Source organism: Apostichopus japonicus, chromosome 16 (genome assembly GCF_037975245.1).
Source record: "Apostichopus japonicus isolate 1M-3 chromosome 16, ASM3797524v1, whole genome shotgun sequence".
In the NCBI taxonomy this organism is placed as follows: Eukaryota; Metazoa; Echinodermata; class Holothuroidea; order Aspidochirotida; family Stichopodidae; genus Apostichopus; species Apostichopus japonicus.
This window is the reverse complement of record NC_092576.1, coordinates 42,419,876-42,708,233: the sequence shown is the minus strand read 5'-3', so window position 1 is coordinate 42,708,233 and position 288,358 is coordinate 42,419,876. Positions and strand designations below refer to the sequence as shown.

The window sequence follows — 288,358 nt, the reverse complement described above, 5'->3', positions numbered from 1 at the left end:
ATTGGGTTCGTTGCTTTCAACATTTTCAGATTGTAGTACCATCAATAAGGATTAATATCATTTAAAGGTAGGCACTATAACCCAGTCTTGCAATTTCGTTCTGACGAAGTTTCCAAACGTACTGAAAATTTAATTTAATTTAATTAAAATATTAGTTAAAAATACTCGCAGTGTGATAAACAATTTACAACGTTGAGGATTTATTTTTGCCTGCAACTAAGGACTTCGTTGGGTTTATATTTAATTGCAGACGGTCATTTTCTTTAACACAAATATCTAGCTTTCTTGATATCAAATAAATAATAAAAAACAAATTCGTTTAAACAATCAACATTTCAACAGATTAAATGATCTTAAAGGTAAATTATCCAAATGCAAAATCTGAAAGTAACATATTTTCGCTATGAATGCAGGTGAGCATTTGTTTGTGTAACCCATGATGTCATTTGAAAAACGTACTGGGACTGTTTTTAATAGGTACTTTCTTCCTTAATACATGGTTGATGTACTCTTGGGAAGGAAGTAATTTAGCTGTAAGTGAAGTCTGAGCGCGATTTAAAACAAAGGGCGGAAATTTAAGGTCAATCGATACAGGTAACTTCTTAGCCGTATACAGATTGCGTGCTTGAATCCAACCAATTCACTTTTATTTTGCATCTACTAAATATTTCGTTTTTTTTTTGCGTATATAATAAGCCGTGTGGGTAATAGCATATTACCATTTATCGGGTGGAGTATGGCGTGGTTACCGGAAGTGTCAACCACGGAAGTTAAATTCTTGTGGGGGTATGACGTGGTTTTGGCAAACGTGGGGACGGCGGAAGGTGGAAATAGCGGTACTTCCCACTTGAACAGAAATAAAACTGAATTAAACGACACCATCAATCATTACATAAACTGCTATACCTCCTTCACATCAAAAAAAGAGGAGGGAATCGGGTCGATAACGACACTAAATACACTTATACAACTACATCAATAATATCACGGTACACTCTCTGACATCATGGCGGTCCGATAGAACTTGTTTGTGAGCGAATCAAATCAAGAGGATCAGTCTTGTTATTGATTCATTTGCCAATGTTATAAATATAAGACTGTTCATACGTTACATGCTACACACATAATTATAAACAAAACTTCTCAAACAGGAAACTATTTGTTCAGTGGTTGTAATACTGCAATTCTACAGGAAGTATTGAAGACGTTGTTTCATTCCATAAGGTATGTACGTGGATAATATTGTATCACATCGTTACCGGAACAAACAAATAGGGAACCATTCCGCCATTTTGTAATGTTAAATTTTAGAGACTGGAAAGTAAACGAGGGGATAAAATCGGGTAGAAGTAAGATTAAATTGATCATCAGCGAAAAAAAAAATCGTTTCTTGCCATGCAGTCTTATAAACACAATAATTCCAAGTATTAGACTGCAGAGCGAGATGACGTTAGTTTCTACCGTTAACGTAACAAGTAGGTTTGATTCGTATGACCAGTCTATGTTGTACATTACAAGAGGAGCTGTTTGATTCAAATCAACAATAATGATGCCAAATTGCAGTGACGTAGCAAGTTCCATATGGTAAAATTAACACGTTATATAGTTACATATTTTGTATACCATTTATATCGTGATTCAAGCTAAAGCTGATAAGATACTGTAAAATATTGTAGAGTAACCGTATTGAACTATGAAGAATATTTCAGTTCATCAATTTGTTTAACTACAACTGCACTATTACAACATATATCACGTTATTAAGTTACAGTTATACAAGAGAAATGTTGCATTGGAGCCTTTTGTGCAGGTAATATATTGCATTGTACATAAAACCCGTGACTATGTGACATTGTACTGTAATTAGAAAAGTAATAAGTCGATTTAATTAAGAGTTCAACGTTAGCGCAGTCGGTTACGTGTTTAGGCACACATTTAGTGTAACTCGTGGTGTTGCAAATGATTACTTTCACCCGATAACCAAATATGTATGTATTATTAACTCAGTATTTACATGACTTTTAGCTGTCTGCTCTGTATATGCTAGTGTCTCACCTCTGCTGAAGACAATTGCCTTGTCCCAATATCAACATATACTGGACAGGTATTTTAATAGCGTTAGAGGACAGTGGAATGGTGTAGGCTGGGGGCACATCCTCCTACATGATTACTAGTATTATAATATATGTATTCCTGAACATTAGAGGACACCAGGTGTGTGTATAATGTAAGTTATGTATGATATATGATATGCTGTCAGGAACAAGGTACCGGTAGTTTAAGTTACACAGTTTGAGGACATGTACTGGTAGTGCAATTTACGTGTTACATGTTAAATGCAGTTACAGGACAGGACGTGTTAGTCATGTATTATACGGTTCATGCTGTACTGTGGCAAATGTCGCCTGTAGCATGGTAGAGATGATACTATCTCGTTGCCTCTAGGGAATTATTTGGTTCGCTATTTCGGAAACCTAGCTCACAGAAACTCTACTCAAATAAATGATTAAAATGGACTGTTGATTTCAAGATGATTTGTGCTCTCTGTGACTATAAAATGTTCATATTAACGCTGTAAATGTCTTCAAAAAACTGATTAAAAACATATAGGTATAAAGTATATGGCCGTAGTATACTGATTATGAGTGATGGATGCAGAACTGCTCAGATGTTGCAAAGCCTGGGGTCACATGTGACGGAGTATCCGAACCATTATTTTTCAATATCACCTATTTCGGACCATTATTCATCAAATATATCACTGAATGAACCGATCAAGTGCGAGAAGATAACAACACGATGTCCTAATATGTCGGTTATGTTTTTCATTGTCTGCAAATATGATTTCCTAAACTAGACGTCTGAAATGGGACCGAACAATTTGTAATGTATTTCTTTATTCGGGAACCGTGGGAATTAACAGGGGGAAACTTGAGGGTCCAAAGTGCAAAGGGTTATAGAACTTGCCGGAGTTTGATAAGAATTTAAAGGAGGTATAACATCACTTTATGACAATACCATTAGATGACCTCCGGCATCGGTATAGTGTAAGTTACATATTACATGATACATACAGTTAAAGGACAGGAAGTGTAGGGTATATATTATGTGGTACATATTCAATATGCAGCCATCGGCACATACTGTCAATAAGGGGTTTTGCCCCAGCCAGAGCCCCCCGTGCAAAACGCCCTGTTTTCATGGGCTTTTGCTCCCAGTGGCTTTTTTACCTCTAGAACCTCGAAAGTCTAGACGGTTAAGGCTCTTTCACGGTCGAAAGATCAAATGCAATACTAATGAGAAATCGACACGAAAAATAACTCCTTAAAATATGGCCTCCCAAGTTACGAAACGGAGGAGTAACGTCTTATTTGGTATTGCCGATGAAGAGAAAAATCCCTGAAACACTAAACAGCTTTCTATAAGAAACGTATTATTTGTTTTTTTGTTATATTTATTGGTTCAAATAAAAAAACATCTTAGTTAACTACTGTTCGTGACTTACGATGATAGAACAACGAACTACTTTGTTTAAAGTAATGATTTTATCTGCAAGAATTTTGAATAATGATATGACGGTGATTTGACAATCACAATTATCACAAATAAGTTCATTTTGCATTTTTGAGTATTTGGAAAACGTAAAACAGTGATAATGTACCTACGTCTCGGCATCCATAGTGTTGTTTAAATATTAAACTATAACAGGCAGTTGTTTCAATGCGCTAAAATATCACTCGTAGCATGCAGAAACCAACAAATCAATCAATCTGAGTTTAAAAAAAAAAACGAACATGCATAAGTGTAAAATATACACAAGCATCTCATACGTCTTAAAACAGGTTTTAAATGGTGACTTTCTTTTTGAACGTCTTAAAAAGAAAGTAAGAGTTGTGAATGTTTTATCTTGGTTGCTTCAGTTTTTTCCATTGTTTGTTTGTTTCCGATAGTGGATCACCTCTTTTTATTGATTCATTTAGTTGTTCCTCCTTGAAATCATCCCGCTGTCAGTACTGTTTTTAATTAGAAGGTAAAGAAGAAAACGAAACAAATTTAGAAGTATGCATTGTATCTAATATCTTGATTGATTACAAGAGATGTTGCATTCCAAAAATAGTGAACAACTTGGGTAAACCCCGTCACCACTTTTGAACTTACAACATGATTAAGATACCATAACGGTATTTACTTTAAATATTTGTGCGACCCGAGATATTTCGTAACTTCCTACAGACCCGGAGAGCACGATCAAATCAGAAAGTATATTGATTCGCAACGCAACTTGTATACACACTTACTGTTGGCTGTACTGTATAATATAGCTAGCAAGCTAGATGCATTATCTAGGCTCTAAGGCCAATAGCGATGGTACCTGTACAAACTTGCAATGCGTATTGTACAATCCCGAACCCCCAATTGTGTACTAAATTCATCATTCATTTCAAATTCAACATACACTGCATCGTAATTTCATGTTTTGAGGCACTATTGTAGTGGAATTACATCCAGGAGCAAGCCTCATCTCAAAGAAACAATTTAGTCTGGTTTACAATTTGTTTTAAATGATATGTGAGGTCTCCCGTTGAGTCTAATTTACAAAGCGTACCAGGAGCAGTGGTGGAGCGCCGTGAAATTTTCAGAATAAGTTGCCTTCGCAGCTAGCCTCTGTAACTGCAAATATACGGAGACTATATAAAACGTTAATTTGCAACGTCCAGTCATGTAGGTTTCGATCACTTGGCAAGTAATGCCAATATTGTAGCGCGCACGCGTACTACAATACTGATAAAACATATATTACGTAAACGTTGTGCCGCCTGGCTCTAACAATAATGTGTTGCCTCCTCGGAGCTCAGTGGAAGTTTAAGTAAAACATAGGAGGGAGAAATCGCATAACTCGTAGTTTTTTTGCTACAGTGTTTTCAAACCTTAAGCTTGAAGTGATGATGCAAGCAGGCGTTGATAGGGCTTTGGATAAACGTCGGAACGCTTTCTCAAGTACAACATAGAGAACAGCGCACGAAATAATAACCTGGAATGCAAGCTCGATAAATATGCACAAGAAATCAAGGAAATGACAAAAGGAAACCGAATCCATCGAGGGTGTCTTTATTTTAGCAGTAAACAACTTAATGTATTCAATGACATACAGCAATACTTATCGTGCTTGCTGTTATGTTAATGAGGGAAGCATTGTTAGTTTCATTTATCATATTTGTAGGCCTAGTTTAATTTCTAATTCACTACTCCGACTTCTCAGTAATAGTCGTGACTGAGACCAGGGTTAATAATAAAACTGTAGTTAGTATTTTAAAAATAACAAATTATAATTTCATACATGTTGGCTGTGAGGATTTAAAGAAACGGTGGTAATGGTTTCAATATACATAGTTGTATCCATTCTACAAAAACTATCAGACGTTATACCAGACTCCAACCAGTTTGAGTTATTTTATAAAATCACGTTCCCTGATCGTTGTATAGTCAGTGACAGTGTGTTATATACAGACTGCACGGTGGTTCTATATATCTGCCTTCAGCGAGGATTTTACTTCTCTATGGAATTAGACTTCAATTTTAATCTACTCAAATATACGGATGTTACAACAATGTTTTGGGTTAATGTGTACAGCAGTTTGTTCATGCCATGTATATCCAAGCATTCAATAATGTAAATTATTCTTCTACGCTAATTGATACCATATTGTGTAAGGATGAATGTTTTAATAATATTTCAGGAAGATTAATTTATATCGTCACTGATCATCTTCCTGTATACAATAATGTTATCAATTACAACGCACAATCCAGTGCTTACAATGGAATAAATATCAGCAAACGTGATTATTCTGCTCATAGGATGCTCAGCTTTATTAATTAGGTTCTAATGTTACTTGAAACGAATCATATGACTTAACAGTGATTAATGGCGATTATAATGATTTAATAAATGCCATTAATGATTTCTGTGGCAAAAATTATCCACTTAAATATCACACAATTGAAAGTTTTCTGAAAGCCGTTTTATGGATTACTTCCGGTATTCGTCGTTCTGCAACTACAAAAGAACGGAAAAAAGTACTACAAATCATTCCATCACAACCGCACTCCTTCAACCGAGCTTCAAAACATCATCTACAAAACTAGTTGTCAACCAGTATTCGCGTAGCAAACAAATATAACTTTACGAACATTTTCTGTGCATATATGACTGACCTCAAGAACACTTGGAAGTTATTAAGGAAATCATTGGCAAAACCAACGGATTCTGCCCGGGTTTAACAACTCTTTTACATGTAATGATAATGGAAGTGAAAATGACCTTGAGGTTACAAAGTTTTTTTTACAATGACTACATCTCTAATATTGATCAAACTCTTGCTGACAAGATTCTATATTTATAACAATAAACGAATCGTAGAAACTGGCCGGGAGAGTTTGAAAAATGGAAAAAGAGCAAAGAAATTTGTAGCAAGAGCTGGATTCGCACCAGAGGTCACTGTGTCAAAAACCGTTGTAGCCATACATGTCTTACCTTGTTTCTAAGATCTAATGTCTTGATATTCCTTTTTTCATGCTATCTTAGTGGTTCCAATCCTGATTCTTTTGTCATCTCCTCTACCATCAATAGATATATCTATCAAACATAACGCAAGGGCTTATTTTCGGAAACATATTCAATAATATGCAACTAATCACTGAACACATCACACAACAATAACGAAGACAACTAACTTGACTATTTGTCCCACATATCAGTAACATAGTGCTCAATGACTTATGGTATCACCTACGTAAAATATTAAGTAGACTGTCGATACCTAGTCGGCATGTCAGCAATTTCCACTGAAATATGTGGTTGTTGGGAAGGGGTAAGGGGGTGGGTGAGCTGCAGCCCGTCCCAATTCTTACGCCTATGTCGATATGTATATTGTCCTATGGCTACAACTCTAGAAACCTTTATAAATTCACACAAAGTTTCCTTGTTCCTGTCACCATAGGCACTAGTAAAAGTGTAAACCTGCATCATGGGATCTACATAAGCTCGAATAGGGAACACGTAGTTTCATCTTAATAACACGTATGAGTAAATTGCAGTAAGCAGGGAGTAGTGCTCGACAGCATCATAACGCATAGTAACAATATGGTATATATCCAATTGTGGTGCAAGTTATACCGTCAACACCATAAAGTACTTTCGATACTCTTCCAGTAATACCAATGTAGGTCGCGTCATAACGATACACACATCAGTTTGTTTTGGTTGAGGGCATTACAAGTGCCTTAATCAACTATATAGACACGTTATTATTCAACAGTTAAAATGTGGTAGGATTTGCATAGGTCACAGGAATGATGGCTGAATGCAGGCGCACTATAGTCCTTACAAATAAGTAACGACTAAATAATTTCTACATTCTGTGTGCATTCAAACATCACAGAAAATCTGAATGATACATTTCAAATTACACTTAACAGGGCGCTGATATGTTTACATTTACAATATATATATATATATATATATATATATATATATATATATATATATATATATATATATATATATATATATATATATATATATATATATATATATATATATACAATGTACGCATACATAATAAATGAATAGGTTCTTGATGAGTCTAGTGCAAAGATTAAAGATGAAATTTTACCTGTTTAGAAATCAATATAATCAGTTCTGTTGTCGTTCTGGCCCTCTACTATAGATGTATGGCAGCTTATATTGTCTTGATGAATGATAGATATGCTTTCAAACTTAGATGTTGTTAATCATTTTCACACGAAGAGAAACTCTGGGAACTTTATTTTCTCTATGAGGCAGACCCAGCTTCTTCTTACAAAATTTGCTCATTACACCAGAAGTTACACAGGGCACAACATAACCTCGGTTACTGTTAACACATACAGGGAGAATAATACACAGACTGGTCAATTAATACTGGATTCCTTGTAATGGAACCCCAAATGCGGGGGGAGGGGGCAGGGGAAGTTGACAACTAATAATTGTCTCACACGGAATACTTAAGTTACCCTAGATGTAACTTATTGTTCTCATCAAACAAGGCAAGTAATATAGTGTAGTAGAGCCTGCCAGAGACCACACAGGAAACATGGTCTCATCTTTAGCACAGGTGGGCCTAAACTGATCTTTCTTAAAACAAACCATGGGGCTCATCGACACATTCATTGAGTACTGGGAACATATATAACTATGTAGGGATAAACGATAGGTATGTGGGAATGGAAAGGAGTAAAGGAATGGGTATACCATACGCAAAACTCACATTTCTAGGGAGTATTTTTAATGTGAATGTTTTCGCATTGGTATTTCATATATATATATATATATATATATATATATATATATATATATATATATATATATATATATATATATATATATATATATATAGAAGGGTTTCTTTGGGATCAATTTAAGAGCTAAAGGATTAAATTTTATTGCATCCTTCCGTCGGCTCAACCGGCAGTGCATGGTAGACAGCATTGAACTCACATGATGATGATTTTGTGTCCGTTATAGATAGATCGCGTGATTATTCTATGACTGTTGTAGGGCAATATCGGTTCCGGGTTTGCGCTCTGCACTAAACTATATGCTGCATTATGACATACACAATCTAGAATTACTTCAACTATAAAGCTGTGTGCCGAAAGCCATAGTGATCTTTATATACCATGGAACCGTGTTTTACTTTGTTTTATGAGAAGATTGGATCAGGCGATTTGAAGTGTACGTACAAACTAAGCTACTTATGACTTCATGTATAGGCCCAGTCATAATTAAATATCAGCTCAATCCAATTAGCGCAGCGTTGTTTATACTGTATGTTTTGCCTACATGTAGGTCATAGAATTAAGCTAGTTATAGTAGTACTTTATTTACCTTTCTATCGTTACAGATCAGTCTAGCAGGTTACAACTCATTTGGTTTTATTTTAGAGTAATAACATTGCAATAGAGTTGTTAACATTACGGCTCGTATATTCACTCAGGCACATATATTTTTTTGCACAGTTCGTCACTTGCATGAGTAGGCCTATGCCAATTGTTAAGATTGTTTGGGGCAAAAAAATAGCTACTTGTGATCCCAATTTTGAATGCGTGTCATTTTGTTTAAATTTATTTATTTAAGGTTATCTTATGGTAATGTTGAAAAGTGTACATCAAGCAGGTTCCCTTTTGCCACTCTTAAGTTCGACCTCTTTCAAGAAGAGCGGCAGAGAGTGGACTATCTTGTCATTTTACTGCTGAGAGGGAGCAAACAATGAAAATATGACGTCGTATTTATAGTGGTCATGGACATTCAATACTGCCTTGAAAATAAATCATATATATATATATATATATATATATATATATATATATATATATATATATATATATATATATATATATATATATATATATATATATATATATATATATATATATATATATATATATATATATATATATATATATATATACATATACATTCTTACATAGAACATAATCTGAGGAAGTCAAGCCCATTACAATGAGAAGGTAGAATGCATTTGAAGTCCACTTAGTACTGGTTCTTATCAAAATCATTATGAATGTGTTTGCCTAAAACCCTTAGTGCATAAGCTTTGTACAATTTCGTGAAGCGTATAGCTTATGTATATGAAATATGTACGTAATTTAACACACCATTAACATTACCGTACTTATACTTCTGTTTTAGGGTGTTGTCTGTTCACCCGAGTTCCGTGATTGCGCACTAGAGAAACCGTTGTGGAATAATGAAGCGTATCTCGAAAGTACCATTGTAGCATATAGGCTAAGGCTGTATGCATACAATGTAGCGTAACGGTTATTTAAAAATATTGAACAGCAACTAGTGGCAAATCAAATCTGTTTTACATAGTCGTTTTACAACCGTAAAAAATTGAACAGAAATTTGAAATTAGAGATGATAGTAAACTGGTTCTGCTGAAAATTCCAGATGTCACTTGTAATTATGCACACCAACTTGGGAAGTTTCATTTTTGGTGGAGAACAATATTGAGCGGTTTCATGGCTAATGGAGATACAAACAATGCTTTTCTGAGCTTAAAGGTACTGGCAGCCATTTTGCTTAAATAATATACTCATATAAAATACAAAAAACATGAAATGGTATTGCTTGCGCAACAAAGGCTTGGCATTGTGGACCCTTGGGAGAGATCTTCACCATTTGCGTAGTATTATTCCTATGTTCCGGAGGCTAAAGTTTATTGTCAAAAAACAGTTGCTGTAGATTGTTGCATCTTTAGGTTAAAAAACACATGCTCATAGCATTTTGATTAGTGGAGAAACACATTCTCATTTTTTGATAATGTTTTATGCTGACATATGTAAACAGCAAAATTAGTAATATCATTGTTGCAGTATAAATGTGTTTTTTTCCCCTATAAACTGTACATATCATTTGTCCCCAATGATGTATTTACAAAACTATTGCATAATGATGAAGTGCTAAATGCAAAAAACAAATGAGAACATTACAAATGTATCACACATTGTGACATCTTACGTGTAAATCAGCAGACATTTGTAGATAATATGTAGAGATGGTAACACATTTAACCCTCTACACGTGATCGAGCAATTTTTGTAGAAGGGAACTGATTTCCTGCCCAAAATTCTTAACATTCAAAGAACCATTTTAGGGTTAGGGATGTCATTGCGGTGGTATTTTTCAACGTAGAGTGTAAAATATTTCGCTTTCCACGTTCATATCGTATGTTATCATTGCAACCGGAATAATTCCAGCAATATCAACGAAAATGTGCACTTGTTAGGTATGCCCCTAGCACCAAAGGCAGGAGCTATGAGGTAGACGTTATTTAAATCATCCACCTCCCCCCTCCCCCTTCCCAAAAAGAATGCTGAATACAAAAAGGAATTTCTGAGTAGTATATTTGTCCATTAAAATCTCTATGAAAAAATAACAGGTATCTAAAAGTCTTTGTCACGTTGTGACCACTGCGTCACACGCGCAACGATGTTTCATTTAAATTATTTTGAACCTTGATTGTCTTGTCAAAGAAATTGCAATAAACACACGAGGCAAATAGTAAATTTCAGCCTTCTTGTTGACTACTATCATACTATATATACAGGGTCAATTACACACAATACAATTACACACAATACAATTACAATTTAAACAAAAAAATATGAATTAAGTTAAGGTTGCTTCCATATGTTTCCGGAGTGAGTGATCCACACCGCGAAAGAACGCTATCTTCATTTCCATAGTTATGAGCTTTGTCGTCTTTAAATTTAAGTTATTATTCTGTTTACCTTGATATGATCCGACTCGCTTAAAGTGTATTCCCCGCGAGTTGAGTTGTATGAGTGTTCACCAAAAAATATTCACCAAAATCGTCTGTTGACACGTTCCATGCCAACACGTTTATTTCTCCCGGTACGCTAATCAAATTGTAATATTGAATACAGGCAATTCCGAATCCACGGATTGTCACCTTCACGTCCAGCCTCTGCTCCGGACTGCGCACCCTGGGTGACCCTCTCAGTACCCGGTACAAAAGACCCTTTACAAATAGAATATAAGAAAACCACATTCTAAAATGAAGCCAGATATGATGCAATTAACCCCGATGTTTCAGAACTATCCACTGCATACTATAATTGTAAATTATGATTCATAAATCTTTAATAAATTAGCATCGCCGAAAACAAAATGGCTGATGCCAATGAACTTCTCAAACAAAACAAAATAGCGGCTCGCCTACACGACACGCCTTAATTGGCGGTAAATATTCATTCACTAATACCTTGACCAGTATCTTTAACAATTACCCATATCTGATATATCAAAGAATTGAAATACGAAAACCGTTAATGCCCTGCAAATGTTACCAGTTGGGTCGTTCAACAAGTCATTTGCATATCCATAAAATTTACTTAACATGGCATAATTACAAACCTCAACCCCACATACACATAGCAAAGAATAAATACCTACAGAAATGGTCGTGAATAAAACACATTTCCTGGCACAATAACTATCCAGTTAACTTTATTGTTGAAACTTTCCTCAATTTTCCTCTTCGACAAGGTAAAATCACCCTAGTAAGATTCTTGGCACTTGGAAATCGTATGCAACCGTACCGCCTTAGTTCTGATGGTCAACTTCCGCCCAAAATCACCAAATCCTAAATCCACCCAAAGTTTGTTGTTGGAATGCTAAAACCCGCTTTTCAGATTTTAACCTTTTGTGTCCATGTACAGTCCCTTTAATCCGGGGTTGCTGAGCGCCTCACTGACCACTCATGATAAGTACTTATCCTTAAAGACCATATACCGTGCGACATGCACAGTGCGCTACAACAGTACAAGAGAAATTACACCCCTGACATCACCCCCCATTTAAAAGATTGCATTTCAATCTTCAGCCTCACATCTTAATATACAATACAATGCGTTAAAATACGCAATATATAAACTCCACAACGGCTTAGAATATCCGCGCCTACGTTTTCAGCTCCCTTTATTGCCGTGATTACAAATCGGTATGGCTGCAACGCTAGTGCCCATCTCATTAATCTACTATTACTAACTTTAGTTTTGTTTATGTACACAAGTGGGTGATGATCGGTTTCTAAAAGAAACTCTTTACCGTACAGATAAATGTAGAACTTGTGGACTGCCCAGACTAAGGCTAGACATTCCCTCTCAATAACGGCATACGCCTTCTCTCTAGGCAACAATTTCCTACTAGCATATGATACAGGAAATTTATGCTCTCCTACTTTTTGCAAACGTTCAGCACCTACTCTCACATCGAAAGCATCAGTTCTGAGAATGTATTGTCTATCAGGGTCAGGGAATCGCAGTATGGGTTCTACAGCTTACCTTTTTTTTTTAGAGTACTGAAGGCTGCTTCTTGGGACGGACCTCATTCCACGACATTGGGTTTTCCCCCTTTAGTCAGGTCTGTCAGAGGACATGCAATAGCAGCACAGTTGGGTGTAACGCGACTATAATACCCTACTAAGCCCATAAAGGATCTTACTTCCTTTTTGGTCTTTGGTCTATTTGCTGCCAAAATTTGTTCGACCTTTCCTGGGTGGGGGCACAATTCCCCTTTACCGACCACATGTCCCAATAAATCGTGAGTATCGTAACCACACCAACATTTGGTTGGGCGAACGGCTAACCCTGCTTCTCTTATCCTGCCTAGCACTCGCCTAATGCCAATACATGCTGTTCCCACGTCTCTGTAAATATTAAAATATCATCGATGTAATTTACCACACCATTACATCCCTATAATAATCTCCTCATCATTCTAGAAAAAGTTGCAGGTGCATTAACCATTCCGAATGGCAATACCTTGAATTGAAATAATCCCTCTCTAGTGACAAACGCAGTATTATCCTTATCCCCCACTGCTATTGGGATTTGCCAATAACCCTTGGATAGGTCGAGCTTTGAGAAATATCTCCCTTTTGAAATTTGTCCTATCAAGTCCTCAATATTAGGAACGGGTTCGGGATCGAACACTGTTATGTTGTTCAACCTACGGAAATCAATGCAGAATCGCATTGTCCCGTCATTTTTCCTTACTAGGACTATAGGTGACGCATAAGCTGACTGGGCAGGTTCTATGATACCCATAGCTTTCATTTGGTCAATTTCCTCTTTCACAGTGTTACGTAATGCCTGAGGCATTGGATAAGGCTTACTCCTGACTGGTTTTTCACTTGTCAGTTTGACGGTACAATTTGTACAACCAGGAAGGTCGGTAAAAACTGTCTGAAAATCACTTAGCAAGTTTCTAAGTTCCTCTGATTCACTTGTACTTAATTTATCAGATACATTTACATCACCATGTCCTTCTCTTGCGGGGACTGGCATAAAATCGATTTCACCAAGTTCGTCCGATTCTTCAGTTACCATATTTGCTACTACCTCCTTCACAACTACGCCAGCAGATATAATTTCACGCTGACTCACTTCACCCCTGGTGACGTACGTCTTTAGCAAATGTATGTGTACAGACTTAATCTTACAATCTATGTCTACCTTGTAATCGTATTTACCAAATTTGTCGGTTACCTTATAAGGACCTTGTCATTGCATGAGCAGTTTGTTGTTGCTCGATGGCAATAACAACGAAACCATTCCTCCTACTTTTATTTTACGATCTCTTGCTCTAGCATCAAAATACTTCTTATACCGTTTGGATGCGTTTCTTAGTTCTTCTAGAGCAAGGTGACATGTACTCTCTAAGCGCTCTTTAAGATCTAACACATATTGATATGTTAATTTGATTTCTTCCTCATGAACCTCATCAGACCACAATTCTCTCAAAATACCCATGGGCCGCCAAACGGATCTCCCATAGAGCAACTCAAATGGTGAATAACCTAAGCTCTCTTGAGGGGCCTCACGGTAGGCGAAAAGGAGGGCAGGGAGAAATCTGTCCCAGTCCTTTGGCATTTCTGCACACATTTTCCGCAACATCCGTTTCAGAGTGACATTAAAGCGCTCGACTAATCCATTGCATTGCGGATGGTATGGGGTGGTGTGGAGCTGCTTGATACACAAAAGACGTCCTACTTCTTTCATAAGTTCAGACATAAACTGGCTTTCATATCAGACAGGATTTCATTTGGGATTCCAACCAACAGACTCTAGGGATTCACTCCCAGGCGAATTAACCCGTCTTCCTTATCCAACACTCGGCAACAGCTATGGCTAGCCGAATCAAGTTTGCATATTATCATAATACTTTGTCTGTACCAGTGGGACAGTAGTTCTTTTTTTTCACAAAGCTATATATAAGGCTACAAGCATTCGGCCTAGACTACAATGATATTTATCGAACTTGAAAGTAATCATCAAATCCTATTTACCATGCAGTAACATCTATCAGATCATTATTAAACCCCTAACATAATGTTAGTTCTACCTAGACAAATTAGGGAAATACCTGGTACTTTGGGTTTTAGTTTTAGCAATACCAAGACTATCTTGCAATTTTACCTTCGTATCGTACCGTTGGATACTTTCTCTAAATAATGTAAACCTCAGATAGTGCAATAATTTGCTAAATGGTTGTCTATACTTTCTAAATATAACGTAGTACAGGTATATCCCTAGTATATTATTATATCACTATAGGATGTATGTGCAAGTTAGGCCCAAAATTAGACGTAGTGAACATTTGTACTTGGAGTGATATGAACAGTAAACACATTTATGAAGTATGGATAACTTTAACCTATACCTTCAGTGTTCCTATTGTTGCGCCAGTTTTGTATTTTGGTATTATTAAGCGAATGGTGTAATCAATTTCATCAAATTTCTCAAACTGACAAACTTTATATTTCATTACGATGTGTGTACTTAGTGGCTTTGAAAACAGGCACTTACAATGTTTGCGCACCGTATTTGTATATAAAAGCGAAGACAACACATTTTTTTTTTGGGGGGGGGGGGAGGTGGTTTGCAGGCAATACAATACGTGTGTCGATACCCATACGATGCGAAAACAATATCAAAACAGTGTTCAACCCTCTTAATGCTTTCAAAGGAGATCATATCACCGACTGTATGGAACGCCAAACGGGACACAGAGTATGTGAATCTAAGTCATTATGTGAATACAAATTGCTGGAACACAATGACAACTACAAGTCCTTATGTGGCGCTATTACCACCGCCACATACTGACAAAGACCATATTATGTATCATGTAGTCAATACACTGTCACATAATGACCGCCGAAACAGACTAAATTCACAAGTCATTGTCTGGCAGTTCATATTGTCACATAATGCTATTTACCTATGTGGCCTATATATCGTCACAAAAGTACTTCTGCTCCACAAGTTCTTATGTGATGATCGATGCTACGTAAGGAATTCATGTGATCCGTTTCCATGAGGTAAGGCTATTCAATATTTACACCAGATAACATGTATTTCTTTTACTAGACTGACGCGTAACTTCTATACACACTAAGTAGTATGTAGACTCGTTCGCGTTAGGTCTTCGTCTTATTTATATTGTGAATGCTGTACGGTTTCAGTCTTACTGTAGGCGCTTGGGATGTCGAATGTGGCAACCAAATTTGAAAAGCAAAAGGTAAGCAAATACCACGCAATAGTGCAACTATACTAGCCTAGGCCTTATATGGCAACTTGTACTAAAGTTAGTAGGTATAGGTCTAGTACAGTCTATACAATAGACTAAGGCCTAAGATATGACCTACGATGATACATTTTATAGTATGATTATAATGCAAAAGTTATAAAGGCCTATGCGTAGGCTATAATATAAACGCACTATGCCTAACGCCAAAGTGTTGATGTTCTTTTATTTTGGTTTAACTGAAACGTAGAGACGGTTAACCGTTACCTTTAGGCCTAGCCTGTATTCCGATTATGTCTAACCTAGTGCACATTGGTTTTGGATGGTTGTGTCCGCACTTACAAAGCACATTGTTCTTTTTTGAAGAGCTTAACTGAAAATAAGATAAGTTGTGTTATCAAGTCACTTTGCCTGTATTTATTTGAATAATATATAAGTGGTCATTCGAGTATCAGAATCTGGAGTAGCAAGGTAAGAGTGTCATTTAGAAAATGTTTCTATTTATGATATAGCCTAGTGGATTTCACTGAGAAATAATACTGGAAAAAATATGTTATATAGGAGCATATACTCCTATAAAACAGAATGGCTGGATCAAACTCTACATTGGTGTTGTTACTGCCTTCGTAAAAAGAGGACTTCTTATTCTAGTGTGACACTCTTAATTAAAAGAAGATTTTTTTTCAATGCGAAATTGTAATTTATAAGCCCTTAATTGTTTCTCCCACAATCGTGGTCGCGTATAATTGTAAAGTACTTGCCCTCCTTTGTCTAATTATTTTTTGTATACACATATAGTATTCTTTCCTTTATAGTACACTGGTCTGATAGCTTGTCTGCATAGGTCAAGTCAAAGCAAAGGTAGGAGCAAAGTGTTTGCTTACAAGTTGTTAAGCAACCAGCTTTTCCAGGAATTCATACTCATGAGACATTGTTTGGGCAAATAATATTTTTGGGGAATATTTAAATGGTTAATATTATATCTAAAACACTTAAAATGGTTACTGGTTATCAGAAGTTTTTCTTTGTATTTAAGCCATTGGTTTCCAAGTGAACACTAACTAGGCCTAACTGTGGTACAACTGTTACCTTTTCTATAACTTAGGTGTCTGTTCATTAAATATATAAGATAGTAATTCATGTATTTGTTCCCTGGATGATATGGGAGATGCATAACTTTTTTTTTACATTTCAGTCCTGCAATAATGGAAAACGGGGAGAATCTGTGCTTCCATTGTATGCTCCGACAGTACTTACCAACTATATAAATGTGATTCACAGTTATGTGAGGTTCTTTTGGAGCTGTGATTACATTTATTTCTATAGAATGGGAACGGAGGGCCTCAGATGTACATATCACACAAGAATATGTTTTATTTAATTATTTAGTAGATCTAGGATGTATTATCTAACTATCAGGGGGATCTTCTTAGACATGCTAGACTAGAAATCCTACCTACAAGAAAAGAGATAACTAGATAAATAAAAAATTAGAAAACAATAGCATAAAACATGTGGAAGAGGGTTCAGACTGGTATTGCTGTAACTGCGAATGTGTATTTAAGAAACATTGGTGGGAGAGGGTTGCGGTGGGGCGATTGGTGCTACACATTTGTTCACAATGCATTTTATTAAAGGAGCTCAATTACATATATAGTTGCCAAATTTATCGTCATACAGCCTAATCCAAACAAATGATGTTGTGTTATAAAGAGTGCATAATTCTTATTTTCTTTGACTATAAATGTTCATAATAATGCAATTATTTCAAGAAAAGGAAATCCGTTTAACATATGCCTAGCCCAAACATCTTTGCACAGATTCTCCTAAGCTGTCAAAGAAACCCACTGAGCTCCTTTAAGCACTTATAGAACATTTTACAACGACTACCTGATAGTGCCCTCCCATTCATTTGATGAGAAGAGTTCAAAAGTTGACGGCGCATATATAAAATACAATAAATTGTAATAAATAATACAAGTAAAAGTTTCTTTATTTTGTTTTATTAGTATACTTTTTCAAAAAGATATGTGCGATCAGGTGCCTAATGTAATGCAGCACGATACTTTACTCTCAAAATCATAGATGTTACTTTGTTTGTGTCTCATAACAATTGGAAGTATTCATTTAACTAAACATAGGTGTTGGATTCTTTATTTACCATTTCCTTTGCCAGGCAGTTTTTAAAAAAAAAAATCTGTGAGGTGTGAACATCTTTTAATTTCTTATCTTGCTCACACATCCAACTTATAATAATTATAATAATCATGCAGTTATATTTACGACGCTTAAGCGACCGCTAATATGGGAGACGCCAGCTTATGGATTACAACTTCCACGTCGGTGGCTTCCAATTTAACATTTTAACTCAAATTTGGAATATTTTCAATTTAGAAAGTCACTTCAGATATAAAACCATATATTGCTATTATATAAAAAAAATAAAAAACACCTTATGACCCGGCCGGGGATCGAACCCGAACCTCCAGATTGTCAAGACCCAAATATCCACATGAATCTGTATAAACCCATGACGAGAATGCATATAAAAATCAAACCACGATGTGCTTTGTTACACCCATTTGTAGTTGCACTTGTGAGTAATAAGAATGTGACTGCTTTAAACTCATTCCTTGTCTGCTCTCAAACTGATATATTGTCACTGCTTGGGATTGTGTACGACACACTAAGAGAGCAGTTATTCTCCAGGACACCTGTTCCACGGCATAAACAATGTACCAAAAGATCAGGATTTGCTCCCAGATAGACCTGTTCAGAGTCAACTACAAACAGGCTCCAGTCTTCTACCCTTACATTATGATCAAAGCTTTTCCACATTTTGATGTAATTTAGACGGGCCTTACACTCCTTCTTCCTGCAATACTTCAAATTTGCATTCAGATTAAGGCACAGTAAACGCCTCAGCAAAGGCGGATTGTCAATTTCAAGTTCTCGAAACAAAAGCCTAAGACATTTGGCTATAACACTGCATAACTGATCCTGTAATTGTCCATGTGCTATGAGCAAACCATGACTCATTCCCAGATTGACCCCTTGTACAACTTTCTACCTGTTTGTTTTGTTTGATTTCAGAGACGTTGTGGATCAGTTATTCATTATAGGTCTACTGACACCTATGGAAAACAATTTCCTTATCTCTCTAGTAGCCATTAGAAGTCATGAAACAGCGGCAACCCACCCCCCCCCCCCTTCCCTCCGCCTACACCCCTTTCAAAATCGATGAAAGCTTGACCATCTTACAAGAGTTTTCCTAATTCCAGTTTAATTTATGAATTAAAATTAGCTAATAATGCACAGTGATAATGTAAGAGAATTGACTGCTAATTTTCTGTTATGTTATACCTTGTGTTCACAACCTTCGTTTCAAGGACACTGAACACAGGTTTGTAAAAATTTTGAATGTTTTACAGGCATCTATGAAAAGAGGAATACCACAGTATTTTAATAATGTATATGGGCGTGTAATTACGAGTTATCACTGCCTAAAATTTAAAAAAAACGTCATAGATTGCACATATTTAATGAGTTTCTCAGATTTATCAAAACTTCAAATGAGTATATCTTTAAGACGGGAACTTTTTTTCTAAAAAAAATCAACATATTTGGAATGACATTATCAAACACAACATGTGTAATGCACATTTGGCAAATTGGCGAAGTGGCCATTGTACTTATGGACTCTGTTATATGTTACATAGTGAAATTATCAATTAATTAATTAATTTCACTAAAGTAGATATGGATCCGTCTGCTCCACTCTTTTGTAACGTTTTATATCGCCGCATGTGTAAGTAACCAAAACACAAACACAATGTAGGAAAATTGTAATTAACGGTGCTATGGGTATGTGTACGTGATCGTGGTAAAATGTTGATTGCTACAAACATGCAGAGCGTGATTGAAAATCATGTCTACGAAATGTTGCTAACATTTTTTTATGTTAAGCCTTACATTTACAACCAAAAAAGACCAGATTCATTCAGAGTAGTTCCATCCGATATGACTACGAAGCAAGAACTTGATTTCGATCATTATTTGATATAAGTTACATGGGTGTATAGTCAAATTAAGGTTCAAAGTAATTATTCAGAGATGTTTATGTACGACATCGCAATTTTCAAACAATACGTGCTAACCTCTTTTTATTTATGATAAGTACAAAATCCATGTTATGTGTGTATATGCTTTCAAAACCTAATTTCGTCGGTTCCGTCGAATTTAAATTATGATAATAAACTTGCTTTGAGTATGTTTCTTTCTTTCATATGCCAGACAAATCAACAATTCAATTTCGTATTATAAATATAAAATTATACGCATTTATGTACAATAAAAGGTAGCTTCATACACACCATGTATAGCATTTATCAAGTTTGTACTATCGATTGCAAGAGGGAGACAACAAACTGCCAAAATGTAACATTAACCATTCAAAGTATCAACATTATGGAAACCATTTATATCTCGAGTAATCCATTTATTGTCTTGAATGTGGAACTTTACAAAGAATTTGCAGTAAAAGTAATTCACCCTCATTTGTATTTTGCTTGCGAAACTACAGATCTAAAATGGCTGACAATTTTAATCCAGTGGACATCAAACCAGATGTGAGGAAGACAGTGAACGGTAAGTTTAAAAACTGTAAACACGTATTGTGTATGTTGTCTAATTTGTGTGAGGCTGTTGTATGCAAAATCCATGTACACTGTTGCGTTTGCTAATTTATTTGATAAGCCATCTTCACTTTTCTTTGATAAAAACACGTAACATTGGCGAATTTATCATGAAATATATTGACAACATGATATCTTATGGAAATCAAACTTTTGAAAGTGAAGGGATTACCAGGTCATTACGTTATGTTCAATAAGTTGAAAATGTTTACGTTCATATCCCTAACACATCAGTTGTTATAACACTCTTTCACATCTGAAGGAGTGCTCCGTTGGTTTGAGGTGTTTTTTACTTACCAAAATGTTATAAGGATATTTGACCTACGTTTCTTGAACATCTTCGAATAATTGTTCGCATAACTTTGCCGATCCGATACTGACTTACTTAATTAATTTCAGATTGGAGCCAAAACAGTTCTGTAAGTTAAACTTTTTAAGGATTGTAAGACCAATTAAATCTCTTTCATTTAATAACATCATAACACTAACTACTACCACTACTCTAGCTACTCTTACTAGTCATTTTAAAATGTTCATCAGTTTCGTGTCAATGAAAATTCAAACAGTTGTCAGTATTTTGCACCCGCAACTGCATATTTTGTGTATCACCAATCACGAAAATGTACTACCATTTTTCGGGAGCCTTCGCCACTGAACCACAACTGTTTCCTCCCTTTGACCCCACCAGGGCCTAAGGCGGGCCCCTGGACCCCAAACCGTTATGCTCGCACTTTAGGCCTATCTATGCTTAGTAAGTTCGCTTCGCGAACATTGACAATAAATCGGCAGTTGTTTGAAGTGTGTTCGCAGGATATTAAACAAGGTTTTCCAACACTGCAAGTTGAAGTTGAAGTTGATCATAATTCTGACGTTGAATTGGTGAATCGAAAGTGGCTTTATTAATCTGCTGTCTTTTGTTAAAGTGAATATGTTAACTTGACGTTTCGAACATATTCGTTGTTAATGATACCGTGACGTCAGAAACTTACATTTTCAGTTTTGTTCTACAGGTCAATAATGGCAGAGGCGGAACCCTCTCAAAGCACCGGGAGGGACACAGGGACAAACCCTGCAGCAGGTAAAAGACTATCAGTCAAAAATAAAAACAAATTGGACAACATATTTATTGTTTTCTCTGTCCTTGCATCAAAAATACTCTGTACTTCAAGACAATTGTTACATTTTTTTTTGGGGGGGGGTGGGTGTAGGGGGATTGAGCAGACATACATTTTAATACATAACTGAGCATGCAGCAAGACGGGCAGGGGTTGTGTATGCATTCATATGTTCAGGTACGTAGTTAATAAGCGTGCATTCTCAGTGGACTGCATTGTTAATATTTCTCTCGGAACGTACAGTAAATGTAGTAATTTACAATGCAGTAGCCATAACACAATTGTAGTATGCCATTCATTACTTGTCCTCAATCTCGAGTACAATCTGTACCTGTGTACTGGAGTATCTGTTTAAACTTTACTTGAAGAATTTGGTGGACACAACCTTTTTACGACCCATTAGACCTTCTAGTTTAAACCATAGCTGTCAAAAGCACCGCCAAACTTGTTCAAATATTCTAGTCTTTTGCTGCACGAGAGAGAGCATCATAGGCCGTGCATTTCAAAGTAATTTGCCCATAATTGGTGACATTATACGTCATATATTTGGAAAAAATGTTACTCCGAGTAGAAAACTTTAAGGGGCCGTACTCGACATTCAACTTGCATGGGTGTGTTTATTGAGTAGAGGCAGATAAGTAAATATTGGACTAGGGTAGAAGAGGTTAACTGTGTGTGCTTACCATATCCTATGCAAAACACACTAAGCTGCATAGTGCAGATGGAACAATTAGGATTAGGAAATTCTAGAATTAAACACTGACTTGTTTCCGAGTCGCAGGTTTTGGTCGTTTCAAGTCGACCTACCTGACCATTGGCCTATTCTTGTGAATCAACAATTATCAAATTTGCTTGTATTCAAATACGGAGAGTTTGATAGAAACGATTGATTTGAGACACCTGTATGTTTGTCAATTTGAGTCAAAATGCCTTTAAGCATTAATTAATACTTTCCGCGTCGCCCCCGATGAAAACCTTACGATTTTACAGATACATAAACCAGCCTATTATCACAGACTGGTACAATATCTGCTAACAATATAGGTAACTAACTACATGGATTAAGTGACGCATGCATGCAAATGTCGTGTTTGAGTTATGTCGTGGTAGTAATATGTATATATTAATACAGTACACAAACCCAATTACCATTTTTGACTGACAGCATGATAGTTCAGCACATGTGGAAAAATAGTGAAAAGCAAACAATAACGTTCACCTATCGATAACCTGTGGAAAAGTTACGCTTGGTATCTTTCTGACGTGCATACAATCTTTGCGTTGTTAATTTGCAATTGCGGGAAAATATCTTCTCATACTTATGTTCGCTTTAGCTTGATGTTTTATTTTCTTTCGTGTTAAATCGTATGTCGGGGAGGAAGGTGTGGGCGTTTTTCATGATTGCACATATCGTGTGCATCACGTAACTATGACTGTATGTCTTGTTTATCATGCAAGCTACAATTAAAACAGCAAACATATTTTTTGAAGAATCTCTTTGCATCGCCTTCATTTGTTTCTGTGTCGCAGGTTTTGGTCGTTTTAAAAATGATCTAGCTGATTATCTGGATCTTCGCGTGATTAAGAAAATATCAAATTTGCTTGAATTAAAACCTGGAAAGATTGAACGCATCAAGAGATCCGAGACACCTGGCCACGACATGGTGGATCTTTTGGAGAATCGAGGAGTTATAGCACCTACTGGTATTTCAGATCTTGTGCACATGGTACACAAATTGAATCTGCCTGGTCTCGCTGAGAGAATACAAACGTCTTTCCAAGCAACGAAAGGCCAGAGTCTTCCTCTCGAAGGTAATCATCTGTTCAAAATATTAATGTCATGCTTGAAGTAACTCACACAAGAGAAAAAAAAGTCACCAAAGTACTGAAGATCGGGCTATATCGTGAACAAGTGTTGCTATAACTCGTAGCTTTGACAACAATAGTTCTCATTTTCATAGAAACCGATAAGCGTTGACTAACTTGACTATCTAAAATGAAGGGTTTGAGGTTGAAAACAAGAACAGCCAGATAAAGGAGAAAATGTGTGATGTCTCGGAGTATCATAATAAAGATAATGTAAGAACTGATCTTGTATGTAGCAGGAAGCTAACTAGAAAATAACAAGTCCCTATATATATGTATTTACTCTATGCTCTGAGAAAAAGATCGTTGACTGAGATTTGAAGAGAAATGCGGCCTTTTTAAATACATAAAATGAACCTCAACCGAGGGACAATAAATAAAGAAAAGTTAAACCCTTTGACTGCAGCGATATTCAAAGTGTATTAATGAAATAACGTTGCGTGTATGCTCTCCATAATAATTGTTAGATGGTAACCGTTGATAGTGATCTTGTTTGCTCATTGTGTTGCGCGTTTTCATAGAAAGCAAGCATATTTCAAACTACTCTGGACTGCACTTGTTTATATATTATATTAGGAGTGTACGAGTCAGAATGAAAATGTTCAAAACTGCATTTTCTGATAGCAGCCAATGTCCTCCTGTGTTAACAAAGGAAAGTAGGAAAATTTTACATTTTTTGTGTGTAAAGTTTAATGGTATTCCTCCTACTAGTTTGTCTTTAGCAGAAACATGCATATACGTTTTTGGGTTTATTCCTCTACTAATTCGTATCGACAGGTAATATGAGCCTCATCATCTGTTCCAGTCAAAGTATCAATTCATGTTGTTTGAATTTAATACCTGCATATGGGATACATGTGCTAGCTAAAATCAACCATGTGTACTCCAGGAACATAGACCTACACCATTTTAAGACAATAGAGAATTGATACGGATTTTGTGACAAACTCTGCTTTTCTATACGGATTTAATTCAAGTAAATACCATGTGTCTATTAATATAGAACAGTGTTTTCTGTATTCATATAGGTTAAGCCATTTTGGGGCTTTTGATCGTAATCGTAACCGTTGCATTCATGATGGGGTTGGTGGGCGCGCGTGTGTGGGTGTGCGTGTTTGTGACGGCCAACTTGTTAACACGATATCTGCAGAGGAGAAGGTTCTACCAACTTGATATTTGGTTTATTGCAGTACCACATTACATACAAAAAGCTCATGAGGGTTACCAGGAACCAAATTGTAAAAACCTTGTAAACAATATGTCAAGGTAAACTTAGGTACATCTCATTTCTTTAAATGTTTATAAAAAACACATTGAATACATCAAGCCAATAGTTTAGGTGGAGATCAAAAGTCATGTAAAGTCACTAGAAGTCAAATTGTATTAACCTTTTAATCATGATATCTCACGTAGGGAAGTTTCGGCGACCTCACATTTTATGTGTAAAAGTACCAGATTAAGTTCAATAAGCTTAATTTTTGGGTAGAGTTCAAAGACCATTTGAGGTCATCATATGTCAAATTTTGAAACCCTTTTAAACGATATATCAATATTGGAGTCTTGGGCAGACCTCATATTTAGTGTGTAAAAGTACTACATCGAATACAAGAAGCCAATAGTTTTAAGGGAGATCAAAAGTCATTTAGGGTCAACAGAAGTCAAATTTTATTAACCTTTTAAACATGATATCTCACGTAGGGAAGTTTCGGCAGACCTCACATTTTACGTTTAAAAGTACCAGATTAAGTTCAATAAGCTTAATTTTTGGGTAGAGTTCAAAGGCCATTTGGGGTCATCTTATGTCAAATTGTGAAACCCTTGTAAACGATATCTCAATATTGGAGTCTTGGACAGACCTCATATATAGTGTGTAGAAGTACTACAATGAGCAAAAGAAGCCTATTGGTTTTTGATTTTTGTGGAGTTCAAATGCCATTTGGGGTCAACAGCACAGAAACGCATTTCCTTTACTCCCTTCTTAACTGTCTCTCTACACTAAAACACATTCCTAAACCTAATATTACAAGAGAAGTTTAAACAGATCACATATTTGGTAGGTAAATTTACCATATTGAGTACTTGAAGCTTGAAGTTGTTGGCGGAGGTCAATGGTCGTGAGTTCACCAGTTTCAATGAAGGCAGCTGTCATATTTAGTATGTCGATGTATCACATTTAGTGCGAGACACCTGTTGTTGAGGTCAACAGTCATTTAAAGGACATCCAGTGTCATTGTGAATTTATATACATTACACTGTTTCCATTGTATTAATATGATCAAGTATGCTGTACACTCTCACCATACATGATGTCATGTTAAATGACTCATGGGATTTATGTTACATGCCTCACGTTACATCATCGACACCACAATGCATGTTTGCCATTCAGTTTTATTTTTTAATGTGATTGCGTTATAGAGACGATCCTAATGAATTGTAACGGGAAATGTCGTTACCAAGTAAAAAGAGTAAATTAAAATTTCTGTCCGTAGAATTCCACATTATAATATTCTATCGAGTACCCACAGGCTAAGTGACGTACAACTTCTTCATGTTATAACAGTGGACAGACAGGTTAACGATCATATGAGAGCATGCAAGACATGAAAGTATTGCCACAGGGTGATGATCACATTCTTTCACTAAAAAAATGAACTATAGAGTTACATTGACAGTTTCACACTCTATAGAGTGAGATGACGTAATTATGTTAAATGCCCAACCGGTAATGCTATCGGTAGAGAATAGTACCTCTTTGTTTGATATGTAGCCTAAAGCAGCTCTTTGCGTTCTTTTCTATGATTTTCACGATACCATAACGACATACATAACTAGCCTTTCACATTGCCGGCGTCGTTAGCAAACCTGTACACCAATATGTACTACAACATAATACTTTCTTTGTGTACATTGTGTATGGCAGTGATACCGGTGCAACGTTTTCGGATTGCTGTGAATGAATCAATTTTAAGCAACGGCTCATAAATAAACATATTAGCTTTTCAGCTACTCAGCCAGTTGGGACAATTTCATAATTCTCATATCTCTCTAAACTGGACTACAATATCATGCTCTCAAATCACTGATATTGTCAGTAAAAACGGTTCCCAAACTTGATCTGATTAAAACAAGATATTCATACTGTTCGTACTGACAGTATGAGTGCTCTGAAAGTCGAACGAAACAATACAGTATAGAAAAAAAATTGTCTCAACTAGGTGCACTGATTTGTTAAATTCAAACTAGTGGAATTGGGGAACTGCATGCGATTAATTTTAAATGAGGAATTTGTCGGAAGACACTACTCATTATCTGAAAAAGTCCTTCATTACTCGCAAATTAGTGCTATTGGCAGGGAACAAATACTTAGGTTATATCGTAGTTTGCTGTTTTGATTTTAATTTAATTCAAAATATATATTGACAAAGTAATGTCATATGTAAATCAAACTTTGGAAAGTGAAAGGGATTACCAGGTCATTAGAGTTTGATCGATACGTTTAAAGTATTCAGTAAATATCACTAACGCATCCGCTGTTAAAACTTTCCTTCACATCTGAACGAGTGCTCCATGTGCTAATTGTGTGTCTTTTATTTGCTTTCTTTATTTTCAACAGGTTTTGGCAGTTTTAAAGTTGCACTTGCTGGCGTTCTGACTGTTGCAATTGTTCTTCAACTTGCTACATTCTTTGAATATCCGCCTGTTATCATAGAGGAGCTGGGCACTGCAGCAGGTGCTGGCCTTCTCATGATTCGTTATATGGAAGAGAGAGGACATATACAGCCAACAAATATCCTGGAACTTCTGAGTGCGCTGAAGAAAATTTGTAATTCTGGGACCGTGGAACGTGTAAAAAAGCTGTATGAGGAACATACAGGGATACTATTTCCCAATGATGGTCAGTCTAAGGCTCAGGAAGAAGGTACTGTAACCTAAATCATATCATTAAATGTGTATGTTCATGTAGCACTGGCAGAATATAATGCGCATGTCTCCTATCGATTTACTGCCATTTACTAAGGAATTGATATAATCTTATTGGGGAATCGGTTATTTACTAAGGATTTGTGATATCATTTACAAATCTCCATGCACTTGAGGCTGTTCAGAAGTTTTTTTTAGGTAAATCGGATATTTTAACCTGTAACGTATAACACTCTACTTTCGACAGAAAGTGAAGTTTGAAAAAAAAAATGCTGGAGATGTATGGTTCTTTTAACAATTGAAGATGAAAACGTTTGCGTGTAATAATAAAACAATGTGATTGAGTGCATAATATCTTAATAATATAACTTTGATATTCTCGATGATGAGGTCAATGCCGATTTGTTACTAAACTTCCTATGTATTTGCTACACATACACACTTTAATGTTCCATTGCCTCATTTTTTTCTTACAAAAATTGCACTGTGACTTTGTGTAAAAAATAAGTTTGTGGCTTATTCTATGAATGAAACGAGACTGAAGGTGTGTTCTTTTTTAATCATTAATCGCAGAGAAGAATTAAACAACATATTCCAGTCAAATTCATACTTCGAACTAATCCCAATTACAATTGGCTTGATAATTCGTAATTCTATGTTAACTTCTTTGAACGAGTAAGGACGATACTGTTATCAGTTTTTGTTTTTTTCGTTCGTTGCGCCTTAAATTTGTTTTCTACTTCTGGGTATAAATGTAGTAATTTCATTACTTAAAATATTACATGACAATGATATTTGACAACTGATACCACAAATATTAAAACTGGGGCTGATTATTCTGTTTAGGATCCCGATTGGAGCCGACTTACAACCGGTAAAGACATGACCAGTACCAATATTAAGTTCACGCACAGTGCCCGACTATCCATGATTTTCTAAGTAATGACAATTGCGTAGAGTTGTAATAGTTGTACATTGTGCGGCAGGATGTAGATAACTCTCCCGCACGGCTCAATGTATTGTAGTAAATTGTTATCTTAGCTTGTGTGAAGATCTGCTAACTTGTAATACGCTATTTGTTTCCTAATACAGATAAACTAAAGATCTTCACGAACTATTTAAAACACACATACGCCCTGTGGTACAATATAATTCAGCCAATTCCATACTTACGAGAGAAGATATGTTGCGTTGATGATATATATGTTGAGTCTGGTTTAGAACTTGTTCACCAACCACCTTCCTTCAAACATAATTCGCAATCATTTAAAGAATCAGGTTTATTGAGTTTGAAATCATTCCGAGACATGTTTGACAGTGATAAAATTCCATCTAACCGAATCTTATTGGAAGGAGACCCTGGTTACGGTAAATCAACCCTTACTCTTCAAGCTGCATATGACTGGTGTTTGGGAAATGTTGCATTGCCACTCAAAACTGTCACTGTTTTCATTCTGCTGCCACTTAGGCTTCTGGGAAGTATTTCTTCAATATTTGAAGCTATTCGTTTGGTCTTGATGCCACCGGAATCACCTCTGACGGATGATGACATCCTGGAAATATTGAGACATAGTTTATCTGTGGTTATTGTGTTGGATGGATATGATGAGTATCCTGATAGGAACAGTGTTAGAGAAACTGACGTCATGAAGATGATAGCTGGAAAGATGTTCCCTAATGTCAAGGTTGTGGTATCCACTAGATCATCTTCATTACCAACATATTTAGATCCAACAACTGTTACTATTAGATTGACTGGATTCGATGAAAAGTCGAGGGATGAGTACATTCAACGAACAGTTACTGGTGGTGACCAGGAAGCAAGTAGACGGATAACAAATGCTTTGAACAGTAGTCCAATTCTAAATGATATTTGCCAGGTCCCAATGTTCTGCGTCCTATTTGCCCATGTTGCCAATGATCAAGGAGGTGTAATCGAATTTAGTTCAGTGACGAGTTTCTTTAAATACGTGATAGACTGTTTCTACAGTCACATGTGGAGGAAAGATAATAAGGAACCAATTCATCAGTCAATACGTGAATACTCCAAACTGAACAGACTTGCGTTTGATGGTCTCACTGGAAACGCACAAATGATTGCTTGGCCCAAACATACCTTCATCGACACAGTTGGAAAGGATTGCTATGAAGAACTTTCATACATCGGCATTCTTATTGTAGAAAAAACTAATGAAATAATCAACGAACCAGAAGAATATGATATTCATCACATAAAACAAAATGAACTCGTCCGTTTCTATCACAAACTATTTTCTGAATGGTATGCCGCTAGGTTTTTGTCGTCGTACGCCGGGAGCTTTTGGCCTTTCTGGCTTAAATATAACCTAAACAAAATTAATCCTGTCGATCTTCAATTTGTGTTTCGTTTTGCTTGTGGACTGAACAAGAAAGCTTCGAGCAGAATAATCAAATATTTGAAAAGTGTGGAAGGAGGAGCGTCATTTGCATCTCTATGTCTTTTCGAACAGCCAGATAATCCAGAGAAGGTCGTTGAATCTGTGAAGGGATTGTGTTCTGATGGCATGATAATACGATCTTCTGACAGCAGACTCTTACAAAGATCAAATATACAGCTTCTTGAAATTGCATCGAGGAAAAAGGTACTCACAGGTTATAACCATATGTTGCACTGTTAACGTTTAGTGCCATATTCGACAAAATGCAAGCAATGGCGTATTCTGTATTTTCCGATTCCACCTTTGTGTTAGGTTGGTTGAATATAGGCCTATATTTCATTTAGGTGCCAAATTGTCGGCAGAGCGTGGTTACGTGGTAAAAAATATTTCCAAACAATTATTAATGTCTTGAAATCCAAAATAGCTTTGGGAAGCAAAGGTAGCATACTTTTGTTTTTGGTTGTTTATTTTGTCAAATAAATTTTACACCAATAATAGCCTAAATGAACTACGGTGTGACAGATTTCATAGTGTTAATGTCAAACAAAACGTTTCACGAAGAATATAAGCTGTTTAAGTCATCATATTAACATGCAGTTTTATCGGCATTAAAATTAGTAGTACACATCATAAAACCTGTACGAAGCATACGGCAGTTCATTAAAGCTAGAGAAGCTGTCCTGAACGAAAAACAAAAGCAGCTTATATAATTAAAAAACAAACGATTTGTGCTCAACTGTTTATGTTTTTCACTGGTCAATATAATTGTCTGTTCAAGCAGGTGATACGTTCCAACTTACAATTTGTTAAGATCACAGTCAATTTTCTTTGTTCAAAATACAGATGTTGATTTACGATTACAACATCAATTAACCAACGAGTCTGTATCCAGATTTGGCGTGAAGAAGAAACTTGATTTACATGTATTGTAAAGAAAATGTGATTATTTGTAAGCCAACATTTCACCGTAATTATCTTTAGATCGAAGTACCCTGCCTCCAATTTGACCACAGTTTTAAGGTAGCACAGCAGAATGAGGTAACCCTGGAATCCGGACTTAGTCTTCCCGTGTTATTATCAATTGAGAAACTGGTATTCACAACACAAGCAGAACACGAAATTTCACAGGAAAACATGTTAGGAGTGGTCAAATATGGACAACGGTGTCTTCAGCTGAAAACCTTAGCGTGAGTAAACAGTTTATAAGAATTATAATGGGTCATATTTCAACGCTTTCATATGGATTAATCCAAATAGTACAAAAGTGGGTAACTTCTTTGAATAAAGGTAGTGCATTATTTTACAAGCTATAATTCAATTCCTGTTAGTTCGGCAAACACATTTGCCTTCTTTGAAATACGTTATTGATGTTTTCAATTTGAGTGTTGTTTTAAAGTTTTATGTTCGAACATGTGAATTTTGTCTTCCTCTCCACGGATGTAATTTTCAAGCATTCGCCTTCATGATATTACTATGTATATATATATATATATATATATATATATATATATATATATATATATATATATATATATATATATATATATATATATATATATATATATATATATATATATATATATATATATATATATATATATATATATATATATATATATATATATATATATATATATATATATATATATATATATATATATATATATATATATATATATATATATATATATATATATAAAAGATGTAGATTTTTTTTTTCATTTAATCACAGATTCCATGGTAAATTTATATTACCTCTGTCCTTAACCGTAGAGACATTGACATCGAACATGAATTCAAGAAACATTACCGGTAAGAATATTTCACAACAGCTTACAAATATTTTTATAAATGTATAGTATATTTAACTACATTTCATGTATTTAATAATCGACTAATATCAATTTACAACTCAAATCGACAACAGAATGTTAAGCAATTAACACATATATGACTACAGTTTCAAAAGTACTAAAAATTAACGTTTCAAACTTTATCAAACTAAAATTATTCATAACGTCATTCATAACGTTTTCTTTCCAGTATTCTGGCAACTTTTGGAGTATGTCTTCCAGTTAGATGTTTCCTCTGGAAAATGGCGACTGAGCTCAATGGAATCTTTGACTTCCGGTGTAAGTAAATGAATAAACATGTGTTCTGTCATATGAATATCATATATATTTCATAGCAAATGCATATTCTGTGGAATATAAAAGGTAGCAAGTGTTCAGTAATGATGAAGGCTAACCCTGAAAACTTTTAGGATGCAATACAAATATCCAGCACAAAACAATGTGTCACTTCGTTCAATGTTGATATTACGCCATGCTAGATGAGAACATTGTCTTCATATCCTGCTAGTGTATGTCATAATGCTATTAAGACTTCTCTGTGATCGAAATGTATACTTCCCTTCTGCTAGTGATGTAGTTAGTGTGTTTCGTAGTAAGAAGGAAACGCAAAAAGCATGACTATACACGAAACTGAAACCGTCCATTTTGGAATGAAACTACCTGGATTTAACAGACTAATAGCGAAAGATTTTTTTCATATTTCTGAATGTTTCAGTCTGAACCTGATGATAGCTTTTGTAGTTACAGCAAGCAATCGGGAAACTAGATTCTTGCGTCCGAATCGACAATTTCCATTTATCAGTTTACTTGTTGCTGGAATGAAGGACTCCGAGGCAATGGTGTCTTATTTTGATTTTCTGAACAGATTGTTGAACCCAAGGAAGATATTGAGATGTTGAGAAGTGTCTGCTCCGGTGACATGACACTTCGACGTGCTGATAGCAGACTCTTACAAAGAGTTAAAATTCAACTTCTTGAGATTGCATCAAGGCATAGGGTAAATTGGTTTCATTCAACTATTAAAACATAAAATTGCAAAACGATGTAAGTCAATAGACTCATTTGGGATCTACTGAAGGTGGTAATGTACACTTTATTTTGCAGCAATACTTTTTTTTTAAGTCTACATTTCATGGAAAAACATATCATTGGTTGAATTAATTCATACTGTCATTTGGGGTCTGATGATTTTTAACGTGGGTCTCTCTTTCCGAACAGTAACAATTTTAAACTTTAAATTGCTAATTAAGTTCACACAATTGCCCCGGAAACGGATACAACATGACATCTCAGATGTATAGATATGATTTTAAACAAAAACATTCAACACAAGTTTTAAAGGTATTGGTCTAAGCTAATATGTTACACACGCTAACAGCATCAGATAGAGTACAATGGGTATGGTGTTATCTATATATTATCTATGGTGTGTGTAAGGAGTTAAAAATTATGATTTTTTAGGATTGAGAGTCACAAGTATCAACTTCGGCATGACCTTAAAAATAAATTACTTATTCTTAATTGATATCTTTCAAATATTTCGAGGCAATAAATGTATTTCAAATGTGGATGTCTTGAATCCAACTTAGCTTTGGGAAACAAAGGTAGCTCACTAAATTGCTTTTGGTTGTTTCCTTTTGTCAAATAAAATGTATAACATTAATAGACAATATCACATACGGTTTGACAGAAATAAAACAGTTCATGTCAACAACAAAAAACGGTTTCACGAAGAATATAAGCAGTGTACGTTATCATTATTACATGCAGTTGTCTAGACATTGAAGTACACATATTAAAAACCGTAGATGGCATAATAACGTCCATTAAAGCTAGAGAAGTTGTCGTGAACGAAAAACTAAAGGAGCTTATATAATTAGAAAACAAATGATTTGTGCTCAGCTGTTTATGTATTTCACTGTTCAAAATAATTGTCTGTTCAAGCAGGTGCTTCATTCCAAGTTACAACTTGTTAAGATCACCATCAAGCTCTCGTGTTGAAGATATTGATATTGATTTACAACTACAAAATCAATGAACCAACGAATCTGTATCCAGATTTGGCGTGAAGAAGGAACTTGATTTACATGTATGAAAGGAAAAATGTGAATATTTGCAAGCCAACATTTCACCGTAATTATCTTTAGATCGGAGAATCCTGCCTCCAAATGGACCACAGTTTCAAGTTAGCACTCCAGAATGATATAATCCTGGAATCCGGACTGAGTGTTCCCGTTTTATCATCAATAGAGAAACTGGTATTCACAACACAAGCAGAACACGAAATTTCACAGGAAAACATGTTAGGAGTGGTCAAATATGGACAACGGTGTCTTCAGCTGAAAACCTTAGCGTGAGTAAACAGTTCTTGAGAATAATAATGGGTCATATTTAAATGCTTTATATGGATTAATCAAAATAGTAAATGTGAATAACTTCTTTGAATGAAGGTAGTGCATTATTTTACAAGCTATAGTTCAATTCCTGTTATTTCAGGGGAATACATTTACCTTCTTTGAAATACGTTATTAATGTCTTCGATATGAGTGTTGTTTTAAAGTGTACTGTTTCGAACATATGAATGTTCTCTTCCCCGTCACGGATGTAACCTCCAAGTATTTTCCTTCATGCCATTACTATATATAAAATATGTAGATTTTGTTTCTATTTAATCACAGATTCCATGGTAAATTTGTATTACCTCTGTCCTTAACCGAAGAGACATTGAAATCGAATATGAATTCAAAAGGGATTATCGGTAAGAATATTCCATATAATCATAACAATATTTTTAAATGTATAGTATATTTTATCTACATTCCAAATATTTAATAATCGATTCATATAAATTTACAATTCAAATTGACAGCAATATGTTAAGCAATTAACACATATATGACGACAGTTTCAAAAGAACTAAAAATAACGTTTCAAACTTTATCAAACTAAAGTGATTCATAACATTCTCTTTCCAGTATTCTGGACACTTTTGGAATATGTCTTTCAGTTAAATGTTTCCTCTGGAAAATGGCGACTGAGCTCAACGGAATCTTTGACTTCTGGTGTGAGTAAATGGATAAACATGTGTTATGCCATACGAAAATCCTATATATCTATTTTGTTCATCAAACGCATATTCTGTGGAAAACAAAATGTAGCAAGTGTTCAGTAATGGTGGACGCTAACCCTGAAAACATTTAGGATGAAATACAAAATACCCAGCACAGCACAATGTTTGACTTGGTTTAATGTTGATATAACGCCATGTTAGATGAGAACATTGTCTTCATCCTGCTAGTGTATGCCATGATGCTATTAAGACTTCTCTGTACTTGAAATGTACAATCTCTATCCATGACATTGAAATCGTCTACTTTGTAATGAAACCACTTGGGTGTAAAATAGGAATAGCGAAAAAAATTGTTTTCTCATTTTTGTTTCTAAATGCTTCAGTCTGAACTTGAGGAGAATTTTTGTAGTAACATCTACCAATCGGCAAATTAGATTCATGCGTCCGAATCGAAAATTTCCATTTCTCACTTTACTCGTTGAAAGTTGTTGGGTGGAAAGTCTCCGAGTCAATGGTGTCTTATTTTGATTTCCTTACCAGTTTGTTGAACCCGAGGAGGATGTTGAGATGTTGAGAAGTGTTTGTTCCGGTGGCATGGCACTTAGACGTACTGATAGCAGACTCTTACAAAGAGCTAACATTCAATTTCTTGAGATTGCATCAAGGCATAAGGTAAATCAGTTTCATTCAAATATTTTAAAATGCAATTGCAAAAATATGAAAAACAATAGACTCGATCGGGATCTACCTAAATATGGTCACATAAACTCCATGTTGCAACAATTCGTTTTCATATGTCTACAATACTGTATTAACAGATAATTGGTCGAATTAATTTTTGCTGTTTTGTTAGCTGATGATTTCTAGCGGGGGTCTCTCTTTCCGAATAGCAGCAATTAAAAACTTATGTTTACAATTTTGCCCTGGAAACGTAACAAACATGACATGTTTTAATTAAATAAACGTGACAACATAACATCCAATTAAAATCCATTTTCTTAGTCACTGGGTATGTTGCATTGAGCAATACATATTTGCTTACAAACTTAATTCATACAAATGTGGTTTCTATCTTTATCAAGATTCCATTATCCTGTCTGGTACTCGATACATTTCGTGAAGCGGACCAGCACAGTATCACTCTGGAAAATGGATACCATGTTCCTGTACTGTCTTCTTTAGAGGAAATGCAAATCAGAACGGAAAAGAGAATCGAATTCACGCAAGAACAAATCATCAAGCTACTTTCTTATGCACAACAATGTCCAAAATTGCAGAAAATCTCGTAATTTAACAAAGATTATGTTTTATAATAGAGAAAGAAAATGTTTTTCATACTTGTTTTTGAGAATTTAAAATCTATGTGAAATACGTGGCAACTATTGATTTATTTTATACCTGCTTAGCTGATGTGTACATTAAAAATTAGGTAATGAACGTAATGCATAGTTGTTATTTGGATGTTGATATTATCTTACTCATCATTAATACAAGAAAATAAACGAAAGTGAAAATGATCATATATGCCATAACGGTTTGACCTGCATAATGTATTTGTAATTAATTGGTTAATAATATATAGCATGCAACAAACTTTAATAAAGAAGAAACAGCATAGTCTATTGATGGAAATTCTCTTTCTTTGTAATACTGATTAAAGTATACAAATTTTCTTTCTACACAGATTCATCGACTGCTTGGTACCTTTGTGTTTTCCAAACGACTCCCTTTGGCCTTGTGAATCAGACACACTCAAAGGTGAGAGATATATAAACCATGAACACAATGAAACGAAACATTATGCAATTCTTTTGAACTGAGAATAAAATACGAGAGGAAATAATTTGCCAATGTGTTCACTAACATGGGAGAACAGCTTGTTAAGTTTGAACTTATTCATAAACTGAAGGTACAAACAATGCAAACACCCAATTAACAGTTATAGAACGGTCACCGTGCATGTATGTTCATTTCTCGGTAGTGTTATGGAAACCAGGGGAACAAGAATTTGACTTAAATTTCACAAGAGGTAGATGGACGTTGGAATCCCAGGAGTACTTGACACTTGAAGTAAGTATTTTGTTTTACTTCACAGTAAGTAGTAGCTAGATTGCTCTTGCGAAAAATAATAGCAATACCAAGCTACATGATCAGCTGAGTTTTGTTGCATTAACATTCCTTTTTGTATAATTCTAAAAAAGAAATGACTTAAGCATCTCATAAAGCTCATGCAGGGAATTCGTCTTGTTGCAATCTTTTATAAAAACCATTCAATTTATTGGCTATGCATTACAAACAGACTGAGCCACCATCAGTTATACGCCTGTGGCTGTACACAAATAAGTCATTGCATCTTTTCGAAGACATTGAGTTTGTCTAGCCGTTACATACCACGTGTGGCATAACCATTTCCAAGTTATAGCGGTATGTAGGGAAGTTACTTTGAATTTTAAACATTGGGGAATTAGAGACATATCTGACAAACATACTTTTTGTCCAAAATTTCCTTTTAGAGATTTGATCGTAAGAACAATTACACAACAGATGACTTTAGACGGATACAATTGTTTCCATTAAGTTTGCATTATATATGTATCCGATGTGTATAGTAGGAAGATTTTGCAGTAGGGGGTTAGGACTTTTTGGTCTTGAAAATGTACCAAGTTAATATTCCATTTATAACTTACTAGAATGATATGGAAATGTCCTTAAACCAGTCAAAATCAACTTTTCTTTTGGACCATCTATTTGATACTGAGCATATACCAAAATATTCAGAATGTGTTTATTCATTTGCATGTACAGACTAATGACCAGCATAGCCTAACCAAAATGTGTTCCGGGACAGTTACTCTGCACACAAATGATGCCAACGAATATCATAGGTCTGTTATACTGCTACTACAAATTGCAGCAAGTCAACAAGTAAGATACTGTCATGTTATGAAATACTGATTTAATATGATTAAAATCCATTACACTTAGTTTTTTATGCTTAATGTTAGCTGCTGCGATTATTCATCTTCCACGTATAAAACAATTCTCAAAATCCTACATACTCTTATGTATACTGTTACATGTACAGAAATAAAAATTCAAACAGCCTATAAATAATGTAGAACAAACATTACGAGATCAACCATAGCATTTGATATGCAATAATTTGAAAGTGACGTGAAATACAATCAGTCATAATGCTCTTTGCGAAGTTTGATGAGCAAATGAGGAAATTTGATCTCGAAAGTCAATATAGTAGGTAAACAATTCTATTTTCTAAGTGACAATGACATTAAAACACCACATTAAGCAATGGAATACAAGGATATTAACAATGTATGTAATGTCTGATTATGCAAATTAGTTGCGTGCATATTATACACAGGGATGACCATGAAGCACCGGATTTCGACCTCAACACGAGCTCGCAACGAAAATATAGAGTAAAGAGTTCAACCAAAGACTTCCATAATGAAAGGCGACAGCTTTGTCAAGTTATTAAATTGCCAGAAACGATATTCCTACTAAGTTAATCGAATTTGAAAGTCGTTCTTTAGATTGCAAATTTGGATGAGCTGCATTGGAACGAAAACCTATGTATCTCTCGCGAACTGGTACAGTTCTCACTGTCAGTCTGCTTAGAGTGAGAATCAACTTTCTTTTTTTACGATAAGTTGCTGTCTATTTTATAGTGTTTTAATGTATTTAGTGTGTGTCTCTATTTTGTAAGAAAAAAATCACCACGCCATCGCATATCACCACTCCATATATATACCATATTAGGCCAACATAAGCGACATGGAATTATAAATGTATTAATATAACGTTACTTCTGGTTCTCAAACTGGTAGGATTCCTTGAAATATATCACTGAATGTCAGTATTCATATTTTTGGGGCTTTGTTTTGTAACTCTGGAATATTAATGTGACATATACCGTGATGAACAAAATAAACCTTTGACTGAGTACGAGAGTCTGGTAATTTCACACATCTTCCTTAGATCCAGATAACCAGTCTAATGTTGAAGTCATTTAGCTCAGCGGATGAAAATCATCTTAGACTGGAAAGTAGGAACCGTGTGCCTGTACTGCCCACCTTAAAGGAACTACAAATCAAAACTAACTTTGGGAAAGAATTGACCCGAGACCAAGTATTAGGAATATTTTGCTATGCAAATAAATGCCAACGGGTGAAGAAAGTGTCGTAAGTAATGACAAACCATTTACTATGATGTGTTTTATTCATGTTAACTTACTGAATAATAAATTACCAACCAGAAAAATATACAACTGTTTTCTTGAATTTAACGTTTAGCAGGATGTTAGATTAATACACACTTTCTATTAACGCGTACGTACAACAGTGCAGTGATGTTTGTGTTGTCCATGTCTTGGTAACGATGTATTTGGACGTATAATCTTGTGTATATAATTATTTTTAGCATTATAAGATAAACTGATTTCTCCATTTCATAACTTTTCAGTTGAATAATTAACATTAAGGTATATATCTCAAACATGACATCATAGAAACATGATAGATGAAAGATTACCATAAAGGCTTAATCAATTAACACACTCACACCCACAAAATTCCTTTCTTACAGATTCATTGACTGTTTGTTACCTCTGTCACTTCCAGTCGGTTCTCTTTCTCCTTTTACGAAGTTACATGACATTGAAGGTGAGAACATAGAAAACGCTAAATGTGTTACTCATCACAAGCGATTTGTGATCCTTTGTGGGATACTGAACGGGTGACATCTTCATATTGTAAAAGTCAACGGAGAATCATTTCAGTATATAGTAATACATTTATCTTGTAATTATGTACACGATTTATGTCTATTAACACGTTTGATCTATAAACAAATCGATTCACGATTCTTCTTCACAGTTTCATGGAAACCTTCTAAACCTGACTTGCATTTAGATTCTTCCAGAGGTAAATGGGTGTTGAACTCCGAAGAAGGCATAACACTTGAAGTAAGTCTTTGAACACTCTCTTGAGTGCAATGATGCCTTTATTGTTCGTTTTGTATCATTAGTTGGACATTAAATTCTTAATTTGTTGTATAAATACAAGACCGATCATCCAATTAACATCCACTTTGGCAAACGGCACCATTGCATCAGACACGGAATTTGACTAGTTCATTAATATGTATGTAATATAAATACTTTTAATTTAAGTATTAAGATACAAATTTAAATACATTTTTTTTAAATACAAATTGAACTTTCGGTTATAAATTACACATTTTGCCATCGGTGTGCGTAATCCGAATTAACAATAATCAGCCCCATGCAGACACATGGTACCATTTACCGGCATAATGGAGGGCCATATCAACGTTAGACTATCTTCTATAAACCCATTAATTTTTACTCAGACCATATTCCTCGTGTAAGTAGAATACAGTGAAAGATATTATACGGGTAAAATTGTACTAACGTAACATAATATGATGTACTTTTTTAAAGGAAGTATAACGAGAAGCAAACGTAAATGACAGTTGAAAATAGGCTCATATGATATACTGCTATTTAAAACAGGTAAAACCAGGAAATCTATATTTGCACTTTTTTTAACTGAATTAAAGTATATTTTAATACCTGTGAATAAAGTTCACGCTGAGAACCACGACACGTTTTTTTTCAACGATGTGTTTTTACCTCAAGTAAGGTACATTCTGTGTTTTCCAATAACATACTAAAATTACTAATTTCTTAATTCAATGGTTAGTTAATGCCTGTTATTGCTAAACTTTATTTTAAATAATTTCTTAGCCACTCAAGATAACTTCAAATAAGTCATTTATTACAATTCACGTTTTGATAATTGTTATGTTCGGCATATATACTTTCAACTTGTGGAAATTATTTCAGGATGTTGGCATTATAGTTGAGTATTATACAATGCTATAATAACGAAAAACAGGTTGACCAGCTCAACGTTGTCGGACATTACAAAATCATTTATATTACAGTGCATGTTAAAAAGCAAAACAAATGAAAAAATATATACACATCTGCACTTTTCCAGAAATATATTGCAATATAGAGATTTTCTGAGTTGGACTGATAAAATTATTATCTGTGAATCAAATCAGAAAGTTTTCATTTAAGTTTGCACATTTTTCATTAATACTTTCAATCTTAAAACTTACAGTAAGGTTACATTCAGCGCCATATTCCCTTAAAAATAATACAATTACCAAGAGTACAAATACATGAGTTTTGATAGTATCTTATCAAACGCTTAAATTCACAATATAAAGTATTACCAGCCTGAACCTTCGGACATGGTTAGGGTTCCTCGTCAATATGGAATGTTTCTGTTTTCCAAAACACCAAACAGTCCTTTTCGCAACGGTGCTTTTCAGACGGTTAAAACTTTGCAAGACGGTCCTTTAATACATGTTTTTAGAGTTTTGCGAGGTTAGTGCATCTCTTAAACATCGATACATTTCAGATTGCGGAAGCTTTCTGAAAATGTCACTAAGAGCCAAATTAACAAGGTAACACAGAAACATGAAAAGCCGTTACTGACATAACCAATAACCACATCGATTGCCTGTACCCATGCGTACAGTCTCATCAATCGCACGCTTGTCAAAATTGGCGGCTTCCCTACACATATAACATTTATATAATGATAGGTGAATAATTCAAAGGGCATCATTATGAATGATAACTAAGTTTTCTAGGAATTATGTTAATTTGAGAGATCCCTTCCAATATGGATTTTGTAAACTAAACGGAGGCGGTACAATCATTGGCTAATTTACCAGCTGGATACATATATTGTTGGGTACCAGTCCCGGCGCCAGAGTGGAGACGGGGCATTTTCTCAAATCAAGTAAAATCTTTCGTAATATATTATGCTTACAATGTTCCGAACCGGAATAAAGTTGTAATCACATGAAAGTAAAATTGGATATCTAACGAATGTATGTCAGTGCTGAGTTAAACAGCTTCATTAACACATGGGATATTTGGAAGTTATGTTGCAGAAGAACAAAAAAAAGTTTAATTTCTCTTCCTCACAAGTATTTTTGCTCCAAACTTGCTACAAATGCTAACAAGAACTATATTAAAGTGTTCAACTTCCGATGGTTCTTTTCCCCTAGTCAAGAACAATGTACAGTACTAATTATCAACCAAAGTTTCTTTCTGTTTTCTCAGATATTCACTTTAAGTCGGTGTCGATATCGATTAGCATTCCTTTGAAAAATGACGAAAGCACAACCATTGTTATATAACATTAAAGTTTAGTAACACTTTTGACTTTCATGAAAATATTCATAAATAAAATGTTCACATGTAGCATTCTTGCACTTGTAAATATTTGAAACTGATATGTTTCCTTAGCTCACTAATCCCTTCCAATCCCCTACATTAGCACTGTGTGAGCTGCTTTAATAGCCCTTCCAAATGTGCTACTTTTGATTCAGTAATTGAAACTTCAATAATCAAATATTATCTTTTCTGTAATTAAGCAGAACATCTCTACCTGCATCGCAATAACATATAATGTACTGCTGGGTATATCTACCAACATGTATTATCAATTCTCACTTTCTTTTGACTGTATGGTTGTTGTTGCCGCTAGAAGAATTAGAACAAGTATATACTCCTATCCCATAGTGATCTTTATAAACCAAGCACGCAAAGTTGTATTCAAAGATGTAGCTAAAATGACAAATAATGACAGCACTTTTTTTTGCGTCTAAACCCTATCCTATCGCTTCAGACCCTCGCACAAAACGATTATTAACAAAATTCCTTGTATCCCTCCTTCTCTCCTCTCCCCTATCGCTCTAAATTTTCAATATGTAACACAAGTCAAGTTAACGCAGTCATTAATTACAATTTAGTTCCTCGACTGGTCTTAGCAACACTTTGAATACAATCCTTCTAAACCAATGTTTTCTTCAGAGAGGGTTATCGCCCTCAACTTGGACATTTAACAAACAGAGCAGAGTCTTTATGGTGTTATGAAAAGTTAAAAGTCAAAGCGTTAATTTAATTTAAGGGATTCTTGAAGCATACAATACTGACGGGATGGGGGATTATCAATTCCCTCTCACAGCTTTCATAGACGGTTCATATTTTGTGAAATTGTGATACTTAAGGGAGCAATATTAATATATTATAACTTGAAGTTCGTTTCATATTCATTTGAAGACGACTCTATTTTCATTTCCAGACTGAGGATGAAAACAGTTTACGACGTCTGTGTTCCAGTGTTGTGTTTCTAACTGAAATTGATAGTAAACAACTCCAGATGTCTACGATATTGCTACTTGAAATTGCATCAAGTCACAACGTAAGTAACTTATAATTTAACACAGCCATAAAAATATCGCTCCTTCAAGTTTATTAGATCATTGCGATTTTGTTTAGATTATTTATCAGTCTAACGTTTTGTCAGTTGAGAAACAAAGGCAACCCTAACCATTCTTACAACGGTACATTGAATTATCATATGTCCATTATAAGCAACACATATGTTAATTGATCAAAGGTTACAGATCTGACCGAGATGATGAAATGTTATTAATTCTCCAAGTGTCTGAGTAAGTCGTGATTAACGTATATGATACGATTTCCCGTTATACGCTGCCCATGGTATCACTGATTTTAAAAGTTAAACACCCCTACGACACACAAAGAGCATACACCTCGATACGATATAGTGTCCTTATTTGCCTGAAAAATATCAGCATCAGCCTAAGTGATGATACTGTCAAGAATGAATAGTAAACTATGAAATAAAAACGTTTCACAAGTATAATTTTCCTTAGAAAAAGAGTTGGAACCCTGCAATCAGAGAGAAACGGAACAAATATATTATCTACTGTAAGTGTTCGCTCCAGTTCAGTCGATTACATTGATATTTCAAGAATTGCAAATGTTTCGATCGTCCCTACAAAAATATCTAGTCTTATTTAAACATGCTCGTTCCCTCTCCGTGACATGAGTTAAGGAAGTGCGCCACCGATTTCATGCAGCCGTCGATATAGGCCAGTGTTTGTATCTCACTTCTTACGAAATTGACCCTTTTCGTTTTTTTCTTTTATATTGAAAAAGGAAATAATTTGATGTGTTTAACTTATCCTGGCTGAATTTAATAAACGAGGCAGTTTTACAGAAGTTTTATGCAATCTGGTACAGTAGAAGGAATGTTGAAGAAGAATAACAAAAGTCCAAGCAATTTAAAACATTTGTAAGCTTCCTTTCACCGTACCAGCAGGACATTCAACAAAACACCTGTTCCAAAGATCAAAGAAAGCCGCACAGTGAGCGTTGATCATCTACGCACGTAGACGTAGGTAGACTCTATGTGGAGATTCAGTTCGTTGTCTACTTACACGTTAACAGTGTACTGAGTGACTGCTAAGGGAATTACACCGTGTATATTTTGCTGCTGTTATTATATTGCCTTGCGGTAAGGTAATTGTAGACCTAGGCCTATTTAAGTTAAGAAGTATAGATTTGATATAGTTTGTCTTCTTTTAGTAAGATTGTTCGTTGAAAGAATATGAATGTAAGCATATTCCTTTCATGAGGTTTGAGGCAAAATAAGTCAAACACTTTGTGGAACACATCAGCTGAGTAGAAATTACTTTAAACAGTCAAATGATAAACGGGACATTTAGATCTATAATGGAAATTGTTTAATCCAAAAAAGAACATGTATTTTAAACGTTCTTCTTAAACATGGCCATTCATTGGTAAACTTCCGTTACTGTTTTCAAGTTAGACAATATCTGACCTACATAGCCGAGTAGAGTAATAGCTTGTGTCAAGCTCATCAAATTAATGAATCTATTTGTTAATCTTGCTTGATTTGCATATGTACCAGTGATACACTTTCACCTCGACTCGTTTATCTAGCACCAACTGGTAGTCATGATTGTCGCAGTTATACTTAGGTCTAGGCTAGTATTACCTGTAATACTAATACTAGTTGGCGTGGTAGCCAAGCATTATTGAAATCATGTACGTGCAACAATTAACCTAAACTACTTTAACAACGTACAACAAATAAGCTTTTTCAACATGCAACATGTTTGTGATTTAAAACATTTCACTCGCGGACGTCTTAATCACGTCCCATAATACCGGACAGTGTCAATATTTTCGAGTCAGGGTTACACTACGTACAGTTACGATGCAAAATTTTCTTCTATCAACTTGTTGGTCATTAGGAAGCAACGTAGGCCTTTCAATTCAACCGTTAGCTACGGCTAATATAAGATTCTCTTACCAAGGAAGTTAATAGCTTCGAAGAAATAGATATATAGGCCTGTATATCCGCGGTAGCCATTGTTTTTTCAGCAGGCCTACAGGTACTTCAACCGCGAGAGAGCTAACGATTACAGGAATAGGGTATCAACATTGGATACAATAAATATTGAATGATAAAGTTTGACGCAAATGAGTCTATGAAATTACTATATAATATGATATAACAGTGGCTCCGTTCATACTGGATATTTTATTTTAAACCGGGCCGGCTTCGGCCTACTGCCAGAGTACTGCTCTGTCGGTCGGCTGGCGATTAAAAAGTCTAACACATATGCGACCAAAATGAAGATAGGACTATGTTATATTTGTGTCGTTACAATTATTGGAAATGATTTTATCGTAATTATTATCAAATCGATTGCACATAGGATATGTAAACACACGTAACGAGATGAGCTATATCTCCCGGGAATGAAAGTCCTTTGTAGTGGGCCACTCACGGCAGGCACGTTATCGATTCTCCGCTAGTGTGATTGTACGAATATATTAATGCATTATGGATGAACTATAAGAAAAGTTAACTGTGATCTTTCTTTCCTATTCTTCAGATTCCAATATCTGATCTATGCCTAGAATGGTCTTTCAGTGGATTTGACGGTGAAGATATCAGACTTGAGTCCGGTCTTAGTTTATCAAGCCTATCATCATTAGAGAAGATAACCATCACTGCAAAGGGAAATGGAAACACACTTAGCGAGGAAGAAGTGATCGGATTAATAAAATATGGAATAAATTCTTCAAGATTCAAGGCATTGTGGTAAGGAAAAAAACATCGTGACCTTAGCAGATCATATGTGGGTAAGAGGGTAAGGTGGGGTAGTCAGAGGGTTAGCGTATGGGGTTTATTGGAGGGGAAAAGGTAATGGTTATTTTGCAGTGATATTTTTATTTTAGTTAAATGTACAAATCTTGTGTAGAGACGTTCGGTTCACAATGTTGCAATATTTGGATGTGTTTCTAAGTTGTGAGATATGTTACACGTTTTATTCCGTTACTGATTGTGCATAGTACAGCACATTATAAGGATTGTCCACACGTTACCATGACACACGGTAAGTCTGGGAGTTTTTTTTCAGTATGATAGGAATGATGAATAAATTTAGAACTAAATCTAAACCTTGTCAATCGCTCTCTTTATTTCTCAATAAGACAAAGAATACACAAATTCAATGACCTCCATGTTATTTATTACCGTAATGACATCAGATACTCGTTTGGTTTGAATAAATATTAAATATTTGCTTTTTCTGCTTTCATTACCTTTGAAGGATCGAATACTGTAAACTGCCTTCATTGATCAAGCCAGATGTCATACCAGAAGAATCAAGATCAAGGAATATTAAAGGTAGGATTTTCACATAAGAATTATAAGAAATATTGATCAAGTAGATTGTGTTTATTGCAACGTTTCACATATTTCTGGAGAGAAAGGGAAATGTGGTAGATTGAACAATTTGTGTGGGTGTGTGTGGGGGGGGGGGGGGAGGGTAGGAACTAGTATACTGAGATATATGTTGGCAAGAATGAACCTAGAATGGTGATTTAGAGGAAGGTCTTGCATACACTTAACATACTAATAATGTCTGAGGGTAGGACTGAAGGGGGAGGGCTTCCTAAACATTGGTCTTCGTTTGGTGTTCTTTGAGCTGAAAAAAAGCCAGTTTACTTCGGAATGTAATAGATTTTAGTGTTTTGAACTACGTAATATATTATTGTTAGCCTGTAAATAAGGACTATAAGGAAAGTAAGCAGGAAGTATTCGATTAAAGGATAATATAATTGGTTGGATTACTAGTAACTGCTGATTTCTAGTACTTTATTATTAATTAATTAGTAAAGAGAACATTTAAATGGTTCAGTTTACTGATATTCGACCCTTCTGAATCTAGTACAGGTACATTATCTCCGACTGTTAACATATTAGGAGTGTGTCTAACAAATACATTTTGAATCTTAGGTATTGTTTTAAATATGTCATTTATTACAGTGATAATTGATCGATTTTATTATTCCATCTATATTTACAGTCATATCATCCGGTGAAGTCCAGTTTCTTGACCTTGAGTCTGGTAATTGGAGGAAGGTTGGTAATTTATGGTATTTTAAAGTAAATTATAATCAATAATAATGTTAGTTGCTTTCACATTTCCGTGTGACACTGTTATTATTAGTAACATGCAAAATAGTGAAGGAGTAGAGGAGTCCATCAATTTTCAAAATATTATCATAAAAAGCCAGCATCCTAAAGAGTTATAAACAAATCATGTGTCCCGGTATGGAATATTCTGGTGACAGACGATATGAATCTTACAGGAAAGAAAACAATATTCCACATTCCTAGTTATAAATATCTTGTTCTTTACTCTAGAAACATTTTTTTGGAGCTATTTAATATCATCATTCCAGGAAATGTATCTTGGTCAAAGTCGTGTCAATTCATTTTGCCGAGTGTTCTTTAAAATCCTCCTTTGTTTTGTTGTTTGTTTTTTCTTTTGATCTGATTAAATTAGAATGTTCACTCAACTGTCATTGTACTTTTAAGTAAAGATATTCTTCAAAATGCGATTACTTTTGGGGTAACATAATTTTTCTTACTCCGTTGGAAATTTGCGTACATTGATTTGTTTCAACGTAACTTAGACGATGTTGTCACTCAATCTTACATTTCTAGATGCATTCATTAATGATAACTCATTAAAAAAAAACATATAACTCATCAAACATAGTGTGAGAGTTTACTGCAAAGGTAGTAAAACATACATGTTCAAACAGTAAACTTGACATAATTTTAAAATTTGTTTGAAATATCTGCTGAATTTACCAATCTTTTTATTAACACTTACAAATTTTATTTTCTCCCTAACGCATCAATTTTACATTAATAATATTCTATTTATTAATTACTATTTATTTATTTCAATAGCCTGATGACATCCAGACTATTACAGAGATGTGTTCAGGTGAATTGATCATCCACAGAGACACCAGTGAGTCTGTACAGAGGTCAGTCATAGAGCTCCTGGTGGAAGCATCCAATCATGACGTAAGTAAAACATAAAGGGATATATTGAATAAATACATCAATCAATACAAGTTCAACATTACATTAAATCGATGAATGTCTTAAAAAGTGATTATATCTCGTTAGTAATTAAATACTAAACTGTTTAAATACCAACAAAGGAATGACAGGTTTAAATTTAAATATATTTGTAGGTTCAAGATAAGACAGAATCGTAAATACAAACAATAAATACAATAAAATAATAAACTTCTGGATATGGTGTGTAGGATAATTAACAAATGGATAATCATTGTTATATATTAGTCATGGTTATTATTCAGTAATACCTCTGTAAATCTAACCGTTATTTTACCTTTCAAAATCTTATTATAAATTGAAGTATAAAATAAAATGTTAATAGAAAAATGTTCAATAAATTGTTTTCTATTCTACGAATTATGACTTTAAATTAACTTTTGAATAAATTAAAAATTGAAATTAACGAAGAAATAGATAAAGTGATTGATTAAACATTCCTAAATAGTAGAATACCCTCAATAACAAACTGATTCCTAAATATGAAATGTTTATTTCTTAACATTTCACTGTAAAACCAACCCCACATCAACCTGATCTTCCCGATTTACTTCTTTAATAGGATTTACCTAATTTCAAACATATCAATTCCGGGTCATACTCTTCCCCACCCTAACCCCTCATACACACCCAATACTATGACCCTTTCTCTTTAAACATAATAGTAAAAAGTAACTGCAATCATAAACTTGCACCTGGTAAATTCTTGAAAGGAACACAATCAATTTAATGTGTATAAGTTATCTGAGCACTCCACCACCTTAAAGCTCTCCCTCCTTATATACCCCTACCACACCCCTCCTGATGCAGTATAACACACAGCGGTCGGTCCCTCGCTCACCTCCCGTACACGCTTTATCTATGCTGCCCTAGGGCACCCCTCCTATATCCTCTACCAAATATCTCTTAACCTTAGCACATCCTTCCTTACCATGACACACCCCTCCCTACACCCTGACATCTCATGTACTATCAATCCCTCACCCGTCTTAAACACCTTTAATTCATTCTACAGAAATACAGTGACTGATCTCTGTTATAAACCTAACCCTCTTGTTTACCCTTTAACATCTTTCTATATGAAAAAGAGATTATAACAGAACCCTTTTTACAATTCGAACCACTAATTATGCAATAATCAACAAAACAATAACAATATGTGATTAAAAATAAACAAAATGTTCCTGATTAATATGAAATTAAAACAAACAAAGTTAATATGTCTCAATTATGATTTTATTGTTTTCAAGTACTTATCCTGTAAACAAACATGATGATATTAATTTTATTTATTATTTTCCTTTCTTTAGATTCCCATATACTTGGTGGATCTAACCTGTTCCTTTAGTAAGATTGATGAAGATGGGAACATTATCCTCTTCTCTGGTCTCTCTCTACCAATCATAACATCAATAGAGAGGATGACCATACAGACAGTGAAAGGGAGAGAAATGACTGAACATGAAGTTAATGGAATATTAAACTATCTACAACACTCTCAAAGATTCAAGACAATAGTGTAAGTATAATAAATAAATATGTAAATAATATAAGTAGTAAAGAAATATCCAGTTGAGATTTCTAATGTATTAATGTTTAGTATTAATATTAGTTTAATATCAGTATTAATGAAGTAAACAAGATATGTATTATTAAGATAGCTATATTTAAATAAAACAAAACAAATGAAGACAGAAAACAATACCTTTTGCACCGAAGTGAATTTTATTAAAATAAGTAGTTAGGGGGCCAAGCTTAAACTTACAAACTTGATTGAAAATTGGAAAAAATATAAACATTTCCAAAAAAATAAAACATTCTGACAAAAGCTACCCAAAATATATGAACCAAACTTTGATGATTTAGGTTAATAGAAATTGTTTAAAGGAGATAAAATAGGAGATGAAAAAAAAAACACCAAGTGTTTTATACTGAACTCGATATTTCCTCTTTATTTTATCAGTGGGAAACTTTCTTTAATTAGTTTTAAAATTAACTGGTACTTAATGCACATATATATTAAAGTAAAAATATAAAAAATTATATAAATTAAACACCGTAACCGTCTATATGTATTAATAATGCACCCTTATATAATACCCTAAAGTTTCCCTAAAGCACCCCTTTCTTTCCCCCACCCCTCTCAACAACTATGACGGACCGAACCCCATTTTCTTAACCAATGTTTATAACATTTGTTTGTTTCTTAAGATGTTTACAACATTTCGTTTTACAACAACTATTATCTTCTGTCTCTTATGATCAATGACCTATTCACTTTCACTCCAACCCTTTGACCATCTTTCCTCCCCTACCCACCCTCCATCCACTGGTGCAACAAAAAACTCTTAATATATGCATATTATTAACCCAAATAACATTACATGCAATCCCCACACAGTAGAGACCAATACAACATCAGTCACTATGTAAATAACACTCAAAATCACGTATATTTGTTTACTTTCTATTTCCATTGTTTACAGTATATACTAATATGAACAAACACAGTATATATGTTAAAAAGAATAATCTTGAGAAGATATAACTGTAGATCCTCTCTAACATTACAGCATTCTCCTTCCGTACCCTTCCGTAATCTGTATACAATTTACATTGTGTTGTCACCATATACCCATTTGAGAAACTAACCTAAAGTCGCAATTACACTATACTGTACATATTTCTATCATACATCTGTACGTTCAATTATTGCTTCTCTGTTCTACTCAGACAGTCCCCATTTTGTTTTATCCAAAAAGTATATTGAAATTATTTTAATTTTTTTTTTTTTTTTTTGCTAAAGATGTACACTGACTTCTGCTGACTCTTTTAATAGTTTAACTTTGTATTTTGTTCATCACCTGTCAATCAAATACTTGAACAATACATGAAAACAGGTTGAATTCAATGGGATAGACGCGTGCGCCATCAAATAAAAAGAATTTGTTTTCAAGAATATTTACGCGCCTTGCAAAGGAAAGAAGTTGTATTCAATAAAATAGACGCGGGCGTCTCAATAGAAATAATTTGTTTTCAATAGAACAGACGCGCCTCTATAAAGAAAAGGTATACAAACATGTGGAACTTACTGACAAACAAGTACCAGAAGATTGCAAGGGATACGTCACGTCTAGACAATGTGTGGTTTTAATTCGTTGGTAGGCCTTTTTTTGTTTTTGTGTATCCTACTATACTGTCTGTGGTTGGACTAAGCCCCGTGGAGGAGTGTACTGAACTGTACGTTCCCGTTGAAATGAAAGACACATAAACAACACTGATGTTTCGTACTTTTTTTCCCTTTTCATCAAATCTTTATTTGAATAATTTGCTACAAAAGAAAATACATAGACGTCGCCATTAAACAACAAATACATTTGTAGGCTAGGCTAGTGTCCATACTATTGTTTGATAGTACAGTTAACGCTGGAAGTAAGGGTTCCGCCAAAATTACAGGTACAGCTGGTAATACAAGGTATACGTAAGCGGGTATTTCTGTATCTGTTCTTGCTTATACCGAGGCACCTCACTGTATCATTTTGAAAATACCATTTAGTTGTTTTCAAACTTTTACATCCCTAAAAACAAATTTACTTGTGTGTGAGGTTGTAACGGAGGAAGGAACAACTCTTGATGTGCATTCTATGGGTTAATCTATGAACTGTATCTAAAATAGCAACAATTGAAGAAGGGTGTAATGCCAAATGACTGATTATATTTCTTTCTCTGATTATAGCCTAATAGACTGTCTGCAGCCCTCATCAATACCCGTCGGACCATCTCTATCCACACTGAAATCTCGGGGAGTGTCTGGTAATGTTTTTATTGATTAATCGATTAATGACTAATCATGTGTCATGTTGTTTGCAGTTCAAACCATTTCCGTCGTCGTCGTGATTGGATTTTAGTCACAATGAAATAGAAAACGCCTTATCACTAAGCTTCATTGCAAAAAAACATGGGAGTCAGAAAATCGGGTTGATATCATTTACAATTGGAGTATTTGTTGTTGTTGGTAAAGTCAACCTGCTACATGCTTCATTAATTACTGATAAGTCACCTATATTATTTAGGGAAAAGGAAAAACAGATGACAGATAACTGAGTCCATCGTACAGATACCAATAACAGAATACGGATACAATAACTTAAAAGAAAGACTGTCTGACTGCGTACGTCATTAGAAATAGAAATGACCACAGTATCGTAGGCAGTAGTTTAAATAGGCTATAAGGGAGCAGAAATTGATTTGGTTTGCAGGTCTTACAAAGATGAAGATCAGTTTTTTTTTTTTTTTTCTGGTACTTCGGTAGCTTAATTAAGTGGGACACTGGAAATTTCGCTATTGTATACCGAAAATTCAGAATTGTAATGTATAAATTCCTCTAAATTTCAACTGTGTTATCTTAAAGTAACAACATTTTCTACCGAACTAAGAAGTTATATATCGAAATGAGAATATTTTTTGGCAATATTCCAAACGTTTCACCCGGTGTTTTGTTTTTCAAGCGATTGTCATTTTCTTTTCTGAATTGGCGAATTCTTTCCCAACAAGTCGACTATTTCATCAAAATGTTAACGTTGATTGAAGGAATATCTTTAAATTCAAAATTTTAACTTTGTTTTCATGATGACCATAAAGATGATTATTTTCTTGTTTATTATTGAATTGTTGAATTGACGACAGAAGCTCCTTTTAAAAAAAAATTGTAAAATGTTGACTTTTATGTCTAAACTGCTGTATTCTGTCCACATTTTAAATAATTAAAGAGCATTGTGATGGTCTTGTCGTGTACCATTACAACGTTGTTGTAAGAAAGACGTACTCAACTTGAGTTGTTAAAATTATTATATTTTCATTTCATTTCATTTCATTTCATTTATTTATTTCTCCTCAACATAAAGGTTTTACAGTAAATATGTACTAACATAAATGTAAATACAACGAGGAAGGAATTGGCTTAGAAAACCTTGCAAGGCTTAACGAGTGATGGCACTCCTCGAGCAAATGTATCAAAAGACAAAACAAAATATGATATTTCATTAGTTGACGATCCAATATACTGTCAGAGAAGATAGATAATCTGCAACCCTAGAGATACAACTGTTGGATATATACAATAAAGGTAACAGTAAAAACAAGTCCGGTTGTTACTACTGTGTTTTAATATTACATTCAATATTACACAGTTGATACTGTTGTATTCGTTCATTTACTGTTTCATCTTATTCGCCTCTTACAGTTTTCTGGAAGCCTGATAGTGATACGAGTGGTCAATACTATGATCTTGATCTCGGCTCCGGTCTTTGGCTGGTATGTAGTCTAATAAATACTACGTCAGGTCTGTTTTATTTTGTTGTTCTATTTACATAATGATATTGTATTTACTACTGATAGCATCAATCTTCCGACTAGTAAGAATTTAAGGGCGGTATGCATGCATACGATCACAAATAATTTATGAAGTAAAGCAAACATGAGGTAAGTACATTATACACCACACCCCATCACCTCCACCCTACCTCATTAAGATTGACTTATCGGTAAATCACATGAACATACGTGTGTGCTCAGGTGGATGTGTTTATATGAAACTTATATTGTTACTTTGATGTAATACATCTCAGGGGCGGATCCAGGATTTTGAGAAAGGGGGGCCGACATCCCGATGGTAGCATTTTAGTGATCTGCGTCCTGGGGGAGGGGTCTAGGGGCAGGGGTTGTCCCCTCCCCCTTGGAAATTTTTGGTTAATTGTGAGTGCTTAGATGCAAAATGGTGAAACATTTCGCCAAAAACTAGAAAAACCAGATACGTTGCAGACACGCTTTTTTGTGCAAATATTTTTTCTCGATAGACACATATTTAACAACGCTCAACAGTGCATGTACAATGGATACACTATTATTGCGTCGATTCGTTTTTTCTTTTGCGCGAAAATTATGACACCAGATTCACCCCAAGAAAAAACATAAAACAAGATATATTCAATGAGATAGTTATGATATACTTATTAATGAAAGTGGGGTGTAGGCGGTTTTACACTATCTAACGCAACGTAGTCGCCAAGAACCTGAAATATTTTTAAGGGAGGGCCCGATAATAAGCGGAAACGGATCACCGACCGAAAAAATATCGGAATTTGTGGACTATTTCTTGCTTCCTATTGTATTAAAACAAAGCACCTATGTGAAAGACAAAAATCACATTCTGAAAATTGTGGAAGCCACCCCGTTACCAAAAGCAGTAGTACTTGCTACACTCGATGTCGTCGCCATGTATACCAATACTCCCCAAGAGGAGGCATTAGATATATGTCAAGAAGTCTATGAAAAGGCGGAAAAAAAAACGAATATGGAATAAATAAAATATCTTCCATATCCATGCGCAAACTAATTGAACTTATTTTTAACAAGAAACTGTTTCTAGTTCAATAACCAATTCTATCTACAAAAGATCGGTTGCGCCATGGGTAGCCAAGCCTCTCCGGAAATCTGTGATATCTTCATGCATAGACTGGAAAACCAGATTTTACCGACAGATAATAAAATCTTAAAATGGCTCCGCTATAGAGATGAAATTCTATTGCTTTACGACGGTTCACCTCAGGAACTTGAACAACTAGTAAACAGGTTGAATGAAATTCACCGCCTCTTAAAGTTTACGGTAGAAATATTACACACCGAGGTAACATACATAGATTTGAAAATCTTCAAAGGTCCAAGGTTTGAAACTAATGGGTTATTAGACACCAAAGTCTACACCAAATCCACGGAAACCTTCCAATACCTCGACAGAAACTCTGCACACCCACTTGCCACTTTTAAAGGCTTCATTAAAGGAGAAGTCTTACGATACGCACGTCTATGTAACAATGAGACTGATTTCTTACAGAAAGAGAATGCGTTCACAGAGAAACTGTTACTCCGTAACTATAAGAAAGAGGAAATTGCCTCAGCCACGAAAGGCATAAAATTTGAAAACCGTGGGCAATACCTCACTACCAAACCTAAACAAAAGGAACCACCAATGATGTTCAAGCTTACCTATACACCCCATATCAAAACCACGCATTTGACAAAATGTACTTTTGAAACATTGGCACTTAATCTCGCAACACGCGGACAGGGGCGTAGCGAAGTTTGTTGTTGTTGTTGGGGGGTGTGGAGGATTTGATTTTCCGACGGATCTGAAGGGGTAAAAGGGGAGGGGTGTAAAAATTTTTAGTTTTGAAACGTCCTTAGATGCAATCTGGTGCATATTTTAAGTCAAATTTGGCACCGTAGAATTTCCATTTCGATATTATTTTTATGGCAGTCGGCAGAAGAAGAATTAATTGGGACCAATTATCGAACTGTGTTTTCTCTTTCACCGATCGTTGAAATAGTGAAACTTCGTGATGAAAATATTCAGAAAACTTTCCGGTAATGAGAAATAACAACATTCATTGATATACAAGCGAGAAACGTTAAAAATTGTGTACAGTTCGTGAGCCGTGTCCTTAAGTTTTCCACGGAGAACGAATGACATCTGCGTCATTCTGAACAGAGGATAATAACAACACGTTGTCACACGATAGCACGACTCATGGGCTGCGGCCTATACGGAAGCCTTTAATTCCATTTCTTTCACTGAGTTTCCGGCGATTCTGGCACTCGTCTAGCTGAGCCTTGCTACAGTAGCTATACTGACGCCCGTGACATTATCAGTTATTTGCCGAGAGGTTTTTAACTTGCAGGCGTCGGGTGATTGGATTGGTGAATGAGTTTATCAGATGAAGAACTGGAAAATCGAAATAACCGATAAAGAAGCTCCCGTTCTCCTTTTCTCTATTCAGCTTTTCTTCTTTCTTCCCCTTCCGCTCTCTTCACCTTTTCTCCTTTTGCCGAGAGACCCAAAATTTGCCGACAGCGACCAAAATATTGGGGGCGTGACACCCCACCCCCGCTCGCTACGCCCCTGCGCGCGGAATTATCCAAACTGTTTCCAAAAGAACCGATTCTAGCCTACAAAAGGGCCCAAAATCTCAAAGATTTACTTGTTAACTCAAGGTTTCATACTAACGAAGAATCAGCTGACTCTCAAGGTTCACACGAAGCTCTTTTAGATGCTCTTATAGCTGCACTGTAAGTCCATAAAAAATCGTGCACAGAAAATAGATGCATTTTGAGAACGAGACGCCCAGGCCGAATATAAAATATTCAAAGGCTACTACTGATGAAGCTTCTCCTATAAAGTTTGAGAGCAGAAACCGGTCTAGTTGGTCATAAGAACCTACACTAGTCTCTCCTACTATTAACAGTACACTCACTTCACCCAATAGGTGCAATTATGTTTCACCACGAGGAGCATGCTATTAGTTCATGTTCCTCGGGCCCTCCCTTAAAAATACTTCAGGTTCTTGGCGACTACGTTGCGTTAGATAGTGTTAAACCGCCTACACCCCCTTTCTTTCAGATAATTATGATATACTTGCTAACTGTGCATTGATTTTCCCTGACAGTAATAGTCAGCACTATAGTAATGAGCCGTATCTAATTAATACGTGATGTCGCGTAGGAGTGATAATTGCCTTAGTTTCAAATTTGGAATAAAAACGATCGCGTTTCAGGGAAGAGCAGCTGGATATATATTAGGCTTTTCTTTCACCAAGTTATGCCTATTAGGAATTTGAAGTACTCCAACATAAACAAAAAAACTCAACTGATTTCCAAAAAGGGGGGGCCGGGCCGGGTCGCCCCCCTGGATCCGCCCCTGCATCTGTGTTATGAAATCTCATTGGAAGCGATGGTAATACATCAGTGAATAAACACCAAATGGATACGTTAAACTAATGCGATTGTTACTAAATAGCAAGTGAACACGCCGGCTAATATTAATAAATAGTTACTATTTAAACAAAGAACAGGTTAAAATAATACATTGATTAATAAAGTACTAATGAGGCAGTTAAGTAGTAAATTGATTACATAAACCAAGGAGGGAAGGTTAAAGTTATACGATGGGTAATAAATACAGCACGAACATGTCAGGTTAAAGATAAATGTTGATTACTAACCACTCCGTGAATTCGAGCGAAGCAATACATACGTTACTAAGCAGCCCTTGTACATGCCTCCCCCTCCCCCTCACCCGTCTGATCGTCAGTCCGCTGAAAATTATTCAGACGGGAGAATTGTATTTTGCCGGGGAGGATATGTCACCCACAGTCACCCAACCCACCCCTTACCTCCCTTTACAACCTCAAACAAAGCATTTAATAAAGTAAAACTTTTCCTTTAGGGTTACTTCCATAAACCTTAGTTATAGTCTAAATATGCCTCAGATTGCACCATTTGACGTCTAGGTTTTATTGTCGGGGGTTGTTTGAGCATGCACAGAATGATTACAATTAATGTAGAAACACATATATATCAAAATATGAAATGAGTGATTTGAAATGAAGTAGTTAACACATATATCCACACATGCCAAGAGCGGAATAAAGTGGTATGCTGAACAAATAATGCTAAACATATGGATTAAAGGGATAAAGTCATCAAATGTTACTAACCATGTAATGCATTGGAACAAAAATGATGTAGACAAAACAAATTACTAAATATGCATTGTATGGATTAAAGGGATATAGTTAACAAATATAACTAAACAAACAATGGATTAAACAAAAAGGAATGTAATCAACAAATTTTACTAAATATGCATTGTATGGATGAAAGGGATGGAGTCAACAAATATTACTAAACATACATTGAATGGATTAAAGGGATTAATCAACAAACATTACTGAACATGCATTTGGATGGATTAAAGGGATGTCAACAAATACTACTAAACATGCAATGGGTGGATTAAGATGAAGTAGTTACCACATGTTACCACACATGCAATAAGTGGATTAAAACGATGATATTAAAAATATGTTTAACTACAGTACAATGTAATAGTCGGTTCCTTTCCAGTTAGCAAGTTCAGGATCAGTGAATTTCTAACAAGGTAACAATATGGAACAGAACTTATACCGTGCAGAGTTAAAGTTGTTTATCGCGAGGTATAAGTGTGACAAAAATACAAACTGCAAGGAAAAATATTGAATGTCAAGTTTGAAGCTAGCATGGGATTTATGGAGTCTACAGTGCCAGGGCCCTACGTCATTTCGGGTATTGCCCGGGAAAATTTAGATAACTTTAGCAAACAAGTATTGTTAATCATGCAGCAGAAATGTAATTGTAATATATTCCCTACTTAATATAATGCTTATCATTGATGGTGAGGATTAACTGCATAGGGGAGAACATAGAAATAGTACTAATTTATATCTTTTTTATTATAATTTGTCTTATTGATCTCTATTTCATAAAAATATTATGATCACCGCCCCCCCCCCCCAGATTCCACATGCTCCCCCTCCAAAAAACAAAACACATATATACATATTTAGATAACAAGGCCTAATACTCAAGCATTTTGTTTGAATTTGTTTTCTACTCAATCGTCCTGTAGAAATTGGGATCCTGGTAGATGAACCCGTGTTTTCTGAAGACAACCTGTCATGATCCTCCTGATCTGGAAATGCTCGAAATCCCAGGAAATATTCAGAGCCATAAACCAAAGAAGGTGATAAAATTCCAAACAGAATTCAGTGGCGGCATAATACAGGAGGTGGAGATTCCTACATACCCATCATGATGTCATAAGTAAATGCTAACCTAAGCTCTATATCTCTTCTCTCGAATCTACCCTATCTAACTTAAAATAACTTAACCGCTCTGTACATACTCTATAACTGCGCGTCCTACCACTCCTCTCAAGCATGGCCACCCTACCGTACTCCCTCCCTACCTGTTCTCTCTAACCTAGCTCCTCTACATTTAGTCTCGAAATAGCCTCGCTGTATTGTCGTGTTAATGGTGCTAGAGTTATTTTACACTTCTCAGTTCATCGAAACTGCTTGCTCTAGTTTTACACAAAACGAATTGGGAGAGTGTGGGGAAACTCCAAAGGGAATTCGGATTTGTGTATATATATTTGTGACGTGCGTAACAACATTGGCTATCGTGCTGTTTAAATATTTTACTTCATCATCTTGCTGTTTCCATACATTGTGTAGATATATGTTTACATTTCTTGATTAGGGAAATGCTGCATAAAATTTGCTTCATTAAAATCACAGTAATTGTTTTTAAGTAACTAGAGTTTATGCTGAAATTTTTAAATTCCTTTTTTCCGTTTTAAGAATCACTTCATCGGTATTTCTTCTGCAGATTATAGAGAAGGAAACATTAATGCCAGAATGGCGTGCTTACAAATCAGTTATACTTAAAATTTGACGAAAACATACGGGGAAAATTGTACTTGATGAAGCATTTACAAAAGAAAGTGGAAACTTTCACATTGGAACATGTATATATAGTTTGAAAAAAAATGTTACGCAACACTGGAGATAACGGTTTGGTTCGTGATAGTAGTAGAAAGACGGTACTTTCACGTTTCCAATGTGTAATTGTTGGTGTCACATATGTACAGACACCACCCATGATGAGACCAGGGATCTTGAAAGAAAGAACACTGATACAACATTTTTTATGGAGTTTACCTCCGTGGTATTAATGTAAAGGTACATATGTTGTCATAGTGAATATAGTGATTCCAGGTGAGTGAGTGGTTATGGATGGTACATATGTTGTCATAGTGAATATAGTGATTCCAGGTGAGTGAGTGGTTATGGATGGTGTCAGTCAGTGAATGGTGGTAGGGATGGAGAGGATATAACGGTTTTATTACGTCATCGAAAAGTCCAAACTGACTCATTACGTCTTGTCATCTCTTGGCAAAGTAGAAGTACGTTATAATTTATAAAAGTATGAATAACGAAAACTTGGCACAAAATATGGAGAAAAAAATATGCAGTGATTGTTTTCCCCATTATACTACACAATTAAGTGAGTTTACAAATTATGAATTGAATGATAAATATTGCATGGAGTATCCCTTTCTTTATCTTGCTATTCATGATATATAGTTTTAAAGAGGACAAATTAATGACCATTGTTAACATAAGAGTTAACATTGTTTTATGTAGTTTCTATATTTCGTTAAAGAATGGAAATGTTGAGAGGGCTAATTGGTACCCTAATGCTTCTGTATGACAGCGATTCTTTGTTCCGTAGAAATATTTTAGATTAACGATTACAACTATTTATATGTTATTCAGTGGCGTAACGATTTAGCCTGGGGGCTCCTGGCTATTAGTGGCACCCTATCAGGAAGCCTAAGCAAGAGCATCCGCAGAAATGTTCACAGTAGGTCATGTAGGTGTAAAACACTACTTGATACTACCTAAGTGGAGCGCCACCATCGGTTCGCGCGGAGCGTACCACGATTCTTTTCTACCCCCCAAAATACTCCTAGATCGTTGGAAAAGACACTTCCTGGGCGTTTCAAGTTGCATTTACACATCGGTTATTTTGAGATCTCATGTCTTAGGATTTTGACTTTCAATAATTTCATTTATGCATTATGGGTACGTATGCAATGAACATAACTATAGAACTGTTGGTTGGGTGAAATCATTAAAATGTCAAATGTTTAACTTTTTTTCAATTTTCCAGGGAAGGGGAAGCTTCCAGGGAAAGGGGAGGCAAGTGCCCAACCCCTCCCCGCTCCTTACCTCTCCTTGCGGACGCCCATGGGTCCAATGTCTAAGGAGTTATGCAGGATCAATGCAGGGGTCATGGTTTAGAACTTTTGAATGGCCATATAGCATTTACACATTGTTTCCAGCTGACAAATATGTTTTAATGGTAAAATGCATCAAGAGAAATGACAGAACAATACTATCAACATAGCTATAACAGTTATTTGTAACTTTATACCATGGAATGAGGATTGAGGAATTCGGCTTCTGGATACATCTTGCAAGTTGTATGAGTGAGAAAAAACATTCAGTCTTGCATGAGTTTTTCTTAACCCAATAAAAACCAGCCCTCTCTATCCAAAGAGGTACCCTTCAGTACAGCGGGGGCCCCTTTAGGCACGGTCCGGGCCATAGGAGTTACGCTACTGATGTGATTGCATGTATTTTGTACCAAATCATTGCATTTAAATTTTACTTACCTTTGCCTGGGTTCCTAGAACCACTGAATAAAATTATTAATGATCGGTTGTCATATTTAGATACTATTCAGTATTACACGTATACTCTGATTGGTGGAAAGTGAACATGTGACGGTCAGATATGCAAACTATGCAAAACGAAGATCTTTCATTGAACGTCATATCGTAAATGGTAATAAAAGTAAAGGAAATTATCTGTTAATTTATTTGTCTACTTCATTAACAATGTGTATGTTCATTATCTAACTTGTTGTCATATGTGATACAACTTTATCATAATGCCTCACTTGACCGGAGTTAAGGTTAAGGGTACAAAGCTAGCTTTAATGATATACCCTTACAGAATTGTTCTCTACATATAAACAGGAAACAGGACTCAAATAAGCTTTCACAAGGTATGTCACAAGATATCGATGCGCCTTGTCCATAGCCATATTGGACAGAAGGAATAAAGAACAACAGTTAGTTAACTTGTCTTTACATTAAGTCTACAATACAACATGTAAGAGCAGCACTTAACAGCAAGCCAGACACGAGCATCAATTATAAGTCGCTAAAGGCAGTGGCGGCGGAACCGGGGGGGGGGGAGGCTTGGAAAATTTGAGGGGGCAAATGCATGATAAGCCCCCCCCCCAATATTTACCAAGGCTCCGAAACGTGCATCTGCCCATTTTTCAATGCATACTTGTCGATCTGTCCGATGCACACGTATACTATATAAGTGTAATAATTTTAGTAATTGCTGGGGGACCCTCGGCCCGTCCCCTGGCTATGGACCACATTGTCACCCCAACCGCGTCTTCACGCCCCGTGAAAAGTGGAAGCAGTGAGTGTGAGTACCGGTAAGCGTAACACAGCTTCGTCTTAGGCCAATGACTTGCCTCATTTCAGCCAGTTCTCCAACATCCCCTTACTTAGTGGCGGAGCGTCCATATATACAGTCAGGGGCGGATCCCCCCCCCCCCCTGACGGACTCAAATGGACTGCTGGCGCCCTATTCAGCTGTTCACTATTTTTTACTTATTTGCGATTATTGACTATTTAATTGCGCTCTCATATACCTATTGACATTTGTCATATTCTGTTGGTGTAATTTTCCGAAAAAATGGCGACGACACCTATTTATTCTCCGCTTATCTGCAAATTAGCAATGCCCGGAAAGGTTCATTTCCTGCAATCTAGGGAGTATCTTTACTCAAAAATGTGCTGTACGCTCCGCGCCAACCTGTGGTGGCGCTCCGCTTAGATAGTGTCGAAAGCGCCCCTACAGACCTTTCTTGCCCCCCCCCCGACCAATACCCCTAGCTCCGCCACTGGCCTTACTACACTCAAAACGTCTTTGCGAGTACACTACGAGTAATAGCTACTCTCTTAAAACACCATCGAATATACAAATTACAATGTTTTTTACAGACTTTTACGTGCAATCTGAGAAATTGCAGGCTTGAGACCCATATTTAAGGGCGAGGTATTCGCAGCATAAAACGCTCGGAAAGTGCCGTTTCCGGCCATCTGGGGGTTTGAAAAAAAAAACAATTCTTGTACGCTCCGCGCCAACCCATGGTGGCGCTCCGCTTAGATAGTCTCCACACATTAGCCCCCCCCCCCCCCCAATAATGTTTCCGTTCCGCAGCGCCTGGCTAAAGGAACACTCACTCATGAAACAAGCATCACCCCCCCCCCCCCAAAAAAAAATATATATATATATATAAAATCCCTCTCTATTGCACCCCAGGCCTCTTCTATCCCAGGCCTATTCACTTTTAGAGCACTTGGTCCCACTTTGAAAGGCCTAAACTGTAAATAATAAATGAAATCACATTGCCATAGTGATTGTAATTTATAAACTGGATATCAGTAAAACAGTTCAAAGTTATAAAGCTTAAAATATCATGTATTATATGTACAAACAATAAATCAAATGTTAATAAAAAAAATTGCAGTGAGTTTCTTTTTTTGGAACAACACTCTATAACACCCTATAAACAAAATATTTTTTTTGTAAAACGTACAGTTTGCAATGTTGGCGTGATTGTCTTATTTCCCAAATTATAATTAGTCTGTTGAATAAGTGACTTCCGCTCGTTGTGGAGTGGAAGTTTCTCGTCTCTGTAAATGTTATGATAAAGCCTTTAAAATCTCAGTCTCATGACTACATTGTTAAATTGGTTAATGAGGGTGTTAACATCTAAGCTAACATAGCGTCAATAATATGAGGTAAATCTATGTGTTAAAAACTTCCGTTTATGGCAATATAAAATATTAAGTAGAAATTATATAATAAACCCTCTTTAAAATTCTGGATATATGACACGTAAAATTAAACTTATTGTCTAAACACAACCCTCAATACATCGTTTGCTCAATACGGTGAACTTAGGCACCCTGTATTACAGTTTTCTTTGCTTTGGAAGTGAGTAGGCCCTAATGTTTAATACTAGAATTGTTCAATCATGTCTTCAACTTTCTTAAGGTTCAGAAGTAAGTTCTTCGTTATTACAGACAGTAGCACCATGAGATACCACAGATTCATAATTAATTTGATCCTCATTATGTGAGGATTTAGATATTCTAACAGAGAATACTGTGTCTTCTGCATACTTGATGACATCAAATTGGATTGCGATCTTATTTCGTCATTGTTAACTGTAAATAACAGTACTGATAATGGACCCTCCTAGGGACCTCAACGCTGATTTCAGATTTGTTGTAAAAACCGTTTTTCAATTTAATTTGCCCTGACCACCCTTCCATGAAATCAACCAGCCAGTGCTTAATCCAGGGATATTCAACAAAGATATTTTAAGTCATGAAGTAGCTGATTAGGTTGGACGGTATTAAAACACTGGAGAAAAAGAAGAACACTGGATATGATTATGCTTCATATTTTAGAGTGAGAAAAATATGATAGACAATTGTGCGAACGGCATCCATACAGGAAAACAACTTCATATTAGCAAATTTTCATTGGTCACCATGTGTATCGATGACATTGTCAAATATGGCAATAAAATATTCTGCATATATTTATAGCTCATGCTGGGAAGATCTATGGATTTGAAGTCATTAACCGAGGTAGGTATTTTAACTTAGGTATTGGCGTTGTGACGGCATTCTTCCAGAAGTTGGGTATGTGACATTGGTTCAAACGTTCGTTAAAACTACGTGGAAAAATTCCAGCTAGTTCATCAGAAAAACTTAAAAAACCCACCAAGGAACTTGGCCATAGCCCGATGAAACACCTTTTCTGACTATATTAAATTGTCTTCCAACTTAGTCCTCTTTAACCATAGGACGTTCGGCCAACCGATCAGGTATGTGTATTATTACATCTTTTATAACTGTTGAATGGAAACGTCTAAAATTATGGCTAAGTCGCCCACCGAGTTCCTTAGAAGTAAACATTGTTTCTTCATCTTCAGGTTCTCGAGTTGTCTTGATTAAGTCCCATAAGCTGTTAGAGTTTTATCTAATAACGCTTAAGAGCTCACTTCTGTCTTTGTGAACAAGTTTGTTGATTTCACTTTGTATCCAATTCTTCTTAGCTTTTTCCCTTGAATCATTTGCCATTTTCTTTTCCTTCATTAGAAGTATTTATCCTTTTATCTGTTGAAACGCGTCATCATTTTAGATGCAGATGTCAATTTCTTAGGTACACGTAAATCGCTGACGAATTTAATGTAGTCATAGGTTACTTATGTCCGTTCATCATGGCGGTCCGAACATATCCCAGTCAGTGGAACTCTTCATAATTTTTAATGCGCTGATATATTCCCTCGACAGGTCCCTTTCTAATTTCACCTTCCTTTTCGTTTGTTTTGGATATTTTTCTGGGCACAACACACAGGCGTATTATACTAAATAAATTTACCCTGTATCCAATTGGGCTGTCATATTTTTTTAACAAGTTAATGCCATAGAAAGAAATTAAACATTCAAAGGCATAGTGAAATTAGCTTATTTGTTCTGATTCAGTTTGTATTTCATATGTTTTATATCTTATCCATTATATTTTATGATATCATAGAAAAGGAGAAACTCGATGAACTTATAAACCTGTGTTATGTATTGTTATGTATCTTATTTATCAGGAATCCAAGTTAATGTCATAGAAAGAAAGATTCATGCAAAAGCATAGTTCACTTCTCCTTTGTTACTTTGGATTGTTATGTTTTATAAACCAATGAATGTTTTTTTTCTTGTGGTGTTTAATTCTATGTTGCTGTTCATTAAATTTAGACACCTTTCTCTGTATATTTTACTTGTAAATTACTATACTTGTAGGTTAGTGTACATAATCTACGTAGGCTAGAAACAAAAAAAGAAATATCATTAGCAGAACACATACACAATTTGAAACAGCTTATCGGTGATCAACTTCACACGTATCATAGGCCTACTCATTTTAGGAGTGAAGTGTCGGATGTGCTAGGTCGCCAGGGTATTTAGACGTTTATTATAATTGTTACACCTACACTGCACTATAATCCTATCTAGGTACTTCTAAGCCTAGGCTAGTACGAGTCCTAAGCTAGGCTCTAACTTGTCTGGTTACGATTTACACACCTTTTAATATTTAATGCAGGCAGAATTAGCCTATGTTTCTAATTTGCTATTGCCGAAGTCATCCATTATATTTCGTTATAAACTTGATCGTTTCATTTTCGTGTCGAAATTTAAGCTATATAGATATGTTTACAATATTACATTCTTTGGACGCCCGAGCTACATATTTGTTGTTTTCCTGTTACACAATTCTGTGTAATTGAGAACTTACACTTGTGTTGTGTACACATTTCGACACAAACTTTTTTATAGTACAATGACCGATAGATTCTGTGATAATTCATAATATTGTTGCTCGACAATGAAATAATTCTAACACTAATCCAATATAATTGCGGAAACCCACAGTAACACGACGTACGCAAAGTAACCTGCAGTTAAACTGGTCGAGGTCCGTCGTTTCTCCGTACACGAAGATGTAAGCTAAGAAACCCGCTATTTTATATATATATATATATATATATATATATATATATATATATATATATATATATATATATATATATATATATATATATATATATATATATATATATATATATATATATATATATATATATATATATATATATATATATATATATATTACACTGACCTCGTGTTGGTCAGGCATTCCGACCCTGTACAAGATCTGACCATAGGATAAAGAATTGAATACGTCTCTAGGTATCATTGGAATGAAGTACGTGAAAGTTTAATACATAAGCAAATTACCGTGATCGATCAGAACACAATATAAAAACAGGAAACTTCCACTCACGTGTCAGGTCACAAAATGTTACTTGAAAATAAATATCATATGACCGCGTGAAACATTCCCCTTCTTAATAAAGTTACGGCATCTTTTAAATGGAAGTTTACGAAACTTATGCACTGAGATATCCTTAACATCCAGTTGAAACTATGAAATACAACTACTCAAAAAAATCAGCGCCATGATATCAACTTTGCAATAGTGAATAACACACTTTGAAGAAAAGACAGTAATAACGATCGTAGTTTCTTTTACTGTGGGATTATTGTCTATATCCAGCAGTTTTATCTCTAGGGATGCATATTCATGTATCCACGATGGTGGTACAGAAGTAATCTTCCCTTCATTGTAAGTTAAACTAAAGGATACATTACAAGGTAGAACAATGGATCCTTAGGCGCAATTCTGTATTAGCAAAGGGTGTGTGATGTAATGCTAGGCAGAATGTAGCATTTTTGACATAGAAAGTCAAATAAAAAAATAAAAAAGGGGCTATAAAATAGGTTTGGTCATCAATTTAACAATCTCAATGATTAACAATGATTAATATGATATAATTTTTAAAGTCATAATCAAAAAAGGCTCACATTTCGAGAGTAATGACTTTCCGACAAACATTGTCAAAATTTCGATAAATTATAAGTCGAATTGTTGGGAAGGAAGTTGACATTTCAGGGGAAAAAAAATTATATTGTCTTGAAACAAAGTACCTGGTGGATGGAACTTCAGGTTTAAACATATTTAATATTGCACAACACTTTAAAAAGCACAGTAACAAGCTCACATGTCGATAAATAACTTCTTATTTGAAATAAGAGACATTTAACTGAAAATTTGGAGATTACACTTTGGAGTTTTCGGTAAAGAATAGCAACATTTCCAGTGTCACAATTGAGCCACCGTTATCATAAAAGAACACTGAAATTTAGCTTGTAATACCTGCAAACCAAATCGCTCTCTGCCTTCGTATGTTGAAATCGCTGTCTACGGTAACATTTGTATTGCTATTTCTAATAAAGTACGCAATCAGAAAGCCTTTATCGATATATTCTATTATTGGTATATATATGATAGGATCAGTATATAGAATTATCTGCATATATTTTTTTTTCTAAATAGTGTAGGATTGTAATGACTTATGATCATCTTTAATGCAGCATGCTGCACATTGACGTTTATCAAGAAAATGTATTTATTCAACCTGTTGCAAAATACATTATACCCTGTATTTTACAACAACAACAAATAAATAACTAATATCTCCTAACTTTTCTGAAAAATTAATATATGTCCATGTTTACTGCAACATGCAATGACACCCGGTGATACGGCGGCGTCAGTTTGAGTGGACACCCAGTGAACGGCTCCCTTAGTTTGATTGAAACTAAAACTAAAACCCAATCACATACCACTACGGAATAGTTTCAACTGTAAACAACATGAAACATGAATACTTCATTCATCGATTTATCAATAAGAACTTTTACCATTCACTCACCAAGATCTCAGTGTCGATAGAGATGGTCCGACGGGTATTGATGAGGGCAACAGACAATCAGTTATAATCAGAGAAAGAATTAGAATCAGTCATTTGCCCTTACATATTTCTTTCATTGTTCATATTGTGGATACATTATAAAGATTAACCCATAGAACGCATTACATCAATTGTTCTTCCTGTATCTGTTACAACCTCACACATCAACGTTTTAGTGAGGATCAGGCATACACCGGCTACGGAAATGTTTGAAAAAAACTAGAACGGTATTTTGAAAATGATGGAAGCTTTTTCTTAAAGGCCAAAGGTGTAATCCAAATTCTAAAGTCTAAAGACAGGTTCCATTATGACGTCGAGCCTTCAATTGGAAACTGGTTATAAATGATAACAGTGGGTAAACAATCAATATAAAAGTTTAAGTGCGCAATGTTTCATTGTTTGCAACCTGCCCAACCTCCACCACCTCTTCTTTCCCAACCAACCCGTTCCGTTTATTCTCGGGTGCACAGAAACGGCACCATATAATATTCCTGTTCAAACAGACAGATACATATTGTCACGGGTAAGGTAAAACTATTCGCTGGACAACGTAAATACTCGGATGGCGTTTGTCTTTTCTATGAGTTTTATTTAGTCCTCGTAACCAGGGGCAAAAACCCTGAAACAAAACGTAAAATGTACGCATCGTATAAACAAATATTTCACACAAATAAGACGTTACATCGGCAATAGGAAACATATCAAACATGCATTGATCTCGCTGTATGATCCCATGATTTTACACCTTCTTAACACTTATCACCTATTTACAATATGCCCTCCCTATACAGACATTCGATACTAACAAACTTCTCATAAATATATTTCATACGTGCTTTCCAATCTCTAACCTATTCCGACCTCGATACACTCAAATAAGAAATAAGAATACGACTAATTAGTTGCGTTCCCTCTACTGCAAAGTAAGGTTTGACTTAGTATACATACGAAAATGAGACACTTACGGAATTCGGTCAGTTTCCGGCTTTTTACACGTATCGGTACGTCCTTTACGATATATGACAAGATATATATTGCCACGAATTAATCAGCGGGGAACTGAAGTTGCCCCTACATATACTACATTAGAATAGCGAAGTACTGCGGGCTAATGTCGCCCAACGGACATCGTGTCCAACTGCAAAAAGTAACTGCTGTGGTGCACCCAGCACCCTTGCACCAAGTATATTATATCAAACACGAATACCACGCCCTGGCCTGCTTACCCGGCCTATTCATACCGACCCTTTACCTGCATTTTATGCAAATTAATCTAAACAAAGACTTGCACAAATTCCATTGATGCCCGTCGAGCAATCGGTGAATTAAACAAAGCATATACTAAAATGTCGTGTGTTACTAATTTGAACTTCGTGAGCAAAACAGACAACAAATGAATATTCATCAGTAAATTTATCCAGCTGAACGATAGCATACTCGTGACACATATCATGTAACCAGACATGTTTTCTACGTCTAGCTGACGGAAGAAAGTTTAAAAATGTAAATCATACAAATGTTTTCTCTTACATTATCCATTCGTGTAGTTTCGTTTATCAGATAATGGAAATAACCGATCATTTTCAACATACCTTAAAAAGAAAGTTATCCTAAATATCAGGACACTTGAAGGAAAGGGGTCGTAACTGCATGGGGGTGGGGTAGAGAATATAAGAAGGACGGTGATATCTTCTTCTGAAATCCAACTATGTTTTATGAATCGTCATAGAAAATGGATCGCAACAGATTTTGGTCTTCCATTTCGTTTGAACATAATTGTAACTTTCCGATATAATTGTCGGTGAGTTTATTTAATCTCACGATGCACAAACAGACCCACGAATACGCAAACAACAAATTAAACTAGACATGATACTTCATTACGTCATTAATATCTCGTTAAGAAATTAACATAAAAATGGTCTACTATATTTTCAAACTGATTAAATTTACATCATAAATTTATAATATCAATATCGTTAGCTTACATGAAAGGTATAATGAAAGTTAAATGTTGCTTTAGTGTTATTCAGAACCAATAGCATTTGTGCACAATTGAAGACGTGATGGTATATATCCTGATAATAATTTAATAATTGCAGTATGTTTAATGTCGCAACTAAATGTACAAATGTAATGTTCTCTGATAGACAAAGGAAACATTGAAGCTTTGTTTAATGTCTTCGATCCCTATCAGATAATGGACTATGATTTCTAATAACTTCATAAACAGCGTCACCAATTGATATACTTATTTACATCAAAGTATAAGCATTTTTTTCATTCTTGCTTCTCGCTCCTTTCTCTCCCACTCTCATAACCCACACCACCTCCCACACCCCACCTCATCCAGTACCAATTCCATTTTTCGTTGAGTGCTCAGAGTGCTCAGTGGTGTGCAACCTCAAGATTCTAGACTCGTATATACATCACGATCTTACTACAGACGCCTTGGTTCAGAGAAGATTCATGTTACATTTTCTGACATTGACTGAACCTGACTGAGTATATAACGTATCAATGGGTTCGGTCCTCATGCATTCTGCAGGACACAATGTACCGTCCCAAACAGGAAACTTGGCATCCGAAGTTTTGCGTATACCTTCAGATGAAATGTAACATTCTAAATCTGGATTAACTTTAATGTGAAAGGGAAGTAAAGACGCCGGACAGTCCTGACAAACTGTTATCTTTCTAGGAAATGTTATTTTCGATTCAATTGTCTTTAACCAAGCTTCTTTTCCCTTTGGCGCTATCACCTTCCCTAATAATATCTGAGCTATCATTGCTGTGGGATTTCCGCAGACTCTCATCTCACCGTTGAATTCGTTGCACCATTTATGCCAGTGATTTGATTTCATTATCAGTGGACTTGACTCGGTGTTGTGTCTCATTCCTGATCCTAAACCGAACGCGTCGATCAATTGGATACGACCGTCTAAGGATAATAATTCCTCCGCCAGTTTGTAACTTTTCTCAAGACCATCTTTAGTGTACATCATTGGGTCTTTGCACCTGAAATTATAGAGAGGATAGATAGTACCAGACCAAGATGATGGGATGGCCTTTAGTAGTAATTCCAATTGCACAACTTCTCTGATAGGTACTACCAAAATATCTGGCAATGGATCTTCAGCGAAAAGGTACTCTTTTAAAAACCTAAGACCGTCACCAAAAAAATCGTAACTTCCCATTTTGGCTACCTTCTCGTCGTGGCAAATAACATCAGATTTTCCATCAGCACTGATATTCATAACTTGGCAAGCTGCGATCCGAAAGTCCTGATAAACGAATTGTAAGTTTCCAACTTGAACTTGCGCATAACCCCAGCATTGAGCGAAGTCAGAATCACTCAAATTATATTTTTCTTCTTTAGTGAGTAGTACATCAACGAGAGAGAAGAATATCCCACGCTCGACTGAGGAACCCAAAATTACAATTTTCTTTAGAGAGGGAGTTTCCGCCGCCATTGCAATGTCATCTGTTGTAAAGACGTCAAAAGTGCACCAATCCAACTGAAAGACCCATCCGCTACGTAGAACCCCTCGTTTTGTGCTGGCCAAGTTGCGAGTTATCCATTTGCCACCCAGCCACGACGGTCGGGTTAGCGGCACAGCGTGACAAGAAGGCAACTCATCGGCCCTTCTGCCAATTTCGAATGCATCAGCGGGATCTCCGGCCTCGACGACAAGATGGAATGGACTGCCGGGTAGCTGTAACTGGACAACATGATCAAACTCCTCTATGAAGAGATTATACACACCTGGCAATGTAGGTACAACTGTAAAGTTCACTATGGTCCTGTCATCAGAATATTCTGTTTGATTTGCCACAAAGATATGATTCTCTCCAACAGCTAAAACACTATAGCCGTTTATCTTTGATACGTTTTTCCCAATTTCAACCGAAAAGTTTACCATTTGACCAACTTTTACTTTATTCAAAGGAATGGGACGAACTCGGCTTTGACTCTCCGGAAGACTTTCAGCAACTAAATGACGATCACGTAAAATAGAATCATTTGAATATTGTTTGAATTCATGATATGCAGACACAACTTGTTGTATTTCTTCTTTTTCTGAAAAAAAGAAGACGAAAAGAACAGATTACTGTAACGTGATAAAATATTCAGTACTCGATATCGTTTCTTCCTTAGATTCAACTTGGAGAGAAGAGAGGAGAGATGAGAAGATACTGGATACTGGTACTTGGTATTCCCCCCCCCCCCTTCTCCATCCACCTAGCTCTGGAGGGAATGATAATACCCCTAAGTTTATCTTCATAAATATGTTGTAGTTTATTCCTGGCCAAAGAAAGTTTGAAAAAAAAAAATCATCAGAGGAGTTGTAGGCCAAATGGGCTTGTTCCAGGCAGGACATCTCCTTTAACAACTGTTTCTCCAAATGCCTCATTTCATTTGCCTTGTTTTTACTGTACACAATGGTGGTTTTGCAAATAGAATAATTGATTTAGTCCCAAAAAAAACAGGGTCTTTGTCTTGTAAGCGAGATCTAAGCTAAGCTTGACAATTGAATTGGTATAATCGGAGTCAGCGAGAGAAGAGAATTGTTGAATTTCAAAAAAAAAAAAAACCTAGCCACCTCTAGTCATTATGGGCGCTTAGAACTAGGTGTATGAATGAATGATCGGGAATGAGGCCAGTAATAAAGTTATACTTAGACACACGATGGACGAAATAACGTAAAATTATACAAAGAGTCAAGTCTACAATGAATATCATCAGTTATATTTGAGGTCCAGGAAAAATGCTTAGCCTATGGATTTTTTTTCTCACGCTAAATGGTCAATTAAATCGAATGTCGACATAATTTCAAGACATTTAATTCTAGCATTGAAATTAATACGGGGGTTCCCTCTAGATTTATCATAATCTAAGTTCAAGACAAAGTTAAGGAATCCTGGCTATTATTAACGAGTCCTGAAGTCTATCCCTGAGTAAGAGATGCAGATGCTCTAAGAAAGAGGGCTCATCGCGGTTAGGGCTGCATAAGCAGGCAAGTGAGAATGACGTTTGCAGAGCCTCAATATCCAAAAGAATGAGCCGGCCATTGTTGTCTGTGACAAGGTTATGAATTGAGAAATTTAGATACGGATTCAAAAGGATGCAGACACCTCTACTATTAGAGGTGCCATGACAACAACTATTTTCCCCGCCCACTCGTTTTTCCAGCAACTCTCAACATCAGGAATACTGTTTGTCTGTTGGATCAAGTAAGTGTCGCTTTTATTATTGTGTAGGTCAGAAGAAAAAAAACTTTCTTGTTTTCTTAATCTGCTTTAACCCTCTACATTGTAAGAGCTTAAACGAAGTTCACCCACGAATATATTGAAAGACAATGGTAACTATAATTTCGATAAATCGTAGAAAGACTATGAAAGTGATCGGGGGGGGGGGGAGAAAAGATTAAGGTAAGACGGATGACATATTTACTGACAATAACATATAAATTGTTATACTTTATGAGGTAGTGGGTTGAGTGAAAATAATAAAAAAAGGAAAAAAGTGAATATAAACAAAACATCATGTAGTCACTCATCAGTGACTACAAAGTCTCGCTCCAAAGCACAAGCGAGAAAAAAATACGATCGAGGAGCTGTCCTGGGAGGGCATTGATGAAAACATGAAGAAAAACAATAATGAGCACTATCGTAGTAAGTCAAGAGAAAGTTACATGATCCAACGTCTTAGCAATCAATAGGCGCGTTAAACAATCACAATGTGATAGAAATTATACAGCAACAATCCTATTATTCTTGGTAAGGCGATCAGTAGAAATAAGTTCTGAGGATTACAGGTAAAGATTTGTTGCCAATGGAAATTGCACAGTAAGCAAATATCTGGGCTGTCGCTGCATAGCTTCTCACAAAAAAAAGATAAAAGTGCGTAAGGTTGATTGATGTATCCTAAAGATTACAGATATCTGAGATGTGAATGTAAATTTTCACAAACGATGGTAAAAAGATAAATTGCAGAACGTGAGAGGTATATCTCATTGAAAACAAATAATAGCCGAATTGGCACCAATGAGCTAGTGATAAGATGCTACTCTAAAGTGTACGGGCGGCCATCGTCACGTCGCCAAAAACCTCCCAAAAAACGTAATTTGGTCCCTGCATGGTAATGTTCCTGGATTTTGTTTGGGCAAATGTATTTTCTTCCTGGAGGTCCACGTGGGTTATGTCGTCATTGATATAGTAATTCTTTCATGCGACGGCCCGACGAACATTCCGACAAATTGAATTTTTTCCTGGTAAAAATCAAATCTTACCAGGAGGTGGCGATCTCTCCCTTCTCTACCCATGCAGTCATGGTTTGCTCTTTCAATCTTACACGATGGTAAACCAGTTTCACTGATGATTTTGGTGGCGAGGTCCAAACAATGTCCGTTTCCGATGTTTTTACACCAACAATTTGAATATTGTTTCTTCTCGAAAATCGTTCATTCTTGTTGATATGGGAAGCCAGGGTGTCCATATCCTGTTCGAGCTTCTTAACTCTTGCGTCCAAGAATGAACATTGTTTTTTCGGTGCCTCGTTTTCAGACGAAAGCTCATCCACCGATTCTCTCAAGTCCACAATGGCTTCATTAAAGTCGTCTTCAAGACGGTCTAGTTCCTTGGCGATATCACTCTTAATTCTTTCAAGTGTTTTTGAAAAGTCACTTACAATGTTATCTTCCGTTGCTTCATCATCCGACTCATAATCCCTTTTGTTAGGGCGACTGATTAGGCTGACACTAGGGCTCGAGGCTGCAGCTTCAGCTCTCTTTTTGCTCACAAACTACTTTTTGGACGTCACATTTTTATTTCAAATCGAACATGATCCGTAGAACAATACAAGAGTTACGCACGAAGACGATTTTCAATATAAAAACGAGGGTTTCTTCTAAAAAACTTTAACGAAGTATTTTTACTTCAACGGAGAATGCGTCTTAAAAAGACGCCATGACAGTTCCAAACCAAATAAATGAATAATTCATGACTATTATTTTGTGGGACACAAAATTGTATGTGGTCATTTAAATTTGTACCCACTAATTCGTGCAAACTATGTCTATAATGAGAAACATACGCTATCAGTTCTGTAGCCTTAAAGGAGCATTCCAGAGAGGTATTTTCTGTAAAATGTATGTCTAAGTATGTAGAAGTATCTTACCATACTTGAGATGTGTATCATATTTGTATTTACATATGTTCTGTAAAATACATATCTAACTATGTAGAAGTATCTTACCATACTTGAGATGTATATCCTATTTGTATTTACTTATTTTCTGTGAAATGTATGTCTTACTATGTAGAGGTATCTTACCATACTTGAGATGTGTATCATATTTGTATTTACATATATGTTCTGTAAAATACATATCTAACTATGTAGAAGTATCTTACCATACTTGAGATGTATATCCTATTTGTATTTACTTATTTTCTGTAAAATGTATGTCTAACTGTGTAGAAGTATCTTACCATACTTGAGATGTATATCCTATTTGTATTTACTTATTTTCTGTAAAATGTATGTCTAACTGTGTAGAAGTATCTTACCATACTTGAGATGTATATCCTATTTGTATTTTACTTATAACCTCTTCTTTTTCTTTGTTGGACAACTTAACTGTCACGAAAGCGTTGCAAAAGCCATCATATGGAGTAGACATACAATAAAAACTAAACGAGAGAACTTTAAACACTTACCGTTTTGTGCATGCGCACGATAGCTGGCTTCTTTATATGGCACAGCACCTTCCAAGTTTCTTCTCCAGTGTAACATAGGCTTTGAAGATCCATTGAGTTGCGAATAGTTCAATGGCTGGTCATATCCTTCGCCGGAAAATAGTCCCAAATAAATAATATATGAGCTACAAATTAATATGGAAAGAGAGTAAGTGAAGTTATTCTTTAACTTCTTAGCTGAAAAACGTTTCTCCATTTCTCCTCTGTTCCTGCGGATAACTATAATGTTGCAGTGATCTGTGTCAATACATATACCCTCTCTCCATCTCTTTCTCTCTATCTCTCTCTATTTCTCTGCCGGTCACTGTATTCGTTTTACTCAGTGAACCTGATCAAATACCTCTTCCAATTGTGTTACTTGTCTTCTCCGCAAAACATCGTAATGCGCTTACGTGTCCCATCCAGGCGTGTACTATACTATTGTTGTTGTTGTTTTTTTTTTTTTTTTTTTTTTGGAAAACACAAAAAAGAATGTACGTAAAACGAACGCTAGTGTGTAGAGATTGTTATACCATGCATGGTGGAACAAATATATACTATAGGCTACTTCAGTTGTGTAGCATTACTTAGGAATGGCGGCGGAGTTTGAGAGATCGCAGAAAAGTCATATGAAAACTTCGAGCTTAGCCTTCATTGTTGAGGGACAAACAAACATGTGTAAAAATAGGTGGGCCTGACGATTCAATCCTAGCAGGACCTTCTTCAGAGCCTTCAGCGACTGAAGAAGATCCTGCTAGGATCGAAACGCCATGCCCACTGCCTTTCACACATTCTCAATACACAGGCTCTTTAGCGGATAAGTATTTTACTAACAGCTTTTTCACTTTTATTTTATTTAGAAAGCCAAAAGAGTCAGTAAATTTAAGGTTTTGTTTTTCTTTGACAACGACTAAAACGTGTATCCCAGCACCACTTCCTCAAGCAAGTTATAAAGCTGATACAATTTTGTTTCTAAATCTATATTACAAAATAATAAAAACAGCTTTCTGCACTTCACTGGGTCAGACTTAATCTCAAATGATAGCAACATCAGTTTGAAGAAGAATTGACCATACTGCATTGTAGTCTTTGCAGTATGTATACACGCGTATTAAACGTTAGTTCTATTTCCGTTCAACGAAGCATCATGAACTAGGGAGTTGTTCCGTCGGAAATTCCATAACAACTCCCTGCATGAACTAGTGACAAGCTTGCAACATACAAGGTTTCATTTAAGTGCGCAATCTCGTAGAAAGTAAACCTAATTAAGACGCGCCCCTTTATGATAATTGACCGCATTCGTCCTGAGGTAAAAAAATATCGCGACCTCTGTCGTCTGAGAGATGTTGACATAAAGTTTAGCTTATGTAGTGTAAACGATTCTTGTATTGTCTTATGGAAAAAATGCGATCTAAGTGTTCAGTGGCATGCATTTAGCTGGTCATTATGATTCTTTGTTACGCTAGGCATTTTCGTTTGCTCGTTTACAAGCAGAGAGTTATTGTGTTTATAAAGCTATTTTTCCTGTATATGAGTTATATGGCCCTTATGTACCTCCGTTGTATTTCTTGGCCGGACTACGCTATGCCTCTTACGTTACAGTTACAAAATAAGAAAGTCCATATATAAGTCTATTAAAACTATATATTGCAAGGTGTTAGTATTTTGTTCTATGTGTTTGTGGTTAAAGTCATAGGAAGTTACAATGCAGTTGAGACGTCGTTAAATTTACGCCTATAGTTGAAAGAATGGACCAATCCGAAAAATAACATTTCGTATTTAATAAGGTAAGAGCAAAGTCTCATCATCTTGGTGAATTAATATTCAATTTCTGCATACCGTTTGCGAGAAATTTGATAGTTGAAATTGCCACAGTATAAAACTACCAGTTAAATTGACGCTTACTGGGTGTGTGGTGTCATATGTGCACAGCAACCTGGGCCTAAACGGTATTCGACATTCATGATCGGGATGATTATCAAGTTTTATACTCTTTAATAAGCCATTACAAATCAATTTACCCGAATGTAGACCATCTATTAGTCTCCAAGGGTTCACATTTGACGTACTGTGACGTATTTGTTTGCATGGTAATTTTACAATTCAAAGAATATCTTTAATCAAATAGGTGGATAGTCAAGCAGGAAAGTGAACCTACCAATTTATTTAGGACACGATGGGTGTTATAAGTTGCGATCGAGTAGAAATATCGCAGCATTACAAGGTGATGTTAACGTATACCTGTCAAAGCGTTTGCGCAGTGACTACGTCACTCCAGTAATTTGTCCAGAAATTGGCGCGGGCGCACTAGGTTTCTCACTTGAGATTCCCCTCGTTAATATACTAAATTTCCTTTATCATGCACTGCGATTGAAACTGTGCACCGTATTGGTCACTTTAGCCAGACGACAAACCCATCCTATGAAAATTGCTATTTTGTTCTGAGTGACGTAGGCCGACACCGAGAGCTGGTCATATTTGGCTAGAATTTCGTCCAATTTTGGCTAGAGTTTTTACGTTTTGACGACATTCAAATTAGTCAAAAACTGCTCAGACTGATTTGAGTCGCTCAAGATTGACGGCCGAGCGCAATTATTGTATGCAGACGATTTCGTGAAAAGGGTGGCGGTCGTTAACTTTAATGACGTATCAACGTATATATTTAAAATGAGAAATGACGCTCAGTTACAGTTACTTTTAAATGCGCAATACTTTAGCATGATGTATTTGAAGTGGCTAATCAATTTGTAATATATATATATATATATATATATATATATATATATATATATATATATATATATATATATATATATATATATATATATATATATATATAATATATATATATATATATATTGGATATATATATATATTGGATATATATATATATTGGATATATATATATATATATATATAGTAGAAAAGAAAAGGACAACATGTAATGCCTTTAAATCCCACATAATATTTAGAATAGAATAGATATAGCTACACGCTACACAAATTTTCGGACACCCTGGTCCTTCTTCAGGCGTAAAAAGAGTAATTGAAATCACGTTAGTCCACTGTAAGCCCCAGACTGCTCAAAGTGCTGGAACCCGGAAAGAAAAGCCATATCCCAATTGAGACCATGACAGTGTGAACGCACTTTAAGGATCAATTCGACTCCCTTCAAGTTTCTTTTATTATGGTCAGACAAATTCCCCAGGATTATGGCAAACTTAAGACAGTCGATATTGTGTTGTGGAAGATTAAACTTTTCAGCCACTGGAAAACTGGTTTTGTTGAGTCTGATTGTGCTTTTGTGATTATTAAGTCGTAAACGAAAGGGAGTGGAGGTTTGGCCAATGTATTGTATATCAGGACAGAGAACACAAGTTATAAGATATATCACAAAGGGAGTGTCACAATTGTACGGACCTGGATGTAAACACACCCCTGAAGGAGAGAGCTGAATGTCATGGTCCGTGATCATGTGATGACAGACGTTACACCGGAGTTTACCACATTTAATCTTCCCCTTGGGTTTGGGAGTGTCGGTGGAGGGTGAACGACTCCTAACAAGGATGTTAAGTAGGCTGGGAGGTTGTCTTCTAGCAACTACAGGGGGTTAATAAAAATGTCACCCATATCGTCTCCCAAGATCAACGTGTTCCATTCATTTTTGACCAGCCTATTGAATGGATTGACCTGATCGCTGTGTGTAACGACAAATGGAATACGATGCTCTTTCACCTCCCTATGCTGACTTTGAAGCAGTTTCTCCCTGGGAATTCTACAGACCTTATTAAGGGTTCTCTTCAATAATTTGTAGGGATAATTACAATCAAGAAAGTGACCTATTAGGGTGGTAGATTGACTACGAAACTGTAGGGTATCAGAACAGATGCGTTTGTAGCGAAGCATTTGGCTGAACATCATGTGTTGGGGAGGGGGTGGGAGGGGGTGGGCTGACCGAGCTGTGCGAAGCAGCAGGTTAGCAAGAAATATAAAAACAAGCAGAGTAAGGTTATACCAGAGGAGAGGACAAGCAAAATGAGCCAACTGAGGTATCGAGCCGTTAGGTCCCTATAGGTGTCGCACCACAGTTAATGGCTCCATTGATTTACACACTAAATTGGCCTTCATTTCCAAGTCCGCTACAGCATAGATGAAAGTGATCAACTAACATGTCCTACCCATCATATGATAGCTGATAAATTGGGTTTTCACAACACCTTCAACATTAGCCACCATGATGGGTTAGTTTTGAGCTAAAAGAGCTCCAAGTTAATCATAGTGCTAAAAAGCTCTCGCTGCATAATCTTCTTGTTTGACCCAAGATTTTCTCTCATCTGTTTTCTTGCCTAGAGGCAAATAAGGCCTCCACAGAGCGTCTCCATTCGTCTCGGTCGGCAGCTGCGTTTCTGGCCTCATTCCAGGATCGCCAACCAGCCCTCTCTCTTTCTTTGTCTACTGTCCTGTGCCTTTTTGTTTCTGGTCTCCTGCCCTCTGATGCCCAAGTCATGCTGATGTTGCATGCTGTCGTTGTTTGGGTTTTGGCGCAATCAAGATTTTCTAAAGTACCTTAAATCACCTTCAATCCTACATACTTTTTTGACCATCAGTAGTTTATTTCGACTTCTTCAATATCAAAGTATAAAAAAATGATGATTACTCCGAAAATGTAAAAAAATGCACTACTCTAATTGTGGTGCGATACCTATATTGTATAGCCATTTTTTTAGTTGGGGGCGCCAGTCAGAAAAACCGGAATTTATCACGTAAGCCACTCCCTGCCGCATTTCTGGGTAACTGCATCGAACGATAATGGGACGTTATCCCTGGTTACACGGTATGCAAGGTGTTATGACTTTTCCCCGCAAGGTTTAAAACTAATGAATTATTGGTACAGTGCAATGTCTTTCTTTCAAATTATTATTAAGAAAGAATAACAATAAAATATAACAAATTATTCACAAGATTAATGAGAACATGAAATATACAATACGTTGACTTTTTTTCAGCATCATATGTTGTACCTACGAAGATCTAGAGAGGACATGGTAAAAAAAATTATTACGTACGTACGTAATATTTATAACCTACGTACGTAATATTTATAACGTACGTACGTAATCAATATTACGTACGTGCGTGATATTTATTACGTACCGACGGTACGTGATAATTTTACGTTCTATACTGAAGATAGAAGTGGCGATACGCGGTACGTACATACTGTAACATATTTGTCTACATGCAAGATACGTACACCACAGATGTCAAGCTTATACTTATAGTTAACTAAAAAATGCCGGAGACAGACAATTGGTACGTTCGTTCGACTAACACCACAGGAATGTCTGTGCTTAGGCTTGGCACAATATAAAAATCTCCACATCCACAATGTCTGAATGTTTCATGCGATACAAGAAAAGGCTCCTCAAAATGCGTCTGAGATGTCTTTCGCCTAACTATTATCCAATGCTTTGCTGTCAAGTAATAAAGGATTTCCTTCTGGCTAAACCCTAAATTAAAGTACATAGTTACGAACAAGTTCATCCCTCTCCATCTTTGATATGAAGATGTATCACCCGCAGTATATAACGTAGGCTCGCTTACGTTAGACAAGTGTTAACATTGGCTATATCACTAAACATGTACGTATACGTTGGCCTACATTCGTTATAATTATTAAATACGTACGTGATAATCCCTACATAAGTACGTAGTAATTTACGTACGTACGTAGTAATGATCACGTACGTACGTAGTAATTATCACGTACGTACGTAGTAATTATCACGTACGTACGTGATATTATTACGTACCTACGTAGTATTATCTCGTATATTAGTATTATTACGTACGTACGTGCGTAATAAAAAAAAAATAACCATGTCCTCTCTAGATCTTCGTATGTACCATCTAATATTATTCAACGTAATATTCAATTTGAAAAGTCTGCATGAAGCGTTGATTGATATATATATATATATGCTTAGTAATAACACAAAATTATACATTTCATGACATGATTAAATTCATTGAAGTAATTTTACATATCTTAATATAATATTTTCTCTTTTTTTTTCTTTATCTCTTTTAAATTCAATTTTCGCACGCAGCGGAGCACTTATACTAACATTTATGTCATTGTTGCTTTATGAAATGATTTACAGTGGTGGGTTTGACAGGTCTTACCCACCTCTCGCAATATTCCCATGTGAAAGTATATTACATATAATTATCATGTCTGTGATATAATTCTAGCATTATTTCAATGCACTAAAGCGCCCTCTAAATTTTAATGAGTTGTTTTTCAAATTTGTTATGATCAAGAAAACGATGTTCGTAATAGACATAAGAACACATAGTTTAGCATGTTAGTTACCTATACCAATTATATCATGTTATTAATTAATTAATTATTACATAAAAGTGGCTTGTGTAGGATGATATTCAACAACACGCTGAGAAAAAGCAAAAAAAAAAAAACTCATCAACAGATTTAGAAGGTTCATAGAATTTTAGCATATGATCATTTCAATATAATTGGCACATTATGTATTGCATAAATTATGTAATTATTATATATTATGTAATTGGCAGGTTATGTATAAGAAAGGGGTTAATTAACCAGACGAGGAAAACAGCCCTCGCCAAACACACACACACGCACACATCTACGCACATAAATACACACGCACAGTGGTCAGCATATCTTTCTATTAAATATGGTATGACGACACAGTCTCTGACGTCACAAAAGGGACAATCGTTCCTCCCACGATGCAGTATGATAATGTATACACAATCGTCACGGTTGTATTAAATGTTAATAGTATATGCCTGTCGCTAATGGTTTACAGTTTACTCATTTATCTGTACTATAATAACCGTGGTTGTGGTGAAATACGTCACTGTTGGATCCAAACAAACGTGTCTTTCTTTCTGTCTTGTTTGTTTGTTTGTTTGTATATCAGTCTTTCTGTTTGTTGTTGTTTTTTTGTTTCTATGTGTTGTGGGTGTGTATGTGTTTGGTCTCTTCTGGTTGGATACATTTATCCTGAATTAGAATATGAAATCATTTCTCGGTGAAGGGGACTTTTAATTTCTCACGATGTCACGAACTGTGGGATAAATCTACAGATATGTTTTTTTTTTTTTTTTTTTTTGGGGGGGGGGGGGGGTTCAAGTGAAAAGAATTTAAATTTTGGCCTACATTAAAAAAACCAGAACTCCTTTTGGTTTTCTTCTATTTATGTCATCTTCAGATGTCAATAAGCACGACTTCTTTGATTTTTTTCGACAATTTCTAATTCGTAGCAAAAGTCAATCAGAGGAATCCAAGTCATCTTTTCATCACAAGGACTGATGTCAACTTTTTCGTAAGTGCTGAGAATTGACAATACGCATGCGCATGTGATGAGACAAGCGCCGGAAATAGACAACCAAGAAGAGTTTATATTCAGGGTGATTGATTCCAAGAAATAGGTGACCAGAACTTCGGTTGTTAAAATGATAGATATTGAGAATGTCGGTTCGGTATCTAGGGCGTACATCGTCGTCATCAATGCAGCTGCTTCTATTATACTAGTAGACAGCACTATGAAAAGATTGAACCCAGCAGACGGGATAATGAAAACAGTTTGTTTGATTAAAATTGAAATAGCCCCACCGATCAGAAAATTTATCGCCTGTATGAGTACCAGTAAATGGTGGGATATTCCATTATTTAAGCACTTTGAACTTATTGTGTAGAGAATGGAACCCAGAATTCCACTACCAAAGGCAAAATAGAAACCGGTGTTATTTCCTTCAGTTGTCCAATGAGAAGGGATAATGAATGAAGGTTGCAACGTGAAGGTGACACCTAAAATAGCACTTAACATTACTAAAATTACCATTGGTTTGAATCTAAAATTTAAATAGGTGAAAGTTAGTAGGCTGGATGTCATTACTTCACTGCTGTAAAGCATAGCGCAAACATTACCTGGTGACCACTTAAAAATTGCCAGGTTCTCGAAATACAAAGAAACAAACATCAATACTCCAGAGACGGTTGGCAAGATAACGAATGTTCTGTGGACCAATCGGAAGGTTTCTTTCTGAGTCATGAAGAAATAATTTAATAAAGAGAAACTAAAAAAGCAAAATCCCGTCAAACAGGTTAATTGCAGTGGCGGGATTACTCCTGTGGACTGCTTGGCAAGAATATTAACAATTGCGTTCAATAACATAGCAATAAAAGCTAGCACTTTTCCATTCTCGCAAATCGGTCCCATCTCTCCAACACATAGGTGGTGCTGGAAGACGCTTCGTTGGAAATTCGAGCTTTCTGTATTCATGCCTTGCTTTCATCGCTCTAGATAAAAGGAGAATTGAAAAAAAAAATTGAAGATGCGTAAATATTTTTTTCTCCGTTTTTTCTGTTCTTTTATTTTTCGCTTCCCTTCATTTCTATATTTTAATAATTATTTTTCATATTTCAATATTTTTTTAATTTTAAATTAATACTTTCCTCGTTGCGTTACTTAATAACGAAGAGCCTCACAAGGAAGATTTAGGTATGTGAGCAACAACAATTGCTTGAAGGTCATGACCAACGGGCGCTGGATTCATTACAACGATCTTTACTATACGTGTTAATATATCCAGGGGTTGAAGTCACTTCTTTGACCGTTGATTTACCAATGTTCACTTTTTTCTTGCACTGGCGTAGGACAAGGTAGTGGGGAAGGGGAGGGGGGAGGTGGGGCAGATATTTTCATTAGTGAAGAGGGGACAGGCTTCCAAAATAGATGGATTGGAAGACGATTCAAAGACCTCCAGGCCACTCCCCCCCCCCCCTTTTTGATGAAATCCCTTATCTACCACTCTATTGTACCGTAACAACATGATTAGTTACGTTCTTTCAGAGTTCTAAGAATGAACAGTTACCTCCAAGGAAGAAACGTTTGAAACTAACTGATCGTAATTCAACATCACCTTCGCCAGCGGGATTGTCTACCAAATTAGCTATATCTTGCATCTACCTATAGTGGCGTGCGCAAAGGTCTTAATTGAAATATTGTTTTTGTACCATTAATGTATACAAACGCCATGAAAATCGCGTGTGTTTCATCTCAACCTGGACTATACTTCAATCTAAAACGTCAGCAGTCAGTGCCGGAGGGGAGCACTGGGAAGGAAAGAGGGGCGGTCTTGTGTGTCAAAATTGGACTGGTTTTGGCTGAAATGTCAGCTTACTTAATCTCAGCCTACCCATGCAAAGACATAGGTGTAGGCTAGACCTAGTCACATGTAAATTTCATCCTTACATGAGTAATGTAAAAATGGAACATCACATAACTAGTCTATAGGTCACAGATGTGCACCCCTAATGTTATAGGCCTCACAAAAACAACAGACATGTATATGAATTGTTGGATTGATATATTTGTGAAAATAGACTTTCTATGCCAATTAGATGTATGTAAGATCTCATGTTGTTCTTATTCTACGATTATACTCCCCAGAAATAGGTTTTGGAGCACTGTCAGTTAGGCAGATAATATCTTTCCATATTAGGCACAGCAGATCATGAAATTGGTGTTAATCGCAATAAACTGAACTGCCCATAGCAGGAACTCCTTATAGGCATTGATTTTCTGGTATTAACAAGTGAACAACATTAAAACAGGAACACGTTTACGATTGTCATCGGAGTCTTCATTGATCTATCATGTATCTCTTCAAAGAGGAATGTTTATATATATATATATATATATATATATATATATATATATATATATATATATATATATATATATATATATATATATATATATATATATATATATATATATATATATATATATATAAACTGGCAAGTATTAAAACATGGTACAAAACTCATATACAGACCGTTGGCATTGCTTTTAAATAACTTGGAAAATATTGTTCTGACAGGTACATATTTAAATAACTCTTTCTGATGTTTCGTGTCATTTTGGTGCAGCAGAAATAGAGTATTTGTCCCAAGAGGAGCTAAGAGCCATGACAGAGTGGTTGAAACACAAACTTGAGCCGTACATTACTGTTACAGACTACATGAACAAACAATAAAAGCTGCTTTCTGCAGCTTACTTAGCCCTGGGATGTTAGTCACTGTTCAATTTAATGCAATTAAAAAATTGTTCAGTAGACGTAAACAATCTCTACATACCAGAATGTACTGATATTATGGCTATAGAATGCTGCACGCTTAACTACAGACGGTGTGGCCTTCATGTCTTTGAAATCTGAATGAAATTATTTTTCATGGAATATTAAAGAAAAATGTTACAGATGAACATATATGCTCTTCGGTTAAGGTGTGTCAAAATGTGACCAATTTTCTGTGATTATGAAATGGTTGATAGAAATAGAAGTGGCCTCGCTGCTGCAGTTGGTTCTTTACTGTTATTAGGTTTAACGTATAGAGTCCAGGTTTTAAATCATTCAAGCTAACTGTGTTCACACAGTAGAGCAATTAGCTATGAGAGAACCTACAGCTCCTCACAAGTTAAGCAACTAAAACAGATTTTGGTACAACACAGATATGCTTCATTTCGCCTTATATTAAACTACTACTCATACCACCAAGTTCAAACTCCCACACAAACATAAGTTGCAAGGTGATTGATACTATGTACAAATTCTGCATGTAGATGTCAATTGATGTTACTGGAACCATTGCAATCACCATATTCACTTCATATACTTCCGTACACTTCTCTCTCCTTTTAAATTCTAAAAAAATATATATTTATGTCTTCACAACTGATTGGTCCGTCACTTACACTCTGCCAAGTTTGGAATGCGTAACTTGAGGCCATTGCTGAAGATATCAATTTGATAGCGACCCGGTATATGCATGTTATTCCATAATAATTACAGATAGAAGAAGACTTCTATATCACAAATTTTTAGTTGCAGATGAAATTAAGAACTTGGCATTGTCTCTTGTCACTCTGTGGTTTTGGGCGGAAGGTCAAGATCGAATGGTACATGCACTATTGCAAAATCCTTGCAATCATTCATAGATGTTTAATTTACATGGAATTGAGCTAGCTTACGGCCGACTGATTATTGGTAAAGTGGAACCAGTTTGGATATGTAAGGAAAGTGAACAATAATTTACTAGAGTGTCATCCATAACAGGCGCGTATCCAGGATTTTCTAACCCGGGGGGGGGGGGGGGCGCGAATTACTATGTAAGCGGAGCGCCACCATCGGTTGGCGCGCAGCGTACAAGAAAATTTCTGGTTTTGATACCCCCAGATCACCGGAAATAGCACTTCTCGGGCTTGAAAATGACCAACCAGATGTACACTTTTGCCTGAGAACCAAGTGTTTCCCAAAAGTTTTTTCCATCCATAACCTTTTTGCAGATTGTCACCAGTCACACATCATGTTCGACCTCATTGCATGTCCTATGGATCATTGCTTTTGTAGGTGATTCTACGTCACGGCCCACAATATCCGAAAGCCCCACTTTTCAAGGTTTGAAGCCCATTATTTGGTGAGAATTTGAAAATTCACATTTGTCGTGAATAAAATCACTTGAAAACATACCCATAATGTTGCACAAAATTCAATCTATGGACAAGCAATATAGAAAAACCTCCTTGAACCCCTAACAGACAGGTCAAAGTTGCACGAGTAGAGGAAAGTATGATGAAGAATGTTGGTGAGGAAATTTTGGAAAATTCCGACACAGTTAATTTCTTGGTGTAGAAATATTGCAACCTCTTATAATGGCTATTATAAAACTTGGTTTCGGAAATGAAAAATAGCAGATATTTCCGATATCAGGTATATCGAAACCGAACACTACACACATAGGCGTAGGTCCCGTAGGAGGCGGTGGCTGCAGCCCCCCCCCCCCCCCGCAACCAAATTTTTCCCCATCTTTTTCGGGCACCAACTGAAAGAAAAATAAACAGCAATGAATAGCTTAAAAATGATCTCCTTGGTAATTAAAATAAAGTTGTAAGCTTGGCCGACATTACTGCTGTAAAAGAGAGTTTTGACATAAATGGATCTGTATGATTTTTCTCCATCTACATAAGACATTTGGTTGTTTACATAGCATCCGTATACTGTGCAACTTTCACGGACCGTAAGGTACACGATGCTATGCACTGTAATGACCGATGCTTGCTTATATGATATTGGCATTGATATGTTGAACGCGCGACAGTTTTTGAGGCTGTTCATCGTGGAACATGCATTTCAATGCTCACTGATATGATGTTATATCTGCTCTTTGCTTTACAAATTCGAACAGGCGTGTAGCGAGTAATTGCCAAGGGAGGGGCGAAGCCTGTAGGCAAACTATCTAAGCGAAGCGCCACCATGAGTTGGCGCGAAGCGTACAAGAAAAATTTTGGCCGAAAATGCCTCCCAGATCGCTGGAAATGACACTTCCCAGGCCTTGTAAGTTGCATCTAAGCATTGTCTATTTTGAAATTACTAGCGATGCCATAAAGAAAATTTGCTCGGGGGGGGGGGCGGTCGCCCCCTTCCCGAAATGCGTCATGTACCCCGACGACTCGGTCGAGTTCAAGACCAGCCACAGTTGGTTCCATATAGCACAATTCTACAATTGTTTAAGGCGTCCATACACACACACGCGTTATGATAGACCATATATAGTATTTATATAGATACATTAGTGAGAGAGGAAAATGGAAACGTCAAAAATGGAGTTGTCGGTGTTAGGGGTAGGGTGAGGCACACACCCCCTCCGTAATCCTTGATCTGTCACTGGCTACCCTGTGTATATTATAGGGATCAGCGCTTTAACTATGACTGTTCCTCTTTCTCTTCCCGAGGTCTTGGCTATCTTCTACTCCTCCTTTTTTCCTTTTTCTCTCTTTTTTCTTTTTCTTTTCCCTTCCTTCCTCTCCTCCTTTTCTTTTTTTCCCCCTCCTTTTCCCTTTTTTCTTCTCTTTTTTTCTCTCCTCTTTTCCTTACCCGGTGGGCGCGCGCCCCCAACGCCCCCCCCCTGGATACGCACCTGCATAAACGACAGGAATTTAGCAAAGCATCGCTACAAACTTGTCTAAAACGAAGAGAAAGCCGCTTTGATATTGATATTGCAGTGCTTCTACCTTCATGCACCGTAATATGACAAGAAAAAACACCATTTTTGAATCGGTATCATTCCCTTTGGTTTCTGAAGTGGTTTAGGTAACACTATTGACTCAGTTTGCTACAAGCGACTATCGTGTACTGCACTTTTACACATTTGACCTTCGCTTATGATGCAATCGGTATGTCAAGCTCACGAACACAGGCTGCATAACTTATCTTGACGTTGCATGCTTACGTTCATTTGAATCTAACAACATGAAATATTGTAAATTATAAATTATGAGCAAACTTTCGCTCTCATGAGACTAATAATTTTACTGTTTTGAAAACATCTCTTTTATTGGTAAAGTTCAGTTCCAAGAACATAATTAATCTCGGCATTTCAGGCTAAGGTTACGACAGAAAATAATGTTTATTGTCATTTATGATTACTGTAAGTATGGAGTATTTAATCGTAAATAAATGGATACCTGCATAAAGGAACATACGGTATCTCCTTTATTGAGCGGCAATAAAGGAACATGATAGTATATATTATATGTGCAATTATATGTGTGCCCATCCATTTTATTAACATGTTGATTGATCATATATATAGACAGATACCCCTGTGTTATTTACAACCATCATTTATCGTGGTTAATATTAACTGCCGTCGATTAAAAACAAATTTGGCTTTTGGAGAAACCCATTAAAGCAATATGAACGTTTTTAACCTTGGTTTCTTCTTAAATGTTAAATGCGTGGTGTTATTTTTTTCCTTTGATGACTTTTGTTTCAAGAGGCACTGTGTCCTGGATCTTGCATACCAGTCCCAATGCAGAGGAGCCTGGGAGCATTTTCAATCGGAAATTTTAAGCTCGGCGTCGTTAAAAACAGAGCATTCAGTTATTGCATTCAGGGCTAACGAACAAAACCAATCTGGTAAAAGTAGCCAAACAATGGTGGTAACTGGCAAGCTGCATGTGTTGGTTTATGCTAAACAAGATTCATGCAGAAAACAACACTTTAAAAATGGTTGTGTTGGTAAAACAATGTATATGTGCATGGCTTACATGTGAAACAAAATGGATATCTTTGTCGTTAGATAAAATACCGGAAGATGTTGATATTCCTTTTAAATTCATATGTTACTCAATCCACATGATTCATTTATGAATACTGAAAAAGCATGGTATAATTCATCGTTATAAATGGATACCTGCTTAATAAAGGAACATGATATTATCTATATGTGCAAATATTTATTAAAATGTGTGCCCATCCATTTTATTAACATGTTGATTGATCACATATAGAAAGATACCCCTATGTTATTTACAACCATCTTTTATCGTGGTTAATATTAACTGCCGTTGATTAAAAACAAATTGTGCTTTTGAAGAAACCCCTTAAACTCTCAGCAGATTGGTTGTTTTTAACCTTGGTTTCTTTCAAATTAACTGGTCATAGGAATATTTGTGAGATAAAATGGTTATCATCCCAGGATGAAAATATTATTCAATTATGCAAATTAACGATACTTGTCATGACTTGATAATGAGTCACTAATTAACAAACAGTTGAAAAGGTTTTGCAGGTTTCTTACTGTGTGTTGTAAATGGTTTTCAGACTAGTTTGGAGTTATTCCCAACGACGGTAGTTTAAGCAGTATTACTTTTGTTGTGACAAGCAAATATTGAAATTTTTAATCAATGATTACTTTGAACTAAGTATTTCTATACATCCAATATGTTTTATTAATTTTTATTTATTTATTTTTGTGCAAGTCAGGGTCGATTGAGTATTAATTCTAGCCTCTGAAGAAGATCCTGCTAGGATTGAAACGTCAGGCCAACTTACTTTTACACATTCTCCTACACAGGCTCTCTAGTTGATAAGCAGTTTGCTAACAGTGTTATTTTACTTTTATTTTTTATTGATTAATTTTGTTAGAGTTTAAGTTAAAACATATCTTTATAAACCGTATACGTTGTTATATTGACCATGTTATCCAACATATGTGCAGTTAAATAGCAAGAACGAAATCCACTTTCAAGCATTGTTTGCTAGAAAAGCAGTGGTTACGCACTATAAGTTTGAAAGAAGAAGTAGTATTAATCTGTGTTGTTGTTTTGTGTCCATTACAGACTTTACATTTTGTGGCCATGCTTGAATACCCCTTTAACTTTTCAATATGTTAACCAACTGTTAGGTATAACAAAATAACCATTTATTAGGTAAAGCTGATATTGATTTTTAACCACTATTGGGCAGTTCATTTAACCAGCTGTTGGAGAAAATGGTTGGTTTAAATGGCTCAAAAATTGCCCAAATTCTGGGTTAGGGTTAGGGTTAGAGTTAGGGTTAGGGTCAGGGTTAGGCAATGTTTTACCCAGCTTGGCGAAGCAGCCATGCGTGCCCAGCTCTTGGTTGAAAAAATATGACCAGGTTTGGCAGAACTGTTATTAGTCTCTTCGACCAACACATTACAGCGCACATCTCGGGCTCGTATTGCTGCATATTGATTCATGGGTAATATATTATTATATATGATATTATTATAATATGTTTTATTTTATTTTTTTGGAAGTTACAGAACTAGTTGATGGGCATATGAGACAGTGTTGTTACAATTTCTTCTCTCATTTGAAGTCATTTGAAGTTTGTATCAAGTCAAGTCTTAGACAAGTCAATTGATTTTATTGAACAGCATGTTAAGACACATGTTAACAAACTGTGACTCGATACATGTTAATGATTCGAGTCACTGACAACAGAAAGTAACAATGTCCGACTTCACCACTGCAGTTTGTTACCACCAGTGGTTCCCTACTCTCTAATCGTTTCTGAAGCTCAGGGAACTGGCGGTGTGTAAGGAGAGCCTGTATGGCGTGATATTCTATATATAGATATAGATATATATATATATATATATATATATACTTCTCGGCCTTTTTGCTAAGATCATGTGTAGTATTTGTTCCCTTTCGAGGAGAATGGTGATACACACCCGACGATGATCACACAGTCACAGTCCCGATGCAAGGGGACTGGGGTTGAGAGCGGATCAGTCGTTCGGTTGGTTGGTTTTCGTGCCCAGGTTCTTTCCTGGGTGAATTTTCTTAAAAAGTATGCTTTATACTTTGTACGATAATTTCGCTACACAAACATACGTATGGACACAGTATACATATTTCTAGCATTATCGTCATGCAGTTTCAATTTAGCTATTATTTATAAGTACTTTCAATACATTGCAGAATATTTTCTTCTCAAAGTAAGCAACAAATGTTCGTCAATTTTAGGAAGATTACTTTCATATCGGGAGGATAATTAACATTACTTGGGGGAGGGGGGGCTGGTGTGTCCCTCCACATTGAGAAATTTTTGGTTAAAAGGAGGGTGCATATATGCGAAATGGGGCTATATTTTAGCAACTTCAGAAACAAGTATAGTGAGAATCTTTGATATTTAATTATATTTTTGATTTAAAGAAAAAGGTATCCCGTTACCCTTACCTAATTATTGTTATTTGCGTAAAAGTAAAAGGAAAGCGAGCCCTCTATTTTCATGATCTGGTTTCAGGAATAACACTTTTCGTGGCTGTGCTTATCACATAAAGAAGGTGTTGAGTCTCATTTATATAAGGTAGAGCTTGAGAATTTGATACTCCCTGGCTAAAGTCGATGACAATGACAACAATTTATTTTCAGCAATTGTGTACAGTACATGAATATTTAACAATGTGTAAACGAATATTTGATATACAATACAATTTAGAGAGACAATTAGCCTACATGATAATTTATATATAATATTTAAGCTATACAAATGCATGGAAAAGGAGTAAAAAGAAACGCAATGCTTATAGAATGTTTGATAAATATTCCCCGAAAAAAAAATAAACTCGGAAACAAATGTTAAATAATACAATTAATCAACGGTATTTTGCTATGAGAACACTGTTACTGTTCTTCCACTTAAAATGATCTTCAATATAAAAAATATTATTATTTTTTTTTTAAATTAGAACAACTGTATTTGTATTCAAATACGTGTAGCTGTAGTGCGCGGTGGAGGTGAGCGTTGTTACTGCAACAGGGCCGTCGGAAGCTTTTTTTTGATTGGTACGGCAGATCAGAGTGTGGACATCTATCATAATTATCGGGGGGGTTTGGTAGTTTGGTAGGTCAAACTACGCTACGCGCCACCATGGTTGGCGCGTAGCGTAAAGGAGAAAATTTTGAAAAAAATGTCTCCCAGATTGCAGGAAATGGCACTTCCCGAACCTGAAAACAAGACCCCTGCCATGCCAGAGTAGTCACATTTAGCCTACTTGCCGTCATCATTATTGAAAATTATTGAAAAGTATACCTCCCAGATTATTGTTTGCCATTTTTTTTCTTAGTCCTACTTTTTTTTTCTTGGCGCCATGAATATTTGTCCGGCGTTCGCCGGACCTGCCCCGACGCCCCTGTGCAACCCTTTTGAATTTATTTCGGTCACGAAGAAGCCAATTCGGCGTTTGGTCCTTTACCCTAGACCAAAGCTTGCCTATATTGTGTAAGGTATATAAACAGTATTAGCTAGCATGTACCTGCAATATAAACGAAGAAATGATAACTAAAGCCATCACAACCAAGTTGTCTATCACGAATCAGGCCTGTTTCGGACGTAACAGAGAATACACAGACTCCTGGACACTGATTGGTCAAATTGAACTGCATGTTAACGTTACTGTATTCTCGCGTAGTTATTGAAATTTTACGAAAATACGTTGTGCTACACTTAAGGCCTAATGGACGATTAATTTAACGAATACATGTTGGCATATAGTCTATCAGACTTCTCTCCTCCTATCTTCACGACCGTACACTAAAAATCCAATTCAATGGTATAATCTCCGACTCCTTTGAACTCAAAGCTGGAACTTCACAAGGCTCAGTGCTAAGCCCCCTTTTATACAACATCTACGTTAACGACCTCCCTTACGATAAGCTTAACTCCACACAATGTAGTCAGTTCGCCGACGATCTCGCTATTTGGCACACAACTAAAAGAATTTCCCTATGCATCAGCGCACTTCAAAAGTTCTCCAACACCCTAAGCTCCTGGTGTAGTAAATTGAGAGTCAAAATTAATCCTAATAAATCTAAGCTAGTAATTTTTAAGTACCCTTTTTCTTTTGACTCGACCGAGGACTACAGTATAAAACTCTTAACGACTAAAATAACACCCAGCAAAGAAGCTGTTTACCCTATAGATAATAAACTTAATTTTAGAAAACACGTTAACATCACTATAGCTAAAGCTTGGAGATTCTTAAACCCACTTAAAAGTCTAAGTAATTTAAATTACCTATCGCCACTTATTTTATGACAAATTTATAATTCAAAAATCAAACCAATCATTATCTATGGCATGCAGTATCTGCCTCCTTAGTTGTAATAAATCCCAAATTTCCCAATTAAAATGATTAATAATAAAGCCCTTAGAATTTGCCTAAATATCGCTAGGTATATCCCCACTAGTAAGCTCCTCGAAGCAGAAATTCGCCACCACTTTTTGAACAGCTAATTATTTTAAACAAAAATCCTTTATAAAAAAACACCCTTCTCCTTGACCCGCTAATCCACGACCTCTTAATTAAATACTTAGTCCATAAACTCTACGCTAAAAATAACCTTAAAAGTTCCCTAGATACCTTAGATTGTTCAAACTGGGAGGAGGCTTCAGCTCTGGCAGAGGGAGGGGCCCCTTGTTAAGGAACCCCGGTGGCTAGAGGACTTGTGAGTAAAACCCAATTGGAATTGTCCTCCTCTGGGGAACAGTCCAGTCACCGGGAACTATTTTCTTATTTTTATTTCTGTCTTAGCAGAAGGGTTCATCCCGGCAGGGTGGGCTTGCTAGGTCTGGGACAACCACTCTTTATTTTTCCTATTTAGCTCCTTTCTCTCTTAAAGCTTCCAAATTTTTGAACTGTTTGTCTTCAACCTATTCTGTTACTCTAAATTGCTCAATTGTCTGTTTCCCATCGTCCAAATTCTCTTAAATAGAAGTTCCAATTTACCTTTAACAGGTTTGACAATGCATGCATATGCCATACACGGCCATAGTATACAATGCAATGCAACAATAGTAACGTTACAAGCGTCTATGTTGCAAGAGCTGAAGTAGTACAGATAACGCCGAGTCGTTGCGGACAAATGATTAATAAGGGGTGTTAATGCTATCGCTGGATGCACTCGGGCTCCGCCCTCGTGCATCGCTTGCATTATCCCCCGATCGTGCATTAATCATGTGATTAACGCACGCTAGACCGTTGATTAACCCCGTTCATTCATACACTACCATTTGTGTGGGGGAAAATCATAAAACAAAAGATTTTTGGTTACATATAACCAAAGATTTATTAAAGTGATGCCCCGTAATTTTACCGTGCGTTACTCACAGGATTAACCACGGTCAGCTGACCTTAATGGACCAATAGGATTTAGGAATCTTTACTAAGTATGAATGAACATTTGTTACTTGCACATTTTTTGCAGCATGTTTTAACTCAAATGCGTTTATATGTTACCTGTCTTGTTTAATTCGAGAATAACGAACCAAAGTAGAGAATTTTACGTATTGTTTTGAAGAAGTATGCTACCCAAGGAGATCTATTTTATTTACGTGTGCAGAATTAACTGTTCGCCGCCACAATTCTTTGCAAATATGGGTCTGGATTTTATCCTGCGTAGCCAACCTGTGAATTTGAGATTGCTATAAAGAGTGTATGTTCAACTGGCATTCGACAGCCAGCTATGTAGATGATGGAGCGGGCTAGTAATCCTAATATTGAAGCGCGCATGCGCACTACAATAAATGATAAAAGAAACGCAACCAAAGAAGTTGATAAGCAGCTCTCTCCCTCTAGGGGGAAGGAATGGCGTAGAGATACAATAAAACTCGCAGTTAACAAAAACAAACACCTCCCCAACCCCCCCCCCGCAACCTGACCCCACCCTCACCCTCCCAGCAATATGATCAATTTCCAAGTTGTTTCCATCCGTCCTGCTAGGTTCACTAACCTTATAGGTTCTGGAATATTGCTTTTCCAACCGTATCTACAATCTGCTGACCCCACTAAGGACCATGCTGTGATATAGGGAACGTTTTAACCATCAAGATTACAATTTTGTGATAAAAGAACCGCGATTATGTGAGACACAATAATAACCGGCAAAGGTTGTACAAAGTACAAAAATATCATCTTTCTCGTTTGTAATTTCATTTTTCGTAACTTGTCTCAACGTAATTTTTCATAAGTAATTTATAGTGGTTCGTTTTAGTTGCAAAACAAGCACAACTGACAATCTTTTTACCTCCTTGACACACCACATCTTCAAGATCTGCTTTATTGGCTCCAATTATAGCACGCTATATTTAGGAAAGTTTGTAATTACGTAATCGACCTGCCACGGTCGTAACTCGCCTTCAGGCGCCACAGTTCGCCTGCATCGCTTCTTAACTCCATTAGCCTTTCTGTGAAAACACTGTGTGGAATTATGTTCATGTTTACAGTGTAGTTAATCATACAACATTCACTAAAAGACCCATATACAAGAAAATAATATATTGCAGGCGTTGCAGACTAATTGGTAAAACGAGGTCATTTTACGACCAAGGCAGGTTGATTACGTAATCTCAAGAAATTTTTCCATGATATCGTGCTATACAGTTGGGGTCTATAACTTCTTCCGTGATCTGAAAGTGTAGGCACTTCTTTTGTGGTTAAATAACTAAGGGTGTACACTGTTCGGTACAGGGTTTCGATAACCACATGCAGGCGGGATGACGGGAGAAATTTGCCACCGGGTACCATTAACGAAAATGAGATATTTAGTCTTGACCACATGTTTTCCCGGGCCCCTAATGGTCCATTGGCCAAGTGTTGTTGTCCCTAACAGCCCCCTCCCTAAGGTCAGGCCTGCCCTGGAAAATGTCTCATATCATGATTTTTTTTTTTTTCAATTTCGCCAAAAATTATTGACAGTTTTTAGTTTCGTTCAAAGCCAATCAGAGATAAATATTCCCTTCCCCCATCCCCTACCTCCCGTTTTTGTTTTTCTTCCTGTCAGGATCTAAAAGCTAATCAAGTACATTGGTTTATCTTTCAATGTTCAAATATAGAGTATCAAACATTTCTTTTATCAAATCGTCACCGGGTTTGCGTTTTTGTTTTAAATCATACTCCCACTGTGGTATATATATATATATATATATATATATATATATGTATATATATATATATATATATATATATATACATACATACATATACATACATATAAGTATATATATAAGTACATCACTTGCTACCATTGAGGATGCATTGTGAAGCAACGGGTAGGGGCAAGTGATGAAGCGGGAGAGGTGGGGGAACAGGGAAAGGGACAGGTGGGCGAGGGACAAGTGGGCGAGACGGTAGATGTGGGACAAGGAGAGATATACGTAGAAATGAAGAACGATACATTCCGTGCAAACATTAACTGGGACAGGAATGCTGCTTATTTTCACCGATAAGGAAGTTGAGGGAGGGGTGGGAGAAGGAAGCGCATAGAGAAGAGGGTGCAGTGGGGAAGGAAGGAGAGGTGATGAGGGCGACATTTAGGGTGGGGGCAGGGAAGGAACACCGATAAGGAAGAGGAGGGAGGGCAAGGGGCAAAGGAAGAGCAAAAGGGAAGAGGGAGCAGTGGGAAGGAAGGAGAGGTGAAGAGGGCGACATTTAAGGTGGTGGTGGCAAGGGAGGAACACCGATAAGGAAGAGGAGGGAGGGCAAGGGGCAAAGGAAGAGCATAAGGGAAAAGGGTGCAGTTGGAAAGGAATGAGAGGCGAAGAGGGCGACATTTAGGGTGATTTTGTGGCGGAGGGAGAGGGACAATGAGGATGAGAGTGGGGAAGAAGAATAAGCTGGAGAGAAAATGAGAGGAAGACTGAGGGAAAAGTGGGTAGGGAGGAGAAGTGGGGAAAGAGAGAGAAGTGAGGAAAGAGGGAGCAATGTAGGGGAAAAGAGAGGAAGATGGGGAGGGGCAATTGGGGAGGAGGAAGAGGGGGCAAGTGGGGTAGAAGAGAGACCTGGGGCGAGGGATAGATATATGTAGCAATTAAGAACGATAGATTCCAAAGCAAGCAGGGAATGATACCAAAATCAAATCAAACTTTGACAGTGTTTATCTTTCCTTTCTTTATTTCGTTTCTGTTATTCACAGCATCTTTAAAATGCTAACATAAAGTATTAATGTTAAAGTTCAATGTATTGAAAGCATCTGTTAGTACCATGACTACCGTTTATTATGCATAACTAGCGCAAACTAACCAGTCATTCAGCTCCGAATATTCCCTTCAACCATGTCGATTTCTTTCAAAATCGTCTAACCCACCAAAAATAGTTACTTAAACAAAGATTGTACCCCAAAAAACATTGTCTCACTTCTATTACCCAAATTGATTCAGCAATTCAATTTTATTCAGCAATTCAATTTTAATTTTAACCACAAGCAGTCTTAATATACTAACGCGGTGTAAAATAGTAAAGTTATTGTGTTAGAACACACAATAGATACACAATAAAGAGGTCCCTTAAGCCCTTACATTGTAATTGCTCGAATCGATAGGAGGTATCCTGCGATAAATAACTTCCACAATAAAGAGATATCGTATTCCATTTGGAGCGATATCACAGCCAATATTCTACCACATACCAGACCGAAGACTTGAGCAAGTCTACATATGACGTCATTTGAACTACATGAAATCAAAGTGCTGTCAATGTAAATGCTGTTGACAATCAATGCTCATTGTTACAAACGTGATAAGAAACCAACAGAAGTCAAGATGTCACCTCCCAGTGACGTCACCTCCCAGTGACATCACACGTTGACAAACCTGCCTGGCAGCCCCTGACAAGATATATTTAGAGTGTTCACAACGTAACACGTTCTGTCATATAAGCTAGAGATGATTGATTAGATATACATACATCTCCTTCGTAACATGAAATGCCATTTGTTGGGGTGACCATAAATGATGGCGTGTCAGTATTATTACCAATGACACATACTGGCAGTGTGATATCACTTCAAGAGAATGATCAGTCAACATTCTTGTGTCAACATTCTTGTGTCAACATTCCTGTCTCAACATTCATGTCTCAACATTCTTGTCTCAACATTCCTGTCTCAACATTCTTGTCTTAACATTCTTGTCGCCCGAACACTCTTCTCTAGCAGCATTATTGACAACAACAAAAGTTAATTATTGTTTTTTCATACCTTAGGTTCGACTTTCACTATTTGAAATCCTTTTCATTTTAACGAGTCAAGTTAATGGAATACATTGTTATGGAAGATTGGTCTACTAAAAAATGCATTAAACAAATCACAATATTAACTCAAAAAGCTGCTTTAACATAGTCAACATGTCAGGAAAGTTCCTTTAAGGCAAAGTTGATGATGATGTCAGCACGCCAATGAATATCAGTATATTTTGTTACAGCCGGATTTTTTTATGTTGGATAACATTCTACTAATGATATATTTAAAATAAGAAATTGTTTCAGCAACAAAATCAACAAAGAATGAGTTGTAAAACTGTATGTGTAATCGGAAAAGTTGTAATTGTAAAAAAAGTAAAAGTTGTACTAAGAAATAATCCTAAGGTGGTGAAAACTCATATATATGAACCGAATGACATCATAACCTGTGGTTGTTGAGCACAAATGCACTGACGGCCGAAACATCGATACTGGCAATGGTACTTCTGAAAACCTAACCGATATGGTACTCAACTGCAAGATGCACTCGAAAACTCGTAAGAACTGTCACGTATTGATCAAAGTGTTAAATAGTTTTGAGAAGGTTAACCCTGAATCACTGACGGTGGGCAGGCTAATGTAAATAAAGCTAAGCCATACACATCTGAATGGACAGAATCTCTCACCCACGTCACTGTACGTTGTCAAACAGAGAGTTTGTCTTGGGCAAACATTGACTATTATAAGTCTAGATCAATGGAGTTTTTAGTGTTATAACACTATATATATATACATGTAACTGCAGCATAGCCAGTTACTATTCAAGTAAGCACAGGATATGTATACAACTTAACTCATCATACCATTGTACAGGTTGTGTGACTTGTAGACAGCCTACAGTGGTTGCAGACTGAATATTACTCTGTCCCGATTCATGGTACAAAGCAGTAGTTATTGTAGTGTGCGTGCACTACTATGTGTACGATACCTACATGACTGGACGTTGAAATTTAAACAGTTTCATACTATCTCTGTACATTTGCAGTTTCAGAGGCTAGCTGTGTAGGCAACCATTCAGAACCAGGGGAGCAGTCTCCACCTTGCATGCTCTCTCAGAATTATTTTTTACATTTTTTTTTAAAATGAATCCAAAGTATTTATTATTAGACTAAGGGTTAACCCATTGTTGGCACGTATCACAGCATTGATAATTGATAAGTGCAGTCAATGTTTAACCCGTAATACGTGTGTGGTGTTGGTGTTAAACTCTTGTCGTGAACCAGTATTAATTCAAATGGGAACGACAAAGTGACTCGGTGTAGGGTTCTACCGCCTTAATAGTGTCTCACTGAATGTTAATGTTATTTACCTATACACCCAAGATCATAGACCTGACAATGGGTTTTCAAAGCTTATCATTCTGAGTCTGGCAAACATTTATAGACCTTCTAAGGAAAAACAAAGTTAAGTTGATATTTTGAGTTGGTTCCATCACGTTACAGTACAGCTTCCTATACCTATATCCATTCATAACGTAGGTGTCCAAACCGTGATTATTGGTATGCTACTAGCTATTTTATGAATAACACATTTCATAGAAATATGGCCTACAGCTGCCTTTGGGCAAAAGACATTAAACACTAATACAATACAGTACAAATTTGTTTCGAAGATTACATATATGTTATGCATCGTAAGTGTAACCGTTAACCAACCTTTAAAATATCTCAAATCTTTCAAACAAATCTTTGGAGATAGAGAAAGAGCTTTGGGAGAAATAGATTGCCAGAGGTTCACCTATGCTTGAGAACACCCAGTGGGGACAATTCTATCCATACTGTACTGTCATGTCCCACTTCAGAGCACTTATACTGTCAGTATGAGCAGTATGAATATCATGTTTCTATAAGATAAAGGTTAGGAACTGTTCATACTGTCAGTACGAGTGCTTTGAAGCATGATATGAGATTACAGTATAGAGTGATACTAGCATTAGAAACAGATCAAGGTAAGGAGCTGTTCATACTGTCAGTACGAGTGCTTTGAAGCATGATATGAGAGGACAGTACAGAGTGGTACTAGCATTAGAATCAGATAAAGGTTAGGAACTGTTCATACTGTCAGTACGAGTGCTTTGAAGCATGATATGATAGGACATTATAAAGTGGTACTAGCATTAGAATCAGATAAAGGTTAGGGACTGTTCATACTGTCAGTACGAGTACTTTGAAGCATGACATGAGAGGACAGTATACACTGGTATTAGCATAGAATCAGATAAAGGTTAGGAACTGTTCATATTGTCAGTACCAGTGCTTTGAAGCATGATATGAGAGGACAGTACAGAGTGGTACTAGCATTAGAATCAGATAAAGGTTAGGAACTGTTCATACTGTCAGTACCAGTGCTTTGAAGCATGATATGATAGGACATTATAGAGTGGTACTAGCATTAGAATCAGATAAAGGTTAGGAACTGTTCATACTGTCAGTACGAGTGCTTTGAAGCATGACATGAGAGGACAGTATACACTGGTATTAGCATAGAATCAGATAAAGGTTAGGAACTGTTCATACTGTCAGTACCAGTGCTTTGAAGCATGATATGAGAGGACAGTACAGAGTGGTACTAGCATTAGAATCAGATAAAGGTTAGGAACTGTTCATACTGTCAGTACCAGTGCTTTGAAGCATGATATGATAGGACATTATAGAGTGGTACTAGCATTAGAATCAGATAAAGGTTAGGAACTGTTCATACTGTCAGTACGAGTGCTTTGAAGCATGACATGAGAGGACAGTATACACTGGTATTAGCACAGAATCAGATAAAGGTTTGGAACAGTTCATGCTGTCAGTACGAGTGCTTTGAAGCATGATATGAGAGGACAGTATAGTGTGGTATTAGCTTTAGAAAACTGTCCCAAGTGGCTGGTTGAGAAAGTTTTTGGACGATCAGATTTGAATCGAAGCTATATGACTAACCGGCCTGACCAGTAGTATCCAGGTTAAAAGTTTGGATTTGATTTCCGGACAAAGTTGCATGTAAATGTAAACTATAACCAGAATTCAATCTAATAGATATTAGATTGAATTTTAAGCCTATCAGAACCTAATATTGACTACAGTTAACCAAATGTTAAAAAATAATAGCCATGTAAATCGAAAAAGAAAAAACATAACAACCAAACCAAAATTAATTTGTTAGACACTAGTCTGATCGGCTATTTAACTATATTCAGACTGCAGAACTTAACACGCAAATTATAAAGAAAATTAATTAGAAAAGGAAATTAATTAGAGAAGAAAAACAAAACAAAGAAGAACAGCTATGTATATTTTCTCTTCCTTGTTGTTTTTCTTCGTAGCAAAGGCGTTTTTTTATCTTTCTACAAGGATAGTTGCCGGAAGGTTAGCCTAGTCACAGCTGGTTTTGGAAAGCAATATATATATACAATGTAACCACAAATAACTTGTCCAAATATACAAAAGAGATAGGGAGAGAATTGAAAAACTGAACATTGCTCTGAAATATAATTTGAAAACAAAACTCAAATTTGCTACTGCCGCACTTGTAGTTTCTACACTAGAACCAAGCTATGTATATCTACGACTGCATAAACTAATTTACATACTACATACCGTTTTCGAACCCACTACGAACACTAGAAAAAACAATTGCGTAACAACAGAGGAAAGAAACATTTGCACTGAAAATTGAGTTTGAAAAGACATTTAATAGCCACTTGATATTTGATATCATTCTAGCAGTCACCATATAGCAGATAAGTAACAAAAGAAAAGGGTCTGTTTAACATGCATTCATTGAATCAAATGAATGAGAGCAAGTTGTATTAAAATGTCTCAAGTAATTTATAAAAAATTGACTAAATCGTGGGAGGAATTTTGAATTCCAACACAAACACACACACATCATAACACAATTATGTTTAGAAATGTACGTAAGGTATACAGTATATACTTTCAAGTCATCAAGGATGAGCCTGGGGTAAAAAAAATTAAGGAACTTTGCAAAAGTTGTGGTGTAGGCTCCAGTTTGCGTATGCTACAGTGTGTTAGGAAAATAGTTTTTGTCCCCAAGGTAGAAAAGTAATCACAGATATTCCGCGAATTCACGGGAAAAGCTCATGCCTGAGTCATGGTTCAGTATTCATGAATATTCAGTTTCTATCGAATCAACAGTTATAGGAACTGTTCATACTGCCAGTAGGAATGCTGTGAAACATAACGTGACAGTATAGAGCGGTATTAATATTGTAAAAGTCGTCCCATCTGGTTGGTGAAAGCATTTTAATATCATAAAATATTCATAAACTCAATATTATCTGTTCTGAATATTCAATAACATCAAAAGCTTTGTTTCCAGAGATGGTATCTTATAATTTCATCAATGTTTTACGTGAAAGATTTAGAGGTTGACATTTCACTCTTCAAGGCCCAAGCAACAGCAGCCAATCAAAAGAGCAGAGTCCTACAAAAAGAAACTCACTACTGAATATTCATATGTTATGAATATTAATTAATAAAACTTGAATATGCAGGTTCACCAATGTAACCTTTGACCTGCCCTTCAGTAAGAGTAAAAAGAAAATCCCAAAATCTCAAACAGTGTTTTTTTTATCAAATTCCTCAAGAATCACTACACACATCTTTCTTCTAATTCTTTCAAATTTTAAATTTAACGTAAATTTTAAATAATTCTACCATATAGTGACCGGTCCTAGTTTATGTTGCACTGCACACAAGTTACACAACATTATGACAATGTTTTTGAACATTAACTCGCAAAATATCTCAAGTTTGGAAGTGCTCACTTAGAGCACTCACTTCGACTCTCATAGAATATAGCTCATAATTTATAATTTTTTCTTTTTTTTTCATATAAATGCATGATGACAAAGTAACAGAGGAATTCGAAAGACAAGCCTTTTACTGTCCCCAAGTCTAGATTTGCAAATTTATAAATTATCATTTATTGATGAAAAAATAAAAACGTCGAGCAACGACGTTGCTATTATTGACTTTCTGACACTTGGAGTTGGAGTACACATTTAACATACTATATACATACTGTACAACACAGTTGCCGTTCGATCACAAAAAATTTCTTTTTTTCAGCCAAATATTTACCAAATGGACAAAGTATATTATTAAAGATTACAGTGTATAGTGGTAATTAGCATTTGGTTCAGATAAAGGTTTAGGAACTGTTCATACTGTCAGTAAGAGTGCTTTGAAGCATGATACGAGAGGACAGTATAGAGTGGTATCAGCATTAGAATCAGATAAAGGTCAGGAAACTGTTTCTACTGTCAGTATCAGTGCTTCGCAGCACGATACAGTGGGAGGACAGTTTAGAAAAATGTTCCAACTGGCTGGTTGCAATATGAAAATACCCAAAAAATAATAATAATTATCAAAAAATAAAAAAATTGTCTTTTTAACCAAGCTAGACTGCACTATGTAGGCTGATAGACAGCGATATTTTTTTTTTTTTTGGGCCAATCTTTACGTTTTAATCTTGCGTAAATTCCAGCACCGCATGGGATGTGGTTGCCTTCATAGAAAACTATCACACAATTCCGAAACTACGACATTCACTTCCAAGGCTAATCTACTGGTACTATGCAACGTTTGGTACAATAAAGGCAATTCTACCATTAACTACAGACTAACTCCAAACTGACTGCCTCCACTAAATAAATCACACATGTTCATTGAACAGTGCGGGTAAGCAGATCATGCAAACATTCAATGAATGAAAATAAAAACTCTGGGATGTTGAACACCAAAATATCATCTTATAAGTTTCTTTCTCTTTAACGGCACTTCAAGTTTGAAAAGACGTTAGGTCCGCTTCTTAAAACAAAAAAAACACTTCATACCACCACCAGACCCACCTCCCCCGCCCCACCCCCAGCAGATCGTCATTTTGCCCTCGGATTCTGCAGGGTTTATGTGCACCATTGAAAGAGTTGGTATAAATGAGTAGAGTGACTGAAATATACAAAAGCAAGAACCTTTGGACATAACATTACATAACAATTGAAATAAAGTTGGTTAAACACTTTACTGGCAGGGTACATAATACTACCAAGAGCACCATCCTGACTATATGTCCTTGAGGTTTGAGTTCCGCCTAACGCTTCACCGGCTCCCCTTCCTCCCCCCGGCCCCCTACCTTACCCTTACTCCCAACCAGCATAACAAAGAGTAACTGTGCTGAAAGCCTGAAACCAACCTGAATATCTTGTCAGGTACTTTTAATAGTGACCAGATACTTTTAGAATGCAGCTCCATTACACAGTATGGTACAGTACAGGCACAACAGATTCACCCTAGGCAGCCTGGCTGCAGCCCCCCTCACCATCCTTCTCTTCACACAGTGCCTTATAAAGGAATACCATGTCTGCCTCTCGATACAGCTCCATTACACAGTACGGTACAGTATGCACAACAGATTCACCCTAGGCAGCTTGGCTGCAGCCCCCCTCACCATCCTTCTCTTTACACAGTACCTTATAAAGGAATACCATGTCTGCCTCTCCATACAGCTCCATTACACAGTATGGTACAGTATGCACAACAGATTTACCCTAGGCAGCCTGGCTGCAGCCACCCTCAACATCCTTCTCTTCACACAGTACCTTATAAAGGAATAACATATCTGCCTCTCGATACAGCTCCATTACACAGTATGGTACAGTATGAACAACAGATTCACCCTAGGCAGCCTGGCTGCAGCCTCACTATCCTGCTCTTCACACAGTACCTTTTAAAGGCATACCATGTCTGCCTCTTGATACAGCTCCAAATACAAAGTACGGTACAGTATGCACAACAGATTCACCATCTACAGTAGGCAGCCTGGCTGCAGCCCCCCTCACCATCCTTGACAGAATGTTTACTGATTAAACAATCATGTTTGTACAGTTTTGAGTATTCCTGTAAATGAGTAAACCAGTTTAGTGGGATCAGCTGTCAAACATTTTCTACACAGATTAATTATGAAATGAGCAGCAGGACTGGCATTTACCTTGAGACCTGGTGACCTTGTTTGATTTTGCCGCTAGCAGGCTATGTCTAGGCATTTTCATGACGATAATAACAAAACTGTGCGGTAAAGCTTTGACAGAGTAGTGGGAATATTTAATAATTGCCAGTGTTTCAAGTTGAATACAACCCTGTGTTTACTAGCCTCCAAAAAACCTGACAAAGTAGCAGAACCGATGGCAAATATTGATTTTTCTCTAGCTACTTATTTTCAACATAATTATCCAGAATAACATGAATATTCAACAAAGCTCTTAAACTAACATCCTTTTATGCTAATTAGATAATAAATATTGCAATTTAAATGCATACATGTTAAATACTACTGTACAGAGCCTTGGATATTTAGTGCCATCATCGTCACGGTAACCATTTACATGTTCAAGAGTCAAAGATGTATAGACAGAAAATTCAAAAGTTTATAGGAGGGAGGGGAGAGGGGGAAGAAAATGTTTGGGAAGTTATTCAGATTTGTGAAAAAGATCCTTAGTGCTTTAGGTACAGGCAGGCAGCTACAACAGTGCTACTATGCACATGGTTAGGCAGTCATGAGCAAACTGTATGTTGGGTCACTTTAGTACAGTACGAATATCTTACGGAAAAAACTCAAATTTGATGGTCAGATAACAGTATTTACTGTTATGTTCTGTTGTTACTGTTGCCACGGCACCCTAGGACTAACAAAGACATGCAAAAATGCGGCAGTAGAACAAGGTAATGTCCATTACCACAGACAGAGTCCTGTCCACTACCACAGACAAAGAAATGTCCACTACCACAGACAAAGCAATGTTAGTCCACTACCACAGACAAAGTATTGTCCACTATTACATAATTTTATGTCCATTATCTGACACAGTCTACTGTCTCTCTAAAATAGACAATACTATTGTCCACTATGACAGATAAGACAATGTTCATTATGACAGAAAATGTACTTTCCACTATGACAGTTAATTTATTGTCCTACATCACAAACAATGTTAGTCCATTATGACAAACAATTCAATGTCCACTATGACAGATAATGTAATGTCCACTGTGATAGAAAATGTACTTTCTACTATGACAGACAATTTATTGTTCTACATCACAATGTTAGTCCACTATGACAGACAAGACAATGTCCACTATGATAGAAAATGTTAGTCCACTATGACAGACAATTTATTGTCCTACATCACAAACAACGTAAGTCCACTACGACAGACAATTCAATGTCCACTATGACAGATAATGTAATGTCCACCGTGATATAAAATGTACTTTTCACAATGACTGACAACATGATGTCCACCATCACAATGTTAGTCCACTATGACAGACGATTCAATGTCCACTATGACAGATAATGTAATGTCCACCGTGATATAAAATGTACTTTTCACAATGACTGACAACATGACGTCCTCCATCAAAAACAATGTTAGTCCACTATGACAGGTATGTAATGTCCACAGAGTACATACAATGCATTAATTGTCCACTGTCACAATGTTACATCCACTGACAGTCACAGACAACGAATGTGGGTCGTACTGTCCTCTACTTCCACCTAACCATTTGGTATGCCCATTATCAGAGATAATGTACTTGAATCACAGATATCAACTACATGGTTAATACATCGGGTGAGTGTGTCCTGGCTGGGGCTGTATGATAACAGTTCGAAAGATACCTAAATTATATCATTTAAGAATTTAAATTTTGATCACAGTAACAGACTAAAATGATAAAGTCATGGAGTAATTTTATGTTTTTTAGTAACAGCCATAATGTAGGAAGCGTGCCCAAAATTCACATTCTTTCAAACAGCTTTGTGAGATATGAATCCTCTGAAATTGTTATAAACTTTAGTTATGTTGAAGCAAAATCTGATACCAACTAATTGAGTGCATTATAATACACAATACAAAAACCGTGTAGACGTTTAGTAAAATTCACACCTTCTTTCGGTTCAGCCGAAACTCTCTGTAAATTCCAAGGTCTAAATCAAGAGTGAAAATCAATCTGCAATCCAAAAATGTTTTTTTTTGTGTTTTTTGTCGGTTAGGGTGCAATTGTTATAACCTTGTCACTTTCAATACTTTTAGCTCATAAAATGGACAGTTAGGAATTTTGACGGCAAATTTCAACAAGATGCTAATCTCATAAAATATTCCTCTTTTCAGAAGTTTAAACAAAACAAAAAACGAAAAAAAAGAAAATTACCTTCGGACACTACCCCTTTAACTTTTCTCCTCCTACGACACCTTGGCGAATAATTGCGAGGACGAGGTCAAAACTTCCAAGAATCGTATCTGGATAGCAAACGATAACTTTTACGTCAAAACTAATCAACAGGCGTCCATTTTGAAACCCTGCTTAGAGAAAGAACTGAGAAGTCGCCACTCTTCAGGAACCTGGCAGTGTGAGTAATTTAAATAGTTTGCTAACATGCACAGTCAGAAAAAGAAATAAAAAAAAAAGGGCAGGTTTAACAAATGCAGACAAACTTTTAAACAGCTGCGAATCCGGTTTCTAATCGGATTCCTGGCGAATTTGAGCGTATTTGATTGGCTGAGAAGAGCGAGCAACCCAGTGATATACAACAAGATATCAACAGACACATGTACCATGCTTTTTGCATACAAGTAAGTGTAACACTGACTTTAGTTACAAAGTTCTTTCATTTTATCGACAGAAAAAACAGCGAGGTAGATCCAAGCGTACCAGCAAAAACGTCCTCCCTTGAACGATCATACAAATGCATAAATCAAGGCTGCACATGTGTTTGTTCATATGCATATATAATATAAATATAGTTTATTAATATTCATAAAACATATATGTACTGGTTTCCCTATACGAACAACCTCAAGGGCTCATTCTAATTGGCTGAAAAAGACAATTTGTGTTTGCAAAGTGTTGGGTCTTAATTTTATATTAGCCATGCATCATTCCATAAAAAATTTCTATTTCACTACTGTACTGTCATAAATCATACACAAATGTAAGGGAGGTAGGGAGGGGGATTCAAGCTGTGTGGGCAGGGGAGGGGAGAGAGGGGGTAGTGGAGGGTTGGGTAGAGAGAAGAAAAATTTGAAAGGCAACACCCTCGTCACAAGCAGTGCTTAGTAATGGATAGGTACACTCCCAGGGTGGCTGTGCTGTAGTTGTTAAACCAGTTGTACTACTTGTACATTTTAACACGAAATCATCCGAGTACCTCAGTCCCCCCTTTAATACATCTATAACTGTGGAATGGGAAATTACATACTATAAATGCACCATCAAATTAAAGAGGCAGTGTTTCAATACCTGACTTGGTAAAATTGAGCTCTTAAGCACACAGTGTTATTCTTGAAACCTTCACACCACTGTAGGTCAGACATCCTAACAGGGCGCTACTGTATTGGAGGCCACTGGACCGGATCAGTCTATTATTAGAGCCATCAGATAAAGTATAACTTAGTAAAACAGTCCAGTAAACCTATTGTGTTATCTGCACTCATTCAAACCTAACCCTCAGAGGGGCAACTGTTGTCATAGCAACAGAGAAGGCAACAGAGAAGTTTTTGACCAACAGATAATACAACATATACCAGTTTGTTTTAATTATTCTTTTTTTTTGTTCCTAAAGGTTAGTGCACCTTATTGATTTATCTAGATACTCTCTGTATACAAACTATGCTACTACTCTGCACACACAATACAGACCAAGTTCACCCAGATACTCAATTCGCTGGCATAAAGCTTTTTCTCAAGCGCCAGTCAACCATGATGGATACGACCTTTCAGAAATACTGACAACGAATTGTGGCTTGGCTGGCAATCAATATTTCTTTTCTTTAGGAGTCATATTCACTGAGACAGAATAAAGGGATCGTTCAACCATCTTGAAAAGAATGGGTGAAGTTAAAAGCTAGCAATTTTGTTCTGGTTCTTTTTCTTTCCTTTACTTTGGCTTAGACCAAATCAACAAAAGTTCCCTATTGACTAGAGGTCTAGTAAATGTTCCACGAATAATGCAGTCAGTTCTGTTCAACGTGATGAACATTTACAATGCATGCTTCCGGTTATGTATGTACAGTATGATCAATTTGGGTAACAGTTTTGCAGTACCCTCGAAAACTGAACGCCTAAATTGGGACGTGTCAGTAGTCCTTGGTGTATAAAATAATTATGTAAACTCTGTATCCCCCCCCAAAAAAAAATTACCAAATCAATAAATGGGCGGGTGGGGGGGGGTCTTTCTCATACCTCATAAACGATACATTAAACAATAACATTCCGGTCTTTATTTGACCTGGGAGAGAGAAAGGTGAATATTTGAAGCCTTATCTTGTAACAAAGAGGGTTGGTGGTATTTATGTGTGTAAATATGTGTTTTATCTGGTATGGTTTAGGGGATTCCCCTGACAATCTCAAAGGGTGATATGTGGTTTACGGTTTGGGGGGATTCACACTGACAGTATCAAACAAAAAAGTGACTCACAAAAAAAAAGACTCCTAACAAGGTGGTGTCTCTCTCTCTCTCCCTCACTTGATAGTAAAATCCCTTTGGTTTTCTGAAATGTTAAAAAATGAAGCCTGCACTCCTTTGAGAAAGCTCTAAAATTTTTCTTAACCATACTACCGTACAGTAGGCCGACTTCACCATGCTCAAAATGTTTTTATATTTTATATAAATATTGGCCAAATTTGCGATCTGAATCCTTGCTAGCATGTGGATTAGGTCAAGGGCAGGATGAAAAACAGCAGGCCATCTAACTTTGGTAGCCAAATTTAATACGTAAAGCGATTTTTTTTTTGTAGTACTTAGATATAAGCAGCTTGTTATTAAAGAAAAAAAAAAATTAAAAAAATATATCAACCTGGTTGTATCAAGGTCATACATCAAGACACCTGAGCACCCTATCAATTATGGATGAGTTGTTATTTTGCTGCTACGTTTTATCAATTTCAAACCATTCAGGCATGTCATTGCATATTATACTGCCCATTAAAGCAAAATAAAGAACTTCCAACTATCTGAATTGTCTTTTTCAAGGCTTTAACCTTCGTGGGTGTCAAACAGGTGAATGGATGTAAAGATTTTTTTTTTTAACCATGGAAAAAACAAGTAACTTGCACTGCTGCAAATCCATTATGTAAGTGTATACGTATGGTTGTCTGTTGCAATTTAAAGGAGACTGCATTTCAAATTTAGGAAAGAAAAAAGTTGGGGGGAGGGGGAGGGGGGAGGGGGAGGGGGGAGGGAGGGAGGAGGGGGAGGGAGGAAGATGATTTTTTTATTTTCTACGAAACTTTGTCCATACAAAAAGAAAATCTAGTCAGATGTCAGAAAAGGTTTAGATCTAACAGCAAAGACAATTTTAAAATTGGTTTTCTTCCAAAATTAAATATTAAAGGTGTCTTTTATTTTACTTGTCCCACAACAATCCTGGAAATTAACCTCTTCAGACTATCCGATATTAAGCCATGGTAACAAGCCGAACGCAAGTTTACTGGATTTGAAATAGCCATCGGCACTGGATTTGAATTAGCCATCGGCACTAAAAGTAGCCACTAAACACAAATTGTCTTCCCGTGGCTATTACGATGTCACCATGGTCTCTCTCCCCCACGCCAATATGAGAAATTACTTCAACAGACCGACAGGATTTGAAATAGTCATGGGCACTAAAAGTAACCACTAACCGCAAACTGTCTTTCCATGGCTAATATGATGTCACCATGGTCTCTCTCCCCCACGCCAATATGAGGGCAAGTCGTAGCCAGGCAGACACCGCAAATAGACTTAACAGGTCGGACCTTAAGGCTATTACTTCTGGCGTTTACATTGACTATTCACACCTGAACATCTTTACTTCCATCTATTTGATATCAATCCCGAATCTTGGCTCGTACTGACAGTTTAGACATACTGCCACACATGTAGCAAAGTCAACGTTTACTGGTTTACATTGTACTGTTTTCAAATCTACTGTACCATTCCCAAATCTGCTCTCCCATTGGCAAATCTGCTGTGCAATTCGCAAATCTTCTGTCCCATTGGCCGATCTACTGTACCATTGGCCAATGTACTGTACCATTGGCAAATCTACTGTACCATTCCCAAATCAACTGTACCATTCCCAAATCTACTGTACCATTTCCCAAACTACTGTTCCAATATACTGTACCATTGGCAAATCTGCTGTACCGTTCCGAAATTTACTGTATTGTACCATTCCCATATATGCTGTACCATTGGCAAATCTACTGTACCATCGCAAATATACTGTACCGTTCCCAAATTTACTGTACCATTCCCAACTTTACTGTACCATTGGCAAATCTACTGTGCAATTCCCAAATCTACTGTACCATTCCAAAATCTACTGTACCATTCGCAAATCCACTTAATGATTTCAAGAACTCCTTGAGACAGATCTAAAACTCTTCCCGTTGCTTAAAAAAGTAAAGTATAAACGTACTAAACAGCCTCGTTAGAAGATCATTTCTAAGACGTTGACCGACAAAAAGTTGGTCTCTTTCATGTTTGGGAACAAAATAGTAAATGATATTTAGAAAGGTTGGTTCAGGCTGCTATACAAGGTATCCAAGACTAGTTGTCAGGACAGAACTCATTTCAAAATGAAGAAAAAAGGTACAGCCTTAAAAAAAAATATATATAAATATAGAATGCACTGTACTAAATCTGAGAAAATGAAATTATTTCAGAAGCAAAAAAAAAAAAAAAAAAAAATTGACAGCCCGACGCCACTGCCTTTTTTGTTCTAAACGGCACTTTTGGCAGGAGCAACACGAAATGTAAGGCTAGCATTGTCACGGTGAAATTGTAACCACCACTTCCACAAACGAAAAACACATGTGTGAGAAAAAAAGACTGGGAAAAAAAATAAGCACTTTTCTAAGGTGGTTCAGAAGGCTATGAATATTCATATTGATGTCAGCTGACAAAATCTGCCTCTATTGAAAATCACTGTATGAAAAAATTGAAAAAATTGAAAAATTGAAAAAAAAATTGAAAAAATTGAGAAAAAGTGAAAAAAAATTGAAAAACTTGAAAAATGTATAAGTTGCTAATCCTCCTCTACCTCCAGTTTCTTTTAAATTATTAATTTCTCTTATTAAATTTGAGTCACAATTACAGCACCTGCTGCAACTGTGGTTCCATCAAACCTGCTTCTTCTCCTCCTCCCCGGGGAGGTCGACAACCTGCCGTCTCTCCTCGAGGAGGTTGACCAACGTCTTACGACCCTGTTTGTGTTTGATCTTCCTCAGTTGTTCCGGATTCCAGATGTAGTTGGAGAAGCTCGCGATGATGAGTAGGTTCATGACGACGAGGGTGACGAGCAGACCTAGTGTGGACATGAAGGATGCCTCGGGGGCCAGAGATGTGATCACATCCCGCCTCTGGACCAGGTCAACGGAAACCGCCTGAAACTGGCTGTAGGTAGCCATCATGCCGCACACGTGGAAGATCTGATGCGAGTGACCCACGATGTCGAACCGGCCCGGGGCTAACCGTTCCGGAAAGTGCGAGGCGTAGAGGAAGCCCGTCAGGAAAGCCCAGCAGAACTGCCGTCTGTGGGACGGGAACGACTCCGCCTCGCATTCCGATCCCTGGCAGAAGGCGAGCCGATACAGGAGGGGAACGCTGCAACAAAAGTACGGCAGCATGAACGCTAACATCCGGAATAGTTTACGGAGCCTGCCCTCGTGCATCAGCCTGGAGCTGCATGCTAGCATGGTGCAGCAGCCGCCGTTGATGAAGGCCAACGGTATGAAAGCCCGGTGCAACCAGGTACCCATGTAGTCCGTGGGAAACACGTAGTGGCTGTAGACCAAGGCACAGCCGAAGCTGTAGACACTGAGGGCGCCGTAGTCCAAGAAGAAACAGACGTGTCGGAACCACTCGGACATGCAGCTGAAGAGGTGCGCCCAGCTGCTGGTGAGCAGGTAGATGCAACAGGAGATAAGGTATGCTGTGAAAGCCCAGGTGAAGGGATCATTGTAACTCCAATATCTGTCACCTGGAAAGAGAAATGATTGTAATTGTCATTCTAAAGCCAAACAGAGACTATAAGCCAGCAACGTGCACAGTAGTACACAGTAGTATACAGTAGTACACAGTAGTATATGTTGGTACACGTTAGTACACAGTAGTACACAGTAACTACACAGTAGTACACAGTAGTATATGTTGGTACACGTTAGTACACAGTAACTACACAGTAGTACACAGTAGTATATGTTGGTACACGTTAGTACACAGTAGTACACAGTAACTACACAGTAGTACACAGTAATATATGTTGGTACACGTTAGTACACAGTAACTACACAGTAGTACACAGTAGTATATGTTGGTACACGTTAGTACACAGTAGTACACAGTAACTACACAGTAGTACACAGTAGTATATGTTGGTACACGTTAGTACACAGTAACTACACAGTAGTACACAGTAGTATATGTTGGTACACGTTAGTACACAGTAGTACACAGTAACTACACAGTAGTACACAGTAGTATATGTTGGTACACGTTAGTACACAGTAGTACACAGTAACTACACAGTAGTACACAGTAGTATATGTTGGTACACGTTAGTACACAGTAGTACACAGTAACTACACAGTAGTACATAGTAGTACATAGTAGCACATATTAGTACACAGCAGTACATAGTAGTAGACAGTATTACAAGTAGTACACAGTAGTAATGTACATAGTAGTACACGGTAGTACTACAGGGTAGAACATAGTAGTACAGGGTAGTATGTGTACGGTATTACATGGTAATACACAGTGGTACATGGTAGTACAGGGTAGTACACAGTGCTGAGACCTCTTGGTTATTTTGTACAGTTTAAGCTATGTAGCGCAATGTAGGTTTGCAGAAAGTTTGTGGGTGATATATACTTCAAGACTTGTCAAAAATGAAGTGTACGCTAGACGTATATATTTTTAGCATAAAAAATGTTTTCTGCAACAATATAATTTAATTTTTGGTGATATCTAAACCAGAAATCACAAAATATTTCTATTAAGTGAAACTAACACACACACACATACCTTAATGCACAATGGAGCTCATAGACAACACACTATACATCTACTATATTAATACAGACACTAACAATATGCTGATAGGCTTCTCCTTTGCTGAATTTATGAATATATGAATAAATTATTGAAAATAATGTCACAAAATGTATACATGTTACCATTTGTAAAAAAAAAATTCTCAATTTTGCAAGAGACATTTCAGAATATATTTGAGGATGGATACAGGAGTACAAACAAAACAAAACAACAAATGGTGCAAGAAAGCAGACTTTTGGCTAAAAGGAGAAACCAAATGAAGAAACTAACCTGTCTGGTACATCTGCCAAACGAAAAACAGAAAACCAGCGAAATGGGTCCAGAAGTTGAGAGTTTCGTTGGTGTGCTGAAGGGCACTGAACAGGCAGGTTAGCACTGTGCATCGACAGGACCGGTAGCCCGTGATGATGAAAGGCTCTCGGAAGTCTGATGGCACATGATCCGCTTTGAGAAGTTTCACAGTCCACATGATGGCGGTGGTGGTGGTGATGGTAGCGATCCCCCGCTATCGACCTGTGAGAACGAAGATGACAACGACACTGTTTGAATCGGAGGTTAAAGGAAGAGCATGTTTGCCTTTGCATAGCAATTTTACTACTTTGCATAGCAACTTTACCACTTTGCATAGCAATTTTACCATTTTACATAGCAATTTTACCACTTTGCATAGCAATGTTTACCACTTGGCAATTTAACCATTTTGCATACATGTAGTATTTCATATACTCTATATAAATTAATTCCATGATTAATAAAGATGGCAATATTGACTACAGTAAAAAAAAATAGGGCCAAAAAAATATATAAAAAAAAATGTTAAAAAAATACAAATAAAAAATAAATAAATAAAGTGTTCTGTAAAGTGTCCAGTAAGTGTGGGTCACTTCTAGAAGTCTTGTAGTTGTGAAGTATATAGAATAATCCACAGGCTCAATGTCAACCAACTGATCTCTGTTGTTAAGAAAACACATGTCCAAATTTTCGGTATCAAGATTTGATTGTTGAAGAGACTAATTAGGTCACTCCCTTTAGATCAATTGGTCAATTTCATTTATTATTCTAATTAGGCATTATGAACAATTTAAGCCGATGCCTGAAATATATGCACACATTTATTGTGGTAACAGTCGGCTGATTACCGTTTAAGTACTAATGCTGTAATGCTTGATTTGATGTTCTGTAATGTACTGTTTACTGTACACATAAATTCATACAGCAGATTTAGGTTTCAGGTATAGACTGTTAGACTGTACCCTACAGTAATAATAATACCAATAATACATCATTTATATAGCACTTATAAACATAAAAGAATATATCGGAGCACTTTGCATGGGATATAACGTAGTAAAAAAAATATATATAAGATACATACGCAGAGTAATAAAAGGATATTTATATGTCGTAAAAGCAAAATCAGAAAATAAACCAATAACAAAAATGGCTCTTCAGTGAGATAGGGGGGGGGGGGGGGGGGGGGCTGATAACGTTGTTTCTCTGGAAACAACCATTGAAGCATAACAGACCATGCATTGTTAACACTGTTACACGACGCCCAAACCCACAACCACATATATAAATTGACTTTTGAAGTAAGTACGCTTGAATAGAACTAAAAGCAAACCTCAGCAAATGACCTTTGTAATAACGCCTTTATATTAAAGTTTAAACCCAAGTTGACTTCGTTTGTGTGATTAACGGATGAGTGTTTAAATTGAAAGAGGTTCTTAAAGAAACTTGACAACTTGACAATGTTCACTGCCACACAAGGCTTGCCGTCCTAGAAATTGAACAATGTTACCTAAAACTTGGCAGTGCTTAAAGGCATTGAAGACTCGCCCAAAACCGCGTAAAGTAAACTTTCCTTTGCTTGCAAGGGACGTTTTGTTTGTTTAGCTACAAAATGCAGACAGTAATGAAAGGTGATACTTTGTTATCTTTGATCTAGACCTGAGATGTCCATCACTGCTATATACACTGTGCTGTGGGTATTGACCGTAGCTGTACGTACTGACTGTGCACTAGTGTCTAATTACCGACGGTAGCAAGCTGTGTGTGTATTTTCTGAGATCGATGGTAGTGTCTAACACTTCTGTTACACCTCATTCGAAACTAGGTCAGATTACCGGCATGAGATGTTTCTTTGTGCGCGAGTCTTCACACCCTTTAAGCAATCCTCTGGCTAAAATCATTAGCTCTCAGTTGGATTTTCCTGAATTACAGCCTACACATGATCAGTCACTGTACAGGCAGGCTAACATGAGAACAGAGAAATAATTGCTGATAGTAAACAGTTGTACACTGGGCAGGATATGATGTCAATTCCTTCATTTACTGTACTGTACATACTGAAACTGAATATGTGCCCATATGTTCTAATTAATGTTTACCTGCAATATATTGCCAGTGTTTTATTTTTTCTAGCACTGGCAAATGAGAAAAAAATGACACACTGGCATTTAGCCAGCAAATAGCCCACATTTTGAGATCCTTGAATTATATACTCTAAGGATTTTCAGCTGAAATATAGGCCAGTCCCTGTATACTTTCTGGCCCTTTCCTTCATCCCAAACTGGTAACACATGTTTAGCCTGGGTATAATACTTCCGGGCATGATATGAAAAGAAATCAAGGAACCATTTTCCACAGAATCTTGTACTCTAGTGTGGCCCCTTTGGGCCGACTACAGCACATCTCAATATAAACTCTTATAGAACACTTTTGTTTTTCTCGTTGGAGACGTCGACTTTAAACAGACCTTTTGAAAATTTTATCAGGGAATTTGGGTGAAAAAAATCCAGTTTGGATGACTGGGGAAATGTCTTTAACAACTTTAAATTTAACACAATAACCTGCTGCATAAATAATCAAAGCTGTTTCCCTCCTGAAATGAGATCTTTGTTACGCCTTCAGAAAGGAATCTAATTGAGGTTAGTCATCCATGGAATATATCACTAAGACTCTTGTGTAACCGATCAGAATTTTACCACAGTTATGTACATTTAATTTGTTCTCATAAAACTCAAAATGCTGTGGTTACGTCCTACAACAACAACAACAAAGTTTGTAAAGGTAATTTGCAGCTACTGGTGCATTTGGCTAGGTTTTGAATGACAAATGGCATTATCCGTTCAGATTCGATTGCCACTATATAGACATTTGTATAAAAAAAACACATGTATTGAATACAACTTTTAACTAACTGGTTTGGGATACTGACTAACATACAAACTGTTTATCAGTTCTCCTTAGACCCACATACAGTAAGTTTAGTATCTTCCATGTCAGTTTTTCTTATTATCCAGATGGGCAATATTATGGTAGGCTTACACATATAACTAGTACAGTATACATAGCAACAACAGCTTATTATGGAATTAACAACGTCAAGCCTGGATTATTATGCAAAGTAAGGCTAGGCTCGCCATCAGGCTCTGAGCAGATACAGTTTGTTGGTTCTAACTTAGTCTAGATGGCTGTTGGACTATAAAGCTGGTAGTGTCCTTGGCTTAAGCTTACTTTAGGCTCAACAAAACCTTTATCCTAGGCCTATATTGTATCCGATTTAAATACCCTGCAGTGAATAATGCACTGTTCAAATTTTGATTAAGAAACTTAATAAATGTCTGAATTTTGCCATAATGTAGCAACGGAAAATAAATCATGTACTTGATGTGTGCAACCTAGACTCCCAATGTGTCTTCAAAAGAGTGAAAAGCCAAACGACAATGTAACTTTGCAAAGCTGTCTCCAAATCGTCACAATAGATTAATGTTTCTTCTTTTGTGTTACATGTAGCTTACTTCAATTTGCAGAACTGCTATTTGTTAGTGTCCAACATAAAGATTGAAAGGCATATATCCGGGCTATATATTATTCGTTCTTGAACAATCTTAATGAACTTGTTATATAGGAGGGCGTTGTGGTCAAGTGGTTAAGGCAGTGGACTTGTGATCTAAGGATTACAGGTTCGAGCCCTGGCCAGATCATTGCGTTGTGTCCTTGGGCAAGGCGCTTTATCTCCATTGCCTCTCTTCACCCAGGTGTATAAATGGGGACCTGCGAGGTAACTTGTAAATATAGTTGCGTGCGCCGGTTTGTGGCTGCACCCTATGGGAAGTCCCCCAGGGGACACGTGGTTGTGGTGCACTGTGGTGCCCCAGGAGAGATTGATTGAATTGTGCACACTTTGATGTGTGGGTGTGACAAGTTACCAATGACCAGGGATTAATAATAATCAGCGCACTGAGACTTAAGTGTATATTTGCGCTTTATAAGAACTGTGTATTATTATTATTATTATTATATATTTCCATCTAAACAAAAGATAGTATTTTAACCCCACTTAAGAAGATCATGCAAGTGAAATCTGGGCGGGTTTCGCTCTTTTAAGTAGACTGCTACTTTACTAGGTCCCATGGCACCTTTACTATGGCTAGAGTTAAATATTGACACTGTCACAGCAATTGCCAATAGTTTGGTAAAAAAATACAAAAAATACAAAAAAATCTAGACTAGGCCTATACCTAACTTTTTAAGTCGGCCCAATAGCTTACAAGTTAGGATACAACTTACAATACAAGTACAACTAATAATTTAGACCTAATGTTTAGCCTAGCCTAACAAAGATAGATTTAACATAGATATGAAAAGTAGGCTTAGCCCTAGTAATAGTTTTAGTATTTAGTAACTAGGTAAACTCAGTTAAACAGACCAAGCCTAAGTCAATAGGTGAAAATGTAGGCCTAGCCTATATAGCCTAGCATATCAAGTGTTGGATAGGCCTAGGCCTACTGGGACTTATTGTAAACCGTTTAACTATGTCTTACTTTCGGTACCTTACATAACTGGGCCTATTCCGGCATTGTTTCTTAAGATTAAATTAGTAAAACACTAGTATTACTCAGGCCTGGCCTACTGAGTAAGTCTTAGCCTAGTATTAGTTGTATTAGTGCCGGTATCCCTATAGTACAGGTTATTATAACTGGCCTAGGCTAGGCCTTACTCATACTAGCCTAGCCTAGTAATACTTAGTAACGTATTCTTAACTCACATGCATATGAGAAAAACTAAATACTTCTTGTTTTAATCAGGAAGAAGATTCGAAAGGAGCATTACCTGGCACACAACTTTTCCGTGGTTACCGTCTATTTTACGAAAATCCCTGAAAGAAAATAACGTTTCTGTGCTCGTGTTTCACACAGAAAAAGTACGCATAACAAACACAGACGGTTGATAAGGTGTGACTAGTAGTAGTACTATACAGAAAGGTGTTTTCCAATTGATAATACTGCAGTACATGTGTGTACGCTATTCAAAGGTATGTACAGTACAATATCCAGGTACTGATAGGCGGTTTGTTTTGTTAGCCAACTCGGCCACATGGATACAGCTTGATGTGTCAACAACTCGACCGTATATGGTCATTCATTTCTAATTATTCTCTGAAGTCGAAGGGTTTTTGGGTCCATCATACCATTTGCATCGACCCTCAGGAGAGGTGGTAGGACTGATTTTCGTTTCTTCTTTGAAGTAAAGTGATTCCTTACCTAGTCTTTTGTCTGAAACTTCGCTTCATCATATTCATGATGACTTTAATGAAAAAGGAAGATGCTGCAGCTGTAGTAATTTGATGGCTACATAATAAGTGTGAAGGGCGAGTTGTCTCATATCAGTTAAATTTGATCACACGGTAGATTACCGTTATATTCTAGTGTTATTGTAGTAACTTGGCACCACGGTTCAAGGCATGCGTGGGAAATGTTGTCAACCGCGCCTCTGTGTTGACGTCACCCTTGAAGTACTGAATATTCAAATCGAGTACCCGGCTAAAAGAAACTTCGCGAAAAGGAAGTCGATTCGTAAGCTGGATGTACCAAAGTGGACTTGTTAATTGAAATAATTTTGACTACAATTATGTATTATTTCGTTTAGTGACCGAATGAGTTTTCCCCCGTTATAAGTTATTTGGCGCATAATTATATCCAAATAATTATAGGGAGACTACCTATAATTATAAGTCACATAACTTCAGAATCAGTTGTGCCACTAGGACACAAGCTCAACAAGGAAGTAATTCCAAGTTCCTTTGCTTACAGGGTTCAGTGTGATGGTCAGAGTATTAATATTAATAGTGTAATTCTAAAGCTAGGCTACATAGCCTAGGGCTTAGAAGAATTCATACAAGTATTTTATTTTTATTTGAACTTTTGCGAAGATGACGTACTGAGGGCGGTAATTAACTCGGTTAGCCGGGGGGCTGATCTACTGTGAGTCCCTCAGTTTATAAAATGGTTGAAAGTTTGACAGAAAACGAACAGTATATACAATCAGGCGCGTAGCGAGGATTTGTTCATGGGGGTGTTTTGCTGGAGACTGACATGGGGGAGGGGTCTAGGGGTTTGGCGAAAAAATGGAATTTTAAGGCCTCTAGATGCAAAATGGTGCAATGTTTGAGCTCAAATGATACAAAAGAATATTGATAATTATTTTGTGGAATAATTCTATTCACATCAGAAAAATGTAATCCTATATAGACTCAATTACTGATGCAAGGAAAATGCGAACCTAAAGAGATACCTTTCTCAATATATATAATTTACAAGCAACTAGGTTCAACTTCAACTCAAAAGTTTGAACTGTAACAAGGATAATTTGGGGAATCAGAGATAAAAAGATCAAGGGAATTGCGGACCTATAGAGTTCCCCTTCGTTTGGACTGTAGAAGTCTGTTGACAAGCAAACTGGGAACCCAAAGAGTTAACGGTACTCTCACATCATTGATTTTGGCATATTTGGTATCACGGTTCTCTTAGAGTCTCACTAAAAGTAAAGCTAAAATCCCATTAATGCGATAATTTAGAGTTTGTGTAAGTTGGGCATATACTGTAACGTTAGTCGTGACAATAGAGAAATTGTTACAGACGAAAGTACAATCTTCTCGGACTTATTGCATTCCGTAGTAGAGGGCATTCAACCTGAACGGTTTGACCTATATATACAGTACAAAGTGCATCGTTCTCGGCCTTTTGGCTAAGATCATGTGTAGTATCTGTTCTTTGCCAGGAATGGTGATGCACACCTGACGATGATCACACAGTCACAGTCCCGATGCAAGGGGACTGGGGTTAGAAGCGGATCAGTCGTACAGTAGTTTGGTTTTCGTGCACAGGTTCTTTCCTGGGCGACTTTTTCTTAAAAAGTATCGTTGTAAGGAGGATTGGAAGAGACTCGAGTGAGGCCCTGAGGAGGGTGCGATAATTATTACTAGCGTCACTGGTCCTTTCTGCATATATTTTTGGGGGGCACTTGGGCCATGGGGGGGGGTGTTTGAACACCCAAAACACCCCCTTGGCTACGCGCCTGTATACAATAGATGGAAAACTTAAATGATACAAACACTGACTAAAAAAAAGGAACAAAACAAACACTGTAAGAATTATATAAACAAGTCAAACAAGCAGATGAACAGATGAACATGAAGAAAACAATACAACCTAAAGGCATTGAAGACTCGCCCCAAACTGCGTGCCGCGCTCTGAAAAAGTTAACTTTCCGTTGCTTGCAAGTGAAGTGTTCTGCTTGTCGCTACAAAATGCAGACATTAATGAAACATGATACCTTGTTATCTTTAGCTGGACCTGAGAAGTCCATCGCTGTAGCGCTTGTACACTGTGCTGTGGGTATTTACACCAGCTGTATGTACTGACTGTACACTATAGTGTCTAATAACCGAAGGTAGCAAAGCTGTGTGCGTATTTTCTGGGATCGATGGTGGTGTCTAACACTTCTGTTACACCTCTTTCGAAACTAGGTCCGATTACCGGCATAAGACGTTTCTTTTTGCGCGAGTCTTCACACCCTTTAAGAGTCTTAGGCTTATCATATCGTGAATTAAAACTTTAAAACGGTTTATAAGTAACGTGATCGAGCTACACTTACAGACTAAGTATTAATAGTGCCATGACACCATATGTTAGTTTGACCAGGTATAGTTGAATCAGGAAGTTGTTAAAGTAGGCTTTCATAACTGATATATAGGCCTACCTCTTCCAATGTACGTCCGGTGACTTTTGAATGACCTTCGAATTGCTTTGAGATTAGGCCAACTATTGCTTTCAGGAATGTTCTATTGTATATATAGATGTGTGCACGGCGTGGCTCCTGATTACCTTACTGATAATACTATTCTACTGAGAGATAGCCATTCTTACAGAACTAGATCTAGCTGCTCTAATAATGTTTTACTTGCTCCTGTTAGATCTGGGAATGGCAAAAGGTCCTTTAAATTTTCTGGAGGCAGGTCGATCGTGGAACAGTCTTCCAACAAATTTGAAATGCTTGCCAAATGTTAATATTTTTTAAACGCAATATGAAAACTTATATATTTTGTTTAGATGTCTGATATTTGTTTGTCTATCTTTTTGCCGTCCTTTTTGTGCTTTATGTTTACCGTTTTTCTACTGCATAATATAGTATACCGTATGTATTTTGTATTGAGGGCTCCTCTGGAAAGCAGTGCTTCTGCAGTGAGCAGGACTACCCTCATTAAAGATGACAATAATAAAAATAAAAATTAATAAATAAATAAAAAATGGCTGAGCCAGAAAAAAAAAATTGATCCCAGTCTAAGGTTACGTATCAATTCCTGATCATACAGACGTAGGCCTGCGTGCGCAGACCTGCATTTAAACTAGACTATTCCACAGAAAAGCATAGGCCTACATGCCTAGTACTTCCCAGTTCCAGCTTGTACAACAAAGGTATAGTTTAGTTTAGTTTAGTCTAGTCTAGCCTAGTCTAGCCTAGTCTAGTCTGGGCTGGGCTGGGCTAGTCTAGCCTAGCCTAGTCTAGTATAGCCTAGTCTAGTCTAGCCTAGTCTAGCCTAGTCTAGCCTAGTCTATAGTCTAGTCTAGGCTAGTCTAGTCTAGGCTAGGCTAGTCTAGTAGTAAAAAAGGATCAGGAGGGACACTCAAGTCCCCATCAAGAACCGAAACTGAAGACACAAACACTCAGACCCGATTACAATGTGCTTGTCCAAAGCATTCTTAAACCAGGAAGGTTCCATAACAACTCCCTGCTTAAACCCATTCACACTACTTGCAAGGCTTGCGAGTCACTTCGCCCAACAACCATTTCGCCCAACTGCCATTTCGCCCAACCAGCCTGGTCATTTCGCCCAACCGCGTTGGTCATTTCGCCCAACCAGCATGGTCAGTTCGCCCAACCGTGTTGGTCATTTCGCCCAACCGTGTTGGTCATTTCGCCCAACCTTATTTTTACTAATATTCAGTCAGAATAATATTACTTTTTCTATTCCACCAGTTCAATTTGATTTATTTTGGGTAAGGTTACTTCGTAATAGGTAAATAAAGTGAGGTCCGCTCGATATCGATCGGAGTCTGAGTAGTTATTTCGGGTATAATGGGAGGATTACACTACTTTAGGCGTTTACGCATACAATGGAAGTTATATTATTATACAAACAAAGGGGAATCGGTGTGGAATAATATAACCGTTTCTATTTCACTAGTTCAATTTGATTTATTTTGGGTTATATTATTGGTAGTTATATTATTATTATTATTATATGGAAGTTATATTATTATACAAACACAGGGGAATCGGTCTTCATAAAAACCTATCAAACCTAACCCCTAAAATACTGGTCCATCCTACTGACTAACAATTCCGGAACGTTAAGTGAAAAACAATATATATATAAAACCCGTCCGTAATATTTATCAATGTAACCACATATGTAATCACATATGTAGGCCTAATCAATTTAACCACGACTTCAAGTTTCCTTAATACTCGGTTCGTATCCCGTAACGTTAACAATTCCCGACCGTTTACTATCAAACCTAACCCCTAAAACACTGATCTATCCTCAAGATTCCTTAATATTCGGTTCGTATTCTGTAACGTTTCCTTACTAAAGTTATACAAAGAAAAGGACTTCAAGTTTCCTTAATATTCCTTAATATTCGAACGTTTACTATCAAACCTAACCCCCAACACACTGATCGGTCCTCAAGTTTCCTTAATATTCGGTTCGTATCCTGTAACTTTAACAATTCCCGAACGTTTACTTTTCAAGTATCATATTTAATCAAGGTTGGGCGAAATGACCAGGCTGGTTGGGCGAAATGACCAGGCTGGTTGGGCGAAATGACCAGGCTGGTTGGGCGAAATGGTAAGGTTGGGCGAAATGGCAGTTGGGCGAAATGGTTGTTGGGCGAAGTGTCCTGCTTCCCTTGCAAGTATGATACAGCAAAAACATCAACCTACACATATCGTGTTGTTACAATAGACACTTGATTTTAACACATTCTTCTTAAAAAAAATCATTTTCTAATACAGTTATCCGCCCCTACAAGACCAGTGTGTATAATAATGGATGTATAGATGCAAAATGAAAGGGTGTAATGAAACAGACAAATATTGGTTCTGTGAAACAGAATTTTCTGCTGGAGTGGCGCTGCTGCAAGGGACGTGTTAACAGTACCAATACTGAAACTGAATTTGCCTGCAAATACGGGTTGGCAGTATTGTAGTGAGCGTGGGGTGTTTTTTTATTATGAAGAACTTTCGGTTGTTCATGGACTTCATGGTGTTATTTCTTTGGCGGACAACACACCAGGGAGTGTAATATATATACGTACCTACAAAACGAGGGCGCTTTTGTGAGCACCGTTACAGGCTCAGAAAAAAACTTGGCTACGCAGCTAGCCTCTGAAACTGCAAATGTACAGAGACTATATGAAACTTTAAGTTTCAACGTCCAGTCTTGTGTAGGTATATCGTTCACTTGGCCAGTATATTGTTAATATTGTAGTTCAAGGTTCTGTGTAGTCACAATGTTTAAAGTGCAAGTCGCTTTTCATGAGTAATTCAAGAAATAATTTGCATAATCATTTACTCTAATGTAACCTACTGTGTTTAAAGGTTAAAATTAACTATTTTTTTTTCTCCTTTTGTTTGATCCCAGATTGAATAAAACACATTGACAAGAATAATTATAATTATTCTGATCAAACAGTTCAACGAAGGTTACTGAAACTCTGTGTATTTTCTTGTCCTCGCCGGTCCAACAAGGTTCCACATTTTGGTCTCTGGTAACTCCAAATGACCTTTGACCTCCACAAAAACACAACAAGCTTCTTGTACTGAACGTATCATAACTACATACTTAATATGAGACTCGTCCGAGCTTCCCTTCCTGAGATATCGTGTTAACAAGGTTTTCACAATTTGACCATATAGTGACCCCAAATGACCTTAAACCTTCACAAAAAACAATAGGCTTCTTCTACTTAATGTGGTACTTCTTCACACGAAATACGAGATTGATGCAAGCTTTTCTTCTTGAGGTATCGTGTTAACAAGTTGGTTTCACAATTTGACCACTGGTGACCCCAAATGACCTTTGAACTCCTTTAAAACCAATAGGGTTCTCCTACTTAATGTGGTACACGTACTCACCAAATATGACATTGGTTCAAGCTATCATTTTTGAGATATCCTGGTTACAAGCAAGGCGTCACCACGGTACGCACACACGCACCCACACTCATCCGCCTGCATGACTTCATAGGTTACGATTTCATCGAAACCAAACATACAAAAGAGATCATTCTAAATGTTGAAAGACTTTATGAAATTTTATGGTTACATTGTCAATATTTCCCAGATTTAAATGAGATGCCAGGGTCTATCTCAAATTTATTCTGGAGCAAGGTTTATAAGCAACATTCATAGTTTATACCAACTTCTTTCAAAGTTTTAAATAAGTTGGGAAGACAAATTTGGTCTCCGCCTTTACGCGTGGAACATGTGAAACGTCTTTTTGCAGCCCCAACCAAAATTGTTTGTAAAAATTTGGGCAATATGCTGGTAATTTTTCGGGCACCTATACTGAAAGAAAAATAATTTGCAATGTATTTTTCAATGGTTAAACTGATAATATTATTGTAACGACTTCCCCAATACTTATAACCAATATTGAAGGGTATTAACCCTGAAAATGATTGTATGTTATTGGCATGCGATGTAATAACCGATGCATGCCTATATGATATATATGCAGATGTTGAACACGGGCGTAGCGAGCAAAAAATATTGGTTATATTTTTCGGGCAAGTCGTTACAGCCCCCCCCCCCCCGAAATCAAATTGGGCTCTTACGCCTATGCTGTTGATCAATGAATTAATTTAGGCTTGTATATAGAAACTGACTAAGTTATTATAATAAAACAATAACATGGCTTAAAACAAGTGTTATGGTGACTTATTGCAAAGTAAAACTGTTGGTGTCCCTTTTACACGTGAAGCGTACAATTTTCAAGAAAACCCAGGTGTTCTGAGGATGCAATTCACTCCTTTGTCCTTAAAGGTACCGCACCACAATTAGAGTAGTGTTCATCCGCTCAAAAGGTAAACCATCGTCAGAGAGTAAAGAGGTAAAAGTACCTAAGGTAAAACTTGTTTCAGCATGTTATCAGATATTGTCATCGTTTGCTCTGCCTTTATATGAAAGAGCATAATTTAAAGTGCAGATGGTGTAAAAATAGGGAGGATTGAAGATGATATAAACCATTTAAAAAAATCTTTGGTAAAATGTTGATATTACTCCGAGCGAGCAGATGGAAGGGTGGGGGTTCAGTATGCTAAACTTACTCCTCTTCTAGCTCAAAAAATCTAAACGGTCATGATATGCCTGGAAGTTTGCAAGTGCCATGATAGGCCAAAACCTCAGATATCATGTGGTGAGTAGGATATATACCAGTTAAAAACTCCTATCTATGCTTTGGCAGGTCTTGAAAGTGACAAGTTTAGTGTGTAAGTCAATGTGAGAAGTCAATGGAACAATTAATTGTGGTGCGAGACTTGTATATTTACACAATACATATTGTAGTTTTGAAGGTTCCTATCAGATTCAACAAATTGAAAAGGGGGTTTATGATAAAAGGTAAAAGTGATCTTGGGGCTGAAATGCCCATGTCACGTATTGGTACCATTATTGATGGAATAACCCATATTTCTTTGAAAAGGGGCCTTTTACACAGTGATTCATTCGTAATTTTATTATTTTTAACATTGATGTAATCCCATGTTTTCTATGCCGAGCGTTGCTAACCAAACTAGTACTGCTGTGTCATTTTCCACTCATTTATATTTTCTGAATATTTCCTGAATTACTCGAGTGAGGTCAAGTCATTTCGGGGTCATGGGTAAGTCACCAAGGAAATGAGCACTCGAGTCGACTCTTAGTCCGAGTGAATCTCTTTTAACGACTCTGTTATCTGGGTTGTCCGACAAGGTGCCTTATACGAGAGCGTGGTGGCCAATTGGCTAATGCGTCGGACTCGAGATCCAAGGATTGTTGGTTCGATTCCTGGCTAGTTCATTACGTTGTGTCCTTGTGCAAGATGCTTTATCTCACTTGCCTCTCTCCACCCAGTGGGTTAACCCAGCAAAAACTGTACCCTAATTTTACCGCGGTAAACTATGGTAAATGTGTGGTAAATGGGGTAAATGTGTGGTAAAATTGTGGTAAAATCAACCGCGGTACATTTACCGGTACATACATTTACGAGGTACATAAACTACATAGGTAAAATTCCTACAATTGTGCCATGATTAACCACAGTAAAAATAGGGTAACACTATACGGTGCAATTATGCTATGGTAAATTTACAATAATTGTACCATGATTTTACCACAGTAGAACATATATGGGTCACACTATGAAACATGATGGTACATTTACAGCAATTTTTCCATGATTTTGTCCCATATTTTTGCAATACTGATATGACAAACCTTTTGTTCTACTCATATCTTAATGTTGGCAATATAAATTACCTGTGGATATGAGTTGAATAAAGAAGAGAGACAAACTGCTATTCTTATATGTTATAGTATGCATCTCTTTTCCTAAAAAAAAAACAAGCAGAGGATAGATACATATAAAATTCCTTCATGGAATCCCTGATATATTTGAGAGGAGACAACAATTAATTCTTTTTTCATTATAAGGGAGAACCTAAAAGCCTTTAAAATGAAAAAAGAACTATATAAACTAGCACACATTAAGGCATAGCTACAATTAGTTTAAAATCATGGTAAACTGAGGTAAAACTAAGGTAAAAGCGTGGTAAATCTACGGTAAAATTGGGGTAAAAGAACGGTAAACTGTGGTAAAAGCGTGGTAAAAGTATGGTAAATTGAGGTAAAACTAAGGAAAAAACGTGGTTAATATACGGTATATGGGGTAAAAGAACGGTAAAACTGTGGAAAATTTAGGGTAAAGTTGTAGTAAATGCGTGGTCAATCTAGGGTAAAATTGGGGTAAAAGAACGGTAAACTGTGGTAACAGCGTGTTAAAATATGGTAAATTGAGGTAAAACTAAGGAAAAAGCGTGGTAAATATAAGGTAAAATTGGGGTAAAAGAACGGTAAAACTGTGGTAAATTTTGGGTAAAAGTGTAGTAAAAGTGTTGTAAAAGCGCGGTAAAAGTATGGTAACACCGTGGTAAATTGCGGTAAAATTGGGGTAACTTAGAGAGGTGAAACCATGGTAAATTTGTGGTAATTTACTGCGGTAAACCGCGGTTTACCGCGTCCATAGGGCCAAAACACCGCGGTAATGTACAACAAATTTACCATGTTTTTACCACGGTGTTACCGTGGTAAAAGTGTGGTAAGTTACCGCGGTAAATTTGAGGTAATTTTTTTCCTGGGAAATGGGTACCTGTGAGGTAACTTGCCATTGGTGCAGTATATAACTGGTGCCGACTGGAGGGATTGTCTCTGGGACAGGTTATAATTGACCAGAGGTAATATAACGTCTGTAAAGCTGGTAAAAAACTGGCTATGTAAAAGTCAAATATTATTATTATTATTATTATTATTATTATTATTATTATTATTATTATTATTATTATTATTATTATTATTATTATTATTATTATTATTATTATTATTATTATTATTATTATTATTATTATTATTATTATTATTATTATTATTATTATTATTATTATTATTATTATTATTATTATTATTATTATTATTATTATTATTATTATTATTATTATTATTATTATTATTATTATTATTATTATTATTATTATTATTATTATTATTATTATTATTATTATTATTATTATCATCATCATCAGCATTATTTTATTATTATTATTATTATTATTATTATTATTATTATTATTATTATTATTATTATTATTATTATTATTATTATTATCATCATCATCAGCATTATTTTATTAGTTTCGTTAAGTTTAGATTAGTTTAGTAGAAATTTTCATTTTGTTCGTATAACCTAGCCCTACAATGTTGGTCTAGTCGGTCTCTCTCGGACATTTTAGCTACATCTGAAAGCAATAAATTCTTCGAATTTGTATACGTATTTTGACGTCATAAAAGTGAACAGCGCCGCCAGTATCAAAGGAGATAACAACATCAGAGGAGACAACACATCGAATGAGACAACAGCATTGAAGGACTTAACAACATCAAAGGAGACAGCAACATCAAAAGAGGCAACATCATGATAACATACAGCATAGAAGTAAACAAAATAAATCAAAGCCCTTTCGGCGTTCCATATCCTGCAAACGTCAAAGGCCAACTTCCGATAAATGATATACATAGGGTATCCGGTCACTGCAGAAATTGTCGGAAAAAGTGCTTTGAAGTATGCAATAAAGAACAGTTTGTAAAAAATAACAAAAAAACAGAGGAATTTTCCCAAACCAGATGCTGTCATGCCAACAAATATAAAAATAAAACAACAAAAGACCAAAAGGCGAATAGAAAAAGGATATTGTTTGCGGCGACCATAAAAGTGAGAGCGTAACTTACGAAATACACAACAAAAAATCAAAACATTCACGTGGGTGTAAATTAATGAAACTACAAGTATAAAAATGAATCTTACGTTATAGCCTATATACGGTAAAGGTTGGGGCGGGATCCATGTTCAAAGACTATCAACTCCCCCATCATTTTATGAGCTAATATACTTCTAAAATAACCCCCGCGACGCGTAAAAGTTATAAATACTGGGTACACATGTTAGTTACAAATATAAATACATGGAACTTCGACAGAGAATACTTCATAACAAATTCATGAATATTTGAGGTTCAAATTAAGTCTCCAGCTACCCTTGAAGAACCCTTCAGCTAACTTCACACGAAGACTTTGAGAAGTTATTTAATTGACAACATTATACTTTCAAATATACCTTGTACCAACCATGGCAGGCTGGCCAACGTTAATAGGTGAGTTCCTAACCTGGTGTTATATCATCAATAGGCACGGGGTGCGTTTGTCTTAATCGTCTCTCTCGAGTTAGTCTAATTTAAATGATGATGATCATGATGATGGTGATGATGATCATAATTATCATCATCATCATCATGGGGTTTAACTAGGGATAGTTCAAACGATTTAAGTTTGGCTGATCAAAGAGGAAGATATTATGTGCATCCTGTTGAAATTTGCATCCACTTCTTACAAGGCTCTCTCTTGAGATATTAATAATTGAAATTGTCACAGTGGTTTACCATATAGGTAATCTCGGGCCAATAGGTGTAATGTAAAGAAAAAACACCAATGGATGTTCATACCGAGGCGGCGAGACGTGATAGAGCGCCTCTAGTATTTGCAAAAGATAAGCAATTTAAAGGCATTGAAGACGTGCCCAAAACCGCGTGCGGCCCTCTGCAAAAAAGTTAAATTTCTGTTGCTTGCAAGTGACGTTTTGTTCGTGTCGCTACAACATACAGACAGTAATGAAACGTGTATGGCAAGCCATGTGGGACAAACACCGCATAATATATCCGCGTATTAATTCGAATATATACGCGTATTAATTCGAATATACATGTGTTGTACTGCCTACATGTGTAAAGTTTCGCTTTTTGAAGCGATCTCGCGAGCCCGCCAAAACATTTATCGTTGGTATATGTACACAGCAAGAGCGGAAATGTTTTTTTCGTGTATATTCTAATTAATCCGTGCATATATTGGATTTAATCCCCATATGTATTTTATTTAATACATGTATATATTCGAATTAATACGTGTATATATTCGAATTAATACGTGTATATATATTAGAATTAATGCGCGGATATATTTAAGCCATATGATTGGCTAATAATATATACCGTATATATTCCAATTAATACGCATATAAATTCCAGTTAATACGCGGATATATTATGTAGTGTTTGTCCCACATGGCTTGCCATAAACGTGATACCTTGTTATCTTTAGCTGGACCTGAAAAGTCCATCGCTGTATCGTTTGTATATATACTGTTATGTACTGACTGTACACTAGTGTCTAATTACCGACGGTAGCAAGCGGTGTGTGTGTGTATTTTCTGGGATCGATGGTGGTGTCTAACACTTCTGTTACACCTCATTCGAAACTAGGTCAGATTACCGGCATTAGACGTTTTTAGACGTACCATGTATACAGTAGAGGTCTATGAGAGAACTATTATTTCATATTTAAATTAGGGCGAAGCCTAGGGTCTATAGAAATGAAAAGCTATTAATTATAACAACCGATGCGCAGTAACCGATGCGCAGTACATTCATGCGTCGCTTCGACTGATTTTGCAATACATAAGCGGCAGTGCAGGCGTACCTAAAAAGATTGGCACCCGAGGCGGATCTTTCCTTTTTCTTCCGTGAAAGGGATGCCGTGGTGGGGGATGACGTCGAGTCTGGGGGCGAAGGGGGAGGGGGGGTTACCCCTCCCTTTGAGAAATCTTTGTTTATGTAAGGTGGCTTAGATGAAAGATGGTGGTATCTTTGGAGAAGCTTCGAACCGTTCATTGTATTTAGGAATTTTCATTCTTTATGGAATGTTTCTTTAGTTTTCCTATTGTTTGTTCAAGATATCCATTCCCTGACTGTTCAGTACCCCCACCCAACCCCCGTAGCCCCGCTTAGTACGCCAGTGGACAGTCGATTTGAGTTATTGACCTTTCAGACTACTCTACTTCAAAACTGTATGTCATGTATTTTCAAGATCCTTCAGGCAAAACATAATGTAGTAATGATAGGAATAAAACAGGTAACGAAATTTTACGGCGAGACAACATAGAACCGTGCTATTGGAACGGGGTGAGAGGCGATGGTTCCCCAACAACGCATGTATAAACCTCTGATTCGTATCCGGACTGTTACGAGGGCGATGACGTAGAGATTACGTCATCAGTCAATGTAGTTGTGAATATGCAAGAGGTAAACCATGCCCATAACAATTTGCAAAGCAATTCTGGTCTCAGAAATTCGCTTGCGTATAGTTTGTTTGAGATAATTTAACTCAAATCTGGTCAATGACAAACCATGCAACTGAACTAGTTTTAGTTTTGGCATTGTCTATAGATCGTACAGACGATGAGCATAATTGTGTTAAAAAGATGGATTGTGCTGTGATATTACGCCATGTCCAAGTCGCGCGAGGACTAATCGATCATTTAGGCCTATCTCAGATAAGCACGTAAAGAATGTCTGGAATTTAGTATACCTTGATCACACATAAAACACCCAGCTTGACTTCCATATAATAAGAAATGAAAAAAAGAACCAAGATTAGGTTCTGATGGGCTTACTTTATCCGCGTCAGTATATATCTATATATATATATATATATATATATATATATATATATATATATATATATATATATATATATATATATAATATAGCGGGAGGCCCGTGGTTCGAATCCCGGTGGAGGCTGAAAGTTTTTTCACTGTTCTTGATTTTCCAACTCATTGCGATTTTCATTTATATATATATATATATATATATATATATATATATATATATATATATATATATATACCAATTACCTCTCCCGAAGAAAAGGCGCCTGGTAAAACATAATTATACGCACAGGAACGTGATGCACCATAAAGAAAGAGATATGAGATGATCGCATGAGGGAGCGATTGCATTTAGACCACAATACGCAAGGAGAAAATTCGATTGCAAAAAGGAACAGGACTAGGTTCGTAATAAGGGACAGTATCTAGTTCGGGTCGGGAAACTTCCCTCAATGGGCATTCGTTTCTACTCCTATACAAGCCCGTTATGTCGTTTGTCATCATCTGATTATTAATCATAGTTTGATATTCATTTATTGCATACAGCCTCTCTCGTGTGTGCGATGTCTGTGGCTTCGGCTTCGGGACGGAGTATAGAAAGCTCGATCCCACTCACTACAAGGTACCTTCAAATTCTTATCGACATGTCGTTGGATTACTACAAGGTAAGATACCGCACCCGATACTATAATGTTCCACAACCGTGCATCAGTAACTACTGCGCTGTGTTCGCAACACGGTAACATGTGTTACTACGAGTCCGACAAGTGAAACTTTGCAGTAATTAAAAAAAAAAAAAAATCTTTTTTAATTTTTAAAAATTTAAAATTTTTAAAAATTTTCATTTTAATAATTTTAAATTTTAAATTAAATTTTCAGTAAGAAAAAACTTGCAGTAATAACTGTGCCACCTTTATCACCTGGTTATGTTACGAACACAGCGTAGTAGTTACTGATGCACGGTTTTGGAACATGAACAGTATAGTTACTGTACTAGCTATGAGTATTGGCTGGATACCGGGGCTTTCTGTTCCACTGCACATGCATTCCTTTCAAAAAAGAAAAAGAAAAAAAAAGGATTGGTATTGTTCCTGCTGGTTATTAGGCCCTTTGGGATGTATGGAAATGTGGGATGTGAGGATATATATATATATATATATATATATATATATATATATATATATATATATATATATATATATATATATATATATATATATATGAGGTATAGGCTATATGAGATACATAGGTGATGTGAGGCGATGTATGTGGAACGTGTGGGATTTTTTTTTTTTAAGAAAACAATGAAATGAACAGCAACAACAACAAAAGGTTTGTATATTACAATGACCGTGACTGAACATCTTAGTGAGCTTTGAATAGATTTTCTGGAGATATTAAATTCTTTGAGTGACATGTTCAAAACGAAAAAAATGTCATATCATTTTGTTACATTAACTTACAGACTATCCCTGATACAACGCCATACCTAGATCTAAGCTTTTGCCAGTGCAGTAAAACGGTAAGTAACTATTGAAAACAACATGCTTACGTTGCTGTATTATAACTTCATCACTGTTCACTTGTTCATGTTTACTTCAATGATCAAACTATGAAGTAGCCTACCGGTATACTCTGCGTTAGCACTGTACAAAGAAAAACGTTCACTGGGGGGGGGGGTAGGGTTGAGGAGTGGGGGGTTGTTTCTCTACCGGAGTTACTCAGTGAACCTGTGGGTTCGTTATGGAAGTTAGTTTTACCCATTTGAAGGGAAAGGGTGGTTGGGGAGAGGTAAAAGTTGTGGTGTATATAGGGTTGGTTAAATGGTTCATTGCCAATCTGCAGTCTTATATTTCTAACCCAGATTTCACATTTCGAGATGTTATTACTTTAACGTACACTTGTTGTTGTTTGGCTTACATGGACGTCCGTGGGGGGGGGGGGGTGGGGGCGGGGGTGGTCACGGTGGAACCTTCTCATTAAATAAATTATAAAGAAAATAGTGAACTGTGCTCTCTCGTTAAGACAAAAACATATCCGCTACTCTTCAATTCATGCAGATACTAGTATTGCGATGTATGTATGAATGCCGTTCGCTTTTGACGGTTAATCGATTTATCGCCTTTCGGACGGTTAACCAGCGGTTGAATACCAGAAATTTTGCCTGGCCTTTCTATTGTTGGCTTTTCGGACGTCCATGATCAAGTGCGTAATGTAACGATAGTGTTATATCGGATGGTTTATTTGTAGTATTAGTGTTCATGCACAGGCGCATAGCTTGGTTAGGCTCCCGAAATAGCAGTTCTCGCAATACACCGTTAGACGGTAGGATGTACATGTGCGTAAGTAAAGACTGCAGCACAGCTTGGTTAGGCTCCCGAAATAGCAGTTTTCGAAATACACCGTTAGACGGTAGGATGCACATGTACGTAAGTAAAGACTGCAGCACAGCTTGGTTAGGCTCCCGAAATAGTAGTTCTCGCAATACACCGTTAGACGGTAGGATATACATGTACGTAAGTAAAGACTGCAACACAGCTTGGTTAGGCTCCCGAAATAGCAGTTCTCGCAATACACTGTTATACGGTAGGATGTACATGCACGTTAGTAAAGACTGCAGCAAGAGTATACGTATGTAACGAATTACGTTCTCTATATTTCTCACTCCTCAATCAACTCCAAGTCATGCGCTACATAGAATGATGCATGATGGGAATTGTTTACCGGACAATAAATGAATAATCATGAACGAATGAATAATCATGAACTTGGATATATGGCAGATAGGTCAGCTTATGTGCCGTGTTACAAGATATGCATAGTACCGTGAATTCACTATAGAACTTTGAAAACTTTAGTTATATTTTCATTCTTTCACAGGAGATGACTTCTGGACCAATTATTCGAGACATGAGCTACGCATTACTATATTTGAGCGATTGGTTACTACTACAGTGTGCTCAAAATGACAACCAAACACAACGTAAACAAGGACTAGCTATTGGACAATTATATAGTCTGTTCGGGAATAACCAGAATTATACAGTGGACCCCTCTCTGGTAAGAACCGACCATATATATATGATCAAAATGCGAAAAAGGAAATAAAAAAAAATAATATTGAGGGTGGGAAGAAGGGCTTATTTAGGAGGTGGTGGTGGTGGTGTTAGTCCTACTTGACGGAAATAACTCAATGGCGGAGCGTCCATACGGTCAGGGGGGATGCCCCCCCCCCCTCTGACGGACTCAAATGGACTGCTGGCGCCCTTTTCAGCTGTTAACCACTTTTCACTTATTTGCGATTATTGACTTTTATATTGCGCTCTCATCTACCTATTGACATTTGTCACATTTTGTTTGTTTAATTTGGCGATGAAACATATTTATTCTTCGTTTATCTGCAAATTAGCAAGGTCCCGGAATGGGTCATTTCCGGCAATCTAGGGAGTATCTTTACTCAAAAAATGTCTTTACGCTCCGCGCCAACCTGTGGTGGCGCTCCGCTTAGATAGTCGAAGCGCCCCAACAGACCATTCTCGCCCCCCCCCCACCCAACTAGTACACCTAGCTCCGCCACTGAAATAACCAACTGGTTTGCCTTACATCTTCCATTCTTTACTGATAAAACAGTCATTTTTTAATGATTTTTGGTTTGGCTTCCACAGGATAGAGCTACCGATTGCAACTCGACTACCATCGACGGGACTCGTTTCGGTAAAAGTCTGCAGCTTGTGATGTTTTATCTGATAAATGATCTCGAAGTGAACACGTCAGATTTATGTACCGACTGCAACCAACAGTGACCAGGACAAGCGGACTATAATATGGCACGATATATACCCGTTACGTATAAAACCGTGGATTGTGTGCGTTTGCTTAAAGGCACTGAAGACTCGCCCCAAACCGCGTGCGACCATCTGAAAAAGTTAACTTTTTGTTGCTTGCAAGTGACGTTTTATTCGTGTCGCTACAGAACGCATGCAGACAGTAATGAAACGTGATACCTTGTTATCTTTTATCTAGACCTGAGATGTCCATGGCTGTATCGTTTATACACTGTGTTGTGGGTATTGACCGCAGCTGTATGTACTGACTGTAAACTAGTGTCTAATTACCGACGGTAGCAAGGCTGTGTGTGTATTTTCTGGGATCGATGGTGGTGTCTAACACTTCTGTTACACCTCATTCGAAACTAGGTCAGATTACCGGCATGAGATGTTCTTTTTTGCGCGAGTCTTCACACCATTTAAGACTGCCACTGACCAACATCATTGCATATGCAATCATTAAGTCGTTAACTCTTTCTTAATTTGAATATTTTGTATGTTGTTAAAACACTTGAACTAACAATTATGAATTTATGTATTCCTCTCCCTCTCTCCACCTCTCTTTCTCTTTTTATACGGGTTGATCTTGTGTCCATGTTCTTGTACGTATTTGGTTTATAATGTTTTCTTGGTGTCTTTCGCTATACCTCAGTATAAAACTAACGATTTTGCACATGTAAAATCTCTTTTATTATTTCATCTTTCAAATCATATTATATATTACTAAAATCAGTATTTATCTCATAATTATAAGATATGGAGTTGTGTTTATTACCCTTTTTCGACAACAGTAAAGTTTGATGGATGTTTGTATATGGAAACGAGCCCAAGCCACCTTTTAAGGAGGGGATGGTGTAACAACCCCCAATGTTTGCAATTCCATCCAGTTTATTTGCTTATTCCGTCTGATAATGATCTATACCTCTGTAATAGGGCTGTGATGAAGATACCTAGTAAGTGTATACTTCTTATTAACATTCCAATTGCTTCTAAAGTAGAATGATTAGCGATATGTTTCGTGCACTGAACAGATTCCAATATTTTTTTTTCTGATTGAGAGATATTTATGAACGATAAAGAGCACAAACGAACAATAACTAATTCCAAGGCTGGAAGACAACCGTAATGCTACTCCGACCCTCTCATAAAATGAGTGGCGGCCTAGACTGTGGTAAATAGCAATTGTGGAATTAAGCTACGTAAGTAAATGCAGGTTTATTGCTGAAATGTTATTTCCTATGGTCTTTCAGAGAAATTAAGCTTTCGTGTTGTAATTACTAATTCTTGTTGTAATCAATGCGACAAAATTCAATTTTATAGGCAGAAATATGTTATCATTTAATAGCTTCTTTTTAACCTCTAATAAAACCAGGGTTTCAATAAAATTTGTCGTTATCATGATATTACAAAAGATAACGTCATATATCATAACGAATTTGCTGCAGATCATAAATTCGAATATTGTTTAAGAATATATATATGTCACGTGATTCTTAGCTAAATCGCTTTTTATTGTACCAGTATTACATTTTTCTTTCAATTTGACATTTTCTTTTAGTCGCTTGTGTTCGCTTGTTGATAAGAAAGCTGCGATACAGCAAACGCTGCAACCACCAAAATTAAACAGTTCTTCTCGTTTTTTTTTTAGACTACACTGTAAAAATTACTGTATAATTTAAAGTAGTTCCGTAGTATAAAATACAATTGTCAACAGGTAATTTCAAAAACAGCCGGTGTACTGTATTCATATCAACTTTACGCGTACGACGTACGTATACGTCATAGTATATACTGCACCGCCGCTAGCTAGCTGCGATACATAACGTGCAGGCGGGACATGCATGCTATTATATACACTCTGGTTGACCATACTGTAACGCCGCCAACGTCTGGTAGTGTAAAACCTGTCTCGAAACCAACTGGAGGAGAGTAGGGGAGGTAGATGGGGGACGGGTACAGATTAACTCTAAATCAGGAGGCAGACACCAGAGTTGTAAGATTAATAAAAGTATAATTTCTCATCTCGTTCTACATCTACAGCGTATAGTACAATATTTACATTTGCCCAATATAACGCACTGGGGTCGGGCACAACCCAATGATAAACATGGCTAAGTTAGACTGGGCTGCGCATAGGTCGGGCAGTCTAGACGTCTGCAATCCACCGGTGTCGGGCAGCACAGGCTTCGGGCATTCCGCTTGACTCGGGCAGCGCAGGTGTCGGGCAATCCGCTGGACTCGGGCAGCGCAGGGGTCGGGCAATCCGCTTGACTCGGGCAGCGCAGGGGTCGGGCAATCCGCTGGACTCGGGCAGCGCAGGGGTCGGGCAATCCGCTGGACTCGGGCAGCGCAGGTGTCGGGCAATCCGCTGGACTCGGGTAGCGCAGGTGTCGGGCAATCCGCTGGACTCGGGCAGCGCAGAGATGCGGGCACTCTAAAATGCTTAAACACATTTGTTTGGACTTAGCAAATATCAAAGGCTTTACCACGAGCCGCCGGAAGGAAAATTCCTCGTCTTGCACTCGACCGACTCTCCGACCCTCTGACTCACTCATTTACAAAAGAACCCTGCATTTAATACCCCGGAAATAACCCCCGTTTACACACGTCCGTACATAAACTGTAAAAAAAGGCTTAGACCAATCAGGGACTACTTGTATATATAACTACGGTGAGTTGCGACCAATGGGATCGCCTCACACACCCACCGCCGTGCCTGCCTATGCCAGTCACGGGAATACATCGATATAGCAAAATTACGTAATCAGTTCCTGTTCCGGATAAACATCTCTCGTTACCTCCGCGGAGCGCAACAGATGTTACCCCTGAGGGAGCGAAAGGTATCTCACTAAGGAAAAGTCGTAGCTTTCCGCTACAATACGTATTCTCTGTACCGGACCCCGTCGCATGTGTACTCGTACTCACACGTCGTGTCGACCGAATTCCGTTCACAGTCTCAGACTAGCTAGCCGTTATTTAAGGTAAGGAATGAGTTCAAATCTTTTATGAAATTGTCCCTTTCGATACGTACAAACACATCACTGATTTTTTTTTTCCGTATCGTACATATTTGGTGCAACAATTCACTGGCTAAATAATAGCACAAGGCTAGGTCTATATAGCCTAGGCTACACACTGCATGACGCTGTTATCGGGGCAAACTTAAGCCTAGGCTTTTCTGCTCTGTTAATTAGGCTATTCGAAGTAAGTTTTCCCGCCAAGGTGCGGCGTTGGCCTGTACCAAGGGCGTAGGAACCGGGGGGCTGGGGGGCGCCAGCCCCCCCAGTGAAAAATGTGGAGGGCGGAAGTATCATTCCGCCCCCCGGTTCGCAAGTCAGAAAACCCCTTTTTCATTTCCAAATGAGAAAAAAATCTCATTAGGAGCACCAAATTGCACCTTAGGCCAGGTGAAAATACAAAATTAAGTTTACAAAATGGAGTGGGTGTTGAAGTGTGCTATATTGCACCAAATTGCATCTGAGGCCACCTGGAAATGCAAAAAAAATCCAAAGACCCTTCCCCCAGGCCGGCCATCAGTCTTCAGCCCCCCCCCCCACTCAAAAAGTACCTTCCTACGCCACTGGCCTGTACTACTAGTACTACTAGTCTATAGTGAATATCGCCCTTGCCTTTGGTATAAAGTGAATTTTTTTCAAATTCAAACGATATTCTCGGTCTATTATATGAACTATTCGAACTTGAGATTTGGATTGAACTAGCTAGGCTGAATTCTACTTTGTCATATAGTATACTTGACAAACTGGTGAGAATAATAGTTAATAGTATTAACAAATCGTAGGTTATTTCTAAATTTCTTTAATATGCTAACATAGTACTAGTAGTACTAAAGGAATAGTAGCACTAGTTTATCCATCACTAGCCTCTATCAGATCCGCTTGCATGCATCAATAAAATGATCAACTCATGTAAATTATCTTATTTAGGCTAGTTACAAAGGCTCAGGTTGTGAAATTTGAGAAAATAATTACAATAGGGCAGCGCGTGCTGACGTCACTTGTCAGCATTCACCGGATTTCTGCCGGTGAGCACACACATACCTACAGCGAGATAGCGTACAAATAATGGCTTTTGCTAAGTGAAAAAAATGTTTCTTTAAGTACTTGTTCCCTAAATCCCAAACGATAATTGTTTAGTTGCATATAACTACACAAATATTTGACATTATCATAACGGAACATAGCGCTCACGGCACTCCGAGAGGGTCCTTAACTGTGTAGCGCAAGAGCCAATTTGTGTGTGTTTTGACCTGTATCTTCATTTTGTTAGGAAATAATATCAAAAAATGACAGTTTAGCTAAGGATGAAGATGAATGGAGAAATTACATGGCACGCTGTGGGAATTTTAGTATCATAACTTGTACCGATGAAAACAGTACTGTGAATTTCAGTCATAAAGACATGTCATGAATATGATTTTTATCAGACTGGTTCATAGTTGATGCCAAAAATGTTGAATAATCAACTTTTTACCAGTGATTAGGGGGCACTCATAGATGACGTCCCACACAAGGGGGTTGGTAGTTTGAACTGTGTGAACTGCGTGGTGGAGGGGTGGGGAGGAGGCAAATACAAATTACCAAAGGCATGAGGAGTTAGGGAGGAGTGATAAGTGAGCATTAACTCAGTACATGAATGAAATAGAAATGTTTTTTTTTTTTATAATCCCTCTTTAGTCTTCTTTACTGTACTCCAATTGTTCAAGGTGTATTTGGAATGATCATTTGTACAATGTAGGTAGTGCAGTGTAGGGCTGTTGGCAATTAACGATAAACTGTTATTCGTTCGTTTTGTAGCAATTACGATAAACAAAAGAACTGTAGCGAATAATCGTTAGTGCCGATAATTTCGCGATCTCCAATTGTCCATTGAAAAAAATATGTTAGGCCTACGTCTAATTTTACTGTCTGCAGTGGCGGCGCTACGGGGGGGGGGGGGGATGGGGGGTTGGCGCGGGAGCACAGCCTCAGATTGCGCAATTCCCCCATTTCGCTGCTAATAATGCGAACCCTAGGTGTTACTATAACCAGTAAAAGTGATATCGCTGAATGCCTAGCCTGCGCTCTAATATGCAAATAGTAGGCTATAGGGCTGTTGATGTACGAATAGTTGACTATTCGGTAATCGCTACGCATTATTCGAACGATTAATGATTAATCGTTTCCATACGTAACAATTCCGCGGATATGAAGATTGCGCAATATAATGGAAAATCCCGCGAAGTTAAAGATTGCGCAACACAACGGAAAATCTTGTTTCTGCTGCCCATCTGTGTACACATGAAAAATTGCTTTAATATCCGCCGTTAACGTGTGTTTCCGGCTTCCCATTACCATTTGTTACAGAAGACCTATTTTTATGTAAAAAAAATGATAAATATGTACACTAAAGACCACTCATTTGCTGCCAAGTTTGTGGCTTGGTATTGAATGGATCTTTAATTGGAGTGAGATCTGTGATTAAAATATTGTAGTTCCGTGGAGGTCAAGCTCACCAGCTTTATTTACTTATTAAAGCCCATTCCTTCTCGTTTTTCAAAATCAACCAAGAAAGAGTTCCATTTTGTTATCTTTTAAAGAAATCTGCCCCTCATTTTTCGGAATTTAGGCGCGGCGGATGACGGCAAGCAAACAATTTTTTGGGGGGCCTTATGTAAATGTGATAATCATTTTCTTTTCAGCTCATACCAGCATGCTGGTGGGAGCTATTGTTACAGTGCAGCGTCTATCATTCTATCACTCTATCCGTCAACAATTGGTAAAAACCGCTCCCACTCACACAGTGTTTAATGGAATTTCATGAAACTTGGACACAAGGACCATTGGGTGTGGGGCCATTAGAGGTGGTCCGAAATTTGGGGTCAAAGGTCACGTGTGGGCCGTAATGGGCCATTTTGTGCAAATACGCAAAATGCTTCTCCTACAGATTCCATGGTACAATGTTGAGGGTTTGTGACAATAGTACTGTGGTATTAGTGAATTCAGGTTTTTCATGGATTTGAGATCAAAGGTCAACTAGGGGTCTTTCAGTTTGTGGCCCAGGCCACGGCCCTATATTTTCAAATTGCCTCTGTTCGTACAGTGTATGGCTAATTATAATGAAACTTGGTCACAGCGTTCCTTGGGATGAGGGTTATGGGGGGTGTTCAGTTAATTAAGGTCAAATCAGGGGGTCAAAATAAGGGGGTCATCGTGGGTCATTCTTCGTAATATTATTATATATCCTAATCTTCACCAGGATTTGGATGGATCATATTCAAAGTTGAACTGATGATTGTTGGATTGTGTATGGATAAGGTGATGCCTAATAATTTTTGGTCAATGGTTAATTAATTACAATTAATCCCCATTCTTTAAAAAAAATCTGAGCTCACACCTCTCGCCAAATCTCCTTTAATTTGTCCCCCAGTTTCTGCATGTTTGTTTACATTTGTGGTTAAGCTCATACAAAAACCTGGGGAGAGTTAAAGGAAAATTCCTATTTGTTATTACCAATAGAGTATGTATAGTTGACTGTGTTAAAGTATAGGAGACCTTTTTTAGCCAATCAGCACTCGCCGATTTTAACAAGTCAAGGAGTCATTTTAACTCCATGGTACTAGAAGTAGAATGTAGCCAGCTAGCAGCTAGCAACAACTTTGGAAGGTGAACTTGTGAGTGAGGCAAATGTCCATTGTCTGCTCTGGTACAGAGGAGAAGGCTTACTATTATTAGGGTAGTTCAGTGGTATTGTAGGAGAGAGTGTGTACAAATTGCCCAGGATATTGAGGCAAAACCTATGCAAAAAGAGGGAAGGTGGTTTAGAATAGAGAACAGTGTAAAAAGGGGAAATAGTAATTCACCTAGGGGCCATTTTATGAAATCACTCAAAATGAGTCTTCTCCGACAAATTTGCCCTGAAATTGGCTTGGCACTTAAAGAGGCCATGACACGAAAAATCCAACTCATCGAGAGTAACTTCCTCTAAATCTATGAGAAAATCTATGTTCAAAACTATCCTCAACTTCTTGAAAACCTCAAGGACTAATTAGTAATTAACGTTTTAATATTCGCATCCGAAAATAGATATCTGAGAATGCGATTTCACAACAAGACAATGATGACGTCATGTTAGGAACACACGTGCAAAGCCCAGGCATGTATCGGATGCGCGACGATCATACCGTTCCATATACACGCACATTTACACTGAGAGAACAACCACTGTATTACGCTATATCGTTAGAAATTTCACGTTTGTTTTACAACTGTTGTAAACTATCCGAGAGAAGTGCCGGTCCGTTGTGTTGTTGGGGGCTGCATAAATATCATTACCCATGCAATTAGCCTTCATCCATGGCTGAAGGACGAAAAAAACACGGCGATTATGACCAAGTTAGTGCACAACACCAGCGCCGATTTCACTGGGCCTAGCCAGTATGCAGCTCCGAATGAAGCGAACACTTCACGGAAGCATACTACGATCCCTCCTTTTTGTTATGAAATAAAACAAATGGACTTTAACGGTTCGACATAAAAGAGTCATTCTTCTCTCAAGTAATCCACAAAAAACTACTCTGAAGACCATATCGGGGAACAGGAAACCTCCAATGGGGCAAGTGGCGATCCTTAGGAGGTAGCGCGCCGAGCACTAGTAGTACTATAGTATTAGCGTTACTACACTGAAGTCGCAATAGACGAAGAGATTTTACTGTATCATCTAAATTAACACCCCCTTCATTGCTCTATTGTATACTAATAAGCTATGAGGTTAGCTTCAGAAGCGATGGGTTACATCTTCTTGTGAACAAATCTCAGTGCCCCAATTTATTTCTGGAATATGCTGGATCAGTTAGTTATAGCAATAATTTCTTATTCCTATTCCAGGAAAACCATTTTTTATGTTGTGGAGGGAGTGGGGGTAATGGGGATGGGTCAAAATAGGTAGGTAAAAGATTTTATTCCAAAGGGTGTTTAATTAAATCTCAAAGCGATTTATTTTAAAGTCACAGAGCCAAAAATTCACACAACATAGTTCAAGTGTTAAATCATTGAACAAAATTTATTCAATATCAGTTCTAGACAGTCATTCTGGACAATCTGAACTAACATTAACAACAATCATTGTATTATATGACTTAAAAGTAAAACTGTACTTTCCATAAACATTATCATTCTTAAATTACACTAATGTAATTTGTGACATCAAAGGAGGTTAAAAGAAATCAACTTACATGAATTTTTTTGCTTTAAGCCTACAAAGCAGTTGCATGTCCATCGCTATCAATCGTTTTTGTGACAAATTAATTAGAATAATCCAGAATCAAATACAATAAAGGGTTATTTAAACCAAGAAACACTGCACGAAGTAACTCACATGCAAAAATGTTACACAGGCACGACGACACGTACAACACTGATGGGCAATGTGAAACACAGGATCACACGCATTAAAACAATCGAAGACCATTAACAGGGTGTACTGCTGAGTTTTTGAAGAAAGACTACAAAACAAACCAACTGCTGCTGAAGAAACAAAGTCTAAACATTCAAGAGTTCTGCTGCCTCCATTGGTCTTTATTATGACTTTTCTGTCAAATATCATTGGTGATATGGATATTTTGGCTTCCAGATTAAAGGTACGAATCAAACATCTGGGAGGTAAATGCCCCTAAAAAGGTCAATGCCCGTTCCCTTATGCACATATTATATGACATCACGGTCACGCCAATACTTGTGTCCAAATGCTTCAAAACATGCCTTTTCTTTCATTGTTGATGTTGGGTCTGGAAAATAACCTTTTCATCCTGAATTAAAAGTCTTGAATTTCAATATATCAACACTGAGGGAACCCTGACGGATTGATAATCCAACACAATTGTAGTTTAGAAAAGGTGTTCCTGGAGGAATTTCTCAACCAAGGCTTCCTATACAATGAGTTTTCTCCTGGCAACTTGAATCCAGTGTAATGACCATTGGCTGGAAAATCACTTCTGATCCTTTGGACTGCACATGATGGTAGCACAACCCTGACGTGTCTTGCTAGGAACCCCAAGTATCATTGAACCTGTTGACCGTAGGCTATGTATCTGTACTGCCTGGGAAGAAATTTATGAAAGTTCAAAATGTATTAATGTTGGCCATGATGTCCACAATAACAAGCAGGCATACAATGTACAGTTATGGTTACATTTGTTGAGATTTTACACCTTCCGTGTATCATGAAACATTCTTTTGTTTCAGAAAATTGATTTGCAAAACTCCAGGCCAAAGTACTAGCCAAGTAATAATGAGTATGAAATAACACATATGCCTACCTAGCATGGCTGCATAATGCAACTTACATCCCCGAGCCAAACTTTCAGTATGCAACAACCCTACTAGTACTACACACTCTACATATGGGTTGTAAGTTACCGTAACACAACGCACAATACGGTTTAGGGTGTTCCGCGAATTCCAACAAGACATGCACAAAATGGACTGGATTTTGTTTTTAAATGCTTCGTTAATAAATTCTTACCACGTTGTATGTTCCTTGCAATGGTTTCGAACGGATTTCTTCTTCGATATGTTGTGGAGCTTCAATTTCGGCTCGTTTAACAGGCTCGAACTGATACGGTTCTAACACCTCCGCTCCACCCTCAACGTTCGGTTCAATATTGGAATGATCATCGCCTTCACTCTCTGCTTCGAATATGAGAAAGGGCACTCTAATTATAGCCCAATTTCACTGCCTAGTGAAGAACCATTATCACTTTGAACTTCGGTTGCCGCAATTGGTTCTGGATCCGCCATTTCACAGGAAATTTTGATTTGATATCGCACTTGTGATCGGTGTTTTGTTTAGTAACTACTAGTGGTATGTGTACTTGTCTACTGTGTACGTGAATGTTATATTCGGAGGATCGTAAATGTGTTCAAAACGTGACGTCACATGACGTCATGCGAATCGGAAAATTTTCGAGTAAACAAAGTTTCAAACGCCGAAAAGGGTAAATTCATTCTCAATTTTCGACTTGAAAAATCAAGTTTTAAACTGGCAGAATGGTTGATACATGTTCTAGAGAACATTCTTTGATGGATCCCAAAAATATAGGACTTTGAAATTTTCGTGTCATGGCCACTTTAAATTTTTTGGCTTTTAATTTTTGGGGGCCTCCAATTTTTTGTGGAATCTGAAAACACGCCTTTAATTCTGTGGGCCCTACAGTTCCATGGGCCCTACATTTTTGGGGCTCTGAAAGGTATGAGTTTCTGCACCATTGATGCTCTAGTTTTAATTTATCACAACAATGAGTGCAAAATTGGCATTCATTGATGAAATAGGGCAAACTATTCCACATCATGGATGCCAAAAGTGCTCCTAGCGTACAAATTGTAATTTCTGTGTGTATACTGGCTCTGCAGAATTTTGTGGGAAAACCTATATGGGTCAATCCATGCCAAATCAACAGTGGCCTCCACGTCGACCCTCTCAGAATCGCCTGAAATTGATATGGTGTCTTGCCATATGTCTCAAAGGATGAAATTGGGCAAAAAAAAAAATTAAAAATATTTCGTTGCTAGGATACGGCCCCGCCTAGCAACCAAATCCAGATTGCATTTTAAGCGCCCTTAATTTGTGTCAAGTTTGGAGTCATTTTTTGCATAAATGTAAAGTATTTTATGCCTGATATTGCAGATATTGTGGAAGACATGTGGCCAGTCTTTGAATTTAGCTAATTTTGAGGAAAATTTACGGTCTCAATTTTTCGTAACAAGTAATTAAAATGGCAGAAAATGAGATAGGGGTCTTTTCTGGCCCTACTTTGAGTGTGCTCTATATTCACAAGCAGAGGCATGTTTGAGTTTTAATTTCCATAGGATCCTTGTCCAGTGGTAGTTGTACGGGAAAAGTGCAAAAAAAAAGTCAAGCGGGTCGTACGTTTTACGAACAGCGCCCTCAAACTTAAGAAATCTCACTTCTGGCCCTAATTGGGGGTCCATTTTGGGCCTGTGGGTATTTTTTTTTTTTTTTTAAATAGCATTTTTCAGGAGCGTATTGACCCTATTTTTGAAAACTCAAGTCAAAAAGTTGTGTATTTTGTGTTATCTACTCAAATTTACGACTCGAAAATTGCGAAAATCACTTCGTTCATATGTATGAAAATGCTTGCACAAGCCGATTTGAGTAATTCAAATGACAACAACTTCATAGCATTAGCAAACAGGTGCTTAACAATTAAGAGGGTGGTCCACTAGCATAAGGGCTACAAATAAACTGCATTTTCAGGGTCATATGCCCAACGATGCCTGTGAACAGCGCCCTCAAACATCACATTTTACCAATATTTTGGGCTATTTTGGGCATTTCAAGGTCAAATTTGGTCGCAATTAAAAGTTTTATTTTCGATTTTTAATACAAAACTAGTAAGATATGTATAGTTATGATGCAAAGAATGAGCTAAAACATCTTTTATATTAGTTATTCATGCTCTGATGAGCAGCTTAAAGTGGCGTATATGAGAGTTACATCAGCTCTACAGAAACATGCTTGCGAGGGCAAACAGTGGTAAACATTGTATCTTCATTCAAGGAGATGTTAAACAACATTAGAAACTATTGAAATGTATTTATTAAAAGTGTTCTGTCTAATACTCTTTGACTCCCTCTCACCCCCCCCCAGCACCCTCCCCATAGTGCACTATGCAGATTTGTATACATACAGTATGTGACTGACTTTTACTGCATAGAGACTGCATAAACATGCATTCAAGGTATACTGAATGTTTTGGTATGGTAATCTTCTGCTTCAAATTGTCTGTATGCATGTAACCCACCCCTCCCACACACATCCTCTACCCAACCCCTATATCAGAATAGAAAATGAATGTGAACCAGTGCGTACAGTGTGCAATATATATGTGTGTACATGTTCTGTACAGTGTTATTTTACACCAAGTACTATTAAATACACACTGTCCAAAATCATGTACAGTATACACACTGTACATGTATGTACTGGTTAAAAATTCCTTTTGAAATATTAAGTCTTTTAATTTAGTGAATTAGCAAATGCATACACTTCATTGCAAATATTTAAAAAGACATTGAAATATGCACAGTATGCACTATGCAGTGTGCACTATATATGTGTGTACATGTTCAGTACAGTGTTATTTTTCACCAAGCACTTTTAAATAAACACTGTCCAAAATCATGTACAGTATACACACTGCACATTTATGTACTGGTTAAACATTCCTTTTAAATTATTGAAAGTCTTTTAATTTATTGAATTAGCAAAAGCATACACTACATTTCAAATATTTAAAATGACATTGAAATATGCACAGTATTGAATGGAATGACCAGTACACAGTGTGTACTGTACATGATTGTGGACAGTGTGTATTTATTTGCTTGGTGTAATATAACACTGTACTGAACATGTACACACATATATAGTGCACACTGTACGCACTGGTTCACAATTTTCTATTCTGATATAGGGTTGGGTAGAGGATGTGGGTGGGAGGGGTGGGTTACATGCATACAGACAATTTGAAGCAGAAGATTACCATACCAAAACATTCAGTATACCTTGAATGCATGTTTATGCAGTCTCTATGCAGTAAAAGTCAGTCACATACTGTATGTATACAAATCTGCATAGTGCACTATGGGGAGGGTGCTGGGGGGGGGGGGTGGGGGTGACAGGGAGTCAAAGAGTATTAGACAGAACACTTTTAATAAATACATTTCAATAGTTTCTAATGTTGTTTAACATCTCCTTGAATGAGGATACAATGTTTACCACTGTTTGCCCTCGCAAGCATGTTTCTGTAGAGCTGATGTAACTCTCATATACGCCACTTTAAGCTGCTCATCAGAGCATTAATAACTAATATAAAAGATGTTTTAGCTCATTCTTTGCATCATAACTATACATATCTTACTAGTTTTGTATTAAAAATCGAAAATAAAACTTTTAATTGCGACCAAATTTGACCTTGAAATGCCCAAAATAGCCCAAAATATTGGTAAAATGTGATGTTTGAGGGCGCTGTTCACAGGCATCGTTGGGCATATGACCCTGAAAATGCAGTTTATTTGTAGCCCTTATGCTAGTGGACCACCCTCTTAATTGTTAAGCACCTGTTTGCTAATGCTATGAAGTTGTTGTCATTTGAATTACTCAAATCGGCTTGTGCAAGCATTTTCATACATATGAACGAAGTGATTTTCGCAATTTTCGAGTCGTAAATTTGAGTAGATAACACAAAATACACAACTTTTTGACTTGAGTTTTCAAAAATAGGGTCAATACGCTCCTGAAAAATGCTATTTAAAAAAAAAAAAAAAAATACCCACAGGCCCAAAATGGACCCCCAATTAGGGCCAGAAGTGAGATTTCTTAAGTTTGAGGGCGCTGTTCGTAAAACGTACGACCCGCTTGACTTTTTTTTTGCACTTTTCCCGTACAACTACCACTGGACAAGGATCCTATGGAAATTAAAACTCAAACATGCCTCTGCTTGTGAATATAGAGCACACTCAAAGTAGGGCCAGAAAAGACCCCTATCTCATTTTCTGCCATTTTAATTACTTGTTACGAAAAATTGAGACCGTAAATTTTCCTCAAAATTAGCTAAATTCAAAGACTGGCCACATGTCTTCCACAATATCTGCAATATCAGGCATAAAATACTTTACATTTATGCAAAAAATGACTCCAAACTTGACACAAATTAAGGGCGCTTAAAATGCAATCTGGATTTGGTTGCTAGGCGGGGCCGTATCCTAGCAACGAAATATTTTTAAATTTTTTTTTTGCCCAATTTCATCCTTTGAGACATATGGCAAGACACCATATCAATTTCAGGCGATTCTGAGAGGGTCGACGTGGAATCGACCCAAAAATCTGTTGATTTGGCATGGATTGACCCATATACCAATATTATTATTATTGATAAATTTCAATTGGTATATCGTTATCAACTCTTTTCAATACGGACGGACCTCACACTGCACCCTGGTTTACAGAAAAAGTTCAAACGTACAATATTTTAATATACATCTCTCCCTAATGTATCCATAATATACAGTTTATTATGATAACAATACACTCATCTACACAGTAATTAAATTTTTGCCTAATTCTTACAGGACATATCACACAGAAATTGATCAGGACTCCGAAGAACACAACTGCAGATTACTTGCTTGGATTACATGTAACTGTCGCCAATAACTAGTTTAGCAGTATTAAAATAGGAACATGTGCTCTACTTCAATTGCATAATGCTGATTGTTTTGGTTTGTGAAGTCATCCATATCTTGCAGAATGATTGATTCATGAAACACAGACCTACAAATATCAATAAACTATATATATTTAAACTATCATGGATGAAGTTTTCAAGTGCTCCTACTGTGAACAGCAACTTACAACAATAAAAGGTTATGTTAACCACTGTAGGTTTCACAGGAATGAGTGTAACAGGTCGTTTCCCTGTCCACGTGATGCATGCTTGCGACAACTTTCCACTTACTCTGGTTAGCCATTTACAAAGAGACCATTCTAAACCAGCAGTTCATAGGCGATATAGAAATGTTGATATTCCATTACAGTGTGATATAATCTTCTGCAGACAAGTATGTAATGACATACCAGCTTTGTTGAAACACTTGAAAGAACACCTTGATGTTGGGGCTACTGTTCTGTGCCCATTTAACAACTGTGAATCATCATTTACAAAGAAATCATCATTCACGTCGCATTTGTCAAGGTGTCACAAGTCAGACATGACTGATCATATTCCTGCAGGACTCATTGCAATAGAGAACAATTTCGAAAATCAGGACGATGCTACTGTATATGCCGAATTTGATGCAAATTCTTTGGATGAATTGGAAGTTCTGCAAGAAACAGATAACGTTGAAGATTTGTTTGTACAAAATCTCCTACTGTTTCATCTGCAGTTAGAATCAAAATACCTGCTTCCTTCTTCAACTGTCCAGCACATTGTAGAACAATTCAATGATATACACAGCCTAGGCCAGACAGTGATTTTCCAGAAACTGTTGTCAAAATTGACTGATGAACTAGACATACCAGAACAAACTGCGAAAGAACTAATTAATGAAATGAAATCATCTGACCTATTATCCGAATGTAGCACCGGACCCCTGCGATTAAACTACATCCGTAAATCAACAAATAAAAAGAAATTTAATTATGTTGCACTAAATTGGATAGAAATGATAACAATAGAGAACGAGAGTTTCAGTACATACATATCAAAGATTCTTCGCAGAACCTATTCAAGAACAAGTCTGTTCAAGAGGAATATCTGTGTACCAAATTCCCTAGGTATCATGGAAACCATAGACCTAATGAAGAGGGAAAAGTATTTTATGATATAACTGATGGTGCCGCTTTTAAAGAAAATGCCTTCTGCCAGGCTTTAAAGCTAATCCTCTATCAAGATTCCTTTGAGGTGTGCAATCCACTAGGGTCCAGCAAGAAAAAAAACCCACAAAATTCTTGCAGTGTACATGACACTCGCTAATATCAGACCACACCTCAGGTCGAGTGTGAATCACATGTTACTAGTACTCCTTTGCAATGAGAATGATTTTAAGTACTTTGGACAGGAAAAGTTGCTAAGACCATTGATTGATGATCTGAAAGATCTTGAACTAAATGGTATTGACATAGCTGGCGAGCAGCATCCAGTAAAAGGGTGCCTTAAGTTTTATTGCTGGTGATAATCTTGGATCGCGTTGTATCGGTGGATTCGTAGAAAACTTCAGTAGTACTCCATGTTGGTGTAGGTGGTGCTCAGTTACAAATACAGAATTTCATGACGACCCATGTGCTGTTGGTCTCATCCGAAATGAAAACAATTATAATAGAGCATTGCAACATATCCAGGATCAGGGCATGAGAATTGTACAGGGGATCAAGTTCGACTCCATTTTTAAAGAACTGGAATATTTTCATGTATGTTCAGGTTTGCCACCTTGTCTTGGCCATGATCTATTTGAAGGGGTTCTGAATTATGATGTGGCACTGATTTTAGCCTATTTCATCAAACAGAAAAAGTGGCTAACATACACAGACCTGAATAGAAGAATAATGCAGTTCAAGTATCTTGGGTCAGATAGAAACAATCAACCAAGTAAAGTTAATCCAAATGGCGAAAACTTGGGCGGACAGGCAGTAGAGAATTGGTGCCTTGTAAGGCTTTTGCCTGTTCTTATTGGCGATAAAATTTCTGATCCAAACGACGCAGTCTGGCTGTTTTTTCTTCAGCTACATGATATGGTGGAACTTCTATGTACTCCTAGTATTGATGAGGCTGAAATTGCTAATCTGAGTTTTCTTATCGAGGAGTACTTGGAGTCGCGTCACCGACTTTTTCCAGAGCGTAGAATGCGACCAAAGCATCATTTTCTAAACCATTACCCTATGCTGATACTGCAGTTCGGTACTCTAATTCGAACATGGACTATGAGGTTTGAGAGTAAGCATTCCTTTTTCAAAAGATGTGTGCGTCATTTGCATAACTTTAAGAACTTGTGTCTTACATTGGCAGAAAGGCATCAACTATTACAATCTTACATGTGTGCTGGGACTTTCTTCCCTGTGGCTATTGATGCAAAACGAACAGTTCCATTACATTTAGAAACGTATGCAGAAGCACTACAAGGGTGTATGAACGTACTTAATGCAACAGTTGCGGATCAAGTTACTTATGAGCTTACTTTTCGAGGAACAAAGTACTAAAAGGGGGATTACATTGTTATTGGTAAAGATGACAAGGGTTTATTGTTTGGACAGGTTCTCTTTGCAGTTATAAAGGACAACTCACAAGTGTACATTGTTGCAAGGGTTCACCAGTCAATTCTGAACATGGACTTGCGTGTATTTTCACTAGAACCTACGGATATCAGTAAAAGATTTGTTTGTGTAAACAGCAAGGAGCTTCTTGATTACTCCTCTCTGTCTGCATATGGAAGAAGAAATGCTCCTGTAGTCCCATTGAAACATGCTATTTCTTGTGGTTTCATATAGGAACTGTCCTTAAAATGATTGAAGACATCAAGTCCGCAATACGCGGAATCCTCAGTAACATCTCTGAAGATGAAGTATCCTCGATTGCAGCGCATCTGCGTGATGAAGTTGGGGTAGAGGGGCCTGACGACCTTGTCTTTGTGGAGTCTAATGATTTGTCTATGCTGAAGTCGATTCAGATTCGGAAGCTGATCCACGGTTGGAAGAAAAAAGGTGTGTGAATCATTTACTTTTAAATTTCCTAGAAAGCTCAGATATAAATACAGATTGATCGAATGCAAGCCTACTGTACAGTATGTATTGTATGCTATGTATTTACTATGCTGTTATGAGATGTTTTCCAGAGATCTAATCAAAGATTTCCATAATCACCTTATCTTTTTTGTGATGTAACGATGGTTGACACGTCATGAGTGATTTAATACATCCCACAGAACTAAACATGAACAGGGTAGGAAATAAGCGATGACTGATTGCGATTAACCTCCCTGAGACAAAAATAGCCCTCCCAAGAGGTACAGGAGGGCGATTTTGCCTATACATACAGTGTACTATAAAGTGCAGTTTGGATCTAAATGCTGGGGCATCAGTCTCAAAACTCAAATTACCCCAAAGTTACACAAAATTCCTCTCCAGAGAGATGTCATGATAGCCTCATTAGTAATTACCTATATGCCATAGGACGAAATGCTTTGGCGGCTTTTTTATTTCAGTTTTTATTGACATTTTTTCTTGATTTAACCAGTTTTTTATCTTGAGGTGGGCAAAGTTACCCCATGGGCAAGGCTGAATTAAGCTTGTGGGAAGCCTGGTGCCACTGTATATTAGGATATCATTTTTTATGATAGCATGTGTGTATGTAGAAATAATGTAATTAACATTTGTGCATTAAGTAGGGTAACTTTGGCCCACAATTGTGTGTATTTTTATATAAAAAAATACTTAATTTATAGAAAACTACTGTATGTACATACATCAAAGTAACTAGTTTATGATTTACTTTGTTGTGAATAAATTGACAAACCTTGCAGGACATAAAACTTCCTGTAAGTAAATACACACCATCTGGGTAATGGAGTTAAAATTTTGCAAGATTTTAATTTCCGGCTCGAAAAATAAAGCAATTCTTTAGGGCAGCCGGGCAGGGTGGTTAACTTCAATCACAGATACATAGCATATAGCATGGGAATAGGTAGTCCTTAGTATGTCTGATTCTGATTGGAAACTGTCAAAATAAAACTTTCCCAAAAATTTGGGGACAAATTTTTTTCGAGTGGGTCAGAGTTACCCTTCTAAGGTATACTAAGTGTACACTGTAGTGCAATGTGCATAGCATTAAGCATTTCAGGCAAATATTTGCTCAATATTTGATGTTTTAAATTTGTCAGTCACCAGAGAGGAAACACTCTAAGCAGGAGTCATTTGGCCATCAATTAAGGTCCGTTGGTATCGCTAAAAATTGACTAGAAATGTAGTAAAGTGAAATTTTGTTGTGTGCACCCGTTGTATTTGCATGTATTATGTAATAGTTCGTAACAGTGAGTTTTTAGCGTTGTCCACGTGTATTGTTCAGTTTCTGTATACGTTGTTGTATGGCGAACATCGTCCCTGCAGAGCTCCGGGGCTCGCCTCGTTATCCCTTTGTATTTCCGTAATTTTTACTTAATCTTGGGTCTTCAATAGCCCAGATTTACCAATATCTTCACTATCTGAAGTCCGTGAGGAGATGTCACCCTTCTCAGAGGCAGGATGCCTCAGGTTTTTGGATGGTTCGGCTTCTGGCTCGAAGCCACTGGTTTCCAAGAAGGCGGATCATACCAACATACTGTATAGCAAGCTAGCGCTGATGGAGTCTTGATGTCCGCGAGAGTGGAGAGTTCTTGTTATCCGCGAGCGTAGTCTTTTTCTTCTTCTTTACCGCGAGCGAGCCGACATCACTTTTAGTAAGATATTAAGTCATAAATATTGTATTGTTTACTGCCGTACGTACCCATATTGTTAATTTAAAGAATCAGATTTTAAGTGTGGCTAGGTTGTACTTGACCGTACAAAGTACATGATAGGTTGTGTTTTGGACCTTGGTCCTATGGGTTTATAGAGTGCGTATTGTTTATTGTTAAGCACATGGGTGCTAGTAATATTGCGTACTTTTATACTGTAGTGTTACAGTACCTTGAGTTTATATACAGAGAGTTATTAACAGTTACGTGTATTGTACTGTACTGACAGTTCAGTTGTATTGAGAGATGATTATTGTACCTGTAGTTTGAGTATTATACTGCTCGCAGTGTAAAGAGAGTATACGTATTTGTATTTTGTATCTTGAACATAATTGTTACTGTTGTCACTACAGAGTTGTCTCAGAGCTTGTCCTTTTAATCTTAGCCTTTATGGATAGCTATAGAGTGCCAAGTCTCTTGAGAGTTTGTGGGTTCAGGAGGTGGAAATTCCTGCTGTCTAGGAACAGTAAGGTGAAAAGGCCTATAATGTGTTGCAGCTGGCATGTGTTGCCCTAGGCTGGCCATTACGAAGGTGTAAAATTCCTCGCCTGTTGGGAAACGTTTTATATTATTTATGCAGTTGGGCAGTTCCGTAAACTAGTAAACCTTTTCACCAAAAATTAAAAAAACGTTGAATCATTACATGTACGGTATCAGATGAAAGCTAAAACTATGGAGTTTCATAATATGTAGCTAAGTTTCATAGAACACATTGTTTTCAGGCAGATTAAGGTGTGTATTAGTCAACCGAAAAAATCTCAAAATTTGCTTCACAAAAATCACCCCAAAACAAAATGCCTATTTTTGCCTGTGTATCTCTAGAGGAATAAATATTCTTGGATTTGCTAAAGTGATATAATATATAGATTCAATTTACAAACAGATAAAGTTACAGGGATCTTCAGTTTTCTGAGAATAACATTTTTTTACAAATGTAAATTGTCATGTGTACGTCCGTCACAGAAAAATCACATTTTTAAAAATTCATACAGAAGGAAGTACCCAGATGTAAAGACATCTACAATTCAATGCACATTTTGAACACTCAATAGCTACATAATGTGCCTTTAATCCCTTGGATTTTATTTTTTCAGAAATTGCTGTGACAGACGTACGTATTTTCGTACGTCCGTCACGTACGTCCGTCACGTACGTCCGTCACGCGTACGTCCGTCACATTATTTTTGTTCAGATAAACAATGTATTTTAGCATGTTTATCACTACATTACCTCTGAATTTAATAATCAAACCCATTTATTCATTTACAATGACTTTAGGTAGTTTTGTGGTTGTTTTATTAGCATAAATGTAGTGGTATGCAACCGCTGCATACTACAGTGTCAACTAACATATATTTGTGTTATTGGTTAGCACTTGGCAAGATATCAAAGAAATGACATGGTATTGTACCACATGTTCAGTATGCTATTGTCTACATTGATATAACACTTTCATCTAAAAGCCTTATTCACATTAGTAAACACACAGAGGGGATCCGACCGATTCATATCCCCTGCTCGAGATCAACATCCTAGTGTAAATACTATCCTACTCAGGGTCAGACTGCGACATGTTGGTCCCCTGTTCTGGAGGATATCAGTTCCAGAGTGTGAACACTCGGGTGACCAAGGTGACCGGAGATCAAGGCAAACAAACTTCATAACACCATGCCTGTTCCATGCACTATTAGGCAAATTAACCATGGACATATATGGAACTACTGTACTAGCTACGAACTATTTGATTGCATGTGTACAAAATTGTTTCTTTGTAGTTATGCCATTTATTCTTACCTCCCTCTGACCATGAGGTTTCCGTTCGATATCCAACATATTTATTACAAGTGTTCAACCAGTTTTGAGTTAAATAATAAATCATTTTTGGAAGGAAGATTGTCAGAGAGTCATCGAGAACTGTTATTGCAATTGTTAGTATTTTGTTACTGCTGTAGTATGCATGTTATTGTTTTGATGTAATTTGTTCTACATTTGCTTTAGGTTCATTACCTTTCGTGGTAGGTTGGAGGTATCATTATGTGGAAGAAAAGTTAATTTTGAAACCACATGTGTTCATAGTTTTATGTGTTGGTGGACAGTTACCAGATGGTTCTAACTTCACAGTGTTTGTGTGTATTACTTTTATACATGTTTCATAGTTGATATACTAACCAAGGGTGTGCCTCTGTACAGTATCTATGTATCTTGACATTAGATATTTAAGAACTATTACCAGTAAATGCTCTCATAGCTATTCAGCAGTACTGCTGAATAGCTATTTATAGCATGCACACCCTGGTTAACACTGACTTCTTTCTCCCACTTTCACCTCAATCTTGAATCTATATACATTGCATGCAGAAGTTAGTGACACTCATCTATATGAGAAATTTGTCATACACTCTGTGCATTTGCACTTTTTTGAGAGTCACCCAGTGGCGGAGCGTCCATACAGCCAGAGGGGCGGATGCCCCCCCCCCCCTGACGGACTCAAATGGACTGCTGGCGCCCTTTTCAGCTTTTTACCACTTTCTAATTATTGGCGATTATTAACTTTTTTATTGCGCTCTCAAATACCTATTGACATTTGTCACATTTTGTTGGGGTAATTTCCTGACAAAATGGCGATGACACCTATTTATTCTTCGTTTATCTGCAAATTAGCAAGGCACGGAAAGGGTCATTTCCGGCGATCTAGGGAGTATCTTTACTCCAAAAATGTCTGTACGATCTGCGCCAACCTGTGTTGGCACTCCGCTTAGATAGTGAAAAAAATGTACTTTGACATAAATGTTTTAATTGGTCATTAATTATCAACTAATTAGAGGGAGTTCCAATTCTGCAAAAAAACAGGAAATTGTCACCTGGGCATGTAAAAAATTTGGCTTGGAATGACCCACATAAAACTTGTGCAAACATGAGGGACACTTTGTAAAGTTTACAACATTTGCAAATGAGGGGGCTAATTCAGCATCATACTAGCTATCTGTTGAGTTTACTGATCGGAGGCTGATTGCGAAAGCATTAACAAAATGAATGGGCGCCCATAGGAGGGTCACTTAGGTAACCAACCATATTGTGTTTGTCTTCCGACCTTTACATAATCATAATCACGGTCTGCCACCATCTCATGGCGACAAGGTACTTGGGAACTTGTGTGTGAAAGTGACAGGCCCTCCTTTTGTCACATTGTATAACTTTTGTACACGATGGGTTAATATTGTGAAACCATATTTAGTGCTACAGTTCGGAATATTAATGATGCAGATTCTTTCTCTGGGAAGTTTTGCAAGAAACAGAAAACATTGAAGATACGTTCGTACAAAATGTCCTTCCTCTGAGACATTATGGAGATTTGAGGTAACGAATGAGGCAAAATGTTATACTTTTCTGTTGTATTTGTTATTGTTTTCGTGGGGGGAGGGGGTTAACGGGGGAACCACTAATTTCGGGGGGACCCGAGATCCACCCGGAGGTGGGGGGGGGGGGGGCGGGGTTAGGGAGTGGCCGCCCCTTGATATGTGTTGCACAGATGTAACATCGCCACTTATTTACTGGCCCAGATTAAAACACGTGGCCATATGTAAGACTGGTGTTTTAATGAAAGTAAGAATGTAAGCACAGTTACAGGTATTCATTTAAAGGTTCCAATAAAGTTGTAATAAACTATTTCCTTGTTATTTTCCATTTTTGAAAATTACTCTGTTTTACCCACAGTCTAAATGTGTCTACAGAAAAAAAGCTACAATTCCTTACTTATATATATAATGGTCATTTGTACATGTTTAATGTTCAAGCATTTCATTTTTCAAGTAGCTCAAAGGTCATTTGCGAAGGTCACATTGTATGCCCTTGATCGAGTAAATATTGTATTGCTAACCGACTGGTGAAATACCACTGCCATGGAAATAGGACCTGTTAATTTTCCAAATTTGTTGTGACCCTGCAGACAATCAATTGTGAATATTACATTTTTGTGTAAATTAATTACAGTAATGTGTAATATATTGTGAAATTGGAAAATTTTACATTTCAAAAATGTGAATATTACATTTTTTGGTAAATTCATTTACAATTTATTGTTAATTTCACAGTTTTCATCTGTATATATTACATATTGTTGTAAATTAATTTACAATAAATTGTTAATTTTACAGTTTTCAACTGTAAATATTGCAGTTTTCTGTAAATATTTTTACAATAATTTGTAATTTGAATTACCAAAAATGGTAAAGTTTACCGTTTTTAACTAGTTTACCGTTTTTAACTGTTTTTTTTAGTTTACAAGTGATTGTAAAATTTACAAATTATTTTTGGCATTTTAGCTGACAGCCATTTCACTGTAAAATTTACAATTTTTTTACAGTGTATATGACCAAGCTTGTTGTGGTTATCAGCCAATGTTATGACTGTGAGAGTATTGGCTGTGTTTTGAATGCTCAGTTAATTTTATATCACCCTATATAGAGAGACAATTTACATCCAGAGGGAACAAACCCCATAGATAAGATACTAGACAACAATAACAACAACAGATCACTATATAGTTCTTCCATAACCCTCCCCCTCCCCCACCCCCTGCCCACACACCCGTTAAAATACATATAGCAACTTTTGTAGTACAAGGCCGAAGCTCCGTTTTCCTATCGTGAGTCGAGAAATCAATTTAAGAGAGTGAAAAGGGTTACCTAGACAACTGTTTGCGAATGCGTTTGAAAATCATTTGTGTTTACGATGTAATATTTCTGTGGAAGAGTGGGACTATGTTGACAATAAGATGTAACAATGATGACACTTACAAGTTTCCATACACAGAGCGATACCAGAATGCAAAATGCATTGAGGTTTCGATGATTTCATTGCACTAGACTCCTGTATGAATTTTAGATCCTCCTGCAAGCAGGTACTCGCAAAGAAGCCTCATTGACTGTATCTGTCTTGAGCTGCCCTTGAAGGGACAAATTCGGCAGATAGTTACTTTTGGCTAATTCTTTCACTATTCCCTAAATCGGCCAAACCTGGCCAATTGTTTAACGGTTTCTTATATCGGCCAAATTTGGCCATTTTTTTAATGTATTATATTGTATGACTGACGGTTGTATCGATTATGTATCACAGTGCCCGGGTGAAATTCTACAGAGAAGTTCACTTTTGGTTCGAGATTCACAGACTCGACTAGCTATAGAGTCAATCCGATAGGCAGTATTTGCAAGTTAGTATAGTACACTGCAAGTTAATATGAGTTACCGTAGTCTGATTAGGTATTTGTACTGGCACTGATCAGCAGTGTATAAGGCATTGCTTTTGTATAGCCTAACCAATTTACTGAACATTATATTCCTATTTTATCACGCATTTTTCTTTCAAATAATATTCATTGAGAAAAAATTTAGTAACACCGCTCGACAACTCTTCCGACATTTTTCTTTTCCCACCGCCTTCTCGCAAGAATTCTGTTGTTAAGGGAAAAGACAATGAGGTCTTCGGTGTGAATGTAAAACACAGCTGTATTATGTGGGTGCATTTGTTTTGCTATCTGACCGAGGACTTGAACAAAAGAATTTCAGGTCCTCGGTTGTGATTTCTAAAGAATCACCACGTCCTTGGAAGAATTCTATTTTATGGGGTATTGTTAAAGTTAGGGTACATGGATTTGAACAATGGAAAATACAATGGGGTCCTCGGTCTGAATGAAACACAACATGTGTGGGTGGGTGTGTGTGTGAATTCCCGTTGCCCTTTAACGACGAATATTTGCCACGGAAATAACTGCTGGGCTTCGGAACGTCCGTATAGGAAGTGCATATTGAAGCAAATGTGGGTTGTTTCAGTCAAGTTCACATCACTATAAAAGTATTATACGACCTTTGATTATATCATAAAAGTTATAGTTATTAATATCAATAACCACCAACCTTGACGTGAGACCTTGGTTTTATGCTGAAAACCTCTGTCACTTGTATAAATTACTGGTTATTTTTGGGTTTTTTTTAAAGTTTCACTTTAGATTGTAAAAATTATCATAAAATGAGGAAAATAAAATGGACAGTTACAAGGTTAAAAAAAAATCGAGAATTACTGGCATGTAGGAAAGATAAAAAACCACGACACATATTAAAACCAAGAGATATTTTTTTGGTGGGGGGGGGATTTTAATCTCTAAATTATCTATTCTAATTTCCTCTCAAAGCAGTAATCTCAGCACTATTATTATAGTTAGCTGGCCCATGTCCAGGGGTTCTTAGTAGTTCGGAGTTAAGCAACAAATTCGGCAAGGATATCAACAATTTACGCAGGGATATCATCAACTAAGTCAGTGATATCAACAGTTTAAGTACGAGATCAATAATACAGGCGCATGCTGTTACTTGTGAAGTTTCTATTACATATGCAATCGTATGTACATATGATGGGTGACACACACGGGGTGGGGCGGAGATGGGGATAGGGAATGGAGATATTATTGTCTGTACGCAAGGGAAATGGGGGGGGTTGCCAGGCCACCCTGTTTCCCGCGCTGTGGATCCGATAGTAAGTCTTCAATCTAATTAGTGTATACATTCAGAATTTAAATGACGTATATACTTTTAATTCTTCTTAAAATGAAGTTACACAGCCTTTTCTTGAGTGATTGATTTGGCTATAGATTTTTCGATTTTTCGATTATTCGATTTGTCGATTATTTTTCGATTATCGGTCAATAGGCCAATACCAATGTAGTTTACTCTCTTTATTGTATTTATTTCGTTTACTTTTAATTCTTTTGTTTTTAATTATGATATTTTTTCACTTTTCGGAGCTTAAACAAGTTTAGCCGACTCTCAGTTTGTAACTCAGTTTATAATATTTAACATACAATAGGTATGATATTAAATTCCATTTTCAAATTCTCGAGAAAAGAAGCTAAACTTACTCATTGAAACATTGTCTGTTTCAGTTTATTTCTTTCTTTTCTCTCCTTTACCAAACCATTGAAGAATATGACAAATTATCTTTGTATATTAAATATGAAATTAAATCAATCGATATGATCTTCTATACAACCGTTATTTCGTCTTAAAATGTTTTTTTTTTTTCAAACGAATTATAATTTTAACCAGTGAGGTATACAGATCCTTAGAGACTACAGTGTGTGTAATACTGTATAATACCAGATTTTAGACTTTTGAGACAATAAACACAGAAGGTTCCTCAATCAATGTGGTTATATACTCCGTTGTATTAGCTTATTAGTATATATGGTATTTTGACCAGTTTATTCAACGTTAACATGTACTCAGGGAAGTCTCTAGAGGGGGGTGGGGGGGTGTCTCACCCCCAATCTTGGTAAAACTGACGATAGTTGGAAAATTTGGGTGCGATAGTCGGATTCTAATTTATCTAGGCCTATTCATATATTCTTGTGATTGTGAATGACCTAAAAGTTTCGGTTAAAATTGACCTTTAATCAGTCATATTTACCACGTTTTCCTTGCCACTTTGAGAAATTGTATCTCGCGATCCTTAAACTCCACAGTACAAAACTTTGTATGAATTTGAGTACTCTAAAAAAAGGCCTAATAGAACAACTGTACAACGTTCGCCAGCTTCAATTCGGTTTATTTATGTACTAATTTTGCCATTGGGTGGGTTGACCCTGTTCGCTAGCTTCAAGTAAGTGTAGGATATATATTGTCTCCATGGAATACAATAAAACACTCAATACTAATCTACGGATGCTTAAAAGTGCCATCAACATAAGAAAAACTTTGCCCCATAAGTTGACATTTTTCAGTACATTATTTAGATAACACTTAACAACTTATCATATCTCGTCAATTGGACATTTTGATGCTAAATGTTCAATTGTTCACTTTATTCCGCGGAATTATCACTCTCCATACAGTGCCATCAGAAGAGCGACAAAACACGTTCCCGTGACAACAGTGACGTAGTTCAAACTAGTGGCGCTGTTACACTTTTCATCTTCACAGCAAAGGTTACACGCCTCCACGTTTTCTACTGCGGCGCATACTTCGACACACGAGGAGGAACAGCCTCGGGAAATCCCCTTCGTAACGTCATCCACTTTTGTAATTAATTTCTTGGAAGTAACAAAGGAAAGATAGAGAAAACAGAACATTAAAAACAATGTAAATAATTGCATCAAGTAATGTTAATTAGTCGTCGAGTTAAAGAGCATATAGAGAAACCCTTACAAATTGAATATTATCTATGTAAGAATAAGCCTAATCCTCCGATCTCCCTTCAAGAATTTAAAACTGCATTTAGTAAGAAGGATTTTATTTGCAGTTAGCGCTCTTTTTATAGGGTCTCATTGCTTGTTTGGTTTCCTGTTTAGTATTTCTTCTTCGTAATGATTTGCTTCTCATTGTTGCGCAAGTCGCGATCGTTATAGTTGAATAGTATTATGATACGTTTTGTCTCTGCGGCTGCACTGTATGAATTGATATTGTTAATATGTACTATTAAAAATAAAGATAAGAACATATTAAATTGTTAGGCAATTATTGAGTTGTATTGTAATACTAAAGAACTCACAAAATTATCATGTCTATTTGTATAAATGTCAAATGAGTCAATAAAAGAGATGAAAAAAAAAAATATATATATATATAGAAACCTCCCTTCAGAAACCAGTGCAATCTCACTCCGTTGGCTAAGAAGTGGTAGGGTGTAAACCCTAAGGGGGAATTTGGAACGACTCCCCCACCCCCCCCCATAGAAAAAAAAACGTCATTTTTTTTGCAAATGGCTTACATTTAAGAACACATACAAGAAAAATGGAAACTTGTAATCCCCCCCCCTAAAAAAATGGAAATAATAGCAACAGTTTGCTATTACCAAACAAAAGGGGTAACAGATTAATACTAATGGGATTTTAGTTTCACATCAATTTCATTTAAATGAATTTAATATTAAATTTCAAGCGAAGACAGCACAATATACGTGATATAAAATTGTGAACTTCGCATTTCCAAAACAAAACGAAAAAAATAAGAAAAACAACAAATAGATAAGATTAAATAATTCTTTTAACGCAATTATTGCTAATTAACACACGATTAGTGTTCTCAGCTTAACCGATATCTTCCTGTTATAAGCGGGATTCTCTGAAAATGTATCACAAGCGACCATGACCTCGTGAAAGTTCAAACTGGTCTACTCAATAGACATATCACCGTATAAACGATATAGAATATTCCAGGTAGAAATAAAAGGAAGTCCTTGACAAACACAAACACGCACGTACACACAGACGCTGTTCATATGACTAAAGGAACTGGTGCTCACTGTACTTCCTAGTTCTCTCGAGAATGTGTCTTTGACGTGATAGTTACAGTACTGTTATATCATTTGACTTACAAAGCAATATCCGTTGCAGGTCTCGGTGGTATTTATGAGTGTGATTATGTCGAATGGATCCCCGCAAGAAACGTCCTCCCTACCAGCTCGATATACACAATGTAAACACTCAATAGCGAGGCACGGAGCTGTAAGAAAATGTGAAAAATGTAACATCATCATCATCATCATCATCATCATCATCATCATCATCATCATCATCATCATCATCATCATCATCATCATCATCATCATCATCATCATCATCATCATCATCATCATCATCATTATCATCACCACCATCATCACCACCACCACCACCACCACCACCACCACCACCACCATCATCATCATCATCATCATCATCATCATCATCATCATCATCATCATCATCATCATCATCATCATCATCATCATCATCGTCGTCGTCGTTGTGACAAAATATCGTATACATATGTTTAATTTTCTTAAACTTCATGTTCTGTTCAAAACGTATTATGGAGGGGAGAAGGGTGGGGGTGGGTGGGGTGGCGGACCGCCAATGTCCCCTTTACTTCACACCATGCATGGTTGGCTCTGATCCTGATCTTGAGTAATCAATGAAGACAACATGACATCTCCCTTGTAGTTTTTTTAGCATGTTTGCTTTCTTTTAAATTTTGAGATTAAAACGAAGCTCTTAGCCCATCCATCTGACTTCCAATGACGTGTCATTGATGAGTGTATTTACGTTACGTGGGCAGTTACAGTTGTGTTATATATACTTAATAAGCAAGAAACTTACCTATGTAGAAACAAACAGCTGTTACGAGGAGAAAGTACCTCATCTTGATGAAATAGCAATCTAAAGAAATCAACTTAGATACCCATCTATGAAGTAATTTAAAAAAAAAACATAAGAATTATTAAATATAATATCTGCTTGATGTTTCTCTTACGCCATCGCCAACTTCCGGCAAATTTAACAAGCGTGTGAAAGAATTACTCCAAAATAATGTTTTTATAATATATAGATCAAATCAAGACAGTTTCCCGACCAGTGTTCTTCACACACAAAACAAAACTAACATAACGAAACCAAAAGCATGGCAAAACAACAAAATGTGAAATACGGTAATAATCAATGATTCCCTCCGTTCATAGACAAAATCTCTTATCAAAACAATTAACTATGTCATTATTAATCATTCATGTAATGCTGTAGTTTAACGGTTTATCCCTGATAAAGGGTACATTTTTTTAAGCAAAAGTCGCACAGGAAAGAACCTGGGCACCAAACGACTGATCCGCTCTCAACCCCAGTCACCTTACATCGGGACTGTGACTGTGTGATCATCGTCGGGTGTGCATCACCATACCCCTCGAAAGGGGGACAGATACTACACATGATCTTAGCCTAAAGGCCGAGATGCCTGATAACGGGTATATTAGCCCAACGAGAAAGTTCAAACTTAGATTGTATAGGCAGATATCCTCGATTATTTAAAGAGAGTTCTGTAGCAAACGGTCGTTGTGTATGTACTTAAATGGCCTTTGTCAAATTATCTTCCTAAGAGCAATTACTGCGAAGAATATATATATATATATATATATATATATATATATATATATATATATATATATATATATATATATATATATATATATATATATATATATATATATATATATATATATATATACATATATATATATATATATATATATATATATATATATATATATATATATATATATATATATATATATATATATACATATATATATATATATATATATATATATATATATATATATATATATATATATATATATATATATATATATATATATATATATATATATATATATATATATACATATATACCGGTCGTGAAGTGGAATTTTTCTGGTGTGTTATTCTTTATTGATTTACTATATATCTGTCATACCACTTGCTTCACATTCAATTCTTATATATATATATATATATATATATATATATATATATATATTATATATTCTTATATATATATATATATTTATATATATATATATATATATTAGACACAAACATGCTTGAAACGATAAAATTGCTCCACTGCTTGGTTAACCCACAATAAAATATTTTCGTTTTAATGCAATGACGCTTTTCACATACTTAAAGAATTATTTTCCCATTTATTGTCCCCCCCCCCTTACTCATTTATTTTTTTCTTTCAGATTGATTCCAACGAAAAGACGACAAACTACAACTTAATACGATTTTATTATAATTTTTATCATGCCGTGGAGACATTGCGCTTAGAATTAGTTATATATATATATATGGGACGTATATACCCTTATCGTTGGAAACCAAACAACGTGTTAATCACACATTTAACACGTCTACGAGACTGTAGTATCCAACCCTCTTTCAACAAAGTATGTATTGTAACATTAACATAGCTCAAAGAATTAAGATCATACTTACTTTATATCAGAAGCACAAATGGTTTTCCGCTATAACGTTACAACAGGCACTGAAAAGATAAACTGCTTATATATACTCGCAGTGACTTGACATAGCTGGGCGGTGCATATAGGGTGGGTCCTTCCATTGACTGTGTATATCAGTGTATAACTCTCTAACCACGTACATTGATGTTTCATTGAAGTTATATAAAGGGTGGACGAACCCCTATCGATTTCTTCCTTACCCTTGTTGGTATTTATCGATCATGTGATCTTCTGAACATCTGGCCAGGAGGACCCATCAAAACAATAACAGTGTATTAACGTGGTGTAACAATTTGTATGCCATCTCAAATTAAAGAATCATGAAGGGGTGAGCGAGGGGTGGGGAAGGGGGTGAGGAGGAAGGGGTGGGAAGGAGGTGAGGAGGGGTAGGAAGGGGGTGAGGAAGAAGGGGAAACGGGGAAGAACGGGCATGGGGAGGAAGTGGGAATTGAGTCATTTAAACTGCCTCCAATTTGGACCATAGATGTAGTTACAAAGCAAAACTAAAAAAAAGAGAATACATAACACACAAAATTATTGAATTTACCTTTTCTCCTACATTTATTTTCCATTCATGAAAACTAATGATTGTATTAATCAAGGTAAGAGACAAAACAACGTCGGATTTTAAAACAATCCCATATTATACTGTATATGGTTGCAAAATATTCCACAATGATAATTTTATTAACTATATTTCAGTACTAATCTCGTTTTTTACCTCACTGCCCGTACTTAAAAACAAGCAGATTAATCAACGGTCATAGATGTGTCAGGCTCGGACCCATCTATGGAGATGAGGGGAGGGTGGGGAGGGAGGGCAGCCCCGTCTTCACCACTAAAAATATACATTAAAAGTAAGTTTAGATTAGCTGTTGATCTAGTTTATAGCTTCAATATGACTCATTATGCGCCATTTCATGTTTAATAGTTCGCTTTCCTTCTGACGGGGGGGGGGGGGGTGGGGATGGGGGTACCACAGAAACCCCTACACTACATGGAAGTCGGCTTCGACAACCCCAGTGGCAACACAACCCCATGTTCATAATCATGTATGCGGCCCTGGTTGTCCATTATTAAAATCGTATCTTTACAAAAACTGATTAATATATCCTGATGTATTTCTATTTAACCCAGTATTAAAATACTATAAAGTATGAATAAACACAGTGCAGTGGTTATATAACGATTATTTTCGATTCAGACCTAATTTCGTTTTGTCCTGTGTGTTTATTGTTCTGTGATATTAGGGTTAAATACGACATCAAACCTTGTTTGTTCTCTGTTTGAAAACAAAAAATATGATACCATATTGCAAAAACTACCGCAAATTTCCCTTTAAAATCTATCGATAAAAACTCTATGAATTATGACGTAAAATTTGTACTAAAGCTAATGTATTGCAATTGCTTTCTAAAAATACTTTAAAAAAAATTAGCTGAGACGATCGCCGACCAGCAGCAATTATCGATTACTTTAAAGAAAAGGTCCTTGAAATAATCGATACGCTGTTAGAATAATGGGTGACGTCATTACAGGCCATGTAGGAAGAAAATAGATGGCGCTATTGCACTTGTCTTCGTTACAACAGAAGTTACACTGTTCGCTTCCAGTTTTCAGACACTTATCTGGGCAAGTTGAAATATTGGATGACTGACAACCGCGCATTACAAACATCATCTGTCCTTCTGTGTTTTTCATAGTAGTTTTCTGTGGGAAGAAGATCATACATATTCAATGAATAATAATTAGAAATATGCATATTCATGTTAGCACCTGACGTTTCGCCTGATGGGGACAGTTTGAAACAGACAGTATAGGGTAATTTAATGCCCGATGATTCTAAACACTTTTACTAACAGAACGGACAAAATAAATATTCTGTTTGTTGATACTATATTTGTGTATAATTCAAGACAATAGTTGGATTTGTTATCATGAATGGCTTTGTTACAATTGATGGCTTTGTTATAATAGATGGCTTTGTTATAATGGAATGTTAGTCATCGAAAATGTATCAGACCTAAATCATACCAAAAAGGTTGTGCTACTGCATATTACGGGAATGATAGAACATTCCTTTCTTATACCCACCATGCACCTCCACCCCCCCCCCCCTCCGCACCTCACCGTCTAGTCATCCCCTGTCCCTCGTTTACTATATGGCGAGATCGTTTCTGATTGACTCAATGAATAATTGAAATCCCAGCTTTCTTATTTATTTAAATGAGATCGACTTTGTAGATCTGGATCATGGACCCTCCAATCTGAACGAGGACATTTAATGATGTCATACTTACGTAACAGTAACCGTCACAGTCGATTAAGTGGTTTGCACTGGGATCAAATGGATCGTTGCATGATTCTGTACTGTTACAGCCATAGCATTGAAAGGCGGAAACTCCTGGAAGAAACACAAGGAATGGTAAAATTCGTATTACTTATTGGAGAGATGTACTGCAGAAACTTACAACAATGGGATTGATTACATTATTTTGATCAACGGGTAGTTTGAATGTAAAATATTATAAAAAGCCCCAGGCTAGATGAGCTTCAATGGATGGATGGATGGATGGATGGATGGATGGATGGATGGATGGATGGATGGATGGATGGATGGATGGATGGATGGATGGATGGATGGATGGATGGATGGATGGATGGATGGATGGATGGATGGATGGATGGATGGATGGATGGATGGATGGATGGATGGATGGATGGATGGATGGATGGATGGATGGATGGATGGATGGATGGATGGATGGATGGATGGATGGATGGATGGATGGATGGATGGATGGATGGATGGATGGATGGATGGATGGATGGATGGATGGATGGATGGATGGATGGATGATGGATGGATGGATGGATGGATGGATGGATGGATGGATGGATGGATGGATGGATGGATGGATGGATGGATGGATGGATGGATGGATGGATGGATGATGGATGGATGGATGGATGGATGGATGGATGGATGGATGGATGGATGGATGGATGGATGGATGGATGGATGGATGGATGGATGGATGGATGGATGGATGGATGGATGGATGGATGGATGGATGGATGGATGGATGGATGGATGGATGGATGGATGGATGGATGGATGGATGGATGGATGGATGGATGGATGGATGGATGGATGGATGGATGGATGGATGGATGGATGGATGGATGGATGGATGGATGGATGGATGGATGGATGGATGGATGGATGGATGGATGGATGGATGGATGGATGGATGGATGGATGGATGGATGGATGGATGGATGGATGGATGGATGGATGGATGGATGGATGGATGGATGGATGGATGGATGGATGGATGGATGGATGGATGGATGGATGGATGGATGGATGGATGGATGGATGGATGGATGGATGGATGGATGGATAGCACCTACAATTTTACTTTTGCTTTTATTAAGAATGACTCATTCATGGGCACGGAGGCTTGTTACCGGTATTTCAACAAAGAAATTTCTCGAAACCTATTTGGATAGAAACGCTTTAATTATTTATCTAATTTATTAATAGAATATTCTAGTTTATATCGTGTGAATCATCATACCTGGCAGACACGCGATGAAAATCTCCAGTAATAAAACCAGTAGCCAGGTGTCTTTGATATTCATCATGAACGGAAGATTCTGTTTGTGTCTGTTAAAAATAGAAAGAGAGAAAAGAGCCACAATAAACGGAAACAGCCAGACCGCATCATTAAAAACAAAGTTGTGTTTATTTTATTCTATGTTTTTATGCAGGATACTTCACGCTTTCTGTGTTTACTTGTATTGTAGGGATCTCACGCTAATACTCATATATGTCGGATTTACCGTTGTGGGAATAATACGCTATTCATGCACGAATTGTTTCCCGTGTAATTCATAAATATGAATAATTTGAGAAGCTATTCGTAGCGCTATGTTCTTGCAAGATCCCTCCTCTCCCTCAACGTTGATTAAATTGTATGCATTTATGTGTATTTTTTATCCTCCGGCAATCAGGAACTCGTGAAGAAGCCTCATTGGCTTATCAAAGCAGCAAGCTGACCGAAGTCAGTCTCTTACATTCATATTTAACGTCCATGATTATTATGAATTGTCAATTTTCAGCAACTCTGTAGGCCTAACTGGGAGACATACATTAATCTTGGAGTGACTCGAACTGGGGACCGTATGATTGAAAGGCACCGACGTTAACCACTTAGTTAACACTCTTTAAGTATTCCAATTATTCCATAAACAGAACGTCCACCCCCCCCCCCCCCACTCCCCGACACCTCCTCGTCAGCCGTGTAAAATGGTACCCACCCTTAAAAAGTGTTCCCTCTACTGCGAGACAAACTTTAAAATTACAGCAATATTGCAAAAACGTATAACTGGAGAAATTAGATTAAAATGTTATAGCGCTTTAAGAACCACGTTCCCTTCCCTTCCCTTCCCTACCCCCCCCCCCCGTCTAATGCTGTGCAGCACATGGTACCTTTAATATACAAATGGTGCGAAGCGTAACGGTACGCCTCAATCAAGCTTACTATGTGACCTGTTACCGTAGACAAAAACTGCTCATAGCAGCAACCGGAAACCATATTAATTTCATTACAAACACATTTTTTTGTATAACAGTTATTAGAAAAATTCACAGGTGCATATTCAGCAGGTATTTATCCTTACTCCACCTACGCGGGCTTCCCTTTGCGATTTAATGGGCTATCTTTACCGCACGTAACCATGACAATAGAATGTAAACATTGTCGAGCAAATTGTATTTTCATTTTGATACGTTGAGCAAGGATATCCGAAACTGGAGGTCACAATAGTACTTTTATCAGAAAATAGACAATATATAAGAACTAGGGTTGTAGGTAATATCATTCTAGACATGAAATATGATGGAAAATACCATAATTTGACTAATAGAGAATCAATGGCTAAACTTCAAACTCGGTATATGTTGTAAAGCCGTGAACCTAGCCTACTATACTATACCATTACCATACCAAACTATCGGTAGGCTAGTAGTGTCGTCAATGCGCAGGCCACCATGTTAACTAACGTTAAGTGATATAGCAGTTAATTGTCTTCCATCTTCCCTGTTCAACTGTATAGGCACGCCTATTATGCCCGGAATCCCATGTATGACGGCACATCTACAGAGTGAGCCTAGCCCACTATACAGGCCCGGGCATTTTTCACCTAGACCCGCCCATTATTATATATGTTACTTACTAGTGATCGCCGTCCCGGGGGAGTGGTCTGGGGGGTGTCCCCATCCCCACTGAGATTTTTTGGATGTTAAGGAATGCCTAGATGCAAAATGGTGCTATATTTCTTAATTTTGTAGGTTACAATAACACATTAGAAAAAGACCCCAAAATAATTTCCAGAAGCAACACTTGATTAAACTGAGGAAACTTAAAAACGTAAACCAAAATAGGCAAAAATATATGTTTTAGACTGGATGTTAATTAGTTTTTCAAGCATTTTGTGACAACTCGCTTGAAAAAATTGAAAAAAAAGAACCGAAATAAAATTCACTAAAATATATATGTTCAATAACACGAGCACATATCATGTTTATGCAGTTCGCTGCTTCTGGCAGCCACACCATCAATGATATTTTTAGTGTCAAGATTGGCCAAGATCCCTTTTTCCACAGACATCAACATCATCGCCTCAAGATGTTCTTGTGTCATTGTACTTCTTCAAACGGTTTTGAGTCTCTTCAAGGAAGAGAAAGAACGTCCATATGCCACTTGTGACACTGGTAGCGTTACCAGCAACTTGTATAAGCAAGCTCAATGCACTTCTAAGCATCGGTGAAAAATGTTCAACTCGACTGAGGAGCCCCTTGTAGCAGCAGAGCTCGAGGACAATCTTTACATGACTGATTCCCACAGTTAAAATATATTTCTACACAGCCCGTCTGTATTCTATTAGCTACTGTGAAAATGGGCTGTAAATGTTACCAGGCTCCCCAGCCCACCGGCCCATCGGGCCACCGGCCCACCGGGCATTGCCCAAATGCCCGTGTGGCCAGTCCGCCACTGAATTACTATACTGAATTACTATATATCGATTTACTATAGGCTAGTAGTGACGTCAATGCGCAGACCACCATGTTAACTAACGTTTAGTGATAGTGCAGTGTCGATACTCCCTCAGTAACCATGACATTAGAAATAAATACATATTGAAATACATATTGAAATTCATATTGAAATACGTAATGAAATACATATTGGAATCCATATTGCCAAACATAGTGAAATACATATATTGAAATACGTATTGAAATACATATTTCTATACATATTGAAATACATATTGTTATACATATTGAAATACGTATTGAAATACATAATGTAATCCATATTGCCAAACATAGTGAAATACATATATTGAAATACGTATTGAAATACATATTTTTATACATATTGAAATACATGTTGTTATACATATTGAAATACATATTGAAATACATATTGTAATCCATATTGCCAAACATAGTGAAATACATATATTGAAATACGAATTGAAATATATATTGAAATTCATATTGAAATACACAGTAAAATACAAAGTGAAATACGTAGTGAAATACATAGTGAAGTCGAATTTGACTGAATTCAAATGGTTATTCTGCAGGTAAATACCCCCAACACTGCCGGTGTTAGTATACTGTACGGAATGTATATTAACGTCAGTCACTATAGCCGTAATATAAACTCATAGGCCTCCGCGGTGATGACGTCACTATGCGTGGGATTCCGGGCTTATATGGTGTGCCTCCAACTATATACTCTGTTAGGTGCCAGGTATATTACTCACACATGTTATCATCCGGAAGTTATTCCAAACTGATTAGGTCACTCGACTAAACTTCCTTCAGGTGACAGCCTCCTATTAAAGTTTGGAAATGGGTCAAAATGCCGCATCAGGAGAACATCTCTTTTGATACGTTATCAATCAGGATCTGGTGTTGTGTGACTTTGATGTTGAACTTGAACATGAATGGAAGTACATGTGGTGCAAACATTGCATCAATTGAGGCAATTTTCGACCACTTTAGGCCTCCCTCCCAGGGGCAGCGTACGAGAATTGTTTACTACTTAGTAAAGACCACTTTAGGCCTCCCAGGAGCAGCGTACGAGAATTGTTTACTTCTGAGTAAAGAGGTTTGTTTTACAAGTGACGAAAACTCCAGGCTCTCATAGCAAAATATCTGCATGGTCATCATACGAAAACGTAATGTTGCCATGCAAAGCCAACTTGTCAGCTGTCCAGTGATGGGTAGCGTCAGGCGCGGCGGAACGGAAAAATTATTGGGGGGCTAATGTGTAGAGACTATCTAAGCGGAGCGCCACCATCGGTTGGCGAGGAGCGTACAAGAAAATTTTGGGGTTTTTCAAACCCCCAGATGGCCGGAAACGGCACTTCCCGAGTGTTTTATGCTGCGAATACCTAGCCCTAAAATATGGGTCTCAAGCCTGCAATTTCTGAGATTGCACGTAAAAGTCTGTAAAAACATTGTAATTTGTATATTCGATGGTGTTTTAAGAGAGTAGCTATTACTCGTAGTGTACTCGCAAAGACGTTTTTGAGTGTAGTAAGGGCAGTGGCGGAGCTAGGGGTATTGGTCAGAGGGACAAGAATGGTCTGTAGGGGCGCTTTCGACACTATCAAAGCGGAGCGCCACCACAGGTTGGCGCGGAGCGTACAGAAAATTTTTGAGTAAAGATATTCCCTAGATTGCAGGAAATGATCCTTTCCGGGCCTTGCTAATTTGCAGATAAACGGAGAATAAATAGCTGTCGTCGCCATTTGGTCGAAAAATTACACCAAGAGAATATGGCAAATGTCAAAAGGTAGATGAGAGCGCAATAAAATAGTCAATAATCGCGAATAAGTAAAAAGTAGTGAAAAGCTGAAAAGGGCGCCTGCAGTCCATTTGAGTCCGTCAGGGGGCATCCGCCCCGTGACTGTATGGACACTCCGCCACTGAGTAAGGGGATGTTGGAGAACTGGCTGAAATGATGCAAGTCATTGGCCTAAGACGAAGTTGTGTTGCGCTTACCGGTACTCACACTCATTGCTTCCACTTTTCACGGGGCGTGAAGACGCGGTTGGGGTGACAATGTGGTCTATAGCCAGGGGACGGGCCGAGGGTCCCCCAGCATTTACTAAATTTATTACACCTATATAGTATACGTGTGCATCGGACAGATCGACAAGTATGCTTTGAAAAATGGGCAGATGCACGTTTCGGAGCCTTGGTAAATATTGGGGGGCTTATCATGCATTTGTCCCCTCAACTTTTTCATTGGGGGGGCTGAGCCCCCAAGAAGCCCCCCCCCCCCGGTTCCGCCGCCACTGGGTAGCGTTTAGCTAGTGAGAACTTCTACCTAGACCAGGGTTTCCCTAACTTTATTCCCCCACGAACCCCCTGTGGATGCAAGGGCGTAGGAACCGGGGGCTGGGGGCGCGAGCCCAACCCCCCACAGAGAAAAATATGGGGCGGAAGTATCATTCCGCCCCCGCTTCGCAAGTCAGAAACCCCTTTTCATTTCTCAATAAATGATAACAACATTCGTCATTTTACTCATTTATGCTATTCCCGCTGCCCTTAGTGCTCAGAACATTTTGGCAGAAAAAAAAATCTCATTTGGAGCACCAAATTGCATCTAAGGCCAGGTGAAAATGCAAAATTATTTACAAAATGGAGTGGGTGTTGAAGTGTGCTATATTGCACCAATTGCATCTGAGACCCCCTCCCCTTAGACCCCTCCCCTAGGCCGGCCATCAGTCTTCAGCCCCCCCCCCACAACAGTACCTTCCTACGCCACTGTGTGGACGTCAGAGTTGTCCACGAGCCCCCAACTTTTCGAGAAACGATCTGAGTCATGATCATACTATAATACGCATAACAGTGCTTCGTAAAAGAACAAGTTCATAGTGTAATATTGCAGAGTTTGTCGATAGGTACGACTCTTGTACATTACTAATTATATGATATATCAGATATTAGTTCAACAAAAAGTAGTCTAGTTTTGACTTTCAGAAACGTCTCACGAACCCCCTGGGATGGACTCACGCACCCCCTTGGGGTTCATGCACCCCAGTTAGGGAACCCCTGATCTAGACTAAGGGACTGCATTATACTTTCATGATTCCGTGTGTATTTCAATGAGGCATTTAATCGGCCTATATGCAACCATCACTGTGACCTCGATACGGTACATACGTATACGTACGTACAGTTTGTCAATTGCAAGTGTTTGGATAAGCAATACGGAAGTGAGTAGAAACAACACGGTCACGTATTGTCACCAGACGAGTGTTTCCGCAAACCAAAACACAACTTGTTGAATGTACTCATTATTAGAACAATATATAACAATGATAGCGACTAATGGGCATGTACTCGAAGTATAGGCTAAAGCCAATACTTTTATAGGCGCCCTACATAATAATAATAATAATAATAGCAATAATCAGCAGTTATTTTTGCGACGCTTAAGCCACCACAAATGTGGGAGAAACCAGCAAGAGCTTGTGGATTACAACTTACACGTCGGGTGGCTTCCATTTCAAGATATGTTACTCAAATTTGGAATCTTTTTAATTAAGAATGTCAATTCAGATGGCAAAACCGTAGATTGCTCTTGAATGAAAAAACAACCTTACTATAACACGACCGGGTATCGAACCCGGAACCTCCCGATTGCTAAACCTCATTGATTCCAATACCACCGCCTTTATCCACTCTGCCACAGCACCGGTGTAACTAAATACGTTTCACCTATAAACCATTGTTAACATTCGAAAGAGAAGTCACTTGTATACGTTTCACGAGCAATTTGTTCGTAAAAATACACTTTTCCTTACATTGGGTAACCGCACATAAAGTCGGCTTAAGTAAAGATAGCCGCAAAATTCAATGATATAACCAGAGTTTGTGTCCAAATTCTTATATGTAAACTATATTCTGACGAATAGGATACGTTACTTGGATGGTTTGAAAGCGTAGTACAGTCACGGTGTAGGCTTTTTGCTTTGAAAATACATATACCTCTTATCATAAAAACCCTTTCCCTACCGCTTGCGGAAAACAACGGAAATCAACGCACTAAAACGGTGCATGGGCACTTCCGCAGTTAGTTTCTTAGTAATAAGACCAGCATAAATATTAAGTGCATTTTTGGTAGTCTTCAGTTTGTGACGTCACACCAGATTCTTCGAAATATTGAGCAATTGTCGACCATCGCAACCTGATACATACACGTTAAACAATATCCATATACCTTCTATAGTAAATTAATTGTTGTCTAAAAAGATTCTGTTAAGTTTCTTTGAAATTTCGTGATTAATCTCAGTCAGTGGCGTAGGAAGGTACTTTTGAGTGGGGGGGGGGGGGGGCTGAAGACTGATAGCCGGCCTGGGGGAGGGGTCTAAGGGGAGGGGGTGTCCCCCTCCCCTTTGGAATTTTTTGCGTTTCCAGGTAGCCTCAGAGGCAATTTGGTGCAATATAGCACACTTCAACACCCACTCCATTTTGTAAACTTAATTTTGTATTTTCACCAGGCCTTAGATGCAATTTGGTGCTCCAAATGAGATTTTTTTTTCTCATTTGGAAATGAAAAAGGGGTTTTCTGACTTGCGAAGCGGGGGGGCGGAATGATACTTCCGCCCCTCCACATTTTTCACTGGGGGGGCTGGCACCCCCCAGCCCCCCCCCCCCCCCGGTTCCTACGCCCTTGATCTCAGTACTGCATGGACAAGCTCTCAGCGATGCATCATATTATCCATATATAACCTGTTTATAACACTGTCTTTTAATATATGTTACACTTTCAATTTTTATTAAATTTTACCTGTTGCATGATATATAATCGCCCATTTTAAATAGATTACACATTTTTTTTTTTTTTTTTAATTTTCGTCAGTTTTTCAAATGACGCATTTACCGCAAGACGAACATTATCTATCACAATTCGCGAAATAAATATGCCAAAGGGAACTGTCACCCGATATGCATGTGTGGGTTGGTGAAAGAAATCATTGCCATATACGTCTTGTACGGGTTGTCACGATAATCATATTTGTATATCTGATATGTCATAATATCGACTGAACACGTTCTAGAAGTTTATTGACCAATGGATAAGAGATTAAAGATAGATTTACTAATTCGTTAAAACAAAAGGTAGCACTTTGAAAGGATTTTCTTTTTCGTTTTTTGTCTTTATGAATAATTACTATTCGTACATTAACTTGCTTTGAATTGAAACTTGAAATATGTCGAAACCCCCCTCCCCTCCCCCACCACTCCCCCCCCCACAGCAAAGCGTCTTTCGATATAGGTGATGAATAATGTCCATAGAAGTTTAATGAAATGCCAACACCCACAATCGCCTCCATTACGGGCCGATGGCGTAATGTAATATACAATCTTGCCGATGGGCCTGTGTAATTATGTAGTACTCAAAGGGGCTATAGTACTTTGTGGATATACTGACATATGGTATATTCAGATATGGAATATATGATAAGAACAGTCTCCAATCAGTAGTGAACGAGGGGCCTCTTTAAACGAGCTGATAATTACAGGGAAATGGTTTGCCCTTGGCCAGGCCCTCCCTTCCCCTCCCCTCCCCATGAAATGATATCAAATTACGGACATTACACCTCCTAAAACATTTCATGTGTTCGTAGCTCTCTAATTCTGTCATAGTAACTTTAATTAAGAGCTTTCACAAACTCTTTTATCTATCAACTGTGGCAGTGTTTATCTTTCGGAATAATAACGATAATAAAACAGAATCTATATTTTTCTGAATTATGGTATATTAATAACAAAATATTGTAATACGAAATTGTACATAACAAATCCTCAATTGTCGCCATTTTTCTTCCCATGCACACTTTAGGTTTATCATTATTGAGAAATAAAAGAAAAATTGATAATCTATATGTGTTACCGTATAAGCATATGATAAAACTCACCTTCAACAATGAACTCAAGTTGATTACAACCGTCAGCTCCGGTGTGTTACAGATCAGAATCCTGTCCCTCTCTATATCCAGAGAAAATAATTAAAATTAAATAAATATTGATGTAATATTGCGGCTGCGACGTTGAATAACAGAAACTAAATAATAACGTTATATAGTTCTCCTTCCTTTTAAATACTGTCAGCACATTTTCAGAAGTATAGATTAACGTTAATGCTAACCATAGCAACTAAACATACAAAACAGTGGTCCGGACGTCCTCAGCGAGTGAGTTTCCACGTTCAAGTGCGTGGATTGTTCTTACCAAGTATCGCGTATGAATGACTAAAACTAGACAATGATAAGGGTTATTAGGAAACAATAGTTGACGATAATTTCCGATTTTTCGAGAATCAAGATGATAAGTAGTAATTTGTAATCAAACACCAACACAGGAATGCCATGATTTTATAAGGCTCTGTAGTATACGTGACTGAATTATAATACCATTGATTATGACGATGCTATATATGTGTAGGTTTTAACTTTCACGTGACCTTTATACCTGTATACACGGTCATTGGCAGACTGTTCCGGTGCTTAGTTCCTGGAGGAACGCCGGAATTACCAGAATGTTCGCTATCACCTTGTAGCTTTAACATTATCATCGGCTACGTTGATATCATCATATACATCATTACTTTGATAATTATCATCATACGTTGTGTCCCTTTTGGCGTTCCATAGGTTAACACACTTACTCGGGAACAGTGTATTTGTACAAGGCCATCATAACATCATTTAAGTATGAATTTACGCAGCATTTTAGTCTTGATATGTACTTTATACCTAGTAAGCCAATTGTCATCTGTTAAAACCTTTCATCCATCTTAAGAGTTACGTCACTCCCAATGTATTCCAGTTAAAGAAATACACCTCTCCAATACTATAGACCAGTGGTTCTCAAAGTGGTCCCTGCCGCCCCCCCCCCTGGGGCGTTGGGCAGTCTCAGGGTGGCGATACAGGGTGCACGGGGAGTACGGGGCGTTGGTACTGATTTGAGGATCCCTGACGATTACGACACAATTTTGCAGCGATTTAAGGCACAATAAGGCATCCAGGGGGTCTGGGAACTAAAAAAAAATAACTATTGTTGAGAGGAAATTCATCATCTTGTAGGGAATGTAGGCTATATTTTTAATTCCTATATGCATATCTTCGGACAGTCTGATTGCTCGCTAGAGCGGCCGACTATGAACGGTAGGTCGAGGGGAGGGGTGGGGGAGTGGGGCATTGGGACAGTTCAAGATCGACAAAGAGGGCGGTTGCCTAAAAACGTTTGAGATCCACTGCTATAGACTATATGAAGCCAATTGTTAATCATAATCACCAGAATTACTTTTCATGGTAGCTTGGTTACTTCAGAGTAAGATTAATTAACAAGTCGGTCTAGGTTCTTAAGTAGTCATCGAAGCATGTACCTGTATACTTATAAAGAAAAGTCACCCAGGAAGTACCTGGGCACGAAAACCCAAAGAACCGAACGACTGATCCGCTCTTAACCCCAGTCCAATTATATCGAGACTGTGACTGTGTGATCATCGTCAGGTGTGTATCACCATTCTCCTATAGAAGGGTAACATAATACTACACATGATCTTAGCCAAAAGGTTGTGTACTATAATTATATACTGCACATAATCCCGTCGAGCGCTAGACGCTTAATAAAGCTATGTTGATGACGAAACAACTTAAAATAATTAAGATGTTTTCTGTTTAGCATTGGATACACTTAAAACGATCTGTCTGTATTACCCTTCTTTCTGCTCTATAACACTGATAAAACGAGCTGGACGGATTACCACTCCGACGAACGTATGTATATATATATATATATATATATATATATATATATATATATATATATATATATATATATATATATATATATATTCAACGCAGTTTGGCACACTGTGTAATTGTACAGGCAGGAAATGTTTCCCTGCAGTCTGTGCAAGAGTCATCAAGCAATATTTATAGTTTTATTTTTAAAGAGGGTTCTTCGGCGATAATTAATTACTTCCTTCAAGACAAAACTTGACTATGATTATTTGTCTATATATAGGTGAGTTTGAGTGGTAGGCTCGAGTCGTTACTCCAGGTGAGTTGCCGTTACGTATACCTCAGTTATAACGCATATTCGTAAAAACCAGCTCACCCGAATGGACACTCGAATAATTCGTCATAATTTATGGTTACTGCGCATGCGTACGAGGTAGTATCGAGTATCGGGAGGAAACTCGAATAATTCGTCGTCATACTTTATTGTTACTGCGTATGAGGTTGCGTATCAGGATTGTAACTAACAGCATTAACTGAATACCACTCTTAGCAGCGTTGATCGGGTATTACGAGTTACCATGTTGCTATGTGACGTAAATCGCGTCATGTGGTTGATCCGATAGGCTGGTGAGTCGCTAAGGTTGAAGGCCCTATATCGAGATTGCCAGCTGAACGAAACAACGAACAACAAATAGTCTTGCTAAGTGAAATAGCGCCACCAATTTTATAAGACGATTACTTCTTAAAAGTTAGAGGCTGCATATAACTACGGCGGTCATAAGGTGACATGCGAGATGAAGAATTACCATGTTGGAATCATTTTACACATTTTTGAAAATTTTGTCGGGATACCGAGAAACGCTAACTTGACATGTCGGTAAAATTTGTCAAAATGCCATAGCCTTGCAATTAATTTGATAATGTGCATTAGTGTAGCGTAAGTCGATATCACGACAAATATCAAAATATTGTCGAGATACCGAGTTAGGTGGAACATGGTAACTCGACAATTTGAGAAATGTTATCGAGATGTCAAGTTAGAGTAAGTCGGTATCTCGACAAAAAATCAATATTTTGTCGAGATGTCGTGTTATGCTAACATATTAACTTTACCTCTCGCATGTCACCTTATGACCGCCGTAGGTAACACGTAATATACTGAGATTAAATATCATACTTTTCGACGATTTTCTCACTTATAGAAATCATCAAGGATATATTTTCTTAGATATGTTTCCACATATGAGTTGGTTTTGCCGTGTTCTTTGGCTGGCCTATTACAAAGAGTATGAAAGCAAATATACATGTGGAGCAAACATTACGTAACTTGAGGCATTTTCAAACGAAAATTTTATCGAGGTTCAAATGTATATATGGACTTGGTACGGACACCTAAAGAGGTGCCATGGATATGCCACTCTGTATAAGTAATTTTCGTAAAGGTAGCGTTTCGTCATGAAAACTTAAAAGGTTTAGAGACCACATGACTTTGATGATGTAGTGTGCAAAATCAATGGTATAACGATTGGGGTGTGTCATTGGTTCCTACATCTGTATTATTGCCAATAATTTACTTGGTCCTTACTACTTCCCCACCATCCCACCCCACCCACCCCTCCACCTTCAACATAAACAAGGAAAACAGATTTGAGAGCGGGGAGAGGGTTTGCTGGTTTGCTCCCGAGGATGCGTTTTACGCGACGCCGTACTTTTTTTATACTTAGTTGAATTTGCTGTCTGATAGATTTACTATAATGATTAACTGTTACAATCAGAACTCATTAATAAGCTGCCGATGTATGTAACATTAATTACGAGGTTATAGCTTGCGATTTGATCGGGTAATTGAACAAAAAAAAGGATATATATATATATATATATATATATATATATATATATATATATATATCCTTTTTTTTTGTAAATACAGACCGCAGTTTATATGCGCTAAATTACAAGAACAATTTAAACTAAGCGTAACCTACTATTCCTCAAACTGAATTTTCTTGGAATACTTTTCGAGGTCAACTTAAATTCACTTCAATAACTTACCAGTCAAGGACGTTTATTTCAAATCGTAGAGGAAATATTTGACAATAAACACCAGACTTTGAACAAAATTGCTTTAAGTATTGTTATGAAAATATGTTGTCTGGTCGAAAACATTGTTTTGTCATCAAATGGAAGAAGCCATTCCCTACGTAACATTAACTTGTTATAACAATTTTAAATGGATGGTTAGCTAAGCTTGATCAAACTTTGAATAGTCCACGCATAGTCTGGGGTATCTAATATGAACCTTAAAGATTAAAAATTAAATTAAAAAGTATAGAAACGAATATGAAGAAGTCGGTGTCGTTTCAATTGCAATGTGTTCTTCTATTAACCTAAGGAAAGTTACATAAGAATTACAACATATTTGAAAATATTAAACTAAATTCAGTTGACCTAGCATAAGGAATGGAGATCATGCAATGATAAAATGTCTTGGGTGAAGTTAATGTAAGTTAACAAGCAATCAATAATTTCGATAATGTTCTTAGTAATGATAACAAATATTAATAATAATAGTAATAATGCTAATAGTACAAATTTATTGTTGATTATATTCTCCATTGTATTTGATCTTGGTCGAGGTCAAAGTTCACTATACATTTCAGTAGGAGTGATGTAGGCGGAGCTTTTATTCCTCCTAAACTTACAATGACTCACTGCACATTGTGATGCCGAAAAATATGTGGAATAATGTCGAAATGACAAGATCATTTTTAGAATAAGCTCTAACCTTGTCTAACTCTTATTCATAAAATTTTACTAAAAACTATTAAATTAAGATATTGCGTTACATTAGATAATTAAAAGCAATATTTAGTGAATGATAGAGATTTAGTCTAACTGATGTATTATGTAGCGAAGAATTAAGAGTGTTTGAGAAAACAGTTCTAGAATTGTAACTCTTTCGGGTTATTGATTATTATTAGGTTGTCCATGATGATTGTCTAATTCGGGCGTTACGGATTCCAAGTTTTGTCTATCGTAGGTCGGCAAGTAAGCCCAATAGTCGTTTTAAGAAGACATCTTCCATTGCGCGTTCCGCTTGATCTCTCCCTTTGCCACCCTCGGAAGGTGGTTTCCCAGTTCCCCTTGGAGGAGGGGGTTGTCCAGTTCCCCTTGGAGGAGATGGTTGTCCAGTTCCCCTTGGAGGAGGTGGTTGTCCAGTTCCCCTTGCAGGAGGTGGTTGCCCAGTTCCCCTTTGAGGAGGTGGTTTACGGTCGTCCTCGTCGCGGCCTCCGTCTTGTTGTGGTCTCTTGTCCATTGTACTACCGTCAAGACCACGTGGCCCTTGATCGGGTTGACGTTGGCCTTCTCTTGGTGGCTGATCTGTTCCCCTTGCAGGAGGTGGAAGTCCAGTTCCCCTTGGAGGAGGGGGTTGTCCAGTTCCCCTTGGAGGAGGTGGTTGTCCAGTTCCCCTTGGAGGAGTTGGTTGTCCAGTTCCCCTTGGAGGAGGTGGTTTACGATCGGTATCGAGTCCACGTGCATTGTTGTCTGGTTGTTGGCCATTCTTTGGTGGTTGATCATTTCCAGTTGGTCTTGATATGCTTCCATCTCTTGGAGGTGGTACACCTGTACCATATGCTGGAGGTGGTTGTCCAGTTCCCCTTGGAGGAGGTGGTTGTCCAGTTCCCCTTGGAGGAGGTGGTTGTCCAGTTCCCCTTGGAGGCGGTGGTTTACGATCGGTATCGAGTCCACGTGCATTGTTGTCTGGTTGTTGACCATTCTTTGGTGGTTGATCATTTCCACTTGGTCTTGACTTGCTTCCATCTCTTGGAGGTGGTGCACCTGTACCATCTGCTGGAGGTGGTTGTCCAGTTCCTCTTGGTGGAGGTGGTTGCCCAGTTCCCCTTGCCGGAGGTGGTTGTCCAGTTCCCCTTGGAGGAGGTGGTTTACGGTCGTCCTCGTCGCGGCCTCCGTCTTGTTGTGGTCTCTTGTCCATTGTACTACCGTCAAGACCACGTGGCCCTTGATCGGGTTGATGTTGGCCTTCTCTTGGTGGCTGATCTGTTCCCCTTGCAGGAGGTGGTTGTCCAGTTCCCCTTTGAGGAGGTGGTTTACGGTCGTCCTCGTCGCGGCCTCCGTTTTGTTGTGGTCTCTTGTCCATTGTACTACCGTCAAGACCACGTGGCCCTTGATCGGGTTGACGTTGGCCTTCTCTTGGTGGCTGATCTGTTCCCCTTGCAGGAGGTGGTTGTCCAGTTCCCCTTTGAGGAGGTGGTTTACGGTCGTCCTCGTCGCGGCCTCCGTCTTGTTGTGGTCTCTTGTCCATTGTACTACCGTCAAGACCACGTGGCCCTTGGTCGGGTTGACGTTGACCTTCTCTTGTTGGCTGATCTGTTCCCCTTGCAGGAGGTGGTTGTCCGGTTCCCCTTGCAGAAGGTGGTTGTCCAGTTCCCCTTGGAGGAGGTGGTTTACGGTCGTCCTCGTCGCGGCCTCCGTCTTGTTGTGGTCTCTTGTCCATTGTACTACCGTCAAGACCACGTGGCCCTTGGTCGGGTTGACGTTGACCTTCTCTTGTTGGCTGATCTGTTCCCCTTGCAGGAGGTGGTTGTCCAGTTCCCCTTGGGGGAGGTGGTTTACGGTCGTCCTCGTCGCGGCCTCCGTCTTGTTGTGGTCTCTTGTCCATTGTTCTACCGTCAAGACTGCTAGGCTCTTCATCTGGCTGACGTTGGCCTTCTCTTGGTGGCTGATCTGTTCCTCGTAAGGCCGGATCCTTACGTTCCTCCTTCCTTCTCAGATACTCATAGAGATGTTCTGCAAACTCTTCTCTCTGTTTATGATGTCGATCGCGTGATGGAGGACTCTCTGTATTTGGAGGCCGATTAAAACCTGTGGAGTTAATGAAACGGTTTGGGTAAATGTTGATAAAAATATTTGACACATTATAAGTGACTTACAACAACGCGGATTGAGTATGCGCATAGTGACGTAATAACGCCTTAAGTCAGCTTATCTTAGATAAACATTTTCTCAGCCTATTTTTTTTCTTGACTTTTTTTCAGACGAAGAGGATTAAGAATAACTTCTGTTCGAATTATGATAATGAGCAACATCTAGAGCACGGGTGTGCAACCTACGGCCCGCCAGTGATTTTCTTTTGCGGCCCGTGAGATGTTTCAAGAAAAAAATCAATCCATTTTACAAAAAAACGAGCTTGCTGCTTAGAATTTATAGGCACTAATGATGCTGTCAGGTAGGCCTATTATCCCCATTAAGTATCAACTGTACTGTATTGACATGTATTTGTGAATACAGATTAAGTACACACACCTATTGCTTGAAAGTCCTCGGAATCAAAGGTTTGAAATCAACAGCAGGTCGTTGCTTAGGTGCGGCCCAGTCAATTTTTCAACCCTTATATCTGGCCCATTCATTCAAAAAGGTTGCCCACCCCTGATCTAGAGGGTAGTTTGAATGTGCCATGGTAATAAAAATTAATAAATGAAAGGTTATAGTTATCTTACGTCAGTATGTTTTCCCAGTATTTATTATATTTCGTTAGGTTTCATTACGTTCTCTAAGGTCTTTTTACGATGAATTCCACGGTAATGGACTGTCACGGAATTCCAACATTTATTTATATTTGTTGAAGCAAAAAAAGATAGCATTATGTAACAATAAAGATGATGAAGGCTGAGCTAATAACATTTTCGAATACTCACACGTTCCGTTTTGTGTATCGAGTTCTTGTTTAATGAAGAAAACGATTAAACGAAAGTATAAACTTAAATAAATAAAGAAATAATTAAAATACAATATTATGATATGTGAGGGTTATAATGTCGATGAGGAAACGTGTGTTGAGGAGATGTATTGATTGATAGGAGTAACATAAACTTAAATAAATATTTTGCACAAGTACTGGAAAAATAAAGTCGCAATTCAAGGACATTAATATTAACAATTTCGAGGAAGCAATAAACCTTGCGCAAGATCGTGATACGTGGCGGAGGTTACTCACTGAGCATGTCGGATAGACGAGACTCAACTTACTACTACTACTACTGGAAAAGAACAACTTAAGAAATGAAAGAAATACGGGTAGCTTCAACGGAGCAAGTATTGGACCCAAATTATAGCACGCTATAATTGCTGGAAGTTTTCAAAAAGTACTTTCCTGGAGGTCTTTACTCTTGAAATTTTCTTCAGACATAATAAATGGACACACAAGATACCTGAATGTCCCAGTGAGGTCAATTTCCTCCATGGTGGTAGTAAAACTAGTTTTAGAATTTGAAAAAAAAGAGGTAACCATAATTTAAGATCTGGCATAATTGGGCCAATGCAGCATATCTTTAATATAGATATTAGTATGGATATTATATGCGGTGCGGTGCAAGAACGGTGGCCACATTTCTAAGATGGTACATGTGACAAAACTTAATCGATCATATTGTCGAGGATGATTGATACGTTTGTGGACTTTTTAGCAAACGTCCTGCAATTTGACGTAAGAGCCTGTCGAGTTTGGGATAAAGGATCGAGAGGAAAGGTAGAGGTAGAGGGAAGATAGAGGTAGAGGGCGAGCATATGGGGTACAAATAAACACGTGGTGTAAGTTGTAAAGCAACCATATCTGTAACGTTTTTTTTTTTAACTCTTCACTTTTTTGTTTGGTCGTTGCCTTTAACTCCATCTTTTATGTTGTAAAAACTCCATAAAGAAAACAAAGGGATGGCATTGTTAGCAAATGATAATGGCTTTTGTATTTTTAAAGGGGTAATCGGATATAACATTTTACCTCAGATGGAAAAAAAACCTGGCTTAATTTGAGTTTCAATGATTCATGAGTTAATTAAAGTGACATGAATGTATGCAATCCTCTGCAAATGAGTAAACTACGCCACCAATATTATCATCGCGTGACATTTTAGTTAAACATTACCTTTAACTAGATAGAAACTTCTATTCTGATTCTGATCGTCGTTGGCATTATTATCTTCTTGTCTCTCATTAAGCTCGTATTCAAGTTCCTCACGCACGACTCCTTCCAAGGCCCTAGCAAGCTCCTGTAGGGGGGCTGTCTGCGCAAGCGCAAAGACTGCCAGCAACAAGACTAGCTGCTTCCACATGGCGACAGTTTAAAATCTGGAATATCACAAAGGAGGAATTATAACATTAATTAAAAATATATATGATAACATTGTTATAAATATTCATCCAAGTTCCTATTGTTATAACCTTTACCGCGTTAGTATTTTACGGAAGCGCAGAAGGGACATCAAACTAACGAACTCAACATGTGGTAAAGTCGAATTGTATCATCGCAAAGTATTTTTTCATGAGAAACTTTGAAATGTCTGAAAATAACTGGTGTTTTGACGAGCTTCATATGCAAAGTGGTAAGAATCTGAACATTATCGTTTTATTGGTCAAAAAAATTGACAGCCTTATAACTAAACCGCTTTGACGAGATATATACGAGCCATGCAAAGCGGTAAACATATGAAGAAAAAAAATACTAAACTACAGGTCATTAGTTGCTTAAAATGACTTTGTTTAATATTTTTGATTTATTTTTAACATTTTTAACCGCATATTAGACAGTGTCTCGTTAAACCTACCAAATGTTATGTTAGATACCATATCGTGTTCAAACGCAATATTGTGAATATTATTTTTTCAGGAATATGGATTGCAAACTTAAATATCACCGATGTATGATATAATATCGATTCCACGGCATAATGAATGTGCGTGAAGTGATTTTTATCAAAATAATGATTTATAAAACTTACTATATCAACTTTAAATGTATTCCGCCATTTTATACAAACATAACGTAATGATATTAAAGCCTACCCATCACCTTTAAAATCGCTTGTTACGGCTGATTTTGAGACTCTTTATAATATTCTCTTCAATACCCTCAAAAGGCGAGTAAAATGGTAGCTCGAACTATATAACCAAACACTTTTTTAAAACTATTGCAGGATCTTGATTCTGTGAAAATTAGCGGTCAGAATCTTCGATACAAATACATAGCTTAATTTAAATATCTAGCTTACTATGATGAGGGTAGTGTTAACCTCACCATTTTTTCTTGATTAAGTTAAATGAAATAATTCGTTTTCTTAAGTACCGTATTGTAATTAAAGAATTATGTGAAAGGGTGTCATGGCGACGAATTTTGAGTATTAAATTCGAAGTCACGAGTTTACCGGATCGTTAAATCTTCATTTGACGAAATAATTTACCGGAGAAGGTGGGGCGATTGAAAAGGGGCGTGCATGGCTTTAATTATGTACGCCCGTTACGTACGCCGGTGAATGTAAAACGTACAGATATTATGACAATATTCAATATTCCACATGACACAATTAATTCACTGATTTTATACTTCTTGCTCAAGAAAGTGTGAGAGTTGATAATGATGATGTACTAAGGAACAGTGAAATTCGAGTACACCAATAAGTGTACTCGAATTGTAGCATATTTTGCTTCTAATCGTATTCACGTTCTTGGATTTGTACCTTTACTCAGGGTCATTTGAAATCTACAGTGTAAGGTACTAGTGCAAGAACATGTGTTGGTAATCGCGTTTAGAGGCATTTTTTTCTACTTATGCTTTTGTACTTTAGGGCCTAAGGGGAGATTATAGTTTTATGCTAACCGATTTTATCCTTTAATGTTAAATAAATAAATAAGTTAGATAGGTGTACTCGTACGATAAGCTGTTGAACTCATACTAACAGTCAGACGAATGTTCTTTGAAGAAGATAGGGTAAAGCAAAACTGAGGGGATTGCTTGAGTCTGGGAAGAAATCGGAAACTGTGCAAAACATAGGCCTAATCTTGTACTTAATTAACCGATATTTCAAATAAGACAATTACAAATTTACCTTTTCTTTCGAGATCACCGACTTGTCTTGTACAATATGTTCGGAAGCAAAGACCAGACCACTCTGAGATCTCTTATTAATTGAAACGTGCTTTGGTTTCTTATATAAACTTTAAGTTACCAATGCGCCCCCTTTTCTTTGTAATCTTATGTCGGGTGACGTCGTGTGACGTCACGTATATCCTGGTAGTTTGCTCGAGAAGTAGCTGTCCTATTGTAAGTCTGTTTCCTATTGTTTCATTGTGTAAATGTATGCGGAGGATAAGATGTGGGTTCTTTGTTAGGATAGATCGGCCCTTGTTTGTTTAGATGATTTGAAGCATTTGAAAGGAACGACTGAATGGTATAGTTTAAAAGGTACTTGTCATTTAAGACAATATTTACCTAGTATCTTAAAGCACTGTAGCACACTGTGTGCTTTTTATTTTTCTATATCAGGCTGTGAGTTTCAGATTGTAAGGGGTGTTTTTTGGCTTCAACTTTTGGTTTGTTTTTGCTCCAGTCTTTAACTATTTTCTTTTTCTTTAACTCAAACCACTTTTATTAGCTAGACTCGTCGCCTAATTCACAGATTACAAGCAAACACAAATTAAATTTAGGTAAGCATAATATAATACTGAAAGTGCCTCCTAATTAACTAATAACATAAAAACTAAAATTTGTATTACCAGATAATAACAACCTTCTGGTTATACACGTAACTATAAGCCAAGCACTCTATTCGTTTAAAGATGCGTTATTATTTATGGATTCCAAATATTATTTATGTGTTGCGGGTTTGGGGGGCGAGAGGTGAAGGGTAGGGGACTGCTAAAACAAGTCCCACGTTTCCCATAATGATAGTATCAAACTAAATAATTACCAAATACATGAAACAAACATACTATTACTGCCCCCTATATTAGTATGTGTTTATATGTATTAGTATGTAGTATCATGTATTATAATGTATTATTATGTATAAATATGTATTATAAATGTATTATTATGTTATGTAAATCTTGATCGGCTTCTTCCTTTGTTCTATATCTTTACATTTAGTTGGTTTTAGTTTTTATCATATTTGTTTTATAATTTTCTATTTCAATGTTTAAAATAACTCTCACGATCCTATTAATTAAAATATGGTAAGAAAATTACCAAAAAATAGCGAAATTGACGTAATATTTACAATTTTTTAAACACTGGTGAATCAGGTAAAAAATCTATATATTTTATACTGTATTCTGTGCAGTAATCCGTCTATGTTCATTTCCATGTTCTTTTAACCTTTAAACATTTGGCAACACAGGATTTGCAGTCTACGAACATTTCTCTCTCTCTCCCTGCCCCCCTCCCTGACACCCTGCCTCCCTGCTTTTTTGCCTCCCTGCCTCCCTGTCTCCCTGCCTCCCTGCCTCCCTGCCTCTCTACCTCCCTGTATCCCCGCTTTCTTACCTCTTTGCTTCCCTGCATCCCTCCCTCCCCTCCCTCCCTATCTGCCTTCCTACCTCCCTGCCTCCCTGCATTCCTGCCTCCTGCCTCCCTGCCTCCCTGCCTTCCAACCTCTTGCCTCCTTGCATCCCTCCCACCCAATCCCTCATTGCCTCCCTGCCTCCCTCCCTGCCTCCCTGTATCCCTGCCTTCCAACCTCTTGCCTCCTTGCATCCCTCCCACCCAATCCCTCATTGCCTCCCTGCCTCCCTGTATCCCTGCCTCCCTGTATCCCTGCCTTCCAACCTCTTTGCCTCCCTGCATCCCCCTCCCTTCTTTCCCTACCTGCATCCCTGCCCCCCCCTGCCTCACTCTCTCCCTGCCTCCCTGTACCCCTGCCTTCCAACGTCTTGCTTCCTTGCATCCCTCCCTCCCCCTCCCTGCCTCCCTGTATCCCTGCCTTCCAACCTCTTGCCTCCCTGCACCCCTCTCCCCCTCCCTGCCTCCCTGTATCCCTGCCTTCCAACCTCTTGCCTCCCTGCATCCCTCCCTCCCCTCCTTCCCTACCTGCCTTCCTGCATCCCTGCCTCCCTCCATCCCTCCCTACCTGCCTTTCTGCCTCTCTGTATCCCTCCCTTCCCTCCCTCCCTCCCTCCCTCCCTCCCCTTCCCTCCCCCTCCCTCCCTCCCTGCCTCCCTCCCTTCCTGCCTCCCTGCCTCTTTGCCTGTCTCTCTCTCTCTCACTCTCATTTTTAGCTTCGTTACCTGTAAGCTGCAGAGTAGAGTTTTATTTTAAACAAATAATACGACTATTTTTATCGTATTATTTTTGTTTATATCTTCATCTGCTTGTTTCTCTCGAATGCTGTTCTTATGTGTTTTGTTTCTTTTTTAGTCAACTTTAATAAGCTTTTAGTTTGCTTGATTTTTGTATAAAAAGATCTTTTTAACTGAGCGACTCGAGGAAGATTAACCCCGGCCAACACTGGTACCCTCTTCTTTGCAAAAGTTCAAATAAAAAACACTTTTGAACATCTAAGTTCTTACCGTAACAATATAATTGCTTGAATAAGTCTTTGTTAAAAGACAAAGAGAAACACGGATGGAGACATCTCCGTTTTACTTCAGTTTCTCAAGTCGGTGTTGAAGATTTATTGATTTTTATTTTCAGGCTAGAGTGCGCAAACTCTTTGTCAATTTAATCTCTCTCGTTCATTTCATTGTATTTAAATAAAAAGGTGTTTGCCACTTCAATCTTTTGTAATGTATTTTGAAAAGGAGAAGAAGAATAATTGAAGTGGCTTAGATTCAAATGTACTTGGTACCACTTAGATACTGGTACATAAAAGGGGCGGATGGGAGCAAAAACTGTCTTTGGAAATTTTCAACATGAGGGTCCCCCAATTAGAATGAAAAGAGTTGCCTCCACCCCGCAAAAAATGTAAATGTGGAAAATCAAAGCACTTGACAAGAATATAATGAAGATGTTGAGTCCAACATATAAAGATTTGAGAAGTAGAATTGTGCCCAATTCGTATGCATTTGAATAAAGAGGAAATATGATTTAATGAAATCTATTTTACTTCTGGCCATTTTGAGCAATCCTGATAAGGTTGGAGGCGAATATGAGGAACTTTAGGGGTCCCGATATAGATGGAAGGCCTCCGGGAAATTTGTCTCAGTTTCCCGGTGGGCCTATCCGCTCCTGGCTACAGGGTCTGTGAATACGTCACATCACGTAAAGGTGTTCAGAATTGGTAAACGTGATTTCGAATTATACTGTAAATTATAAATAAGTTTAGTAAGAGCAATGGTAGTAATTAGCGGTAGGGCCAGGGGGGGGGGGGTGAGGCAATTAGGTAGAACACTTGCCTCCCTGTCCCCACCGCCACCCACCTGTCTTCGTTTCTAGTTTAATGCACGAGAATATAACATGCTGTAAGGCTTCCAAATCTTATATCAGCCAGTTTGCTATATAATCCATCATATTATTGTAATAGTTTATAAAGCATCAACGCACGACAATGAAAATCTGAGAAAAAGAGATAAACAACAACGATAAATTATTTTTAACTTACTTTCTTCTTCTTCTTGTTAATTTTTTATTTTTATTTTCTTTGATAAGACAAAACACGGAGAAAGCGCAATGTAGTGTTATAAGGCTATATATCTGTGGCTACTACTCATGTATGTAAACATTTAAACAGCGCTCGATAGGAAAATGAGCGAACCGCGTTCCATAGACTGATATTCCAAACCTTATGTCAGAGAGGCTAACATGTTTTGTGTGTAACTCTCACAATGCCTGTACAGAATCCTACACCATCTTTGCAACATATGTACCCAATTTTATCAACATATAATAGAGACGCTACTGTGGTAACCTGGTAACCATAGAAACACCAAATATTTCTGTTACTATATGGTATCTCAGTCTGTACCCTTACAGAACATTTCATTTGAAGTATGTACGCTCGGCGCTCTTTTGGCATTTAGCTAATATAGTTTGTTTGTATGATATATTCGCCCTCTGTTACCAAGCAGCTGTTGTTACTATGTAGCAACTATAATACAATCAACATGCCTCTGTATATATATATATAACCATTCTGTAATAATTTCCTTTCTATGGAATTCTATAAACTTATTTGTAATCACAAAACACATCTTCATAAATGTTTATATCTTTAATAACACGACACTTGAATTACTATATAGTTTTTTTTTCTTAAAATAAATATATAGTTTAACACGATCTGTTGAAACAATAGTAAATGCTGCAATCGCGTGTAGTCTCTTTGCAAATCATATATTAACCTAATGTAATCACACATTACTTATGTAATCACACAGTACATATTTAATCACACAGTACTTGTACAATAGCACAGTAGTTATGTAATCACACCGTACTTGTGTAATCACACTGTATGTATGTAATCACACAGTATTTATGTACTCACACAGTATTATTGTAATCACATCTTACTTGTGTAATCACGCAGTACTTATATAATCACACAGTACTTATGCAATGGCACAGTAGTTATGTAATCACGCCGTACTTATGCAATGGCACAGTATTAATGTAATCACATCTTACTTGTGTAATCACACAGTACATATTTAATCACACAGTACTTGTACAATGGCACAGTAGTTATGTTATCACACTGTACTTATGTAATCACACCGTACTTGTGGTATCACACTGTATGTATGTAATCACACAGTATTTATGTACTCACACAGTATTATTGTAATCACATCTTACTTGTGTAATCACACAGTACTTATTTAATCACACAGTACTTATGCAATGGCACAGTAGTTATGTAATCACGCCGTACTTATGCAATGGCACAGTATTAATGTAATCACATCTTAGTTGTGTAATCACACCGTACTTTTGTTACCACACAGTACTTATGTAATCAAACAGTCCTTATGTAATCTCAGAGTACTTATGGAATCACACAGTACTAAAGCAATGGCACAGTAGTTATGTAATCACGCCGTATTTATGCAATGGCACATTAGTTATGTAATCACAGTGTTTGTATGTAATCACATTGTATTTATGTAATCACATATTACCTATCTGTAATCACACAGTTCTTACCTGTAATCTTACAAATCATCCGTTTTGATTATTTATCGTAATCGTGCATACTCTATTTGAAGTCATATTTGTCTCATAATACATCACCCATTCAGATGTACTAATAAACTTCCATCCTATTATTTCTGTATTTAATATATCTACGTATAATCATACAAATTATTTGTATATTTGTCTATTTTTTGTAATCACAGTAAACTGTATGATTCTGTAATCCTAAAGTATCCCTTTAATCATATATTATCCCACTTAAACAAAATGACACTCAAAACCATATCTCGCAATATATATACACAAACTCAATTAAATTACAAACATGATCAACATAGACCGGTACTACCATGCAATTCACACTGACGTAACCGTGGAACAACGTATACATCAAATTTAAGTCAACTATATACAGGTGGGCTAGAATTTATGAGAAAGATGAAATAACAAACTACTTCTTTTTCCTTCTTTTTTTTCATTTTTTTTATAGAATCATTTCAAAAGCAAGGAAACTAACTATATATATTACAAAGGAATGTGACAATGGTATTTGTATACAAACAGTGAAATTTCACCACAATATCTATAGCTGTTCAATTTGAGCTGTACAATATTCATAATGATTAACATCTTTATTTTAATTCTCAGTAGAGACATTAAAACATGTTTTTCTTTTACGTCACTCTTTTAATTAATCATATAGTAAAATTGCCTTTTTTTTCTTCTTTTTTTTCATTTTTTTTTCTTTTTCTTTTTTTTTTAAATAAAAGGTAAAATAAGACAGATAATACATCAATTGTTCTATAGTATTGCTTCGGTTTATAAAGCAATATTTATGTACATAATTAATATGATGTACATAATTAATATTATGTACATTATTAATAGTGATGTACATATTGCAATAACACATATTATTTTTGTATGACAGTATATAGTAACACGTTACGTGGAACGCTGGTCAGGAAGTGAAGAGTTGCCAAAGTCCGTAATGAATATTCATAAATTCTTGAATAAATTATCAAGCATGGTCAATAATGTAGCAAGTGTGTAAGGGCCTTCATGTGCACACTTTGTGTATCTTCGTAAACTCTTTTGTTAACTGTTGTTGCTATGTATAGGGTTGATGTTAATGTAAATATTATATGTAAAAAATGTATATATTCTTATATGTCGATGGTGGTGCCTTTTTTGGTCGATGTTAGTAATTTTACTGTTTTTTTTTTTCATTTACTCTCTGAGCAGAGAGTAAGGATCTAGCAGATCATATGCTAATAATCATGATAGTCCTAATTTAGCAGAATTTGAAGTTCCTCCCTGGTCACGTTGAGATTTCTTGGAATATACATGGTATCAACTGAAATGTAACTTTCGTACTCGCAGGATGATCTTTGGTAAAATTTGAAGCAAACAAAAACAACAACAACTCATATCCAAGCAATCTTGGGGTCTTCCATTTCGTGCGAAGGGGGTACAGCCGCCATTTTGGTTGTGTTACCATTATCATCTGCTGGCGGTTCAGGAGTCACTTTTCCACGGGGAGTGGTCGGCCTAGATCGTCTACCTTCCCTCCGTGTTCGAATCTCGCCCAGGATAATTTCTTGCGACTCGGTTATCGCTTTCCGTTGCTGTCGTTGGCAGATGTAGAGAACACAGAAGAAGATGAAGACCATTCCACAGAGGAGAAAGAAGAGGACACCAACCACTATAATAGTCGTATAGAGTGGATTACTGAAGAATGTAGTCGGAACCGTGGCTGTAACCAGAAGGAGAGAGACACGTAAGAAGACAAGCGTATACATGATACTGCATCAGTAGCCCCGAAGTTTGCGGGCATGGTACTAACAACGTCATCAAGGGTAGCCTATACTTTTACTAGAAGCTCTTATTTTAAATACAAATTAGTTTGATATAATATTTCGTAGCGTAACCGGTATAGGCAATTTAAATAGATACTGGTTTGGCTTTGATGATTATTGATGATTGTTTCTATGGACGAGGATCCCAGTCTGATCTACGTATCTGCCCCGGCCGTGCGTACACGGAGCAGTTTGTCCGAACATGACGACATGTAATTCGGAATGAAACGTACACTATGCATTAGTTTCAATATACCGATGGTAAACATAACGTTAGGCTACTGTTTACTATTATAATATAGTAGTAGGCTAGGTTATTATACCGTAACTTAACAGAACATATGTTTCCGAACTGAGCAAGTTGACAAATTTTCAAGTACAAACCTTGTCTATTCTCTGTGGTGTTCTCGGTGGTGGTAGTGGTGGTGGTGGTCTCGTCGGCATTGACGATGTTGCCTTCTGTGACGTCACTCGATGACGTGACGCCTGATGACGTGTCATCTATCACGACCACAAACGCGGAGAGATGACTCGTCCTACACTGAACTGTTCCCGTCGAGCTGTCAACGACTGTCTCGACGCCTTCGGAGCTCCATGAATCTGTGACGTCATCCCAGTACCGACAAGCGTACGGTTCGTCGGCATTGAATGACGTCACTGGTAGTGAGAGAGATATCTTGGAGGAAAGACCGTCTACAACGATATTTTCCTCTGGAAAGAGAATAAATATGAAATATTAAATGACCATTAGCGAATGGATGATATTGTTGTAATATATTATTATTTATCTTGATGATGTTGTTAATATAGTGATGTTAATGACCTTGGTCTTAATTGATTTTTAATTAGAGATGATAAGGAAACAAGGAAGTTCTCTCTAAAAAAGAAAACAATTATTTTATTAGTTGTTCCCCATTATGATAATGAGAAGATAACAATTTTAAATGCTCTCAAAACGTTTATTTGTAAGATATCTATAGTCTATGAGAATATCATATTTTTACTATATCTTAATATCATTTAATAAAAGTAAATTAATACAGATGCATAAAGATTTATAAGAAAAACATAGAGAATAATTTGCCAACTTTGTGATATTTACATCGAGTGAAGATGATCCGTCTCTCTCTCTCTCGTAAAGTTGGTCTAAATTCAAAAAATAATTAGTAGGGGTAACGTACCAGTTTGATCATTCCCTAAGTCGATCTTCATCACCGGAGAGGAAAGAGAGGTCGCTGTTGATGTTGAAGATGAGATGTAATCCACTCCCTCATCGTAAAAGACAGTCTTGATACTGACACCTAGACAGACGGTATCACTGCCACATGACCAGCTCGAATAACTAGCAAATGAAAAACGAGAATCACTGTCACATGACCAGCTCGAATAACTAGCAAATGAAAAACGAGAACCTCTCTCACATGAACAACTCGAATAACTAGCAAATGTAAAACGAGAATTACTGTCACATGACCAGCTCGAATAACTAGCAAATGAGAAACGAGAATCACTGTCACATGACCAGCTCGAATAACTAGCAAATGAGAAACGAGAATCACTGTCACGTGACCAGCTTGAATAACTAGCAAATGAAAAAAAAAAACAAGAGCTAGGTCAAACTAAAAGGTATTTGTTAGATTTGGAAGTTTAAACTTGAGTGATTTTCTCTCTCGCATATTTTGTAGCGAATATCAAGATCTTTATTATTATTTTTTTCATTGCATATTAAGTCATACCACTGTAGGCCTATACTAAGTTATAAAATTTCAAACACAAACAATTATTGTAACGTAAACATACGGTCTATCCGTATTTCAAACGCTTCACGTCAGTTAACCACTAACCACCAATGTGAACAAATCACCATAACACCGTAATATATATATATATATATATATATATATATATATATATATATATATATATATATATATATATATATATATATATATATATATATATATATATATATATGTATATATATATATATATATATATATATATATATATATATATATATATATATATATATATATATATATATATATCCGTCACATAGCTTGGTATATCGTAGAACATTATGACCAAGAACATTAGGCCTATATTGCATCAATTTCAAATGCTGTTCATCAATATCACATGAATGCAACACACATAAGGTATCGTGTCACAGTACGTATCGTTGACAAACAATGAGCACCGTGGTATAACAACACCATATCGCCGACTCCCGTTTCGCGGAACTGCTCCATGCGCACTTCCACCGAATGCATTACACAATATCACCTGGGAATTACATACCATCCAATGCTATATTCTATATGTATCATGATATACCAATATACACGATGGCAGATTTTCAGTACGCATAATATTTTTATGATGACATCTTAGCAAGTTCAGTTGTACCTGTTGCATACGTCATCACCCATATCGACGGTAGATGAACTAGTGGCGCTATTTACATTTAATTCCCCGCAAGGTGCGGCCTTCTTCACTGCGTAGGTAGCGTCAGTCGTAGTGATCTCGACGGGAACACCGCCGGTTAAAGCGTTCCTCGTTATTAGTTTCAAAACCTGTTCCTCGACGTTACTATAGATAAGAAATAAAAAACGACTGTTTTAAAACGACTGTTAACATTTCATATTTGCGAAGACACACTTACTGCTTACCATTTATTGGTTACTGAAAAGTCTTATAAGCTGTATCTTTCATATCCTTGACCCCCCCCCGGCCACCTCTTGGCACCCCACGTCCCTGTCTAACCTCACCCCTCCCCCCCATCTTGGTACCATCTCGTAAAAAAAGTTAAAAATTCTTGGTGAGTAATTTTACCTGATTTTACTATTGTCCACTCCCTGTGAATGTAACCCCTGTGTTGTAATTAGGATGGAGGACAACGTGGTGCTACTGATCGGATCGGAGCTACTTGTGACGTCAGAGAGGATGCTGGTCACCGTATCGGCTAAATCTTCTAAAAATTTCAGGAACAAACGGAGAAAATATGAATAAAAGGGAGGACAAATTAATTAAAGAACTTCAAAGTCGGAAAAATGAAAAAAAAATAACAAAACCCGAATCGAATGAATCATATGATTAAAGTAATATTTATTACAAACTGTTTACAAGTTTTTTTTTAATTGTGTACTTGATTATTTGTTTACGATTTTAATTGTTTACTTCATACAAGCAAGTTTTACTAGCTGACTGTGTCTGTCTGGTATAATGTTATGCTCGGTTTTTTGTTGTTGATAAGAACACTTTCAAATGGAAAATTAAATATAATATCACAATATATGTCTATAGCGAGTAAACAATATATTCAGTTCTTTGCTACAAACAAAACGTTTTTTTTTTTTTGTATTTAGCGTAACAGTTAAATCAACAGTCGGTCCAAAAATGACCAATTATAACCATTGTAACAATTAACTTCATTTGTATCAGACTTTTCTGCAAACTATAGAACACAAATTTTCTTGATATAGCTTAAATGGTCTCATTTGAATTTTACAGGGTTTTTATGGAATTCAGTGGGTTTCAAAAGGGTGGGATTTTGACAAACATCAATTCATCAATTTTTCAGACGGGATGTTTTCAAATGAGCCGTACAAGTATATAGGTAACCGATGGTCGTTACAGATCTCGTCTAGAAAACGTTCTCTGTGTGAACTCTGACCGTTGACCCTACGCCTATGACGTCATCACTCCAGGAGACACAACGTCACGTGACCAAGTGTTAACTCACCGAGTGTGCCAGCATTACAGTTCGGGAATATCTGATAACGCTTTGTAGTCCAATGTAATTCATACTTTTGAGTTCATTTTGTGCGATTTTGCTCAAATGTTCAATGGTTTAATGAAGTAAATTGTTGCATATTAAAATATTATATTGAGAATTGTTCTCAGGCACTTTGAGGAACACACAAGATGACTGAATGTCTCAATGAGGAAAATTTCCTTGAAGGTTGTAATAAACACAGATTAAGAATTTTGACCAAAAGTGACCATATTTGAATATCTAGCACATCTGGGGCTAATACAGCATACCTTTAACTCCAAGCCAGATTATCCCTTTCAATTTACCTTTAGCACTTGATCCTAGATCAGTTGTATTGATCCCATTGATTTGATCCACGAGTACCACGGCTACGTTGCTGGCGCCATCTGCCTCGGATAGTGCGGCAGCTAGTAGGTTGACCTGAAGTTCAGCGACAGTCGCGCTGTCTACAGCTGACGAGGACTCCGTGCTTGCAACAGTTTCTAAGATTGAATTCAAATTCTGCAGAGCTGAAAGACTGTCACCTATCAAGGAGAATGAAAATGAAATGACGTCATAATTATGACATAATGACGTCATTTAATGACGTCATAATCACGTGGTGACATTAGATATCCAATGTATTAAATTCAATTGTTTTATCTTTTGGGTTAATAATTGTCTTGGCCTTCTTAAAGCGAGAAATGTAGGCCCCTATATAGGGAATTATATACGGTTGTAAGGTCACATGATCATCACCTAAGGACCCATCTTATGATATAGGGGTGGAAGGGGGGGGGGTGGGGGGGGGACTACCACAACTTAAAATGTATCTGTTGAGAAGATAATAACAGAACAAGAACAAAAACCCACCTTTTTCAAGAATAAACGTAAAAAAGTAAGAGACACATTTTGTATCATGTTTTTACCTGATGATGCAAGATCTGTGACGTAGGTTTGTTGAAAGTTGACGAATTCAGATTCGGTAACCATAACAACGGGGTGTGCAGTTGCCGTTGTGTAGAAGTACTCACAGCTGGACACTTGGTCACAAACCTTCAAAATGGAGACAGATTTGTTTATTGAATGAAGGGAAAAGAAAGAGAGAGGAGTTGATTTATGACACTGTTAAGAAGAAAGAAAAAAGGTGGGACGTTTTCTCCGTAAAATTATACATGTATGAAGCAGCCAATCACCGATCATTATGAGTCAACTAGTTTTGATAATTTCGAAATGGGGACGGGCGCATTTTGGAAATGTAATAGCATTGGTGGTTTCCTAAAAATACCGTAATATATGAATACAGGGCAACCCTCGCTTAATCCTTGGCTTTGATTGGCTTATATCGTGCCACCTGATCATGACATACCATTTATGTCTTGCAGTAACGGATGGTGAACTTAATAAACATGAATCTATTATTATCATTTGTCATACATTTGGAAGGGCACAAAAAATGTTCCTGTTGGCTAGACAACCGTTTGTTATGGTAACCAGGTACAAACTGAAAGCCTACATCGACCAAAGTTAAACCCACCTCTGCAACGAAAGTGACCTCGTTGGAGACCTCAAATGCTCTTGGACCGACGACCGAAACTACTGAGTCTGCGCTTTGTAGCGACAGCTGTTTAAGATCTCCGTTGTCATTGGCAACGTAATAGTACGCATAGAGCAAAGGCGGGAAAACAGATGACGTCACACAACCAACAGTACTGAGTGTGATCTGCATACAAGAAAATACAAATTATATTTAAAAAAAAAACATTTTCACGTAAAATTAATTAAAGTTTTTAATGAAATATGAACTCATACGATAGATATCATGTCTGTGAGATTTGCACTTACATAATTATCATAACAGTAATGAAAACTGCAGATGGCTTTTAGTATTTTGTCGACTGGACTGAAGGTATTTTGGGTCCATGAAACTAGATTAATATACCGTTTAAAAGAGGGCGGTATAAAACTATAGAGTCAACCATGAAATTGCCGTTTTTTTTCTTTCCATAAGTTACATCCTTTGACGCGTACACTATATATTCTATGAATATGCATATATGTGGATAACGTACATCTGCTACAAAGCGTATGGAAAATTTTCTCTGTTGAACGAAACGTTTCGAGACGCATAAATTCACTTCATGACAAGAGTGTTTATGTTAATGTTATGTGACGTCATTCTTTCAAAGCTGCCAATTAACGGCAAAGTTTTCTTTTATGATATGTCATGGTCCGTCCACCTCTAAAGAGATAAGAAAGTTGAGTTACCAGTAACTTATTCTGTGTAGTTGTTATTTCATTCAAGATATTAACCTATGAAAGATCTGGGGTATTTTTGTAATGGAAATAAATTCTGTTGGCACGGATAGCTGTGATTAATTGGAAAACTTCTCAGTGTCCATTTTGGACCAATACCTCGTGGATGGCATAAAGTAAATTGTTTATGCTCCAACATGAGTGACCGATTATGTGGTTTTTATATCATATCTAAAGAGCAATACCTATATACTAACGTACCACTGATATGCACACTAACAGTGTAATAGTGTACAGATCAGTGTAACCATGGAGGTAAAACAGACCTCCATCGTGTAACGTACCTCGAGAAGCACTGTGTAGTCTGCCACTGATACCTGGCAACTGATTGGCTTAGAGAACACTGTGACGTCAATTGATGCTAGACCGACGTCTTCTCCAGTTTGATTGGTTAAAGCGCACTTGATTGCGTAATTGTTACCAGGTGATAGCACATCTGTCAAAGAGAGCACACGTGTCATCAAGATGTCTACTTTCAGAAGGGACTTGTCGAACAAAATTGTAAATGAGTATTTAAATAATGAAAGGAATATGCCAGTTTCAGATAATATGACACTTTTATGAAGGAAGTATCCTACACAATCCATCTGAAGGTATACACGGCTACAATGTAACTATAGAGGAGTGTTAGGAGTGTTTAGGAGCGTTAGCTAGGAGTGTAACTAGCTGTAACTAGGAGCGTTAGCTAGGAGTGTAACTAGCTGTAACTAGGAGCGTTAGCTAGGAGTGTAACTAGCTGTAACTAGGAGCGTTAGCTAGGAGTGTAACTAGCTGTAACTAGGAGCGTTAGCTAGGAGTGTAACTAGCTGTAACTAGGAGCGTTAGCTAGGAGTGTAACTAGCTGTAACTAGGAGCGTTAGCTAGGAGTGTAACTAGCTGTAACTAGGAGCGTTAGCTAGGAGTGTAACTAGCTGTAACTAGGAGCGTTAGCTAGGAGTGTAACTAGCTGTAACTAGGAGCGTTAGCTAGGAGTGTAACTAGCTGTAACTAGGAGCGTTAGCTAGGAGTGTAACTAGCTGTAACTAGGAGCGTTAGCTAGGAGTGTAACTAGCTGTAACTAGGAGCGTTAGCTAGGAGTGTAACTAGCTGTAACTAGGAGCGTTAGCTAGGAGTGTAACTAGCTGTAACTAGGAGTGTTAGCTAGGAGTGTAACTAGCTGTAACTAGGAGTGTTAGCTCAGTGGTTAACGCCGGTGCCTTTCAATCATAAGGTCCCCGGTTTGAGTCACTCCAAGATTAATGTATGTCGTCCAGTTGCAGAATTGACAAATGACAATTCATAATCATGGATGTTAAATATGAATGTAAGAGACTGACTTCGGTCAACTAGCGGCTTTGATAAGCCATTGAGGCTTCTTCGCGAGTTCCTGCTTGCAGGAGGATCTAAATTACATACACACATACATATAAAGAAATATATCTGTATATATTCCTATAATACACCATTCTCATATTTATTCTTTCCATCATTGATTCACTGAGTATATGTAACTAGTTTAGCTTGTATGTGAAGTATATTCTTTCACTTAACAACGGGAAACATTTTTTTACTAGGTAAACAGATGCTCTTATAACCTCCGATTTTCATTGCTTCAAGTTTAAATTTCATACTGCAAAGAAACATGACTTTCCAATGCGCAATTACGTAGCACCCTGCATCTGCCTAACTGCCTAACCTTTGTTCATAGAAAGTATTGATGTTGCAGATCTGTTCTTTGGAGACTTGGACAACAATCATAGGCCTACTGGCGAGTGAAATTTGGCCAGTAGATTTTTAGCCAAGGTCGCCAAATAGCGAGTACTTTTAAAAATATTTGTCAAGGCCTGAAAACCTTCAAAACATGATTTCTCATGGTAGACATCATGGATACCTTTCATACATGGTATATGGATTTGCCATATTGAATACAAGAATCCTATTGCTTGTGAAGTCAAATCTCCTATAGGTCAACAGAGGTCAAACTCTGAAAAACCGTTTGCATGTTATCTAACGATGAAATCGTAGATACCTCTAATACTTGGTGTGTTACATAACATTGATTCATAGCATTGAGTACAATACCCCTATTGCTTTTGGTGGAGGTGTGTGTAGCCACGTACAGTAGACTGACATGTGTTCATCATGCCATAGTGGTTTTGTAACAGCTAGTTCTGCTTATACTAACAAGCAGAAGTCTAGTGCATTGAAGTCATCGAAACCTCAATGCATTCTGGTTTACTAGGTAAAGGTATAACGTTATAGGCCTATATGTAAGGTTTAACCGTGAGTGAGAATAGAAAGCTTACCTCCCGCAAGTGTAAGGACTGCTATAGACGACCCGGTGGCGCTTGTTGTACGTTGTAATGGAACAGACAAGGCCGAGTCATTCAAAGGTACCATAGTAGAATCTGGTAAAACAAACAAAAAGGCACATATTGTTTTCAAATTAAGAGAAACAATTAATTAAATAGATATAAAATAATATAAATAAAAAAAATAATAATAATAAAAAATAAAAAATAAAAAAATAATAATAATAATAATAATCAAAATCATTATATTTTGTTTCCATATATTTTGTTTAAATGGTTTAAAAAACTTTTAAAAAAGATTAGCAATTATTGCAAGACTAGTCTTATGAAAGTACGCTAGCCCTCGTTACGTTTAACGCCTGTCGAGCAGTTATCGTGTCTGATTATGCTGTGTTAGGTATTACAGAAGTAGAAAATACAACTATTATGTTGTTATCGTTTCGAGTTACTTACGGAAGCGTCGAGGACCAAGACGGGCCCTGGTGACAATTACTGTCAATGGGTCCTATTAGTTTATTCTTCATTTTCAAGTAATAGTTCTTTATCCCATATTTTCCCTGGCACCCTAACTGACCCATCGGGGTTCCCGGCATGTAGCCCCTCCCCGGACACCCCTCTCTTCAAACCAAGTTACCTATGACGAATGGAGTTGGCTCCAGCTAAGAATATGATGATTGCACAAGATACTTTAGTCTTCACGTGGTCACCATGACATCTTATTGTTTTAACGATATTTGACATGTCTACAATTAATATTTCATTTACTGACCAGTGAAGATATTTCACGTTGACCTATCCAATGTCTTTTTTTGGAAAAGTATGAAACTATATATATATATAATATATTTCATCATATTAAATTTTTACCTAAAGAGCAGACATATCCACCGATAACGTTGCTCAAGGCGCATCACAATATTACCCTAGTCAATGATAACCTGTCACACACAGAGACAGTCCCTCCACATGACAGCAGCTAAACAGCGCCCAACTGAAAGTTTATCTCACAGGTCCCCATTTATACACCTGGGTGAAGAGAGGCAATGGAGATAAAGTGCCTTGCCCGAGTATACAACGTAATGATCTGGCCAGGACTCGAACCTGTAAGCCTTAACCACTTGACCACAACGCTCATATGGTAAAGTATCTCTGAAAAATTATTTTCATCTTGTTAAAATGAGAAAAGGTGTGATTTGAAGTTTTAAAAAAACAAAGTAAACCAATAGTGTACAGTTATATCCCATATCAATTTTATTAAGTAAAGTTCAAACAGTACTTAATATATATAATAAACAAAGCCTAACTTTGAATATAACAAAACACTAGATATAGATTCTTGTAAAAAGCATACCATCTATTGACGTAATAGACCACGTGACTATGACGACATCTGTGGTCGTGTAAGAGCATTTAGCGATGAGGATATCATCCGAATGAAGAGAATTACTATCCACTGTCAGAGAAACCTAAACAAGTAAAAGAGGAGAGAAAACAACTTGAATTTTTTTTTTATTTATTATCTTTCAGTTTACTCGAGATTCTGCCGCACAAAGACCATTTCTTCAGTATACATTAACTATTATATTGAGTATGCCTATTACAGTATGTGGGTTGCGACATCCGTTCTATTAAATATGACTTCAGTAATTTAGACATGATATTGATTTACAGTAGAACATCACGGTCGCAGTGTAATGATGTACTGCTATATGAATATTAATAGGTATGGCATATAGTTATTATACGTCGCCACCATTATTGACATTTTTGGCTTCCCATGGATGTCCGTTCCTCTGTGTGTATGGGTACAGCGTTCTATAACTAAATACGGCCACAAACAAACTAGGGAAAACAAAAACTATACTCACAATTTTAATTAACCTTAATATTTTACCATAAATATGTAATTAGATTGTACTCGTTTATTATCATTTATTTAAGATTCTGAATAGGTAAAAAATATCCTTGTCTTTGTTTTGATTAATATATGAATCATATGCAATTGAAATGTGTATTTTGATTGAGTTATAACTTGTAAATAACGAACCACAATACTTTCAATCATTAATATACCATATGACCTCACTTGTTATGAGACACCCCTACTACCCTCTACCCCTCCTAACCTCTACCCATGCTACCCTCTGCCCCTCCTAACCTCTGCCCCTCCTACCCTCCGCCCCTCCTAACCTCTACCCATCCTACCCTCTGCCCCTCCTACCCTCTACCCCTCCTACCCTCTACCCATCCTACCGTCTACCCCCAACCATATACCCCTCCTACCATCTACCCCTCTTACCCACTATCCCTCCTACCCTCTACCCCTCCTACCCTCTACCCCTCCTACCCTCAACCCCTCCTACCCTCTACCCCTCCTACCCTCTACCCCTCCTACCCTCAACCCCTCCTACCCTCTACCCCTCCTACCCTCTACCGCTCCTACCCACTTCCCCTCCTTCCCTCTACCCCTCCTACCCTTTACCCCTCCTACCCTCTAACCCTCCTAAAACTGTTAGTTTCCCAGCTCAGATTATTAACCTTATTGCACCCAGTTGGGACAATTTTTGCTATACTGTAGTGTCATGTCCCGCTTCAGAGCACTCGTATTGTCAGTACAAGCAGTATGAAATATCATGCTTCTATCAGATCAAGGTTAGGAACTGTTTGTACTGTCCGAACGAGTGCTTTGAAGCATGATGTGAGATAACAGTATAGAGTGGTATTAACACTCGAATCAGATAAAAAGGTTAGGAACTGTTTGTACTGACAATACCAGTGCTTTGAGAGCATGATATTGATTGAAAGTTTAGAGAGGTATTAGCATTAGGAAATTGTCCCAACTGGCTGCCTAAAGTCTTAAAAACATGAATAGTCAATACTTACATCAATAGTCTCCACGTCAGTCGTTTCTATTATCACTGTCTGATTAGCTGCACGTTCTCCCTTGGTAACAGTCAAGGTACAGCGGTATACATTTCCTGCTGATAATAAACTGCTGTTAAATGTTATCGTTGCATCTACCAGTTCCGCGAAAATAGTATTTCCTGTAGCGTCTGTAACCTGTACGAAACTAGCGTCGACAAACTGCCAAAAGTTTAAGGAAAAAGTGGATTTAATATTTTGTTAAATTTTGCTCTCATTCTCTGCTGAAATAACTGGTAAAAAACCCAGTTATTTTCAATTAAACAAAGAAACTAATTACTTTACACATCACTGTTTCATGGTTATGATTTCGTGTGTGTTTGATTTAATATAACTATTTCTTTTATCATTGATCCATCTATAATATCCTTCTTTCATACGTTACATCATAAGTTTTACACTGTCGCTTTTATCCTCATCATGTTATTATTCCGTCAACATTAGATGCACAGATGGCACCTCTCGGCATCGGTGAGATTATACTCACCTTCTCCAGAGACCAGCTATAGCTCAGGTCGCCAGGCAGATCAGAAGGGTCGTTTGACGTCGATCCATCAAACGTCAGGTCACCAGATGATACACCAACCAATCGGGTAGAAGGACCGCTGATAATTGCCTGGATTTCTGGTATGGTTGTTGTTATTGTCTGTGATGCGCTTGCGCAGTAAGAACTGTCACTACCAAGACAGACTAGGAGTGTAAATATAGTGGTGGCACCAGCTAAAGAAGACAATCAGTGACAATAATGAAATATCAAATGAATGTGTTATCATTATCAAATATTCTTTTAATTAAGTTAATAAATCAATTATCGAAATTGAAAGATGAATTAGAGGTGTACTAAGTAGTATCAGAAATGACTGCAATAATTTTTTATTTTAGTTTGTTTTACCGATGTTTCATGCTAGTTTTGGTAAAAGGCCGCTAAGAGCGTTGAGAAGTTTTGAACTCATATTTTGCAAATAAGCTTTTGCGCATTGAGAGTCTTTTTTTTTCTGAGTGGATGCGTGCGCATTATAAATCATTGTTATTATTATTATATCAATTTATCATTATTACTATTAGTATTATTAAAACCAATATATCGAACGGTCATGTTCTCTAAAATCCAATAAATAGGATCCGATTTAACCTTTGTACCCCTTTGATGATGTCCAATTAGTTGCAATCATTCCTTAATTCATCAGTTCCGAAGCTTCCTGGCGAGGTACTGGGAAAATAGGATATTTTCCTTTACGAAAAAAGAGAGTTTTAATCCTATATAATTGCAGAAAATGGAGTGAGTGGATTTTTCGTGAAAATTACTGGGGTTATTCCCCCTTTTTTTTGTGTGTCGTTATAGAAGAAATTCTGGGGTATCGAGTCGGCTACCTCTATAGAAACCAATACATCAAGGCCATGCATAATTATATGTGTGTGTCTCGTTATTAGCTATCCACAAATACTGTGCTGTTTCTTTGTTAAACGTATAGTACATATATTGATCTTTACATTCGCTCGATTCTTTTCTAATTTCTCAGTTGCCATGCTTGATTTTGAATATAATTTTTACAACTTTCATCATAACATCGGTGAGCATTCATATCTTGAACACAATTGGGTCGTATCATTTTAAGCAAAAGAAAATGGATCGATGCATAATCAATAAATGTTAGCAATTTTCTTTTAGTAAGAGTTTTGGAGTATCTTGATACATTATTATCGCCCAATTGAATGTACTATGTACATACCCTTTAAATAACTCGGGTAAGCATACAAGCCTGGTACCATATACATAGTGTAAATGTATGTATGTATGTATGTATATGTGATCTTCCCGCAAGCAGGAACTCGCGAAAGAAGCCATGGAGGCTTGTAGACTCGCAAGCTGACCGAAGCCAATCTCTCGGCACACATCCATTTAACGTCCATGTCGGGAAGTTGTTATTGAACAACACCCTTGCCAGACGACACACATTGCTGTCGGCGGGGAATCGAACCGGGGATCTCATGACTGGGAGACGCCGGCGTTAACCACTAGGCTATACACTCCGCCTTGTAAATGGGTTGTTCTCAAGTGTTTACACTACTTGTTTAGTATAGTAGGAGTTTCATAGGTTATACTTGTTTGTACAGTGTTGTTGCTTTGTAGGAGTGTTAGCTCAGTGGTTAACGCCGGTGCCTGAATTTCAATCATAAGGTCGCCGGTTCGAGTCACTCCCAGATTAATGTATGTCGTCCAGTTACGGCGGAGTTACTGACAATTGACAATTCATAATCATGGACGTTACATATGAATCTAAGAGACTGTCTTAGGTCAGCTTGCGGCTTTGATAAGCCAATGGGGCTTCTTCGCGAGTTCCTGCTTGCAGGAGGATCTAAAATACATACATACATACATACATACTTGTTTAGTATAGTAGGAGTTTCATAGGTTATACCAGGGAGCTGCTACTCTAACGCAGCTCCCTGGTTATACTATAGCTTTGTACAGTATAGGCTACGCACCCTATTCATGCACTGTATGGTTGGTCTAGTCCTGAACTCTCCTACCACTCTATATAATTTACTCTCTCTACAAAGTTGATACTAGTGAAATATCCCAGACATTGGGCCGTGTTCTATTTACATTACGCTTTAGAATGAATGACGTCACATGCCCGCGAGTATCACTTTGTTTAAAAGTGAAGAAAAAAACAAAACTAGCGTAATGGCGAAATTTTATTACTGTATGGTCTCTCTTTCTTCCGATAAGACGAAAAATTAATAATTTTTTAATATATATCCTGACACGAAAACATAATTTCATATCACTTTGCGAGGGATGCAAGAGCTGAATGTGTGAAAGGTTTGGTAGGGAGGGAGGATTCAGAAATTATTTAGAGGGCGCTATTTTGCTTCGTTTTTTTGTTTGTTTTGTGGAATACATACTGGGCCTACATTTGTGTATACAAATGCAACTAGGCGACCAGACCAGGGTTCCATAACAACTCCCTGACCAGACTATGAACACGTTTACGACACACATAACAGGCTTAACTGGTTACAAAGCATCTTTGAGGCCATAAGTGAAATAAGGAACGTGTTTATGAAAGGCGAGATTTCAATCTGCAAGTGTTTTCTTTATTTTTTTGAATCGTGATCACTTGAATTCATTCAATGTGTTTCACCAGTGCAGACAGGTAAAGGACTCAAAGACCTACTAGGTCACGTGACTATTTCCTTTCAGGCAAGTCATACAACTTTTAGTTGCGGGTTGTGCCTACACAACGAAATAATGGAGGGGTGTGTGTGTGGGGGGGGGGGGGGATCGCAAGGTGCCTAACTGTTCCTGAGGGTTTTAATGATATCCCTCGCCCACGGATGATCTAACAAGTTGGAACAACTGAAGTGAAACGTAAAAGAGTTTCAAAACACATTTTTTGTTATATACCTGTAATATATATTTCGTACAGCTATTTCAGCCTATATCTATAACACAAAATATTTATGAAGACCATAATCAACATGATAACCTCAAATAGTTGAGATTATGATTAAATATTTGCACAGAGTGAGGTGTCCCGATATGTCCATCACATTCAATAATTTATATTAGAGTTCTTAACAAAACAAAATTGCAATTCTCTAACAATATGATGACCGTTAATGGTTCAATGTCATAGGATATGTTACTTACAAGATAAGGTGTTCGCTGGTATTGTGAGGGCGCTGTTAGATGTAATACCGAGAGCGGATTGAACATCCAAGTTATTCGATGACCAGCTAAATTGCACCGGCACATCAGTAGCCGAATCACAGCCTTCGAAAAAAGTCACAACTGACCTCAGCTGAAATCTTTAAAAAATGAAAAAAAAAAATGTTACATCTTTATGAATAGATATACTTTCTGCGAAAGGGACTGAGTGTTTGGTTACTTACGTAATATATAATGTTTCCGACCAAATGTATTCAATAGTGCGATCTATAGGCGATAGTTAGGTCTACATACGGAGAAGCAAACCTAGCCATCATTCATTGTTCTTCGTAATAAATAAAGTTAGCCTGAGCGACTTCGCCGACAAGTTCCGATAACATAAAAGTTCTTCCACTTTGAAGTTATCACTGTTTCTCAGGTTATCTCATATCCCAAAACAGCGACTTAAGCAAGTCTAAATATGACATCTTCAAGCCATATATATGCTTGAATTTGTTAATGTTTGCTTTCTTATTAATTAGATACTTTGTAACCATTTCAGCATAATATTTTCTTTAGTCTGATGCCATTAGCTTTTCAAAAAACGTTGTTTTCAAAAAAATAATAAAACGTTTTCCCCGGTGTTAGAGGTCATAGGTCAAAATAAAATAAAATATGTTGACAGGTGAAATAACGGTCATTTAAGATAAACTTTTCACCCTGAAGCCGAAAGCCAGTTCAGGCCCGAGGTCAATAGATAAAAGAGTTTTAAAAATAGACTAAGAGTTTTAACAATAGACTAAGGAAATTGCACTACAAATAAAACAGTTTAAACGATAGACTTAAGAGTTCTTAACAATAGACAAAATAATTGCAACAATAGACAAAAGAGTTGTAACAATGGACTAAAGAGTTACACGAATAGGCTAAGTCTTCCACAAAAAGGAGGCGGGCGGTGGGGCGGGGGGCGGGGAACGGCTCAAAGTCACTAGTGAGAAAAGATGTAAACCATATAGTGCCAAATTGCAAATATTAATTATTCTCTTTGCTGTTTGCTACTTTTGTTTGTAAAAGTTGTACAAAGGAATAGAATAAGTACAAAATTGCACATGTTTATACTCATTGGCACTCCAGAGTTTATTTACTTTCATTATATAACTCTCCAAAATAACAGTAAACGATATTACGTTTTCCTCCAAAATTCCTTTCGGCAGCTTTAGTTCAAAATATCATATACCTATGCAAATTTCATATGGAAGTTCACGTATAGCCAACTATATTTTGCATTGATACGTGTATATACACGACGTATATAGACAACCTATAAACATACTACTCGCGTGTTTATATGTTTTTCTATCTTTCCCGTTACTATTTTTTTAGTATTATTATTATTATTTTTATTTTTATAAACCGAAGCGACCGTGTCTTCAATAATACATGAAGACATCTTCAATATACCTTCTATTATTCCGAATATCGATGTGGTTTCATTTATTTAAGTTTAATGTAGACCTGAAAATGGTTTTGAACGCCAAGTCAATAATATCAAGGTTGCTACAAATAATCAATATTTGCATAAAGTTGTGACGTAAAAGTAGTATCCCATCATGCAATTCATGGCGTATTCATTACTGTATAAGAGACGAAAAATCATATTCAGGACTTGATTGATACGGGGAAAAAAGCAATATTATTAATTTTTGAAAGTACTTTTTAATGAAGGTTTGTAAATCACGGCCAAAATCGTAGCGCAAACTTGTCCTGATTTTTTTGGTAAATATATATTTTTTTAGTGTTCTTAAAGGAATTATGCAATGAACCGAAAAATTACATCACTTACCCGGTACTTGTTCGTAATAAAATTTAAGTCAAGATAGTTTGCTGTTCTCAGTAGACAATAGATTGCTCACCCAAACAGAAACCAAGGCCACGTGACTGAAGTATCTAATAAACTTCGGATGGACACGTGATGCCTCGATCTAGCTATAGCCCCAGCAAACACAAAAACGTTATTAAAACGTTTCGTCTTTTGTTTTGATAACGTTATTTGTGGTGTAAGAAATATATCACGAAAACGTTTTTAGGGCTATTATTTTCCCCCAAAAAAAAATCGTTTAACACCTTAATATCACATAAATATCTCATAAATTCGTTATGCCGACGTTTTTATAACACCAAATTTAACGTTATAATAACATATTTTAGAGGTTCTTTTAAAAATGTTATGATACGGTTTTGTGTTTGCTGATCACGTGACCTATAACACCGTAAATGACAGTATTCAGTTTAAGAGTGGATCAAGTTGTTTGGTTTGCGTGCCCAAGATATATCTTAGGTGACGTTTCTTAAAAATGTCACTGGCTCGGAATAAGTCAAAATAATATCCTATTGTCCCTATATTAGGATAAGGCCTGTATCGAGCAAATTAGACCTTAAAAAAACCGAGGCTGCCAAAATATAAGTAGAAATTTTTTCCATTGTTTTTCACTTTCATGAACATTTTAGTATAACTAGCGGCAACAAAAACTCAAAAAGAATGTCATTCTTTATTACAAAACAATTCAAGATGAATAATCAGGCATTGGATTTTAGAGTTATTTTGATACCTTTTTGCCCCATTAATTTAATATCCTAATATACTTCTACTAAATTTTCGTAAGATTTTAAATCAATATAAAAGATTGCCAATTTGAATTGTCAATATATATATATATATATATATATATATATATATATATATATATATATATATATATATATATATATATATATATATATATATATATAATAAATTCCAAATTCGTGGATCTCCTCATCCAACTCTTGTTTCGGCCCTACCGTCCTATGTGCAGGACACTACGGATTTCATCCGGAAAATTGGGGAAATAAAAAATCTTCCCTTATCTTCTCTGTTAGTTACCTTGGATGTGTCTTCGTTATACACAAATATCCCTAACGAAGAGGGCATTTCGGCCTGCACAAAAGCATTCAAACCAAAACGTGGCAAAACCCCCACGAAGAAAGAATTGGCCGAATTAATGCAACTTATCTTGACCAACAATAATCTGGTATTTGGCAACAAACACTACCTCCAAATTCATGGCACCGCAATGGGTACCAAAATGGCACCGTCTTTTGCCAACATCTTTATGGGAAACCTCGAGAAAGAATTTCTATCTCGACAAAACTTGAAACCACACACGTGGTTACGTTACATTGACGATATCTTTATGATAAGGACCCATGGTGAGGCAAATCTAAAACTCTTCATTGATGACATAAACTCGTTTCATCACACTATCAAATTCACTGCTGATTTTTCTGGACATGGCGTTCACTTCCTGGACACCACTGTGACCCTACAAAATGGTTCACTCAAAACAGACTTGTTCAATAAACCCACGAACAAGCACAACTACCTCTTACCAAGCAGTTGCCATCCACGTCACTGTACCAGAAATATTCCGTACAGTCAAGCGTTGCGCATTCGACGCATTTGCTCCTCTGAAGTCGATTTTGATTCACGCACTAAAGAACTGTCACAACACCTCCTAAACAGACAGTATTTTCGGGGTACTATTGAAAATGCCATCAAAAAGGCTAAAAGCAAACCCCGTACCGAAACATTGACGTACAAAACTCGTCAAACCAGTTCCAAAAGGGTACCATTGGTTACTGAATTTCACCCTGGTCTCCCACCACTGGCCAATATCATTCAGAAGAATTTCCACCTACTTCAAGGCACCGAACGCCTGAAATCAGTATTCCCAGAATTACCTGTCATCGCTTTTAAAAGACCCAGCAACCTACGGGATATCTTAGTTCGGGCATCCTTTCGGGATGACACCCCATTAGGGGAAAGCAAAACAGAAACTACAGGATCATCGCCCTGTACACAAAATTGCAAAACGTGCTTACTTGTCGATTCGACCGGGGCTTTTCAGAGCAACCAAACCAAACGCATGTTCCAAATTCGGCACAAAATTAACTGCCTATCCAAAAATGTCATTTACCTCATCTACTGCAATATTTGTAACTTACAATACATTGGAGAGTCAAAAAACACTCTTAGAATGAGAATGACACAACATAGATCGGCGATCAAAACAAAAAAGATCTACCAACCTGTTGCAAATCACTTCAATCTCCAAAATTATTCAATTGAGAATTTGCGTGTTATTGCCATTGACCAGAACGATTCTTGGACAGATAAATCTAGGAAAGCGAAAGAAAATTTCTGGGAACTAAACCTAAAGACCACGGCACCATTCGGTTTAAACATCAGAAACGATTTGCCGTCCCAGATAAACCAAAACAATTCCTTTACAATTACGACGGAATCGGATTAAAATAATCCGACGCGGATTAAAATAATCCGAATTTCTAATTCTTCTGCTCAATTCAGCAGAAATCAGTAAGTCGCTTTGACTTTACAACCATGCCGACATCTTCTCTATAAAACAGTTTCAATTCCTGCTACTCCTTGTCACTTTCGGTGATCATGCACTGAAGAAGAGCTAGTTTTGCTAGAAAGCGCTGCAAAAACCAAACATTGGCTGTTATACTTCCAATCACTTACCTAATTCAATTATTGTATCTCACTCGAGATCCAGCCTTTCTCTAAATGCAGCATAGTTGTTTAACAGTTTTTCCGTTATTTCTATATATATATATATATATATATATCTATATATATATATATATATTCTTTTTTAACCATGAAAGGTTAAAACATAAGGGATTTCACGTATAGACACTGGATCGTATTGTACTATGCCATGTTTGGTCATTATTTTAATCGATACAAAGAGAGGACATGTGATATGTGCTGCACATATTGTTATAGGCTATAAAGCTTAATGGCAAGATTGTTAATAGAAGCTTCATATATTTATAAATATTGAATTTGAATCATAGGATAGTTCTCATTCTTTAGGAACACAATCAAGCTTTTGTTTTATTTTTATAATATCTATGTAAAAAAAAGCCAAGAAACATTAACATTTCATAAATTTAACAAACCAGAAGAGAACCTTCTTCGAATTTATGTGAACTTTAATGAACCAAACTGTTTTCTTGTGTGTTGTGTGTGTGTGTGTTTAATCCTCTCTTACAAACTGCAACATTTCTGAAATACGCTACATGAATAGTTATCAATATACCCTGTTTAAAAGAAATCATTCAGCAATGCTTGTAAATTAAACGTGCTGTGTAACCGGGTATCCGTGGCAACATGATGCTTACAGATTATGAATAAATCAATCACAGAGGTTTATTTATACATTTTGGCTTTATTCGATGCTATTGATTATCTACCAAATGGATAATATTCTTCTGCAGTACGGTCTTAATAACAAGACATCACGTTCGATGCAAAAAAAGAAAACCTGGAAATTGGGCCTTAATTTTGAACTGTTAAAAATTAATAATAGCTGTCTTTAATTTACTTGATGAAGGACACGTAAAGATTGTATTTTGCATGAAAGAAACAAAAAACGAGTCTCAGACGTAGACAGACATATGATAAACTATAAAATATTAATTAAAAATCATGATTATTAAAATCATTATACATCTATATATGTGTATATATATATATATGTGTGTATATATATATATATATATATATATATATATATATATGTGTATATATAGCCTATATATATATATTTATGTATATATATATATATATATATATGTATATATATATACATATATACATATGTAACAATTCATTCAAGTACCACAACTTTTTTTAGACTAGTGTAATTGGTTGCATATGAAAGGGAAATGTCACATGGGGACAACATAGGAAGCACCTACATCATATGGTAGATACTAGTGGGGAGGAGAGGGGGACATAGTTAACCCATGTATCGATATTATCGATACACCTCAGACATGTCCCGTTACCAGAAGGCGGTAGGCTGCATGAGTTCTGGTTTCATCAGAGAAGCTTCCACGAACAATTTGGCTGACTCTCGTAATTGCTTTTAATCTAAAATATAAGCAACGCCAGTCCTATGGAACTAGCGTGTAAACACGTTGCATGTCCACGGTTAAGCTCAAGTCAACACGGGGAGTGATGCCTTTGGTGTGTTAGGCTACCAATTGAAAGAAATAATAAATATTGTGCAACGTCATTTCCGGCAGCTGTTTTGAAATTCCACAAAATGTAATTTGCGAGTTGTAAAGTCGTACACTTCTACTCGATATGTGGGTCTGATACATTGGTTAGGCACAGCTAAGAGGACTTCTCTCCTTGCCTGTAGGAAGTATGGGAAATCATACACCTATCACCTTGAGCCATGTAACTAAGCACTGTCATACAGCGGCGCATTTTGTACATGGCCTAGTTACACGAAACTGTTTGTTCATAGCCTAGTTACACGAAACTGTTTGTGCATGGCCTAGTTACACGAAACTGTTTGTACATGGCCTAGTTACACGAAACTGTTTTGTGTGATACTCACGTGTCTGTTCGATCCGCTGCAAGGGTGTCAATAGTTGTCGATATACCGACGGAGAACGTCTCGTCACTTGAGGCCTCAATGTCAAAGGTCATGGAATGTTGGAGCTCATTTTCGTCGGTGACGGTCAAAGTGAAGGTACAAGCAGCACCGACTTGACTCAAGTCCGAACCAGTGAGGTCAAATGAAGCCTCCCCGTCGTTAGCTAAGGGAGAGAAAGAATCAAAAGTCGAAAAACTCAAGACCAAACTGTCATGAATGACTTCACTTCTGCCTTTTGACTGCAAGGGTGAAACCTTGAACAGCGGAGAAGAATCATAGAATACTTTCATCACTGTTTCATGTGACGTCACGTTCACGCACACACGTGATATGACAACATGCAGTTCGTAACTTAGCATTGTTCATTACGGTTAAGTAACTCGGTAGTGATCGGCGAAATGAATTCAGAAGCATGAGTGGCCTCAATCAAGGTTTTATGTCAAGTTAGATTTGAAATGAAAATAAAACAAAAGTTGTTAGCAAACTGCTTATCCACTAAAGAGCATGTGTAAGAACATTTGTAAAAGTAAGTGGGCCTGACGTTTGAAATTAGCTGGATGATCTTTTTCAGAGGCTGAATGACAAGTAACAGTGGCTACGAGGGACAAAATACAAGCACAGAATACAGATATGTTAATGAGCAGGGTGAACACGAAAGAGATTGAAGTCAGAGGATTAGTAGACAAAGGGTGGAGTGAAGAATTGAACCAGCAGGGGGAAGAGAAGAGGCGGGAGATTATCTGTAGAGGGACAAAAAGAGGATTAAGGGAAGAGGGTAGGGAGTAAACTGCAGAAGGACAAAGACAGAAAAGTGTGGAGAAAAAAAGGTGGCAGGGGGCTAGGAGAAGAGGAGTGACAGAGGGGAAGAATGGGAGCTACGGTGTGGTGGGGGGGGGGGAGTGGGGGGCAGAAGAAAGGGTTCGTTAGGTCCTTTCTGCATATTGAGCCTATGAGGTTGAATAGTGCGAAGGACGATTTGAAATGATTAGGATCAATGTTATAAGACGTCAAATTTGCGGAACTTGCAGACTTACCATTGACGGTCATTAAAAGTGATTCTATTTCTGTGACGTCACCAGTACTGCTAACAGACCAGGTATACTGTACTATACTGCTGGACAAGCTGTAGGAGTTAACACCAGAAACAGTTACTGAACTGCATACGGGTACCACTGACGACGGAACTACCACAATCGCTACGGGTGGCGATAGGTTAACAGCTTCAGTGGTTGACCCGTCACCTAGCTGTAACGACGGTGACGTCACTTCCGCATCGGCGGGGTTTGTGGTGACGTCATATGTCGTCTCTACTGCGTCAACTATCTCAGTCACCAGTTGGTCTATCGTTGTAGTCATTTCGTCAGATTCCCCCAATTCAGTTGTTACGTCACTTCCGCTTGATTCGGTAGAAATTGCTCTATCAGTCGGCATTTCGACTTCGTCAGATCCAGTTGTTACGTCACTTCCGCTTGATTCGGTAACAGTTACTCGATGAGTAGGCAAATCCGTAGTCGCATTGCTACTTGCACTTGTAAATCTCATCACAGCATCGGAGAAGCTTGAAGTTGAACCAATGGGCGTGGTAGAAAACTCGATGACGTCATCACCTGATCCTGATCCGGACCCTTCGTCTTCGAATACAGTCGTTGTTTCAGTTCTGCCGGTCACGACCATATAAACGGATGTATCTTCGTCCTGAAGTTCTTGAGTGGTCGACAACTTAACTAGTGAGACCATAACAACTGTAACTATGAGAGATATTTGAAATAATTCCATTTTGATCTTCAAGTGTGTAGTTTTTTTTTTATCACCGTTAAGTACTACGCTACACGTAAACGCTGTTCCCTCACCACTGTTAAATACAGCAATTGAGTATCTTCATAGCAAACGTCAAGCTTAGTAATAAAACAGCCGTTTCCTTTAAACCTGCCTTTAGCCTTCACTCTTGATTCTGGAAAATAAACAAAACGGGAGGAATTAAGTGTAAACAAAGTACTGGAGTAAATACCATGAAACAAAAAAAAAGTAAGCCTTTACATTGCTAGATATATTGTGCTTCATGTATATGGCAAGCCATGTGGGACAAACACTGCATAATATATCCGCGTATTTTTTTTTAATTTATACGTGTATTAATTGGAATATATACGCGTATATATTATTAGCCAATCATATGGCTTAAATATATCCGCGTATTAATTCGAATATATACACGTATTAACTCGAATATATACACGTATTAAATAAAATACATATGGGGATTAAATCCAATATATGCACGGATTATTTAGAATATACACGAAAAAACATTTCCGCTCTTGCTGTGTACATTTACCAAGGATAAATGTTTTGGCGGGCTCGCTCGGATGGGGGTGGAAGTCAGCCGGGACAATGCCCGCCACCTCCCATCGTCAATCGGTGGAAGATTTTTTTTTTGGTTTTGTTATATTCTGCTAGGGTCAACCACTACTTCTGGTGTAGACATTCCTATTCAACCTCAAACACAAAGAAAAGAGTAGTTATTTAATGTTAACCTTGCCTTTAGGGTTAATTATAGAGCTAATTTGTAATCTATATATTCCTCAAAATGCACCATTTCACGTTTATACTATTATTCTTTGGGAGGGGTGTGGGGTGTGTTGAAAGGACCCCCAAAAAAAACCTACTAGAGAATCAGCTTCGTCGATCCTAGGGCCACTCCCCTCCTTTATGAAATGCTTCATTCGCCCCGTCCATAAAGGTTGCTAACCCTACCTAATTACAACTTTAGAGAATCTTAATTTATTTCTGATTGAGTTAATATAAACGACAAAGAAATATAAATTGCATGTAGCCCAATGGGTTTGTTATTCACAACATTGCATTTAATACTTTGCCTGTTTTTTTCTTCGAATACTAAATTTATGTTTGTTCACATTAATCCACGATATGAGCATGGATGTTTTCCCAAAAGGCATAGATAGGTATATTTATACACTTCGTATTTCATGAATTATATCTCACCTTTGTCATTTATCAGCCACAGTGATCAATGATGTAACATTTGTGCCTCAATATAAGTTTAAGGTCAAAATCATTTCGCTGAAACGATTTGCCTACGATATATTTTCCCATTAACTAAACGCATTTAATCACCACAGTTAATAAACGTGGTCCCTGATATGCTTTCGGTTAAAGTGACACCTCAGTGGATAACAAACATACCCATCACCCCATTTCTGGTACTTTCCTATGTCCCTTTTACGCTTCCGTACTTTCCATATTCTATATAGGTCTGTTGACTATGTGGATTTGTATTGCTTATATACGAGCCTGTTTTCATGTAATAACTAAAACACAACGTTTTCATATACGAAGATTTTCATACTGTTCTCTCCATCGACAGACTGAGTCTCAAATTGATTCGAAAAGTATACATCCTCATTGGGCTAATGTGACAGCTGCAGATTTGATTTGCATAAGCTTCAGTATGATGCATGGCCAAGTAACCAAACTCCTAATCATATAGTTCGTAAGGGGAATCTAAACAGCTAAAAAACATGAAAATGCATAACTCTTAATGTTTTCCTTTTACAATGCGTGTCGTACTATAAACTCACTAAGTACAATGGACGAAGATCACCTTTATGAAGCAGCTCACGTGATTCAGTTTGTTGACACAATCACCATGTCAACAGAGAGAGCTTTAATTACAGTCAGATAAATAAATCAGAGACCGGAAAAAGTTGAGCTTTACCAATTTATTACGTGTAAGAATAATGACTTTACTTAATGAACCAATGGTCTCTGCTATTTACCTTTATTCTTATTGGGCATTTGTGGTGTTAAACGTGAAAGTCGAGTTTGTCGTCACTTAATTAAAGACTAGGTTATATTCTAAACAAAAAGGAGTTAGTTATACAGATAGGAAGTTTATGTATTATGTTGTTCAATTAACTTGTGATTTTTTTTAAATTGAAATCGGTTCTAGAATGATGGGATTATTAGTCCCCGTCACGTGACACGGTATATATATATATATATATATATGTATATATATATGTATGTATGTATATATATATATATATATGTATGTATATATGTATATATATATATATATATATATATATATATATATATATATATATATATATATATATATATATATATATAGATGTATATGTATATGTATGTATGTATATATATATATATATATATAGGCTTTAGGAATCACAAATGATTTCGAGTTGGTTAGCATCATGTTTGATCTCTAGAGTAAGGCAAAATATGTCACCAAAAACAGAACTAGTATTGTTCGATACAGATGACAAACGCCTTCAGTGGAATTACGACCTCCTTACCGGTTTCGAACCTCTGGACATACAATCAGCGTCCATATATATATATATATATATATATATATATATATATATATATATATATATATATATATATATATATATATATATATATATATATATATAAATACTGTTGATACCGTCTATAACTGTCGAATTATTGATGTGCTATAGAGACACACATATCGAACGGTTCTGTTATTTTTAACCAGAATTCAAGTTCGTTCCTCGTCGTTACATCAATATTAAGAAATAAAGGTATCGCATTGCATGGGCGACCCCTTTGTATGTTTCACTAGTAACAATTCAATGGTTAGAATGTTCATTATTGTATTTGTAATGTGGAGTAGTTTGGTGACATCACTGTAACCTATATCGAGCCATTCGATTGGATAATCAATATCAGTCCGAAGAAAACTAACATGGCCAGTAACTTTGGTTAAAAGGAATTGATTTCCACAAAAAAATATTTGCCAGCCAGATATGATAAAGGTTTGATTCTGTTGAGCCAGAGAAAGGCTCAACGATGTCAAGTTTATTTACCATTTAAGTTCCTTTTCTGGATTTAGTTTAGCTACTCCGGTCAAAGACAAACTAAGATGGCGTCATGGAACGCCTAATAGGTAACTATACTGTGTCTGTTACAACAATGCTATATAATGAAGAAGTTCGTATTGGTCGTTCTTAGCATTGTTTATGGTTTCTATGATGGTGCTTAGACCAGTTGTGTGTTCTTATGTATATATATATATATATATATATATATATATATATATATATATATACATATATATATATATAAACGTCTGTGTCAGTACACGCAATTCAGTTCTGATGTAATGTTAAATACATTCCATCTTTGAAACCACATCCTCATGTATCAATTTTCTTTTTGATCGGGAAGATATAAGAATTTTTAAATTGTTATGATATTTTGTTAATGTGGTGTCTAGTGGGAACATATTAAATGATGTCACCCGGATATTTAAACTGAACTTATTTCTGGTTTGTTTTCCTTTACCATATTTGAGTCAATTAAAAATAATGTAAATTAATTTAATTATTTTCTCGATGAAATTCCAACCACAGCGAACATTTGACAGCTGAGCAAATATTCCCACATTTTAATCAGTTTTCAAAGATAGATAGAAAAAGAGAAGATTTATCATAGCTTAAGCAAAGATTTTGAAGACCATCTACTCAAATGACAACACATACCACTCACTGAGATCCACTTCATATATAGCTGCAAGTATAATTTTAACCTTTAAGAGAGTCAAAGAAAGGTTACACTCAATTAAACCTAGCCCAAGCAAAGGACAATATATCGAGGAGTGGTTTTCTACTAACAGTGGGAACGTTTTTTTTTCATGATTATTATTATTATTTTTTGTTGTTGTTGTTGCTCAATCCATTATAAGGCCTTCTATTTCTGCCAACGGACTTTCCCTTTCATCAATGAATATGTTTTATAAGTTATTGATTTTTTATCCGAATATTCCCGGTTTTTGTATTTCTTATGATAGAGACGATCGATATTCGAGATTTTACCGTCTACATATAAGCTAAATCTATTGTGGAAATGGTGCGTGGCTGCGTGATTAAAGTTAGGTTAGGCCTATGTAAATGTAACGTCAATGTTTAACATTATCTTCAAAGCAAACACAAGATTTTTGTCTATATATAGGTTTGGTATCCGTTGCGACAGTTTATGCAAGAAGAAAGCAATAAGCGAGGTAGCACAGGTATTTTGTTATTTGATGACGATACTAATTGGAAATTAACCAATAAACGTTGTCGGCCGAGATTATTACAAAATACACGCCACGACAGTGTGTTATTACCAGGCGCGTAGCCAAGGGGGACAACCCCCCCCCCCCCCTTGAGCATATTTTTTATTTTTATATTCAATGTTTTAATGATATCGCAAGTATTTTCAAAAGAGAAAATGCTAAGATGCAACCTACAAGGCCTGGGAACTGCCATTTCCAGCGATCCGGGAGGCATTTTCAGCCAACATTTTCTTGTACGCTTCGCGCCAATCATGGTGGCGCTACGCTTAGATAGTTTGCAATGCCGAATCTACAGTTTCGCCCCTCCCTGGGGAAATTCCTGGCTACGCGCCTGGTTATTACCATTTTGGACAACACGTATACGGAGCCATGTGTTCTGCGTTCTCTTTTCACATTTAATGTTTCAATCGACATTATGATGTTCTTTATTTTGTTATTATTCCATATTTACAGTAAATATGAAAAACATTTCTGTTACTTCAAAATTTTGTCTCTGTTATAGTTAACTATTGTCTTAAACTAAATGTTCTTACCGGTGTCGGGGTACATTTGGTCTCATTTTAAAATGTCTGCGGGGGAGGGGAGAGGAGAGGAGAGGAAGAGAGGAGCGGGAGGGGTATAAGAGGATGGTTAAATGAAGTATGATGAGTCCGATCACGACAGACAATTCGATTAATTGACATTGACAACATATTGAACGAAATTCATCAGTTTAAAAGCAAAATATGTAAACAAAAGAATCAGTTTGATGAAGAACACAACTTGCATTTGATATGATATGATATGATATGATGCCTTGAAATAATGTTAACGTCAAACATGTATAGATTCAGTTATACTTAGAAGGAATTTAAACATGAACCAAAACCAAAAATATGATGGAAAATTCAATTCCATATTCATATCGTACAATCAAAATAACAATATCTTTGACATTGGTTGGAGTTTTTGATTTATCAAACAAAAATTAGAGATATAACTAACATTGACTGAACAGCATTTATTCAGCTGTTTATATAAGCAAACTTACTGACGCGGGGAGGGTTGGGCAAATGACATTTACCTTAATTATACACAATGATGTCAAATATCATTTGGCCTTTAATTTGTTATTAGTTAATAAATAACAGATGGTTTCATATGACTGGTATTTTATAGTTGTTAACATTGATTCAGCTGTTTTCCAGTGCTTGTCAAACTCTCAGTTGCATGTAGGGACGGTTAGGGCACCTACTCACTGAATGGATATGGAATATGCAAAACCATGTTTTTTACTTGAAGTGATTTTAGGAATCATCGAGGCTGCGAAGTGAAGGCTTCGACAGGCTTGTAATAAACCATCGTACTTTAGAATATCCGTATAAACAATTGTGAGACAGTATTATTTGTGATTTTTTTTTGGGATAATGAACACTAAGGTTTGCTTCAGTCCGAAAGGTCATGTATGTTAAGGGGGTACCCCCACTGAAAATGCCAAAAACAAAACTAGTGTATATTCCTCAAATGTTTCCTTGTGCATTTATTCCATAAAGCATTTGCTTCAAAAAAAAATTGGTTTTCATAATTTTCAGTGTTGTTTGCTATGGTAATCAAGAAACAAAGGTTAACAAAAGAATTACTTTAAAACATGCATATCTCTAAAACTAAAGATGGTACAAGTCTAATTTTAGTATTATTATATGAAAGACCAAAGGTAGCACTATATACAACCCCAGGGCAAAATTTTAGTTGTTCTAAGTGTTAAACCTTACATTTGCATAAATCTGCAAAACGTTATTGCGCAATACTAATTACATATGCAAATTGGTAATATTTCATAAATTAGTGTCACATTTCAAGAAAATGAATAATTTCAGTGGAAATTTGAGTCCACATAATAAAGAACAGACATACTTTCAACGAAAGCTCTATATCGGTGGGGGTAACTTGTTCGTCCACTTCCTCCCACCACCCACTCCCACCTCCCCCTCTGCCCTCCCCCTCCCGCATGGTAAATCTTTCTTTACTAACATGAACAAGAAAAAACGTTTTGTTCATTAATATAATGTATTGGTATACGCAAGTTTAGTACGCGTCGTATAGGCGTGTATCCTCCTACTTTCCACCGATGTTTAAAGCATCCATCTTTATTTCGATACTAATTTGTGATATCCCCTCCCTCCCCCACACCCCTTCACGTACCCCACTGGAGAAATTCTGGATGTGCCAATGGCCTGGTTATGGTAAAATCGCGATCCCTTCACAGGGGGGGGGGTAGGAAGGGACAGAGGGGTATGGGGTCATGTAGTAGAAACACATTATAGCAAATATATTTAAAGTCGGAAGAAATTTCTCAAGGTCCGGGTTGTATTTGATTCATCAAAGAATTGGAAATGGCCTTTAGAAAATACCAAATGAATTAAAAACAAAATAGATAAAAACAGTCACATTGAGATATTCCAAAGTTAAGGTTTTAAGTTAAACGTTTGCCTTTGTTTACTTTATATATAGATATTGATAACAAGGCGTATTATATATGGATATAGATAAGTAGATAACTATGTTTATTTTATATGGATATTGATAACTATGTTTATTTTATAGATATAGATAACTATGTATATTTTGTGTAAATATAATTCACTATGTTTTTTTCATGTATAGATATAGAAAACTATGTTTATTTTATGTAGATAGATAACTATGTTTATTTTACGTATATAAAAAAAATCACTGTTTTTTGTCCATATAGATGTAGACAACTATGTTTATTTTATGTAGATATAGTTCACTGTGTTTATCTCATGTAAGGTATAGATAACTATGTTTATGCTGTGTATGCTATATTCTGATACTTGCAATGCTGTCATAGTCAAGTATTACCGAAAGAAACGTATTCTTACATCATGTCTGTCAACGTTAAAAGACAAGTGAACGGTTGAAAAACAAATCTCTTTACTTTAGTCCATTTGAAAAAGACTGCGCATGTTTTTGATATCGTAATCCATTCTTTCTTTTTTTAATTTTCCGATGGCATAATTCTTTGTTTTAAAAGGTTCGAGTGAGGAGTGGGGGTGGGGGATGGGGTGCCTTAACCTATGTATCGAATGTAAAGTAAGCTTGATCCTTGCCTATACTCGCTGATGTCGAGTTAAGCCTATATGTGCCACATGCACATATAGTGTACGCAGATATATAGAGACCGTTGTGCCACGTAATAAATTCATGTAAACATTTTGGAAGAAACATAAATATGTTAATAACTTTGAAGATAAACACGACAATGACACAATAAACATGTTTAATTTAATAACTTATACTTAAAACAAAAACACAACTATAATTAACTTCAGTATTCAAATATGTTTCAAACTCCAATTATCCTCAATAGCCAGAATAATTTGTAGATAATGTATAGGTTCAATTTATTACTCGACGACTCCTGTTACCTTTTTTCCCTTTAAAGTTACGAATTCCGAAGACTATATATAAATATAAAAGAACTATATATTTACCTTTCACGACAACGTGGGTCCTATGTAGGCTATACTCCTATTCCAACTTGCGGTAAATTTCCAAAGAAGAATCGGAAAACACGAGGAACAATAACTGCTTTCGTTGAATGGCTCTACATGTTTCAATGCCTATTAAACTAATGTACATAAGGCACTACTTTACACAGTGAAACATCATTTCCCTTGTTTGTTCTTACTAGCTCTTTAGACAGCGTGACTGTGTTTAAATTGCGTTCGACACCATAGCTACAGTAATCAACGTCCATTCACAAACAATAAGTATTCTATTCGTAGTTAAATCATCTCTCCATTGTTAAGGAAATCTCTAATTTAAACAATCGGCAAGCGAATTGGCATTAGTGTGTGATTCTGTGCTACATTCGGCATCTGAAGCAAAACTAATTTTCAAGTGCGTTCAAGATGTGATGGCGTTGTCGATTATTGGCCTTCAAGAGATCCGTGAGTTTCTTGCACAAATGCGGAATAACATATAGAGTACGGGGTTAATTTCAAGCTTCACTATGGCATGTTTACTCACGCTTTTCAGTTTTTAATTTGACCTTTGACCTCCACCACTTTAACAAGTATTATTGCAGGCACCAATGGCAAAAATTTACATACGAAAATATGAACTGCAACCAAGCTGCATTTTTGAAGTTATCATGTTTACAGTGTTTTCAGCCTTTAACCTCTGTTGACCTCAAATGACCTTTGATCTCTACCAATACTTTTATAATGTTATTGAACTCGCTAAGCAGGATCTTCAAAGCAAGTATGAAGGTCAACCATGAAGAAGCAATTTTTGACTTCGCACGTTTAAAAAGGTTTTAGACTTTGAGTTATGTTGACCTCAAATGACATTTGACCTAGGTCAATTGACGTATGGTATTTGTACCAACCAATGGTAATCAACACATCACCAACTATGAACTTCTACCAAGATGTACTTTGTGACATACCATTATTAGGAAGGTTTTCATACCCTATTGACCTATCATGACCTTTGACCTCTACCAATACAAAAGAGTTCTTGTATATAACAGGATCTACATACCGAGTATAAAGTTCAACCAATATGTAATCTTTGACGTATCGTGTTTACAAGCAGGTGTTACATGCACACGTATATACATACACGTGCTTACGCACACACACACACACCATCGCATATACTCCTTCGGAAGATACGGACGGAACACAAAATATATATAATAAAGTAGAATGCATAGCCTCGCGTAGTCGACTACCCGTCAACAGGTTTTTAATTAACTTCTACAAAGATGGCCGATGCATGATCAATAACCTGGCCTTGTTAATAGACTGAGGAGGAAATATGTTAAAAATCAATGCGCTATAATCATGTGTTCGGATTGGTTGATTAAAGGAATGACTTCGTCTCTTATGAATCTGAACCAATGAACGATTTTGTTATATTCAGCATTGATGCGAATGTAAGCAAATTTTACAAAAACAGCCAGTGCTATCAGATGATAGCCAATATTGTTGGGTGGGGGGGGGGTGGAAGGGAAGGTGAAAGGGGAGACGGGAGGGAAGAGGGGACAAATGATAGGCAAGGGAGAGGGGATCTTACATGGAGCGGGAGGGGTGCGTCCATGCATACCAGCAACAAAAGATAAATAGAAATTTGAAAATCAGTACTCCTAAATGAAAACTGTTAGTGGTAAGCAGATTGCATGCTTTCATTCCCCCCCCCCAACCCCCAGCCCCCCGCCCGAAAAAAAGACAAAAGTTTGAAGCAGAACATTGTTAAGAGTATTTATAATTTTGAAGCCTTTTTAAGAAAAAAAAAAGGGATAGAGTAATTTAGTACTGATGACAAATATACAAACCTAAATATAACAGTTTCACTGGTAAATCACTTTTACAAATCCTTAACCTTTTTCTAAATAGTAAGTTATGACGATATTATGATATCATCAACCATTCCAATGAAACTTTTAAGAAACCAAATGTATTTCGGTATGCATTTTTAAAGCAATTAACTTATAAATACCAAACCTATACACTACATGTATGCATTCTCTCTGAAACAAATGTTTAAGTTAGGAGGAAAATATGGCATTTCATATTGCTAACGGTCATAACACTACATCCCAAGACTATAGATCAAACTTTTTTTCACACCGACTAGAAATTGGAAAATTGTTCTGTTGGAAATGTTCTTAGCTGTCACACAACACGCGATGGGTGTCAAAGGTCAGGAAGGCCCTAACTATAATCAGGATACCTGTATGACAACTGTCACAGGTACCCAATCTGTTATAAATTCTAAATCTTGTAACACCTTGTCAGATTTGTATCATTTTTTTAATCTTTTTATTTTTGCCCATCTACCTTTTCCAGATTCTCCAACCAGCTAAACATACCAGGAATAAAAAATATTGAGCAATATAAATGGAATATTGGCATTCATTAATGATGTACACAAACACACCTCCCCAACCCCACCCCCCCCCCCATATCAAGAAAGAGGTCAACCCTGTTGTTCTGGTCAGGGTTATCCAAAATAACCCATCTCGCTAAGCAAACCAAGCTACCTTCCATCCCCAGACCCCAAAAAACTCCACCACCTGCCCTGGTCCCACACCAGCCCTCGTCCTACCCCCCCCCCTCGCCACCTCCACCTCCTCCCCAACCTCCGCCCCACCAGCCCAATGTGACAGTGTTATCTAATACTAATAGCAGCATCCTTTGCTTTAGCGCTATACATATGCGTGACGACTAAGTTAACCATTCTTTATTAGTTTGCGTGTGTAATAGTGTGGGTGTGTTTTTTTTTTCCATATTTTGCAATAAATCATGCCTATCTTCGAATATGAAATAAGTGACCTTCTTTGGTTTCCAAACAAAAGGTCCTACTGATCATAATTTCTTAAAACATAACAGTAATCATAATAATAGTAATAATGAAACTTTATTCACCTTATTCAAATATTTCATTTGGATAGAAATCTAGCCAAACGAAAGACCGAACAGTTTACCATGGTAACATCATTCAACAACTGTATAGAAAATCAAATAATTAAGCTAGGGGTAGAGAAATATTGATTATACACAATGTTCTTTCAATAGGCAACTTTATAGTCACATTTAACAAAGATCACAATAAATTATTATTTTCCCTTGTTCGATGTTCAGGTCAAACCTTGACATAATAAAGCTGTATATTAATATCAGATATCATATCAGAAGCTTCTCTCTGTATACATAAATGTATTGTTTCTCAAAACAGGCAATATTTGGTCTGACAAATCTAGGGACATTTTTTAAAGTCAAATATCCTGACAATGGATAATAATTTTTTCTGAAATTTTATATTCCAAAAGAATAATTTTTTTAATACAGTTTTTTTTCTTTCTGGCAAGGTGTTTACGTTGAGCCTACATGTAAATAATAATTAATTCAATCACGGTATGTCTTTGTGATAATACCCCCCTCCCCTCCCTGCCCCCAAAAGAGAAAAAAATAATTGAATTCTTAGTTACTCCTTAAAGCTACCAAGATAAGAAAGCTACTCTTTTTGGTTATCAATTTGCACACTCAATGTGAACAAGGCTCAATACGTGTAACGTTTACTCCATAATTATAGATAAGTACGAGCTTTTCGTATTTAATTTAACATTTTCAAGTTTAACCTCTCATAACAAATCGAAGCCGTTCATTAATCCACGTTAACATCTGCGATTACCCGACAAATCAAATTGCACCAGAAGGGTAACAACTTTAGAATTAAGATCTACTTCTGTGGAAATGTCACATCATACTAGCCAGAAAGCCCCCCAAATAATCCAGAATTACAAATAGGCAATTTGAATATATTATAATCTTTCCAAAGCATAGTAGACTAAGATTTTCAGTCGTTTGATATGAAAGAACCCCTTTTTTGTTCAACTCATAGATAAGTACTGCACCTTAAACACAGTCAAAACTTGCGCTGGAGCGAAATGTAGTACGGTTCGAGAAACTTGTCCTTGTTTGTTTTCCAAATATAATTTGGTCTTTAGTGTAAAGTTGTAATCATAACTATCGCGCTGACAAAATATGATATCTACAAGTGTAAAAGAGATAGAGAAGAAATCAATAAAATAAACCAAAAGATTAACTCCAAGGTTTGAAAAACAAAGTTTATCAAAAAAGAAAAGAAAAAAAAACAGCAAATATAGACTTTTTGAATTTCAATACTTTAGCAGATTTCAACTCTGTACCAAATTATGTTTCATACCAATATTACAAACAGATGTGTGTGTTTATTCAAGTTGCAGTGTATAGACGTAAAAACCCCTTCCGACTATTCAAAATCTTAGGCCCTCCAAATTTCTCCGATTACAAACACTCTTGCTGGGAAAATTGTTTTGAACAATTGTATTGTTATTTGCATTTAATTACTGCAGATTGGTGTGTGTATTTATATAAATATATATATTTATATATATATATATATATATATATATATATATATATATATATATATATATATATATATATATATACACACATACAGCAAACTAATAGAAAAGAGATTCATCAATATGTTTTCTTGGATAAATATAAAATTTTAATAGACAATGTATGCTTTCTTCAAGAAAGATATATTTTCCCTTGGCTAGATTATCATGTTTTCACATGCTACTTTTAGATGTCAATTTTCAAGAAAAGGTTTGGTAAATGTTAGAAATGCAACGTGAAGGTTCTCTGATAGTAGTTTGTGACCAAAAAAATAAATACAAATTTTAAAAAATTGGAAAAGGGAAGAAAAGTTAACTTAATTTTTGTTGCCTAAGGTTGGGTTATTCAATGACAGGTTATTTCATCGAAATCTACGCCATAGAGTGCTATGAAACTCAGCACCATGCACATACACTGTACAGCATCAACACAGCATGTGAGACATAGATAGTGATTTATGCAATAAAAAAAAGTTTCTTATTGTTAAAGGTACTGTTGCCTTGACAACGCGATTGTAAGGAAATTGTTACCGGTTGGGTGAAGGCCTATCCACGTCTAACCTCCACACCACCCCCCACCCATCACCCAACCCCAACCTTGCACATAGGGGTATAATTGGTCAGGACAACATTTCAAATAATAAGACGAACTAACTGCCACAAAAGCTTGTACTAACTGAAGTCAAATGCATTATAAGCAATATAATGCATTATAATCAATATATGATGTATATTACAATATATATCTATATTCACAAAAAAAAAAAAAAATTATAACAACATTGTAAATATTCCCCATTTTGCATATGAGGGCTCATTTGGACTTTGAAGAATGCATGTCAACGGGGTTTGACTAAAAATTGGGTCATTTTCAAGATTTGAAAGGAGAAATTTGTCATCCACCAGTTTGGCACTTAGCAAAAAGAATGCCCCATTTCTGGTCACACTTTGTCCATACACACCATCTTCCTGCCAGAGTGATAAATAGGACTTTGCTTCCATGCACATGAAATAGTACTTTAAAGCTTTCAAACTGAAAAAAAAGTAACCTTGATTATGAAGAAAGAAAAAAATCTATACATTATTTTGAAGAAAATTGTTCTGATATTGCCCTTTTAGTTTTGCATTCATCAGCTCAGAAAAAAATTGAATAAAAAGATGGAAGTGCTGTTGAAAAGATATTTAGTAAAAGTTCCTTATTTTAAGTTCACATTACTCATGACAGGATACCTTACTGTATAATGCATGCATGCTTGAAGGTGATATCTGGAATATATAAACAGGCAAGAATCTTTCTTCAATCTGTATGGTTTGGCATGTGTTTTGTCTGTACGTGTGTGTGGGTGTCTGTATGTATGTTAGTGTGGTGAGATTACCAAGATTGGCCAAGATTCATTTATATGCATGGTCAAAGGTCAAATGCTAGTCTCTTCAAGGCCTTGCGGTTATTAAGGTGACCTCAGAGGTAAACAAGGAACAAGATTCTTTTGGATCATGTTCACCATGACGACACGATTCTCTCGGCCAGGTCACAGATCAAGCTGACCCGGCACTGACCTAGGTCAAAGGTTACCGCACAAAATTCTTCTCATAGGACAATGACCGAGAGTAAACTTGCAGACAGCATTGACCGGTAACGTCAGTTCTCTGTAGATGAGAAGATGCAGATTTAACCCATCCATAGGTCAAAGGTTATCTTTCTCTAACCATCCATGTCACTGTCAGGTCAATGGCTAAGGTGATGATGTTGTGTTATCCAAGGTCATAGGTCAGCCAGCATCATCATGAAATGCTTCCCCAAGGCAAGACGTTATTTCCTGATGTCACCTTATTTCTGGTTAGAAGTTTATCTGCAATGATGATATATGTGGGCTAAGGAAACGTGACCTTATTAGTTTCCGACCTGCAAGTTCAAAGGCCACCACAATGCGATTCACCCCCACGTATATGGTGACTTCCCATTTTCAGAGAGCGATGTTAAATCTTGCTCCAATCCCCTGTGACTAGAGAGAGTATTTGATATCCAAGGGCTAACATTGTCCTCCTAGTGCCCAAGGAGATACTAGCTGTCCAACTTCCACGGTCATAGCAAGGTATCTCTCGAGTCGACTCATACAAGTGTAAAAACCAAAAGATTGACCTTTGCTCCCAAGAGGTCAACATGTGATCCATAGAGGTCAACCTCTGATCCACAGAGGTCAACATGAAAGGTCATCATCCTGTGAGAGGACGGAGGTTAAGGTGGACTTTTTCGTTGAGGCTGATCATCCCCACGGTGGGGTAAAACCCTCCCGGGGGTATGACCGTGTCTCGTCTGCCGATCGTATTGCCGTTTCTCGTAAAGAAGACCTGCAGATTGAAAAAAAAATATTAATAATACTAATTAAAATATTGATCAGGAGTCACACATTTCAAGCGGTAATGACTCAAAAAAAAACTGTGTAGACAAAGAAAGAATCATGGAAATGCAAAGAAATACTTTTAACGTCAGGACGATTTAAACAGGTAAGGAGTTGAGGAATTGAGGGTGACCGGGGCTCTCCGAATCGTACTTTAGAGGTATTGCATACTTGCAGAAAAACTTGTAGCCACAACTACCACTCCCCTTCCATAATCCTCCCCTCCAACCTCTGCCTTCATGAAGCTAAATTTCACCAAAAGAATAGGTCCAGTTAGATAGCGGAACAATACTTTTTAATTTTAAAAGGAGACTAGATGAGGTATCCAAAAAACAGACTTTTAGTAGCATGTTCATACTGGTTACTGGGAATCTTTGAACGGTAGTTTTGAGGTATTACATACTACCCTTCAACTTTGCAGCCAAGCCTACCACTGACCAACCCTAGCCAGCATAATAATAATTAACAGTTCTTATATAGCGCAACTTACAATAAAGTCTCGCCACTGTACTTAACCCTGGTCATTGGTAACACTCACACCTACACACCAAATTGTGCACAATTCAAATAATCTCTCCTCAGGCACAACAGTGCACCACAGCCACGTGTCTCCTGGGGGACTTCCCATAGGATGCAGCCACAAACCGGCGCAAGCAACTATATTTACAAGTAACTTTGCAAGTTCCCATTTATACACCTGGGTGAAGAGAGGCAATGGAGATAAAGTGCCTTGCCCAAGGACACAACGCAATGATCTGGCCAGGGCTTGAACCTGTAATCCTTAGATCACAAGTCCACTGCCTTAACAACTTGACCACAACGCCCTAACCTGAGCATATGATACCAGATACCTTCCCCCACCAACACCCCCACCCCTACCCCAACCCTACCTACCCCCACCCCTACCCCCCACCCCAGGAAACAGACTTCAGTAGTAACGTAAAGGAGCATCAGTTCTCACGGGCAAACCCACCTGTACTTTCTTGCCAGCCTGACTCTTCCCCCAGAAGATATCGGTTTCTTCCTCGTCTGAGAGGTACCAGATACCGCCCCCACCCCGACCCCAGGAAACAGACTTCAGTCGTTACGTAAAGGAGCATCAGTTCTCACGGGCTAACCCATCTGTACTTTCTTGCCTGCCTGACTCTTCCCCCAGACGATATCTGTGTCTTCCTCATCCGAGAGGTACCAGATACCTCCCCCACCCCCACCCCCACCCCTACCCCACCCCAGGAAACAGACTTCAGTCATAACATAAAGGAGCATCAGTTCTCACAACAGACCAACCTGTACTTTCTTGCCTGCCTGACTCTTTCCCCAGACGATATCTGTATCTTCCTCTCTGATAGGTACCAGATACCTCCCCCACCCCCACCCCTACCCCACCCCAGGAAACAGACTTCAGTCATAACATAAAGGAGCATCAGTTCTCACAAGCACACCAACCTGTACTTTCTTGCCTGCCTGACTCTTTCCCCAGATGATATCTGTATCTTCCTCTCTGATAGGTACCAGATACCTCCCCCATCCCCTCCCCCACCCCAGGAAACAGACTTCAGTCGTAACGTAAAGGAGCAAACGAACCTGTACTTTTTTGCCTGCCTGGCTCTTCCCCCAGACGATATCGGTATCTTCCTCATCTGAGAGGTACTCGTAGTCTTCAAAGTTGTCCTCTCCGACCATGTTAAAGAGTCCGTGGAAGGGATGCCTGTCATCCATTAGCATCCTCTCCCGTAACCGTCCTCCCCGGTGCTGGAAGTTATTCACCAGCTGGTCCTCTTTCGTTGACTCATCCGTTTCCACTTCCTCTCTGATGGTCGCAAAAAAATGTAACCGAAAAATTTAACAATTTGAAAAATTAAAATACTTCAGGCAAAAAAAAAAAAAAAAAAAATTCATTCGTAAGTAGGAGAAGACAATCCTTTTACAAAAGTCTCAGGTAAGAGAATAAGATAAAAGAAGAAGCTATCAACGAATAAGTTTGATGAGAGTGGAATTAAACCGAAACTAAGCTTACCGTAAAAGCGTAGTTCAGGTCAAGAGATGAAACAAATGTGTCCAGTACCGGACAGATTAACATCATGTTACGATAAAAACTTTAAAAAAGGACAATATCAATATGTATATTGTGGATAGAAAACTATTCCACACTGCTAGCTGAAAACCTAATCTCAAATTCTCAATATTGTGCCGATAACTCGAGATATTTTTGATTACATGTGACCTTTTGTAACTGGCTGGCTATACCTTCAACTGCTCCATCCCAGTGGGATCCCAGTGGGATCCCAGTGGGATCCCAGTGGGATCCCAGTGGGATCCCAGTAGGATCACAGTGGGATCACTGTTGTCATCTAATCTAATGATCTCCAAAAGCTTTTCTTAGACTATTATAATCTTCTTGTATATTGATCCTTGAAACCTGATACATTTGAAAATGTTTGCTTACCTGTCAAAGTTCTCTGTATTTAGAATTCATTAAAATGTATGCTTGTTTTAGAAATATAATTTTTTGTCTGTTTGTTACAAATTTCCGGTCATTTTTTCCAGTGGAGACAGTCTTTTACCATGTAACACTCAACAACTTCATTCTGGTTGACTTGGAAGTTTGTGAATAGTTGATATAAGCAGACAGCAGTGATATTGGACAAAACACTATAATGCACATCTTAGTTTTCTACAATACCAAAAAACCACAGATTTGATGAAACTGATAAAAAGACATTCCTAGAATATTCCTCTGGCTAATATTGATTGATTAGCAAAATTAATTCAAATTTTTCTCCATCATAAAGTCAATATGACATCATCATGTTATATAGCACCACAGGGATATGAACCATTTTTTTTTTAAATTTGATGATATTTTTTTAATGCACCTGGCAACAGTTATGATGTCATCGGGGCAATCTACCTGAAATTGTACTATAGCATCTCAAGGGTATGAAACCTTTTCTTTTTTTTTCAAATTTGGTGATATTTTGTGAATGCACCTTGCAACAGCTATGATGTCATCGGGGCAATGAAATTTACGGTGATAGATAATATTTCAAAAATAGAGAGTTACATTTAGATGAAATTTTTAATACAGAGAACATAGTCAGATAAGCAAAACATTCCAAATGTATTATATCACACAGACAAATCAACAAGAAGCTAAAGGAATGTAATGCCTTTTAAAGAAAAGTTGCACCTTATGACATCACAGACCAACTACCCTGGCCCCCTTCCTGGAGTACGGAAAGGTTTTAGCCATTCAAAATAGGCTACATTCCATGAACCACATCTCATATTAGGGACAAGATATTGTCATGAGCTTTGAACACATACTGTTGCATATTTTATCTGTTAGATATAAATTCTACATCATGTACTACCGGAAAAATCATTTTAATGACAATTCTGTGAGTTTCAGTTAATCCGTATCTGTATAGCTAACACTATGTCTTATTACACGGCCTCGTGGAAGATTAGCTATTGCTAAACGAGCTACCCTCTTAAAATAAAGTTTAAATAAAAAAAATATATATATAGCACCGGATCAATATTACATGCCCTGGGACAAATGCACAGCCTGTCAGCCGTGTATTACCGCTGTGACATGTGATAGAAAATACCCAAATGCTGCTCTCTGATTGGCTGTTATTACCTTAACCCACACATTGTGACAGTCTCCTGGTTCAGCCTGTTAAACAGACCAGAGAATATTCACATACCTTCCACTTTAGAATCATATTTTCAAGTATTCTAGTTCACAAAATATGGTGACTAAGTAAAGATTTTTTCTATAAAGTATTTTTCTGCAAAGGAAAATTTTTGATATTGTGGTTGGTTCAACACTCTCCAATCTCTTTGCATTTTAACATGGACGGATTAACATCTTACTGTTCAAAGTCGTAATCGACCGGAAAGATGATCCCGCACCCCATTGTGTCTCCTTTATGACATCTAGGACCGAACGCTTCACCGATTCCCCTCCCTTCGAATAATTTACCGTCGTCTGAAACGAGATAAAAAAAAAGGGGAAACGGGAGAAGATTACCACAAATTTTGGAAAACATTTATGCTCAAAGATGGGAAAAAAAATGAGAAAAAAAAAATGGTTCTTCAATCACTGTTGCTGTGGACAGTCGAGGAGTAATTTTTTTCTGGTATCGCAAACAGTAAGCAAAATAATATGAAAATAATTCATAGTGCTAAACAAATGCAAAGCAAATGCAATGAAGTATCGCATTTGTTGTATTCAGGAACGACAGGTTTTAAACGAGACAAAATTTACAGGTTTGTAAAACTACTCCACAAAATATGAACAGTAGCAAATTATTCTGTGTCAATGCCCGGTGAGATATTAGCACAGATGATCCAGATACCAGAAGCTACCAAAATGTTTTACAAATATAAATTAATAATAACAAAATGGATTTATTTCATGGATACCGGTTGGTTATCGGTATCTTCTCAAACATTCCTCACAAGAGGGAATTGAATTAGAAGGAATTGAATTAGAAGGAATTGAATAAGAAGGAATTGAATTAGAAGGAATTGAATTAGAAGGAATGGAATTAGAAGGAATTGAATTAGAAGGAATGGAATTAGAAGGAATGGAATGCCAGGCCCTCTGACTTTCATACATAATTATTGCATATATCGCAATTCGATTTTTCCTAGTAATTTAGCTAGGAGAAGAATGGAGAAGAATGAATCAAGCTGTATGTTAAAAAGGTTAAACGATATAAATGATGTATAGGTCTCACCTGCGTGATATGCAATTGACCCTTTGACCCAGCCCGGATGACGTTTGGACGGGTAATTCCTCCGGGCCAGACCTATAGCTATAAAGCACTGCTTTCCTGGATCTACAATCTTCAATTCAAAGTAGTAATTTGTTGGGGTCAGAGGTCGCCTTGCCTGGGCTAGACCCACATCGTCGATACCGCAACCGTGGCCGGCGTAGGACAGAATCTGAAACCAGAGAAAGGTGGAATTGACCAAAGCGTTTGTTAAAGATATTCAAATTAAGAGTGCCAGGTTATGTGATATAGAGATGGATGAGGACAATATGTCGCATATTAACTAATGTGTATCGTACGTGCATTGTACATGCATGCTAAGTGCATCATAGGTACATCATATGTGTAACTTACATGAATCATAAAACGAATCACATGTGCACCATATGTGCTGTGCACCATATGTGCTCCATATATGCATCATCAAATGTATCAAACATTATATGTGCACCATATGTGTTCCATACATGTATTATATGTGCACCATATGTGTTCCATACATGCATCATATGTGTTCCATACATGTATTATATGTGCACCATATGAGTTCCATACATGCATCATATGTGTACCATATGTGCTCCATACATGCATTATATGAGCACCATATGTGTTCCATACATGCATCATATGTGCACTGTGTGTGCTCCATACATGCATCATCAACTGTATCATACATGCATCATATGTGCACCCTACATGCATCATATGTGCATCACATGTGCTCCATACATGCATCATCAAGTGTATCATTCATTATAAATGTGCACCATATGTGTTCCATACTTGCATCATATGTGCACCATATGTGCACCATACATGCATCATCAAGTGTATCATACATGCATCATATATGTGCATATTGTATGTACATAACTCTGCATCATCATTCTGACCAAGCCATTTACTATGCACACAATGTAGTACTGTATTTACAAATCAATGTAGAGATCTATGCGGCCATAATCACATTGGATACTCCAGATTCTTAACCTATCGGACATTTAGTCCAACAATGAAAAAACATGTGTGTCCCTCAGACTTCCTATCCATATTTATCCTTATAATTCCTATTCAGGAGTAAAATTTTACTATATGTCCCTAACAAAGCCACACCAAACACCCTAACTGTCCCTGTAGGACTTCATCATGTAGGACCTATCTTGCACCTTACCTGTTCCTAGTTCACTACTTCATATAGGACCTATCTTGCACCCATACTGTCCCTCTTAGCCACACCATGTAGCACCTACCTTGCACCTTACCTGTCCCTATGAGCTACATCATGTAGCACCAATCTTACACCATACTTTCCCTAGAGAGCCACATCATGTAGCACCTATCTTGCACCTTACCTGTCCCTATGAGCTACACCATGTAGTACCTATCTTACACCATACTTTCCCTATGAGCCACACCATGTAGCACCAATCATGCACCCTTACTGTCCCTATGAGCCACACCATGTAGCACCTATCTTGCACCCTTAGTGTCCCTCTTAGCCACACTATGCAACACCTATCTTGCACCTTGCCTGTCCCTATGAGCTACACCATGTAGCACCAATCTTACACCATACTTTCCCTGCGAGCCACATCATGTAGCACCTATCTTGCACCTTACCTGTCCCTGTGAAGCCACACAACGTAGCACCTATCTTGCACCCATACTGTCCCTAGTAGCCACACAACGAAGCACCTATATTGCAACCTTACTGTCCCTATTAGCCACACCATGTAGCACCTATCTTGCACCCTTACCTGTCCCTGTAAAGCCACACCATGTAGCACCTATCTTGCACCTTACCTGTCCCTGTAAAGCCACACCATGTAGCACCTATCTTGCACCCTAAACTATTAGCCACACCATGTAGCACCTATCTTGCACCCTTTTCTTTCCCTCTTAGCAACACCATGTAGCACCTATCTTGCACCCTTTCTGTCCCTATTAGCCACACCATGTAGCACCTATCTTGCACCCTTACTGTCCCTTTGAGCCACACCATGTAGCACCTATCGTGCGCCCTTACTGTCCCTTTTAGCCACACCATGTAGCACCTATCTTGCACCTTACCTGTCCCTGTAAAGCCACACCATGTAGCACCTATCTTGCATCCTAAGTGTCCCTATTAGCCACACCATGTAGCACCTATCTTGCACCCTTACTGTCCCTATTAGCCACATCATGTAACACCTATCTTGCACCCTTACTGTCCCTACTAACCACACTATGTAGCACCTACCTTGCACCCTTACTGTCCCTATAAGCCACATCATGTAGCACCTATCTTGCACCCTTACCTGTCCCTGTAAAGCCACGTCATGTAACCTTGCCCAATCGTCTTCTCCCGAGTCATCTATCATGATATTCTCCAATTGGTCGGTCCAGAATGACCTTCCAATGACCTTTAACCTTTGACCTGTTTTGACCAAGCTCACTGCAGGACACAGGCCTGCAGCTGGGACCATAATATCTTTTCTCAGAATCTGATGTAAAGAAAGTCAAATGACCAAAAAAAAATCAAATTAGTTAAGGCTAGCTGGCTGGTATTCATGAAACTAATTTGTACATAAATATGCATGACAAAAATATTTTCATGAGTTTTTTTTTTACAATAAACATAATACAATCTCTGTGTTAGTACAAAGTAATCAGAATAATTCCCTTGATTCAAGACACATAAATAAAATGTTATTTTCCTGACTACTTTTCATATATTTAAATAGCTGATTGGTACCTTTGTTTTCTTTTCAAACATTTATACAGCTAACAGTGTGTTTTCTTTAAATAAATTTCTTTTTACCTTTAAATCAAAAGAAGTTCCAATGACTTACATATATTTTTCTGTAAATAACCACAAAACTCACAGCAATGCTACAACAAACTGTTTGTAAATCTGATTTACAGGTTCATACAGAATACCATTTGAATATAATTTAGCCTATGGTAGTTGCAGTGTCTCTGATGTAGGCTAATTTATGCTTTTGAAGATTGGTCTGAAGCAATATTAAATTTTTGACCGTTCTGATGAACTAGGGATATCAGTCGACCTGTCTAGTGTGTATGGGAGTCCCATAGAGGTATGCAACCCAATGGAGGATACATGTATGCAGGTAATGTAGTCCAACTTGGGTAATGCAGTCCAACTTGGGTAATGCAGTCCAACTTGGGTAATGCAGTCCAACTTGGGTAATGTAGTCCAAATGGGGTAAACGTAGTCCAACTTGGTTAATGTAGTCCAACTTGGGTAATGCAGTCCAACTTGTGTAAATGTTGTCGAACTTGGGTAAATGCAGTCCAACTTGGGTAAATGTAGTCAAACTTTGGTAATGGAGTCCAACTTGGGTACAGTCCAACTGGGTGATGTAGTCCAACTTGGGTAATGTAGTCCAACTTGGGTTATGCAGTCCAACTTTTGTAATGCAGTCCCACTTGGGTAACTGTAGTCCAACTTGGGTAACACACTTCAACTTGGGTTATGTAGTCCAACTTGGGTAATGTAGTCCAACTTGGGCAATGTAGTCCAACTTGGGTAATGTAGTCAAACTTGGGTAATGCAGTCAAACTTTGGTAAAAGTCCAACTGGGTGATGTAGTCCAACTTGGGCAATGTAGTCCAACTTGGTGATGTAGTCCAACTTGGGTAATGTAGTTCAACTTGGGTAATGTAGTCCAACTTGGGTAATGCAGTCCAACAGAGTCATGCAGTCTCACACAGCTATTCAGACCAACCAAGGATTGTAGTATAAAAACAAACTTACTGTATGACTCACAACTATAAATTTGTACTGATGAAACTTTCAGCAAGAGGTGGTGAGGGGAGGGGGGTGGGAGGGGGGTGGGGGAGGAGTTGTGGTTGCGATCGTTCTTGACGTTATTATCCGTCAACTTGTATCTATCAGATGAAGGTACACTTTGGTGTAGCTTCATTTTGCATTTTGTTTGTGTTATTACCTTCAGTTCCATTAAAAAAAATTAAAAATACGATTTGTTTTTAGTGTTATTGCATTATTTGATATCAATGCTACGAGAAAGCGAAGACAATGTTGCACAAACAGTTAGCGTACAAATGACAATGCTAGTTAGTTACTTCAAGAAAACTACGCTGCTACTTTTGTTGAATATTGTGGTCACTTTACTGCAAGTTTTTGGTGACTAAAATAATCTGTTTAAGAACCTATTCTCTGGTCAAAGGGTATTAAACTCTTCTTAACCCTGACACAGTCCCGCCGTTATAGTTTAGACACATTAGTAAATACCTCTTTGCCATTCACTGTGAAGGACACAGGGCACTTTCTGCGAGCTCCATCCTCATTGGCTGGCTCCGCCTTGTCAAAGTGCATGACCACACCCACTCTCTCAAAGCCTTTCGCTTCTACTTTGGCCGTGTAGGTTCCCTCGAAGAACCTATTGAGACAAAAGAATTTGATTTGTTGCTACCACTGTTTTGGGTAACGAATAATCTAAACGCGACAAAGTAATAATTCCAATTAGATCCTTTACAGTTCACAAAGAGGACAGAATAATGATCTGTTGCTTTCTAGGAAGGGGGGGTAGGGAAGTGAGGGGCAGAGGGAAGTGGGATGTCTGGGGAAGTGAGGGTGAAGGGAAGTGAGGTTAAAGAGCTTAATATTCTTTCAGATATGAAATAACAGTGGGTCAGGGTTGGGCATCTTCGTGATCCTGGTATGAATCATTATTAAAGACAGGAGCATTCTGTTCCTATAGAATTTCTCTCAAGTAACATCTTTTATACTAATTCCTGGTCACCTATCAAGTATTACATTCAAGTTTTACTCGATTTAACGCACAGAAATCTTATTTTAACCTTTCAACTGATTTCTAGACAATGGCCATCTCATGTGCAACTGCCAAGACAGGAGGCTTTAAAATTAAGTCCAGAAAATGGCCGCTTGTTGGTCAAGCTATCCTTATTTATGCCTGTGACATTGAACCATGCATTCATAAATCATGTGATGCACTGTCAATCAGATGACCCCTATGCATACCCAGAGAGAAGTCAGTCCTGTCTGGGTTGTTCTGGTAAACTTGGTTCATTGGTTCATGTATATATAGATAAACCAAACCCTAATGATTAAACCTTAGGGACCCTATATGTATGAGCAGCATAGACCACAGGCTGCCATTTCAGCTGTAACAGCTTACCACAGTGTCCATACAGTATATTGAAACAATATGTCTATTTGTCAAATCATGACCAAAACGCTTAACTTTTATAACATAAAACCTATAATTCTTATGATATAATAATTATATAATTTATATACAATATAATTATTACCTAAAAACCAAAAGATGTAAGTACTTGAATGAACATCTGGAAGGTTTTTTGGGTAAGCTGTGAAATATCAATACAACCTTCCTGCCCCCCCCCCTCCCCCCTCCCAAAAAAAACCCATACATCTGACCACATCTGAGTAAGACCATTCTGCTAGTTTTCTCTGCTATTCAGTTGTGCACAATTTTAGCACACTACACAACCTGTTGCAGAAATAGTCCAATATAGAACTATTGTGTCATACAGACCAAATGTTGTAAAATCTGAAATATTTTTAGAGTCCTTACCCTTTCCCATCCGGCAATTCTAAGCCGTAAGAATTTGGAAGCTTCCCCACGTCGGTGTCCAGGGGAAAGTCGATGGGTACTAGCCCGAAATGGATGGAATCATGAAGATAGCCGCGGAAGACTGGAGCAATCTGTACGGATCGGTAAAAAACACAAGACTTCAAACGTAAAAAAAAACAGTAATGAGAAAAATTAAGCCCACAGAAATATGGATAGATAAAAGAATCTGTCATTGAGCTGCAAAAGTTCAAGATACAGAGTTATGCCGGCCGAATATTGAATGACTCAACCTCAACCTGACTCAACTGTAAAGCCGGCTCAATGCAGGAAAAGGTAGATAGTCCGACAATGTGTGCCAATATGCTGAGCATTACGGCTGATGAAAATCTGCCCAGTTTAAAGGGTGTGAAGACTCGCGCAAAAAGAAACGTCTTATGCCGGTAATCTGACCTGGCTTCGAATGAGGTGTAACAGAAGTGTTAGACACCAACATCGATCCCAGTAAATAAGCACACAGCTTGCTACCTTCGGTAATGAGACACTAGTGTACAGTCAGTACATACAGCTGCGGTCAATACCCACAGCACAGTGTATAAACGTTACAGCGATGGACATCTCAGGTCCAGCTAAAGATAACAAGGTACTGTCTGCATTTTGTAGCGACACGAAGAAAACTTCACTTGCAAGCAACAGAAAGTTAACTTTTTCAGATGTCCGCACGCGGTTTGGGGCGAGTCTTCAATGCCTTTAAAGCTTCATTAGGGAAAACTGAACATGTCCAGTAGTATTTCTTGGCTGGCAGTCATGTGCTTCTGTTGAATATGCACTTTCAACTGATTTTGATCTTAATTACTGAAAAATAACTTTACAAGTGACATAAAGCGAGTACTGTCTGTTTACAGCTTACAGTCGTTGCTAAGAGATTTATTGTTTCAAGTTTGTGCTGTATGCCATTTTGTTTTCATAACATACCTCAAATTGGTTATTCCTCTCATCTAGTACTGGTTGAAACTTTGCAACTGATGGTCCACCCATCCCAGGCTCTCGGAGGACCCTCCTGGCTATCAGCCTGATCCCATTCCTGTTCCTGACCAGGATCCTATCGTCGTGTTGGACTCTGTCGTTGTCCTCTTCGTTCCCGGACCGTTCCTGTCTTCCGAAACCGTCCGGTTCCCTGACCGCGTCCCAGTGGAGGTTCCTAAAGGCATCCATGTGGAACTTATACTCATCCATCATTTCCCGTCATTCTGAGTAGCAAAATGATAGTGAAACTAAGGTGTGAACACTTCCACCGGGTAGTGGTACTTGCGGAGTATTATCATTAAAAATCATCATCTTTTTGTGCCAAGCAATCATTTGTAGGCCTAGATGTCAACAGGTTGTCCAGATCTGATGACTGTACATCAAATACAGATTGAACTGTAAATTAATTAAACACCCACAAATAGGTCAAATTATAAATTGGTATCACTCCAAAGATGGTGCTTCCTTCACCAACCTCTCTCCTACAGTGTTCATAGATTGGTCCAATTTATTTTGGTACATTTTTTCAGACAACCAAATTTGCTTTTCTGAGCAACCAAAACGTAACGGCCTGTTCGTCCGCGGACATCCAGGCAGAAAAGAGACTTGTCCTGGACTTACAGTAAACGTAAACGGTTGTGAATTTGCCACCTTCAACCATTCACCTCCTAACTTTAGATCTTCAACATTATATGCTCAAATAAAGTCATTATTCTTCCCAGATACCTATCTGACAAGGACATTTTATCAGCTACAGAACAACAATGCATCAATATTAAATCAATAAATCACTACAATTTACTGTGTATGAGGTAGAGTTTTCAAATTATCCTTATCAAAAAATCATTTTAGCAAACTTCTATCTATAGACTTTTACTATGAGTCTGACAGTACTAGAACTTGTAATATTACTAGGATTTTTCTGAGGCTATTCTATGTGGTATTTAAGTTTCTCATGGTACTGGGTATGTCTAACATTGTAATGACAGACCTGGTAGATATGATGGTGAAGTTGTACCTATTATTGAAGTTTAGAACTCCATACATATTGTATAGGCCTAAGCTGTAGCCTATGTTATGTACAGACAGTTAAAAATAATTTAACTGTCCATCCATCTGTGTCTCTTAGTTTGTTTTCGATTCAGTTTACTTCTGAAGAAGATCCTGCTGAGATAGAAATGTTAGGCTCTCTTTTACACATTGACCTTTTATACATCTTTTACATATTTACCTAGGCCTACACAGGCTTTTTGTACATAGTAGATAAGCAGTTTGCTAAGTTTTTCTCTCTTGGATTTTGAATTATTTAGACAGAAATTATGTTAGTTGTCACTCAGGAACTGAGTAAGTGTTATCAATAATATCCATATTTTGCAGAGAATGTTCAGCACTAAGTACTACTCAGGGAACGCTTACCAGTCAAAACGTCCCTTTACCAAAACGTCCCCGTACCAAAACGTCCCCGCTTTTGGTCAAAACGTCCCTGTTGGTCAAAACGTCCCCGTTGGTCAAAACGTCCCTGTAAGTCAAAACGTCCCTGTCTATCACATTCATTCATAGTTGTGAATATATATTAATTTTAAGTTATAATTTGGCTAAGTTACGCGGCATACAAGTTGGATTACAGGCGTTAAATAAATCATAAGGGACTATATCGTTTAATTATATTTGGTATGAAAAAGGTCTAGCTATGTTTTTCAGTGAATTAACGAATTAAGGAAAACAAAAAATATTATACAAGAGGAATTAAAAAAGAATTTGGATGCGTATACTATACAATATATATATATATCTGCTAAAAACTGTGTTTTTAACCTAAACTATACTTATCCTTACTCTTTGATTTGAACTTAAAACATCCACACTTGCATTCCAACTGATTATAAAAGCAGGGACGTTTTGACTCACGGGGACGTTTTGACTGCGGGGACGTTTTGGTAAAAAGCGGGGACGTTTTGGTCTTAAGAAAGCGGGGACGCTTTGGTAAAGGGACGTTTTGACTGGATACCCAGGGAACCATCATAGATGAAGGCATATAAACGTGTATTACAGCAAGGTTTTAGCAGACTGCCACGGTACGTTGTTGTCTACAGGACTTACAAATAGTCTCTTTCTTCTGTAATATTATATTGGTTTCATTTTGCAAGTTAAATCTCCATATTGCAACTCAAGCTTATCATGAAATCCAACTATCACTTCATAACCTCAGAAAGGATGCATACATTTACCACAAACATTTAGTCTTTATTATTATTTGCTTGGAAAGTACAACAAGCACTCCGTCGTGTTGCATCTTAGGCTTCTTAATTTCAAATCATTTAGACCCATATAGGCCAACTGGAGAAACAGTATGATCAGACTGTTATCCAAGTCCCAACAAAGCTTGTTACCACCATCACTTGTGTTGAAACCTACTTTCCTATCCTAGCAATAGGATATAGCCTAGTCTGCCTAGACCTAGTAACCAATGTAGCTTTAATACAAACATATCTTAGTAGTTGCACTAGTAGTTGTAGCATGGTGGGCACATAATTGACGCACTTAAGGATTTGATCAACATTGTCTATCAAGGAAAAATCTGAATCACTCAACTGTATGTGTTTTTCATAGGTGAAGTTCCTCAGGAATGTAATGATTTCAAAATATTTAAGGTTCTGTGCTTATGCACCGTACAATTGAGCAGAATTTGACCACAAAATGTCTGCCGTGTCAAATTCTTTTATACCCCTAAATTGACACATTCGTCGATAAGCTAACCGTAGTGTAGGCCTTAGTATACATCCATTGACTTTAGATGCTGTTTGCTATGCTCTGAGCCTCTTAGCTTAGACAGGTCAGGTCCCTGAGAGAAGTGTTATCATATAGAGGTAATGTTGATTATTTTTAGGGTGTAAGATTTCTAAATGCCCAAAAAACATACAAAACTGGGGGAGGGTGCTAAAAGCTTAAAAAATACCACAATTTGGTCAGCAGATAGCTGAAATGGATTCAAAGTCATGAAATATGTAATTCTGCTTGACTGCAAAAAGTTTAGGTGGCCTGCTGTATTGTTGCTAGTAATAATTGAAGGTGCATCAATTACGGGGGTGCGTCAATTATGAAGCCTTTACTATACTACTTAACTTGCAGCTAGGCTAAGTAAGCAATAGGCCCTATGCTATCACCCGTCTGTGTCACTGCCAGTGAATGCCAAAGGACAGACTCGGTCTAGCAGTAATCTACTACTGATCGATGAATTAAAACTTTGGTTGCATCCTACGAGGTGTATCTATGTTCATTTAAAAGCTGCATTTCAATGAAAACATTTTTAAATGAGCAATATGCTTACATAGACAGTGACAGTTTTGTTACCATCACTAGCAGTACAGAATCGAGCAGCAATTCACTATTAAATGGAACCAAGTCTTCCTTTTAATAAAAATATGTTCAAGATTCACTTTTGCCTACAATTCAGCATAGACCTACATATACTAAGTCGCTCACTATGTATGTGTATTTATTTTGTTTTCTTTTTATATTTTAGCATTTCTACAATCTGGAAAGTAATTGGGATCTTCATTGCCCAGTGTTAAGATTCTATGTAAAATAGCAGTGAAGGTTGTTGCTTTTGGGTGAACTATTGATATTCAATGTAATGCATGAGACAAAGCGGAAGTGGCTACTATGAATACAGTCTGTGGTAGTTGGGCATGCGTCGGATAATACAACTTACAAGGATAAGTTTAACACTACAGTACAGCCGAGCCTGTCTTAGTTATTATTATTGGGCCTAAGCTAAGCTAGGCCTAGTCATTTAGTAGCCTAACGTAAAGTTACCATATCGTTTTGCAGTAACACCATTAGGAACAGATGCTTCCAAATAACACGAAGTAAATAGAAACAGTATTAACGATAGATTCTGGAACTACCAAAGAGCAATTCTTCACAGCACCTGCTGTCTCTAGGTGAAAATATATTTCGTTCGTCACTTAGTATCGATGACTTCGATACACAACATATGATATATCTGAGAAGCGGTTCATATATTACGAGCAATAGAATATCTTTCCACATCGTGTAAATTAATAGCGTGTTTCTACTCAGCTAGATCATATATATATAATATTACGTCAAAGTTCTAATGAATAACTCAATGAATAACTCAATTATTTGTCCAATAAATGTTCTTATGTTATGAATACAAGTCATATACTAAACTCACGACAGCGTATAAAACAAATTCCCATAAAAGATGACAATTGGATTAAAAATATTCTATTCTGTGGAACTGTATTTCAATGCTTATCTTACGTCACTTGACCAAAATAGCATGATGCAAGCTTTGAATGTATGGAAGCCTCGGGGAAACAAGTAACTAAACAGAGCGACGTTCATTATTAGCCTAGTACTACCTTTTCTGCTGGATTCTACGCTATCGTAACATTGTGCCAACCTAACACCATCTCTGAAGCTGAGAGCCAATATTCCAGTGTTTCCAATATTTCTATAACTATAGGCCTACTCGCAAAATTGACACTTTTCAGTAGTAGTAGTAGTAGTAGTAAGTTGAGTCTCGTCTATCCGACATGCTCAGTGATTAACCTCCGCCACGTATCACGATCTTGCGCAAGGTTTATTGCTTCCTCGAAATTGTTAATATTAATGTCCTTAAATTGCGACTTTATTTTTCCAAGCAAGGTTGTCACAGGCCTTCCTACTGGTTTAATAGTATGTCTCAGTGCTTCTCTTAAAGCAACCTTTGCTGGAGCGTCCTCCTGGAGTCTTGCTACATGACCGAAAAATCTCAATCTTCTATGTGCGACTATGGATGACCAAGGTGTTTGGTTGTTTTCGTTGTAGAGCTCATCATTTGATAACCAATTGTTATTGGTCCATCTAATGTACAGAATATAACGAAGTAGTCTCCTTTGAAAAGTGTCAATTTTGCGATCAAGATCCTTGGTTGTGCCCCACAGTTCGCAATTGTACAAAAAAAAAAAAAAAATACTCTTTAATAAAGCCTCAAAAATCCTAAGCTTAATGTTGCGGCTTATGTTTTTGCTTTTGAAAATGCTTGACAGTGTGTTGAAAGCACCGTTGGTTATACCAATTCTTCGGTTAATGTCTTCTTCGGTCCCCAGCAAGCTTCCAGCATATTTACACTTCTTCCAACTTTCATTTCCTTTTCTTGTGATTGAAAATTTCTCAGTTTTTGTGCAATTGATTTGCAGATTCCTTCCTGCCAGTTTGTCAGAAACTCGTTTTTCGATATCTTGCAGTATATGCTGACCAGTTGATGCCCAAGAGATATCATTAGCGTATTGTTGGTCTACTGTGAAAAAAAAATTAGTGGTGGTAGTGCTGTAATCATGATCAGCTAACTGAGATGGCAGGATAACTGCATCGATATCATTATCATCTGATTTCAAAGAGTTGGCTAGATAAGTTATAAAAAATAGTGCACTTGCACTATCTCCTTGTGGTGAACCAATGTTAGTGTTAAAAGGAAGTCCGAGTTTGCCCTCTAATTTGACGGTGTAGGAGACGTTATCGATTAGCAGTGATATCAGGTGAAGTTCGTCGTTGTCAAGAACCTGTTCTAGGTCAGTTAGCAAGGATCCTCTTTGAATTGTGTCGAACGCCTTGCTCATATCTAGCATCAATAGATTTATAGTGTAACCTATGGATGTTATAGCTTTTTCTGCTAGCACTTTAAAAGCGTGATACGTGGCGGAGGTTAATCACTGAGCATGTCGGATAGACGAGACTCAAATTACTACTAAGGCTATAGACGCGCGCGTATACTGGCCTCTGCGTATTTGTGTGTAAATAGTATAGGAGTGACTGTAATCATTCCAGCGCATTGTACGCGATAGCAAAATCTTTGGTCTGGATCAGAGATCTATTGCAGCGCGACGCAATATTGTTGTGTTAGTCATAATGTGCCACAATCCGTATATGCAGCTCAACAAATTCACCCAGTCCATTTCCATGGAAACTGGACATTTTGCAGGCGTAAGCGTAGGAATCCAGTAGGACTGCAGATGTTTGTAAAATTGGAAGCGCCTCAAGCGAGTAACACAAATTAAGAAAGCGTCCCTCAATGGTCTGCATTCTCGTTGTATTGCTTCATCAGGTAACTTGGCGTCACTTGGTATATTGAAGCGCAAAAACTTGTGCGCACCACATGTCCCCAACGACCACCTTCGCGTTTGAGTTTGTTTGTTTGCAGTATTTTGAAAATGTTTATTGACTTGACAGAACTACAACTATAACGGTTTTCATTAAGGAAAAATAATCGCTGGATAAGATTTTATTATATCGTTCGTGCGCCATTTCTAATCCATTTTTCACTGAACGAAGCGAACGTGCAGGCCTGGACAGTTACTGGTGAGTTTTACATTCAGCATTACTAGCATTAGCCTTTTTTTATAATTAATATATCGACGAGACCTAAGCTTAGGCCAGGTAAACATTAGAATATTGCATGACACTACCGTTGACAGTTGTCTCATAATATTCAGCGTAATGAAAGCAGAAAAAGAAAATACAGAAAAGAAATGCATTTTACAAAATGCAGTAGATGAGAACGGTAACATCGTGTTCTTTTAAAGAACAACAATAACACATGGTTTCATCGATTATGTATATATATATATATATATATATATATATATATATATATATATATATATACAGGTGCGTATCCAGGGGGGGGCGTTGGGGGCGCGCGCCCCCGGGTAAGGAAAAGAGGAGAGAAAAAAAAGAGAAGAAAAAAGGGAAAAGGAGGGGGAAAAAAGAAAAGGAGGAGAGGAAGGAAGGGAAAAGAAAAAGAAAAAAAGAGAAAAAGGAGAAAAGGAGGGAGTAGAAGATAGCCAAGACCTCGGGAAGAGAAAGAGGAACAGCCATAGTTAAAGCGCTGATCCCTATTATAAACACAGGGTAGCCAGTGACAGATCAAGGATTACGGAGGGGGTGTGCGCCTCACCCTACCCCTTACACCGACAACTCCATTTTTGACGTTTCCATTTTTCCTCTCTCACTAATGTATCTAAATATTATATATGGTCTATCATAACGCGTGTGTGTGTATGGACGCCTTAAACAATTGTACAATTGTGCTATATGGAACCAACTGTGGCTGGTCTTGAACTCGACCGAGTCGTCGGGGAACATGACGCATTTCGGGAAAGGGGCGACCGCCCCCCCCCCCCCGAGCAAATTTTCTTTATGACATCGCTAGTAACTTCAAAATAGACAATGCTTAGATGCAACTTACAAGGCCTGGGAAGTGTCATTTCCAGCGATCTGGGAGGCTTTTTCGGCAAAATTTTTTATTGTACGCTTCGCGCCAACCCATGGTGGCGCTTCGCTTAGATAGTTTGCCTACAGGCTTCGCCCCTCCCTTGGCAATTACTCGCTACACGCCTGTTCGAATTTGTTAAGTAAAGAGCAGATATAACATCATATCAGTGAGCATTGAAATGCATGTTCCACGATGAACAGCCTCAAAAACTGTCTATGTGTGTAGTCAAAGGCGTAGGAGCCCAATTGGATTTGGGGGCTGTAATGACTTGCCCGAAAAAAAAGCCAAAATTTTTCGCCCGCAAAGCGCGCGTTCAACATATCGATGCCAATATCATATAAGCAAGCATCGGTCATTACATTGCATGGCATCGTGTACCGCACGGTCCGTGAAAGTTGCACAGTATACCGCCAGATGCTAATGTAAACAACCAAATGTCTTATGTAGATGGAGAAAAAGCATACAGATCAATTTATGTCAAAACTCTCTTTTACAGTAGTAATGTCGGCCAAGCTTAGAACTTTAATTTAATTACCAAGGAGATAATTTTTAAGCTATATATTGCTATATATTTTTCTTTCAGTAGGTGCCCGAAAAATTTGGTTGCGGGGGGTGGGGGGCTGCAGCCCCCGCCTCCTACGGGACCTACGCCTATGTGTGTAGTGTTCGGTTTCGATATACCTGATATCGGAAATATCTGGTATTTTTCATTTCCTTTAACGAAGTTTTATAATAGCCATTATAAGAGGTTTTAACCAATAAATTAACTGTGTCTGAATTTTCCAAAATTTCCTGACCAACATTCTTCATCATACTTTCCTCTACTCGTGCAATTTTGACCTGTCTGTTAGGGGTTGGAGGAGTTTTTTCTATATTGGTTGTCCATAGATTGAATTTTGTGCAACATTATGGGTATGTTTTGAAGTGATTTTATTCACGAGAAATGTGAATTTTCAAATTCTCAACAAATAATGGGCTTAAAACCTTGAAAAGTGGGGCTTTCGGATATTGTGGGCCGTGACGTAGAATCACCTACAAAAGCAACGATCCATAGGACATGCATTGAGGTCGAACATGATCGTGTGACTGGTGACAATCTTCAAAAAGGTTATGGATGGAAAAAAAAAAATTTGGGGAAATACTTGGTTCTCAGGCAAAAGTGTACATCTGGTTGGTCATTTTTAAGCCCGAGAAGTGCCATTTCCGGTGATCTGGGGGGTATCAAAACCAGAAATTTTCTTGTACGCTCCGCGCCAACCGATGGTGGCGCTCCGCTTAGATAGTAATTCGCGCCCCCCGGGTTAGAAAATCCTGGATACGCGCCTGATATATATATATATATATATATATATATATTTCGATATAACAGTTTCTGTCAAATATCTATATGATAAAAATTTCATTTTGAGAAAAGTGGGCATCATTTTGATGCACACGTCAGCTTTACTGACAGTTGATCTATCATTGCTGCACATGTATGACTAAAATGGAGAAAGTTATCGAACACTTGGAGTTACTGTACACCACGTTATTGTGACTATCATTCATTTTAAGTAACGAGAGGAAAGGCGACATAATTGCTGATAATTGTCCATTTGTTGTATTGTAACTATGTACAATTAACACTAATTTGAGACAGAGAGAGACCTGATGATGTAAGGTTTAGAATGGAACGGAATCAGTTACATACTGGCTCGGATCCAAATGAAGGGGAGGGGAATGAGTACGTGTGAGGGTGTACTCGTAGTGAAGCTATAGGCCAGGCTTTCAAAGCTCTTCGCCTATAATGAAACACGAAAACAGAAACAGTGTAATCATATTTATGTTTTTTTTTTCTTTAAATAAGACGGTACGGTAATCACATATGTCACGGTATATGAAATGTCACGGTATTAAACACGTTACGGTATGTAAAGTTCTCACGTTGTTGAAAATGCCGCGTGACTGTACTCAAAAGTAGTCAGCGTATACAAAAGTATTCACGATAATAAACAAAACAATACTAGTCACCGTAACAGTATGTAAACGTTTAGTCAAGGTATAACCACGGTATATATAGATTTGGCTGAGTCTCTGTCTGTATCACTTGCACATGCGCAGTAAAGCAAATAACCAAGTAATTTAGAATGAGTGATATTACAACAAACCCAATTATAAAATCATTATGCTTACTAGATTTATATTGTATATTTCCTTTAAATTTTGAACGACGTTTTCGTTTTCCAAAAAGACACGGTGTAAACTGATTGCTATTATTCATTACTACCAGAAGCGACAGGGATCCCAGTTACAGTATATCACTCATTCGAGCGTAACAATTAATATTCTGTTAACGTCAATATTTAAGAAGTTTCCGTCTGGTACGATATTACTTATAGTCACTTCTTTTTCCCCTTTATCCTATAGTGCGCTTTCATTTTGGCGGCTGAATCTAAGACAACGGTCATTCACTGCAAGTGTAGACAAAGAAAAAAAAATACCAAATTCGTCATAACGACTTCAATAATAATGCAGATACTTAAAATGACGGTGATGCCTACTCTTACCGACGAAAGTTGCTTATGACGTCAGCGAAATAGATTAATGTCATTTATGTTAAGTCTTCGGCTTTATCCTGCTCCAATCAGAGATATGGACGTTATAAGCAATTATGTACTAAGGAGCAAACCTCATATATGTTGTTTGGAGATGTTTAAAGGCTCAGTAAACAGCGGCAATCGTTGTCATATTTATTCGTCGGATTAACAACTTCATTTTGAACGATTTCCTGTTCACTTTCGCTTTCCTTCTACATCGACAGCTTCCTTCAGCTCCATTCATCGTCAAGTATGAAGATCAAGGAGGACGAAGCGAGCAAACCAATTCCATCCCTGGTATCGGACAATTCTGGCCTACACCGTCAGCTCCCGGAAGTATTATTGACCAATCCTGGGAAGACAAAGATCAAAGCGACAGCAAGACCTTCTCGACCAACAACGGTAGTACGTCCTAGACGAGTCTGTGATCCAATGACCAATCATCCGGAGAAAGCATCTTCTTCATCATCATATTTGAGAATAAGTCCTCCTTTTCGTCGAACCAACACTGAATCTTGGGTAGCACTGTCTGATTTTTCCAACGTAACGCAAGTTAAGGACGACCCAGTCCAGTTTGGTAAGGGAAAGAAAGTCCAAAAGGATCTCGTGAAGTCGGCAAGAGATGTTAAAAACTGTGTTGACATAGATGAGGTGTCTAGAGGTGATAGTAAAAACGATGGTGTGTCCACCGTCAAGAGGGCAGAACGGTGCAAATTGATTGACAAATACATTCCTGTATCATTAACACACGAATCAATAAGAAATAGTACTGGATATGATGACGGGCCTCCGTCAAGGACGGCAGATCACGTCAGACCGTGTCGCGAACGTAACATGACGTCATCAATAAATGGCGGAAAGGTAGAATTAGACGATAGGGGACAATCTGAAGATTTAGTAGGTCGTCTTCAATTGCATATTGAAGAAAACACAAACATGTTACTTGACCTAATTCAAAAGGAAACGCAACTTTCAAATGAAGGGCAAGCTATGCGTGTAAATGTTGCGAAGGTCTCATCTGCGATCAACGTTTTGAAAGAATTCAGCAATAAATTTATGTCTGAGTACAGTTGTAAGCCTATTCAGGAATCTACGAAGAGTGTTGACAACAATGAGCATCGTGATAACAATATACAGAACAAAAAGAAAGAAGATGGGTCCAAGCAGAGTTGCAAGAATTCAAAAGTGGTTGCAGTCGATCCGGTCCCAGGACAAAGTGACAAACTCAAACGAAAATGTTCCTTTTCCTGTGCCTTGAATCACCGTGGACAAGGTAGTAATCATAACTGTGGCATCTCATGCGGTCAAGCTGGAGAGAGTCATAGGGTTTATAAGTTATCTGATGCAGATTCCAAGAGCAACACGGGAGAACATCCGAAAACACCTATTATAGTACCCGGTAGTATTAAAGGGAACACCGTGTTTCCGCCGCCATCGTTTGAGGACGCTATTACTTCAAGATCTGTAAATGATGATACCTCAAAATTACGTAACCTTACGTCAGGCGTGTCATCAAAAGAGAGATGTAGCATAGTGTCAACTAAAATCAAACCAAAAGAAACAATTAGAAATCACATAAAGGAAGCTGATTACCGTAACAAGGCATTGAAACGACAGGATGTTAGTCAATCGGTGGTTATTGAGACGAAGGAGATACCTCTCTCACAGGCAAAAACCGTTCCAGAGAATGTTTTAGAAAATTCTGCAAGTGGAGAAGCGGGGATACAAAAAGGCTTATCTGATTGCGGTGAAGAAAGTAGAAGTCCCCAATCAGTAAGGCCAAGCAGTCAAGAGATGGATTTCAAGCAGGACTCAGGTAAAACCGAATATATTGATCAAGAAAAAGCAAGCGCCAGCAAGTGCAAACTTACAAAAAGAAGTGAGCGTAAAGGGTCAACATTCCGTGATCGAACTAATAACTCTGAAATATCAGTAACTTCATCTCCGTCGCCCGAGTTACCAGACGAAAAATGCAAAAGGAAAAGGGCATTGACTAGAGAGAAGAAAGCTTACTTTAAGAGTATAAAGGAACGTATAAAGAAAGACCGTAGTCTAGAAACCGAATCACGTGATACTTCTTACAACAAGGAGAGAAAGCATTCCCAATCTCTTTTACCAAACCGCAGTAGCTGGCTTAAAATTGGTTCAGATGAGAGGAAATATTCTCAAAGTTGCTACAATCACGATACATCGTTTCTACGAAACGAAGATGAACACTTTACCAAGAAACCTTGGAGTGCAAATGGAGCATCGCAGTACCGTCCTGAGTACATTGAGACCGTAAGGAAACACAGAGCTGCCTTGAGAAGAAAACTAGGACTCGGGAACCTGCAAACTAGCTTCAACCGGAATAGCTCGGACGGCATGGGAAAACCGGCGGATCAAGGAGATTTGGTATCAAGCATTTATTATCAAAGCTCTTGTGACGCAAAGAAGGGCCATCGTCTTCAAGGACAACCATCTTCAAAGCCGCTGCAGAAACATAAAGGTGCCAGGAAACATTTTGATGAAGCAAACTTGCGGAAGCGTGATAAAACACAGTGTGAAGACGTGAAGGAAGCTGCCGCTGATACGCACAATCAGCCATATGTTACAATGGAGCAGGACTTTGGAAATGCAAATGCTAAGGAGGACGCGAAAAGTAAAACCGGTTTAAAGAAGACGGATTTGGCCACAAAGACGGAAGACAATCAGCTGCAACAATCAAACTATTCTCTTCAAGAGTCAGTTAAAGTTGATGAATGGGTGAAACCTTCACATTCGTTATCGCCAATAAACTACTGGCTTAATCAGAGTGAGAAAATAAAAGTTTCATCAAGAATCGCCTCTAACGATCCGATGAAATTTACAAAATACGCCACCATAAACAGATCCAACAGTGAAGAAGAAAATTCGCCATCTAGTTCAAAGTTGAAAGATGTTAGCACCGATGAGAAATTCAGACCTGATGTCACAGATATCAAACAGGGTATTAAAAAAGAAGGACTGTTTTCCACCTCAAACTTAGCCAAGTCGTTAAAGACCACATTGAAAGATGATAAATTAGGCCACCGTGAACCCGTCACATCTACTGATAAACTAAAGCTAAACGAACCAAAGCGTGGTAGGAAAAAACCTTCAGGAAAACAGTCGACTACGCGTGACAATGAAAGCCAGTTTTTGGGCGATAAGCAGCGTCAAAAGGGTCGACAAACCCGAGCGTCTTTATCTGCCAGGATTTGGGATGAACTTTTGAGCAAATCAATGACATCTACCCGCAAGGACTCTCACAGTCGAAGTCACGGGAAAGAATCCTCACATGAGTTGCGAAGTCTCTTAAAGTCGGTTCATTACAACGCAGAATACATTGACGGGGCTAACGAACTGGCTTCACAAACCTGGCAATCTGCGCTGGCTGTGGTGGACCAACTACCCATCGATACAACAGTTGCCAAGAGTAACGATCATTCCACTCCCAAACGACGTCAAAGGCAGAAAACGAAGAAAGCTGTGGGAAGATCAATGAGAAAAGAGTGTACAGAGAGAACTGAAAGCACCACAAATAGTTCATTAAATGCTAAAAGTAGAAATGAACAGGTGAAACGAGACAAAGTCAGTCACATGAATAGCGTGACTGAACGCCTTACAGATCGACAGTCATCAAGATGTGAGGATGAAATGACAGGGGTTGTTGACCATGGGAACAAGACGCAAGGAGAAATATCCCCATCCACCACCAAAATGATCTATCATGATAAACAAAATCGGAGCAGGAGGGGTCGAGATAAGAGGAGTTCACCTTCTCCTGTAAATGTTTCAGATGATTATGACAAGAATGAGAACAAAAGTTGTAAGAAAGGATCAAGTCTAAAGGCATCAACAGTGCAACGACCTGCATCCGCATTGGAAAATGATGAAAATAGCAAATGCCATTTGGGAATGCAAGACCCTGATCATGACACAACAAATTGTTTCTCTGGAGAGGATGATCTAATCATCGGAAGTGACGTAACGACAGACAAGTCATCGAGTGACAACTCTGATTGGGTGTCGTTGGACAGAGCGGAGAGTCCACAGGATATTTTCGATTTCAGTTGTAACTTGAGCGGCACGTCATATTACGGACGGTGTGCGTCACAGTCTTGTGATGACGTCACTGAAAAGGTGAAAAACGGAGAAGGAATTAACAGAAGCCCAAACGATCTATCAAATAAACTGCATATTGATTCTGCAAGTTTCAAAAATGATTTTACTTTAGAGAAAGTAATATCTGATAGCAGGAATACCCTTCCAAAGACGATAACTGATGATCGGGCATGCAAAGCATCACACAGTGATGATAAACTATCTAGTGCATCAGCCACGGAAGATATTGAAAATTGTCCAAGAAGGACTTCTGAAAGAGACGTAACTTGTGCGGAAAATTCCGAATCGCAAAGACGGTTCCGAGTCACGACAGAGGAAGGTGAAACAATCTGGGTGCAGGTAGAGGACATGGGTTTCCTTTGTTTAAAGTAATGATTGAGTAATTGTTTTTTATCTATTGAGTCCCCGTTAGTGTATAGAAGCAGTGTGTCACTGATTCACATATTTCATACAAAAATGCAATAGAAACGTTATTATAGTACCATGCGTGCAGGCTGCACATGATTGCTGGACAATGGTCAATCATTTGAGGTATGAAATTGAGGTCAAACCATAATATAACCATGTCTTTGATGCTCTTTTTCGTGGGGGTGATGGGGGGTCTACGAAGAGCAATTGATCAACTGAGAAATTACCATAATATGGTGCAGTTAAACGAAAGGTACTTACTATTTTCTGGAACGAAAACACAAACTTATGGTATAAAATATTACTGCTGTCATCTCAAGTTAGGAAAACATATAAAATACCTGTTCACGTGCAGCAAGTCGGCTGTGACATCTTTACAGTAAAATTAATACCAGATGATATCCATAACTTGCTATACATATATAAGAAAAGTTAAACCTGATAATTGTTTTTAGATTGCTTTGTCTTTGTTTTATTGTTATTTTTATATTTTACATGCAGGCATTTTTATAAGTTAATTGATTTCCGTCTCGGAACCGTTTGTATATTTAGTTGATGAGAAACTGTTCAAGAACGTCCACGTTAGGTACGGTTAATATCTACATTTGATTGTCGTGCTATTTTGTCTTAATAATTGTTAATTTTCGTAATTATTGCTAAAATTTATACAAAATGTTAAAAAAGTGTGATTTTATACATGAAACAATTTCCTGGATGTTTAAGTATATGAACGATGGAGTACCAGCCCAACCCATATTAGAACATGGTCGTATTCCTAATTATGCTATAATTATTAAGTATGGTAAATGCATACAGCATTATATCAATGCAGTCAAATATGTGCATGAGTATTCATAAATATTCATAAGACTTACATTACTATATCTAACTCACCTCATTACATTTTAATATCCACGACTGACTTATTCCCTAGTACGCATTTTAATTTTTTTCTTTTCAGTATTGATATACTTTAATATGCGTTTGTGTTTTTCACATGATTAGTTTTTTTTCTCCCATTTTTTTTCACATTATTTTGTATGATATATCATATTTCAAGCATCATAAAGATAAAAATGAAGGAAATAAAGAAATAAGTTGTATTGTTTTACCTTGTCTGGCAGCTTCTTATTCTACACGGGAAATGTTTGAAGAAGGTATTTCAATCTCCTTCTCCACCGTGTGAGGAAATAAAGCAAGGGGGCAACAGGCGGAGACCTGTCCACTGATCAACAATACTGAGCAAACCATGTCACCCTCCCCCTCCAACCCATCCTCCTACCCAAATGAAAAGGCAAGCAAAGCCAAATAAAAGAGACAAAATCACACCAGGTAAACAGAAACACGTCGTGTCATAAGCAAACAAACCAATAGTTAATTTGGAGATGATAAAGCTTCTCTAGCAGACACACATGTTTCCGGTTTAAAATGAATACACCTGAAACACATATATCGTAGTGCAGTACAGGTACACATATACAGTAGTGCCGCACAGGTGGTTTCATATGAATAAACCTGAAACATATATCGTACTGCAGTACAGGTGGTTTCATATGAATAAACCTGAAACATATATCGTAGTGCAGTACAAGTGATATCAGATGAATAAACCTGAAACACATATATCATAATGCAGTACGGGTGATATCATATGAATAAACCTGAAACACATATATCATAATGCAGTACGGGTGATATCATATGAATACACCTAAAACACATATATAGTAGTGCAGTACAGGTAATATAATATGAATACACATGAAACACATATATAGTAGTGCAGTATAGGTTATATGATATGAATCAAACTAAGACACATATATCGTATTGCAGTACAGGTGATATCAGATAAATACACCTGAAACACATATATCGTAGTGCAGAACAGATAATTCATGGGATCTCTTTATACGAATGCATATCGTCATTGGACCTCTGTATTGGAATTTTGTTTGTACTAGGCTATTATGTAATCCCCTAACTGAGGTCTATCCTTACATATTGGAATAAAAAGGACGTGCTAAATGTTTGTGTAATACCGCCCTCTCTATGCACTCGAGAGATTTATTCTGCTAAATTAAGGTACGTAACGGACAATTTCAGTTTACAACTATATTCTATATATACGTCTACGGTATCAACCGTTGGTTGATTATATAACACAATGGTGACAATAACAATATAATTATGTCGAGAAACAAAAGGTAACAAAATGTAACCCTGTATGATATAATACAGGAGTTAAATGCTGGTATGACAATTGGACTGTATTTTTTAAATGCAACTGAAACTGTATTCGTAGAAAATGATATGAATACGTACGTTATGAATTAAAACACTTGTAGCTATATTTTAGTTATTCCATCCTATAACGGTAATTTAGAATATAGGCTTGGTAACAATGGGAAGGAGGTAATTGCCACCCACTTTGTAAAAAAAATGGAAGGCGAGGGTGGGGGGGGGGAGGAGGGTTATAGTGGAAGCATGTTTCTCTTCCTACTTTTTTCATTCAGTTGGATGTTTTGTGTTAGCAAAGGTATTGACAGGCAATCATATCATCAATGTTTTCGTTTCATTTACCACATAATATGTCTTATGTTATGAAAAGTCAAAATTTCAATCAAACAATGAATTTGTACAGTTTGCAAAAAATGGAAATTTGGATTATCAAATCAAATAATAGAAATTTTTAATATGTCGTTCAAAGTAGCATTACAACACTGAAATTCATCTGGTGGAGACTTATACGCCACCGTTGATTTGCCGGCTTACGTTTTTTATATAGCGTCCTAAGCTTATACTGTGACTATTTAACGACGTAGGGCCTATACTGGCTGTACACGTTAGGCGATAGTAAGGAACTGCATATGTTGCTGTAAGTGTATTCATGCATACTTTCTATACACGGTTAATAAAATTGTAGTCCCTTGTGTGGTCCAGATGTCCACGTGTTAGGTGTAATACCTGTGCAATAATTGTCTCCTTAGGACCAGACGATGTCAAATATTGCTGGAAAGGGATAGGAGATAAGGGTGTGAGAGTTGGTGGCGAGGAGGGAAGCGGATGGGGTAGTCAGAGAAGGGACCAGGTTCTTTTGATATGCCTCGTGATATGTCATCGGTACATTGAATGGCAAAATCCGACAATTTTATTTTAAAGTGGTATCTGGATAAAACAGTTTGTATTTATTTGTGAGTTTTGTATGCTCGGAATTATTACAATTATGAGACTGCACTTTTATAAGAGTAATTGCAATTATTTTATTTGCTCATTTTCCTAAACTTCAGGTCTAGATATAACGATATAAGAGGCAGCTACAACGATGTTTTTGCACTCCTGGCGTTCCTTGCGATTGGTCAAACGGCCTTTATCAGCTATTCTCCTGACTCCGAAAAAATCCAACGTGCGACCTTGGAACATAATGACATCTTTGAGATAGTTCATAATGTGTATGTAATAAAACATGATGCAATGTTGGAAGACATTTTGTATTTTAATGAAGGGTCGTAATATTTTCATTATTTTGGCCAAGCCATGTAGGCCGTAATATTCATATATAGTAGAACAACCTACCGCTGTAATCTATTCAAAGAAAATAAGATATGGTAAGCTAGTAATATTTTCTTTTAAATTATTCATGTTTTCAAGATATTGAGCTGTAAAATATGATAATTCTCTGGAACGCTCCTTTAAAGGCATTAAAGACTCGCCCAAACCATGTGCCGCCCTCTGAAAAGGTTTACTTTCCATTGCTTGCAAGTGACGTTTTCTTCTTGTCGTTACAAAATGCAGACAGTAATGAAACGTGATACCTTGTTATCTTTTATCTAGACCTGAGATGTCCATCGCTGCTATGTACACTGTGTTGTGGGTATTGACCGCAGCTGTATGTATTGACTGTACACTAGTGTCTAACTACCGACGGTAGCAAGCTGTGTGTGTATTTTCTGGGATCGCTGGTGGTGTCTGACACTTCTGTTACACCTCATTCGAAACTAGGTCAGATTTCCGGCATCAGACGTTGCTTTGTGCGCGAGTCTTCACTCCCTTTAAGGCTAACGTGATGATGACGTCACTCGTTAGGACTAAATGTTTGTGTTCATCCATTGTTTGATAAATTCTAAGCAAACTCATTGATAATGCAAGTTTTGGATTCGTTTAATGCAGCATTTTGCGTCCTTTTCTATGATATTTGTCAACCTCACTGACTCCACTATGCCATAACGACATACATAACTAGCTTATCTATTTATATTTTACTTCAAATGGTGGCATGAAAGTCGAAAAATTTGCAACTTTCAACTTTGTTTTTCTCCAAGATATTTTCCGTTGGGATCCCAAGTAACCTCGCCCATAATATGAATATTTAAACACTACGAACGTCATTGACCAATACGTAATACAACACCAAGCTTGATTTGTGTACAGTCTATATGGCAGTTGTACCAGGGAGTTCCATAACAACTCCCTGGTTGTACCAACGCAAAGTCTTGAATCTATTTTTAGCAACGGCTCATAACTAAACCTGCATCTCTGATTGGTTGAATTCAAACTAGTGGGTTTGGGGTACTGTATGCGATTAATTTTAAATGTGGAATTTTGTCGTGGATACTTTTCTCATTCTCTGCAAATATCCTTAATTACTCGCCAATTAACGATGTTGGCAGGGAAAAACTTGGCTGATATCTTAGTCTGCTGTTTTGTGATTGATACATGTAAAAAAATCAATGGACATGTCAAAAAAGTAGAAAACGGCGACCAAACGCAAAATGCTGCTTTAAGCAACAGAATACCTTCGGATGACATGGAATAGCATTTTTCTATTTGTTCTATATTGTAAACATATCATTTGAGGCCATAAAAAAGTCATACTTTTTTCACTATTGAGTTTTATGTTGCCTTTGAGGAACTGACCTGATTGTCTGTTTTAGACTCACAAGTCCAGTCACTTTAACAGATGAACCTCGGTTCTTTAAAGGATAACTTCTCAAACATTTCATTTGATTACGTGGGTTACAATGATTACCACCATTAAAGTTATTCTGTATTGGCCCCAAATATGCTAGATATTCAAATATGGTCACCATTGGTCAAAATTCTTAAACTGTTTTTATTACAACCTTCGAGGAAATTTTCCTCACTGGGACATTCAGTCATCTTGTGTGTTCCTTATAAAAAAATGTCTGAGAACAGTTTGGAGAGTAAACACTTGCAGGAAAGTATTTTTTCGAAAACTTCTAGCAATTATAGCCTGCTATAATTTGGGGCCTATACTGACTACCTTTAAGCTATGGGTCTCTATCAAATATTGTTCAATTTAGACCAGGGGTTCCCTAACTGGGGTGCATGAACCACCAGGTGGTGCGTGAGTCCATCACAGGGGGTTCGTGAGACGTTTCTGACAGTCATAACTAGAGTACTTTTTGTTGAACTAAAATCTGATATATCATATAATTTAGTAATGTACAAAATTTTTACCTTTCGACAAACTCTACAATGTTACACTATGAACTTGATCTTTTACGAAACACTGTTATACGTATTATAGTATAATGACTCAGATCGTATCTCGAAAATTCTGACATCCACGTGGGATTCGTGAGGGGGGGGGGGGGGTAAAGTTACGGAAACCCTGATTTTGTCCAATGAAGTTGCTGAAACAGCACATGCTGGTGTAAATTGTGGGAAAAAAGTTTTCTTCTTAATTATGTGGTCTAACAAAAACAAAGAATTTTGACATTTTTTTTCTTAACCATTTTCATTTTTTGCACAGGGGTACTTGTTTCGGGTTGTGTAATTTCATTGACAATAACATCTAGAATAAATGTCAACTAATTATTCTCTGAAAATAAAAACATTTGAAGATTATTGACTGCTTAGAGAGTTTAAAGATATTTTCCATCCCCTAAAATAGAGTCAAAAACAAAACAGATAAAAAGAGACAAAAATGGTTAGAATATACTTGAGTTATTTTTCTGTTTGTTAGAAACAAAGAAAATCTGAATAATTTTTCATAAAAGAGAGACTTTATAAGTTATCATCAATAAAGTCAATTTGGTAATTCAGTTATCAGCAATTAACACAGCCTTTTTGCTTTGATTAAGCAACTTTTGACATTTTTTTCAATCATATTAACATCATAGGGTTTTCCTCAAAACATTATCCTAGTCTCTCAACAAATAAAACTTAAATGAATAATTTACTGAATCCATTAAATTCTCAAATCTTTGGTTTCCACCCCCCTCCTCCCACGCCTCCTGCAGTAAAACCGTTACCATTGGGAATGAGAATATAAAGTGGTTGACATTTTTCCATTACTTTAGCCATGTTTTATAAGTCAAAATAATAAACTTTTTAAGTATTTCATGGACATACGGAATAAAAGATTTTAACAAAAGCAAATACAAAATTTTGGCTTAAGATGGTTTTATTACTCTCCTTGATACTATGCATTACAACCGGGAGATAACACCCCCCTTCCCCCGAACCCACCCCCCCTCAACTCACCAGGAGGCATTACATGCCAAAGTTACAAAAGGTAAAGATAATTATGAACCTTACAAATACACTAATTAATCCATTAAGACAAATGGAATGAGGGTAAAAATGGGCTTGAAAGAACAACAAGAAATTTGATGGGAATTGAAAATTAAAATTTTAAACCAATGATTTCATGGAGAACAAAAATAGTTCTGTGCTTAATGAATTGAGTTCTTCCAATGATTTATGGTATTTTTTTTTTTAAATTCCAATTTTTTTGTTTGTTTGAATAATTATAAAGTCATTTTCACTGTGATGGATTTTCCTTTTTAATGAACAAAAGCTAAAATTATCTGTTAAATGTGAAATCATCAATCAAGGTAGTTAACTTCTTGATTACAAGTTAACTGAATGAGGAAAGGCTAAGAATAATTACAAAGAAACATGACCATTGACAAAGCAACATTTTTCTTATCACTCTGCTGTTGTTTCACAGTAGCGCCCTCCCCTCCCTTCTCCCACACACATTCTTCAAAAAATGGCATGTTTTGGCAAAAGACTAACAGTAAAACCATGACAACCTGTCAGCCATTTTGAGTCCACCGTAGCACAATGTTGATTTAAGGACATAAAAGATACCTAAACAAGATTTCTATTTGCTTAAAAACACTCTCGCCCAAGAGAGGATTCTCAGATCCAAGGCCTTTGTTAATTTGTTAAACATAATATAACGTAAGCAATACCTCATCTGAAAAAAAAATATTCTCTCTCTGACGGAACATATATTGCCCACAAAGCTGAAATATGTTTTGATGAACTCCACATGGGCCCTGTTTTAATAATGTTTTAATATGCTGAACTTGCTGAAGGTCACACATCTGTTAATTAATATGAAATATCAAATGAAGGATACATCAGATGTATAAACATATAACAACAGCAATAGGTGACAAGGTAAGACCACTGATGCAACATCATAATAAACAGAAGGGATGATGTGATCAGAGTTGGAACTGAAATGAGCTGAGTAAATATCACAAAGATCATGTCGGAATCAGGGATAATAAACTGCAAAATACGGTTTGCACCGGTTCTCTCCGTGGTTAGGGTTAATAGCATCGATCGTTGTACAGCAATGCTGCAGAACAATTGTTATCGAACAACCAGTGCTACAGTGATACCATGGTAACCTAACCCTTTTAGAGGTTGGACTGGCAACCCCCACCCCCCCATCCCCTGCTACGGTGGTACCTGGTAAACATAACCCTGTTACAGGTTTGACTGGTAAACCCCCACCCCCCCAAGCTATAGTGATACCTGGTAACCTATCCCTGCTACATATTTGTTAGGTAACCAGCCCAGCTACAGTCTGGGTGGTAACCAGCTCTGCTATGGAATTGACTGAGTAGCCATCCCGGATAAAGTGATGCTTGGTAACTGTCCCTGCTTCAGGTGATAAGACTGTTTACCATTCCTGCTTAAGTCATGCCTGGTGACGTCCTTGCTACAGTCAACAGGTAACCAACCTTGCTACTAAAAACACATGGTGACCAGCCCTACTAAACTGCTGCCTGGTAGTAACCATCCCTGCTAAACTGCTGCCTGGTGGTAATCATCCCTGCTAAACTGCTGCCTGGTGGTAACCATCCCTGCTAAACTGCTGCCTGGTATTAAGCATGGAGTACTACAGTAACATTACACCATATGATATGGTACTCCATGTACTACAGTAACATTACACCATATGATGTGGTACTCCATGTACCACAGTAACATTACATCATATGATATGGTACTCCATGTACTACAGTAACATTACATCATATGATATGGTACTCAATGTAGAGTAACATTACATCATATGATATGGTACTCCATGTACTACAGTAACATTACACCATATGATATGGTACTCCATGTACTACAGTAACATTACACCATATGATGTGGTACTCCATGTACTACAGTAACATTACATCATATGATATGGTACTCCATGTAGAGTAACATTACATCATATGATATGGTACTCCATGTACTACAGTAACATTACATCATATGATATGGTACTCCATGTACTACAGTAACATAACATCATATGATATGGTACTCAATGTAGAGTAACATTACATCATATGATATGGTACTCCATGTACTACAGTAACATTACATCATATGATATGGTACTCCATGTACTACAGTAACATTACATCATATGATATGGTACTCCATGTACTACAGTAACATTACATCATATGCCATGGTACTCAATGTACTACAGTAACATTACATCATATGATATGGTACTCCATGTACTACAGTAACATTACATCATATGATATGGTACTCCATGTACTACAGTAACATAACATCATATGATATGGTACTCAATGTAGAGTAACATAACATCATATGATATGGTACTCCATGTACTACAGTAACATTACATCATATGCCATGGTACTCAATGTACTACAGTAACATTACATCATATGATATGGTACTCCATGTACTACAGTAACATTACATCATATGATATGGTACTCCATGTACTACAGTAACATTACATCATATGATATGGTACTCAATGTACTACAGTAACATTACATCATATGATATGGTACTCCATGTACTACAGTAACATTACATCATATGATATGGTACTCAATGTACTACAGTAACATTACATCATATGATATGGTACTCCATGTACTACAGTAACATTACATCATATGATATGGTACTCCATGTACCACAGTAATATTACATCATATGATATGGTACTCCATGTACTACAGTAACATTACATCATATGATATGGTACTCCATGTACTACAGTAACATTACATCATATGATATGGTACTCCATGTACTACAGTAACATTACATCATATGCCATGGTACTCAATGTACTACAGTAACATTACATCATATGATATGGTACTCCATGTACTACAGTAACATTACATCATATGATATGGTACTCCATGTACTACAGTAACATAACATCATATGATATGGTACTCAATGTAGAGTAACATTACATCATATGATATGGTACTCCATGTACTACAGTAACATTACATCATATGCCATGGTACTCAATGTACTACAGTAACATTACATCATATGATATGGTACTCCATGTACTACAGTAACATTACATCATATGATATGGTACTCCATGTACTACAGTAACATTACATCATATGATATGGTACTCAATGTACTACAGTAACATTACATCATATGATATGGTACTCCATGTACTACAGTAACATTACATCATATGATATGGTACTCAATGTACTACAGTAACATTACATCATATGATATGGTACTCCATGTACTACAGTAACATTACATCATATGATATGGTACTCCATGTACCACAGTAATATTACATCATATGATATGGTACTCCATGTACTACAGTAACATTACATCATATGATATGGTACTCAATGTACTACAGTAACATTACATCATATGATATGGTACTCCATGTACTACAGTAACATTACATCATATGATATGGTACTCCATGTACCACAGTAATATTACATCATATGATATGGTACTCCATGTACTACAGTAACATTACATCATATGATATGGTACTCCATGTACTACAGTAACATTACATCATATGATATGGTACTCCATGTACTACAGTAACATTACATCATATGATATGGTACTCAATGTACTACAGTAACATTACATCATATGATATGGTACTCCATGTACCACAGTAACATTACATCATATGATATGGTACTCCATGTACTACAGTAACATTACATCATATGATATGGTACTCCATGTACCACAGTAATATTACATCATATGATATGGTACTCAATGTACTACAGTAACATTACATCATATGATATGGTACTCCATGTACCACAGTAATATTACATCATATGATATGGTACTCAATGTACCACAGTAACATTACATCATATGATATGGTACTCCATGTACTACAGTAACATTACATCATATGATATGGTACTCAATGTACTACAGTAACATTACATCATATGATATGGTACTCCATGTACTACAGTAACATTACATCATATGATATGGTACTCCATGTACTACAGTAACATTACATCATATGATATGGTACTCCATGTACTACAGTAACATTACATCATATGATATGGTACTCAATGTACTACAGTAACATTACATCATATGATATGGTACTCCATGTACTACAGTAACATTACATCATATGATATGGTACTCAATGTACTACAGTAACATTACATCATATGATATGGTACTCCATGTACTACAGTAACATTACATCATATGATATGGTACTCCATGTACTACAGTAACATTACATCATATGATATGGTACTCCATGTACCACAGTAATATTACATCATATACTATTCACAGTGGATCTTCAGTATTATTCTGAATTACCAATTGTCCACCTATGAGTTCTTTTCCCTATTTTTGCTCTCTCTCCATCACTCTACATTTCATCAAATAAATCGCTCGCGTCCTGCTCGCCGCTCCTTCCTCTCCTCGTTGTACCTGACGACGGTGTCTTCCTCAGTGATGCTGTCCTCCCGCTTCTCGTGGTCAATGAACTTGGTGCGCTAGGGCGAGAAAAGACAAAAACAAAAAAATTAATGTTTTGAGGTGTAGAGAATGAAGCAGATATGCTTGAGAACGAAAAAAAAAAAAAAAAAAATATGAACCTTGAAGATGTTACTCCGTGAAGCCCTAATTGACCTGAATTTAAATACATAAGCATATAGCAGAAGCAGTCTTTAGGAAAGGTTATTGTATCGTTATCATAACTGTGGAACCATCTGTAGTGTTGTAGGAATTTTGCTTGTTTTCATCCCATGCAATGTCAATCTCTTACTTAGTTGGCATACATAATGTGTCATGATTGTCAAAATGAGTCCACTTGGGTACCATCTATCCCCTGTCCTACATATACAATGTAAAGTACCCCTTTACTCTGGGTAACATCTATCACCTGTCTTACATATACAATGTAAAGTACTCCTTTACTCTGGGTACAATCTATCACCTGTCCTACATATACAATGTAAAGTACCCCTTTACTCTGGGTAACATCTATAACCTGTCCTACATATACAATGTAAAGTACCCCTTTACTCTGGGTACAATCTATCACCTGTCCTACATATACAATGTAAAGTACCCCTTTACTCTGGGTAACATCTATAACCTGTCCTACATATACAATGTAAAGTACTCCTTTACTCTGGGTACCATCTATCACCTGTCCTACATATACAATGTAAAGTACCCCTTTACTCTGGGTAACATCTATCACCTGTCCTACATATACAATGTGAAGTACCCCTTTACTCTGGGTAACATCTATAACCTGTCCTACATATACAATGTAAAGTACCCCTTTACTCTGGGTACAATCTATCACCTGTCCTACATGTACAATGTAAAGTACTCCTTTACTCTGGGTACCATCTAACACCTGTCCTACATATACAATGTAAATTACCCCTTTACTCTGGGTACAATCTATCACCTGTCTTACATATACAATGTAAAGTACCCCTTTACTCTGGGTACCATCTATCCCCTGTCCTACATATACAATGTAAAGTACCCCTTTACTCTGGGTACCATCTAACACCTGTCCTACATATACAATGTAAATTACCCCTTTACTCTGGGTACCATGTATCACCTGTCCTACATATACAATGTAAAGTACCCCTTTACTCTGAGTATCATCTGCTACCTGTCTTACATATACAATGTTAAGTTCCCCTTTACTCTCAACTGTTTAATATCTTCCACACATACCATCTCTATCTACTAACCTTCCATTCTTCGGTGTGCTTGGAACCCTTGGAATCGATGGTTTGCTGGTCGATACAGCCGGTTTGTGTGCTGGTTTTCTCTTACGCCTGACAAAGAAGAAGTTCAAAAAGGATTTGCTTGGTAAACCATTATAGAAAATCTTTTAGCGAGACGGACAATTTCAGATAACAAATGATTAAATCTCTGTTGATTCATGACTGCATTGATAACATATTGTTTCTCTGCAGTATTGATCATAAACGCCAACAACATAAATAATATTTGAAACTATTGATATAATGTCATATATTTTTTCTCTCATTTTTCTTGCTGGTTAATTAAAGTATTCTAGAATCCAACCTTTTTTCACTTGGTGAAACATTGACTGAATGTTAGCAAAACAGCATGCACACATTTACAAAAGTTTGGGTGACCAAATCACTGCACAAAACAGGAAGTTATTGGTTAGATTCCACCAGAAACAATTTTTCCAATTTTTTTTTTTTTGGCTGACTAGCAATCCAATGTAAAAGCAAGACAACCGACGTTTGGTTTACAAACCTGAGATTGGCGCTAGGGTACAATACCAACCCTTCCCTTGAATATTACACAAACTTTACATGATGTTATACTTCTATTGCAGAAGAGGAAATTGTTCGAAGAGGGTCAATGATTTTATAAATCTCCTAGTATGATTCTTGTAGCTGCAACCAAGAATTGTACTTCAAAGGAGCTCAAAAATTGTTCTCTGATATATGGAAGTTGTGGTTGCCCCTTTTGCATGGTGAAATAAACCATAAATAACCCCAGAGTGGTAACTTTATTGGAATCTTCTGGTGGCAGACAATTTTTTACACTTATATGGAAGTGAAAATTATTCTACACTTTTAGTTGAACCCCCCACTGCCCCTTTCTTCCCCCTCTCCCCCAGTTTCTTGTGAAGTAACTCTAGATATGGTTCAATGAATGTAAACTAGTTTTAGCATATACAACCTTCCTAATAAAACCTTCCCTCAGGAAGCGGAACAGAGTGGGTTGTCTGTGTTTTTTGGAAAACGTGACATATTTGGAAAGTTTTCCTCCATGTTAATATTCTCGTCATTTACAATTTAATCACCGACAAACTTGTTTCTAAAAAAATATATTGTCTTTTAAGGCATATAAATGATTTGCACATAATTTGTAAAAGAAGTCAAAGCCTTTTTTTCCTTTTGAATAATTGCAATGATAAACATAAGTAAATATTTTGTTGCCAGATGCAAAATACAATTAGAATGTAGTTTTTATGAAAAATTGCAGACATCTTACAGCAATGTTGTTTAACATCCGTTTTAATGGAAACTTGGTATTTTAGACTTCTTTTTTTATTTTTTTTAATGTGATTTTGGAAAAGAAATTGGTAGCTCACCTCCTACCATGGGATGTGGATGGTTTTTCCTCCTCTTCCTCATCCAGGATGAGCGAGTTATCTTCATCTTCGTCTTTGAGTCGTCTCTTCATCTTCCTCCCCTTGGATACCTGCAGGAGCACAAGTAAACACTAAAACCCTCAGAGCAGGCAGGCTTCAGGTAGATGTAACATCATCATGGCATTCTGATATGATGCTAACTTGGGGCTGGGGGAGGGGGAGGGAGGGGGGGGTAATATCATTCATGCAAAGGAAATGGTTGGTAGGAGTATGTGTTTTCAAAAGGAAAAGAGGGTAGAGAATGAAAAGCATTTAATAAGGCTGGCCGGGGGGGGGGGGGGGGAGGTGTGGAGGAGGGTTGACAAAAGTTTTGTGGCATTTCTAATTTCAAAGTAAAGCCCAAGTAATGAGTCAAATTTGCTAGCATATGTTTTCTTTTTTATTTTGTTAAGGTGAGGGTGGAATGGGGTGAGGGTGGGATGAGGTGAGGGTGAGATGAGGGTGGGGTGAGGGAAGGATGGGGTAAGGTGGAGCTACTTATAAAGATAATGTGAGAAAATTTAGTTGGTTACAACCCATTGTCTGCAACATATTACTTAATACTAAATAATGGTTCCAATCATCAGAGAACAGCCAATGAATGGTCTCCCAAAATTAAGTATGTTTGAAATTTATAACAAATTTAAGAACAGTAAAGATTGACTATTATCCAGGGATGAGCCTGGAGTAAAACAAAAAATCATGTAACTTTGCAAAAATTGCGGTATAGGCTCCAGTTTGCATATGCTACAATGTGTTAGGATAATATTTTTTTCCCCGAGGTAGAAACCACAGATTTTCCGCGAATTCGCGGAAAAAGCTCATGCCTGATTATCCCACCATTAATTATAAACATGTAGAAAATAGGACGATTAATATCTCACTGTGTTCTTCTCATTCTCCTCATCCGTACCAACATCATCATCATCACCACCATCACCATCTGCTGCCTCCATTTCCTCTGACCCCCTGACAGAGTCGTCATCTTCGCTCTTCACTGATGCAGGCTCAACTTTATCCACAGAATCTAGATGAAAGGCACAAAAGCATTTCAAAAATTAATCTCTATAATCATAATTATTCAATAAACAAATAAATAGTTTTCAGAAATGGATACTTTGAACTAGATTCGGTTTCTCATGACAAATAAACTAGAAAATCCCATCCATGGACTCACCGGGAATTAGCCAGAGAAAATACTGTAGAACCAAGGTTCAGCCTGACGGGTGTATGGGAGGGGTATATGGGTGGGGTGCATGGTAGGGGTGTATGGGAGGGGTGTATAGGTGGGGTGTGTGGGAGGGGTGCCTGGGAGGGGTGTATGGGAGGGGTGTATGGGAGGGGTGTATGGAGGGGTGTATAGGTGGGGTGCATGGGTGGGGTGCATGGGTGGGGTGCATGGGTGGGGTGCATGGGAGGGGTGAATGGGAGGGGTGTATAGGTGGGGTGTGTGGGAGGGGTGTATGGGAGGGGTGCATGGGTGGGGTGCATGGGAGGGGTGCATGGGTGGGGTGCATGGGAGGGGTGTATGGGAGGGGTGTATGGGTGGGGTGTATGGGTGGGGTGCATTGGTTGGGTGTATGGCAGGGGTATGGGTGGGGTGCATGGGTGAGGTGCATGGGTGGGGTGTATGGGAGGGGTATCGGAGGGGTGTATGGGAGGGGTATATGGGAGGGGTATATTGGAGGGGTGCATGGGTGGGGTGCATGGGTGGGGTGCATGGGTGGGGTGCATGGGTGGGGTGCATGGGAGTGGTGCATGGGTGGGGTGCATGGGAGGGGTGTATGGGAGGGGTGTATGGGTGGGGTGTATGGGTGGGGTGCATTGGTTGGGTGTATGGGAGGGTGTATGGGTGGGGTAAATGAAGAGGAATGTACATAAGAGAGGCATGAAAGCGAGGGATTGTCAAAAGTTTCTTTAAATGCATTTTAAGTTGATTAATTCACCTGCATTTCTCATGAGTATAGTACCACCAAGAATGAATCACCAGGTTCTTCCCACTTACTTAAAGGGTACCAGAATAACATGTGTAAACCACTGGTGCTATTGCACTTGGGTGCGGATGGGGGGTTGGTAGGGGGACAAGCAGGGTGAAGACTCTTTCACTAATATACTCAATGCTACAGTTGGTGCAGGAGTCTTTTTTTTCTGCCTCAATATTTCAATAGACCAACTGGCTAAATCCTGCTAAACTATTACAATAAAAGTACACTTTTCATAGTACATTCAATGATTAGTTCGAATTTCTCCGGTTATATGCTTACCACCGCATGCATATTTCCACAAACGGTGGAAACATACCAGAGATTTCAAGAATCATAATCTACCTTACAATCTGAATTCTGTAATTCTGTGTCGAAACTTTCTTTTTGCAATTTTTAAATTTGAATTATGTAAATGTCAAATAAAATACATTGCCACGATTGTCCTTTGTGGAATATATGATGGAAACACTGAATAGCTTTCTTGAACACTCCTATATATTATATTGTATATTATTATATTATTATTATGATATATTATTATATTATTATTATGATATATTATATTATCATATATTATTAATATTATGTTATTATATATATATTAAGCTAATTTAACAATATTTAATTTAATAACGCTCTTGGATAAAAAACCCCACCTTAGTATGACCCGGCCGGGAATCGAACCCCAAACCTCCCGATTGCTAAGCCTCATTGCTTCTAATGCCACCACCTTTATCCAATCAGCCACAGCACCAGTACAGAATTTTAATTTTTATAAATCATTACGTTTGGTATGAATATAGCTTTGTTGCTTTCTGAAATTAAACCTCAAGAAATCTATCAAACTGAGGTTTTTTACCTGAATCTAATCTGTTCTCCTGTAGCTTCCTGATCTTGGACTTCTTCTCGTTCAAAACCACACAAAACTGCCAGAAAATTAAGGAAAACAATTATCGTTATTGTTCAAGTAAATACGAAGGTATCAAAGGAATACATTCATCATTTCAACGTGGTTAGCCCTCGCTTGGTTTATACCTGGAAAACAAAAACGGTGATTTACCGGGTATCACATGATCTATGAAATAACCAAAGCTGTATTCCTAATCTTCAGGAGTAAGATAAGGAAACAGCTTTGGTTACTTTGTGGATCACATGATACCCGGAAAATTACCATTTTTTCCCGGTTATAAACCAAGGGAGGGCTAAGCAGGTTCAACTCATAAATGATGGTAGAAACTGTTGGATTAAAAATAAAAATTAAAAAAATATTTGACATAATTTCAGTAATAGTTGCTCCAAATTTAGAAGAAGAAAAGAGCAGGTTTTTTAGTTTTCTTTGTTATAATTTAGATTAACATTTTGGTGCAATAAAATTATTTTATCTGGCAACAGTCCAGTGGATGGTATTATCATATAGGATACACTTAGTAAGGAATGACCTTAGAAATGTACATGTCCATAGCTTATTGCCTGTTTGCCGCACATTTGTTTTTCGTGGTCCCTAGCGGTAAAACACGTACGTACCTGGTGATCTCAATAACTGAACAAGCTGTCGTTAGACATTCTCTGTGTGTAAAAGTAAGTTGGCTTGACGTTTTTCTCTGTATTAGCCTAATATTATCTGTGTTAGGCTATTGTCTTTTAATCTCAGACTTTGTTTCGCCTTTAAGGAAATGATCACTAAAGTCAACTTTTTCTATTCCTTGCTCTAAGGAACCATATCAAATATATCAATTGTTAAGGATGAAACAACCATGACCAAAAAAAAAAAAAAAAACTTTTTTTCCAGACATTTTCAATCATAATAAAAAAAACCATCAGTTAAATCCCCACAATTAATTTTTTTTATATGCACAAAACGTTTCTCCCTTTTCAGAGAGACACATTTTATTAGACAAATATTTACTTTTTTCTGAAACCTGTCTTCAAAGAATTCTAGATGCCTAGAAGTCAACCTTTCGAAAAAGTTAAATCTCAAAACCAAAGTGAAATAAAACTAAAACACTCTTCTGGAAAACATTTGTCAACAATATGCATGAGGTAGGTACCACCGACCTTAAAATCTGTTGAGTTTTCAGCAACAAGTTTTTAGCATCATACTACCATGCATACTTACAAATAATTTTCCGAAATTTTATTCAACGATTTTTTTTCTCCAAATTTACCTTGGAATAAAGATTCTTGTCTTGTTCTTCTTTCATCTCAACACATTTTTCCAACCTCTTGATAGAAACAGAAGGAAAAAAAGGAAAAAGTTGACAGAAATATGGCTTAATGACTATCACAGTTGATGGCGATAAAGATGTTACCAGAAAACGTAGCTTTGCGTCTGCTATGCCCGTGCATCTTTGTAACAAATCACCTGAAGGCTCAAACTCTATCCTTCTCTTGGGTCAGGCTTCAAATTAACTATGAAAACTTGTCTGTTTCCGACTTCTTATTGACTTTGACCTTTTGTCTTATTCCTTGTCTGGTAAAAATGTTCATTATTATTTTTATTATTAATATTATTATTACTATTATAATTAGAAGTATTAGTATTATTAGTAGTAGTATTAGTAGTAGTAGTAGTATCTTATTTTTTATGATGTTGCACAAACATATTAACTGTATCCAACAAAGATTAGAATAACTTACAGTGGGGATCAGGGTTTGGTTCATACTCTTGAAGAAATTGCTAAACAATTAACTTTAACTTCCACAGTTTCAAATTAATAACAATTATGATAATACTAATAATAATCGGCAATTTTGTTTACAACGCCTAAGCGACCACAAATGTGGGAGAAACCCGCAAGGGCTTATGGATTACAACTTACACGTCGGGTGGCTGCCAATTCAACATTTTAACTCAAATTTGGAATCTTTTTTCAATTTAGAAAGTCATTTCAGATGGGAAAAACTGTAGATTGCTCTTGGATGAAAAACCCACCTTACTTTGACCCGGCCGGGTATCGAACCTGGAACCTCCCGATTACTAAACCTCATTGCTTCAAATGCCACTGCCTTTAGCCACTCGGCCACAGCACTAAATTAGAACAAAAAGTGTACTCTAGAAAATCAAATTGTTTGTCAAAATTTGGTGAAAAATTAGTGAAATTTTGTGCACACTGTTCAAGTAAGAGATTGCAGTATGTTATCGTTACCATGACTACAGCATGACTTCCCATCATGCCTGAGAGGATTGCGCGTGGAGATCCCAAGATATGACAAACAGCCAAAATGGAGCCAAATCAATCATGATCCGACCGCCATTTTAATATTTGCGATGGCTAACATCACAGTGACAAATACTATCAATTTCTGAGGTGCCAACTGGAAATTTAAAACGATGAATTTATATCTCTTCCCTCACCATAGTCACTGCTGAAGTTGAACAAATTTGTTATATTACACTTTATGAATACCACAGATGGGAAGAGGGTGGAGGGAGGATGGGGGGGGGGGTTGGCCCAAACCTTTAATGCCTGTGCCCTCTCACTGGACAGCCTGTCTTGTTCACATTCCAAGTGTTTCATCTTCTTCTGAGAGGCAGCGACCTCCTCTATGCTGTGCTGGAGTAGCTCCCTCATGTGCTCTGAAGGGTCGTCTGCTGGTTGCAGGCGAACTGAGCCAAGTTGGAACTACGAGAAAAGAAACCAATAAACTGTATTTTTCAATGAAGAATAAAAAACAATCCTTATATATTTAAGCACTAATTAAAATAGTCAACTTAATTTGTGATTGTATTGTAGGAACCTATAGAATTACTGTAACTGTTATGTCATCCCTCTAATTTTTTTTTTTTTAATTTTTTTTTTCTAATTTTTTTTTTTCAATTTTTTTTTTAGTTTGAGTAACGTGACACAGTGTTGCTCTAACAGTATATGAAAACCCCAAAATACTGTAGGTCTATTTGAAACATTGCTCAAAAGTGGTGAAAATGCTGCCCTTATCTTTGTTCCAAATGATGCATCCTTCATTTCATATACGTTCACATATCACATTTCTAATTGTTAGAGGCCGGTGACTGTCTTTGAACCAGGAAAGGGCAGCGCTTGTTTACAACACATTAAGAACACTTTTATGGATTTAAAGCGAATATTTTTGTTTTACGTTGGAAACTTTCACGGCTGAACGTTAACTAAGGATTTCACCGATGACTGTCGGTAGAAAAGTCGTTAAAATATTGTCGTACCCTGCTATCTGCAAGGTCTATACAAGTCAGGCGGTTCATATATAATGCTGATAACCTTCACAAGGTCTCTTTGAACATCAAACATGTTTTACTGGTAGATACTCCAGTATGTTGTTTATCCACTTCTTAATAATTTCATCCTTTTCTTTCCGGGGGAGGGGGGGGGGGAAAGGATGGAAATTTTCTATCAGGTTCTGATGCAAGAATATGCAATTTGTAAACACTTACCTATTATACTAAACCTTTTATTTTGAGGGGGGGGGGATTTCAGGTTCTGATGCAAGAATATGCAAATTTTAAAAATCAATCCTAATATACTAATTTTTTTTTTTGGGGGGGGGAGGGGATTTCAGGTTTTGATGCCAAAATATGCACTTTGTAAACATCTTAATATATTCATCCTTTGTGGGAGGGGGGTGGGGGCAAATTATTTCAGGTGTTGATGCAAGAATATGCACTTTGTAAACAACTTCTTGATATAATCCTCCTTTGTGGGAGTGGGGGCAAATTATTTCAAGTTTTGATGCAAGAATATGGACTTTGTAAAATTTTCCAATGAAAAATCTCATCTGACAACAATAAATCTTTCAACGTGCCATAACTCCTCCCTGCAAAAAGAACTGGGTGAGCATTTTATATTTCTTTCTCTGAATATGGAATTTCAAAAACCTGTCACCAGTGAAAAGAAAAAAAATATAAACATGATGGAAATTTTTAGTCTCCGTTCAGCTGCAAACATACTTAAACTTTGTTTATTACAGCCGAGCACATAGTAAGACTTGGACAAAAAAAGTCGGAGTAAATTGACACTTTCTGCCAACAGAATGGAAAGGCCTTTGATAAACAGCTCATTCTGTTTACAGATCAGCTGGCACAAGATTTCTATAATATTTTTTTTTATATTTCTATTTTTGGTAAGGATTCGCGAGGCATGACATTTACTGATAGATTACCATCTGTCTGGGAATCATCATTTGTGACCAAATCCTTCAGATTAGAAAATGTAGTAGGTTGGTGATGTATTACATATTTTTTTTGGCAATCTGGAACAGGGTATTTGGGTCAAGTAGGTTACTGTATTATAACAGTGTTGTGTCCAAGGAGGGGGAGAGGCTGGGAGTAATGGCCAGTGATGCCCTCCACCAGCCCACCCCCCACCCTCTCCTTGATTGTCAGTAGATGGAGAACAGTTTAAGTCAGTACTTTTTAAAATTCAGCTGGAATGAAATAGACCACTCCTGGTGACCTTATCATAACAGTGAAGTGGAGAGGGGGTGGGTGAGGAGGGTTTAGGATTCATGGCCAGTGATGTCCCCCACCCCCCCCCACTTCATTGTCAGTTGCTTGAAAATGGTTCAGTTGGTACATTTTAGATTGAGCTGAGAAGAATTCGACTGCTCCTTTGGGTGATACCACCACCCTTTCAAACTCACACAAAATTTCAAGCTAGTATTATAAACCTGGGAAAACTCATATTAGTTCATAAATATGTACAAACTATGACGTGGACTTTTTTCACTCATCAACATGTCTTATTTTAGCCCTTAATAAGTTAACCCCTAGTTCACAAGCCCACATATTACATTAAAATAAGTGAAATTGTCAATCTTTGATAGATTTTGACGGGAGCTTTGCAGCTATTTTCATGATTTCTAATGCCTATTAGAGTGATTAGGACAATGTCGTTCCTGGGCGTCTGTAGACCTTTCAATATGGCTTCCATTCGTGACTCTTCCAATGAAGCTTGTAGACACAAACAAGAATGACCTATGGTATTTAGAAAGACAGCCCTCTCAAAAAAATATTAATAACAGTTAAAATTTGTATGACTAATATGCAATACATTCCTCCTGGGTTCCATCAGTTTCACACGGCTGACAAGAGCAACCATCTGTAATACCGTACGATGCAATCTTTCCCACCAACGTCACAAGGCGATGGATTAAAGGATAATATTTCCGAATAAAAATTATTTCAAATATTTCAAAAAATTTCAAAAATAATATTTCGTAAAAAAGTTCAAAAATATTTCAAAAGTCATAAATATTTTAAATCAATATTTTACTTCCAAAAAAAGGGGAGAAAATTTTATGTGGTTTGCTTGTAATGTTTCTTGAAAGCTTTTCTTGTTCAGATATTTGATTTTTAAATATGTTTTAATCTTGCATAAATGCTCCTTTTATGGCTAAATTGTTGATGTTATTGGGTAATGGTGTCTAACTGCTAATGTTTTTCCATTACTTTAATAAATTTATAAAATATTCAATTTTCAATGTTATTCAATTGAACAGCTATACCTGTAGTATAGTATATTTATATATTTTATGCTGTAACCTATGACAGTATGGAACATACTAACCCTTTAACATCCAAATATGAATACCAACCCCTTTTAACGTTCATATCATTGGACTCTTATTCTATGATGCGCACCAAACTCTATTAAATCCATAGTTTTCTTTTTCAGAATGAATCAACAAACCTTGGAATGGTCATTTTTGTTTTGCTAAGATGAATACCAACTCTTTAACATACATCTACTTTGTTGTTTTGTAATGTAACCAACCATTTAGTAACTTTACTGTTTTTATTCTTAGATGAATACCTTGGAACCCTTTAACTACCACTTTTGTTTCTCAATTCCAAGATGAAATACCAACCATTTCACCCCCAAATATAAGTTTTTATTCTATGTTGAAATAAAACTCTATAACATCCATAGTTTTTGTCTTCTTGTAAAAACATGAACATCAATATTCTTTCCCTTCTTTGATGAACACCAACCCTTTAACATCCACATCTGTTTCCTGCTATCACAAACAGTGCCCTCCTTTAACATTTTTCATACCGTTTTAATCTTTATAATGTACCTTGATATTTTCATCCTGCATGACTCTCTTCCAGGCCAGCTCCTTGCATCCATCACGGAGGGATTTAACCTGACAAAATCAAATCAAAATCAAAATAAACAGAACTCCATGCCCGTACTACTGTAGCTGATATATCTATCAAATTAAGCATGACAGTTCAACATCTGTGGAATGAACCTAGCAATATGTATCAGCAACATACCGTCAAGTTTAACAACATGAAAATCACATTTCCATGAGAGATACTAGGGAAGTTCAAAACGTGTCAGAAAAGTGTCAGAAAAGTGGAAAGGAAATGATGAAAATTCTGGGAAGTCCTAAGGTTGTCAGTGAGGCCGATGTGTACAGAACATTTTTGCACAAATATGCCAAAGGAACGGACAAACTTGTTAAGAAAAAAAAGGGGCAAAAAATTTCCTTGTAGTTCTGATCCAACATCCAAAGTTGCATATTTTCCAAATTGTCAGAAATAGCCGACATAGAGGTCATAGGTCATAGAGGTCATAGAGCTGTGAATTGTATGAAGTATGATTACTTTGATTATGAACTGAAAAGGAACGTGATTGGTGGACGACCTCCTGGTTTCCTATCATTCGTTGAACCTCGCAACTGAATGAGTAATATATACATTCATTCATGTTTAGCCAGCAGCTCTGACAAACGTTATTATTAGTCAATGTTAGTCACATTCAAGGCCAAGAATGGACACAGACTTCACCAATAATTGAACATTTCTCATGAATTTTGTGGGGGTTTTTTTCTCCAGAAATAACAATGCTGTATGCTGTACAGTTCTTGTACATGTAGGTCAGTGGATTAAATCAGCGATCCACAAACCATGGGGAAGGAGAAAAAGGGAGGGCAAGGGATGTAATGAGGGGAGAAAGAAGGGGAAGAGGGGAAGGAAGATGTGGAAGGGGGGGCAAGGATGGAGGATAAAGAAGAGGAGGGTGATGGAAGGGAGAAGGGGAGCAGGGGAGGAGTGGGCAGGGGAAGGAAGATGTGGAAGGGAGGGCAAGGATGGAGGATAAAGGAGAGGGTGATGGAAGGGAGAAGGGGGGGCAGGGGAGGAGTGGGCAGGGGGAGGAAGAAGTGGAAGGGAGGGCAAGGATGGAGGATAAAGGAGAGGGTGATGGAAGGGAGAAGGGGGGCAGGGGAGGAGGATGCAGGGGGAAGGAAGAAGTGGAAGGGAGGGCAAGGATGGAGGATAAAGAAGAGGAGGGTGATGGAAGGGAGAAGCAGGGCAGGGGAGGAGTGGGCAGGGGAAGGAAGAAGTGGAAGGGAGGGCAAGGATGGAGGATAAAGAAGAGGAGGGTGATGGAAGGGAGAAGGGGGCAGGGGAGGAATGGGCAGGGGAAGGAAGAAGTGGAAGGGAGGGCAAGGATGGAGGATAAAGGAGAGGGTGATGGAAGAGAGAAGCAGGGGCAGGGGAGGAGTGGGCAGTGGAAGGAAGTGGAAAGGAGGGCAGGGATGGGGGGTAAAGAAGAGGAGGGTGATGGAAGGGAGAAGGGGGCAGGGGAGGAATGGGCAGGGGAAGGAAGAAGTGGAACGAAGGGCAAGGATGGAGGATAAAGGAGAGGGTGATGGAAGAGAGAAGCAGGGGCAGGGGAGGAGTGGGCAGGGGAAGAAAGAAGTGGAAGGGAGGGCAAGGATGGAGGATAAAGAAGAGGAGGGTGATGGAAGGGAGAAGCAGGGGCAGGGGAGGAGTGGGCAGGGGAAGAAAGAAGTGGAAGGGAGGGCAAGGATGGAGGATAAAGAAGAGGAGGGTGATGGAAGGGAGAAGCAGGGGCAGGGGAGGAGTGGGCAGGGGAAGAAAGAAGTGGAAGGGAGGGCAAGGATGGAGGATAAAGGAGAGGGTGATGGAAGAGAGAAGCAGGGGCAGGGGAGGAGTGGGCAGGGGAAGAAAGAAGTGGAAGGGAGGGCAAGGATGGAGGATAAAGAAGAGGAGGGTGATGGAAGGGAGAAGCAGGGGCAGGGGAGGAGTGGGCAGGGGAAGAAAGAAGTGGAAGGGAGGGCAAGGATGGAGGATAAAGAAGAGGAGGGTGATGGAAGGGAGAAGTAATGCACTACTAACCTGATATCCAAAGACTAAATTACTGCCATCATCTGTCTGTGTCAAAGCTTCCTTACTTTCCTCTATGAACTTGCTCAAGTCCTCCTTGATCTCCTTACAAAGGGCTTGAAGATCACTGTTAGATACTGCAGAATAAATTAATTTTTCAATTCAATGTCCTACTTGCAATTATACTGTATATGTGGAAATGAAAATTAGGGCAGCTTGCATCGGTGGAGTGATTTTGTTACTTAAGAAAGTGTTGACCTAACTCAGACAATAACAGCAGAGTCCTACAAAACCAAGCCTGAAGTCTGATTTCTATGTGAACAAAGTTAGCAATTGTGTAACTATAATATCACAAACTTTGATATCGAGTATAACTTTAGAACAGTACAAAGGAAAATACATTCTTAAACAGTTTGATAATTAATGTTCAATAGTTTTATTCCTTGAAGCTCTATAATTAGGGTCTAGAATTTTTCTACTCATTTAGTCACCTGGCAATTCACCACTCTATTGTACCAGTTGACAGTAAGTAATAATTGCTGTGAGAAGAAAGGACCCATAAGAAACTTTCAATTACCTTCCGAATAATTAATGTTTCCAATTTTTGATATTTTATAGATTTACTGTACATAGCAAGTCACTACCTCTGTATATACTTCTGCTTACATTTCTTACACAGAACGTTGAGAGTTTAAATAAAATACACCTCATGAGCTTTACACATCATTCCCGGGCTTAATGTCTCATAACCCCAAATTTCCAAGCTTTCCAAGCATTATCTCCATTTGGGTAAAAATCTGCAAATTGTCAGTTTTTAATGCATTCATATCAACCAAAATTGTTCGTGTAATTTCATCGAATCCCAGAAAAATGGTCCCTACTGTACCTGACCTTTGAACTATAACATTTTCAAGTATGGGAGGATTGTCAAAATTAGTAGCAATGTAGAATCATTATGTGCACA

General features: G+C 37.2%; 9 protein-coding genes, 3 long non-coding RNA genes and 1 pseudogene across 24 annotated transcripts in view; 4 read left to right on the top strand and 9 right to left on the bottom strand.

Moving 5' to 3' along the window:
- The window catches only part of LOC139983266 (uncharacterized), a 117,010-nt gene extending 55,169 nt beyond the window's left edge, over positions 1-61,841 (top strand). The window contains exons 1-31 of one of the 6 annotated variants that reach the window (XM_071996698.1): positions 8,598-8,776; positions 20,760-20,824; positions 21,271-21,290; positions 21,882-21,949; positions 23,517-23,798; positions 27,469-27,774; positions 28,869-30,397; positions 31,175-31,380; positions 31,926-32,005; positions 32,237-32,325; positions 32,912-33,043; positions 34,194-34,399; positions 34,725-34,804; positions 35,022-35,110; positions 35,657-35,788; positions 36,199-36,401; positions 36,801-36,874; positions 37,098-37,186; positions 37,922-38,041; positions 39,116-39,318; positions 39,722-39,798; positions 40,012-40,100; positions 43,327-43,446; positions 45,980-46,188; positions 46,700-46,776; positions 47,459-47,514; positions 48,355-48,474; positions 49,842-50,050; positions 52,268-52,344; positions 53,774-53,844; positions 59,033-61,841. In XM_071996698.1, the coding sequence (XP_071852799.1) occupies positions 21,889-21,949; positions 23,517-23,798; positions 27,469-27,774; positions 28,869-30,397; positions 31,175-31,380; positions 31,926-32,005; positions 32,237-32,325; positions 32,912-33,043; positions 34,194-34,399; positions 34,725-34,804; positions 35,022-35,110; positions 35,657-35,788; positions 36,199-36,401; positions 36,801-36,874; positions 37,098-37,186; positions 37,922-38,041; positions 39,116-39,318; positions 39,722-39,798; positions 40,012-40,100; positions 43,327-43,446; positions 45,980-46,188; positions 46,700-46,776; positions 47,459-47,514; positions 48,355-48,474; positions 49,842-50,050; positions 52,268-52,344; positions 53,774-53,844; positions 59,033-59,050 (5,004 nt within the window). In that variant the 5' untranslated portion in view covers positions 8,598-8,776; positions 20,760-20,824; positions 21,271-21,290; positions 21,882-21,888 and the 3' untranslated portion in view covers positions 59,051-61,841. Of the gene's footprint in view, positions 1-1,345; positions 1,476-8,597; positions 8,777-16,906; positions 17,039-20,759; positions 20,825-21,270; positions 21,291-21,881; positions 21,950-23,516; positions 23,799-27,468; positions 27,775-28,868; positions 30,398-31,174; positions 31,381-31,925; positions 32,006-32,236; positions 32,326-32,911; positions 33,044-34,193; positions 34,400-34,724; positions 34,805-35,021; positions 35,111-35,656; positions 35,789-36,198; positions 36,402-36,800; positions 36,875-37,097; positions 37,187-37,921; positions 38,042-39,115; positions 39,319-39,721; positions 39,799-40,011; positions 40,101-43,326; positions 43,447-45,979; positions 46,189-46,699; positions 46,777-47,458; positions 47,515-48,354; positions 48,475-49,841; positions 50,051-52,267; positions 52,345-53,773; positions 53,845-59,032 lie in introns of those variants that run through there. The other 5 variants (XM_071996697.1, XM_071996694.1, XM_071996696.1 and 2 more) reach the window with 5 other exon arrangements.
- A 6,714-nt stretch (positions 61,842-68,555) lies between these two features.
- On the bottom strand, positions 68,556-76,614 carry LOC139983265 (uncharacterized). Its single transcript, XM_071996692.1, has 2 exons — positions 76,222-76,614; positions 68,556-72,580 (listed from the first exon to the last, which is right to left on the bottom strand). Exons 1-2 carry the CDS (start codon positions 76,454-76,456, stop codon positions 70,959-70,961), a joined length of 1,857 nt encoding a protein of 618 aa, XP_071852793.1. The 5' UTR covers positions 76,457-76,614; the 3' UTR covers positions 68,556-70,958.
- Positions 76,615-102,958: 26,344 nt separating this feature from the next.
- Positions 102,959-121,110, bottom strand: LOC139982053 (membrane progestin receptor gamma-like). Its single transcript, XM_071994560.1, has 3 exons — positions 120,917-121,110; positions 116,069-116,311; positions 102,959-114,722 (listed from the first exon to the last, which is right to left on the bottom strand). Exons 2-3 carry the CDS (start codon positions 116,265-116,267, stop codon positions 113,863-113,865), a joined length of 1,059 nt encoding a protein of 352 aa, XP_071850661.1. The 5' UTR covers positions 116,268-116,311; positions 120,917-121,110; the 3' UTR covers positions 102,959-113,862.
- A 1,701-nt stretch (positions 121,111-122,811) lies between these two features.
- On the top strand, positions 122,812-122,906 carry LOC139983937 (U2 spliceosomal RNA; annotated as a pseudogene).
- An 8,822-nt stretch (positions 122,907-131,728) lies between these two features.
- LOC139983624 (uncharacterized) lies at positions 131,729-139,892 on the top strand. The gene is made up of 5 exons (XM_071997294.1): positions 131,729-132,111; positions 135,006-135,124; positions 135,925-135,981; positions 137,340-137,519; positions 138,125-139,892. The coding sequence occupies exons 1-5, from the start codon at positions 132,087-132,089 to the stop codon at positions 138,260-138,262; spliced, it is 519 nt and encodes a 172-aa protein (XP_071853395.1). The 5' UTR covers positions 131,729-132,086; the 3' UTR covers positions 138,263-139,892.
- Positions 139,893-140,577: 685 nt separating this feature from the next.
- Positions 140,578-160,758, top strand: LOC139983033 (uncharacterized). Of its 5 annotated transcripts, none has more exons than XM_071996359.1 (4): positions 140,845-141,267; positions 154,586-154,796; positions 155,348-155,560; positions 157,036-160,758. In XM_071996359.1, the coding sequence occupies exons 2-4, from the start codon at positions 154,595-154,597 to the stop codon at positions 157,203-157,205; spliced, it is 585 nt and encodes a 194-aa protein (XP_071852460.1). In that variant the 5' UTR covers positions 140,845-141,267; positions 154,586-154,594; the 3' UTR covers positions 157,206-160,758. The 5 variants fall into 5 exon arrangements, 4 of the variants coding, with proteins under 4 accessions (XP_071852460.1, XP_071852457.1, XP_071852459.1 ...); XM_071996356.1 differs by having other exon boundaries at positions 152,434-154,796; XM_071996358.1 differs by having other exon boundaries at positions 140,846-141,267; positions 152,434-154,796; positions 157,031-160,758.
- On the bottom strand, positions 145,298-152,226 carry LOC139983034 (uncharacterized). Its single transcript, XR_011798483.1, has 3 exons — positions 152,212-152,226; positions 147,806-148,708; positions 145,298-147,380 (listed from the first exon to the last, which is right to left on the bottom strand). It is a non-coding gene; the product is annotated as an uncharacterized lncRNA (long non-coding RNA).
- Positions 160,759-163,548: 2,790 nt separating the features above from the next.
- Positions 163,549-169,300, bottom strand: LOC139982867 (uncharacterized). Its single transcript, XR_011798402.1, has 4 exons — positions 169,145-169,300; positions 167,474-167,559; positions 166,711-166,838; positions 163,549-165,427 (listed from the first exon to the last, which is right to left on the bottom strand). It is a non-coding gene; the product is annotated as an uncharacterized lncRNA (long non-coding RNA).
- Positions 169,301-171,463: 2,163 nt separating this feature from the next.
- Positions 171,464-181,468, bottom strand: LOC139983161 (uncharacterized). Its single transcript, XR_011798527.1, has 3 exons — positions 181,192-181,468; positions 172,755-172,843; positions 171,464-171,574 (listed from the first exon to the last, which is right to left on the bottom strand). It is a non-coding gene; the product is annotated as an uncharacterized lncRNA (long non-coding RNA).
- A 3,911-nt stretch (positions 181,469-185,379) lies between these two features.
- On the bottom strand, positions 185,380-192,058 carry LOC139983714 (uncharacterized). Its single transcript, XM_071997447.1, has 3 exons — positions 191,919-192,058; positions 189,962-190,164; positions 185,380-187,905 (listed from the first exon to the last, which is right to left on the bottom strand). Exons 2-3 carry the CDS (start codon positions 190,146-190,148, stop codon positions 186,053-186,055), a joined length of 2,040 nt encoding a protein of 679 aa, XP_071853548.1. The 5' UTR covers positions 190,149-190,164; positions 191,919-192,058; the 3' UTR covers positions 185,380-186,052.
- A 4,962-nt stretch (positions 192,059-197,020) lies between these two features.
- Positions 197,021-230,484, bottom strand: LOC139982654 (uncharacterized). Its single transcript, XM_071995664.1, has 17 exons — positions 229,882-230,484; positions 221,292-222,208; positions 220,219-220,420; positions 213,746-213,903; positions 210,575-210,807; positions 210,049-210,249; positions 208,517-208,631; positions 207,160-207,261; positions 205,159-205,310; positions 204,096-204,281; positions 203,488-203,614; positions 202,885-203,103; positions 201,637-201,775; positions 201,211-201,393; positions 199,983-200,143; positions 199,186-199,512; positions 197,021-198,698 (listed from the first exon to the last, which is right to left on the bottom strand). The coding sequence occupies exons 2-17, from the start codon at positions 222,031-222,033 to the stop codon at positions 198,370-198,372; spliced, it is 3,576 nt and encodes a 1,191-aa protein (XP_071851765.1). The 5' UTR covers positions 222,034-222,208; positions 229,882-230,484; the 3' UTR covers positions 197,021-198,369.
- A 1,166-nt stretch (positions 230,485-231,650) lies between these two features.
- On the bottom strand, positions 231,651-252,197 carry LOC139982705 (SPRY domain-containing protein 3-like). Of its 3 annotated transcripts, none has more exons than XM_071995772.1 (9): positions 252,050-252,197; positions 248,091-248,365; positions 247,119-247,249; positions 245,792-245,939; positions 243,834-244,019; positions 241,498-241,705; positions 240,629-240,743; positions 238,331-238,556; positions 231,651-236,696 (listed from the first exon to the last, which is right to left on the bottom strand). In XM_071995772.1, exons 2-9 carry the CDS (start codon positions 248,352-248,354, stop codon positions 236,562-236,564), a joined length of 1,413 nt encoding a protein of 470 aa, XP_071851873.1. In that variant the 5' UTR covers positions 248,355-248,365; positions 252,050-252,197; the 3' UTR covers positions 231,651-236,561. The 3 variants fall into 3 exon arrangements, with proteins under 3 accessions (XP_071851873.1, XP_071851872.1, XP_071851874.1); XM_071995771.1 differs by having other exon boundaries at positions 251,958-252,183; XM_071995773.1 differs by having other exon boundaries at positions 238,337-238,556; positions 251,958-252,183.
- Positions 252,198-273,310: 21,113 nt separating this feature from the next.
- LOC139983408 (uncharacterized) overlaps positions 273,311-288,358 on the bottom strand; it is an 18,854-nt gene continuing 3,806 nt past the window's right edge. Inside the window, exons 3-11 of one of the 2 annotated variants that reach the window (XM_071996947.1) lie at positions 287,407-287,531; positions 285,333-285,401; positions 281,744-281,908; positions 280,451-280,507; positions 279,145-279,211; positions 277,185-277,333; positions 276,262-276,371; positions 274,874-274,960; positions 273,311-273,646 (exon numbers count right to left, since the gene is read on the bottom strand). In XM_071996947.1, coding sequence (XP_071853048.1) covers positions 273,520-273,646; positions 274,874-274,960; positions 276,262-276,371; positions 277,185-277,333; positions 279,145-279,211; positions 280,451-280,507; positions 281,744-281,908; positions 285,333-285,401; positions 287,407-287,531 — 956 coding nt within the window. In that variant the 3' untranslated portion in view covers positions 273,311-273,519. The remainder of the gene's footprint in view (positions 273,647-274,873; positions 274,961-276,261; positions 276,372-277,184; positions 277,334-279,144; positions 279,212-280,450; positions 280,508-281,743; positions 281,909-285,332; positions 285,402-287,406; positions 287,532-288,358) is intronic. The other variant, XM_071996948.1, reaches the window with a different exon arrangement.

Excerpts from the sequence above, each read along its gene's own strand:
- LOC139983265 (XM_071996692.1), bottom strand. The coding sequence starts at position 76,456 with ATGGAGAAACGTTTTTCAGCTAAGAAGTTAAAGAATAACTTCACTTAC. Across the intron at positions 72,581-76,221 it reads TCGTGCGCATGCACAAAACG|AAAAAGAAGAAATACAACAA; the intron begins GTAAGTGTTTAA and ends TCTTTTTTTCAG.
- LOC139982053 (XM_071994560.1), bottom strand. The coding sequence starts at position 116,267 with ATGTGGACTGTGAAACTTCTCAAAGCGGATCATGTGCCATCAGACTTC. Across the intron at positions 114,723-116,068 it reads TTGGCAGATGTACCAGACAG|GTGACAGATATTGGAGTTAC; the intron begins GTTAGTTTCTTC and ends TTCTCTTTCCAG.
- LOC139983624 (XM_071997294.1), top strand. The coding sequence starts at position 132,087 with ATGGCAGGCTGGCCAACGTTAATAG. Across the intron at positions 135,125-135,924 it reads TGTCGTTGGATTACTACAAG|ACTATCCCTGATACAACGCC; the intron begins GTAAGATACCGC and ends ATTAACTTACAG. Across the intron at positions 135,982-137,339 it reads TTTGCCAGTGCAGTAAAACG|GAGATGACTTCTGGACCAAT; the intron begins GTAAGTAACTAT and ends ATTCTTTCACAG.
- LOC139983033 (XM_071996356.1), top strand. The coding sequence starts at position 154,214 with ATGAGAATTGTACAGGGGATCAAGTTCGACTCCATTTTTAAAGAACTG. Across the intron at positions 154,797-155,347 it reads ATGGACTATGAGGTTTGAGA|GAACTGTCCTTAAAATGATT; the intron begins GTAAGCATTCCT and ends GGTTTCATATAG. Across the intron at positions 155,561-157,035 it reads CCACGGTTGGAAGAAAAAAG|ATTTACCAATATCTTCACTA; the intron begins GTGTGTGAATCA and ends TCAATAGCCCAG.
- LOC139983714 (XM_071997447.1), bottom strand. The coding sequence starts at position 190,148 with ATGTGGAAGCAGCTAGTCTTGTTGCTGGCAGTCTTTGCGCTTGCGCAG. Across the intron at positions 187,906-189,961 it reads AAGTTTCTATCTAGTTAAAG|GTTTTAATCGGCCTCCAAAT; the intron begins GTAATGTTTAAC and ends TTAACTCCACAG.
- LOC139982654 (XM_071995664.1), bottom strand. The coding sequence starts at position 222,033 with ATGGAATTATTTCAAATATCTCTCATAGTTACAGTTGTTATGGTCTCA. Across the intron at positions 205,311-207,159 it reads AGTCCTTACACTTGCGGGAG|ATGTGCTATCACCTGGTAAC; the intron begins GTAAGCTTTCTA and ends TCTCTTTGACAG. Across the intron at positions 201,776-202,884 it reads TCTAGGATCAAGTGCTAAAG|AAGATTTAGCCGATACGGTG; the intron begins GTAAATTGAAAG and ends TGAAATTTTTAG.
- LOC139982705 (XM_071995772.1), bottom strand. The coding sequence starts at position 248,354 with ATGATGGATGAGTATAAGTTCCACATGGATGCCTTTAGGAACCTCCAC. Across the intron at positions 240,744-241,497 it reads GTCAATTGCATATCACGCAG|ACGACGGTAAATTATTCGAA; the intron begins GTGAGACCTATA and ends ATCTCGTTTCAG. Across the intron at positions 236,697-238,330 it reads AGGCAGGCAAAAAAGTACAG|GTCTTCTTTACGAGAAACGG; the intron begins GTTCGTTTGCTC and ends TTCAATCTGCAG.